We start from the raw sequence: 231,467 nt of genomic DNA, 5'->3' as shown, positions 1-231,467 counted from the left end.
GATACAAACCAAACCATACCATGCTTAACCATGCCTAGTGGGGTAAAGTCCCTAATAATCGATATGACGTCATCAAAGTGTGCAGAATAAGAGCTCCAAAATTTTTCTAGCACAACTCCCTGAAAATCAACGCATATCAAGGTTAGGTCCCTATCATACAAACATGAGTAGGGGGAATTTCTTGATCGCAGTAAATAGGGGAATAATCAAAAATACTACTAATAAATGTGTGTCAACTGTCAATCAAAATTCAATAGCTTTAGAACTATAGTATTCATGACATTTATGGCTGGTATTGGTCCCTCTCTGCCACTTATAGCTTTAGCATGCGTACAAGAATCTGAGAGGGAGAAGTATAATAAGCAGAGGCCTATGAGAACGTGTTGATGACCTAGAAGATGATCGTCCTTGTAACTGTGATAAATAAAATGGAGCATTGTAACGACTGTGAAAGGGTACTCGATGCATACGACAGATGTACCTGCGGACGTAGGTTTGTGGTAAAGGGTAAAATGTTATGCTGGTACTGCTACCATGAATATATCACGTATAACGGAGGTGGTTGTGCATGTACAATGACATGCAATTCTCTGCAGTCATTCGAAATACATAATAAACAAGATGCTACGATTTGAGGAAGAGCTTGTCAGCCCTAAATTATTCTACTCGTTTGCTGCTACTTTTACAGACATCGACGATATCAACGTAGACTACCTGACAGTATCAGATCACATTCCCGCCAACGGAGGTAAGGATCAAAGGTATGTTATAGGGTACCATACACGCGACCTTGTGGCAGCCCTGAGGGTAAAAACACCTATCTGGTTCCCCACATGGAGTGACCCGGTACAACGCAAACGCAGTACCAGCAATGAGTCTTGATTTTGAAGAGTACCCTGATTGGGTTGAGAAGTATCGTCAAACCTGGTCCAAGATTGAAGAGTTGATATCCAAGCAGTTGACGACAGAGCCCGTGAAAAAGCACCATTATGTGAACGCCAAGCTTAAGTATTACAAGAATGTGATCACAACTAAATTTTACGGTATGCCGGTACCCTATGATGAACCCTGCCAAGCCAGTGCCATCCTGGCTATTTCATCGGTGTATGTGCAGGGCAAAAACTACTACCCTTAGGTACATATTACAGAATGTCGGTATAAGGACTTTAAAAAGGAGTGGTTACTAAGTGAGGATTAAAAACCATATATTTTATAGGAAATACAAGACCTATAAAATATATAAAATTAAGGTTATACTCAAGTGGAGACTCTAGGTACCGCTTACATACTGCGCAGGTCGAACGTTATTTAGAATCTCATTCTGCATCTCTTTTCTCCCCTCATCCCAACCTTTCGCAACTAACTGAGCACTGTTCGTTGATGCTATTCATGATCCTATTAAAATGCTGTCGCATCTGTTCCTTTAATAGCATATATCTTTCCTTTTCACGACTAATCAGGCTGTACTCATAGTCACTAATCACACCGTTCTCCATTGCTTTCGAGATAAGATCAACAATTTCAATTCGGCCAATGGCCTCATACCTTCATGTTTCTTGCTTTTAACCCCAAGCCTTTTTGAAGCGTTTCTAAGACCAGCTTGACCTATCCCGGCCGCAATCGTGAGCCCCCATAGCTATGACCAAAGGGACTCCAAGGCCAGAGGCAATAGCTCCTATACCAAGCCCGGACGTAATTACAGAGATAACAAGCAGTCCGTGGTCACAGAAGTGTACCCACGTCTCATTCATCTTAAACTTCTTTGCTAGCTTGTCCCACTCCTTAATTTCATTCCGCAGATACTTTTCAATTTCATCGATTTTCTTGAGTCTGTAGATCTGGCCTTCATCCTGCATATCGGAGCCTTGTGCAGGTGCACTTGGTAGGTTTGGGTACAGCTTAGCTATATCGCTCATCTTTATTCCATGAGAATGCACATGGTTAGGCCGGTCAATGAAACGTTCTTTTCATGATAGTAGACGTCCGTTAACATGAACTCAAGACGATTGGTTGAACCCTTAAGCGGAAGGCAAACGGGGGCGTTCCAGGACTAGGTCAGCATATCTCTCCAGGCATTTAGCTCCTTAGTGGGAAGCAAGGCCAAAAAAAGTCTTCATCCAACTGTGGACAAACGAGTCTCAATCTATGGTAAATATCAGTCATATAATATGCATCGTAATCGCCCTTCATATAAAACTTTTTTGCAGGGTCGTAGGGCAGCCCCAACAGCTCTTGTAATTGTCGATTCATCACCACTGAGTACCCATCACCAACACAGAGCCTGCAGTAGCCATTTTTAAGTACGAAAAGTTCCATCTTATCCTCTGCTTGACTGTTCACAATGGTTGCAATATCCTCTACACTGTATAAACCGCTCAGGATCTCGATCCGAGTCACCCTCTGGTCAGGCACCACCTTACGTATAGTAAACTCTGTATTGCCATACAAATTCAGCCATCCGGGCCTGATACTGATGGATTTAAGAGCTATGCGAGTGTCCTGCCCCAGGTATTCCTCAAATATCGTGTGCTTCTCGATATCTGTAATGTACAGTTGTTTCATCCCTTTCTTCTAAGAAGAAAAGGATGAATTTCTATTCGTACAATCCCAAGGCAAACTACAAAAGTAACAGGGGAGAATGCGCACCTGGTGTTACAAATTTGGAACATCAGGATCTCCACGTGTCTACAGAATCACATATCTCCGTAGTATTCCCCGAATTTACCAAGTATGACATCAAGGCTCCAACAACCTACCTTGATGACCCCGTTCAATTGGTGTTGAAAGGGCAAGCGCTGGACTAATTGAATATCCAGGTAAATTTCGCTACCCATTGCGCCACAACAGCCCAGGCATCTGTGTCAAACATATGACGGGTCGGTACCTCTTATAAACTCGATCTTTAAATTTCATGTCTATTACCACATGCGTCATATACTAGCAAGAATGAAGATACCCATGTCGTATGATGATGGGTTTACCCCGTACAAAAATCTCTACTCAACCTCTGGATATACACAGGTATGCCGTGAGTATGGTGCAGACGCCAATGCTTTGTACAAATTCAAAGCCGTAATGTCCTCCCTGACAAATGGTAGATGGTGGCCCCAAGTTGAAGGGGATTGGGCTAAATTTATCATTTTTACAAGTCAGGGTCGAAGGGTCTGACCAAGCTTAGTGAGAGTATTCGGGTTTACGTGGTCTTACTGCTGGTGTCCCAAGCAGGGTCTAAAGCATCCTTACTTGGATCCGGTGCCGACAACTATACAGCATGGCAAATCCTATTGCAAAAATTTGAGGCCATGGTCCAACGTAAAGAGAACGTAAGCCATGATATCACCGAATTTCAGAAGGTGCTGCAATATGCCCGAACTCCGGTGAACTTCGCCGTTATGCATAATATATACATGCTGCCTTCCGACATGAACCTGCGCATAGGCAAGATCGAAGGGTATAACAACAACATTTTGATCACGTAATTATTGGTATCCAAATTGATTTAAATAACAAACCTGTTGTGAGGGGTGCAGCTGCCGCACCCCTCAAGCATACTATCAAAACACCCAAGCATGCTACCTCCTATACCTCCTATACATAGTACACCTCCTATACATACTCCTGATCATACCATACAGGCTATACCATCCATATCTCCCAAACATGCTACACCTCCAAAACATACTCCTATACCCGAACAACCCCCACAAAATCAACACGAGGATGCCAAGGCCACATTAATCACGATAGGAGTAGGCCTAATAATCGCTTACATCTGGCTTAAAAAATAAGACCTATTTCCTAATATAGAGCACAAACCCGGCAGCAGCCGCGATGGCCAGATACAGGTGCTTGGCTGCATACTCGACGATAGTTGACGCTATCCTCAGAAAGAAGGATACCTCTGTACTGATAATCCTCGGCAATGCAGCACCTGCTTTGGCCACCAGGTATTTAAGGAAGTTTCCAAGTCTTTCCAGCTGTTTCTTTATAAAGCCTTTTTCTTTACCTCCTGCCGCACTTCCCCATGTAACACCTACCGCGGAACGTCCTCCCGTAACGGAAAGTACAATGGTGTTTATCAAAAGACCAATGGCGGACACTATACTAGCTATAGTCAGACCCTGTTCCTTGAACAATATCTTCAATTTTTCAAGTAGAGTCTTATCATCCCTAGCGATTTTCATCAACGTTTCTTTGATAGCCATCATCCGGGGGTATATTTTATCGGATAGTATACCGTGTGTTTCAATCAATTTATATCATTATCATTATCATGATTCCCCTGCTCCTCAACCCTCTGCTTCTTGAGATCTTCTAAATTGACTTCCACCCTTGTAATCTCACTGTTGCATAAGGATATATTGGCCTTATGTAGCTCCAGTGCACCCCTTATCGTTTGAATTCTTTTGTCAAGACCTTTTCTTTCACGATCCGAAAGCCATCTCAGATCAGATCCCCCCGGCAAACGATTCTGAATGATGTCTTCCGTCTCATCTATATATGTTTCAATATCATCCACATGTTTTTCATACTCATCGGGCCCATCGGACTTACCTAGCGATTCCATCTGGATATACTCTGCCTCATCCTCCATACGATCCACGAGATTCTGAGCCCTTGCTTTACTACCTTTGTTGGTTGACAAACTTTTTAAAACCCAAGTCCCGTATTTCATACGCATCCAAATTACTGATAAAGGCCCCGGCGCTTCGTTAACCACCAGTATTCTTAAATACCTCTCTGGTAATATCCGCACCCCTATAGAAAAGATGTCCACCCTTCAAATGGATTCTATCATAGGAAATCACATGGACTTCCCCCACCTTCGGATCATTTCTAATTTGATTATATAGATCGTCAACCTTCATTTTCCACCAGCTTCTTGCCCGTATCAATACCCGTAGCCGTGGTGTCTCTATGTTGCTGTTGTCCCGATGTTGATGGAAGTTGTTGCGTTTCAGAATCCGAGCCCTGCAGGTCTAAGGTAGCGATCATGTTGGAACGGATGAAGAGAAAGCCATCGTTGCGGGGTATGGCAGCACCTTTTGTATTCCATTAGGCAAAATGTTTGAATTGACGAGAGACCTCCCATTCTACCCAGCGGGACTCCACGACAGGTTGCAATTTGCTATACATTTCGCACCATATCCCGACGTCATTAAGGATGCGGGGACGGCGGCCTCAGGAAGCACGGCAGCCAAGGCGGCCGATGCTGCGTACAAGATCACCAACATCAAGCTCGAGTTTGACAAAATCACCCATGAGGGCCTGGCAAGCGCTATGATGTCTCGGTATGTGAGATTGGCAATGCCCTAGTGTCAACAAGGTGTTCTACAACCCAAAAAATTGAAAGTTTTAATATAACCGTTAAGGGTGAACCCAATTAGCTCTATAGCCATACCATGCTTCCTAAGGACATGCTCGAGCAAATTGTCAACATATTCGGTAGCTATGACTCGAATGTGACCATTGGGCAATTCTTCAATCGGTACGCTCTGTTTGTGGATTTTCGAGGAAGAACATTACAACGCTTGAGTGATGGCATCACCCTGCACATTACCAAGAAAGCAGACGGAACTGGAGATTTCAGATGTTTTGTGTACCTGCTTCAAGACGCACAGATGAACATAATTGATGGTAAGCTTGATCGTGTGGAGTATTAATAAATGGCGACAATAGCTGTACTGGTAGCAGGCGCGGCGATCAACGCATTAGCGTTCAGTGGGTCAAATTATCTATTTAGCAAGCTCTCTGGACATAGCGAAGCGGAGAGAAAACGGCACGACTAGGCTATAGAAAAGCTCAAAGCAGCCCAGGCAGATTGGATACGGAAAAGGCAGGCTGAATTAGACTGGTTTAGTACCCAGCGGGAGATGCAGCTCAAGCTGGTAAGAGCCTTCGTGAATTGGACGACGACATGTATAAATTCTATATTGCCTCGGACAAAAAAGCTCCGGAATTGAAGGATTCTTACGTACCCTAAAAGCAGAAACAAGATGGGCAACTCACATTCATCCTCGGCTCCTTATCCCTACTAGGGTTTATTGCCTACAATTATCTGTAACAACGTGCGTTCTGACATATAATAAATACATGTTAGAAAAATCACAACATATCGTTACGGAGGAACAAGCAGAAAAGCTGAGCGATATCTACTATATGCCGGAACATCTGTGGATCGGGCGCAAAGCTATCAAGTTGCTTGTGAAGAAGAGTGGTCTCTCCAAAAAGAAGGTTATTCATAAGTCCAAATGAAATGCACCAATTCAATCTACTCTACATGCCACATAATCGTTTGTACGGTAATACATATAAATACATTCTGACAGGTTTTAACGTAGCCTCGAGGTATAAGGTAGCAAGGCCGTTGCGCAGAAAGAAAGCCAGCGAATCGCCGACATGACCAAAGATATCTATAAAGCGGGACCTTTACACTACCCCAGGATGTTTCAATGTGACAATGGCTCCAAATTTAAATCGGATGTAACCAAGCTACTAAAAAGTAAAGGTGTAGAAATTAGGCGGGGCACTACTAAGTACCACCATACATTTACGGCGTTCGTGGAATCTTACAACAAGGTCCTTGCGGAAAGGCTCTTTAAGCCCCAGAATGCACAGGAGCTTGTCTCTTATGAGACTAGTAGCACCTGGGTCAGACATCTGTATACCATCGTCAAAAGCCTTAATAATGCTAAGACTACCATGATTGGCATGAAACCTAACAAGGCGATCAAACTGGATGAAATACTACTCGCAAAAAGCGAGGAATATCCCGAAGAGAAACCCCTACCTGAGGATTGATTGTACTTATACCTCCTGCAACCCGGGGAAGAGCACGGTTATGCGAGACGACGTGCAACTGATGCTTTCTGGAGTAGGAAAATGTATAGGTTGGACCGTATAGTAGCAGGTAGCCGTGATTTATACTATTTGAAGAACGGTCCTGAAAGGAGCTTCGTCTCGAAAGAACTCATGCTTATTCCGGAGGATGTTCAGGTACCTCCAGAACATGTGAAGGATTAATAGACCCTCAACCTTACAATTTTTAATACTACTCATGCAGGTAGTATTAAAAACTAGCGTCTGCCTAGTCCTCTAATGCCGGAACACCCAGATTATACAGGTCATTACGAGTAAGATCAATTAATCTAAAATGGTTCCGGAAACATTCTACATGCCCCTCCTCTTCAAACCGATTAAAGCAATGTTTACCATTGGGATTGTCGATGGCGTCGATCTCTTCGGAGATTGACGAGTTCGTACCCCAGCTCCACAAGTTGTTCATCCTTGGAGTTAAGATAATCCTCGAGTTGGCGACGTTAATATCCCTATCTTCGAGGGCTTGACGCTGCTCCTTGAGCTCATCTTGTAATTTTTTCACACCTTCTCGTGCCAGCCACTTGATAACCTCTACGGCTTTTGGTTTTCGGGAACGGCGAACTAATTCCAACGCGCCCTCAAGCGTGACAAAGACATCATGGCCAGTTTTCGCCCTACCAAGGTGGTGGAGGTATCTCTGAGATGCCTCTACCCCGGACCCTACTATTTCGGACCTAGTAGATAGATACGTTGAAGGTATTTTCATATTTTTAATATTTTCATTACCCAGGAAACGTCCTAAATCGGCACGTTTAAACATAGGTTGATCCTGGTTGTTGGATAGTGTCTCGATGGCTCCTGCGTTGAACATAACTTGCGACGACATCTTTTCTATATACTGATGCTTGCCCGGAGATTTTCAACGTGTTCATTTTAATACCCTTGCTGTTTTAAAAAGCGCCCGCCTACGATATATCAATATCGAACATTCCCTCAAATAGCTCCCGTGTATAACAATTCTCAATACCAAGACAATCGTCTCTGAAACGGCACCAAGCATGTACGGCATTCGGGTCGTCACATTCCGGTTTCCTCACCGGGATACATTGCTTTTAATGTGTTTACTCTTGCATTGAGTTTCCTGCGCTCGCATCAAATCATATAGTGCTTATGTATACCTTTATTTCCGCGTTCGTGGGGGTCGTTTTTATCAACAACACATAGCACGGTATCATATTGATGTCGACGTGGGACATGTCTTCGCCGTAGTTCCGAGATCGTCCTCGAGTATGGCGATGGAAATATCCCTTTCTTCAATTGCTGCAGCAAGCTTTTTGATTTCTCTGGGAAGCACTTCTTTCACGACCGATTCCAAAAAGAGTTCCGCATTAGGTTGACCACACCTCAACAGAAAACAATAGAAGCTGCGTTCTGTTAATAAAAATCGTGTTTGGTTGGGTGTGGACAGATCTGTCCACACCTTGGATACTGGCATCGTCCATCCTCATTTTATACTTATCGGGAACATATCGCTGAATGGATTTTACTCCTGCCACTCGCTGATATCCTGCAGCTCTCCAAACATCGGAGGCTGCGATACACTGACCTTTATCCTCGACATAAAATGATCGGACTTGTTTTCCTTGGAAATAATCAATCGCTGCAAGGGACATCTTTCTGTATACCGATGCCCGATCAGAGGATTTCATCTTGCTCATTCAAGAACCTTCTAACTCCTAGGATATTCCAATCTCACGTACAGACACGCATGCTTGGATTCTTTCAGACATGCTTTTATATCATCGCAGTCGGAGATCAAATTCGTTTCTTTATCTATCATTTCCATATCCGACCAATGATTGCATGCTCAAGTAGTAATTGTCGACGCTTGTCGAGGCCCTCGTTGGCTATGACGTCGTCGACTATGAAGAGACTCTCCTCACCAGCCAACAATGAGGATAATTTCGCTATCCATTCAAATAACTTATTTCCGAGGTCTATCTGGAACACGTAGGGGTCTTTCCAAAGTGAGGCCCTTTCGAGATAGGTAGTGTTCCATTTAATTGTTGAACACAAAATGACTATGTTGTGATAGTGCTTTTTATATTCTTGCTCGAGGAGGTCTAGAACACGTTGTGTCTTACTGCAACTTGTGGGTCCTGGTCCTTTACAGCATCCAACATTTTATTTCAATAGTTGCTCCACTTTCGATCGTGAATCTTGGGGTATATTGCTGCACATGCGAGACATATTAACACACCTCCATAATTGTTTACCAAGGACCCTAGACAAACCGAGCATAGCTTGGTATTTCGTCGAGCTTGGTATTTGAGGGGTAATGGGCATACATTAATTTTCCTTGCAGGCATCGCAATGCATTGTGGTACCTCTCGACAAGCAGTGCCTTCACTTGGCTATCCCCAATAAGCTCAATATACTTGGGTATGATATCGTATGTGAGCAGGGTATACAAAAGTAAGTATTCTCATCCTGCTGAACCCCTTTAATGTCTTTATCAATGACAAGGATGTCTACTTTGTGTTCAATGTCTTCGATGTCTTTTCTTTTGACACCCTGCCTCTCCTTCGCTTTATTGAGCCCGTCTATGCAACTTTTCGTTCAATTATTTCCCTTGATTTTACACTTGTCGAGGGTTAGAACTTGCCTGGAGCATCTAAAATGGTTGCTCTCCATTTAATATTGCGGTATACGCCAGATGTAATGCCTTAACAGCATCGGCAAGCGTTGGGAACTTCCAAATTTCCTGATACCTGAAAGTTATCCTGTGGTGTACATGCAACTCGAAGTTCTCTCAAGTATAACCCTCGGAGAACTGGGCCTAAATATGATCCTGAAGTACAATTATCAACTCATGTAGGGGTTGTATATAGCGCTTTGGGCGATCCTTTGACAGCCTCTTTTTATCGAGGCAGGGAATGCATGTACTTGTAGTTTCACCATTGCCCTTGATTTTGAACTGGTTCAAGGGGAGAAATTTCGAGCATTTTAAACATTTCTTGGTTCCTTCCACGTTTCTATTTGCTCTAGGGGCAAGAAGAAATATTATCTGACGGTTTACTTAGGAGATATTAACGACTTCTTATACCAGCCCTGCTTAATCGCGTATTCGTCGAACAGGATCGCTGCGTCATATAGCCGGCGAGTTTCAGGCCGTCCTCCAAGTCCATCTTAGCCCCGGGCCTAGAAACTCCCAGAGGCTATTTTGCACCCATGTCTATCAGGATCGTATACGATACCAGCATAACTGATTCCCATAAAGAGTTAATAATCATGGTTTCCTTAGGACCCATATTTTCATCATTTTTGCTTGTTGCCATTTATTAAGTGTCATTTTTTTGAGAAAATTCATTGCATCTTGAAGATGTAAATCTAAGGCTGGGTTTTGCCATGTTTACCCTGTTGGGGCTCTGGATAGGTCGTTGGTTTGTTAGATTCCCCATCTTTACCCCTGCCAAATAATCTGTACCAAACCCCGACACCTATGGCAAACATGGCTATCGTTTCGAGTCCATAGACTGTCCATCCACTTGCTAGAACCTGTCGCAGGTTCCTTATCATCTTGTGAAGGTTCTTTGCCCACGTTCTTCTCTAAGTCGGCCTTGTTCTTCCTATTCCATTCGGCAAGTCTCTTTCCAGCTGCCACACGACCTTCATTCTTCGATGGTTTTGTTATAACCCTCTCTTCTTGTTGTTTCTGAACTTCTTCACTCATTTATTCTTATAGCACCGTCTCCGCCTCCTCCACGTCCTTCTCTGCATCCTTCTGTTTCTTTTTGCTCATATGCCAGGCCGTATGGCCTGGCACAAGTAACGGGGCTGAACACCTACCAATGGTGCAGTATACAAGGATTCCTAAATCTGTCATGGAGTCCCGGATAATAGGGTCTTCTTCGATATCTCGACGTAATTCATCCACAGAGTCAATATCCACAAAGTTCCCGATCATGCTAGCATACAGGCTTATAACATGAGTAGACAGTGCCTTTGCTGTTTTCTCTCCTTTTTCTATGAGTTCCCGTTGTACGAACTCGGTATGGACTTTATCGATTGCCTCGTCGGGGGCCTTGTCAACGAAGCCCTCTGTGCCTTTCTTGGGAAGTAGATGCCCTTTACCCTTGAGTAGGGCCTCTTTCAGGACTTGGCGTTTATTGGGTGGGGGTTCCACATGTTCATATTCTGCAGAGGCATTGCCAAGGACTTGTGCAATATCAAACATCTTTATTAATAGTCGCTTATAACGAAAAAGTATGTAGGCCATCATGGCATAGGGTAGGAGTATAGCGATTGGTGTGCACACCTCCATTTTATTCCCCGGTAGACGCTAGGCGGAAATGGCCACGAGAAAGAGTTGTAATTTGATCCGGCTGGACAATGCATTTGTTATCTGCCCTGTTAAGAGCCAACTTGTTCACCTCTTGGGTGTACACCGCATGGTTCTTGTTTTGGATTAAGACTTCGCTCTCGTAGACGTCAACGCCCTCTTCCCGACACCGCCGATACTCGTCGAAGGTGATGGATTTTTTGGTTGCACACCTCTTTACGCCCTTCGCTTTGCGATCACCGCCCTCTTTTGTGAGGCTCTTGTAGGCATATAGCTTGGCCCTTAAGGTGGCGAACTCGGTCATGATTTTACCACCTAATTCGTCCTTTATGAGGCCTACCACCTTCTTGTTTTTCCCCAGAGGGAGAGGCCTACCATCATCCGGATTATAGGCATTTGTATCGAAGTGTGCCTTAATATCATGCGCGATATCCCTATAAAAGTCCTCCGTTCGTATATGGTGAAGGAAGCTGTCTGTATCCATATAACAGAGCTGTATTTTAGAACTATGTTTGGGTTGCATGTAGTCATAATGGAACTCGTACATCACCATTTTTGACATATCCAATATATCCTGACCAATGTATACGGGCTTGTTCATCTTGACCTCAGTCTTGCACATTTCAACGCCTACCAAGTTTTTGCTGAACCGGCACCCACCCTTGAAATTTGGCCTCATGACAAGCTTTGTATACTTGTCCTCATTGGTAACCAGCTAAATATTGCACTGATTACGTATATTCTCCATGGTCTTGCCGAACACTGAGAGATTCATCAGCTTGTAAAAACCCTTCTCAAACTCGTTCTTTGCGTTTGCTTTCAACCTCGTGTTGTGATTGATATATCCCTTCAACCACGCTTTCTGGTTGAATCGAATCACACTTCTTACATTCTTCAATTCAAGCCCATGTTTTATTGCGTTGTGAAGGGCTCTGATATGCACCACATATCTATGCTTGTGTTCCAAATTTGGTACCAGTTTCTTTACTCTATAAACCATCGTGCGTTCGTGCAGAAACGGCAGCTTATTATGCTTGTCGTGTAGCTCCTTGGGGTAGTCTATATCAACCTCTAATATGTACCCATGCTTGTTCCCTTCAATGAATTCCCGATCCGCCTTTCGGTGAATGCCTTGACGTTCGATACCCAATTGAAACCATCTGTTGGTAGGTCCTGACGCATCGCCCACTTGTATAGGTTATTGGCATCGAGATATTGCAGGTATGAGGACTCCTCATCCGAGTTATACTGGTCTCCCATGTACTTTTTATTTGCTTTGGCAACCCGGTGTACCTCACCTTATACCCTTCTCGAACATTAGGAGCTTGTCGGGGTCTGTAAGGAGCTCTAGTCTTATTCCATGCCAGACCGGGCGCGGAGTAGAAATGGGCGGGATCAAGGCTGTAGTTGTCCAAGCACACCCCCGAAACGTTTCGAAGACGTCGGCTAATAACAGTACGTCTATTGTTAGGTAGATGTCATGATAGTCTCCCATGGTGACATTATCACCCTCTGGGATAATGACATCCCATACCTTTTTAGCGTATCCATAGTCATTGTCGCTGATACCCTTCATATTCAGCTTGCTGTAGAATGCCTCCTTGGCAGGTAGTTCTGACTCTTCGAATCGCTGCCATCCATCCATGTACTCGTAAGGATACACGCCTTTTCTCAGTATCAGCCTAAAGACATCATCTTTGTCGATGAACTCTCCCATGGATGGTACGTTTGCCTTCACCTTGTCCTGATGAAGCTGCTAGGTGGTATTTGATTCGCAATTTTTACACCAAAATTTTGCCATGTATTCAGCGTCTATGCCCTGGAATTCTAGACAGGTATCCGCACACTGATGACACTTCATGCCTACAGCGTTTGTACCAATGAGGTTGCTTGCCAATTTGTCTAGCGATGATGCCATTAATCGGCAGGAATCTATGAACTGAATCTCTGTGGTCAAAAGGTTTCATGCAGATGTGGCAGTGTGCGGCCTCGTCATGTCGTTTACATTCGGCCTCTGTTAGTTTGGTCATGGGTTCCTGTGGATAGGCATAATATAGTCTTTTTGCCCCGTCCTCCAAGTGATTAACGAACCTCGTCCCGCAGTCCTCACCCCTGTATACTGTTAGGGGGTCCGGTGCAAAGGTGCTATAGGTACACCAGCCAGATAGTGCGTGCTTGCTCAACTTTTTAGTCTTTTTGCCTCTTGCATCTTCTACCGGTATCAATAAGCTCTCGAAGTCGGCATAGATAGCAAAGGCTATCTTGAACTGCTGTTGGCCATCACAGTAGTATAGCCATTTCTCAGCCTCTGTTGGCATCGTAATTTTAACCGCCCCGTGATCAGTGGAGTACCTATAATGCTTGTCCCTCGATTCAACCGTGGGAGAGGCCTGTACGCAGTTTAGGCAGAAGTGCATTTTTGCAGTATTTCTCGAAGTATCACTACCTAGGAGCCGTGATAGGGATTTGACGGCCGTGTAGTGCTACTTTTTATTGTCATCTGTTACAAGCAACAGATTAACCTGCTTGTTGCGCCTAATGTTGTACTCGGATCGACGTAGGATGTTGATCTTTTTCTCTATTACGTACAATACGTTTACAGCAATGTCAGAGTTATTCTCTTCCAATTTGCTTATGGTCTTGGTGCTTGTGGGGAACTCTACACCCTGCCAATTGTAGTGGTTTATATAGGTTTCATCTGAGATATTCGATTTGGATTCTTCCCTACCTCCTCATGATGTAAGGATGCTATAACGGCCCACTTGAAGCACTCCTCATCCTCATTCACGGGGTTAATGACGGCCTCTTTAGAGGCTATCCATTTAGGTAGTTCGATACACGATGAGGCCCTTGTTAGCCTCAGTTTGTGAAAGTCTACGTCGAGGTGTAGGATTCGATTAATTGTAAAGCCACTTTGGGGTGGTAGTGCCGAATTTTCCACATGTGTTTTAATTTGGGCAAACATCCTATCTAGCATATCGTCTACGTCGCTACCCTGGAATATTGATGCTATATACTATGAAAGACCCTCTCCACCTTAATATGCTCCCCGTCGTTGGCCTGCTCCGGGTTCGTCTTCTTCTTCTTCCACATGAACCATAAGGATAGCTGTATCTTTGCCGACCCCATATCTTCCACCTGGTCCTCAACCAATTTTTTCACGTTTGGTCGCACCATCCCTATATACCCGTCGACGTCGGCTCCTCCTATACCAGGAATGCGGAAACTTCGGAAGGTCCTGTGGAGAGCATGCTTATGTTCTTGTGGGGTATAGTCCTTTCCTGTTTGATTGTATAGATTTTGGATTTCTTCGAGGTAGTCTTCCTCGGCGTCTTTTTCCACCTCATCATGGAGTGTAGGTCTTATGTTGGCTGCCATGCCATAGAGTCCAATCACCCCACGTTTAAAGACTGCAGAGCTCCTCTTGACCCCTTGAGACAGCATCAACCAACCAGTTGTACCATCCTTGCATCTTAGTTTTCACGATCGAACGATTTTTTGATAGTTCCTGTTTCTCAAATATATCCATGGCCTCCGGCGTTGGCACTATAGTTACAGGCTTGACCGGCTTTCGTTGTCCAGCCCTTCTGGGTGCCCTCTGTGGTACATCATCCAATAAGGAAATCAATTCAGCCTTGCGTAAGCTTATATTATCCGGTTAAACCACCGGTTTATAAAAATTTTGGAGCTCCTATTCTGCATACTTTGATGACGTCATCGATTATTAGAGACTTTACCCCACTAGGCATGGCTAAGCATGGTATGACATTGGATGGTATCGGATTTGTTCTGGCTGACCGTGGGCGTGCGCGACTGTGTGTTTTAGGGCTGTGCTAAAACATACATTTCCCTATCTCTGAAACAGCTGGGATCCAAAATAATAAATAATAAACTAGATGATTTTTCGTGATCTGTTTCTAACGCGTTGAATGTCGGTTTCTTTGTTATATTCAAGCAAATAGGTGAAACCACTTTTTAACAAAGACTTTTCGTAATGACTTTTCGCCTCGTTGACCGCCACCTAAATTTGTACATGAGCTGCTCGATTATTTTCAAAAGACTTACCACGTCTGCTAAGTTTTATTTTTTTGGTTAGGTAGTACCTCCCACCTTTTTTCGCTCAAGTTTGTCTTTGGCACCAAATTAAGCAAAGATCACATGCAACATAGTCCCCAAGGCATCTTGTATCGTTTCTAACATCGGACACGGCGATACGAACATGTTCCTGAGATAAAAAGTGACAACAGGCGCTGGCAACGAGGTTTGGATCACAGGGTAATTTTTTTGAATTTTCGGGCGCGCTAGCGTCCCAGCGTGTTTACGGTCTGCATATTATACTTATTTATGAAGTCATAAACAAGCCTCGGTTTCGATAAGGAAAGACATCAAAAAGGGGAAAACTCTAATAACAAGTGCCAGGTCGGAGGTTCATAAAAAACAATATTTTGGACGAGTTTGCGCGAGTTGTTCCGAATATCTAACAGACTATGGCCCTACGGCTTGAACACCCACGCGGGAATGGAATAAAACACTTTCTTTTTTTTTTCTTTTTTTTCTTAAGAGATAAGATAAAGTTACAACAAAGACTTAACACTTTTACACTTTTTGCAATACCAATTTTGGTTGGATTTCTTAAAAACGCTGTTTGGTATGTTTTCACACATTTCGTGAAACCATTTTTCGCACTTGTCACACTGCGCCATCCTTTCATTTCCAAAAATACCACGACACACGCAATAAAGTTCCAAAACCAAACATTTAAGTTTGCAACGCAATATTCGTTTTGATGATTTTGGAAAGGGTGACATTGATTGCACGTTAATGCACTCCAAAAAGTGCTTTCTCAGGAGTGCATCGTCGTATGTTACCTCTTCCGGATTTTCTCCAAATGCCAGCGAGGTTGCACAAGCGATGGCAAATAAGCCGCAGTCAACACCATTCCGTTGCTGTTGCATTGGAAGGATGTTAACATACAGCTGAGAATCGTGGTGGAAACAGAAGTCAGTAATTTGTTTCAAAGAATGGTTATTCACTGTGCCATTATTTAAACTGTCGTATAACAGGACATTTTCGTTGTTTGATTTCTGCTTGTCCATGTTAGTAGTACAAATCCAGTGAAGCTGACCAGTATGACCAGTGCGCTTTTCAATTTTGTGGAATTCCATATCCTCACATGTTAGCGTTTCACCACTAGGGTGACGTTGTTCTTCTTCCACTGCACCCACATACAAAGCAGAATCTGTATTGAAGTATGGCGATGACTTGTACTGTTCGGGGAAGTCATTCCAGCCTTTTCCATATACACTCATCACGGCAAACATATGTTTACATGGCAAGAACTTTTTTTTCCACTCAAAACATCCGCAACTTGGCCATTCATCTTCACTTCCAAACGATACTATATACACCTCTCCCTTCTCTGAACTTTTTACAGAATATAGATTCTTAATTTTCTGCAGCCACTCAGTTTTTATGCTTTTGCATAAATCAAGTTTCTCAACGCAATGCTTGACAAATTTAGGCGGCCTGTCGTGAATCCATTTCGGTAGCAGGGTGTTATATTTTCTGTATTTACTGTTGAAGCGTGTGTTTTTTTCAACATATCTAGAAAAAGATCATTATTTTAATCTAATTAAGAGTATTTTTCATCATGGATACTTCATTGAATACAATTACCTCCTGTATTTCTCGGGAAAGAACTGTTCAACCAAAACCGTTACCATCCCACTTAATGAATTGTCTTTGTACTGATTCAAAAATTCATGCTTTAGGTCTTTGTTTTGTCTCTCTACGCCGTTGTTTGTATTGACAACCACTTCCAACAAGTTTTTCCGAAATGCATAAACCCAACGCTGTATAAAAAATTAAAAATTATGAAAAATATAGAAAATATAGAAAAAAAGATAAAAGAAATTATGGTAGTTACGCACTTTGTGACAAGGCAACCAAGTAGTGGAAATCCATCTTCGGAATTTGTTACTGTTCTCAGCAAGCCAGATACTGCTTTCTTTTAACAATTCGACATGATGTTTGTACATTTGTTCGGATTCTGAGCTAGCGATATTTCTCAGCAATGTCAGTGCATCTGATTTCTGTGATCTCAGACCGTTAGCAGTTGCGGATAGCCATCTGTCCCATGCTTGCTCACGATGGAAGTCACACAGCAACACGATAACACCTAAAAATGTTACGTTGTCATTACTACAGTCGATTTAACATGACAAACAGAAATAGAAGAGATATTGAAACCTGAAAAAGTTTGCTCAGCTGAAATGATCTCCTCCTCACAATTGTCAACCATGAATATCTTTGGTTCGACAGATTTATTCCAATTTTTAAACATCATCAGCGCTTCTGTTATAGATTTTGTAGTTTCATCTTGAACTACAAATGAGCCAACCACTTGGTAATCTACGTTTGTCTTGACAGCGATGAAGAAAAGAGGCAACGAGTACTTTGTGGTCTTATACGTAGCATCAAGAAGACAGACACGATCTCCGTACATTTCGTAGAGTCTTCTTTGATTCGAGGTTTGATGGACGAATAATAGTCTGCTAGATGTTGTTGATAAATTGGATGCTTTTACTTCTTCTTTATTGTCTTTGTTATGATTTTGCTGTGTGTTTTCAAGTATTTCACCATAACCTCTAAAAAAGAAGTTGTCGGTAGGTGCTTGCTTTTTCCATTGTTCTATTTTCAATGCTAAGTTTTCTTGATCGATTTTTGATAAACGTAACTTTGTTGTGCTTATGTACATGTGGTTTGTGATGTCACGTCGTGTGGGAAAAAATCTTCTGTTTGTTGGTGAAGGAAGCATTTTATCACAAAACAACTCATTTTGAACATATATCTTTATGTGTCTTTCCATCTCTTTTACTTGCCTTACTCCTTGACCAACGAGTGCGTGAATTTTCGTTGTTATTCTTGAATCGACTTGTTGACTGATACCACCGCGCTAAAACGATTTCAAGTTTAATATTATTGCAATAGCGTCCTTGGTGTATTTTATACGTTACACTATATTATATTGACAATACCTCTCCTTGCAAATGGTCTGCGTGACAATCTAATATTTTTATCCAAATTTTTCTGTTGGTCTTCACTTGGGATTTATTAGCTGCCCAGTCATTTTTCAACTTTTTGGCGCAGTTTTTCTTCTTCCATTCAGTTAACTTGTCTATCTAAATAAACAATAAAATAATATTAGAACGGTGTTATCCTATAGCATTTACGGGTAATTTTGAATGGAAAAATATTATTTCACCTTGTAATCTGGAAAGGAAATAATATCTCGAAGGATAATTTTCGCTGGACAATCCATTTTTTTGGATACTTGTGCTAAGAAGCGCGAGGCTCCGATTGAATGATCATTCTTATTCTATAAATAAGAATAGTGTACTTGTTAATTCGATTTCTGTCATCGTGATACCAACAGAGAGAATTTTTTTAAATAAATATTCTGGAAATAAATATTTTACAAATTGTGTGTCCAAGAAACAAGTTATAAAAGCTGACCTGTAACTTATTTTCTTTTCTTTTTTTCTTGTGAGAAGCATTCCTATCAGTACCATGGGCGCAATCAAGGCTTTTTGTTCCAACAACTATAAACGGTACCCCTTCGAACATTATTTGAGAGATGGCAGATTTTTTGTCTTCAAACAAAATACACTTTCCTTTTAATTCAATTTCTAAAAATTTATTTGGATAACTTATTTCCACACTTAAATTAAAATTTAATTTAAATCACATTTTATGTAGCTATATTCTATTAAATATTTAGTCAAAACTTACTGTCTTCACCGAAAGCTACATCCTTAAAGTAGTTAGAATACGATGTTCCGGTTTCTATTTCATGTTGCTGAATTATTTCTTTAGCTTCTCGTAAGGAGTCTACACATTCTGTCCAACTTTCTAAAGAAGTAAAGTTTCATTGCTTAGGAGAAATGTCTTACGACGGTATAACATACACGTTTTTGTAAAGACAATGAAATGATGTTAAAACTTCATTAATTTGTGACCAAATCGTAGCTATTGCAAACAAGTAAAAATTGTTAGTAAAATAATACGTTTTCTTTGCACTTTTTCTACAATCTCTGGGGGTTTTTCCACTTCCATATCAGATTTACTTTCATGTTTTTGCTCCACTATTCTTTCTATAAAACAAAAGGATTGTTATTTTAAGCATTATTTTAACAAAAGGATTATTGCAATTAAAACATCATGAATAATTAATTTATTTTATAGATTTACCAAGTTTCCTTTTTCGAGATTGCGCATGATTTTTTTGTATTTTTAAAATTTCATCTCTATAATAAATAAATAAAATGCGCACTATAACTACTGTAGAAGAAATTTAATAATGTATAAATACAAAAATAAAAAATATATTTCTTTACATCGCATCAGATTTAAAGAACGAATCATCTTCTTCGTCACTTGAAAATAGTCCTTTTCCATCATATTCTACAACACGAGTATATCAAAATTGATTTTTTTTCACGATAAACAGAAATAAAAATGAAATAAAAAAACAGTGAATTCACCTATTTTAAAATCGCTTGAATCAATCTTTGCTTGGTCTTTTTCCATGATAATAGATCATAGATTAAAAATTATAACGCAAGTAATTTTGAAGAAACCAATGCGTTCGAGAAAACCAAGAGAAACCGAACCTCGTGCGCAGTTTTTTCGCGCGTCTCATGAATCATCGAGACAAGAATGGCCTCCGTATGTCAGCTACTCGAATTTCTAAAGTTAGTCGCCGAGCAAAATAGGACCTCCGACCTGGCACTTGTTATTAGAGTTTTCCTCAAAAAGGGCAGACAAAATGGGCTCCAGGAGGAAGCAAGAAGATAAACATTTGCAAATCCTGCGTGAGCTAGTTACCCTACAGCATAACAAGAAATGCTTCGATTGTGGTCAAAGAGGACCTACATATGTGAACATGACTATTGGAGCGTTTGTTTGCACATCATGCAGTGGCTTGTTGTAAGTTATCATAGCTAGAATTTTAGTTATAAGTTTACGTTTTTTAAAGCTTACCTCCCGAGAAAAATCAAGTTGACCTAAATCGATTCATAACATCTTCAGAAAAAACAATTTAACATTTATTTTATTAAAATCACTACAGTATTCAAGAAACCAGACAATGTTTACCTCATGTTTTTAAGCCTTCACCTCACTTGTTCGCCATTTTGCAAGTGAGCATTTAAGAGTATAATTATGCGCCTGACGTCACTAGTTAGAAGCTCACATTCGCACCCTGGGATGAGAGGCAAAACTTTGCGGATGTGATGTGATTTGTAAAAAAAAGTTCCATACGTTTGATGAATAAGGACAAATCCTTTTTTTAAATAGTAATATGGCTTCTTGCCCACTTACCTAGTTGTCTTAACCACCAAAAGAAACAAGGTGTATTTTTTTTCAACTTTCCCAAAGATCCAAAACAACGAACTATATGGATCAAACTAATCAAGAGAGAGGATACACTTCCAAATAATTTTAAGATCTGCGAAGCTCATTTTACTTCCGAGTTCTTTGATTTTAGAACTGAGTTTGAAAGAAAAAAACAAAAAGAAGAAGGTTAGAAGATTTTTTCGTTTTTATCGTCATTCATCGAACTCATGCGCTATTATCTAATTCAAATACGTTTACATATCAAAACTCACTGATCAAATTAAAAATATTCGCGGATTCTAACCCGCAACAGCAACGACACTCCGCTTCGCTCGTCATTATCTTACACTTGCACCACGTCCTTACAACAACAGCAACAAGTGAAGCGACTTCTTCTTGAATAGTATCCTCATCACAGCTCTCCCAACTGAAATCGGAGTCAGTGCTTGGTCTAGTATTTCGCCTGCTCAAATTGAAATTCTACAACATTTTCCCTGTCGCCCTTTTTTTCTTTTTTTTGCATCTCAGCTTCTCGGTATTGCAATTGAATGATGATTTCTCAACCAAAGTTAGTATTCATTTTCAAAGTTTCATGATATTTTCACGGAGGTAAACATACTCATTACCAATGAATTTCACTATTAAAGTTTGAGTAAAAAATTTCAATGCGCAAGATGATTTACGATCTTCTAACAGGTGACGTCAGAGCACTCAAGGTGAAGAAATTTATAAAACAACATTGCGGATGTTTTACCTCGTGTCAGAGGTGAATTTTTGAATCTTTGAATAGGCATTATTAACTTATAAGTGCGAATTAAGGAAAATAAACTTTATATTCGTAAATCACGTATGAATATGAGCCAATTTAGGTCAACTTAATTTTTCTCGGGAGGTAAGCTTTAAAGAAAAATCCTTGAAAACCTCCCTAGCTAGCTAATAGCTAGAGATTTGATTTAAATATTTAGGAAAACAAAAATTCATTAAAATCGACTTCTCCTTCTAAACACAATATTAATATTGACAAGAGACCTAAGGTTCACCTAAGGCCGAAGGAATTTGTACCTCAGTTTACCGTCATGTGTATCTCAGGTGTACCATGCAGGAAATTTTCATTATTCATTATTTTGCCCCTCCGCCTAGCTAGCTTGAAGCCGAAACCCTCAGAGCTCGAACTGGAACTACAGCGCAGAAAGACAACCTCTGGAGACTGGGACATATATCCAAATGAGGCAAGGCTTGATCGCACGACTTTGTATGAGGGTGCTGATAAAAAATGCGGGCGTTTTCAGGCAAGTTCGGCCTTTTAAAAAAAATTCAGGTATTTGCCCGAAAAAACCCGCATAGTCCCGAACAATGCCCAAAAAAAAAAGATTCACCATAAATGACTCTCGAAGAATTATTTAAAAAAGTATAACAATTAAAATGAACTAACTATATGGTAGCTAAGTTCTTAAAAGAACTGTTTTTTATGGTTTTTGATTTACTTGATAAATAACTTACATATTAACTTTAAACAAAAGCCCTTCGAAATTTAAATTAACACATTACATTTAAAAACATTCAAGAAAAGAACACTTTCGATCGGTTGCGACACCATTCAAAATTACGCAATAGCCTTTACGAAATAGGATGCATTGAGTATATTTCATTTCTTTCTTTGTGGAACTGTGATGAATATGTTCATCATCATATGTATATTGAAAATTTATTATTTTTTTATTTATTTATTTTAAATCATGACGACATGCGCGGTGATTCGAGTTGTTGTTGGAAATCCTCAGTGATGTTGGTGTGGTGATGTGTGAAGCATGTCGGAAGGGTTTATTAATATTCTTTGAGTCATTATTTCCTATTTTCATTCTCTGGAGGGAAAGTGAAGACAAAAATGGAATTTTTTTAAATAATGAAATTTTTCATGCAGTGGTAAATATACATGCGGGCGGCCAACGGTAAAATGAGGTACGACTTCCTTTGGCCTAAGGGAGAAGTTACAATTAACCTGAAACAGGATAATAGTCAGTCAGGAAAAACTCCAAATTTGGCAGACATCATGTGGCACCTAATTAGGCGTGCATAGCACAAAATCTATCAAAACAACTAATCGCTCCCGCATTTTTTCACATTGCGTTATTACAGACCCTGGCCTTATTTACGAAGGTAAAATAATTCAATTTGGTGGCTCGATTTTGTTCTAGAGGGGTTAAACTAGGTCCTTAAAAATTATTTTATCCTAATTAGGCACTGTGGTGCTTAATTAGTCTACTGTTTTATGCCTAATTTAGAGATTCTCTTCAAGGCGCGTTATCACCCTTATCGAAAAAAATTAACATATCCATTTTTTATATTTATTTCAAAGTTCAGACGGAGTTATGACTTTCCTGAAAATTTGAGCATAAAAAACCTACTACAAATGGAAATAATGGTACTTCAATTCTTAATTTATTGGGGTTTTTTCCAGCCCGCCATATTTAACGGTCTTGTTGATCTCTTATTCTCGTCTAATAAGCGGGTCGCCGCAAAATGTTCGTGTTAAACCGTAGGTAAACAAACAGCCTTATCTTTAAATGAGCACTGAGATGGAGTTCCATAAAATCGCCATTATGGTTGGTTCTGTTTAAAAAAGAGGCCGAGCGTAAAAACATCTGTATCACTTTCTCCACTTAGATTTAATTTTCTTCTATTCTATTCGCCATTGTTTTTAAAGACCAGACAAAACAGAAAGAAGAAATCACAGCATTGCCTCGTGGCTATTAATTATGATAATTAATGCTTATAACGCTCTTTCTTTTTTTATTAGCTGACCGGGATTATTGCATATTTTAGGCAAAAAACCCAACGGAGGAAAATGCTCATTGTGATAGTTGAAGATAGTTGAAGCACTATGGAGATAATTAAATTTAGAGCATGAAAGGGGAAATTCTGAATATTTAGGTATTCTAATTGTGTAGATTTGATACTGTCTCCATAATGAACAACTAACTGTTTGAACAAAGAAAAATAATCAAAAAGTAAGACAGCTACAGAGGTGAAGCTTTCTTCAGAAACAACAACAAGAAGTGGTCAGTGTTGCAAAGAAGTCTGATTTCAGTAAGCTAAAACGTGTAAATAATAAAGAATAACACAGAAACTACCCTCATTCACTATTTTTTCTGTAATGGCATGAATCCAGCAACCATGTGATCAATTTTGCCGTGCGTTTATTATCGCATGATTCGTGCAATGAAATGCAATGGCGGTTCTGTAGGCGAAGAGAAATTGGGGTGGGTTAGTTATTTCCATGAAACATTTGAACATGCTCTGGTTGTAAGTTTTCAATAAAATTTTCCGGGGAATGTTTTCTCATGTATATCTTTTAATTTTTACAATAAAATAGGCACCTCAAAAAAATTGCCTACAGGGTGATTACGCGCCTTTAATTAGCAGTACACTCTTAGTTAGCAGTTTTCCCTGACTGATAGTTAGGATAATTATACACTATATACTACAGTATAATTAGACGCCGATAAAACTAACTATATGGTAGAGGTTCATGCCTAATCATGTCTTCTCAATGTTTTTCCATAATGTTAGGGTAGTGTGTTGTTGTCATTTCAGAGCATCATAAATTGAACCTGCTAGTTATACAGTATAAGGCTTAATTATCCCGTGTCAGGGCCTTCAAATTTGTTATGATGATGCTGAGGTCATGCAGTGTTAGCAAAGTTTGTATTTATACATACAGCTAATTAATCATAAGTTAGCGAAATTGGGGAGATGGAGCGTGTGTGGGCTGGCGGATGTCACAGGGAGTTGTCTGGCAGAACGCTGACCATAATTGAATTGCGTAGCTCAAAGGGAGCATGAAATACTTCAGGACTTCTCATCAAAGCCATTGTCCCTCCTGGAAATAATAGACAGGGTATATCCCGCAATATTTCAGGCTTCTCATTTTGTAAATATGTGCTTATGTGATCAATCGCATTTGCCAGTTGACCACATTACGCAATTGCGTAGCGTACCTAATTTGCTCCGGGTACGCAATTTTTAAAATGGCTATTTATTTGTTTACCAAGCACATGCAAAGGATGTTACGTATGCGATACGGGCTCCAAGGTTAATCTTTCTTGTACATTTATTTTGCGGGAGAAAATTGGCGGATGTTTTGAATCGTGAACCCCAAACATGATGATTTGTAAGATGTTCTAAATCCAACAACTGTTTTGTCTTTAAAAATGTTAAAGACAGGCCAGGTTCAACTGTGGACAATTGCAGTGTCTATAGGAAAGACTCTAGAGCAAAAAGAGAATAAATCATAATTTTTAAAAATATAATTTATTAGAAATATGTCTAAACAAATCAATACAAATAATATCCATGTCATAAATTCTGTTTTCTTAAAAATTGAACATTACAGACATTAATTGACAAACAAATTTTAAAAAATGAGAATTGGTGGCTTAGTCGATAGAGCGTTTGATTCAATTGCGTATATTTAATTGCCGCCAAGGGGAATTGAACCCCGATCTCCCATGCAAAGTACGAGAGTGATACCCACTAAACTACGGTGCCATAATACCCAATAACGATATGATACCAGTACTACGATACGATACAATACGATACCAGTTACTCTCAGGTGGTAAAATAGCTACTACTAGTCGTGGAAATAAAAATGGGAAAGGTTAAAACATCGAACTATGGTGATCACTTTTGCTACTTTCAATGTGGATTCATCTGAGAATATGATACTTCTACCTTCCCTGGGGCATATTGTGGTACCATCTCTGAGAAATCCTCAAACTTCTAATTTTGACCTCACTGTTACTATTTCTAACTTCTGGACTACATCCTGATCAAGTCATTTGTAGTTGCAATTAATAAACAACACAACAGTGATTTTTATTCAGAAGTACACAGTTACGTTGTAATATTTCTAAGGAGTTTCGTTTTCTATGCTTACTCCACTAAATCAGTCAATTAAATGTAGTAAGTTACATACAAAAAACAGACAAAAATTGTGTGATATCTTGAGTACAAGTATGAATTTTACAAAAACAAAGTTATAATTGTTAAATAAATAAAAAATGGAGCCCATTTATACCAATTTTTTGTCACAGGAACTGAGCTTTAAGGTAATTTACTTACAACATGTTCTAAACATCCTATCTCTTTTCACTTTCAAAGACTTTTGATGTGAACCTTTAAGATGATAAACCTTAAAGGTTCACATGTTCACTGTAAACATAATAATGAGAATCAGATTGTTGATTTCATTAAAGTATATTCTTAAGCTATATATCTAAAGCTGAGAGCGTTAAAAAATTACTTTTTATATTTTATATTCATTTTGCTATCATTCATGTTACTTTTAAAGCTTAAACATAATAGCCGGAACCATTGATTTTTGCTGCATTTTTTACTCCCAGAGAACCTTAAAACATGTATCAAAGTACAATAATACCTTGAGTCAAATAAGAGTAAATCCAGATGTTTACAAATTCAGATGTTTTTATTGATTAAATTTTCAAATTAATTGTAATGTATAATAATGAAAAAAGAAAAATTACCTGGGATTACTAGAACGTTCTTTGCAAAATTTTCAATATAATTTTTGCAAAATGACCGAATTAGACTCAAACCAAATTAGGGTTTTTTATTTATTTTATCTATATTAACATGCCAGCTTTGGTGTTCAATTGTAATAATATTCAACTTACAAGATTTTTTTATTTAATTACTTTAGGCGTGGTTTGAACCCACCACATAGGATCAAATCAATCTCAATGGCAAGCTTTAACTCTCAGGAAATTGATTTTTTACAGAAACATGGTAATGAGGTAACAAAACGAAATTACCCTTCTTTTTTGTGTATGTACTGTTAATAAGGATGATATAAGGTAGTATACACCTTTCAGAATTAATTTTCTTCTGGACTGCTTTTTCTCTATTTTGGTAAAGCCAATGGATGTGTTTTTGAGATCTTCACCTAAACTTCCCAAATTGTGCACTCAGATCTGCGAATAAACAACTTGCCACAATGGCTTTTTCAATTATGGACTAACTGACCTCTGCATAAAAGCGAGGCTTTACTAGTACAAGTTGTAGATCGAGAACGTTCTGACCATGACAATACTGTCGTCACCAAAACAGTACTACTCAATGTTAAATATATTTAAAGCATTACAATTCCATTATTTTTTCACGTAACTTAATTCAGTAAATTTGGATTTTTTTTTTTGCATGGATTTGTTTTCTAGGTATGTTTTGGGACGTGGCTTGCTTTGTGGGAATCCCCACTGGCACCAGAACCAGAGTCACGAGATGAACAGAAAGTAAAGGATTTCCTTGCGCGTAAATATGAAAGAAAAATGTGGTACAGTAACCGACCTAAGCCAAAACCAAATCCCCAACAAGAGCCAGAAGCTAGACCTCTGAAGACTTTGCTTGGTGAAAACGCTCCTCAAGTCATTGTAGCTTCACAACAAGAACAAAAATCTGTAAGTTTACCAGGTGTAAGTTATCAATTTTTATTTGTTTTGGTATTTTTGTACCGTAGACAGCACGTCAGATAGCCAGCATGGGTCTTTCTATGGGCACTGGAAACTACCAGTCTCCCGGTTTCATACTTTTAAGTGATTTACTAAACTCTTTTTTACTATCCATGTAAATTCTACTGCAGGAATCTGCAAAAATAATGTCAATAACCTGCTTTGTCATTTTTAGCCCAGGATAAGCCCTCCTCAAGCAACACTAACTGCTGTTCAAAAGCCTGTGCAACCAGTGGCAGCCAAGCAGGAAACCAAATCAAACATGGATTTACTTGGCGATCTGGGAAGTGATCCATTTGGTTCGTCTGCTGCTCCTACACAAAGTAAGTCTGCAGTTAAATTTCGTTTTATGCATACTCTGACAGGCAGGACAGGATCGACGTAACATCCAGTCATTAATTAGCGATAACAATTAAATATATGACAATTTCATTGAGACAGATAATTTCATGTTATTTAAATATATATTGTTTTTGAATTATATGCAGCTTGATTTGTTAATTTACCAAACTGGCCATCATGCTTAATTTAATTTTAAATATCCTGGTGAGAATTTGATAATTGTCACTAAAATCAGTTTTAAAAGAAATTTCAGTGGAGTTTTAGATAATGTGAAAGGCAAAAAGCTTTAATAGGGAGGGACGCCCACTGGAGAAGGGCGCCAAATCAAGCATTTACGGTATACCTTTGACCTTCTATTTTGTAGATAATCAAGACGCATTTGGTATGTTTCAGCAGCCGCCTCCTGCTCAAAATCAATTATTCAATGTATCGCAATCTGCATCTCAAGCCATACCTCAAAGCAACTCCTTCGATATGTTTGCTAATGCTGGACATCAACAACAACAAACGAGTGGTGTTGATTTCTTTGCTAGTGCCTCTGCTGGAGGTTCTGTTTCATTTAGTTCTTCAAACTCAGGTAAATTTTAAGAAGGTTCGTTGTTGGTTCGGCTATGTGCGTGTCATAGACTTTTGGTGTAGACTCCGTATTGAAATGAACGAATGATTTCACGATAGATATGCATTTGTTTAGTAATAAAGTAATGACATGTATTATATATTCTGCAGTACTACTGATTTGTTTTTGTAGGTGCAGTCAACATGCAAACAGCAGCGGATAAGTACGCTGCATTCAGTGATATGGATCTGTTTAAATCAAGCACGACACAATCGGTTTTTAGTGGAAGCTCAGTGTTTAGCAACTCACCTAATACGTCGGTTGGCATGTCGTCCAACACGCAGCCGAATCCATTTATGTCTCCCGGTACGCAGTCAAGTGGCGCAGCTGTCTTTCAACAACAGCAACAGCAACCCGTTAATCCGTTTCAAACTGCAGCTCAACCACAAGGTGGTAATCCGTTCCCGCAACAGCCAAACAATCAAATGAATATGTTTGCTATGCAAAATCAGCCGCAGAGTAACTCCTATGGAATGTCGAATGGTAATATGAACTTTAACAGTAACCAGTTTCAAACTGCTAATTCGAACGCTTTTAATACAAGCTCGAACGTCAGTGCTAAGCAACAAAATTTAAGTTTTAATGGAGCTGGCATGACCACAATGGCTGCCAATCAGTTTCAAATGCAACCACAAAATCCATCGTTTGGTCAGATGTCGAATCAGTCAAATATGTTTCCGCAGTCGAACTTTCTATCGCAACAACAAAATGCGTTTAGCAACCAACAAAATTTCTTGCAACAACAGCAACAACCAGCTTTCTCTAGTACGCAATACAATCAACAACAAATATTTAACCGTCCACAAACTTCAATTAATCAATTTGCTAATCAATTTTCCACAAATTTTTCATCCCAACAGAGTCAAGCCAACGTTCCAGGTGGATTTCCTAACCAACAAAGCCAGGGTATGACAAAGCCACCATTCGGTGGAGTACAAATGCCTGGCTTGCAACAACAACAACAGCAAGCGTTTGGTTCTTGGGGACAGACAGTGAGTAAAAACCTTAAAAAAGCAGAATTTTTATTATTTTGTCATATATGCAGTAAACATTCTTTAAATTTTCATATTTAGTCGCAACAGCAATCGAGGTCCACTAATCCGTTTATGTGATGCCGTGTAATTGCGGATGCGATACAATCTGATACGATGTGATGCAATCTGATACGATCTGATGCGATATCTGCAGCTGTGAAGAAAGACTGGGCAGGTGTTCCAAGAAATGTAATAGGGCGAAAAAGCTTGTTGTCACAGAATATCTTTTTAAGAAGTACTGATTTCAAATAAAGAACAATTGCTTTATTTTCGAATTCTGTAAACCCTATAATTCAATTATTAAAGTTCTTTTATTTTCGCAATTTCTCTTCTCGTTCGGTTTAAATTGAACAAACATATTAGGTTTTATAAAAATGAATATGTTTTTGTTTTGTTAAAATAAATCATAAATTTGTATATTAATAAACTTCCTTCCCAGCCTCATTTATAGAGAAAAGGCTTGGGCCGAGACAATTATTTAATTGTTTCTATAGAATTTGATGGTAATTTTGCTCATTGAAATATGCTTTGTTTATGTATGAAATATTTTTTTTTAGAATTTACTGACGGAATTTCAACTCACTTTTACTCTTGTGTGGCTTTATTGCTGTTTTTTTAGCACTATTACAAACAACAATTCTCTGCGTTTTGACGTCGTGCATTCTGTCGTGCGTAGTTTTAAGGCCGCTAAAAGTTTGCCTTTTAAATCGATGCTTTGTATTTTTTTTGTCGAATATATATTGTAATTTCTGTCTTTTTATATGTCAATGTTTAAGCTCGACACCAAAGTTGATTGACTTGTACAGTGGTTAAAAACCAGCAGGTCCTCGGGACGAAGCTGATGGATTGTGTAGATTACGTAGATTACATGGCAGTTTCTATCCAATGTTATGTTGTACTTGTCATATATAGTCAGGGAGTTTCTTTTAAGCATGGAATTCCGTTAAAATTAATAAAAATAGTGAAGATTTTTAGGTGTTACTACTGTATGTGCTCTTGTAGTTTGAGAAAAGATTGTATATTTGAATTTAATTCGTTTGTCTTGCATTGCTTTCCGTCTGTCAGCTACCTTAAGGTAGTATTTGGCTGCATTTTTTTGTAAAAAACTTACGAGTTCTTTGTTAACGCATGCGCACGCAAACAGCGAAGCGAAATGTTTGCTAAACTTTAATTTGTGAATTTTGTGAAACGTTTGATTACATGTTCCTTAAATTTGCGGGATTAACCCAAATAAACAACGAAAAAATCAATGGTTTAGGTCTTACGACAAATATTTTGCTGCTACAGGCCAATTCCGCAAAGGGAACTTACAAGTCTCTTTTAAGTGATTGAATCACAAATTATAGGTTCAACTTCGTAGTATTAAAACAAGAAAAATGAATGGAAATCGAGTGTTCTCCTGCAATTTCATGTGTAGTTTATATGTTCTTGATATTTGATGCTTAAAATGTTATTTTTTGACCTACTGATTCATTGAAAATTCAGAAATATACTCTCAGATATTTAACCCTTCCACCAACATCTGATTTAACCCTTCCACCAACATCTGGTTTAACCCTTCCACCAGCATCTGATTTAACCCTTTCACCAACATCTGATTGAACCCTTTCACCAACATCTGATTTAACCCTCCCACCAGAATCTGATTTAACCCTTCCACCAACATCTGATTTAACACTTTCACCAACATCTGATTTAACCCTTCCACCAACATCTGATTTAACCCTTCCACCAACATCTGATTTAACCCTCTCACCAACATCTGATTTAACCCTCCCACCAGAATCTGATTTAACCCTTTCACCAACATCTGATTTAACCCTTCCACCAACATCTGATTTAACACTTTCATCAACATCTGATTTAACACCCTGATAACAGATTTTATTTTTTCCTGGATATTTACGCTCAAATCAAGTAGTCGCTGAATTATGCGGTACAATTAGCAAGGCGAGACCTGATGCAATTTTGGTGAAGAAAACATATATACAAAAGTGATGTCTCCTTTGTTATGAGGGCAACAGGACATACACCCCCCTACTTTTTTGCTAAAATAAGTCCGTAGTTTTTGCAAATATTAAAAAATCCCTGCGCTATTTTTGAAATTTAAAGTAGAAACACAAAAACGAAACAATTTAATCTTTGTCGCACAGACAGATGATCATCAATCGAATGAGCATAGATGTATACCATATATGTTTTTTTGTTGATATTTTAAATTTATATTGACAATTAATTTCACTTTTTATTAGACTTAATTATACATGTGTTTGCTATAATGATTATTGTTTATTCCTCAGGTGTTGGATTGGTAGGTCGCTCTACTTCTTCTGATTCTTCCTCACTTTCTTTCTCTTCTTTATGCCCAGTACCTTCATCTAGTCCTTCCTCTTCTTCATCTTCCAAGGCATCTTCTGAACCTTTTCCAGAAGGTGCTTCTTCCTCATCCTCTGAACTTTTTTCTGGTTGGGTTGGCTCCTCAGTATCTTCTTCCGAACTTACTTCTGGATGGGCTTCCTCCTCAGTAGCATCTTCCGAACTTACTTCTAGATGATCTTTCTCCTCAGTAGCATCTTTTGAGCTTTCTTTAGAATGGGCTTCCTCCTCAGCATCTGCATTTTCTTTTGGATGAGTTTCCTCTTCGGCAGCATCCTCCCTGCTCTCTTTAGCTTCCTTCTTATTTTCCATCTCATCGTCGTCAACTTCTTCAACATTTTCATCGTCACTATCCTCGCCGTCATCCGTTTCGTCTTCAAATGGTTCTTCTTCTCTTGGTATAGAGGAGGGCACAATATGTTCATAGCCTGGAGAAGGAATTTCTTCCATATCGTCATCACTTTCATCTTCACCTTCTTCGATGATGACATCAGTTTCGTCCATGCTAGGTGGGGGTATTTGTTCTTGTTCCTCTTCTTTTTCGTCTTTCTCTTCTCCCCCTTCTTTTTCTTCTTCTTCATTTTCTTCTTCTTTTTCCTCTTTCCTCATTTTATGTTGTGGCGCATCGCTATGTTTTTCTTTTTCTTCTACTACTTCTTCCTTCTCTTCTCCTTTCAAATTTTCTTCTTTTGATGGATAGCCTGCATGCTGCATGAAAAAAGAATTAATATATGTTTAATAAGCTGAAGTAATTCTTTTCAGCCCTAGGGCTATTGTTAAGTTTAATCGGCACCGGCACACTTGTTAGCCTGCGCCACGCGTTTACCACAAGTAATAATATTATAAAAAATGCAAGTAATTGATAAGGACACGTTTTTTGTATGAGAATATAACCCTAAATGACCTGAGTTCAAGATTTGAGTGAATCTAAAAAGCGTTTATAAAATCTCAACACTAATTCGTCTAATCGATGCATTTTTAATCTACCTCACTTGTAAAAACAAAAAAAAGTTTACCATAATCCTTTGCTTGTACGGAAAGAAACACAGAAGTTTCGATATTGTTACCAAAGCCCTTTACGCGCTTAAGATGAAACTCAAGGTTTTCGATTTAGAAAAATAGAAAACATACGTGTTCGTCGTTTTCTTCACTTTCTGGATGAATTGGATATTCGTGTGGTAAATCTTCAACACCAGGAGCAGGCTGCTCAGTTGTTGTATCTTTTTTATCCTCTTCTTCTTCAGTTGGAAAGTCAATGAAGAATTCTTGATCATCATCTGGTAAAGCATCAGTGTGTTCATCTTCGTTTATATCGTTTGGAAATATGTGATCGTAAGGTAAAGTATCTATCTCTCCATCAGTAACTAAAAAATAGGTTATTCATAATTTAGTTTTATAAGCAGTCATATAGCTAATACTTTAAAAATACTTTTATGTATAGATTACAAAATATTACCTTTGTGAGTGAAGCCTTTATCAAAAGTGGGCTTACAGCTTGCAAACGCGCAGCAAGTTACACACAGTAATAAAAGTTTGAACGCCATTTTGTTTTCACTATCAACTCACACTCCTTGTTGATCCTGACAAATATGAAGCAGTGTATGAGTTCTGACATGTGACTTGATTGTGATAAAGTATTTATTTATTTATTTGTTTATTTTGTAATCACGTATTGATTTTGTTATTTACAGTACAAATAAGAAAGTTGAAGGAGGATAAAATTACAATGTTTAAATCGTGAAGTGAAAATATTGACAAGCCACAAGATTTATCTAGAGATTGTGATTGGTCAATAAATTTAATTTGCATTTTGTGACAAACAATTGATTTCAATCGTGACAAAGAAAGTTATAAGCTTTTTGTAAGTTCAAAATGGAAGCGTTAAAGCCGGAAAATAAACCGAGAACCGTTTTTATGTGTGCATCGGATAGGCGCACATTTCGTCAATTTGAAGATCTAAAAGTATGTTTGATTTTCTTCAAGTTTGTATCAAGAATACAAAATTTTTTTTTGTACTTTCAACCCACACAAGTTAAATGCAAGCTAACTTTCATGAAGCACTCATGGGAAACCTTGCCCTTCCAATCCACTTCTTATTTATTTCTGTTGTACCATTTTGCTAGTCTAAAGATTAAACAACTATTTTTTTTTCTTTTTCTTTAATTTTGTTCACAGGACAGTGTTTCTTTTAAGGGCTGACGACATGTCTAACAACAATATGCGACGCAAATGATGTTTTTTTACATCTTCTTAACTTTGTCCCGAGGACTTCTTTTTATTATTTTGGAAATATATTTCTTCAACCTAGTCCCCAGGACTCTTCTCCGTCTATAATATGCTAACGGGGCGAAGTAGAAGAAACTCGAAGAAGAATATGAAAAGAAGTTCAAAGATAAAGAAGAAAAGTAGTCAAAGAAAGTGTAATCTTCGAAATACGTTCTTATAAGACAAAAGCAAGAAAACATTTAGAAGAGGACAGACATTGAAAATCTTGAGGTACAGAAAGCACTCTTCATCTTTTTGTTATAAGTTAATTCTGAATTTTTTATGAATAATGAAGAATTTGATAAAGTTGAGATTATCAAGAATACATAGCTACTTTAAAACTGCAAATAAGCAATTTTGATAAACAGCAAAAAGAAGACAAATGGAAGTTAGAGCAAGCCGATGATGTGTTGAATTGGTGGAAAGATAAATTGAGGAAATGGACCATAAATACAAAGCTAGGCTGGACTTAGCTACACAGCTGGTCACGAAACTAAACATCAATGAATCATTCTCGATACCGTTACAAACACTGCAAATAGACCTGATATGCCGCTTAAAATACCGAACATTGATCGCAAGGTAGACAAGGTGAAAGAACGACCTATAAATAAAAAAAGGTTGGAAGATATAACAACTCAAGACGTATCAATAGTTTTAAAATCTGATGGATGGACACAAGCTTTCCTATGGGTTATAGACCTCCAGATAATTCAGTTCTTGATCCTTCCTAAAGGGCCATTCATTCACTAAATACGCACGTCTCACTTAAAAATCGAAATAATAATGTTTTATAGGTAGAAGTGAAGAGTGAATGAGGAGATGATTGAAAAGCTGAAATCTTGTTCGCATGAAAAAAAATACTTCTATAGCTTAAGGAGCCAAAAAACCGATGGTACGTGCTAAATAAATGGTCTCTTCTTGGGTCTCTTTAAACATGGTATAATATTAGTAATGCATTCCCTAACCGATCTGATATTTTTTTTATGTTCATATGAGGCGAGCTGGTCCGGTTAGGAGTCTTGGAAAAAGTTACGAAAGTTTGTTTATATATTTTACAGCACGTTCTAAAGTACGTTTAAATTACAAAGATTTTTCAAGAAAATGTAATCCATGAGAAGTCCTAACAAATAATGCTTATTTTGTCAAAACACAAACATCACAATAAAATTTGATGAGGATGTTATTTATCTGGAGTATTTATATTTATGGAATTTTCGAACAGAAAAAAATGTTATTTGCAAAAAAAAATAACTTTAATCATGCACAAAAATAAAAAACTCGGTTAGCCGGGCTTTAATTCAGAAATTGCGTTAATATGGAAAAAAAACATCCCGCTTAACCCAGACCCTGGTACCAGTGTGCCGAGATCTCGGTTTGATGGGCTGGGTTTATTTTACATACAAACGCAAAGCATTTTTTGCTAGAAAAATACCACTGACGCGGGATCTCAGATAACCGTGGCCCCCTTAGATACAGTAATTTTAACTTTCCAAAAATGTTTACTAGGTTAAGTTTTTAAGAATCTATAAGAATCACTAATCGATGCAGCGAGATTTTCTAAAAGCTGTTGACGCAAGCCGGATAGTTTTTATTGTACCAAGCCAAACCGGTTTATTTATAAGGCTCTTAAGTGGGCGCAAACCGGCCAACATTCTGGCCAACATTTTCGACCAACATTTTGGCCAACATGTTGATACGGTTTGCGTTGGCGTACATTTTAAAAAAAGTAGCCAACATTACGAAATGTTCATTAATTTCTTTTTGATTTCCAGTGAAGAGGGATGTCAGAGTCTGAAACTGCTGCTTGTTTGGCACTCGTCGTCTTGCTTGATGACGATGACAAAAAAAGACGTGCTCCTACAAGAAAATGGCTTCGAAGAAGAAACAGCGAAGGGCTGTATACTAACTTGGTATAGGAATTAAGCTACGGGGACACGGCAACAATTTTCTTGCGATTGCAACGTAAAAGTTAAAAAAATTAGTTGTGACGCCGGACTGAGTGGTTAGAACAAGTAAACCGTGTCGTACAGAATATATGACAACTTCAATTTAATTTAAATAAATAACACAGAAACAGTCTGTTTTTAACACTGGGCTAAGCACTTAGTACAGGAAAACTGTGTCGCAGATGCGTATAGGTAATCGCCTTTTTTAAAAAGAAAATTATGGCAACTTTGGTTTCAATAAAAACACAGGGAACAGCCTGTCGTTACCCCGTTCAGCTAAAACAATTGCTCAGCCATCTTTATTTAGCAGAAAAATACTAAAAGGTGTAGCTACCTAACTGCATTTAGCATAAGAATTATTGCTTAAGAATATTGTTGTAGCCAAACTGCATTTGGCTACTTTCACTTTTGGGAAGAGATAGCTAAAGAGCTAGCTAGATGGTAACAACCCCAACGTAAAAATAAACAATATTAGCTAGGAGAAAAGCTCTTATATTAGGCTGAATCACTTCCTTCAAAGAATAAAAATAAATAAGGCTAGTTAGCTGGATTTAGGATGTCCCCTCAAAATCCACGTTCATAGCCAAAATCTTAAAATTGGTGGTTTAAGATTTATACGTGGCTAAAAATACATTTACCATAACATGCGAAAACGTACAGAAAAAAATTACAAAATAAAAAACTTAAAAACCTAGCACTGAACACACCACTTTTAAAATCAAAATGGCCTTTGTAACCTCTGCTTACACGTTCCTTCGTCGGCATGTCGAGGTCGCAAAAATCTCGTATTGGTTTTGTAAATAAATCGGGCATTGCATTTGGCTGCTACACGCGGGTGATTAAAACAAAGTGGGTAAAAATATATTGCATACCAAATACGTGCGTATTTAAAAAAATTCTTGTTTCCGTAACAGGACGCGTCTTTCGCGGACACACAGACAAAATACGGCTATTATTAAAGAGACTAGTCGGTCACCCGTGAAAAATTCACGGGTTCATAACCCGTGCATTATGTATCGCATGTCGTGATTCCGTAACACGACGAGTCTTTCGCGGACAGACAGACAAAATACGGCTATTAATAAAGAGACGCCAGGTTAAGTCACCAAAGCTTAAACGCCAGTTTAAGTGCTTAAGTACAGGTAAACTAAGTTACACATAAAGTTGCGACTTTTACTAAAAGTAACGCCGGGTTAAGAGCCAGAAATAAAAAAACGAAAATTATATATACAAGCAGGCATAAAATAAGAAGGAACAAATTAACACGAAGCGAATACAAAAATATATATGTTCAGGCTTACTGGTCCTCCGAACGTTTTATGGTATCCGTATAAACTGCTTCCCGCAGGGGTGTCTGTTTTGCCGAAAGGTTATCCAAAGGCCAAAATCAAAAGTGTTTGGCTTGGGCAGAAATGCCACTGAACAATTCACATATTTCAGTAGGAAGTTGTTATGAGGCAGAAAACTTTTCCATTGTAGCAACACTTAAAATGATTCATTATTAAATTCTCATACACTATGAAATCAGCTGTAGAATGCGTAGGAGGTACGATATTGTTAACTCTAGCTAAATATACTAAACGTAGAAGCCTAGCACGTAAAAAGTCTGTTCTAAGCCTAACCGCAGCTTGTTGGGCTAATTCATTTTCTCCTTAACTGATTACCGAGGAGGTAGAATGTATGTCTTGCTACAGCTTGGTGGGGCAATTCATTAGTTCTATTTATACGATAGGGTTGTGCATCTGCCTGCCTACGTAGAGATGCCTATTTATTAGCACGTCCTACATTTTGACACACCTCTTAACAGCGATACAGCATTTTGGGTGTAATATTTTTCAAAATATTACTTTCCTGCAACTTTAGCTGAAATGAAAAATTTACTCGGTTATGTAATTTAACTAATTACATAACCGAGTAAAATAAGCGTGGATGATAGATAGGAGAAAGTCTAGTACCTAGCCTATAATCCAATTTCACTAAAACGCGGAAACAAAGTACCGCGTTGACGAATCATGGTCTGAGCATAAAATTATGTGTGTAACACAATTGAGCAAAACAAAAAGTCAAGAAAAGACCGGTCCTGAATTTGTTGTTTTATCAAAGGAATGTGTAGTGTCTGATGAAGCTGTTTTTGTGGAAATTTAACAACGTCATTCTTCTGTAAATACAACGTCATTTTCAAATATTTAATGCTCTCAAGAATCCACAGAAGATTAGGGACAACTTTACTAATTTTACATCTTTACTTTTTTCGACAACGTTGCTTTTTACGTTGCTCAGTGGACAACTCTCAACATTTTTCTTTTGTCCTCTTTATATATCGTTTTCTACAACATATAGCATATATGATATGGCTCATAATTTCCTTTAAATCATGTTGTTGTGTTTCTATCAGAGAGTTTCTGTGATGTTCTAGTGTTCTTAATTTTTACTTGCTCGTAATATATATAAGAAATTGTGAATTTTGTGGACGATGGTATTATTAACTACAACTAGAACTCTCCTGATATATTTGCGGTGAAGACTGCTTGAAATACTGTTTGATCATACCGTAGTTTTGCGATTAAATGCCGCCCTAAAAATTTTTTTTATAAAAAGACTTCTGAACACCAACTCACATTACCTTGGAATCAAACCAAACAGTAATTTCTTTGTTTTTGATGTTAAAATGACGCTTCCGCATGTTTTATTGTGTCCTTTAAAACTCGAAGTTTTGGCGCTCGTCTCTTGACCAAACAGCAGTTAGGTTAATTGTAGCATGCGACTCAAACGCCCTTGCTTTATCGTATTAGGGTAGATACATTTCGAACAACTTAGTAAATGATTTTCTTGAGAGTAGAGGTGGCGGCATGTAACGTCTTCACAACGGCTTTGCCAGATCTATAGCGAGGAGAATCCCATTGTTCCCGTGTTGCGATAGAAAATGTGGTTACGAAGTTATAAATTCCCTGAAACTATCTTTCAAGATTTAGGATGACGCTGACTGAAATGGGTTTTTTTCGGTAAAGTTTGTGTTGCCCATGTTAACTCTTCCTTCCTATTTTCGAAAAGTATTATGCGATCGAGTTGTACATTCTTATATCACGGAAAAAAAGGAGCCAAAGGTATTCAAAAGCATTCCGCTAGGCGTTCCTTACGTAATCAAATTGGATTTGTGCTGCAGGATTGAAAATAAGTAAAAAGTACAATTGACTATCTGAAAAGTTCACAATATAGTGTATACTTCGTGCATTGAATTAACCTCATTCTTGAATATTATTGAAAAATGTCAATGTTCCAAGAATATAATTTTAAACATCACAATGTGTATTTGACAATGTATTCCTCATAGAGATCCCCAATGTTGTTGGTTTACCACCCCCTCTTTGATTTCGTCTGACTCTTTCCCGGGGAACTCTTTGTCTTCATCTGATCCTTCATTTTCGAAGGCCTTTTCGACTTCGTATGATTCTTCCTTGGAGGCCTCTTCAACTTTGTCTGATTCCACAGGAACCTAATCGTTTTCGTAGGATTCGTTTTTTATCGCGATATCTTCGATTTCGTCAGAATCCATAGGTGGAATCACTTCGATTTTGTCTGATTTCTCTTTGGACTCCTCTTTGTCGAATTCCTGCTCTGGAACTCTGGAATTATTATTAAGAACCTCCTCGGCTTCTTCCTCAGGATCCTCATCAATGTCATTAAAGATTTGAAATTCGTCATCATCTGGTATGGCTAACTCCATATCTTCAGCTTCATCCTCGTCCCCTTCATCGAAGTGGTCTTCAGAAGCATCTATATCTTGTAACTCATTATAATCTTCCAACTGATTCTTGATATTCTCTACGTCTTCTCGTTCAGGTTTGGAGACACTGGTTTGATTTGAAGTCCGTTGGTTTGGATCTAGAATGCAAAAAAAAATGTATTTTCTTCTGTTATTAAACTGTTTATTTTTTGCTCTTTTCAAATGGAAAGTGGTAAAATATTGTAAAGTAATACGAGAGGAAACTGAAATTATTATCTCTTTTTGTTATTGGTGCTGCTAACGAAGCTGCAAATAGAGCGAAAAGTACAATAACTACTTTCATCTTTTTTAAGTAAATCTCTTTGCAAAAATTAAACTTTGATAGCTGTCTTAAAAACATTTTGCCTTTCTTATCTACTATATTTCAGACGAATACAACGCGGAAATTCATTGATCACTATGGCGCTGTTAAAATTGGAAAAGGGAGTGATTAAAAGAAGTCGCTGTAAAAGGAAGATTCTAGAGAGCTCAAAGAGAAACATATTTTTGCAGATGATTTAAATAACAGTGACAGAATTATTCTGTGGGGAAATTAGACAAGGCATGTTCAAATTGTTAGATCACCCAGAAAAGGAAGAAGATAGAAGAGAAATTAGCAAAAACGAGGTGACGCCTGAGAACAACTCAAATGAAACTAAAAAGGATCTTAGGGCGAACCCGAAAAACCTATCTGTTTCCGATGTGGGCCCACTAAAGCTTAGTTCCACTGCGGCGATGAGCTCTCATCGCTCATATGGTTTATCACCCAAATTTCATCGCACAACACTTATCGCCGATGTGTTCGCACTGGTTCTTTATTTTTTTTATTTCTTCGTCGACTTTTTGACATAATAAGAAATTGTTCTGAAAGTAAAGTCAGGTTGCTAGCAAAACAAGAAGAAAATTGCTTCGAGCGTTATTTTTTATGGTTTTGAGAAACAGAATTAAAAGAAAACAAAAACTAAAAAGAAGACCATTTTGGGTAGAGGAAATTTTCAAGCATAGGAAAAACAAAGGTGCTTATAATCAAATTTTGGCGAAGTTACGCGTGGCTGACAGAGAGTTTTTAGGTTTTTGAAAATGTCTCCCGAACGATTTGACCATTTCTCCTTGTAACATTTTGACGTTTTATCGTACAAACATTTGTATTTTTGGACCTCGATGGAAAGTCGTTCGTCGTCTTGTAAATCAAACGTTGGTTTCGGCATTCTGTTTGAAAATATTATTTCTACTCTTTTGAAAACAAGACAGCAAATAACATTAATATAGAGAGCAAGCAAAAATATACAATAATAACCTCGCTTTCTGTGGTGCCGTGCCATCATGGTTTCTTATTATATCTATTTCATAAGACCAGATAATTACTTGACTTACTGTAATACAAGTAGACCTTCCTCTTGTCAAAAAGTTCTACGGGTACATTTATCATTACATTATGAAAAAAGGTTTTTGCAATTCACATGGTTTGTTAAAGCATAAACCAATCGCTTTAAATTTTCAATCCATAATGTGTGTCCTTTGTCTTTGTTTTATCTTTTCCGACACAATGAAAAGATCAACAAGTAGGACAACGAACCAAGGCGATGAATATCAAAACGTTTTGATATTCATCGCCCATCATTTTGCGTTCGTTGCCGAACTTTTTGATTTGGACGACGAACTTTAGCATTCCCACCAAACTCATCATTGACGATGAAGTATGGGCGATAGCGATCATCGCCTCAGTGGGAACCAAACTTAAGAAGGACAATGTGTAAAAAAACACAATCTTATCAATTTCACACAATACCAATTTAAAAGCTGAATTTTCTTACTTTTTTGCCTCATCCTAAACTTGCTGAATAGTGAGGTTTGTTGCTATGTTCAGTAAAATATTGCACAATACATGAAAAGATTTGGTAACCCTGTGTGAGATCTCTCGCAAATCGTAAAGTGTGTGGTAAACGTCGTGTAACTGATTTTCACCATACACGCTAAATGTTAGCATTTCTATAGCAACCAGCAGTACTGCTTTTTAGTATCTGATACTGTAAAACTCATAGGACATATGGCTACAGAGTTCCATAACTTTAAAACATGTTAAGCACATTTAAGGCTTTTCAATACCAAGAATTACTGAAATGTTCCTTTAAACTTAAAAAATGAAAAAATAAAAGGAAAATTAAAAAAAAGTTTAGTAACAATATGGACTTCAAAGTGTAGACTTCAAATAAATTCACATTTGTGTACTACATTTAAAAGAAAATATGATTTTAATAGGAAGCTTGCTTTGCAGATATCAGAATTGTAAGTGTCAAAGGTAATGTTTCTTTAACAAATGTTTTTGCTGTTCAGACATCTGGCGTTTTTTTTGAAACTTGAGCGGCGGTTGATGGCTAAGGACAAGATCTAGCATTAACCCAAGCTTGGATTTTGTGTGTTGTCTCTATTCAAAATTGTTTTAGGATGTGTAGGTGGAAGTGATTTTCGTGTATTAAACAATTTGGACAGGATGTTAAACGTTCCTAAAGGCCGGCTCAAATGCCTCCAACATTTCATCTAATAATAAAGATCTGTTCTAAAACTACAAACAAATGCGTAGACGGTTACAAACAAGTTACAGATGAGTTACCTTATCGGTAAAAAAAAGTCGGTGTAAAAAAAAGTCGGCAAAAAATTTAGTCACTTAGCAAAAATTAGTCACTTTTTACCGGTTAATTTTTTTAATATTGGTCACTTATTGCCGACTTTTTTGACACCGCTGAATTAAAAGAGAACAAAGATTTTACAACAATCTAATCTATTTCAATAACATCTTTATTAATGATTTTATCAATAATATTTTGGACATCTCCCGTCTCCTTCGCATTATCTTCTTCTTCATTTTCATCATTTTTCTCTTCTTCAACACTCCCTTCTGCCTTATCATTGTTGATAACAATATCAATTTCGTCGTCGTCACTCTCGCCGTCGTCATCACTTCCGTCGTTTTTTTTGTCTTCCTTCTCGCCAGTGTAATCATAGTCGTATAGGTTGTTGATAAAGTCTTTCATTAGAAAAAAATTCTGTCTTCTTTCACTGTAAAAGTAAGTAGAAGCGGTACTTCAAGTCCTCCTGCAGGGATCGGGGACACTTTGTAGTTGGTGGAGAGCAATTGACCAGAAATACTTCCACCTTCTTTGATGAAATAAAAACAGTGGCGTGAAATTTCCCTTGGAATGTGCCCAACAGTCATCCAGTTGTCAAAGAAATTATTCTTTATTTTAATGGCACATGCATAAGGATCACATTCTTTGGACGATTTGTTAGTCTCAATTTGTACTTGGACTTTTTGACCTGCTTCAGCATTTTTCCACGTTGTGTTCTTGTAAACATGATAACCTCTGGCTGCAATCTTTCTGTCGAATGAAGGCATATTTCTACGAACATGAATAATCAACGAACTTGCCTTGTGAAAAAAATGAGTGCAAAAAAAACACGTTCGAACATTTCAATGCTTTCGAAATCTATTGTGACATAATAAGTTGCTCTCCACCTTTGTTGTTACGTTATAAAAACAAAAGACGATCGATTTCAATCAAGGAGCGAAGGAGGGACTTAAATCAAATTATGTAACTTTTCTGTTTCATCACTTTATCAATCAAAACATTGATAAAAAAGAATAGCAACAATGGCTAAAGTACGAGATTTGAGAGATTTTTATAAATCTTCATCGAGAAGCTGTAATGGGAAATCTCCTGAGAAAGTACCAACGTTTTTAACTTCTGCATCTGGCACTGTTAATGGAACAGCAATCAACGCGATTAATAAAGAGATGAAAGCGTTTGTTCAACCAAAAACCAAAAAGAAATACTCATCAGTTCCAAACAACATAAAGAATGAAGTTGGAGAATACGCTCTTTTGAATGGCACCAAATCAGCACTGGAGAAATTCAAGAAAAAGTATCCAAAATATACTTTCTTCCGAACGTCAGTGAATAATTGGAAAAAAAAGATTCAGAAGAACCAAAATCACTCTGTTTCATCTACTGTACACGAGAAGAAAGGTAGGCCAAACCTCTTACCAGACGAACTTATGCTTAAAGTGAGAGATGTGATAACTGGAGTACGTCTGGCTGGAGGTGCTATTTCAAGAAAAATGGTCATAGCAATTGGTAATGGAGTCGTCAAGGCAAACTGTCCATCAAAACTTAAAGAATTCGGTGGTCATATTGTACTTACAGAAGGCTGGGCTAGAAATGTATTGAAATCAATGGCATGGTCTAAACGAAAAGGAACGACCGGCAAAATCGAGCCAAGTGAACAATTTTTACTTGAAGAAAAGCTCACATTTCAACGACAAATTTCCGCTGTTGTCAGCGACGATGATATTCCTAAGGATCTTATATTAAATTTGGACCAAACTCCTTTATCTTATGTGTCTCTTGGAAAATACACTTTCAATCCAAAAGGAGCAAAAACTGTTCCAATTAAAGGCATCGATGATAAGAGACAAATAACAGCTACTTTTGTTATCAGCATGACTGGTAAGTTTCTCTCGATTCAACTTATCTATGAAGGCAAAACAAAAAGATGCCTCCCAAAGTTTGATTTTCCAACTGGCTTTAATGTTACATTTTCCAGCAATCATTGGTCACATACTGAAAAATCAATGGAGCTATTTGAAGATATTATTTTTCCGTACCTGGATAAAGTCAAAGTAAATCTGAATTATCCAAAGGAGCAACTATCGTTAATAATCATGGATACATTCAAGGGGCAGGATAACGAAGCTGTTCTTCAACTTTGCCGAAAGAATTCTTGCAGAGTTATAATAGTGCCCCACAACCTAACAAATAAGTTTCAACCACTGGATATAACCTTGAACAAGCCAGCAAAATCGTTCATTTCCAATTGTTACAATGAATGGTTTTCTCATCAAGTTTCCCAGCAGTTGGAGAAAGGCATAAGACCTGCAGATATTAAAGTGTCGCTTAATCTAACCGAATTAAAGGTGATGCATGCTAAATGGATTTCAAAACTTTATGAATTCTTATGTGCTCAAGATAAAATGATATTAAATGGCTTCAAAGCTGCTGGTATAACAGAAGCAGTGGAATCTGCTAATGCTGTCTTGGAAAGAATTGAAAACCTTTTTCGTTGTTAAAATATTTACTTATTTTTCTCTGCTATTTGTATGAACAGTTTGTTGTTGTTGATTATGTTGTTTTTGATGTTTATATTACAAAGATACTATTGTTAGCATTAAATTAAACAGTAGGAATTCAAAAGAACTTCTTTAATTTTCTTTCTCCTTTACCAGGTTTGGTTTTACAGGATCATTATACACTAACTCTGTGAAAAAGCTCTCCACCAAATATGGTCATACATAATTGAACCAATCATTAACCGAGAAATTATTTGCTTTTATCATCTCACGTGGGTTTAAGAGAAAGCTATTGGTTCAATTGGTTCAAACTTAGTGTATACAAAGACATAATATAGCGGAGCTCCGCTATTTGGTGTATACTCCGTATAATATTGCGGATGAGGCTTCATAAAACGACAAAGTCTAAATTTGATTAGAATCCCTGGAATCACTTTGGAAAGTCAAAAAACTAAAAAATTGGAGGTTAAAAAGTAATTCAAAAAATCGGCAAATATTACTAGTCGGTAAAAAAAAAGTCGGTAAAAATTTTCGGTCGGCAAAAAAAAATGTCGGTAAAAAAATTGGTCGGTAAAAAATTTAGTCACCTAGCCAAAATTTAGTCACTTTTTGCCGACTTTTTTTTTACCGATAAGGTACAGACGAGTACAAACTAGTTACAGACGAATCGAATCACAGACAAGTTCAGACAAGTACAGGTAATCACGGACGATTTTTCCATCTTTAAAAATGAAACTTCATAAAAAGAATAGTGAGTTTCCCAACTGATTCTTTAAAATTTTAAAATAATGTAGTTTTCCCGAACTTCTCATAAAGGTATAGAACGCTACATGATTGTTAAAAATAGGAAAAGTAGAGGAATTCACCTTTTCGTTTGATGTATAATTCGATTTGTAAATATAAAATAACAAACAAACAACAATAAATATAAAAAACAAACAGTTTTGTTCATGTGAGCACTTGTTGAATGTTTTTATAATATTATTTCGATTTACATAGATTTCATAAAAGTGGTTGGCTACATAATTATTTCACGTTTCATTTTTAATTATAATTGCACAAATGGATGAATTATGAAAACGCAAAAATTTTAGTCCAAAAAAGGTTGATGAAACACTTGTTCCCTTGATAGAAATAATGGTCAACCTTTGTGACAAAAAAGCCTAGTATAAAGGATGCCTTATCTCAATAAATAGGTTAAAACTTCAAAAATTATTACTATATTCCCTTTTTGGACCTCGCGAAAAAAAGTTTTTGCAAAAATTAGTTTACTAAAACATTAAAGTAGGACCTATTCCTAGCCTTATGTTCTTATAGAATTGTTCTTATAAAAAGTGTTTTAAAAATAACAATAATGAATGTATTTCAAATTGTATTAATTTTGGCGCAACTTTTTTGCGCGAATGCGCGAAAATAAGTACGAATAAGCTTAGCTGCTTCTATTTAATTGTTTTATTTATTTTACAACAGGTCTTTATAATGTTCAGAAGGAAGCGATAGAAATTAGTGATAGTGATGACGATTTTGTGATAACTGGAGGTGCGTTTCTTAAAATATTCACTCCCCAGCAGTGAAAATTTCAAATATAATTTAAAACACCATTAACTTAGGTTGGGATGCAAATGGGTTTAAAAAAATTGAAATTAAAACGCAAACCGACAGTTCAGACATGAAATCAAATGCCACAGGTGAGTAAACCACATATTTAAACACTGTGATAAATATAAGGAGGTAGTGACAAGTAGTTTGTTTTCTTCTCGTACGCAAGTTGTATCGAACTTTACAACGATGACACAACGCTTCCTGTTTATTGCAAAAAGTGTAGACATCAGGGAGATAAATATGACAGAGATTTGGGAGCAACAAGATGACCATATAGAGTTAAGGACACAGTGACTTTACTACTGCACCAAAAGAACCTAAACATAAAACATCCATACAATTTATATGCTGATAATATATCAGAAACCTTTAAAAAAACGACAAAATACGATTATATGCTCATTCTTTGATATTTCTAACATATGATTTATCAGGGAAAAGGGATGATAACGATGAAAACTTAACTGATACTGATTTGAAACAAGTTAGCAAAGTCATATCAACCACTGCACATGGAAATGCAAAAATAATTACTACAAAACCCTTCTTCTAAGAGTGTAAGGAAAAGGAGATGTGTGAAAGCAGCAAAGCTCCACGTATTATTTTAGACGAAATCGAAGAGTCAAGAAACTCGATATTAAAGGACCAGGCAGGTGTCACAAATGCAAAGCAAATTTATAATTACCGTTGCAATTATAAAAAGAAACAAGATGATGACTTCACTTCGTTAATTTATCTTAGTTTTTCACAAAAAGATGAAGGGTTCGATATTTTTGATGGCGACCAGCCTTTTGTGCAAGAAATAGTGTTTCGGGCTGCTAAAAAACCGTCAGTGGTTCTGTTGCTCGAACAAACGCTAGTAGATATGGCACGTTTTTGTACAATGAAAGCTCCTTAAAAATGTTTCTCTCTAGTATCAGCAGATACGACATACCAGATTGCTGGTCATTACTTCACTCCGACCGTGTTTGAAAACCTGGCAGTGCTTCGAAGAGACAAGCCTAAAAGTCCCTGGATCCTGGGGATAAGTATGTTACATAGACACCAAGAAACTCAAGATTTCACATATCTCTGGCAAGTAGCTAAACGAAAGAAACCGTCACTTTCGTCTTGAGGGTATTAGGAACGGACGATGCGATTTTAGGTGAATGCGGCAGTTGTTCCAGTCACCTGCTGGGTTACGATACATTTTAAAAAAACATTGAAAATAAACTACGAAAATTGCTTTTCCCTCAGAGTTAAATAAAAATTATAATGAAAGATATATTTGAAGGGCTCTATGAGAGCAAGGGGGAGCAAGGCCTTGACCGTTTATTAAATAATTTTCGCAATAAATGGCTAGCCATTGAGGTAAAATATACTAGAAAGAAGTCGGCTAGGAAATTTGTTTTATACAGTTGACTCTCTTTTATCCGAATCTCTATTATCCGAATCTTTCTATAATCCGAACAAATTCACCGTCACCGTCACCGTCACCGTCAATTTTCTTTAAGAAACTCTCATAATTTACTTTCTACTATTCGATCTCTATAATCTGAAAACATCTACAATTAGAACTAACTTTTAGGTTACTTCGGCCATATTTTCTCTATAATCCGAATTTTTAAGTGTAAATATACCATTAACACTTTCGAATGTTTTTGTTTTTCGTAATTTGAATCTCTGTCGAATTTGAATGTTTTTGATTTTTTTGTAAGGGGCTGTTCATGGAGGCGGGCTGGCTTGGCTAACCGGGGTGATTTTCATCTCGTGTTCATATGAAGTTGTTTACATTTTACAAAAGATTCATAAACAATGAAGCTATTGTTAATTTCATCTCGCCTAGGCGGGCTGGCTCGCCTGTCATATGAACACATTTTTATTTTTTCATGTGTTTCTTAATAGCAGCGAGATCCCGCTCGGCCGAGCCAGCCCGGTCAACCGAGCCACCACGCCTCAATATGAACAGCCCCTAAGACAAAGAGAAATCGCAAGCAATCTTAAGCCAGTGAGTTCTTTTATTTTCGTTTAAAACTGAAAACGGCTAAGCTACTCCATGTCGATAAAAATTTGGGGACAAAGTACAAGCTTTGCTGGAGTTGGAGAAAGGAAGGTCCAATAAAGAAGTGGCAAAATTATTTGGCTCCCCACCTAATACTCTTTTGAACTGGAAAAAAACAAACAAAAGTTTTTTGAAGCGTACAAAAATGGAAAAGCCAATACAAGAAGAATGAAATCTGATACCTAAATAATAATGTATCAAATTGTTAAGAAAACTTACTTATTCGTTTTCATTTCTCAGCTCACCCTACTTTTTTTAATTTTTTTTTTGATGAATATAGAGCAACATCAATGAAATACAAAATGACAAAGTTTGCGCAGCGACACTGTGGAATTTGTGACACATACTGGCAAAACCCGATTGAATGGAGCAATCACGTTGCAAAATCTGAAATAGACAGTAACTCTGAGACTACAGCCACGGGACAGCATAAAACCGAACCACTGATGAATGTCATAAAAGCACTCAAAAAACTTTATATACGAAATTATAAAGCTCTGGTTAAAGCTTTTTACGATAAAGGACCGTTCATCTTGGCACCACTATACCGGAAGTGTGCCCTCACATTTTGGAGAATGGAGGGATAAGACCAAAAAATGGAACATATCCCTACAATTCCTGATCTGACTGAGCTGTCAAACAACGCGACCGATTCACCACCACAGAAAAAAAGATAAGGAAGTTAATGTACTAGAATTGGCGACAGATTCTGTTTTATCTAATTGTACACCTAACAATGAAAAGCCGGAGATTCCAATATCTGCAGAAGAACCGATATATTAACGGACAAGCCCAAAGATACTTTAAAGAAAATTTTCCAGCAAGCTGTGGACATCCTGTCTGATGTAAAAGGAATAACTACGGCTGAATCAGGTGATCCAAGAATGCGAACCGTAAAATGTTCAACTTCCACAACTCCGCACATCATATCACCATCTTCAAGAAATCGTGATTTATTGGAATGCAAATGAAAAACTCATACATGGTTCTTAATATGCGAACATACAAAAGCTGCAGCCGTGAATCTGAACATGTGTTTCGCGTATTTCGTGCAGGTTAAATAGAAAACCATGCAAAGTAAAGCACGAAGAGGTTTAACTGCTGCAATCGAAACGGATTCGACAATATCACAAACCGGCCTAAAGAAAGATCAAATAAAAAAACACCACGCAAAGAAGAAGACGCTAGAAAGTAGTCAAGATGTTCAACGAAAGCGATTCTTAGATTCTTAGAAAATGAGTAATGCTCACCAGCAGTAATGCTCACCCTCATTAAAATCATTAAAAACTTTTCGCACGTCAACAATTGGCAAATTAAAATGTCACCTTTTTTCTATGAAATTGTTTTACTACCCGGAAATGTGTCGGTATGCTATGGGTGCCAGAAAAAAAATGAAAGTCGAATGCCGCACACTTTCAAACAAGGTGATTGTGAAACACATGGATAGACGAATAACAGGGGTATCTCCTTCTGGACCTGTTACATTCGTTTATGACTTCACCGCAACTTATTGCCATTTAGATGTGCAACATATAGCTATAAAAAACAGGCTATTCTTCGAAAACCCGGTAGTGTACTTCTCTCAAACCTTATCGAAACAGCTCGTTAGTAATATGGCTGTTTGGTCAACGATTACAATGGTCAGGTGTTGTTGTTAAATTTATTTGAAAACTCAGTATGTTTCAAAACGATTTTTAGCTAAAACTTCTGTTTTCTTTTTTAATGAAGATTGTGTTCACGTGTTTTGTTTTTTTTAAGCTACTTACTTTTATTCCATACTTATTCCATTAAGAAAACTTTCGTTTAAGCGCAAAATCCTACTTTTTTGCCTCAGGGTGTGAAAAGACAAAATAATTGGGCACGAGTTTAGAGGGTGCTTTTGATGGAATGCAGTGTTTTATATTTTGTTGTTTTAAAAATATTGTTAAATAGAAAGAGGCGTTTAATGAGAGAGGTGTTTATTCAAAAAAGAAAAAAGGGCGTGTCTTTAGTAAATATCATCAGCATTTAAATGTTGTACTTTTATTTTTGTTATCAAATGTTTCAGTATGTACTAAATGAGTATATTTGACGATCAAAATTTTATATCCATTTTGTCCAATAAAAAACCCCTCGAATGGTTTATAATTTTAGAGAGGGCGTTGAATAGAGAGGCAAATTTATTAGAAAAAGATAGTTCACATTTGTTTTGAGGTGTACATAGCTTTGTTATGAATATGAGACTTGCATATTATTCTATGGTTGTCATTTCAATACCCGCATACATTTTACGCAATTCAACGTTACTGTTAAAATCTAAAAAATAATCTGTGTTTCGTTTGTACTCGACTGTACTAGTCTGTAATCGTCTGTACTCGTCTGTACTCGTCTGTTACTCTTCTGTACTCGTCTACACATTCGTCTGTAGTTTTAGAACAGATCAAAAATAAATGTTGGATGAAGTTTGATCTCGATCAAACTTATCCAAAATTTTTAGCTTTATCCAACAACTTTTCATGAAGTTTTATGTTGGATGCATTTAAGTCATTTTACGATTTCTTAGATATATTATCTAATTTTCGAATTTCCAAACACATTTTCGAACGTTTTTGACAATCGAATGTTTTTTTTCTCAATGGAATACTTGTAAATAAATAAATAAATAAATAAATTGAGAGTGTGTGTGGAAAAAATCATTTGTGGATAGCGAAAAGGAGCAGAAAAAGTCAGGATGACAGCTATGGCCAGTGATGCAGAAGACGATACCTACCAACCAGGTAAAACATTTGAAAAACAAAGAAAAGAAAAGCTTGATGAAAAGACTGTATGGACCAAAAATAAGGTCGAAAAAAAGAAAGGGGAAAAGCAAGAAAAAGACTCCAAAACAAATCCAATAACTCGTTTAAAAAAATCATGATAGCTGTCCTCCATGGTGAAAGTCAAATGAATGAACACGCCATGTTTGATGAAACGTGTTGGGTAAAGCAAGGTGGTTTAAAAATAGAACCTTGGATAACGAAACTCAATTGCAAATTTTCGATTTTCAATTTTCGAAATTCGAACAAATTTTCATCCAACATCATCCAAAATTCGAACCAAAATGTTGGATGAAATGTTGGATGCATTTGACCCAGCCTTACATTTCTATTTTCTTCAGACAGTCGTCTGAATTCTCCTCAATAAACCTTGAACTTTTGAATCTGCACATTCTGTTTCCACCCCACTGTTTCCACTGTTTTTTATGAAGCTGTCCCAATGATGAGAAAAGTGGGCCCTTGAAAATATCGCTACAAGTGAAGATTTCGTACACAAAATAAGATTTATTACAATGCAGTCGATGTTGGCATCCTGTAAGATTTATTTCTTGTAAAATCATTCTTTCATTCATTCACATAGTCTGTTAAGCAACGAAACGTTTTTAACCAGGTCCCCAAAACTTTTTCGGTTTTGACCCAATATAAAAAACCTAAGAAGCCCTGGGGACGATGTTTCAAATGTTTTGTTATTTTTTTCATCTCGTTGTCCCGTCAAAAAAATACACCCAAAACCCCGAAACAGGGTAACAAAGAGTTTAGGCAATAGGGGTTTCTATTTCAGAAACGCGTGATTGCTTTTAGTTTCCAGGGCTTCTTTTTCGGCTTGGGAACGAACTTTTAATGAGATAAGCAAGCAGCATTTCAAATGAAATGCTACAAATTTGTATTGAATGTTTACTTTTATTTATTGTCACTCCTAATCTAATATATTATCTTCCTATAAGTGATATCGCAGCAACCTATCGCTTTGAGCAGAAAAGGCGTGTAATGATCAACCTCATTCACGGTATTTTTTACTCTCGCTAATTATATAGTAATTAGCAAGAGTAAATGATGCCGTCGTATAATGTTTTTTTACCGGCGAACGTACATTTAATGACATTATTCAGAATTTGAGAATCAAAACAACAAAATTGATTAAAGAAATTTTAGGTGAAGAATAGGAATTAACTGTGTTGGCCTCACCGAGTTACACTTTTTTAAGACATTCTCAAAAGGATGAAAAATGAAAAAAGGGTTTTACATATAAATACACTAACAATGTTTTTTATTTTCATCTAGCCGAGTACATAGATTTTCAATTTGATCAATAGTTCGTTCTTTTAAAAATACTTCCTCTTTAAGAAGTAATGGGGAGCAAGTTGCTGCAGCATTGTCAGTTATTACTGCGACTGTAGGCATGTCTAACCATATTTTAATTACAATTTTTTGCGCCATTTATTCTTTACGAACATCGCTAATTAAAAAGATTCAAATCTCTCATTAGACAAAAATATTGTAATAGCTGGTTTTGTTCGTAAAATAAAAGTTTTTTTAAAGCCATATATACTTTCAAGTTTTCATTACTATTACCATCCCCCATGCCCAAACTTTTTTTTCCGTGTAGATGTTTTTTATCATCCTTTGGGTATTTTCACTTATTTTTATATAAGATATAAATAGCACGCAAGATTCAAATAGCTTCGAATCCACTTTGGACTACTAATACAATCCCTCCTGTCCAAACTTTTTTTTCCGTGTAGATGTTTTTTTATCATCCTTGGGGTATTTTCACTTATTTTTATATAAGATATAAATAGCACGCAAGATTCAAATAACTTCGAATCCATTTTGCACTACTAATACAATCCCTCCTGTCCAAACTTTTTTTTCCGTGTAGATGTTTTTTTATCATCTTTGAGGAATTTTCACTTATTTTTATATAAGATCTGAATAGCACGCAAGACTCAAATAACTTCGAATCATATCCTAAGGTCGAGCATCTACATTCTCCTTAACCAACTTGTCTGCCCGTTTAAAAAAAAAAAAACACCCGGGGAGGTAAAATGTCGCTGTAAGAAAAAAAACACGCAAAGAATTACAGTCAGGTCATGTCTATATTAGCTAGAGTAAGCTAAAATAAACATGTCATAAACATGTTTCGGCTAAGGCTGAACTCCAATTTATCTAATCTTCACAAAAACGTATATCTATGATCAAAATAAACAAGGCAAACTTGCTCTTGTTGCCTCGCCTAACTCTAAATTTAATCATTTTTTAGTTTTTTTCAACTTCCTCATGGAAAGTTTTGTCCTCGGCGACAAACCATTAGTTACCAGTCTTGTTCTTGACCGGAATAGTGAAAGGAAATAGAAGAACATGTACGAGCTTGTTAAGCTTCTGTTTTACTTCCTTTCTGAGATTTTGGTCTTCTATGACAACCATTAGTTATCAGTCCCCTTCTTTTGACCGATATTGTGGCGGAAGGGAGAGGAACAAGTACGCGGTTGTCGAAACGTGTCAGTAATGTTTAATTACGCATATCTTCAATGGATTTCTTTTTTGTAATTACCACGTAATTAGTTTCTAATGTCACAATTGATGTCAATATCGTGAGACGGTTTCCATGCGGAATAATTAAAATTGTAAAATTGATTTAGAACAACTGCTTTAGAAGTTGCTTCTCTACAACACTACTGGAAACCATGTTCTTATACTTTGAGTATGTCAGCATCGTCTCATTTCATTGAGCACGCTGTAATTAAATTTCTATAAAATGAAAAAAAGGGCGACACGAACATTCATATACAAGTTACTCAAACGAGCAAACGGTTGAAAGTTTTTTGTGAAACGTTTTAAAAAAATAATCCAATATGAAGGTCTTTATCGTACTTTTGGCTCTATTTGCTGTGTCTTTAGCAGCACCAATAGCAAACACAGAGGAGAAAACTGCAGAGGTCGCAGACGTTTCAGCTGGTAAGTTCTACAATGTCGAGTAATAAGTAAAAGTGTTGGAAATGAACAAGGTACTTGAATCAGAAGTTTATATTTTCATTTATATTTTAGTTGAAAACAAAGTTGAAACTCCTGCTGACCAAACTGCTGAAACTGAAAATAAAGCCCAGGATGAAGAAAAGGACGAGGAGGAGGATGCCGACGAGCCTGAAGAAGATGCTCCTGAAGATGAAGCCGATGAGGAGGAAGACATTCCTCAGGACATCTCAGAAGATATGGAACTAGCCATCCCAGAAGATGAGGAATTTCAGTTCTTTGATGAGGAAACCGAAGATGTCCCCGAGGATGAATCCGACGAATCCGAAGATGTCCCCGAGGAGACATCTGACGAATCTGAAGATGTCCCCGAGGAGGCATCTGACGAATCTGAAGATGTCCCCGAGGAGGAATCTGAAACCGAAGATGCTCTAAAAGAGGCTGAAACCGAAGATGCTCTAAAAGAGGCTGAAACCGAAGATGCTCTAAAAGAGGCTGAAACCGAAGATGCTCTAAAAGAGGCTGAAACCGAAGATGCTCTAAAAGAGGCTGAAACCGAAGATGCTCCAAAAGAGGCTGAAACCGAAGATGCTCCAAAAGAGGCTGAAACCGAAGAAATTCCTGAAGGTCTGTCTGACGAAACCGAAGACCTCCCTGAAGGTCTGTCTGACGAAACCGAAGACCTTCCTGAAGAAGAGTCTGACGAAACCGAAGACCTTCCTGAAGAAGAGTCTGACGAAACCGAAGACCTTCCTGAAGAAGAGTCTGACGAAACCGAAGACCTTCCTGAAGAAGAGTCTGACGAAACCGAAGACCTTCCTGAAGAAGAGTCTGACGAAACCGAAGACCTTCCTGAAGAAGAGTCTGACGAAACCGAAGACCTTCCTGAAGAAGAGTCTGACGAAACCGAAGACCTTCCTGAAGAAGAGTCTGACGAAACCGAAGACCTCCCCGCAGAAGAGTCTCACGAAACCGAAGACCTCCCCGCAGAAGAGTCTCACGAAACCGAAGACCTCCCCGCAGAAGAGTCTGACGAAACCCAAAACGTTCCTGAAGAGTCAGACAAAACCGAGGAAAAATAAACAAACACGAAGTTTTATCTACGTGTAATAAATCCAAATTTTTGGCGCACATATCTTTTGAAAAAAGCATGAGCAAATAAATATTTTGTTTTCATTTTAATAACCTTTTTTGTACGTAATACTGCAACCTCGTACCCAGGGTTTCTTAACGTCCAATAAACGAGAGGAAAAGTAAACACTATTGGAGTCGACTCATCGCTTGTTGGACGTAATGAGCGGTGTAGTACGTTCCAAGATGGCGTAATGTACAGAGGAAGCTTTAGAGCGGTGAGTTTTTCTATTGGTATGGAGTCCCCAAATATTTTGGGATATAGGTCCGGCTTTATTAGGACGCCACAATAGAAATTCTGCCGTTGATCTACTTTTTAAATTTTGTGCATTCGTTATAATTTTCTTTTTGATCAATGAGGAATATAGTAAATTTGGCTATTTATTAGTTAAGAAAATAATTAGAGTATTGAAATCAATTTTAAAGTAATTAACTTTTTTCACGGACCCAGATGGAAGCAATAGGTTGAAAAATCTTTCCTGTTTCTAAAATTTCGCTATTGTTACGTTTCGCTTATGTTACGTTTGTCCCGAAAAATTTTGTACTTTTTTCAAAATTCGCTTTCCGAAGGTAACCATAATTCTGGAAGTTGATAGGAAATACTATCGATATGAGTAGTTCTGTCTATAACTATTTATGGTTTCTTTCAATTTTCTTGCTGTCCAACTCGTCTATAATCTTTTTATTGTCCCAGTCAATAATATGATCATTGTTCCAGCTATGGTCCGCAATCTCATTTTTGTCTGTATCTGCGTTGCGTACGGCTCTTTTGTGCTCTTGCACACGTTGTTTAAACATTCGTTTTGTTTCACCGACATAAACAGCATCACAATCCTTACACGGGATTTCGTAGAAAATATTGCATTTACTCTTTAACGTATTTTGACTTTCGGATATGACAGTATACTACGTAGCGTGTTTTTAGATTGAAACACTGTCTTTATTTTATGATATTTTAATACCCAACGAAGTATGTTACCTATCTATGGTATATATGGCATACACACTATAGCTGCTGGTTCATCTGCATCCTTCCTGTCACCGTTCTTATCAGTTCTGTTCCTGGTTTTCTCTTCAACCTTTTTAATGCTTCGTCTCGAGTACGTATTTGCAAGTAAGGCGTTGTTTATTTGAGATAAATCTTTCTTTCGGTCATTCTCTCCACTGACTACATTGACTGCTCTGTCCAGGGATGAGGACACTACACTTTCTTTGCAGAACATTTGGTGATAAGACGTGTGGTTGAGATATTGATCAGTATGAGTTGATTTGCGGTATACTGACACTGATAAGTTACCGCCGTCGCGAGACACTGGAGTGTCTAGGAAAGGAGGCGTATCGTTATTCTCGTGTTCAATTGTAAATTGATTTTCGGGTGTAAATTATTGATATGTTCATGAAATGCTTCCAGATGTGCTCTTTTAATTATTAAGATCGTCATCCACATCCTGCATTTGTTAAGGCTGTAGTCTCATGAGCCTGCATATATATTTTAGCTACCATGGAGGAAGTTGGGCCAACCATAGCCACACCGTCAGTTTACGTAAAGAAGTTACTATCAAATAAATACTTTTTTTTCGACTAAGGACATTAGTTTGTCATACTCATCATCATTTAGCAGCAATTCCCTGATGATACATAATGTGTCCTTTATCGGTACATTTGTGTACAGTGAAGATATGCAAATGATTCCATACATTCGTCATCCTCCATCCGAATGTTTCTGATAAATTCTGAACACTCTTTCGAGTTTTTACAGTTACTTTTTGTGTAATGGAAGCTAAATATTTTGATAAATTATACAAAGGCGATCCTGTACACGAAACGATTGATCGTATTAGAATTCCTTGTTTATGTATTTAGGAAGACCATAGAATCGAGGCGCCGTGGAGTGTCTGAAAGTGTGAGTTTATAATACAATCTATCATCAATGCTGTCGTTTTTATTTAAACTTATCAAAATATTCCTTGTCTCCTGAACAATTTTAGGCATACTGTGAAAAACTACTTGTACCACTGGGTAAAAATGGTTATGCCAAATTTACGTGTTTTTTAGTCCGTAAAGTGCCCAAAATGGCCCAAAATCGATTTATTTCTGATGTTGTTGTGTCAAATTTGATAAGAATATGAATGCAACTATTTGTAAGACTATAGAAAGTAATTTTTAAAAAAATACGGGGTAATCAATTTTTTTTTGTCATAACCCACTGTCTATTCGTACTTCAACCCACCCCCCCTTTTTTCTAACATACTGCTAAATTTAGGTTATTATCAGGGTGGCCACTTTTTTTTAAGTAGTAAATTGTCCAGGTATTTCCAGGAGTTTTTACTGAAAACCCTTGTTTTTCAATGTATATTTCTAGGCGAAATAGATTCCATGTATTTCCAGGTAGAGTGGCCACCCTGATTATATTTACACATCTGGTGATCATTATAGCACACTTCTTGTTTCTTTTTTCAAGAACATACGAACAATATCACCCCCTCCCCCTTACTACGAAGGTATTTTTTGAATGCATCCGCACCCCTCCTCCATGATATAGTTTTCTATCATACGACTAGCCAGTGGGACGATATTTTCGGTTAAAAAATAGAAAAAGCAGAGATTTTACTAGAAAGTTGGGGTGTGAGCCACCACGCCAATTCATAAACCAACGCCTGACACAGTCGCCTCTAACACTTGTTAGTCACACCCAGCTGTGCCTCACACAGTATAAAACATTTTTCACAGAAAAGTCCATAAAAACCCAAAAAGGTGACCGTCTAATACATTGTTCAGAGAGGTTTCTCTGCATGACAATATGCACGATTATTACTCTTCTTTTTCATTTTTCACTTCTTGAATACAATATGATACACGTGAAGAAATAGCAACTATATAATCGTTGTATTGAATAATAATTATTGATGAAAAGTAATAAAATTGTAAAAACTCAATGAGATAAATGCTCTGTCCACCTTTCAGCAATTTCGTTGCAAAAAAAGCATAATTGATCATAATAAGCGATATTACTTTTAAAACTTAGGACTCAGTAAGTACTGGGCCATAAGTTGTAATCAATTACGTAACTCTTAAAAAAATAAACTAACGATAATAATTAAGAATCTTAACATGGTCACACACACTTAACATTTTTACGGTTTTTTTCTTTACACAATTTATAGAAAAATAAAAATAGCCGCCTTTTTACAGTCTTCCAAACGATCCATGTAATTTTAAATGAGACTGCGATATGTAAAACATTAACCTTCACTTTCAAATGAACTTCGAACACCACAACAATATATTAAAACACGACCTATCACATCTACCTTTCATTATCAAAACAATATATAACAGCAGTTGCACAAAAACCGCCTTTAAATTCCACGAATTTTTTCCAGTTTTCAAAATTGCAACTAAGTCACTAAAATTATTCAAAGAATTCTCGGATTAATATAATATAGAATACGTTTTGAATCACAAAAGCTGACACAAAACGTTTGATGATACGATTTCCCCTTAGCATACCTAGTCTTTGTTAATTCTCCCGCTTTCTGTTGATTTCCTGATATAAACCCGGATTATATTATACTCTTTGCAGTGATGTCAATTATCCACGTAAAAAATTATAGGTATATACGCTTTATAATAGGCAAAGTAAAATTCAGTTGTATATTACAAACGTTTTTCTACTTATTCCCTTAAGTTTTGGAGAAAAGATATCTCACCTGTTTCTTGTAATTCTTGTAAGAGTCAAAATTTCACCCCTTTCTACTTTGTTTAATCACGCCGGAAATAAGTAAAAAAAAAAATACGAAACATTTTAACGTCGAAAATTAAGTTAATACGAAATATGTGAAAAATGTTAACAGAGCAAATAAAAATATCAAATATATGGATGAAAAACATTCTACGACTGCTGACTGATTTCAACAGACGCGTCTTTTTTTTCCGTCGAGACGGCGACGTCATTTTTAAGTTCCAGTAAGGGACCATTCGACGTCAAGTCTTTCTCAGATTCGGATACAATCTCGTTCTTATTGTTATCTTTCAATACACCTACCGATTTCGTTTTGCAATCTACACAGCTCTTCTTTTCAAGTGCTTTCTCCGCAGGATGATGGGGTGCTGCTGCCGCAGGATGTTGGGGTGCTGCTGCCCCAGGATTTTCAGGGTTAGCGGGTTTTTCATCAGCAGCAACAGCAGTTTCAGCGGGTGATTTTACTTGCCCAGTATCAGAAGTAACGGACGATTTAATTTCCGAGGTAAGTTCTTGTTCTGCTTCCTGCGTGTTTCCATTTTGTTTAGCATCCGTCGCTTCCTTCCCCTTTATCTGTCTGTTCTGTTGTTTATTTGGGTTATTGGCATGACGAAGGATCTTACGATGCTCACGTGGTTGGTTGGGGCGGTTATTTTGATTCTTGTTTTTGTTTTGATGCTGCGTGGACGTCGTTCTTTCATCCGACTTCGCGTTATCGCGGTTTTGTTTTTGATGGTGATTATTTTTGGGGTGATCGTTCTTCTGCTTGCTGTTCGGAGGAGCTTTCTGGTGCCCAGCGTTTGTGGCCGAACGTTGCTTAATCTGAATCTGTTTTGGTTCTGGTAACGACTCTCCTTCGCTTTTAGTTCTCCTTCGTTGCTGATATTCCAACGACTCATCTTTTACCTCTGCTGCTTCGTCACGACGACGCCAGTCGAGATTCTCATTTGCTAAACAAAACAATAAATAAGAGATAAAACAAATAAAAGCAGCTGATCATATACCATTACTGTAAATAAGTACAAAACGGTTGGAACCTTTCGCACAAGCAAACCTCCTTGAGACAAGCAAACCTCCCTTGGCACAAGGCAGGTGCTCGCATATTAAATACTGCAAGAGATAAACTAACAGACAATTTCGGCAAATGAAAATTACTTTATCCGGATTGCGTAATACTAAAACTGAAAGTCATTCAAAAAAATTACTCAATTATGTCGTCTATGTCATCTAAGGCAACTATTCAACTTTGCAAACAAACTATAATCGAGAAGACATCTACCTTCACTTTTCTCGCGTTCAGATTCACTGTTAACTCGTTGTCTACCATGAGTGCTTCTGTTGCCATGGAACGATCCACGTTTGCTGTTAGCACGACCACGTGACGAAGTCTGACTACCAGTTGGTTTAATCTCCTGAGAGTATTCCGAATCAGCTTCGTGTATGGTCTGTGGAATACCATCTGGTGAATGGCTTTTCCCAAGCGGAGAGGTACGACCAGTCTATTGGAAAAAAAAGAGTTTAGTGAGGTGAGAGGTTTAGTGAGGTATAAAAATTATGAAAAATACCGGGAAAAGCTTAATGGGGATCAGTCATGGACCTAATTATAATACAGCTCTTTAAAATCTTGCGTTTTTACTTTACCTTATCATCTTTCTTAAGAGGTTCTGTCTCACTATTTGTTCTTACACGCAAACCAAACAAAGGATTTCGATTTGAAGGATTGCTGGTGTAAACAGGCAGTTCGGCTAGATCACCTGCATAGCTCTCAATTGTTTGTGTTCGGTCCCGTACAATACCATCGTATTGTGACGTAATACTTAATGCGTGCTGACGACGCATTTCAGCAGGTGGTGGGAAGAATGGACCTGTGGAGGGATTCACACCGTATATACGCAATTCCAGATCAATATTGTCTTTCTGACTTCTTAACTCTTCTACGTCCTGTCCAAGAGCAAAAAAAAATTAATTTAAAATCATTGTGGTTATAAGTATAATACGCACAGAAACAATGCTAGCAAAAAAAAACAGTCAGATAGGGAATAAAACTAACCTTTAAATGAGACAAATGGTATTCCAACATCATCTTAGCATTGCAGATATTATCTCTGGTGCCAATAAACAGAAATGGTACATCTTTCTAAATTGATGAATAACAGTTACCCATGACAAAGCTAAAGATGTGTGAAAATGATAACATGCGAAGTTAATGACTATGTTACCTTTTTCTCTTCTTCAGATTTATTTTCTTCTGGCTCAGGGTCAATCTTTACCCTTACCACCCCTGATTTATCGACAATGTCCTGCACAATTCGTCCATTTCTACCAATAACTTTACCAACGTAAGCTCTAGGAACGTAGACTTGCTCTTCAGCAAAATCAAGTAAACATCTGGCTTCTTTGACACATTCCACGTTCTGCAATATATGCCAATGCAACATGTATATGTAAACAGCCTGTTTGGAATATCTACGAATATATAGCTAAGAACATACCTCCCCAAGGATGTTAAATGTGCACGCTGCTTCATCCACTTCTACAGACAACACTCCTGGTATACGACGAGCAGCTTGGATATTGGCCCCTTGTGCTCCAATAGCCAAACCAACTAAGTCTTCTGGAAGTGTCAACTGTTCAAAAACTGGAGCTTGCTGTGCCTGTTTTTTAGCAATGTCGAGTTGTTTTACAGCTTCTTCATTGCGTGATCGCAATAGCAATTTGGTACGCAAACTTCGAAAATGCATTTCACTTAATATGGCTGCTTTTTTTATTGAGTCCTCTCTGACTGACAATATAACAAGAACATTTAAATCGCCATGGTAAAAGACAGACGAAGCTTGTGTTTGCTGACAAAATGTGCCATGGACATCAGTACCGCAGCTAAATATTAATGATAAGAGTTATGCAAAGTTCAACAGGTTTACACAGAATTACGAATTGCAGTTTTTCATAGTTGATAACAAGCTTCTTGGTGCATTTTTCTCTACAAAATGATAAGGGAGCCTTTTTTATTCTCGTTTACACTGCCACTGACTGGTGCCATTGAAATACTGAAAGATAAGGCTTTATTGTAAAATTATTTTGTTTAAAGCAATTAGTTTAATAAAAATTGTAAACAAGTAAATATTTTAGTTAAAAATAAGCCACCCCCACCCGGCCATAGTTAAGTTCAATTTTAAAAAGTCGACACCCCTCTAATAATCTCTGTTTTAAAAAGTCACTTGTTCCCCTCGGCAGAGCATAACTTTTTAAAGCTTTGTTTTGTTGCACCAGCATATAGCATATTCCATATATGTAGATGAATAAGATTGTACAACTGATCTCCTGTCAAGTATTCAATTGTGCTTTTGAAAGTTTAAGTTCTTACTGCATACATTTTCAATTGTAGATACTCCTGGCATCTGCGTCATGAGTTATTTAAATCATTTTAATTGTGTGAATAAAAAAATAGCACAATACATGCCTTTTTAAACTTTATAATACTAGAAAAACTTAAAAATAGAAATATCTTTAACCCTGACACTGCCAAGGACCCATTTGACAAATCGTTCCCACAAACCAGCCACTTTTGCCCAACAATAGAAAATTTTACACACCGCTACATAAATTTAGATATCTGAAGTTCTACAAAGAGTTAGAAGTTCAGTGAGCCCATTTTGGAAAGGTCATATTATGAATACAGTATTTATTTTTTTTTTCATTTAGATTTAAAAAAATGCAGTCAGCACGGTTTAAAAAACAATGAACATGCCTTCTTAGAAAAATATTTAGATAAATTTAACTAAACCTTTATGTAAGTATAAACAATAGCCATAAAAACTGTATATAAACATGTTATTTGACTCTGAAACAACAATACTTATTTGGTAAAGTTAAAAAAAAAAGTAAAAATAAAAAAAAAAAAAGTTTAAAAAGTTCTTATGAAGTTTTTGTCCATGCTTTATAAACCTTCTCATATTGTTTTTGAATGTGAGGTATAAACTAAAGCATGGTGCTACACATAATGCTACCTCACATTGGGCACATTCATAGGAAGTCTCGTGACCAGGAGGTTTACGTTTTCGTCTAGTAGCATAAACCATCAATCTCTCAACAGGGACGCAAACTTTACACGAACGACTAATTCGGTTTTCAGTTTCTTCTTCTAATTTTCTTGGAAAGTGACGGCCAGATAGTCGCTGAAGGTCTAAACCAGAACCTGAAGGTCTGGTTTAGAACTAAAGTCATCCACCCCGAGTGGATGAGGTAGGATCTGGGGCAGCAGACTGGATCATTTGTTTTACAACTTCTGTTCGAAAATTGGTTTGCTTAAGTTTTTTCATTCCTTTTATTGCAACCCATTCTGAGTACATTATATAGACATATACCATTGCCAGATTGAGAAGCCTGAAAAGAACTTATTTCCACCACTTACAGGTTCTATGGGTAAAAGCATGCAGAAGTTATTTCTCGAGGTAAACCGAGAAGTACCACATGCATGGGTCTTCAGTGATAACAAATTGTAAAACAGGTATGGTGATGTATAGAAGTTAACCATATGAACAACATAACCTTTATTCAGATAAGCATTTGAAAGTTGCATTATTAGGTCACATGTTTTACCAAATAGCGAAGCTGGTCTATCATTTTGGACTTCACCAACGTAGATGTCCAACACACAACAATACGAATTTGAAGAGTCGCATAGCTTGAAAGTTTTGATCCCATACTTGTCGGGTTTGTTAGGATTACAACATTTAAAATGTATTCTCCCTTTAAATGGTACAGTCCCTTCATCAATCGAAATGTTCTTGCGTGGCATCCAAACATCAGTAAAATTCTTTGCCAATACCTCATAAGTCAAGTTTTTTTTTAGGATTGTATCTGGGTTGTCCCTTTGTTGCATATTTATTGTTGTCACGGCAATGAAGGAAAGAAAAAATATTTTCAAATTCATTTCTGGGCATAACTGTTCTAGGAAATGGAGTTGATAATGTACTATTGATACTCCAATATGAAGTAATTAAATCTTTTTTTACAATACCCAAAAGTACCTAAGTGCGATAAAAGCTACCATTTTGTTGTTTGTTATTCCATTTTCAGGCCATTATAAAAACCTGGAATGTTCTCCAAAATTCCTTGCATTTGCCTGAAGGTAGTTAAAAGCATACATATTTGTTTCCAAAGTCAAGGAATCTATTATCTCATCTGATAAAAAAAGTTGTAAAAAAAAGTTCACTAGCATCTTCTGGTATTTGGATTTTAAACCCAGGTGTGCCAGTAAATGGTACCTCTATTAATTGATCTGTGTCTCCTTGATTCCACTTGTCCATTGCAAATCCCTCTGGAACAGACTTGTTGGTGGATTGAGCATGTAGAAGGTTGGTACGTCTACTTTCAGTTTCAGCTTCGCTAGCATTTTGGTCATTCCTAGCCTCAAATTCTACCTCAAAGCCTTCGAAATCAGACAGCTTATCGTCTGAACCAAACAAAATATTATATTCGTTCTCTCCAATTCCATCTGGAATAATTTCTTCGTCGAAATCACTGTCTACATTGGCATCAATCTCGAAATTTTTTTTGTTAGCAAAAACTGTGTCGCTTGCTTCTGCCATTATGGATCGCGTGTAAATGGTAGGGGCGCCAAACTTCACAAAAGTGTGGCCCAACTATTGCTCTTTAAGACGCTAAAGTTTCATTAAATATAAACGGCCCGTTTTCGAGTTATCGAGTCCAAAGTAGGGTCGTACCGATTCCCGGACCTGTCCGGGGCTGGGTTTTTTTAACAGGAGACTGATCCCGTCCGGGACTTGGTCCAGGACATGTAGGCTAAGGGTTAAGGAAACAATACTTACATAGTTCGTAGATCCTGCGGTACATCTATCATACACTTAAAATACATTCCACGAGAAACAGGCTGCCTAAAATTATGCCCAATAATTAGATAAATAATCAATTAATAAACATAAAAAGCAACATTTCGTAAGTGCATGTCCTTTTTGATATTTCAGATAAATTTCATCCAACAGATATTGGAATAGTTTAGGGTGTGTGACATAAGGTAATACCTCAAAAAACAAATTAAAAAAGAGGATGAAGATCAATACTACCAAAAACATACCATTGTCCCAGAGGTCGAATACGTTCCAAAGGCACAATTTCATTAAAAGCATCATCAAGACCATTAAAGCGAACAACAAAAAATCCACCCCGTCTGGATACAACCTTTCCTTCCCACCAGCCCATTGGTTCGCCATCGTCTTCCTTTGCATAAATCTCTATATCATCACCATCATTAAACTTTAAAGCTTCTTGAGACAAAGGAAGGGGTTTCCTTATTTCTGATAGTGGTACTCTTATCCATTTGTTTGGGCTAAAAAAATTAAGTGCACAAGAATATAAACTGTGAAATAAATAATGCAAAAGCACAGGAATAACTTTAACTGCTATTTTTTATTATTCTTAGTGTTTGTATGCACACCCACTTACAGGGAGATTTTTTTTGGTTGTATTAACCTAAGCTGAAACAATTCTATTTTAACTGTTCCAAATGTTCCAAAATATAAAAATAACAAGGCATAAAATTACATAAAGGAAATTAACGCGAATGCCTATAATGTATAAAAAAGAAACTAAGTAAATGCGATTTAGCTCAACCAAAGCATTAAAATAACACAAATCAGAAAATTAAAAGAAAAAATTTGATAGACATTTTTATCTTTGGGAGAATGGTTTCATACAACCAGTTTGTGAATTTTGTATTGCAATTGGTAGAAGATTTTGTTTTAAAATTCAATTACGGGTTTTAAATTAACCAGTATATAGCGTTTTTTAACATCTGCAAAAAATTTGCACAGGATTGCATAATTTGGGTTAGTTTGGAAAAGTTTGGGAGTTAATATAAAAAGCATGTATTTTTTTAAAATATTATTAGAGCTAGCCTTTATATATGCTGCAATGTTGGCAAGTCAGCACCCTCATAAAATCTGAGGCGAATTCATGAATGTAGCACTCTTTTTATGTCTGACCTGCAGTTGGTAACAGTGGGCATCTAGATCTGATTGAGATTTTCCCAGATCTGTGGGGGGGCCTGTGGTTAAAAAGGGGTGGCGAAGGCAAAACTGACAATCAGAAAACATTGTTCACACTTCATATTGCCAAATACTAACACATGCCAATAATAGCCTGGATCAGGGTTTTTTTAGGGGTATTGTGTGGACGAAGTCATTGGCGATTTTTTTTGTCCTTTGGTAAATATGTTTATTTTTAATTATGGAAAAGACTGAAAAATACCCAGGATGGCTGCAGAGCTATGATTTGGACTGTACTTTTTCCCTACAATATTTTAATGTGAGTGAAAACGGATCTGGGTTGTTCTGGATGCTGGCCGTTAACCGACTGACTATCTTAAGGTGGGTTCACACATTCGCTTAGTTCTACATAACTAAGCATTTGCATATGGCCACATTCATTTTTAGCACACTACTAACTTTCTCTCATTGGCCAGCATTCATTGTAATAATTGGAATAAGTCCAACCACAGCAAATGGGTATTTATCAACCAATCAGATTTCCAAATACAATTTTAAAATGAAAACAAAGTTAATGAGAAAGAGAAGTTTAATTATTGCATGCAATATTTAGTAGGCTTGTATAGGCCCTATATGTTTACTCACAAATTTGATTGCAAATGGACATGCAGATCCCAAGTTATCAGGTCATGAGTAAAAAAATAAAAGGCCTAGGACGAGCAAAGGAATGTCATTTTGGCAAAAAAATTTTATGCTAATCAATTCACCTTTATAATATCTATGCATTGATAAAGTTTGAATGCACATCCCTTAACAGGTCTAAAATTACCTATGACCAAAAATGTGAAAATTTGCTATACTTAAATGTGACATCATAATTTATGCAGCATAATTTATATATAAAAAAAGGGGAAATTTTTCTCATTTGATGCTTCAAAGAAAAACACCTACTAACAATATTAAAGTTAGCAAACCAAGTTGTAACCAAGTTAGCTAGATTTATGAGAAAGTGCAGTAGATGGGCATCACAAATATGTGGTGTTTGAATCATTTGAGTTGAGAAGCCAGAAATCCATACTATTGCACTGATATTAGCCAGGAGACCCAGTATAATTTTTGTTACCACCAGAAAATCTGAATAGTTAAGGTGGAAAAAATTGCGCTAGGTCTCGAACAATTTTTCTGCAGTTAAAATATGGACAGTGCTTTTAGATTGGTTAATTCTATTGTTCTTCGCTCATACGGTCAATATTGGGAAATTCTTTGTTTTAAGTGCGAATGGCTTTACTCATTTGAACAAATACAGTTAATTCTTGCTTAATATAAAAGAGTAAGATGTGACAACAGCAACTTTGGGCTCATTGGTCAATTGTAATTTCGGGTTTGCTGAGGTGGATTTCAAATTTAGAGTTTTTCTTTGACATATGTTCGCATCTAAGCTTTCATTTGAGAGAAACTGAATTTGATATCATTAAAAAAGCCTAGTTAACTAGATTTCACTGATATTTAATAACTTACGCCTCGTTTGTGCACCATTTTAACTAGTTCTTAGGACCCTTGGCATGCACAGCCAGAATTTTAAAGTGAAGCCAATAATAATGGTGGGTACTGTGAGGAAACAACAATAATAGAATATTTTTCGCTTTTATAACTCTTAACTTCGCATGTCAAAAATTGCGATCTAAAAATAGGGCTGGTCAGGTAACTCTAACACCAAATGTTTTTGAATATCGCCTCATTGACGGATGCGTATAACATTTATATATAAGGAAAGAACTGGCTAGCTATAATATAAACTTTTTTTACCTGTGATAAAATTCCACAGTCGCCTCTTCACTGTGTATGTTTTTGATCTCCGCCTAAACAAGTCAAGAGAAAAATTTGAAATTTGTTTAAAATTCTAACAAAAAGGATTTTATCTGCGACTTACGGGGAAAAATGCACCGTTTTGTCTGTTTCTCACTTCCACTTGTATTTCCTCCATGTTTACTACTTGCACGCTTGCTTGGACGGAAACTTTTTTCCAGCCTGGCCATGAATACTAAAAGGGAATGTTGGTATGCGGAATAAAATATTATTTTAGACGGGTCTGATGGGCAACATGAAGTTATGAAATGAACACACACGTGATCAAAATAAATGCCATGGGTTTTGTTTTGATAGTAATCACACGATGACCTATTTTTTCTTGTTTGGCGCTTCTTCTACAGTGCAAATTATATCGTAATTGCAACTATGCGGAGTGCAATTAATTCTTAACTGCACTCTTTAGGGAGCGCCGATAATTTAAAAAATATATATGATGTATGTTTCATTGGCAACCACTTCCCACGAACCAAAAAAAAAAAAAGAAAAAAAGACTGATCATTTATTCTTCCTCAGAGGAGGAATGAAGTAAACATATTTCATAGTTTTAATTTTGTGTTGTGATAAGATTAAATTTTTACTGTTGTATATGTTTACTTGTCGTTAAAAGTAATTACTGTTGCTTCTGGATTCATATCCATAAATTTTTCTCGCGTTTTATGATATGTCAAAAAAAGATATCTTTACAATGAATCGAACTAATTATAAATCGGGTAATAAAAAAATCAAAACATTGAAATTGACATCCTGTGCTACTCTTACAAAAATAGTTCGTTGCGTGATTAGCTCGTAATCGAATGGTTACTCGTGCAATTGGAAATAATCGAACTCCTATTTTTTTTTGCTTTTTAAATTTATCCTCGTCCGAACGGACTCGGAAAATTAAAAGCAAAAAAAATACTCGTTCGATTATTTCCTAATTGCACTCGTAAACGTGCGATTACATGGGTTAAAAGAATTTAAAATTTTGATTTTGCGTGTCTGTCTGCTGGGGGGAAAAGGAAGTGGTGAAGCCTCTGGTTCTCACTCAATACCTTTTCTTTACACTTCTGAAAGCTAAATTCACACTGAAAATAAAAGGCCTGCGTTGAGGCGCATTTTGGCTATATTTGGCACTCACTTTTGGCTTATTATGCCGCATTAACTGCGGCAAATTTGGAGTAAAAATCGACTCAAAAACGGGTACTATAATGACGTTTCGCAGGACTTTTAAAAACGGCCAAAACAACTTTGGAAAACCCTAAAAAAACTGGTTCCTCATAAGTCAGGCAATACTACCTCAATAAAACAAGTAGTCCAAAACGATGGTACAGAAACACCTCACCCAAAAGAAATCTTAAACACATTCAATTCATTTTTTGTCAGTGTTGGTGCCAAACTAGCCTCAAAATTTTCTTCTGGCACTACTAATGTTAATCCACCTGTTAGCATACACGATTTTCGATGAGCTCCTTTTGAGACCAAAAGTGTCGAAGAAATTAGTTCACTAAAACTTGATAAAGCTACAGGCTAGGACGGAATTGGTTGGCGACTGCTAAAAGCAGGTTCGTCAGTATTTATTTATTAAGTCTTTTCAAAAATCTTTATTTACTGGTTATGTACCTAAATGTTGGAAGACTAAAAGGGTCTCGCGTATTTTTAAAAGTGGCAATAAAACAGATACTACTAATTATCGGCCTATCTCTATTCTGCCAATTCCTATGAAAATTTTTAAAAAGTTTAGTGCATGAGCAAATTTCTCATTTTATTTCTGAGCACAACTTCCTAAATGACAAAACTCTTTTCCACAGAAACTGCAGTAGTCGATGTCTCTGATTTTATTCTTACTGAGCTCGGCCAACAAAACTTTGTTTGTGATATGCTCATTGATCTTAAAAAAGGTTTTGACACTGTTGATCATAAAATTTTGTTAAAAAGCTATGGTGTTTTGGCATCAGAGATGCCGCCTTTGGTTGATCCGAGTCCTACTTAACGGGCCGAATACAGCTGACTCTTGTAAACGACATAAGATCAGATCTGCTTCATGAAGACGCTTTTTGGGTGCCGAAGGGATCTGTGTTGGGGCCCCTGCTTTTTCTTTTATATATTGGTGACCTAAAATCTGTCATCAATTCAAACTACCACCAGCTATATGCAGATAATACGATAATTATTTCATCCCATCAAAACTTGGATACCCTTGTCTCGCAGGTTGAGTTAGAACTTTCGTAAGTCGACCTCTGGCTGAATAATAACAAAATGACTTTTAATACGGACAAAACTGAAACAATCTATTAACTATATGGGTATTCCTTTGAAGAGGAGCGAAAAAGTTAAATATCTTGGGGTAACATTTGATCAAAAATGCAATGGGAAGAGCACATTAATGACATAAATAGAAAAATACTAATTAAAGATTCTAAAATTAGAATCATTGCATCTTGTTTAACACCTCACACAAAAAAGCTTTTAATTAATGCACTTGTCATGCCATATTTCAACTACTGCTCTTCGGTATGGGCTTGTGCCACCCAAGGTAGATAACTAGAAAAACTATTGTGTCCATACCTTTCTTGGGAAAGAGAGGGAATATTTAATGAATAATTTACTCATCAAAAACGATGCCATATTAGTTTTCAAAGCCATAAATCACATTGCTCCTGATTACATGCGCTCAAAATTCCTTTTGACAAAAAACTGTCATAATCATCAAACAAGAGGAGCTTCAAAAAACAGGTTCACACTTCCCTTGGTCAACACGGAATTTGGCAAAAAAGCCCACCCGTTTAGAGCTGCAAAAGTGTGGAATAATCTTCAAGACCAAGTGACCTGTAATGGAAGTCTGCTTTCGTTTAAGACTTCCACCTCTAATGTATTTCGCAAATTCTAATGGAGATCACTTTTTAATTTTTGTTTTTAATTCTTTTTTTTTAATCTTCGCAGATTATAAAATATCTGCATATATACTGCCAAAAAATGACATTTATGTGCAAATTGAGTAACAAGCATGACATTTGGCACAGTCGTAATTATGATAAATAGAAACTATTCAAGTCTTAGACCCAATCAATAACAGTAACTACTCTATTGTATTTTACAGACCAGAATAAGGTTGCCCCTAATAAAAACATTTTTTCTCACAAAATATCTATTGTTTTATATCATTAGAAAGAGCATAAAAAAATGCAACACATAAGTAAGAACATATGTCTGAAAAAAGTACTGGTAACAAGATACAAGCTTTAAAAGAATTTTGTAATCAGGGGGTTTACTTTTGGAAAAAAAAAGTCTCATTTAAAAAACCATTTCGTTTGAAATATTATAATTCCAAAAAAAAAAAAATCTATATTGTTTTCTATAAGCTAGACATGGAAATCCACAGATTGCGACGAGTTCGAAGTATGGAAAGGCGATCATCTCTAGTACTATTACTGAACCATAGTGCTTTTGTTTTCGATACCACACTTGAAAGTTCAATTCGCGTAACGACCAAACAAAGGTCAGCAATGGCGCGTGGCCTTGTGGTTATGGAGTTTGCTTCGTAATAACAAGGTCCGTGGTTCGGTCCACAGCGAGTAAATAGCGAGTAAATAGAAATATTACTGTATGATATTATGAATGGCACATTGTTGCTATCACGTGGTACAACATCAAATTAGACGAGTGCCGTGTCTTATATGCAGATAACCTGGAAGATCACTTAAAGTTGAACGATTTTAATGGAATAGACGTGATTTTGTTAGACTAGATTATTGATGTATTTAATTTCATAGCTCTATAGTTTACATTTACATTTGTGTTGAAAACTTTTAACATTTGGAACGAAATACGCTGTTTTCTTTATTTCAGCATTGATTTCAGTTATGCCTATAAATAAAGAAATATTTATAAGTATGATTTATTGGATTTATATTTTTAACAAGAAAAAAGAAAATGAAATCGAATGAGAAAATTTTAGAACTTAAAACATTTTCAATTTAGACCAAAATTAAGAAACTTTTAGAACTAGACCCTTCACCAAGTTTCTTATAAAAGAAAACGTAAAATTGTCATGGAATCATGTCATCTTTGTACCTGAATAACACTTAAGGACAACTTCTGTGTCTTCGTCGTCATATTTTGATCGACCATTCTGCATCTGAGTTTGTAAAAGTAATGAAATTTCGTTTAACAAGAAAAAAAATACTCACATCTAAATTAATAGATTCTTTGTGTTGCTTTTGTGCAAATTACGACCGCTTTTCTGGAAGTTCTGACGCTAAGAGAAAATACAGGCAGTAGTTGCAACCTTTTTCATAAACAACGCTTAAGCCATTTTCGTCCCCAGATAGAGATGATAAAACCCTGACGTTTATGTCAAAGAGCTCTGGGATCGAGAATGAACTAACAAGTCCTAGGCACAAGCTTTAATTGCAATACCAAGATATCTATACAACACAATAAATTGACACCAGCAAAGTTTTACGTCTTGTTAACGAAAAGGAAGTCGGGTGCACTTTAAAAGCTTACTAAAGCGGTAGTTTGTAGGAATATCATGTATTATTGCAAGTATAGCCAGGAGACGCCCAGCATAATTTTCCTCACCACCGGGAAATTGGAATAGTTAAGGTGGGAAAAATTTACGCTGGGTGGCAAACGAATCTCTCGGTCCGAATACTGACCGCACATTTTGATTGGTTACTTCTATTGTTTTACTCACGTGATTAATACTAGCAAATCATTTGTTTCGAGCGCGAATGGCCTCACTCACCCGAACAAATATAATTAATTCTTCTATTATTTAAGAGGGTAACTTGTGATCACGCCAAGTTTGTGCTTATGAATTGAAATTTAGGGATTTGCCCTGACCTTAGCTTTTGTTGTCGTTTTATTAATCTCGAAAAATGTTTAGTTAACTAGGCTATTTGAAAATTAGATAACCGCTAGACATCGCGCGCAAACCCTGTGCAAGATTTTAAATCAAATGTACGAGATGTAGATTGATTTGTTTTACTAAAAATGAGAACACGTGAGAATCTTTTTCTTTTGCATTATTAACAGACAAAAACAGAATGACAAAAATCCAGCTGCAAATCTGTATAAAGTTCCTGTTGCATGATTGATTTACCTTAATTGTACTGCTTGTACAGCTTTCTTACATGACGTGGAATTTGAAACTTAATAAGGACTACTGCGTTGTTATTTGAAAAAGTATTATTTGTTAGCTTTAACAATGCAAATATACAGGAAAAAGTTAGTAAAAATAAAGTGCAAACACATTATCTGATATTATAAGAAAAACTTTCGCGAGAAGGCAAATCCTCAATATTTGGTGCACAGCATTTTTTAAGTAATAATTTGGATTGAAGGGTAGTTTTATTAACGCGACGAGTTGGATTGTGCTGGAATAAATTGTCACTTGATGAATATCGAGTTTTTTCTAAGAAACGACTGCGCCTTAAAATCTGTTAATTTGCGATTGTTTTTGCGCGAAAGTTTCCGTCTTTACGAGAAAATTTGTATGCTATATGCAGGTAGTTCCGAATTGCTATATAAACTAAACTAAGCACTATCCGTAAATTTTAGAAAATATTATATATAATGTAGAAAAAAATTGTTTCTTGTTGCATAGCTTGCTGAGGTGACACTCTTGTATCGGTATGAACTTTTATTTGGCTAAGTGGAATTACTTCGGTCTCCTACGAAAACTTCTACAAGTCGAAGCGTAACTGATCTCTTGCTTGATTTTGTGTTACTTCCGAAATCAAAAATTACCAAAAAATAATCGTCCCTAATATTCATTATTTTTTATACACACCATAGCCACGCGAAGTATTTGACAATAACAATGCTCTTTGTCTTTTTAAAAATTTTCAGAGGGCGCAGCATTATTTCAAGCTCGATTTCAGCCAATTTTTTAAAATGCTTCAAAATAATACTTATACATGGTCTAGGAGTTTTCTGCAAACACGAATTGATAATATTTAGCAGATATATACATATGCAGGAATAGGATGTCATGACACATTACAACCTTTCTTTATAAGCATAGCAAAATTTTGGCTTAATGTTGTTTAACTTTCATTATTTCCGAGGTTGAGCATTGGAAGATCAAATTTACGTGTTTGATGGCTTAGTTAGGTTAGTCCATCAATAGAAATCAAATTTTAGTTTTATGTTTTTCGTATGAAACTTTTAAAACAAGATATGTCCTGAAAACTATTCTCATGGTTTTAACCCCTGTTTCCCACCTTTTTTAATCTTAATTTAGGCAGCGTTGATGCTAATCGGTTTTAGAGGATTCGAGCCTCTTGTTGCTTATAAAAAACGTGTACAAAAATTTTTATAAGAAACTTTTTTGGATTTTGACCAGATCTCCTGTTCCTTTTTTAGTCAATATGTAGATCTAAAGTTGATGATTGCTTAATATGATTAACTTTTGTAATTTATGTTAGAAGGGAAAAAAAAAAGTGTACGACAAAGAATTTATTGTAGTTTTCTTTAAACAGAAGTTGCTTAATTCTTTTTTAAAATCTGATTCAGTTGCTTATAAACGAGTTATAAAAAAATCGTGTATTTTGCAAGCTTATAATTATCACACCTTTAAAAAAAATTGAATTTTTAAATTTGCTGATGTCAGCAATTACAGCCATAAGAATATATATATAAAAATTCATTACTAAACTTAAGCAGAGCTTAATTTGCAAAACTTTATTTTCAAAAATTTTTGTGAGATAAAAATTTGGTAAAATTTGCTATAAAAAATCGCCATGATTTTTATCTCACTAAAATATTTTGAAAATATTTCTTAAGCTTTCACAAAAAGGCTTTGCGACAAAAAGTTTCTCTGAATAACAATTAGATTCTAACTATACTACAAAGCAAAGGAAACACACGCTCCTAAAGTCAAACCAACCGACAAAAACAACGACATAATAGTTCCAGCGGTTTCTGAATATTCTATTGAAACCAACTTGGGTCCGTACATCATGCACAAACTTCCAAGATACCCGTTAGTCAATGAAAAAAAGACATTTATAATGACGGGCCAGAAATCATGCTTGAAGACATACGGCAAGTGGACGCTCCCTTCGATATTGCATAGGAAAAAAAGTGGTATGAACACGACCCGCGTTATGGCTAAGAAAGGAAGCCACGGGCCTTTTTCCTTGACAAGTTGAAATTGACCAGCGAAAATTCTTCCAACCCAGTCTCCACAATTGAAAATAAGAAATACAACAACAGTCGCGAATAATTTCTTGTTCCACATTGACCCGTTCGCTTCGTCTGTTGAACGAATCTTTACAAGTACGGCAGGGAACATGGATAACGTCACGCCGAACACAACCGTCACAGAGAACGCCATCGGCCAAATCTCTTTGAAAATCTGCCAGTATGGAATGTCAGGCTGCTCCGGTTTAACCTCTTGCTGAATTTTTACGTCATTCTTTGAACGGCGTTCGAATCGCCGAAAATAAAACTGCATTCTCGGCATTTTGAACAGCATAGTATAAGATACGGCCGTGATTGCAATGACCACGACTGCAATCAGAAAATAAATGAACGCACTCGTAGTTGTGTCATCGTTCTCTGCAAGTTTTGAAATAAGATCTGCCAACGCTGCAAAGATCCCTGCAATTGCTTGACCGCTCATGATGGCTTGTATGTACCGCTGACCAACGATACCAGCTACACCAAACAATGTACCTTGGTAAACACCACTTGATATATTTATGATGATAACACTGCATACGGTAATGACAAAAAACTTGTCCGGCCAACTCTGGCTATCGACTTTTACAAGAACTGTCGTGACCGTGAAAGTAGCTATCATAATCAGAAGGCAGGTGATGACACGGACCCCTCTAGAAAGTCGGTTCGTCAGAAATATGTTCAAAAACAAACTGATCACGTTAGGAAACATGGCGGATAGAGCAAACGCGTTTTCAAACTTTCCCTGGATATTCGCGTCCTCTTCGAATTTCTGCGAAAAATAGTCTTTGGCGGTGATAAAAAAGTTCCAGGGTAACAACATGCCCACACCCTGGATGAAGAAAATAATGTAAATAATATTGTAGCGATCACTCGGAGCATTCACACTGTTGCTCATGCCACTGAAGTCAGGATCGACATGCGGCTGTACGATATGGGCACCTTCTGGATTTGAGATCAACAGATCATCATCGGAATTGCTCTCTTCATAGTTGACCATCTTGAAGGTTTGATTTGTTAATAAGTACTAAAATAAATAAACGAATAAATAAATTAAGTAAACAAACGAACAAAAAATCAAACAAACAAACGATTTTAATTACTGGACATAACTTATGACATACGCATACCATATTTTATAGTGTTGATATCTTGTAACTTACGATAACTAAACATGTGAATCACACAACACGAGAAGTGCTTTATCGCATACCAAATTATTTGATTTGCTGAGATGTACAAAACTTTAAACACTGGTCAAAATAACATGTTTCGACATTGACAACTAGTAAATCCTTATTACTTATGCAGGCATTATTCCTATTTTTGTGCTGAACATTAAGCAGAAAGAATCTACTACACTTTTATAGACGGGCATGACACAGTTGGAGATTGAACTCACAACCTTCCGCAATGGAACACAAAAACTACCACAAAGGACAGTAACAAAGAACACCAAAGAAAACAACACCATTAAGATTGCAGATTGATTTTTTAGTAATTTACATATGCAGGTACTTTTTTATATTTTCTCATCTGCATTTTTTCTTTAAGGCTTTATCAACTAATATAATAATAGTACTAATATCGACTAATCACTTTTCTTATTATCGCAATTTTGTCATTGTTTAGTGCTAAGAAATAAAAAAGTTGGTTCGTGCTAAGTGATTGTTTTTAGTTAATTTGAATATTTACACGATGTGAGTAATCATGGTACAAAATTTGCGACATTTAAAAAAAATTTCCTTATACTTTCTAATCAGACTTTTTTTGGTCTTTGCTGACGTCAGCAAAATTTTTTAAATCCTTATATCTTCTTAACCGTTCGTTGAAAGCACACATGCTTTTTCATTATTATTGTTCCAGTTCTACACATTAGAGCTAGAGGGAGTGGGTAAACAATTTCTTGAAATAAATTTTTAGTTTATGCTCTGCTGACGTCATAAAATTCCAAAAATTCAATCTACATTTTTTCCATTCTTCTGCCTAAGTGGATTTTTCCACAGGCTTTATCGACTAGTGTTGTTAGAGTTTGTAAAGATTTATCTCATATCCATTATGCTAATTGCAATAATCACTAATACTAGAAACGACTTTTTAAGCTCTAACATCATTTTATATATACCTCGTGTTCCCTTTAAGCAAATCAAATGTTACAGGCACTTTTTTAAGCTGCTCTTATAATTCATGTCAACACTCAGCAATTGCCGATGCGAACCAATGAAGTGAACTTCTTCTGGACCCTCACGCCTTATATAACCCAAAAGACCCTTTACTTTAAATGAACATGTTTTTATTTTCCTGCATTATTCAAGCTATTACAAATAATCATCATACTAAAAGTTACAGCTACAGAATTCTAGACAAACTTAGAACTAGCTAGCTTGCTAAAAAATCTGCTGCCTCTGTTTTGTAAAGCGTCCGTACTTACGATGGCCCCAATGGCTCACTTCTCTTCTTAATAAAAACATTTCTCTTTTTTTCTCCAAAATCTTCTCTTTTTCCGTTCGAAGCACTTCTCTTCCAAAGTGAGAATCACTTCTCTTTCATGAACTCAAAGAAACCACTGACCCAATTCTGGTCTGGAATATTGATTGAACTGGATTTCAATAACTCACGTTTTTGAATAAATTTCCACCCTCGTCCCCAGGTATTTTTGCCTTTTTGAAATTTTAAAAGATGACGGCGAAAATCCCTGGGGACAAGGGTAATTAAATGGCATACGGGCTCCGGCCGTGAAAAAGGTCAAGTGTTCTTAATAATTAATAATTAATAACTCTTTAAAAATTTTATGTGTAGTGGACCATTTCTTTTTTTTTTAATACACACTTTTTTTATAAGAATATATTCTAACCAGAAAGGCCATTATCCTTATTTTTCTATTCCTCTAAATAATTCTTAAAAATCACATTCATTATAAAGAAAAATCATGTGACTTGTTTAGTGGAGACTACCATGATTTTGAGGACTCTCGGCAGCCATTTATTTTGCCAGTTATTGTGACTTTGGTAAATAAAATTAATTACTCTGCTACTTATTTTATTCATGTACATGCTTCGAACCTGTATTAATGTTGCACGCACAAACAAAAACTTACTATAAAATTTAAATCAAAATCAATAAAACATGGCTTCCCGATTGGGAATCGTTTTTTTTTAATAATTTTCGACAAGAAACACCAACTTATGTATTGGACCCACTAGTTCATGTTGATTAGATGTAGTTTTCAGTAACACTGATCGAACCAGTCCGCCATCGTCTGGAAACGTGTTTGTTAACCTTGCCAATTTTCAATCAGAACGATGTTCAGATTCATCTTTCAATATTGCAATATCGCCAACTTGGAAGCAACGTTGCTTGTGTTGCCAAAAAAGCTCATTTTTGGAGAGTTTGCAGGTATTCTTTTCTCCACCTTGACCAAAATTCATTCGCAATATGCTGGATTCGTCCACATCGTCGCCGACTATAAAGATTATGTTTGTCAAAAACACCTGGTGGTGAAACAATTACGTTCGACTTCATAATAAGCAAATTTTATGGTGAAGGGGGAGTGGGCTATCTACACCTCTTAATTCAAGACCTCTGACATGCGAAACATCGCATGTCAGAGGTCTTGAATTCACAAAGCCTCGACTTCTGCTAGAAATGCCCTAAAGTATTCCTTGTTCATGGTATGACCATGCATTCTTAACAGTGATGTCAAGATTGAGCACACAATTCGAATTTGACGCCTCCAAATTCCACCAAAGTGATTCGCTGTTGGTGGATTTCTCTTCCAACTGATCAAATTTCCTCCCTGTAACTGAAAGAAGGTACATATTTTATCGTCATCTATTTCATTTAGGACTTTTGTTCAACTCCTTTTCAGCTCCAACAAAGTTACTTCCATTGTCACACTGCTATGAACGCATATTGCGTCGTCAGGAGATACTTCTCGATGATTAAAAAAAAAGAACCAGTATCAATTCGGTTTGTAGATTCTAAGTGTATGGCTCTGCATAAAAAACAAGTAAATAAAGCATCATAACGTTTGAAATCCTTTCTTTCTTCTCTGAAAATGGACGGAACAAACAGATCTACTCCACAGACTGTAAAGGGTAAATTGCTTCAAGTCGTTTGCTCGAAAGGTTGACCATCCTTGATCTGCAGTTTTTTCTCTTACCGTTCTGCAGTACACACATTTTGATATCAGATGACGAACAAATGAATTACAATCATTGTTGTCACACACAGTTCACACCATACCTGGGTAGAATAATGGGGTAAACTGTTACGTATTCTTCCATTTCATTTCCTGATAATTTATATTTTTTCTGAGACAATTTATACAGGGAACTTACGCGTTTAACACTGGTATTGAAACCATCTTCGGTGCTGGTTTTCTTTTGAACAGCTGTTTTATCAGCAAAGTTCCTATGCTGTGCCAATTTTAAGATGACAGTTTTTGCATTTTGCAAGTCTTCTATATCTATCTAATCTTCTATATGTAATGTCGAACAATGTAACCTCTTACTTTTGTTTCTTATATAGCCCAACACTACTGTACAATCAGTCCAATAAATTTTTAGTTATTTCTTCAAGAAGGATCCAACCTTTATAGAAACTGTGGCCGCTGTTAATTTCAATTTTATAGTTATTGATTTAAGGGAGCTACTTTCGCCTTTCCCAAACAGCAATTTATTTCTCCTTTTCCGGGTAACTGGATTCTCCGTAACCTTTACCAGGGGCATCTGAAAAATGATGAATAGATTTATTTATGATCTCACAGAAGTTTTTGGGTTTAAAACATCTTGATACATCGATGGCTTCTAATTCAAGTAATTCAGAAAGGCATTTTTCCCATCCTGATCTTTGTTTACTTGTAATTTCATCAACCAAACTCAAACATAACTGCTAAAGAAGAAGTCTTCCTTGGAGTGGAAACGGTGCTGCAAATCCAAGTGGGTCAAAAATTGGAGCAACTTGGTGATGAAGCTGCACCAAACATGGCTTCAATATCCGCAATAAAGGCTATTTCATCTGCTCTGAATCAATTTAGTATACCCCCAACTAACACATTCGTTAGATCAGGTCCTTGTAACAGCTTCTTGTTTAATGACATTCCTTTTGACGTAGCATTGCAATCAAAAACAACCCTTATTTTGTCTGGTTTTATTGGGTGGTAGACACAAAAATGTGAAATGATGGACTTTTTTCTTCTATGTGACCCATGATACACCAACCAACTTTGGTCCTGTAAACATTGATCTTTACTTGCAATTACTTCCTTTGGTTCTAATGCCAGAGGCCAATATCCACCAATCAGTATACCAATGTTCACCATCTCACGGCAGATATCGCTAAATAGCCTCTAGATACTTTCATTTTTTAATCATTTTGGGGTTGGCACCTCTTCTTTATCTACTGGAAGTTCACTTTGACAGTAACAGGGGGCAATTTTACCCTTGATTCTTTTCTATTGATACTTGATGCATACAAACCATAAACTATGTGGAATATGTTCGACGTTTCTCCTTTGATTGTCTTGATGGAAACCATCGTCTCAATACTATCTACGAGCTCCTACATTACTCTTTCACTAATAAACGATCCCTGGCTACCATTGTCTAATAAGGCCTGTGTTCTTACAATACGTGAGTTGGTTTTTTGTGTAAACTTACAGGAACTACGCACAGGCTGATGACACTAGCATTTAAAGATGTATATACATCGCCTTTGGACTGTTTCTTTCTTTTCTTTAGAATCAGACTTGTCGTTCAAATTTGAATCATTGTAGCCTTCAGATTAATCTTTCTGTTTACTATCATCTCTAGATTTTTTGTTTTCATATAAGGTTTCGCTATATATCCATGCAACCCTGATGGATGCTCTCCCTTACACACACAACAAGTTTGTCTTTTGCTACAGTTTTTTGCTGAATGGTGAAGCTTGATGGTTGATAACATGAGAAACAAAGTCTACTTTTAAATAGAAACCTTCTTTCACCTACTGTTTTTCTTAGATATGTAACACAATCATCAGGGTCATGATCCAGTGAACATAATGGACAAGTACTTTTGGTCGTTGAAGAACGAAATAACATTTTTTATTTCTTACATGTTCTCTCTGACGAGGTCTCTAAGTTTGCCTCCCTCGAATAGAGTGGGTCAGAAATGAGAACAGTTGTTGTAGCAACTGCATAAAAGTTTTCAATTTTGCTTCTGCACCAGTAGCCTTTCTCACTTTTAGAGCCTGTCTTTTCCATTTGTCTTGCAAGTAGTTAGGTAACTTTGAATGCAAAATCTGAATCAAGTCTGGACTATCATATACCAATTATTGCCACTGTAAGTCATTGTAGCCTTAAACTTTACTAATAAGGTGTAGAATCTGCCAAAACTGGATGAGTCGTTAGGCTTCAACTTTCACTAGGACTTAATTTGCTTTCTGTACGCACTTATTATGTTACATGGATCTCCATACCTTTCTGCTAGTAGCGATTTGGCTTGTTTATAGCAAACATTTATGGGCAAGTAGATACAACTACTGACCCAAGTCTTTTGGTTCACCTGATAAGTATTTTATCAGTCTTGTGAGTTTGCCTCTTTCATATGTATTTTAGTCTCAATGGCCTCAACAAAGGTTGTAATGAAAAACATATACTCTAACGGATCACAAGTAAAGATATTTAACTCGACGTCTGGAGCTTGCAAACGACTTACTAAATCCGTCAACTGATTAACTTGTCCAAACATATTGTTTTGTTTCCCTTCTTGAAACAACTCTACTTTTTCCCTTCTTGTGGTATTGACTTGTGGTATTTGCTGACTAAATTGATCCAAGTGTTCTAAACTATATTTTATTGTTGGTTAATGCTTTGAACATAATCATTAACTGTTTTCATCTTAACTACTGGAATCTCAGGTAATTCAACTTTTTCTACTTTTTTTTCTTTCAATTCTGTTTCTTCTGAGTATATTTTCAACTTATAGCAGATGCTTTTGCCATGTCAAGCTGAACTTGTATTTGCTTTTTTGTTAGTTCTGCCTCTTGCTGTTTCTGTAAAAAGGCAATTTGAGGCAACTTGAATTTGTAACTCAGCAATCCATTCTTTCTCTTCTTTTACTTTAAGCTTAATGGATCTTTAAGTTGATGGTGATCTTATACTGCTGCTAGAACCTTTCTTTGATGAAGATTTTTGACTGGGAGTTTTCACAAAATGTTTTTCATTTGTCCAATTATATACTCTCCTTCGAAGAGCATTCATTTTCCTGTCAACCTCATTGACAGTCCTATCCTAAGAAACTCTACTTTTCTGGTTCATCAGTATCAAAAATTTTGCATGGGGGCTCATAAAAATTCTTAAAAAGTGTATTAGAGAATTAAACTTATTCGTAAACAATTTCTCATCTCCATGCGAGTGCTTTTAACTCATCTTGAGTCTAATGGACTTTTCCTGGATTTTTCTCTTTTTTTGAAGTAAGCCAAGCTCATACTGTCTACCCTTTTTTGTTAACTTTCGAAATCTTTTCGGAGTCAGAACTTTATACGTCTTGCTTGCACAAACTTTATCTCTGTTGTCTGGCTAAATAGTGGTTTACTACTAATGTCACATGCACAAACAAGTGGACACTATTGGTTCAAACTGGAATGAACTAATTGATACAACATGTGATACATTTTAGTCCATAACGCTAAATAAAACTTTTTCTTAATAAAAATACAAAAAGAGCAAATAATATTTAAAAGGAAAGCAAACAAACACACACAAAAACCTCCACCTACCAGGGACAAGACCAATTAAAGAACCCATATACCCAGTAAAACAAACAAGATAGAAACAATACAAACATATCTTACTAAACCACTTTAACAGAACAACCGCCAGACAACATCACACACAAGCAGCTATACACGTATACTAACTATAACAACATACACATGAATCCACTATATGCTTAAAATTTAAAATGCAACATAAACCATAATATAAAAAAACAAAAGAGCTTCAAAAGTAACACAATCGGTTGTTAACAGACATGAGAACAGAGGAACAAGACAGCAATAACATACATTAAAATACTAACAAGTAACATAAAGTTAATGAACCGTAACATTAAACATAAAAATGAAGGCTAGCAAGATACAAAAGAAATAAAACTACACACAGACTACAAAATAAACACAATCTTCAGGGATTCCTGAAGGCTGCCAATTGTTGTGCCTCATCAGCAGCAACAACCTGCTACAATAAGCTGTTGGTAAATAAGCACGTATTAGCCAAATATACTGTTCCGTACAATGTCATTCACTGTACGAAGTTGGCCTTTTTTGCAGTAGCGCTGAGAGTGACCATCCTCGTACAAAACTGACCATCTTCGTACAGCGGCAAATATTGTCAAAAAATAAAACTTTTATAATATAAATAATAACTTTTTTAAAATATCTTCTTTTCTTTTATTTCATTTTCAAAAAGAATACATTTGTTTTACGATCTAGATGCCTATTTGAAAAAATACTAATAAGGCGAGCAGGTTAGACTCCTGTCTGGATCTCATCAACCTCGTCCCCAGGACCTGTTAGGCTTTTTATATTTAGAAGGCCTGCACAAATCTCATTACATTTTATGCAAATAGTTTGATGAATATGCTCTTTTAATAGACGTATATTTTTTATACTTTGTTTTATATTAACAGAGAATAAACAATGATATTTTTGAAAAATGGTACTAGTGCTCGTAAATATAAGTTTGATCTCTTTGATTCAAATAAGGTTATATCAGGTATGATATTGTTATTGATTTTTTTATTAACCTTTCCATGGTTTTTATGGTAGTGACCTTTTAATTTTATGCTATATTGAATTTTTGTGCAAAAAACCTGTAAATCACCCTTGTCTCCAGTGCCTTTGCATGGCTCGTACGAAACTGTTTTTGTAAGCATGGTTTTGTTCATAATTGAGTGAGAACGGGGAAGAACGTAAAAACAAGTTGTACAAAGTTAGTATTGTTCAGAAAAATTCAACTTAAGTAGAAGAAGTGAAGTAGGCCCAACCTCGTGCACAGTTATTTAAGTTGTACGAAGTTGGTATTGTTAAAAAAAATTCAACCATAGTAGAAGAAGTGAAGTAGGTCCAACGTCGTACAAAGTTATCTCAGTTGTATGAAGTTGGTTCGAATCAGAAAAATTCAAATAAATTAGAAGAAGTTAAGTAGGCCCAACCTCGTATATAGTATTTGAAGTCGTACGAAGTTGGTATGGATAAAAAAAATCAAGTTTTAAGTGGGAGCAATGATGTTGCCCAACCTCGTACACAGTTTATTAAGGTTGTACGAAGTTGGTACAATCATTAGATAATAATGGTCAAAATTAACGTTCAGAGAATATTTAAGAAATTATAATGTTTACTGAATGTATTTAGCAATGCTTAGATATTCATTTCTAAACTAAATTATTCGTTCCATGATTTTTGTACAGCAATTGTAATGCCAATCTTCGTACAAAATTGCCCAACTTCGTACATGCGCGAAAAATGACCAGCCTCGTACAACGGGTCAATTTCGTACAGAACAATACTTCTTTTGTTTCGGAAAGTGAAAATAATATACAGACCATGGGTGTAAAATTGCGAACCAGATTTTTAAGTATATAGTTGTGAAAAGAAAGCTTAGTGCCACATGCAGGGGTCATGTCAAAATACAGAAAAGAAGCGTGAGGATACAGAAGAGAACTGTTTGGATCATAGAAGAAAAGTGTTTTTAAATTGGAAGAGAAATGAGCCATATTGGCCATCATATACTACAGAGTCTCATTCAAAAGCAAAAATCGTCCTGGAAACTCTACTTGTGATGGGTGTAAATTTATTAATGTGAGGTAAATTCTGCACAGAGTTAAAATGGAATTCAAACAGTCATATGTTTTGTGCAGCATAATCACTGTGGTTTTTTGGTAAATTTAAAGATCCTCATATATCTAGCATCCACGCATCCACATATAGCTTACAGTCATTTAATTCAATAAAGTTTTGTGACATGTTATTCAACATGGTTGTACATAGAATTCTAATCATTTTATAAATTTAACAAACCTGGACCTGGATTGGATGAGCACAACTTTTTTACAAATGCACAAAACGCACTTTGGAATTTCAGCAGATGCGCCTGTTCACGACCGGTTTGTTTTTGTTTTTGTCACATGATAAAGGCGTCCGTGTTCAAACACGCCACTAGAAGCAACTAAAAAAATTCTGGAGGAGCGCAAATTTTTAACCTTCAATTTATTAGTGGGAACTAGTCGATAAAGCCCGTGGAAAAGTTTTCGACAAACGCGTAAAGGCTGAAATGCACGATCCGTTTAAACGGAATGTCTAAACCTGACGGATGGGTCATAGGTCAAAACGGATCGTGTATTTTAAAATATAAAACTTTTTTCCTGCCAAATTTGACCTATCCGTCGTTTAAAAAAGATGGACATGTTCATCTTTTTCGATTAAACGGATGATCTTTCTCTATTGAAATTTCGTAAATCTTTTGTTTTACGTTTGATGTCATGTGTATCACTTTCAAACTATTATGCAACATACAGTTGAAAACTACAGTAAAAAATCAATCAAGAGAAAAAACAAAAGAAAATGGCGAAAGAAAAAAAATAAATATTGAAAATTGAAAATTGCATATTGCATCGCAAACCTCTCTGGAATAATTTCGCCAAGTGTGTTTCTGTGAACACGAATGTTTCAATTCGGAACAACTAACACCCGTTGCTAAAAAACGGATTGTTGCAGCAAGCTTTATGCCAGAACTAAGCACAGCGCGCATCGTTCTTGTTTTTGTATGGATGACTCTATAATTGCAAGCAACTCATCAAAAACATCTGGACTCATTCTCAAAAACTTTTCTTGTTCAAACTAGTCTTTTTTTCGAAATTCGCGTAGTAAAGTGGACGGTACAGCCAGATTTTCTCTTTGTTTTAGCCAAGGTTTTACGCACATAGATCTCTTCCTTTTTTTCTTTTTTTTTTTTAAACGGGATCGCTATGATAATCGCGGAGGCAGCAACCGTAGCGACACGTTTTTCATTTTACTAGCCACGATTCGGAAAACTTTTGTACCATGTGTTGTACGTTTAAACGGATTATGTGTAGACAAGAAACCTTTCACAAAGTTTCCCCTACAGGTTATTCGTCATCTTTTGATCTTCCGTTTAAACGGATTGTGTATTTCAGCCTTAAGGAGCTATAAAGTTTTAAAAATTTTGCTGACCTCAGCCATGGCCCGTCAAAACCAAAAATATTTTTTCAGAAATTTGTAAATCCTGTTGCTTTCATCGTATAGATCTTGACACGTTGATCAAGAAAATGTATAGGATTATGGACTTTTGACAAACGGTTGCAGATATATTTAAGGTTTGAAGGTTTTTTGATGACGTCATCAACCCGTGCATTCCGAAACGGATTTGGGGACCCAGGTTTGGGAAACTTACCCAAAATGGTCCCAGGTGGTCCCTAGTTACCCACACGGTAAAAAAAACCATTGACGTCACTACCTCGTTTCCAAGTTATTTGGCCTTAAAGTTTTAAGTGCACTGTAATGGCTTCATTAGGATATTGTCGTTAAAGTAGTGTTATTGACGTCGGGCCGTAACGTCAGAAAATTTAGCATATTAGACATGCATTTATCGGCATTATCAAAGGACAATGAACACATTCACCTTGCCTGTTCCAGAGACACAGAACTGGCGTATTATTATATAGACTAGTCGATAGATAAATAAAAAACAGGTGCGGCGCTGAAGAAAACGACTTTAGAATAAACGTTCAGGGTTCAATTACGCCAGTAAACACCCATGCCTAAATACCTTATTTCAGGAAATTAGTGGGAGAAAAAAAAATTAACGCGAATTTTGGTAATTCGCGTTAACCAAATGTAACGTAAATATCCTAGCAATTGCAATACAATTCCCTTGTTTAATTGACACAAAAATATTAGTATCGTACTGGATGCAGTTCACCTAATGTGATTAACAGATTGAAGGGTTGATATTGTATTGTAGACATTTTGAAGATAACAAAAAAAAATGTTTGTATGAAACCATGAAACAAAGATAAACGCGTCCATCAAATTTTGTCTTTTTAATTTCCTGAATTCCCGCGTTTTTTTTTGTTTTTTTTGCTTTTTGTAAGTCAGTCGCTAAATCGAGTAAATTAAATTCTTTTTTATAAGTTACAATTTCGTGATCGTTAATTTCCTTAAATAAGTTAAACGTCCAATTAAAAAGCCATGGCCATCTAAAAGCCATCTAAAATCATGTTCAGAACAATGAAACTGTATTTAGTAATCCCTTTTTGCAAGTTTTTTTTTACATTTCACTGGCACGAGTGTTCTTATAGATAACTTTTTTATTGCATGGAAAGGGTGAATTTTTTTTAAATATTTTTAGGAATCACTGGAATACTCAAAAGTATCAGAGCAGCCTCTAACACACATTTTTTAAAACAACACACCCTTCGGCACGATCGGATCCGTTTTTAAGCAACCGCCCCACGTGTGATTATTGGTTCATCCGTGGTACATCGAATCTAACATTGCCATTGCTCATGCATTCTGTACAACATTAGGTTGAATCAAACCATCAGATACATGACCGCCGTACTTATCGTTGAAATAAACGGTAAAAAATTGAAACCTGAGCCTTAGTAGCAGCTAATAAAATGGTACTACTTCTACCTATGTGTATGGTTAAAAGACTTCATGTAACTACATGAGCAAATATTCTGAAATAATGTATACATAAAAAACAATAAAAGATATTTAATACTGCATAATAAATTTATTTCTCCATAAAGTTAACTAACATCTGAAGGGAAACTGGACGGATTTCTCTCTCACGATAATATTCGTTTGTGCACAGCTGTCAGATTTTTCTGGTCGTCCGAAAGGAGTTCTCGAATGTGATTCGCTGTTTACCAGAATGTCCGCTGAACAAAAAAAATCTTTATTACCGTTTAGCGGGAATAATTAATTTTAAACCAATCAGAAACAGTGAGTTGACTCAATCTGACAGAAATGTCAATTTTCATCATGTAGACCATCTGAACATCATTCTTTCCATGGAGAAAGAAGAAAGTAACATTCAGTAAATAAAAAATGAGAACAAAAAAATGCTTTTATCTTAAAATTTACATATATGTTTATTTATTACTTTTATATAGATTCATTTTTGACTACATATTGTATATATTATGTCAAAATTAGTATATTTAATAATAAGTTTATATTTCCATGGTATATTTAAAATAAAAATCCTATGCTATCAATATTTCAGCCAAAAAATTAAACTTTGATAATAAGAAAAACTGTATATACATTAAAATACTTTGCAAATAGAAAAACCACGTACTTCAGACGTGATCACGTGATCCAAAATTTCAAAAGCGTTGTGACATCAACGTTTCGACTTCGTTCCAGAGTTCGTATTTAAAGCATCTTTAGCAGCTAAAGAAAGAATGTGTAACTCGTCTACCAGTGTTTCGTAACGGTACGAAGCCCGGATGTCTGGAACGTTGGTTTTCGTGATGTCATTTCCATCATGCCCACCAACCATGTAGTTATCACCAAGCCAATGTTGTTTCACCTAAAAAAAATTTAATTATACTCGATTTTAATGAAATTTGATTACTTGGTGTCAAAACCTACGACAGCAAAGCAGACATATATTTTACCTTATGTTCAAAACCACACATATACACGCTATTTCTCGTCAACTCGCACATATCAGTGGGCGAGAGTTTCCACACTTGCGCAGCGATACTGTATTCTTCCATCAAAGGTTCCTGAAAGTAAGAAGATTACTCAATCATTGTCAAGGCGCTTTGCTGACCTCTGGAGCCTATTAAATTATAAGGGGTCTGGTCTGGTTTGCTGTTAAAAAAGTCAACGCTAAAATGTTGTGTACAACACTGGATGAAGTTTCAACGCATGAATAAAAAAAACACTCAGAAACGGCTGTAATAATATAAAGTGAAGCATACCTTTGTGAAGTGAAATTGCAATGGATCATCTGTGGATAAGGAGATCAACAACCCGCGTGCCAAGAAGTCTGGTAACGGGTTTCGATGGTAGTTTAAAAATAAGCTATTGTTGCTTAGCGGTGACATAGCGACACCTATTTGCGCCAAGAAATACAAATACTGCAGGGCGGGAACCTAAAAGTCAAAATAAACTCACTAGGCTTAGCCACTGTGGTCAAAAGTAATGGCTTTGGAACTATTTACTTGGTCTATAATTGAGTTTTTTTGTTATACTGTGGCAGTTTTTGCATTGTTTTTAACCTTGTATTTTACAGTACAACCTTAAAACTGATCTTATGGACCACATATTGAACGTGTTTCGAAGATCAATTGTTTGCCTTTATGGGGGAAATATATAAAGCAAAAAGCTATGTGTTGGTACGACGTATTCAACCAACGGTCATACCGCATTGCTTCTATAAAACAAGATATATTTTAATCTTACATCTAAATAAAATGAGTAAATAAAAAGGTTATGGATCGAAATAAACGCCAAAATTTAGGAGCGGCGTTAAAACGTGGGTTGTGTACAATTGAAGCATGACGGTACGTAAAGGTAGGCACGATCCTAAGTTTTTGTTATCTGCCATGTGTCAGATTTTGGTTAGTTTTAGCATCAAATGTAGTTAAACAGATATAACATGTGAAAAAATACTATCCATTTCTTAACGCATCATGTGACTTTACTAACCTTTCTAAGTAACAACCCATGAGATATATTTTCACCCAGCATGAAGGACGTGACCAGATGATTCACAGGTCCAGCTTCACCACAATGAGGACGCAGTGTGAAAATATTTAATCCTCTCTCCCTAATCAATAAAGAATGGTTATAACAGTCCAACTGCAAGTTTCCAACTCTTAGGCATAAATCTAAATGTTTTGTTTGTACTGTAGTTTACATAGTTCATAACTCAGTGTTGCCAGCAATCTCGGAAGCTATTTTACAAGATTCTTGTCAGAAAAGGTATCAGTTTCCAATCCTGATCTGTCAAAACGATTGTTTTACAATAGAAGTCGAGTAGAAACTCAACTTATGGCAAACGTTGAGAACAGGCGAAGTAAAGAGCTAGTAAAGAAAGGTAACAGTACACGATAAACTTGTGGTTTGTCGCTTATCCAGCAATGATTAAATGTTCTTATAAATAAAATGCCCGCCATACTGGAACTTAAAGCACAGTATAACAAATGCCCACTTGGTTGGTTATTTCTTGAAAAGAATTGTGTAATAATGCATATAGAGTGAACTCTCTTAACCTCTCTGTCTCTTTTTTCCTCTCAAACTTTCTTTATCTCAAACAAAATTTCTCGCTTCTACCATATATTTATATCAATGAGAGATATTGTTTTTCACTGACAAAATAGTCATTTTTGTAAGAGATCCTTCCAAAAGTTAAAACGTTAAAAATCATCATTGTATTCCATACGTGCACCTGTAACTACACAAGTAACATTCGAGTTACATACCTTCGCAAATGGTTCAACACAACTAAATTTGAGTACATGTAATAAAGATAATACGCGTAGGGTGGATTGTGTTCGTTGTTCCAATCTTTAGGTAATGGAGAATGCTTCGTAAACGAAAACAGCTCGGCCTTGCTCTCATCATCAACACTATCGAAGCCTATGACCTAAAAATATTAACCTTGTAATATAAAGCCTTAACCGATGAAATCTCGAATAAGCTTAAATAGCTCAATGACTTACGAAAACTCAGTGTCACTTAGAAGCGACTCATTTTGACTTTCCGAGACAACTTTTAGCTCACAACACTTTTGTAAAATAGCACCTTTCCGAAAACACAATCTAAAACATTTACAGTCATACTAAAAAGAACAAACCTGTCTCAAGAAACGATGTAAATGCGGATGCGACGACGGATTCACTGACACTTCAAACAGTGGACGAAATATATTATCTATCACCTGTTCAAAGTTTTCAATTTGGTTGTTTGTATAGTACACATCACTAAAGAAGAAAAAAATGTCTACACACATCAAACCTTCCAGATTTTACTATCTTTGTTTTGCAGCATTTTCTTGCAAGATTTTTATAGGAAATTATAATCTTCGAATTCTTAACTAAAAACCTAAAATTTCTAGTATAAAAACTAAATCTGTTGACGTCATTTTTTTGAATTATTAGAGTATAATATATTGCTAATTTTAGGACCAAAATGCATGTGGCTACTAGTTAATCACCCAAATTTAACACCTGACAACCGCAATAATGCCAAATTTTCTCTCTCTTCATTTTAGTCTCATTTTATGCTTTTGGTATGCTTATTAATCGTACTTCATTTTCATCAATTCTCTTATCACTTTGAAATTTTCTCTAGTATGTCAGTCCATCCGCTACTATAACATCTTTCACATATTTATTTTAACAGTTTTCTTTTATTCTTTTACAGTTGTTTTTTCGATCAGATTTTAATTATTATTTTGATTTTTTAAGTAAACTAAGCTTACTTTTAAAGTTTATACTTATAAAAAATGTGTAAGTTAAAAAGTTGCACAGCATGCTTGATAAAAACAGAAATATTAACGTATTAGGAAAACACTTGTGATAAAAAACAACAAATTTTTATTTGTCAAAACAACTGAGAAAAAACACTCACTACAGCCTGGGTATTTGGATCAACCATCGCACATTATATGACGAAACATCATGATCCACAGCCCATTTAGCAAGTTTATCCCACTCATCCATCTTTCTGCCATATATGGAGATTCTTAGCTCAGCACTCTGGTATTTACTTTCCTCCAAATCTGACATCACTTCCTGCGATAAAAGTATATAAAAAGTACATAAAAGTATATAAAAAGTATATAAAATACTTTTCATTTCATGATGGCAGATTATTATCAGGTTAGGAAGGGTTAGGAAGTTCGTATGAGCTAATTTTTTAACTTAGATAACCCCAATTACTAAACTTTAGTCTTCCTTTATTCTGGAAATATATATCCAAACTCCTAAAAATCCAATAATTTTTATGTTCCACAGTTATATTTGTTAACTAACGTTTGCTGTTTTATTCAAAACACAAAATCAACGTTACCTTGATCATCTCAGCAAAATATCGTCCTCCCATATAGTTATCAGTTTTCATGAAAATATCACGTAGTTTGCTTTTACCTACAAAATAGATTAAAATGAGAGCACATTTAACTAACGGGTATTTGAGGTTCAGATAAAAATAAAATTCTTCAAAATAATATGAAGTCGGAAAAAAATCACACAGATTAAAACATTTTTGTTTATGACTTACCGATTGGATTATATTTTGCATTAAACTTATCAAATCTGTGAAATGTATTGTGATCCTATAACATAGAAAAACAAATTGGTCTTATCTTATCTTGGAAAACACAGTAAGTACTGTACCCACAAAGGAAGAAAGGTAACTTTAACAGCAAGATAGGTGTTGTAAATCAAAGTTATGAAGAGCAAAAAATATGTGAATGTAAACTTCATTCCACGCATTTACTAAATGTATACTTACTGCGTGCATGTCTAATTTGTCCACACTTAAATCATACGGATTCAAATTTAATTCTTTGAACATCTAAGGAATATGCAGAACTAAACGTGATCAACAATATACTGCTGTGGCTATCATGATCTGTCCACTCAGATTGACTCTTCAAAACAGTTAATTTATGTACTTAACAAGCAAACATTCTTCTATACATCATCTCATTAAGCGTTTTTTATAAAAAAAACACTTTATAAGAAACGGACTAATCACCTTAAAAAAAAAATTAAGAAACTTTTACTAGTTGTAAAAATTGACAATTTCAACAGAACAGACATCATTTTGGATGATTGATATAGTCGAAAAAGATCCTTCTCCCATCATCGGGCAAGGTAAAATGATGTTGAGCATGTATTTTTATAATTATAGAAGATCCAACCTTTATGTCTTTGTCAGGTTCTACACTGTTGATGGTTTCTTTTATCTTTCTTTATCTGAAACATAATTTCTCGCTTCTAATCAAGTTGGTTGTGCGTTTGGTTGAGCTTGTTTTAACAAAAACATGGTATATATTTAATAAGAACTTCTACACTCAAACAGACGGAGTTGTCACATCAGATAGACATCCAAAGGTTTGGAAAAGATTTGTTGACGACGTATTCGCGATAATTGAAAGATCCTATTTAGAAGAGTTCCATGAACACATCAACAGCCTACATCTACAAATTAAATTCACTGTGGAGCCTGAACAAGCTGGAAGTATCCCTTTCCTTGACACTTTTGTCAAACGCAAGAATGGCATCATTTCCATTTCAGTGTATCATAAACTAACACACACTAACCAGGAGCTTAACTTCAAATCAAACCATCAGAAATCTTGGAAAGGAAGTGTCATATATTTTTATTACTGAATCATGCCAACAGCGTAGTCAGTGACAAAAAGGAGAGGAAAGAAGAAATTCGACATGTAAAGAATGTATTAATCTCAAATGGATACAGCCAGAAAGTCATTACGCAAGTAGAAAATAAAATTAAAACCGAGACAACAGGGAAACATTAGAGGAACTTATCTCATCAGCATTCCTACCCTTCGTACCAAGTACCAGCGGCTAGGAAGATAAAAGAAGCCATCAACAGTGTAGAACGTAACAAACATGTCAACAGCATCTCGCATCAACTTTCTGAGATTTGGTTACCAGTTTTGAATTTTACTTCTCTGCAATTATATAAATACCTGCTCAACATTATTTTACTTTGCCCGATGATGGGAGTGGGATATCACGAAACGTAGCCTAATAAACTATCATGTTCAAGAAAAGATAAAGTTTCCACAGTAATTTTGGCTGCTTGCTTGTTTTCTTATAAATTCAAAAAGTTTAGGACTTACGTCTGAAAGTGTGACAGGTTTCCCGTCCACCATATCCACAACATCATCTCCATGAGCTTTCACTTTCTTTTTTATAAATCGAAGAAGATGTTTCTGGTTCATAGCAGATGATGCATGTATATGAGTGTCAACCTGTAAAAAATAGTTGGACTTAAAGCTAGAAGTGATTTTAACCAGATAGAAAGATTGATAATAAAGATCAGAAAAAACAGAAAACACAGCATAAACGCTGCATAAAACCTACTTTTCGAACATTGTAGAAATCACGATGAGGAATTTCTTTTTGTGCTGCAAGTTCTTTGTTTTCATTTAGTAGACAATGCAACTGAAATTTGGACTGTAAATATTGCAATCGTCGAAATGTAAACGACTTCCTATATAATAAACTCAAATATAATCTCTTAACATTTAAAGATTTCAACAAGTGATTTAGAGAACAATTTATGTCACATTTGATCGAATAAAGTTGCTGCATATTACTAGCAATAAGACTGCAGGTTAACAAAATCTAAGGCTCTAAAAACTCAACAAAGTATTGATTTTTAGTAAAACCCTTCCTTGCTCATCATATTAAAAAAGGCACAACACACTTATATTTTTAAACATAACATTTTTCCTAAACAACTCACACTGGTCCATGAGTTGACAATGCCAACAAAACCTTCTGATCTTCCATAAATTCTTCAATACATGGATATGGATGAACAACTGTTTCAGTTTTGGTATTTGTATTTAGTTCACCATTAACCTCTCTTTTGCAGCCAGTTACTTGGAACACTCCATCAACAAGCTCAAACATATAGCCACTGTCACCAGGGACTTCACATTCAAAAGGGCGCCAAACAGTGCCATCTGGCAATAAATGTTCATTCTCATGAAGAACACACATGGCTAAAGAAGATAATTAACAGCTTTACCAAAACTGCTTTGTATATATATCTTTAACCTTTTGAACCTCAAATGCAGCACGTATTGCGGGATGGTGCTTATCGTAGGGCAGCACGAATTGTAAGATAAATAAGAGAGATATGTATCACAATTATAACTGAAATGAAATTTAGCTCATGTGGATTGTGGCTTTTGAAATTACAAAATTTTTTTAGGAGAAAAGCACCTTTAATCAAGTTACTCTGTAGGGTGCCCATAACAAAAAACTCTGTATTATCAATTTGTGTCTTTACTGAGGAACCCAGACAATTAATATTTACTAAATGCGTTTTACTATAAGTGTAAGATATTTAATTAAGGCAGCCTTTACATGAGTTTTATTTCGCACAAAGTAAATTCACTAAAATCACTGTTGTGTGTATATGCAGCTGGTTGTTGGTGAAAAAAAAGCTGCAGTCTGCAATTTCAATTCACTAAACATGATGGTAATATAGGTTGAAACATTCGTGTAAATGCCGCCTGACACTAAAATATTACACTCATTTAACTATATACTTATTTTCTGTGAATCACCCATATTACTTCATTATAACAAGCCCAACATCAAAAATGGGACAATTAAAACTGTGGTTATTATTTAAAATTAAGTTTGTAGGTGAGTAGAGCTGTCATAGAGGACCAATAGTGATTAGAGGTAATACAAAAGACACAGATATAGAGAAAGTTATCTATTGGAGGTTACAATGGGATAAAATTCAGCTTAAACTACAAGATTGTATCAGTTAGTAAAGTCAGTTAAGTCGTCACCAGTTGAAAGTTTAAAAAAATGTTGTATATACCTTCACAAACATGGTTAGCAATGTACGCATGTGCTGTACCATATAAACGGTGTCGATTAGTATTGGTCAGTGGTATTGTGTTAGTTGTGTTTTCTGTACAAACAAGTCGAGTCTTTTTTGCGTATAGTAAGGATGAGTAGTGTCTCAGTTTTTCTGAAGAAATCATGAATCAGTACGAATACAAACTCTGGATTTGCAATAAGAAACATTAACTTAAAAAACACCTGGTTTATATGAAGATCGATTTACCCAGAAACAGTCTGCAAAAAGGACTGTGCTTAATTTGCTAAAACACATCAAAATGACAAAACTAATCACTCTGATTTTCCCAAACTTCAGCATTTTCTATTAACTTTCAAATTTTTGTGTGTTTAAAGAGGTTGGTTGATCCTTTTCTCTGTGTTGCAGCTTTTGGCTAAGTTCATCGCTCACATGAATACATGATGTGATTTAGCCAATGACTTCAGTACTGTTATTGCATAAAATAGATATTATCATGCCACGAACAAGCGAGTTTATTCTCGTCAATCACAGCCATAGATGTTAAACATACTCTAGAATAAACTTGCTTGTTCATGACGTTATAATACCTGTATTATTCAATGACAATGACTAAATAGATAAGTGTTAATATTTTTTAAGTTCAGTACGATTGTTTATTACACCTTTGGAATGCTGAGGCAATTGCTGTGTTCACAAAAATTCCTGACTCTTGTTGGCAAAAAGGTGCTCAAAAGTGCAGGTTTCTATTGCTTATTATGTTTTGATCTTTAAATTGTGTTTCTTCTTTTAATTGTTCAAGAAATCATGAATAAACTGATTACATCATCACAAATTCTTCAAACCCATATATCTCATTAACTGTTTGACAAGCATGCGATCTTTTATTTTGATAAACATATGTGCCCTTATTATTTTGATCAGTGTTTCAAGCTTTACGCAAGGGGACAGAATGAAAAATTCCTGAAAAAAGTTTGTATGGTCATGAAAAATGCCCTGTAAAGTGGATTTTCTTACTGGACATTTATCTAGTAAAAAATAATGTCAAATTAAACAAAAAGTGTGTGGTTATTAAACAGTCATTAAATTGTTAATTGCAGAAAAATGTCAGTAATGGAGTTGAAAATCAATAATTGTTTAGCAGTTATTTGTCACAGGATAAACAAGTGACATAATGATATAGAAAGTGCATAGGAAAATATTGGCAAACAACTTTCATGGTAAGATGCATGTTCCTTAATGACTTTCTAATTAATAAAACTGACCACCTGTTAGCAATTATAAATTAATTGGAGAAACATTCATTTTAATTAAACTAATACTTTATATCTCTTTTCATAACCTCATTAAAACACTATAACAACTTTAAAAAGATTTATCTAAAAATGATTTTCTTACCTCTAGGTGAATCTAAATGGTCTTCAGAAAGTCTGTTGTAAAAATTCTTTAATTTATATTCTTCGTTAACTGTTTCCAAGGATTGTGCTGTGATAGGATTAAAACTTTGTAAGCTTAGTGCCATATACTTAGCCCGGATGTATAATGCTTCACATAGAAGTTGTGCCGCTTGGTTAAGCTCCTCAACTGGTACCTGGTTAGAAATATACAATTCTTTTAATTACCATGCATTGCCACATTTTGAAATATTTTTGCTATGCTGCACATTTAAAATCTGGCAATGATACTTTGAAAAGTGTTTTTCCACCTTAGTTAAGGGTGAAATGTTATATATAATAGAATTTTATTGCTTAAAGTCTAGCTGATAATTCAGTAAATTCGCCAATATTATAATTTTTTATAATTCTGTCTGTCCCTTTTCTCCTCTGTACAATGAAATTACAATGAAGTATAGTTTTTATCTCCCTTTATGGTTTTAACTGCCTGCTGCTTTACCTTTTACTGCAATAGCCAATTGTTGTTAATGGAGATGAAACCTAATTGTCACAGGCCCTCAGATGGATGCAGGTAGTGACAAAGGAACTACTGCTACTGCTACTACTACACACAAAATAAAAATCACTACTATATACTGTATTTCCATTACAGTTTAATTGAATTTAAAATAAGCCTCTGGAAGCTAAAACTTTAATCCAAGAAGCCATAAATTATTCCTATACAAATAAGCCTTACTAGCTCACGACTGTTTTGCTAGGGTGAAACCGCAGTCAAAAATAAAATGGCTTCCACAATTCTTTTTGAAATTCTTTATTTTTGTCATTTCTTAAGTTATTGAAACTTTTTTTGTATTGTTTTAATTTTACTGCATTAAAAAGTATGAAGTAAGTTCTCCTTTTTAAAAATTTAAATGTTATACATGTGTGTTATAAATTTCGCGTTATTTTGTCGAACAAAACACACAAAACTAAAAAAAAAATATTTTAGGCGAAAGTATACCATCTTTCCAACCTTGTGCCAACGCTGCGCTTCTAGCTATGGACTTGAAAATTGGTATGGAGGGCCTGGAAACATGGTTCTATAGGACAGTACCATGCACCATTTGTCTCACAAACTATAAACTACCTAAGTTTTAAGTTAAAGCCTTCTTTAGGCACTAAAAAAGAGGAGAAAAAGTTTCCAAAGTGGTGCACGGCAATTTGATGTAGCGTGATCCCTTTTCTGTCTAACTGAATAATTAACTTCTAAGCAATTCACAGCGATGGCGTTTAATGTTTTAGGTATGGTTTTTCCTTTGCATGCACCATTTTGTGTCAAGTTGCAGAAACAGAAATTATTTATATATGTCCAAATTTTTTTTCTTTTAATAATATGGACAATTTATCTGAGATTATTATTCTTTTTACAAAATATGTAAATTTCATTTCATTCTTGAGATATCCTGTTTTAATTGAGAGGGTAATTCGAATTATTTTTTCGTAACATTTTTGTCTGCTTTGAAACAGCCGTGAGCTATTGTTTTTAGGAAATATTTATAAGGTATGGTTAAAATAAGTAGTCAAATTTAACTTACCCCAGCAGCACTCTGTTCACCTACATTAACTCTTTGAAAGAATGGTGTTTGCTTTCTGTCTAACTCTGTAGCCAGTTCATCTATATCCTCACATTGCTTTTTCTCAGATGTTTGACTTATCCAGTCTCCTAATGTCTCCTTTCTTTTTTTGTTAACGCGTTTTTCTATCTCAACTTCCTCCTGACGTAGCGCATCTTGTTCGATAGGTTTTTGGGGGAAATTAAACAGAGTGCTTTCTTCTCTAGTTGTTAAGTTATTGTATTCAAAAGCATCATCATTTGCAAATGTATCTAAGGTAGTCTGAAAGTCGGACGAATACATTCTTTGTAACGGTCTGGAACTTTTATTGATAAAACATGCATCAAATATCTTTTTCCTTCTTGCTTTGTCTCGCGGAGACCTACTGATATCATCTGATTGATGCTGGGCTTCTACTTCAGTTATATCTAGCTGATCAATCACAGTTTGTTTATGTTTGGCAGCCATTGTGTTTTTTAAATGGTTGACCGAGTTTGCATTGTTTTTTTAACTCGAACTAAATGCAAGTATATCTCCTTTGCTTTTTTGCACTAAAAACAAGACCAAAAATGTGTAAATTAAATCACACTTTTAAACCTATATGGAATTGATAAAAAAACATTATATGCTTTTGTTATATACAGTTTCCACTAAAAAAATCTTTTTTTTTTCAAAGTAGTAAAAAAGGAAAATACAGTCCGTTTATTATACCAACAACAGCTATGCGGTTTTTCCTCTGAGTTCAACCTTGTTCCCGGGGCCCCTTTTCGTTTTCTCTTTTGATCACTAGATGTTGATGTTCACCCCATATCGATCAAAAATGCGAAGGAAAAAACTCTAGGGTTGGAATTGTCTCTAAAGTTCCCATAGCAAAAATTGTCAATTTCGAACGTCGTGTTGCTTTTATCTGTTTCAACCTACCAGGCTTCTTTTCAAAATCTTGCTTGAACTAAATTTTCATAAGAAAACGAAAGTTAATCTCGTAGACGTTCTCGATAAAACATCAAGAACCAAGGGAGAAGAGAGTCGTCATAAATGTTGTGCTTTCGAAGAATATACACAACGCCGCGGCTTTATATAGATGAAGCAAAAACTCAACATGTAGCAAATACGAATTGTTTGAAGCTGGAAATAACACAGATGTCATAGGACACAGCGTAAAATTAAAAATTATACTATATAAAATTTATATTCAAATCCACTTCACCATCATCAACGATTTTTATTTTAACGCTGTCGCTCTATACGAGCAGAAACTTCTATAATCACAACCATGACATTTATAAAAAAAATCAATTTTAAACATACTGATCTGCACTCTCAATAGATTAAGTTCCATGGAGATGTATATATACATATAATAATATAACAGTCTTATTAAAATTATTTCCATACACAAAGTATACAAAACTATCTAAGAACCTCCGATCAAATTACTTATAAAAGAGTTTATAAAAGGTTTAAATGTTTTCTCGGAAAACTTTATTATATATTATAATTGTAAATATGCAACAATGAAAGAACTTCGCTCGCAGGCCCTTGTGTAGAATAAGTTCTGTCGAGCATAGCAATCCACAAAGCAATAATGAAAGTTAATAATTTAAATACAGACCCGTAACAACCCAGGAAACAGAGGGAGCAATTGAGAATACAGTAGTTGTTATGACAACTTTTAGATGACGCCACCCTGTGTTTTTTCCAACCAAATGCGGGACAACAACAGCAAGGTTCATAGCAACTACATTTTTTATAGAATTATAAAATTTGGCTGAGTTTAACGCACGAAACACAATTTAATTCATTGATCGATAAAATAAATTTTGTTTCTTTAAACTTTATGTATTAGAGGTGCTACTGTCCATATTTTGTTGATACCAAGAAAGAGGATAGAAGTATATCTGTTTCTATCTTCTGATACACAGGTCAATTTTTCTAAAAAGAAAATCTTTTAAAAGGATTTGGCGTTTAAATTTGGAAACGATGCCAAACAAAAATGCTTTTTCTGTCGTTGAAGACCATCCCAACCTCGTCTACAGGTCTCTTTCTCTTTTTCTTACACACGCCGTTTTTAAAAGCAAGGTTGTAAAGTTATGAACATACTTTTCAGGTCCTTTCCCCATCCCTCTTTTTCTCCAAGAAGTTTGTTTTAGTAACTGTGGGAACATTTTAGATAAAATCTCTCCAAACTCTTATAAATTCAAACAGGATACAGTTCGCTCGACGTGGCGTAGAATTTGCAGCTTTTCTGGCAATACATACAAATAGAATATCTTTTAATACCATTTCTGACAACACAATTGATCCTGTTCCAAAGTACTTCAACGCGATGCATGACTTCCTGACGTCCCCTTCTCAACCACTTCTGGAAGCTAGTTCAGTTACAAGTAAGCAACAAACTATACTTAGAACACACGAAGTTCTCTTGCCCATTCCAGTCACCACGCTGCCCGTTTTCGTGGAGCAAACAGTTAGTTGACAAAGCTGATCATTTGGCCAATCGACGGAATCATGCATGCATGGTACCAAAAGATATTTTGAACGACCAGCATGTTTAAGATCCGATTTTTCCAAAGAAGGCATCGGTTATTTTTTGCTTCCCAAACGTTGTGTCTATATTTAGGAGAGTCTTTATTGTTATAAGGATGGTTGGTACCGGAAAAACAAAGATGCATCATTTGAGGCTTTCGTCGTAGTTTGGGGTTCTCAAACAACGACAATCATCATGACCACTGTTCCCAATATTTGAGGAATAAGTCTTGGACATAATTACCACCAAGTGGCTGTTCAGATGTTTAAGCAATGAGCAGTATTATGTTACCTTAGTGTTGCTTTGATCGCCAAATTACGCCACTAGCCTTACTTGCCGACATCCATTTCAGATGGATTTGTCTCATTATAGGACTATAGTAAGACCGAAGAGAAATCAAACATTAAAAAGTGCAACTGCGCAATTTAAATGCTGGTTACCTAACCTATACATCTGAAAAAGTATCACTATCAGCTGCGAAAAATTGGCAATTGGCCGAAAAAGTGCACGTGTTTCAATATTTTTGTGAGAGATTGTAGTTTTTTGCTCGTTTAATCGTTTAGTTACCTTTTTGGAAGTGTTCACGGACCACGTCTTGTTTCTTTCAAGTATCTCTTTATGCGGGCTAAGCAAGCTTAGAATTTTTCCAATCTGTGTAACTCGAAAGCATCTCGTATTGGTTGATCAAGAACTATGTTGGCAGGTGAAATGTTGCGGATCAAGCGTGTTGCGTAACTGATCTTTGGTTGACTCGACTGCCACTTCAGCACAATTATTATGCGTTCTAGGCTGAGGAGAGCTATCGGGCATACCATGACTCGATACCTTAACTGGTACTTTGTAAAATAGCTAAAAAAAACTACACAATCGAAGAATCAGAAAGGCTAAAATACACGGTAAGTTTAAATGTAAGATAAAGAAAATTACTGTGTCGACAGTATGTAACTTTTTTTGATAACTATTCAATAGTACTTCGAAGGCACTATGTTCCCTTTACAAGCCATGGCTTAACAACCCATGTATTACCTGCAACTAAACTTATAAGTTATAAGAAACCAAGACTTTTTTCGGACTGGAGTAAACGCTCTACCACAAAGCTTCCAGTCGGCTAATTGATAGGATCCGGCCTGAAATTAAGGCAATACTTTGACGAGCGCTCAGTGAAACATAAAAAGGACATTGGAAAGTGATAGTGGTAACACAGTTCTTGCAGTGGAATCCCCGTCTGACACGTAAAAACCACCTAGAAGAGTCAAGATGACGTGATTCGTCAGGAATTCACTCTTAAGTGTTTTTAGTAAGGTGGTCATGACGTAATCGTTGCCTGCTTTATTTCGGATAAGCTCTAGTTTAAAAAGTTATTTAAGCACAAATTCCAAAGTGGGGGAGGGGGGACTTAGGCATAGTTGGAGATTTTGAGATTTAGTGACAATGAAAGAGCGAAGCGAGTTGCCGAAACAGCTGGGGTCAAGGGGGCGCTGTAAGCCCCCTGGTGAGCCCTGGAAGCCAACGCAGTCCTAAAGCATGTAAAACAGCTATGTTTAGTGAGATAGCCTGCAGATTCTCTGGTTGGATAACATCAATTTTTGCGCCTTGATAAAGACACTTATTGACAGAAAATAAAAAATCATTAATTGGCAAAAAAAAGTGGGGAACTGAAGCCCCCAGCTTTGCGAGCGAAGAGAAATTGTGGATCACGTTTGCTACACGCGAGGTATACCAAGAGAATTATTGAGATTCTCAAAATTTCGATAGAAAAAAAATCATATAAAATCAGCGTAAAGAAATAGGACTGATATTTTCGCACATAAAGCTAGGGTATTTGTTTTCTAATAAAACAGATAAGTTTGGACCGAGGGGTTAAAGTATAAGTTAAGTAAAAAATGCAATAATGCATCACTGGGTTTTGACCCCCCCTCCGTCTTTTGGTCCGGATTATATGTCCGCCGAACTTGAACACACAAAGAGGAATATGCCGTGAACAAGAAACGGTAGTCGGCAGTCCTAAAATATGCCTTATTTCTTTGTATTATAGCTAATTATTGTATAAACTAGTCGATAAAGCCCGTGGAAAAATCCACTAAGGCAGAAGAACAATGGAAAAATAGGTTGCTTTAGATTTTTTGCTGACATCAGCAGTGCATATACAGAAGCAAAATTGGTGAAATTTAGTCATTCGTTGTCTGTAATATGTAGAGTTGAAACGCTGGTCAAAATAATGCATAGTATCGTATGTTTTTGACAAACGCCTAAGAAGATATAAGGGCTTAAAAACTTTGCTGACGTCAGCGAAGTCCCTACCAAAAGTTCCAAAAAAACTTTCTTCACAAATTCGTACACCCGTTGCATTCATCGTATAGATCTTGAAATGTTGATCAAGAAAATGTATAGAAACATGAACTTTTGACAAACGGTTGCAGAGATATTGGGGTTTGAAGGTTTTGTGATGACGTCATCAACCCGTCCATTCCGAAACGGATTCAGGGACCAAGGTTTGGGAAACTTACCCAAATTGGTCCCAGGTGGTCCCTAGTTACCCACGCGGTGAAAAATCATTGACGTCACCACCTCGTTTCCAAGTTATTTGGCCTCAAAGTTTTAAGTGCACTGTAACGGCTTCATTAATTTAATATAAGATATTGACGTTAAAGTAGTGTTATTGACGTCGCGCCGTAACGTCAGAAAATATAACATATTAGACATGCATTTTTCGGTTACTTCAAAGAAAATTTCGGTAAGATCAAAGGAAAATGAACACATCCTCTTTGCCTGTCACAGAGACACGGAACTGGCGTATTATTATATAGACTAGTCGATAAAGCCCGTGGAAAAATCCACTAAAGCAGGATAAAAATTTTGATGTTAATGAGATATAAGAATTTAAAGATTTTGCTGACGTCAGCAATGGCCCCGTCAAAACCGATAAATTTTTTTTAGAAATTTGTATACCTGTTGCCTCTATCGTAGAGATCTTGAAACGCTGATCAAGAAAATGTATAGGATTATGTACTTTTGACAAACGGTTGCAGAAATATTAGGGTTTAAAGGTTTTTTGATGACGTCATCAACCCACCCATTTCGAAACGGATTTGGGGACCCAGGTTTGGGAAACTTACCCAAATTGGTCCTAGGTGGTCCCTAGTTACCCACGCAGGAGATGACGTCAGTTATTTCCACCCGTTTCCAAGTTATTAAGCCTTAAATTTAAAAGTGCAATGCAATGGCTTCACTAATCTTAATATACTTTCCTTTGACGTCAATATTGCTTTAACGTCAAAGTTTGCTAATTTACAGAACAAATTTATAGGCGATGTTTTATAGACTTTATCAAAGAAATTTTATCCACTTTGCAAAAGTGACAGACAGACACACTTAGCGTATTATTATAAGAGATAATTAATTAATTATTTTGCAATTTTGCTTCTAATACTATTATGGTTGTATTTTAATGAAACATAATAGTATTAAAACGGTTTTCTTTTTGTGAAAAAATTTATTGCTAGTCCTGTTTCTAATCGACTTTACTTGTGTATTCTAAGCTTTTTTGTTGCTGTGCTTTTTCTGGAGATTTTAGTTGGATTGGAAAGCTCCTGTGCAAGGTACCCTTTCCTAAAGAAATATTGAAGTAATTTGTACAATTATAACGCGCCGAGCTGTGTTTTATTTTATTGTTTCTAAGAAGATGTAAGAATACAATATTATCAATTTTAATTGGTTTTATCCAAATCAAGGTAAGGCTTAATCACACGAAAGGTAGCTAGCTAGAGCTCAGTTTTGTATAAAAGAATTGAAAGTAATTTGTAGAATACATATGGAGAAGCTGTATTACTACCTAACTGATAGCCAGATATAGGAAAACCTGTAGCTTGGTCGCAGACAAAACAAATAGCTCTGTGTGCTAGAGTGAGCTGACCAACTGTTTTTTATCACAGTTTTTTATTTTTTATAATAAGTAACCTGTTACAGTAACTAAAAAAAATATCCACCTTTGCTATCAAACCAACAGCAATGTAATTGTCAATAGGAATTAGTTTTCCGTACACCCTCCCTGAGAACAAGATTTAAAACGGCATTAAAACATTAAAACTGTCATTAAACAGAACTTCAAGGATGTCCAAGCCGCACCACGTCCTCTAAACGGCATGGGCATCTTCGAAACTGCTTGTAATTTTAGAACAAGGGTGCTGATAAGTATTCACCTGAAAAAACCTGCATAGACCATAAAATAAACTATGTGGTAGTAAAGTTCTTAAAAGAACTGTTTTTGATCGTTTTTGATAAAATTTACTTGATAAATAACTTTTAAACTTTATTAACTCCTTTCTCTTAAAGCATCTTTTTCCAACTATCGTCCACAAGGTATGTTACAAGGAATTGAATTTTCGAATTCGGGAAAGTGCAGGCGGTTTTGGAAGACAATCACTAATTTAATTGGAAAAGTTGCCCGAACTCGCCCTTATATATGTGGCCGTTTGCAGCTTATTGACACCCTCTTATTTTAGAATATTCTCAGGAATAATAGACCAAGAGAAATTACATCACAGTTTCTTGTCCACCGCCCACGTGTGTTTGAGAACAACTCACATAACAAAGTTCATTGTTTTTTAAGTTATTTGTGTAAAAATTACTATTTCATTCACGATAAACCATTTGTCAGTCATTTTATTCATCCAACAAGGAATCCTATCCAAGGTGCTTTTCTATTAGTGTTGATTTTATTAATTAACATGGTTCAGCATAGTTTTTAAAAGGGTCTGATTGCAAAATATGATTGCCAAAGTTCAGCACTTGTAATATTTGTGTATTTGTGTACTCAGCTTCTAAAACACACACAAGAGACATTATAATTTCCTCTGGGTGATTACATTAATGTTGGTTGAAAAAAACTGAATGATGAGAAGCATATGTTTTTAAATGGGCCTAGGACAATAAACTTATTTAATTTCCCTTGGCCTTGCATCAATCAAATTCTGAAAAAATAAACACTTCTAATATGATTTTGTCAGATTTGGAAACTGTTGGTATGGTTGGAACTTTGCATATAAAATTAGTAAAGTTGCCAAATTGTTTAGTTTTTTTCTTTTATACTTTTCCGAATTAGCCTTAATTATTTATGAGATGAAAAACAGTGCTTTCAATTCCATTGACTTGGCCATCCCTTAAAGGCACTGGAAGCTTCACTATATGAAAATGTTTTCTTTTTCTTTTAGATTGTGTACAATGGGAGTGAGTGATGTAATCTTCTAATGCGTGTGGTGAAAAGAAGGCGAATCCGTTATTGTTTTTCTGCCCAAATTTGAAGCTATTTAATAAATCTTGATAAAGTTAAAAAACTGTTTTGATTTGTTTGTTTTTGTTTTAATTGTTTCCCGTGAGTTTTCGAAATTCGTTCCAGCAGATTCTGTGGCTTCTACTGCCGGTATTTTTACGTGAAAAAAATACTGTTTTGTTGTAAGGTCATTTACGAAATTGTTAACGTTAGGACCAACTTCTGCGGGTTGCACAACTCGATGTATTACATATCTTTCGGAATACTGCTAAAAGTGTAATTTTGTATTGTGCTCTTCTGTAGGAAAAGGCAGTACAAAATTTTAACACGCGTTATTCGTTTTTGTTAGTTTCGCGTAATCTAATTTTCTCGCACATTTTGAAAAGAATATCCCACGCACATCAAATACTCGCGCAGTCTATTCCCAAAAAAAACAAACTGTTTTTGCGCAACGAATTGTTCTGCAGAGTTCAACCTAGCTGCGCTGCTGTATCTATCTCCCCCTCTATCTCTATCAGGCGATATTGTTCTGCCCAGATGGCGAAAACGGCCTGTTTACAACCGGGACAGCCGGATTATGTACGCATGGTCCGATTATGCTTTTTTTGCACTGGTTATGTCGTGGTGACCGGATTATGAACGCTGATATAAATGTGGATGGCCAGGCAGGCCGTGATTGGCATTTTCTTCGAACTTTTGTGAATTAAACATTCTCTGGAAGATAGAACACCCATAAAAACTAGACATGGCAAAAGAAAAAAGTCTCGACGTAATTCTTAGTATAAACTACTCTTGTAGTAAATACATTTTTAACATAATATACTTTGAATGAAGTAACTAAATTTCACGGAACCTAAATTATTCTTTTGCGGGAATTAGGTTTGGTAAAAAGATTTTAAACTTGCGTATCCCAAAATTTAGTATTATTTAGTCACGAAATTTAGTTTCATTTGAGAACAACAACAACTTTGCCATCTATTTGCTTGTCAGAAGTGATAACGAATGATATAAAGCGGTCGGCCCCAATTATATTTGTCCTATAAGTCTCGAATAATATTTGACTGTCATACATATAAGCCGGCCTTCCCCGATTATGTGCGTTCTATAATAAGTGAGAAATAATAGTAGACTGCCGTATATAAACTGGCCTGCCTTGATTATGTTTCTTTTATAAGTGCCAAATAATATTTTTTGAGTAATAAGCCGTCCCGTCCTGATTATGTATTTTCTGCCCTGTTCTTGGGCAAGCTGCCGCAGAACAATATTAAAGATTCCGCCTTTGTGCTGGCGGAAATAAAAGAATAAACCATAAACAAACTATAGGCCATTGATGCAATGAACAATCGCACAAAAAACAATAACAGCGTTTTTTCTCACATGACTTTTCTTTACACTGCTGCTTTTACCTGTTGGCTAATTTAAACCTATCTTCTCGAGATATCATCGTGGCCATATTATGGTAATTTTTAGTTTTATCTAGCTATTGTTTTTTTACTATTAGTATTATTTCCATCCTGGACGTCTATAAGGTAAAAGAGGAAAGTCAGAGGAAGGAAAGTTCAGCCCATGGGCTAGCTCGCATATACCGTCCATATTGCATAATTTATGACTCTACTGCCGATATCATAATTCCACCCACTGCAAAACTTAAAGGTTTTAGCTATTACGAAGGCACCTTATAACTCACTTCTCTTTCTAATATAAACACTTCTCTTCTTACTCAAAACACTTCTCTTCTTATCTCCAAAATCTTCTCTTCTGTTCAAAACACTTTTCTTCCGAAGTGAGAAACACTTTTTTTCCATAAAAAAAATCCCCAGACCTAATTCTGGCCTGGAATATTGATTGAGCTGTATTTTAATAACTCACATTTTTGAATAAATGACCACCAGGGATTTTTGCATTTACATTATATGAAAGGTGATGATGAAAATCCCTGGGGACAAGGGTGAATAAATGCATACAAGAAGTATCCAAATGCAGAAGAGAAGTGTGATAATATAAAAGAGAACTGATTGGATCATCGAGAAGTATTTTTAAATTGAAAGAGAAGTGAGTCATTGAGGCCCTTGTAAACTATATTGCTACATCATTTGTAGATAACTTGCCAATGTTTCAAAAGTTAAAAAGTTTGTGCTTTTTTGCAGCTTTTTCTACTACATCACGCGAAAGGTGGTCTATAAGACCTTCGCAAAAATGCTACTGAACAGGGAAGGTTCAGCAGCTAAGCCAGACATCCCAAATATTTAGTGTTAGAGTCACCTGACCAACCCTGTTTTCAGATCACAATTTTTTAAAATTCAGGGTCTAAAGAACTAGAGGAATAAAAAAAAAATCTATGTTCTCTCCCAACAGCTTGTACCTACTATTATTATCGTGCTATGCTTACAAATCCAGACTGTAAGTGCCAAAAGTCCAGAGAACCAGTTTAAAATGGTGCACAAAAGCTCCAAATAAACAAGGTGGGCAAATTATCATAATGGTATGCATTTATGCTTGGATAGTTGGACACATTTTTTTAAAAAGTCTTTAAGTTTTTATTCGCTGACCGACCTACCAACCCTATTTTTAGGACTCCAATGACTTATTGGTGAATTACCCCTATGTTATTTAAGCCACCTAATCTGCAAATTACACAAGTATTTTCTAGTGAAATAGGCAATGTGATAAATCCTAGGTTCAAGGTGATGGATATAATAATAGCTGTGTTCTGTTGCTGGTGAACAGAGTAAGATGACAAGAAAAGTTTACATATTTAGGCGTCCATGTAAAATGGACAATAAACTCTTGGGATATTTATAGCTGCCTGTGTTCACTGGATTTTATGAAGTCTATATACCACATATGCCTCTTTTCACGAAGGCCAGATTAGCACCCCGTCAGTAGTATGAATAACAAAACTGAATAATCTGAGGTGGAAGTATTTTAATGAACCACACATCCAGTTCAAATGTTTTATGTGCCAGCAGACGGAAATCAAGCTTTACTTTTTAATAAATTTTTTAATATTAAAATATTTCTAACTGTAAATTTGTTACATTTACCTAATGCTTTATGGTTCAGTTTATTTTCAAACTTAATTTATTTTTTTACATTTTTTTTCTTTTCAGACTTCTGCATTGTTGATGGGAATTGACAAAATTCCGGACCAAACTGGTTATTTTGTTTTAAATCATGAAGGTGCAGTGCTGTCGGTCAGTTTTTTACACTCTTTTCTTGAAGTTTAAATTAGAAGAAACCTCTGCCAGAGAAACTTTAGACTTTTGAATGTTTATATTGAACATTTAAAAGTTGTAACTTTTCCATCCATAGAAACGTAACTCTTGTGGGATTTGTAATCTTTGCAAATTAAGAAAGTTAATCCATAATACTTTTTTTTCGATTTTTTGAGGCAGATTTCCTTTCAGTTGCTGTCATGTTAGCTTACATTTAGCATTGTTGCCTAATAGGTATTTCATATCACAGGTAGTTTAAACTCAAACTTTTAATATCTTCAACACCTTTCTGTCACGTAGGATTTTAACATGCTGAATACAATATCTGAAGGTAGTATTTTGTAACTTTTAGTCAGCTGGTGATCTGGAGAATGATGAACAAACTGCAAATGACATAACAGATGTGGTCAGATATGCTTTGAGGATATCGCTATCAAATGATGGTGAAGAAAAGTTTAAACGAATCACTTGTAAGTTTTTTGTTTTTGTTTTATATATGTTAACAAAATGAAGTTCGACAAAACTAGGAGGGAAAAAGAAGTATAGTCATAATTGATGGCTAAAAGAACAAAATGATAATTTGAGAAAATTAATATAAATGAATTTATATATTTTATAGTTTTTATATGGACTTAGCTGGTTGTTAATCCGATAGTAGGATTTTTCTTAAAAAGCTCTTGGGAAGAAAATGTGTGCCTTTATTGTTATTGTTATTTTAGTGGCCCCCAGTGGAAACAATCCACTAACTATAGGTTTTTGTGATTTTCTGGGCTAGCCACTTTAAATTTTTATTATTATTATTATTATTGTTTGGAACTCTTGAAACTTTAAGGTTTCTTGAGAAATTTTCATGATGCCAATATGGCCGAAATTCACAAAATTGCAAGATTTGTCCCTCTTCAGGTTGTTTTTTTTTCTTTTTGTAATTAATTCCATTATTTGATATGGTGGTTGAATTCATCGCTTTGATATATTTGTTGATTCTACTTGGTAAAGTCGAAATGTTCTACTTTACTGACATTGAGACATACCAACATCAATGTAAAATTGATTCTTAAACTCTTGATGTTACATAGAAAGAGAAGATGTTTTTTAAGTTTGTTTTTAAAATATATATTTTGTTTTGTTTTAGTGTCATACAAGACGTTCGTTCTACTTATAACTATTAGCAATCAAAAAATATTTGTCGTTAAAAGACCGCTGAACTCTGAAAGTTAAAGAGTTGAACTCATTATTGTCACCATCACACTCGTAAAAGAGGAGTGACCATTCGCGTTTTTTATAACTTTTTGTTGCAGTTAAATTATAATATTTTTAAAAGAAAGGAGAAGATAACTTCATCTATTGTTTGTTTTTCGTTTAGCACTTATGAAGAATAGGTCTGACATATTTGCTCTTTTATTTTTATTTTATTTTTCATTGACAGGAATAAATTTAAACTGTATATGTAAATATAAAAATTGACTTTGTATAAATTCTTTTTTTTTGCCTTATACTTTATATTGACCCAAGTGACGAAATTTTCGAAAGGGGTCTCTTTTCAGATAATGAAAATTGGGGAAGAAGGCAAAGCAAAGGCGAGGTAGGTTGACGGACGGAGAGGGGTCAACAATCTTAAAAAAATGGTTGACGTAATTTGTTAAATTGTAATCTCTTATTTACCCGAATTAGTAAGGTAAGTGTTAGCAGAGACGCGACAGCATTAATCACGTTCGTCGGTCCGAAGTAACGAAATCTTAAATAGGTTACGAAAATTAGGGACAACTAAATTTTTACTGCTAACGTTGTGACAGACAATTGCACTATATTTGCCGAAAGTGATAGCAAAGTGTTTTTGAACTACTGCAGGTGCGTGTCGGACATTTTTGTAACACTACTGCAGGTGTGTGTCGGACATTTTTGTAACACTACTGCAGGTGTGTGTCGGACATTTTGTAACACTACTGCAGGTGTGTGTCGGACATTTTTGTAACACTACTGCAGGTGTGTATCGGAAATTTTTGTAACACTACAGCAGGGGTGTGTCGGACATTTTTGTAACACTACTGCACGTGTGTGTCGGACATTTTTGTAACACTACTGCAGGTGTGTGTCGGACATTTTGTAACACTACTGCAGGTGTGTGTCGGACATTTTTGTAACACTACTGCAGGTGTGTGTCGGACATTTTTTGTAACACTACTGCAGGTGTGTGTCGGACATTTTTGTAACACTACTGCAGGTGTGTGTCGGTCATTAAAAACTTTAACATGTATCTGAGTAACCTTAAAAACGTCGAATTTTTCATTTACTTTGGTTATTTTTCATGTGTCTGTGTGCTTGATAACCTTAAATAGGCAAAAGTTACATAAAAAAAACTCAAAGAAAACTTGAAGAAATCCTTTTTGAAAAACAATTTAGTGGACACCCAGTAACAAAAATCTACCTGGTGTTGAAAATAATTCTGGAAAACAACCAAATTGTTCTTTATCTGTGAAACTACTACTAAAACTAGTAATGGTCATAAAGGATAAAAAAAACTAGTGGTTGATTATTTGTATTTTCAGAAAGAAAACAAATGATATTTACAGATTTCAAAACAAGGTATTCTATTTTTCTATACTAAGCGGGAATAAATTCATGCCGCGGAGGCTTTCTTCACAGGGAGTGTCTTTTGCAAGCAAGTTAGATTGCGTTTTTCTTGCGTAAACAGGAATTCGGGCTTTGCTGATGGCGTTTAATGAGAAATCAGGACGATCTTTTAAAGTGACGTTTACTGTGACGCTTTTTTTGTCGAATATGACGCTTCTTTTTGTCGTATCTAAATAAAAGTCACGAAGACTTGATCATACAGTCCATTTGCGTGTAGTGTTTTTTTTTACTTTCACGAGTCATTGTGGCAACATTCAGCACCAAGCCGAAATCACACAATTTATGTTTGTCTTGGTTGGGCATTTCGTGCGGCAGTCAGTTTAGCTGTGTGGAACAGCTTGATTTGGCACGAACTTGACCCAGCCTCCGCACGGCACAGCTTGAAAAATGGACTTAAAGGTTGTTCTAGCATTTACAATATTTAAAAAGAACACATTTTGTTTTAGCTAAATCATGGGCGAGAATACTTTTGTGAAGAACTATCTCACATTTTTATATTGCTTTTTATAACTTAGCTTTTGAGAAGAAGTAAAAAAACGAATGTTTTAACATTTATACAAATTGAGGACACTCCAGTAGACTCCTTGGAGTTCTGAAGGAGGCGGCGTTAATACTTTAGGAAAAGAAATTTTTGCAAATGGGAAAATTCGCGAAATCTTTTGCATTTCGCGAACATAAACTTTCTTGGAAAAATTAATTTTCCAAAATTACGAAAAAAGTCTTTAGAAATTTTTAAAAAGTAATATCAGCTGGTCAATCGTGGGCTAGTTGAAACATCTCTTAAGATCAGTAAAGTTATAAATACAAATAAATTGTTCGGGTTTTACTAATGAGCCAAGTCAGAAGCTTTCGCGAACATAAACTTTCGTGAATTAAAATTTGCGAAATTCGCGAAAGTTTCTGTTCGCGAACGTTTTTTCCCCTAAAGTATCCTGTTAACTCTGAGGTCAACGTATTTTTCTAGCATACATCGTCCCCAATAAAAGCGCTTGAACAATACTTACTCTATACGATTTATTTGAGTATGCGTTTTCGTTTTGATCATATAAACATAATTAGCGGTCACTTTCTTGCTACCATTTTGTTTCGATATACCAGCGCAAAATTGTTTGTCTTTCTTGCAAGATTCCTGTTCTTCATTGATACACATGTTTTCGGAAGCCTCTCCATCTTCGTCAAAACGCCCTTCGTCGGGACCGGAAAAACACTCCCCTGCAAAAATGAAAAACAACACGAAATCTAATATACTAGCGAAGAGACATGGCGTAGCTTGCCAGGTGTATATGCACGCAATGGTGACAAAGAAGATCCAGGCTATGTTGGCAATTTGTGACTGTAAAAGCATTTTCGGCCATTCGTTTTAGTTACAGATAGACGGAATGTAGGTATTCTAACACTGTTCTAGAAGCTATATTATGGCTTGGTAAAGTCTAATAAAGTCTAACATTGCATGTGGTTTCGCGCCCATATAAAGTAAATATAAAGTGTGCGAAGCTTTCTTTCCTTGAAGAGATTGTTATAATGCAATGAAAACTCCTATACGATTTGGGTTTAAATTCATACCGTATTTTTGAATGCCAAACGAAAACCATCCCTTTTTCTGTGTAACAATCGCACATTTGCAAACAAAAGCACGAACAAAACCTTTCCAATCTTCGTTTTTGCTCGGTGTTTCAAGATTTATGGAAGTGTCTTTCACCAACAGCTGTGGAAATGGTTGAGGCACTTGTTGATCATCGTTGTAACATCCAATTTTGGTGAGGTTTACTCCTATCTCAAATGGACAGTCATCAGCCAGTTCTTAAAAAATCAAGTGAATAAAAACTAAAATAGTGTACAAGTCCACGTTAGAAAATCTCGAAACAAAAACGCCCTATGCGGTAAACAGTCAAGAGAGAAAAATATGATAAATATAATACTTTTGAGCTCTTTTCTTTCGTCCTCTACATTTTCGTGCACTTCTTTCGCACCATCTTTATTTTCGGTATGTTCTACTCCGGGCTTTGTTCCCATCGCTTGTTTATTAGTTGTATTGGCGGAGGTGTTGGAATGTTTCGTTGGTGACGGCGTGGTCCATACGTGCGGTGCTGTCGAAGGTATTGTTGATGCTTCCAACACTGGAGCTGTGCCATCTAAGGTTGTAATACAAAGTATAGGTTACAAAGGCGCGTAAATAACCATGATGGTATATGAAAATACTGGGTTACACGCATTATACGTTCATTATTAAACAATTTCGCATATCATTAGTAATTTAGAGAAATTTCGGAGAAATCATTGTGTTTAAGAGTTCTATCTTACCTTCGAGTTCAGTTTGGGGGAGTCATGACAGTCCCGAATTATGAATCCTGTGTCTATACTAATTTATTACAAACTATAATGAACTAACATGGTAACAGGTCATAAATAAAAAAAATAGTTAAGTAAATAACGTCTAATTTTACCAGTGGTGCAGTTTGGAGCAGGACTTCCTGGACCGACTCTAGTTCCTGGAATTTCATGACCTGTTTTCGGATTCACACACCAAGTGTAACCAGTGGAGCCGTACGTCTGTCTCGGTTTGTAATTACCATGTTCATCACATTGTGGAACGAACGCATTAGGACGATAATTGGTGAGTTTTTCTTCTTCAGCGTATTTCGCTTCCTGAGAACACGGATTCTTTGGATGATCTAAAAAATATGATAATTTTTTTACTAGATCAATGCAACGTCAGCTAAAAATCTCTGTGGGAGACTGGATCGAACCGTAACAGGGACGATGATAAGTTGGTTCAAACTTTTTTGCTTACCACTGAGTATGAGAAATGGAAACGAATGATTCGGACCTAGTTGGATAACTTTTTTAACTCCAATCAAAGCTTTGCATGCACTTTACATGACCACATTCGAAAGGTCACTTTTGACAGTAGTACAATTAGAAGCTGGATTATTCTGGACAAATAATCGGTAATTTAGTTTTACCAAAAATAATAATTATACTGTTCACTACTTTCTATACTTTCTATACTTTAATCCTTCCTTTTGAAACATGCTTTAAATGATGTCTTGTTTTTGCGCTTTTCCTTTAGTGCGCTTTTAACTGTCTATGTCTGGTTACAAACCTGTCCAACAAGAAGATTGCTTAAGGTTTACTCATGATTTCAAAAGTTTTCGAAAAGATTATTTAATCTGTCAATCGCTTATGCAACGTTTCATGTTATTTACCCGTTTCTTATGATTCTTTGAGCATTATACTCTGACAGAAATTTACGGTGGAGAATATGGTTACAATCAAGTCCGAGTTTTCAGTTTTAAAGATGATTTTCTTCCACGCACAACTTCAAGTACATACATGCAATGCGTTAACTTACAAATATCAACTTCTTCAACATGTATAGTTGGTTGCGGTGCTGGCGTTGGATTTACTGTCGGCGATGGCGTTTGTGTTGTCTTGTTGGTAACCACAATCTCCGCTATTTTCACCAGTTTACCTTCACTTGATTTATTTCCTGACGTTTGACCAGTTTGATTGACTTTAAAAGACATATTTGATATTCCAGTAACAAGGACAATAATAACAATAACAACAACAAAAACAAGCACAACAACAACAACAACAACAACAACAACAACACCAAATAAAACAAGGACAACAACATATTTTTATCTTCAGTTGGTACTAAATAACAACAAGCACCTACTTCGAACAAACGTTACTGGCAACAAGTTTTACCTTTTGCACAATCTGGAGTAGGACTTCCTGGGCCTGTCATCGTTCCATTAACTACATGCCCTGTTTGTTTATCAACACACCATCTGTAACCACTTGATCCATGCGTTTGCAGTTCTTTGTAATTACCATTTTCATCACATTGTGGAATGAATGCCCCGATCAAATTTTGACCCATTCGTTGTTTTGCAAAGTCCAATTCTGTTGAACATGGATTTTTCGGATGATCTAGTAGGTGATACAAATATAAGTATTTTTGTAAGCTTGATTATCTTTTTTACGTTAAGAGGCTTTTTTTGTAAATGTCAACATAGAGATAACAATTATAGAGAATATAACATTCTTACATATGTCAACACTTGGTGCTGGACCAGTTTCTGGTTCTGGCTCTGGTTGCACGATATGTGATCCATTATTGCTGGGTGGGTCACCTGGATTGCTGGTGGCTAATTAACAAAAAATCAAAAGTGTTTTAAACACATTGAAAAGGTTCTGGCATAATACACGGATAAGCATTTAGTTGCTGCAGTAAGAAGCCACTGTTTTGCTAAAAATCAAAATAAGATTTTCAAGCTGTGCTGTTTGGTTTTGGTGTTCCTTATAACATTCAAAGTAAAAGGAACAGATGGAGCTGCTCTATGCAAGTAAATCGAGGGCTTATAGCGCCATATCATAACCCAACAATAAGTATCTTTTTTATTGCCTTAGCACGTAATTTTGAAAATACATTTCAGTCCAAGGCAATTAATTTTTTAAAGAAACTTATATCTAATAAACCATAAACAAACATTACCTTTTACACAATCTGGATCAGGATTTCCAGGACCAACTAATGTTCCATCAATTAAATGGCCAGTCGTTTTATCTACACACCATTTAGATCCACTTGAGCCATACACCTGCATTTGTTTATAATCTCCATTCTCTTCACACTGAGGTAAAAATCCTCCAACCATGTTTCTCCCATTGTTTCTTTGTTTTGCAAAATCTAATTCCACTTTGCATGGATTGGTTGGGTGGTCTAAAAAATCAACACAGTTATTAAAAACGACTTTTTAGCTTTTCTGACTAAGAATTATCAACAGTATTATGTTTTCCTTCTTTTTCGCAAAAAAATTAAAAACATGTCTTTTCAACATCTACATCCAGAATTGCAACCATGCTTTAATGTTTGCCTTCATTTTTTCTTGCGATAAAAAATTAAAGCATTTAAATGTTTTTTTTTTATATTATAATTTATGTGATAAACAGTTATAATTTATGTGATAAACAGTTATAAATTATGTGAAAACAGTTAAAATTAGTAAACCTTTAGTATTAACTCTTAGTATTGGTATATCACGGCTAAAACGAAAAACAAAATTCTACAGCAAAACACATTCACCGTATCATTTTGTTAAGATTAATATGAAATACATACACATATCGAAATCTAATGATGGTTCCACTTCCGGCTCTGGTGTTGCTTCTGGTAGCGGTTCTATAACTGGTTTAATTGTATTGTTTCCAGATTGGCTAGCTGTAACACAAATAAAATTATATGGGAAGTTATTTTTGATGTCAAAAGAAAAGAATAGTGAAAGTACACTTGAAATGTAAGTATAAATAGAAAAGTCATAGAAGAGGCTTGTGTGAAAAAAATTAGCAATAAATTCTTTTGTCAATTTTGTTTGATTTAAATTTTACGTCTTGCAGATATCCAAAAAGAGAAAACGCTATACTGCATAAAAAATAAGCAAATGGTTAAGAAAGGATTAGATATCCAATTATGAGTAATTTGTGTCCAGAGGGGTTAGCTCATAACAAATCTCTTTCCAGGTCATTTGAGCCGCAAAAACAATTGAAGAAAAAAGTGAAGTGAAAAAGCACAGACATTTGTGAAGCGACCAGCCTTGAATTGGTAGGTAACCGGAACAGTACATACAGTTGTGAAGTGACCAGCTATGAATTGGTAGGTAACCGGAACAGTACATATAGTTGTGAAGTAACCAGATATGAGTTGGACTTGTGACTGATAAAAAAAGTTTGAAGAAATTTGAAAAACTTAAGTATAGTAAAATGCATTAAAATGTTGTACAACCTTTTACACAATCTGGATCATGATTTCCAGGACCAACTAATGTTCCATCAATTAAATGGCCAGTTTTTTTATCTACACACCATTTAGATCCACTTGAGCCATACACCTGCATTTCTTTATAATCTCCATTCTCTTCACACTGAGGTAAAAATCCTCCAACCATGTTTCTCCCATTGTTTCTTTGTTTTGCAAAATCTAATTCCACTTTGCATGGATTGGTTGGGTTATCTAAAGAAAAAATGAAAAAAAATTATTTTGATTTTGGAAAGAAAATATTTTTTCTTTAAACCCTAAAACTTGAAAAACTCACAGATATCGAAATCAGAAGGCGGTAGTGGCTCTGGTTCAGGTGTGGGTATTGGCAGTGGTGGTTCCACCACTGGTGCGGTTTCATTATTAACTAGAAATAAAAACTAATTCTAAAAATATAAATCCATAAATAAGCAATCAATTTATGTCACAAGTTTGGATTACTAACAAATTAAATCTCTTTCACACTCGCTTTTTTATTTCAGCTATTAATTTCTAAATTTAGGTCTCACATGCTTTATGTAAATCACAAGATTTATTTTACGACACCAGCTGTTTTTACTGCTATGTACTAAGTTTAATTTCTGACTTTTTTATCAGTGGAAGATGTTGAATTCAACGGCATAAAATACATACCACCAGCATTGTTGTTTCCTTTATTTCCTGTGCCGTCAGCATTAGAGGTTTCATTCGTTTTGATAGCTTTGCTTCCTACAAGAACAAAAAATTACGTACAATTAAGGGATATTCTGCTTCATTCATTTACATAGTTTGTGCAGCAAATGGTGATGTACTATGGTTTATGACGTATGGCGTATTTTACAACATGGCATGAAATTTCCCTTAATGGATTTCCCATTTCGTCTGTTGTGTTAACGAAACAAATTTTTAGATTAATAATACAAACACATTCTTATTAAAACGATTTCTAAATCAATTTTTGTGCTAAGGGAGCATAAAATAAGGTGATGAATGTGTACGATAAGCTTAACCTGTGGATATTTCCACAGCTCACAAACTAGTTTTTATTAAATAATGGCTGAAGGGTTTGGAAAAAAATGGTAAAATGAGTGTTATCATACAAACATTTTCGAATTAATTGAAAGTAAGACCATTTTAGTTTAAGAATACTAATTAAACAAACAAAAAAAAACATATTACCAGGACAATCAGGCATTCCGTCTTCTCTTTTGTGATAAGTACCATTAATAGTTTCCCCTGTTTCACGGTCAACACACCATTTACCACCAGTCATTCCATTTTCCTGTATTTCTTCATACAATCCATCATCAGGATTACATTTAAAAACAAAGTAGTCAGGAATAGTCTGTGCAAGAAATGTACCCGTTTCTCTTTCGCGTTCACATTTTGTCATTGGTCGTAATACAGATGAATTTCCAGACTTTGCTAAATAGTTTATAAGAAATGCATACATTAATACCAAAAAATTCTAATGCTCTATCATGTTTGCTAAGAAACTTACCAGAACAGTCTGGGTTTCCCTGCTTGACATAGGTTCCTGTAACTGTTTCCCCAGTTTCTCGGTCAACACACCATTTACCACCCGTCATACCATTTTCTTGGATTTCTTCATACAAGCCATCGTTAGAATTGCATACCGGAATAAAAAGATCGGGAAGCATCTTTATCATAGCTTCATTTTTCTCCTTTTCTTTCTCGCATTTTGTTTGTGGATGGGAGTTGTTGCCTTTTCCTTAATAAAAATGAGCATGAAATTAAATTTAATGCATTAATAATGATATTATTATGCATTAATAATGATATCTTCAAAGGAGGCAGGGTAAATTTATTCCATATACCATGTCCAGCAAACATGGCTGACTAACTTTATTATAAGAAAGGGCTGGACACACTAAAGTGCAAGTTAAATTTAAATTTTATCTGCATGATTGGGTGTTTTTGAGGCACTTAAGACATATCTTATATACTGATATGTTTACTGTCTAGTAAGAAAAGTGATAGCATTGCTTTTCCTTATGTAAAAGCCACAGATATATATTTTCTAAACAATTCTTTTGTATCAAACCAACCGGGTTTAAAATATGACACAAAATTTTGCAACTAATTTATGTTCTTTAAGCATTTTTTATTTTTTTATTGCTAAGCACATTAAGGAGATTTTTTCATGGACCATACAAAGAGTAACCCTTATTTACCATAATACAAATAACATATCAAAAACTTTTGACATGAGATATACCAGATGCAAAATTAAAGGCAACCTAAATAATGAGCCAGCATCACTTACAGTCATACCTGCAAAAATCACAAATTAAAAAGCACACAACACTCACTTTGGCATTCTAGTTCACAATCTTTTAATGTTTTGTAGTTGTTTTGATTTCCCATACATCCACCATATAAAAAGCGGAAACATTTATTATGCTTCCAGTCATAATAAAAGCGTGGGAAGAGTGCAAGACATGGACCTGAATCTTTTGGAAGAAGACAGTCTTTGTTGGAATGCTCTAAAACGGTAGATACAGCTTGTGGCACAACGTAGCTAAGAAGTGCTATTTAATTATGTAACTTTGTAAAATTACTTTAGCAAACTTTTTGTTATGGTATTCAGCTTTAAATGAATGAAAAGGGGTTTATATCCGTTGGATAAAATATATTAACTTTTCATAAAAGCCTTACTTTTGCATATAAAGTAAAGTAAAGATATTGTGAAAGGTGACTGGTGTTTACTGGAAGTTGAACTGAACATTTACTACACAGATTGTTTCTATTTTTATGTGTTTACTTTATGTCAAAAAAAGGAATTGCAAAAATTCTTTCAATTACTTTTTTTTGATTCTGGAAACATCTGAAAACTCCACACAAAATTTCTTTCTGATAAAAGCTCTCAAGGTGCCCTACACTATGTAGAAGCAGAATTACCTGGACACACTAAGGAGCCTTCACTTGTATTTTTTCTTGTCCCTTCAATTTCAACTCCAGTATATATATGAACACACCAATGTTCTTGTTTAATTTCATCTTTTTGTATTTCTTGGAAATGGCCGTCCTCTGTACAAGCAGGAATGAACTGATTAGATGTTGCAGAACCTGACAGGAGTTTACCAACTGTTTCATGACATAATAGCTCTCGTTGTTTCGTTGTTGGCTTACTGGGTACTACGTATAAATACATGCCAGAATATAAATAAAATATTCAGCCTGTAATACAGCTTAACGATACATAAAACATCGAAATCGTTATTTTTTGTCAAAGTTTTAATTTTTATATCATTGGAAAGCTTGTAATTTATTTACTTTAAAAAAAATCACGAAAGGGAAAATATAAAATAAGAAACATGTTTATCTCAGTTCTTTACAAAAAATTTAATTTGTTTACAAAGTTTAAGTGTCAATATCTCAAAAACAATTTTTGCTAGATGTGTTTTAGGCTAAAAGGTACAAGCATTTATTGAATATGGAAATAAAACCAAAATATTAATGTTCTGGGCATATTGAGCTCTCGTTTTTTTTTTCTTAAAAGTGAATTGTTAAGATTTAATTGCAGTCTGAAGGCAAACATGTACAACGGAGAAGCAGGAAAAGCAACTTTTCCATGTTAATTCAAAACAAGATCTTAAAAAGCAAAACTGAGAAATCTTTCTAGTACTCAAGTAGAATCGGCAACTCACAAGGAGTGTTCAATACTTTTTTATGTCTTTCCATTTTACTATTTTATCACAAAATACACTATTCAATAAAATACATATGCTTTTATATTTATTTTTATTTCACAGTTTAGGAAATATAGACGGTATTCTTAACTTGGGTAATAGGTGTTTTATGTATCCTTAATACATAAGGTTTTTATTGACAAAATTCAGTAATTGTATTGATGAATTTTTAAGCTTCCCAGTATTATATATGTAGCTGCATTTGATTCTCAATTTATATTCAACTCACCTGATGAACAGTCAGCGTCTTTAAATTCAACAATTGTTCCCTCAATCATTCTCCCAGTTTTTTGATCAACACACCAGGTGGAATCATTGTAAAATCTCTGCAGGGATTTATACAATCCATCTTCTGTACATTCTGGTACAAATACAGTTTCATTAGCAATCGGCTCCCTTAAACTGGCTTCTTCTTTCTCTATAAGGCACTTTGTCAACACTACAAAAAAATTGGTTAGTTAATGTAAAACAACAAACAACAAAGTTAAACTGCATCTTTGTCAGAATTAATGCTGATGTTGAGTGAGGCACTTACTACCGCATGCTGATTGGCAGTCATGATACGTCTCAAAGTTATTAGCGTTGCCATTGCAACCACCATAGGTAAACTTTTCACAAGATGCTGTTTTCTCATTAAAGAAATATCTTGGTACAGAAGCTTTGCAAGGACCAACCAATTTCGGCAGTAAGCATATTGGATTAACTTCTCCTGAACAACAGATGTTATAAATTTTATAGAGGAGCATATTTATAAAAAAAAACACATTAAATTATGGTAAAAATTGCATTGTTTTCAACATATACCCTGCATACCTGGGCATGCAGGCATTCCTTCTCCAGGTGATGTCCTTGTTCCATTTATTTCATCCCCTGTCACTTCATCAACACACCAAGCATTACCAGTAGCTCCATGTACCTGAACTTTAGTATACAGTCCATTTACTTGGCACTGTGGAACAAAGCTTCCAACAGACTTAGGCTCACGGTAGTTTGACGAGACAGCTTCCTCCCTCTCTGTTTCACACTTTGTTTTTTCTGTAAAAAAATAAAAACTGTTGTACTCGAAGAAATACATTGTTTTATTTCATTATATTATTTGTTTTTATTTACTAAGACCAACTTCAATCCTACTAAATATGTAACACACAGTGTTTATGTGTTTTTTTCATTTTTTAAAATTTCATGGATTTCAAGTATTAGCAGTAAAACTGTTTAAATATAACAAACCCACCTGGGCACAAAGGGTTTCCTTCTTCTCTTCCAACCGTCGTGCCATTGATAAGTTCACCAGTATAACGATTAACACACCATTTTTCACCAGTTTGAGCAGAAGTCTGGACCTCCAGGTACAAGCCATCAAACAAACTGCAAGTTGGTACAAAAATATCAGGAGTTTCTTTTGCTAACAATGTTTTTTCCTTCTTCTCCTTCTGACATTTTGTTAGTTGATGGGAAGAATTTTGATCTGCAAAAATAATTTAGAAATGACTTGAGAAAATCCTTTAAAATATATATACCTGACTTTCTCATACGGCAAGTAAATATTTTTAACTATTATAGTATGTAATAATAACATGTAATTCACAAATAATTTTAGAAAAAATGGCAATAGTGATAACAAATTTAATGGTTATACTGGGTATCAGAGTTTCATCATCAGCAAACAATGAACAATCATTGTAAAATTCCAACAAACTATCTCTAAAGACTGATGAATAAAAAATAATTTTCTTGGATTTAGGAGTAGAGCTTCTACTGAATAAATTGTTTCCTTAAACTATTTTTCAGGGCATTGTGTCTCTTTGATTTGCCGCTTCTTTTTCTGTGTGTGAATTCCATTAGTTTATGCATAGACAATTTCAACACATAATTTCTTAATCATGTAATACAAAAGTAGCCTTTCCAGAAGAGTTGACAATTTATTCCACTACAGACCACCAAGTCGTAAAATTTGAGGTGCATAGCAATAGCGCACATGGTGTTTATGTATTAATTTTATCACATTTTTCTCCTCAATTTTTTTATATGTTTTTGACTTTATACTCATTATCTGGTGGCTAACATGACATTCTAGTTTTTCTGTAGAAAATAAGGTTTAGTGGATTTTTGTTAAAATGCATTGTTAATATATAATCATATAAAAACAAGCAAACACACACCTGTTTTTTCTGGACATTTAGGTGTCTCATTTGCAACTTTTGTTCCATTTATTACGTCACCTGTGTCCACGTCAACACACCAAGAGTAACCAGTTCCCTCATGATGTTGAATTGGTTTGTATTTGCCATCTTCTGAACATTCCGGAACAAAAATTTGATAAGCTGTGGGTATATTACTGGATAGCAACCATAATGCATGTTCTTTCTCCAATTCGCATTTGGAATCAACAATATTAGAAGGTCTGGTATCATTTGTTGATGTTGACTCATTTGTTTTCGTTCCATCAGTGGAAGTATTGGGTGTTGAGGTTGTTGAGAGTTTACCTGAAATGATATATATACTACAAAATTAAAATTGTTACCCTTCTGTGTTAATCTTCTATTTTTTTAATTTTGTGCCAGCATTATTTTTTCTTTTCAAACTTGTGTTAAGTTTTTGTTGATGATAATGTAATCTGTTATTTTCCTGTAATAAATTTAATGGGTATATATCCTGTTATTCGCAGTTTCCATGAGATGTACGCACCATCAGAGATCTTAGGTAGTCCTGCTTTCTTCAATCCCTGGCTAGTTTTTGATTTGTTTCAAATAAAACTATTCACAAGTCAGATGTAGCACTACAGAATGAATAATTTTCCATATAAAATTCCATCAGTTAAACATTCGTGAACTTTTTAAAAGTATTACTACTTATCCGTCCAGTCATTGCCATTGAATAATATTAATATTATCATGTCATGAACAAGCAAGTTTACGAAAGTGAAGTTGCAAGCTATATTGGTGCCAGAGCTATTTGTTTAGACAATCAGATAAACATAGAAAAGTATAAACCTAGCTCATATATATATATATATATATATATTCAATTATCTCAGACATACCTTCTTCGCATGTATCCTGACATTCTTTGTATGTTTGAAAATTGTTGGCATTACCACCGCTGCCACCAAAAGAGAAGATTTTACATTGTTTATCCACACTATCATAATAGAATCTTAGAATAAACGCTCTTGATGGGCCAGCATCAGAAGGAAGATTACATCGTTCACGATCTACGAGTGCAGAAATATATGAAATAGTTTTTATTTTATTATGTTTATAATTAAAAAGATTCTCAATCCTACGCCCAGGGCCTAGGAAACCGAAACCGAAACTTATAACTTTCGCTTTCTTTCCCGCCAGACCAACTTGAGAAAACACAGACCTGTGGTCTCGACAAAAATATTCTTCTCTGCCCTGCGTATTTTTAACGCTTTATAATGTTTCTCAAATATACATTCATTCAGATATTTTTGAATATTTTTAACTTTTTACTTCAAATAGACTGACACTTGAGATTATTTTTAAACATCTCAACTTAATAGACATAAAATAACTGTTGATATATTGTTAAAGGTCGGAGTTGAACTTCTGTTATCTATCGACGTGTGCTCCATCTGAAACGTCAACTAAATCAAACTTCCTGGTTTCAAGTGGCAGTTTTTTAGGGTTGACGCTTTAGACCGTTCGGTCATCCGTGCATGTCTGAAGATTTAGTTAACATTTCGGAGGTGAATGTAAAGTAACTATATATATACCAACCTCGTTCCCAGCGCCTGTTGTCTTTTCTCTATAACCGGGACGGCGAGACGAACATGCCGTCCGATGTCAGAAAAAATACAAGATGTCCTGTTGACGAGGTTGTACATATACAATATTTTGTCAAAACACGGCGTTTTTACACCCAATTTTCAAAATAATGTTGTTCCAGAGAAGTATAAGAAATATGTTGTTTTCTGTACATGCATGTTAGTATATGACGAAATTGACTGTTCACAATACTGTATTACAAATCAATCGATGAAACCTGATAGATTATCAAGTCAAATAAATAAAAAACAACAGCAAATAAATAAAAAACAAAACGGCAAAACTATAGTCATTATATGTGGTAGAAAAAGTGTTAAATCGGTTAAAGAAAAAGTGTTAAATCGGTTAAAGAAAAAGTGTTAAATTTGTTCACTCTCTGTTCAGTCTTGTTTTAAATAGCCTCCAAAGCAGTGAGTAACCTTGTCTCCACAGCCTGTTTTTCGCTTTCTAATAATGAGTTAGCCACATATCAGAGAACGAAAAAAGAAGCACTGGGAACGATGTTGTGTGCGGAGCATCTTTATCCGCAACACAAAGGTTATGTTTGAAAAAAGATTTAAAACCTGAATTTGATCCAGTTGTTGTTGAAATTGACACAGTTGTTCGATGACTGCTTGGTGCAGGTGTTGGTTTTGTTTCGACAGGTAACACTGACGAAGTGGTATGGATGTCAGGTGAGGCTGTTGTGGATTGGACTGTTCCAGTATCTACACAAAAAAAAGATCTTAAGACGTAACAGGGAAGGATAAATTAAAACAAATAAATCAATTGAATAAGAAGTATAAGACATCCTCTTACTCCAACAAATAGCATCCCTCAAAGATGACATTCCCATAGGCGGTTCTTCATTCATTTTGTAAATGTGAAGGTGGCTACTGGCCATCATCTGAAGCGCTTCACTGGAAATATTTTTACACGGTTTTACAATGAAAGTTTCGATATTTTGGTCGCGTTGAGCTTTGATTAAGGCCTGCAAAATAGAGCAATATTTATTAATTATCGCTTATCTTAAACAAGAAAGCTTGATACTGCTCGTAAAAAATAAAAGTTGAAATTTGTTGTTTCAGAATTTAAAAACGAAGAACAAAAGCTTTTGTTTCTCAAGTATATTTTTACCTGTATCGAGCGCACATCTCCACTTGTTTGCTTTCCGTCAGTGTACATCACAATTACTTTACGTGCGTCTTCTCTAACAGGAGTCGCTGAACCAAACACTTCTGTGGCGCGATCTAAACCTAACTCCACCCAAGTCTCACCATTTTGCGGCTGACTTCGCATTGTTTGTAAAGACCGGTACACACTTTCATCAGTGTTATTAGAATCCAGCGGTAAATACACATTAGCGACAGCACTATAATCAATAATCCCGACTCTTGTGTTGTCTGGACCAATTATAAAGTTTGAAAGGAGTGTTTGAGCATCATCAATTAAATCATCCCAGGATTTCTGAACGCTTCCAGAAGAATCTATCACCAAAACAATGTCTAATTTATTCGGACATAATGGCGCTGTAACGAATGTTTGTTGGTTTTGTTGTGCTTGTCTTGTGGTTTGTTCTTTTGGCGGAGATTGTGTCGTCAGTGGCTGGGGTTGTGAGGCAGGTGTTTTGGATGTGGTAGAACTTAGTCCGGCTAAAATAATTGATAATTAATTTTGATCATAAAATTGGGTTGGAATGAAAGGCGTTTTTCATATATAATATTCGAAGCCTTTTTTGTCACCAGGCAAACTAGCCGAATACAAGGAGCTGTGTTTGAGTAAATTATCCGAAAGAAGTTTTACATCACAGTATGCTTCTACGATTGAAAAGTATTCTGAAGATATGTGTGAAACAATGCTGCGCAAAAAGATGCATGAAACACGTTATGGATGATTTTTTGAGTAATGTGCAAAAAAGCTCGAATTTTCTTTTGTATATATCTTTAAAAAATATAAAAACATGAAATACGAATGAAATCATTGACACGACGGGACACAGATGTTCGAAGACAAATACCCTTCCCAAGTCCTTCTGTTTAATTGAGTGAACTAAAATTAGCTATTAGAAAAATCTAATTAAAGATCTTCAGGTGTTAGCACATCAGCAAACCAACTTTCTACAACGCCTGAAGCTTTTCTTATATAAATCCACGCTATACGAGGATCTATTTTTAAGAAAGAAAGAATGTTCGCAATGTAATACCGCGCACACTTAGTACTTGTGGCTTAAGTAAATAAATAATTAAATAAATGAAAACTTACGTGAGAGTGGATGCGAGAACACAAGAGCAACATAAAACACGATCACGCAGAATATTCTCTTCATCATTATCATCAATGAAATGTAAATATACTTCGACAGAACGTTACTGCACTTATCATTCAGAACATTCAGCCCGAATGTAAGATGTTCCCAGGGATGTAAACAAAAGTACTTCTGAATAGTTAAATTCACAGACTCATTGAAGCAGAGAAGAGCTAGGGTAGGTTTGCGCACGCCTCAATGCGCATTTCAATAACTTCCTCGCTGCGGTTTCAAATGGAGCTGATAGTTTTTATACTTCTTTAATTATTTTTTTTTTAGGTCTTTTCAATTTCTCTGCTGTGCACCTTATATTTGATGTCTCAAGATTAAACTTTTTTCCATCGAAGAGAATGCAATGAAAGCTATTGGAAAGCTGTTTCTCTTACCTTGAAGTTTTATGGCGGCTTCCAAAATCTCATCGCGGACAGTTAAGCTTTTTTAAAACAGATCTATCTATGAGGCAAATAGCTTAATTAAAGAAACTCTCACAGCGCCCCTTATTTATTATCAGCTAATAATGTAATATAGATGGTGTTGCCTGTCAAGGAAAATTCCATTTACAAGTTGCATGCATTTTTCATCGTCAAGATTGCACCTTTTACCAGTAACTGTTGCCCATCGTTCAAATATTGTATATTTGTTTTGTTTTTCTTTCGCTACCCAGACCCATGTTAGCCAATCACGTTGGAGATATTTTTCGTGTTAATAATGATAAAACTGTTTTTTTCTTTTCTAAGAAACCAAGTATTTCTTTAACGTTAACACAAATACACTGACTATTTCCCATACCTTGAAATAAAGGCGTTTTATTATTTTAACAATTCCGGGTCTTTGTTCCGCAAAAAATACGTGACTGAAATCTTTTTTATTTGACAAAACAATGTCAACAAACAAGCATGATTTATAGATTTCGCGTCTGGAAGCGCTTGTATTTTGTTAATTGCAAACATTTTTTTGCTCTTTTACAATGATGAAGAAAAACCGCGAGTGAAACCAAAAACAAACGTGTCTGTGAAGGAACACCTTCATCATCCATGCAGTACTGCTACCCAACCGTGCATGGGATCCTTAAACCCGTTCATACATATTATTTCATGATCGTGGAGGGTTGTGCGTCATTCTTTTTGCACTGACCTTTCCAAAGCTCAGTTGATATTTCTCCTCCCCTTTCTCATGCTGAACGTCTTCGTTACCATGACAACAATAAAAACTACTCTCTTTGTTTCTATTCCAACGATCCTAAGTCGAACAAACTTTAATAAGTCTTTTTTAAACATGTCTTCACGGCGCAATGAAGGAAACTTCGCTCATTATATGGAAGTGTCTTTTTTTGTATACCAAACGATTACAGTAAAAAGTGTTCTTCATGACGTTGTACCAACGACCACATTAATGTTTCAAAAATATTTTTTTTGCAAAAATATCTAGATTTTTAACTTTATTCGCGGTGACCGTTCCTAATTTCTGCTAACGTCAGCCCAGCCTATTTTCCCTGTTTCTGCACAATTCCAGGGCACGGATTGTTCTATAAATCGTACATTGTAAAAAGTACCGCTATCATTTTTAACGGCGGATCACACCTGCCAAATTTAGGCTATTGCTATGTACCGACTGCAGGGACTGGCCAATTGATGCTGTTTGGTAGCTAATTTCGAAAAAGACAACAAAACAGCCCTTCCCCCAAATACTATGTCCAGGGTTGTAGAATACATTGCTGGATACCAAAATACCAATTGACTTAAAACAGGTTGTCACTTTTGCGGAATAGAGTGAAGTTATTTGCTAGGAAATGTAGTCTGTGTTGTTAGTTGCTCGAATTATTTTTAAGTAGTGTCTACAATCTTTATATAAAATTAAATAAATAATCTTAGTTTAAACGCTGTGTTTAAAGCGCGCTTTAACACAGAAGTGCAATGTGGGCACATACACAATTAATTAGTATTTTTGTAATTAAAATTTTTAATTAGCTTATATAGGTTCAGAAGTGGTTGCTAGGTTATATCTTTTCCCATTAATTTTTTTATTTATAAACCAAAAAATCTCTAACCACAACCTCGTCCCCGGTCTTTTTTAATACCGGGGACGACGTGGTGTGCCGAAGAGACAAAGAGCCCTGGGGGAAAGGTCTCAGAAAGCTCAGGGGAAAGATAAAAAATATCCGGCACGGAATGTTAGTTCTTTTTTATATTTTAATACAAGCTCGTGAGCTTGTATTAAAGGGGGATTTTCACGAAGCGAATAGAGCGGAAAATTCGACGGCGAATTGTATCTGGGCATGCGCAGCTTTGTTTGTTATGATTTTGCATCGAAATATTCGCTTCGCTGAAAAGTAGAAACAGTTCCTACTTTTTCGCGGCTAAAGGTTTCGCTGTTAGTTTTAGACCAATCAGAACGCGGTTAACCAATGTAAACAATGAATTTGGCGTCTAATTTATTTTGTCCTAAAAATTAAAAAGCGAATTCGCCATCGCCGTGAAATTTTTGCCTCTCTGAGCGCCGACACGAGAAAGTCGTGTTTAAATCTCATCTTGGTAACTATTTTTCTTTTTTTTTCTTTTTACTATCTCGCCTGCGAGGATAGGTTTCCAACTCGTAACTAACTAACTAACATGTCCCAAATGGTCAATTGCTAAGTCATAGATTTAAACTTGTTACCTAAACTTTCTAAGTACTTGGAAGTCATCTAAATGACGTTTCATGCCAAAATTGGTATTTGTTTTCGACAAAATTTGTCACAGTTAAAGGAGTGGTCCCACGAAAAATCAAAAAAAAAATTTCATCTTATTTTATCGGAAATGTTTTATTATTATAAAAAACTTTTTTTTTAAAAAAAGTTCTTTTTTTTCTCTTATTTTTTAAAATCCTGTTTAAATAGCCGTGACGTCATAGTTGGCGAATGACTTTTTGTGTGTTAAGACAATGCAGCAAATAGAATGATATTCTAGAGAATCCAAGATCGTAATTTCATAATTAGAAATATTCATTTTATTTTATTTTCTATAATTATAATCATCACATATTATATATTATATATTTTTGTGTTTATTCTTCCGAGTAAGAGGCATAGACACCACCCTCTTCAGGGAAAACTTGTCTTATTTTCCACACGACAAACAACGGTATAACTCGGCGACTGCCTTTTCCAAGTCGTTAGAAAACGAACCAAATGAATTGCTTGTAAGCAGCAAACCGAAAAGATTTGTTTGTAGGCGTGTCTTGCAGAAATTTCCCTCTTGTCTCGTGTAAGCATATTAAAACGAGACAAAGTTGCTTGAAATCCTCGTTCTCAGTTATACATTTTATTCCTAAAAAAACAACGGATATTTGTACGATACATATCATTATTATTTGATATTTTAACAATACTTTTTATGTAGCTTAATCATATTTAAAAAAATATCTTTAAGCACATATACCTTGGAATTGTTTGTCTGTTAATACATCCACTTCCGTGCAACAAAGACAATCAATCTCCCTAGTTTCAGTCTTGCAGTTATCGCACTTGCACCATTCGTTTCTCCCAGCACGAAAACTTTTCCAATGTTTTACTAAAAATATCGTTTCTCTCTCAGTTACAATGTTTTTATTATCATCTTATTTAGTGGCTAACTGGTAAAGTATAGGTGTTTCCACCAAAGTTTTCAAAAGTGAACGAAAGTAGTCTGCAAAAAAACGTGGATCTTCTGATTCCCTGCTTGTTATTTGTCTCCGCGCTATAAGTGTACAAGATTTCTTTTTTCGAACAATTAAGATTGTTGTTGTTTTTGTTTTTTTTTGGGGGGGGGGACTGAATTACTAAATTTCGCAAATTTTAGGTGCGGCTGGTGATCTTTCTTATTCCTGCCAGTCAGTTTACTCCAGACTGACCCAACGAAAATTGAAATTTCGAGGAATTTTCCGTTTAAGAAGATCTCACAAATCAATTTTGAAAAATAACTGCGCAGTGCGTAACAAATATTATTGCGTATCTGAATAGCAAAATATGTCGTGTCTAACTTCGTAACAGAAATCACAATTTGATAGACAGCTTTTTGTAAACTTTATTCGCGAGGTTATTTGTGTATATGATACATCTTGTTTAAATTAATTTAGCAAGCTTAATAGCTTTTTTTTTCATAAACTCACATTTATTCTGATATTTATAAACAACTTTTGAAGAAAAAAAGCAGATATTTATATACACAATTTCCTTCTAGTAAGGAACAGAAATATAAGAATCAAGAATAGCTCGCGTCTCCCGGTTAACTTGAAACCAACTAAATGGTAAAAATCCATCACAAAATAAAAGAATTTGTGTGAATGGAATTTAAAAAATTGTTATCCATTGTCAAATCCTTGCGTAATCTGGGCTTGACTGAAAATGACGCAGCTGATTATTATCTTTCACTTTTTTTTTTTTTACTACACATAGTATTAGTGTATGGCGAAAGCAATCGAGAACTTATCAGATCAATCCGACTTCTTTGTTTTTGCCACACCTGGATTTATTTCAGTAGCTAAACTGGAACTTGCATCATCATCTATTTTGTGCATTTGTAGCTATCATTTTTCAAAAAATACGGACAATATTGTAGAAATTGTTGCACTTTCAGTTTTTTATAAAAATATAGTTAAGATGTATTTTTGATAATTAATACCGCAGGGGCGGATCCAGACTTTTTCAAGACTTAGTCAAGACTGAGTCTTGAATTTAGCAGCTGGGGGCTAAATTTTAAGCTTTGCGGGTACAAAAATCGCCGAAAAATTGTCTTCCGATTTATCTAGTTATTAATAAAATTGACGAAAACAAACGCTAAGCTATAACAAAATCTCCTAAGAACATCTTTTATAAGAATCAAATCTCCGTCTTACACGTCTTATTTTAGATAGATAAAACCACTAAAATTAACAGGGATTAACTACAATAAAGTGAGACAATTGTGAATATATTTCATTATTTATAAACTCCTGCTGTTTCTGCCAATATCAGGCTTCATCAGCATGACTAGGTGAATCAAATGATCACACCAGCCATGGACAGCAAAATAAAACACAATAATAACAAAAACAATAAGAATATGGAAAGATCAGGATAATGAAAATGAAATATACATACATGTGATATGATACAAACACACCTCAACCCATGTATTTGTTCAGATATATTTGTTTATTCATACGGCTAAACTCAAGTTTCGTTTGAACTTTAATTAAGAAGGGCTTTTACTGCTTTTTGCATGCCGAAATAGGAAAATGCAACTTTCAGTTAAGAAAGTTGCAACCTGGAAAAAGGGGAACGTAATGATTTGGCTTGAAGTCTACACCAGACTTAACAATATCTTCATAACAAAATAAACTTTTTAACTGATCTTCATCAGGTAAAATAGATGGGTGTGGCGATATACACTGTGTAAAGAAAGTTGTAAGAAACTGTAACAAACCGAATTGTGGGTAAAATGTGTTAATTTTTCTCTTTATTACTGTTGACAAGGCAAGTATTGATAGAAAAGGAAACCATGTCTTGGGGGTACAGTTGTTGATTGCTTCTGCTTTAACTGCCTCCTCAGGAGAAAGAGTCATATCACAAACAATATGGGAAAGGGAAAATCTGAATAAACTTTTCTCAGATATAAAAATATTTGCCTTTTGGTTTTTAAAAGCAAATTGAAAACAAGGATGATTGGAATAAAAGGAAGGATGCAAGAAAGTTCTATGGATGTCAGGATTCTCAAAACATCAACAAGAGAATCATCACCCATACCTATACCAACGATGCTGAGCTGTATAGACAGTCTCCTGATGGATTGGATCTAAAAATAATATATTTTACCATGACCTTTTACTCAACAAACTTTTTTTCTTAATAGTCATTCGAAGAGTTGTTTTTTTTCATCACCAACCTTACTTATCCAGATGTCAAGTTCTTGCTTCTAATAACAACACAAATATTAATTGAGAAAGAATTCCTCTGCAATGCTGAAAATTCTGTTCAAAGCTCATATTACAAAAACAATACACCTTTATGATAATTCAATTGTACATGCGTTCCTACGGCTCTCCATCGTTTTACAATATCGGAAAAAAGGAGGTAAAACTCGTGTTTTTATGAGAGTTTGTTAGAGACGAAAGCGTGTTTTCTCCAGTTTTTTAACTTCTGTCGTATCAATTTCTTTCAAATTTTCAGGAAACGTTAATAATAATAAGATACAACTTATGTGTACTTTTCATTAAAAACAAAACGTGGCAAGAAAAGTTATCACGAAAAAACGTGTTTTCTCCTTAATAAACTCTTATAAAAGTGTAATGTTTACCTCCTCTGATTGCAAAATAAGCTGCGATGGAGTGTTATTTTTTCCGAATTATCGTAAAGGTGTATTAGCCCTAGCTATTAGCTAATTAAATCCTTTTGTATTTGGTTTTAATAGTCTGTTGTATAAAGCTCTCCCCAACTAGCTTTTCGTAGCAGATATACTGAAAACCTTTAAATAAATGCAAGGTGTGTTGGAGAGTAAAAAACATACTTCTCACCTTAAAGCAATAATTCCTTTATCTTCACACCTCGCCTCAGATGGAAGGTATATATCTGGACCTAAATTCCGATGAAGACTTTTACCAACCAAGGGATAAATATCCCCAGACAACAAAAATGCTCGAGAATAAACACTTTCTAAAAGTTCTTTTTGCATTTTACGAGCAGATTCAAAATTATCACACTTTAAATCAGTAAGCACCCGCGCCAACATATCTGCTGCAGCCATAATCAATAATAGTACGGAAAGAATCCAAGCCAAAAGGCGTGAGTCTTCGACTAATCCTGACGGATGGGAGTTAAAACTATAGCCTAACAGGTTATCAGTAACCAAGGTTATCAGTAACCACGCAGTACGGAACCTAAATTTCCTTCGCCGGCTGCGGGCCACATATTGTTGGACTACGCATAGAGTGTGAAAATTACGTCACGATTTTGACGTCACAGGCCCCTTAGGTGAGATGGGGAGGGTTGCGGGCCATAGCTATTTGATTTTTGACTAACTGAGTGACTGATTAGTCAAAATGAATCAGTCAAAATCTGTAAGCTATAATTTGTAACCCTCTCAGTCTATATGGTAGCGACGTCACAACTTTGACGTCAACATCGCTATAGGCGATTTGGAGAGGGCTGTGAACCATGGCTTTTCGCCGTAACAAAATTACAATTTTTAACGCCCTCCGTTTGCAACGCCTGGATCGTCGACATCTTCGCTTGGCTAACATTTTTCGGCAAATTTACACTTAGTCACGCGACTTATCTGACTAACCCTGGATCCGCACCTGTACCGTCAAAAATATTAAGAAGGCCAGGTCCAAGTTTTGCCAAGTGAATGGTTTTCTTTTATGTCCAAACCATTGTCATAATTTTTTTGAGTTACTCAATTACTTTCTATGCGAATTACTGATTCGAGCGTAAGCAAAAAAGCCCTAGGAACGAGATTGATAATAACAAGTATTAAAGTATGCAAACGGGATGATTAATGGTTTCGCAAAGAAAACAGGAAATTATCAATTGGATGGTAACCTTTACTTGTTGTTATTAAAACTGTCTAAATGATGAAAAGCAATCGACAAAAGGAAGCTTGGTCGCTCTGTAATGCGACATGTAAACACAGCTTTTATTGTCCGACTGTGTTTTTCAACGTCAGACAGTGTTAGTAAAATGAGATACGTCGGTTTATACTTGTTTTAGTTCGTTGGATAAGTTTATCGAAAATCAGAAGTTTTTAAACGCATTATTAAAAAAAAAGAGATATGGGTAAAGAAAGTTGTAAAAGAAAAAATGAAACATAAAGATGAATGCTTTATTGATCATTTCATTTCTCGCTGTTGCTGGTACGTGAACTTATCTTATATAACAGATTTAAACTTTTTTGGTTACTTGAGCTCTTTTGCGGAGGGTAAGCAAAAATGTGTTTCCTAGAGGTTTAGTGGAATGTGTTTTTGTGAGTTGAAAAGTAGAAAGCCAAGAAATGTTAATGTTTGTTGTGAACTATCAGAGTGAAGGGGTAAAAGTCTTCACCAACCATATATCATTATAAATCCTAACTATTCGTATCCTTCTAATATCTTGATCAACTTTATCATCATAAAATTTTAACCACCTGCTTCCTTCTTACGTTTTGACCAACTGTATCATAACAAATTCCTAACCTTGTTCCTAGGGACTCACCTCTTTCTAGCATCAGACAACAAACCCTGGAAATGACAGACAACAAACCCCGGGAACAAGGATGCTGACCACCTATATCTTTTTCACATTCAGCAAAGTTTTACAACAAAATTCATTATTGGATAACAATTTGCGTTCAAGCCGTGCGCAGCCATTTTAATCACTTAAAATACGAAGGGTATAAAAACAAGCACACAACCTGGCCTGTAGTGCTTCTTATATGAGAATGAATCTCTCACGCGTTTCATCTGTATAAAAAGACGCTGCAGTACGTGAGATCTTGCGTTTTACAAAAAACACAAAACAACATATAGATATGTTTAGAAATTCCTGTTTTGTAAAAATAAGGTATGAAGAGATAGATACCAATGCTTCCATCATCATTTACCAGAAACCGAAAGTTCAAAACACTCAGTTAAAATTTATAAACCTCGTTTGCGTCCTTGTTGCCCGGGTTTCTTGACCACTGAACCGCTATCTATCAAGTTCAATAAAGAAAATGCCCTGAGAACTAGGTTGTTGTAAAAATATAACTTAACATATTTTTTATTTACTTTTTCCGTTTACTTTCCCATCAACCATTATTTATATATGCTGTATATTCTTACAACAAAGATTACCACTTTCTATCGGTTCTTTTTAAGTCGGGTTGATGGATCATCATACTCTGATGCTTTGGTATTATGTTTCAAGTGCTTACCGTCAAAGTCCTATAGGTGAACACATGATGCGTAATTTTTACTTTGCGGAATATTCCAAATAGAACGAGCTTAATAATTGACTGGCAGTATTTCTATGGCAAAAAATAGAATTCTATCAACCAAATAAAACCCTAACATTTACAGTTAAATCTGCCTAAGACAGCGTGATCTTAGATGGGCATATAAAATGGACGAATCTTTTCGTGCCAATGGTGTCCGCTTTTGTCAGTCACTATATAAAATATCAAATACGAATTATTAATTTAAAGTTTTACGAGCAGATTCTCTATCTCAGCAACTCCACTCCTTCAACAAAGCAGATTGAAAGCAAAACATTCTGCCAAGCTTTAAGAGCAAGCAAATTGTCAGCGTTTGGCTATTAACTGAAAGTCATATACCCCAAGCCCTCGCTGACAAGTTACGTGAATCAATACATTCAAGAAAGGAACTTCTGTGGGAATTAATTTTTGCAGTTCCATAAACTAGAAGTCGTTCAAAAGCAACAAAAAATGTCATCCAGAAAGCTTAGCAGTTTTAACAGTCATATTGTCTCATAAACTTACTCAACGCATACTTGTAACGCTGAGTACAAAAAAATCGAGGTTGAGTACAAGCATAACTTTTTGAACAACTTTTTGTCATATTCATTTACCTTCGAAGATTTCTTGAACTTTCCTTTGTTATTTGAATATTTTTATTTATTTATTTTATCTAAATAAAGTGCGAACAAGTATCATAAACAAAGCTAAATATAATTACAAGTGCTATATATTCTTGTTTTTTGCATAGCTTACGATAAATAAGGTCTACGTTGTTCTCTGACAAATACTTTGAAGGCAGAAACTTTGGCGTTTTTGGCCCTTTTTAACGAAAGTTTTTGCCTTTTCGAACCGCTTTAACTCATCCCTTTAACGACTGCTTATATTACACGATCTCTTCCTGGATGAGTTTTCAGCATGTCGAAGAAGCGTTGGTTAATCGAGAGAAGAGAAATCAGCTAACGCAGATGGGGACAATCTTCAATTACTCAACGCGACGTATTCAACGACGGAAATTTTGATTAAAGTATAGGGCGTTTGCTAGTATTTATTTTTGTATTGATCTGATGTTTGTTTACTGAAGCAAAATGACTTTGCGGTAGGTGAATTTTGTATTTTAAGGGAATAAATTCGGTTGAAAACCACAAACCCCCTAAAGTTTCTACCCACTATATAATTTAAGCTTCTTTCACTAATAAAAATTGGTTTGGGGTCAGACAACATAACATGTTAACTCTAAATAAAATGTTGTTGTTGTTCTTAGCTCATTGTATGCTTATTGTTACTGTTTCGCTATAGTTTAGTTGTTGCTGTTGTCGTTGTTAATGTTGATATTTTTGCCATTGTTGTTATTGTTGTTGATATATTTGATGTAAAGCTCAAAAGTCTACTTAGCTTTTATTTCTGTTTTGTAGTATACTTCAAAGCTGAGTGTGCAGAACAAAACATCATTGGCAAAGCAGAGAAAGGAAACAATGTAACAATATACTGGTCACTTAATGTGACGAAGAGAACCTATACAAAAGCGACATTACGTTTTGATAATATCGTAGTTAGTACATGCAACGCTGCTGGTGGCAATGGATTTACTTGCGTAACGCCAAAAAATGATAAGTACGAAGCAAGTTTCAACAAAACCGATAAACAAATCACTTTAACGATCTTAAATCTAACGTATTCGGACAGTGGTGATTATCTTGTTGCGTTGGATTATAAACATGGTAAACAAACGCGACCAGAACGACTTACCAACACAACTATACAGGTACGAGGTATGTACAGAGAAATATCATGCTCAAATTAAAAACTAAAGTTCTCATACTGGAACTTTTTCTGTTCTTTTAATTACCTTAAAAGGTGGTCTCAGAAGATGACATACTCGGGCTGTTTTTTACACATTCGGTAGAAATGTATATATTATATATATTATTGGCAATTTAAGGTAGCATCACTCTCGTTCGTCTGGCCACCTAGCACAGTGTAGCTGCTAAGTAAAATATCTGCTATTTTATATTTATAAAATAGAGAAAAAAATTAATTGCCTGGAAATAGTCAAGCAGACAGAAACCAAGGAAAAGAAAAGGAAATATTTTTTTATTTGAAGACATCATAAAGACCAACATGGTTAATGTTGTTAAAAATTACGAAATCTGGTCCTGCAAATACAAATACTTGGTTCGAAATTTATGACAAAACAATTTTGTGCACATTTTTCGAAAGAAAACAGTACGCAAAAACGTTACTTCCTTGGGAAAACACAAAAAATTTCCGACTTTGTTTATAAAATTTAGATATACGCTTCACACTTGTCGGGGAAAAATTAGAGAAATGTGACTAAGTTTCCAGGGCTGAACGGTATCTCCGACTAACTTTAAATATCCGATTAAAAAACTTTAGAAAACTTTGTTAACATTCTACATATTAAAATGTTTAAGTTTTTGTTCCGAATTAACTCAATTGACCACTTTTTAGATTTGATGATTACAGTAGAGGGAAAGATAAGAAAGAATAGCTATACATATTTTTTAACTGTGATCCAAAAATTATTCCCGATTAGCCACCCCATTTTGGTATAATTAGAGCAGAAATTATTATATTACAACTCTCTACAATTCGCAAATATTAATACAGACGCGCAAAACAACGCGTAACTTTCATGACTCACGAAATTTAGTACTGCGAAAATTAGTTTTTGCGAAAATTTACTTTTAACATTTTTCATATATTCTTTAACACTAATCGTTATCCAGTGGAAAAATCCACGGGATTAGCCCATCGGTGAATTCGGGTGTAATATCCTTATTTCTTAGCATTTTCCAATATTCTTGAAAAAAAAGTTGAATTTGTACAATAATGATATCTGTTTTTCTCCTGTTTAGGCCCGCCGCAAATATGCGACAGTAACTTTATGACATCATACGAATTTCCGCAGCATTATCAACCCATAGTTAACATAACTATATGTGGATACCCAACACCCAGATTTTCTTGGGCGTTTGGTCAGAACACTAAGCCGGATATTTCTATTAGAAGTATAAAAGCTCACAAACACGTGTTCTCAGCAGTTTTATCCAATCTTACCTCTTCGATGTGTGGTAGCAAGTTGACGTTCAAAGCTTCAAACAAATTTGGGAAAATGTCAACATCAGCTGTCATCAATGTGTCATGTAAGTGAACAATCTATGTCCTAGATCTCTCGCTATAAGGGATGCTATTTGCTTGACAACTGCAGTCATCTTAAATTACAATTTCGTTCCCAAGGCATTTGTCTCTCATCGCACGGCAGTTATCAACAGTGCCGTTGAGAAACAAAAGCACCTAGGTACGAGGTCGAGACAGAATTACAATTTTCATAAATTCTTGACATGAAATTTTAGAGCCGAATTGTGTAAACATTGGTCCAAAAATATTATTTTCATACTCGCAGACACTAATGATGTTATATCAGTTAAAAAACGTCGGTAAGACCATATGTACGCTGAGGAGTGACTAATACTTGGTACCCGTTAAAATTTAATCCTGACTTTGCCGTTGCCGATCACTAATATTTTAACAAAATTTTTTTTAGCCGAATTGTTTTTTTGTTAAATTTTGCTTTATTTTTAATGCAAATGCAAATATTGTCAGTTCAACCTTGGCGATTTTCTGAAATTAGTAAGTGACTAAATTCAGAACCTTTAGTCTTCCCTTTTTATTTCAGTCTCACCATCGAAAGTGAAAGATTTCTCCTTCGCCATAAAAGACAACTGCCAGATATTTCAATGGAGTACTTTAAATAGCGGTCGATGTGGTGTATTTTACGAAATTCAAATTTTAGACAATAAAAAACGAATTCTTAGTCAGTCCACGACACAGCCATTCGCAAACTTTTTATCATTTTGTTATGCAGAATACACGCATAACAATGTAAGTTCTGGGATTCGTGCAATTTATGACAATAAATATGGTAACTGGAGCAGTGTAAAACCAATAAAAGAATATCCAGAAACAGAATCTAGTAAGTTTATGAAAAAAACGTCTGTAAAAAAAATGACATTATTCACTTCTGCACCTCGTGTTCTACTCAACATAACATCTTATTTAGAAAAAACAGCTTTAATAGTTGGTCTGGTTTGTGGGTCGTGCATATTGTTTCTTCTTTTGATGTTGCTGTTATGCTATGTCAAAAGAGAAAGGGGTAAGTTTAAGCTTCGTTCTTGCGAATTTTTGGTACTACACCTGCGCTTCAGGGGCTGGTGAGGGTCCCTCTCTACGAAACCCTCATCCTAAACCGTTCTTTAAAAACATGCTTATTTTCTATAAAATTTACAGCATTGTTCTATTTTTTCATCAGGTAAAAATGGAAGCGAGGTGTGGAAACCCAAAAAAGCACAAGCAATCGACAAAACACAATTTGTTGACGTTTCCTTACTCAACATGAAATCGAATCCATCCGAAGAGTACACAGATCTTTCCGACCACAATAAACAAACATACGCTGAACTACAGGGGAACCAGAGTTTGTATGAAAACATGGAGGGTACGGCGACAAGACCCCTGGTCAACGAATACGAAGTACCAAATTGTGAAGGTAACGAGGCTAACCTGTAAATGGAAAACGATGGTACGAAATTAAATTAGCTCAAAAAAATCAAAATGATACATGCTGGTGTCAGATTTTCGCTCCTGTACAAAACAGAATCTGGAGTGATTAAGACATTCATTCGACATAGGAACATTATACCAACCAATCAAGTTAGAAAAAATACTCGAAAAATCTAGCTTCAGTTACTCTAGTAGCTAACTAGAATCTATTCAAATTGATTTTGTAAATTTTCCTAAAGGAGAGAGTGAATCTAACAATGTCGTTCATCAAGTCTCTGGTGCAAATTTTTATATTTATGTTTGGTCTAGGCGTCTTTTGTAATCAGATTCTTGACGAAATGTTAGCTTGACACTTTGTATTAAAGAAATACATTCAATATATTTCTTACGTAAAAATTTTTACTGGATACTACTTACGAAATAATGAGGTAGACAAAATTTAGATACATGTGACATATACAACAATAACATTATTTTTTTTTTAAAAAATATATTCCATATTTCACAAAAACTCGTCAAAAATATTTTCATCAAATTTTAAAATACTGATACATTTGTATGCTCCTGGCACAACAAAGTTCTTTTTTAAGTTAGGGAATGCTCATAGTGGACTGACGAAAAACCGGGGTGAAGAAAAGAAGAGAAAAATATAGAAAAAAACAAGTTCAAAGGTCCATGCAACATATAGTCGAAGCAGACAAAATCGGGTATAATTCAGTTACTTTTTCACAATACTTTTCCGGATTAAATTTTTAAAAACAACAACAACAACAAACTTAAAAAATGTCACCAAAACAAGTAATAATTATTGTATCTACAATAAATTAAAATTTATAAAAAAATAAAAAATCTACTTAAAAATATACAAAAAATAATCCATGCATATTTGACAAAAATCTCTTATTTTAATATCAAAACTCTAGAACGCATCTATGTTCGTAAAGTACTTGTCCTTTTGTACCGTCCTTGTTTTGTAGTCTGTTCGGAAACTGTATTCAAGAGAGACTGCAGTGCACTTTTAGATAGTGGGAACTGCTTCTCCGAAGATTTCGCTTTTAACGCTCTTAAAACTTGATAAAGAACTGAACAGCTACGTTCGATTAAAAAGTGATGTACGTATCTTTGACCATCTTTCGACGTCAATTCCGAACTTGGCGACACTAACTTCTTCTCCTTCAGCTGCTGCTTTAAAAATTGATTTAAAATTTCTAAGTGCTCGTCCCAGTCCTCGTTGGACTTCTGCACATAGACTTTCAGTTCATTGTAACAAATCTGATCCACTTCGCTCAGTTTTTCCGCTAGTGATGTTTCAAAGCCATGTTTTGTTGCAAGATTTAACGCCTCAAACCCAAGTTGGCGCGTCATGACAAACGTATTGTTTATAGCTTGCATGTTAGCATAATTTTGAAATTGCTCCAAAGCCTTGGCAGGAAGTGATTTATCCAAGTTAACTTTCAAATTCTTAAATAAATTCATTCCTTGGTTGTACTGTTTACATTTGATTGTGATCATATTCTTCATGATTTTCAACTCCGTCTTGGTCGACAACTCGAACTTTTTTAATCCTTGAATGACGACGGCGTACTGTGTAAACAAATCAGAAATGTCGCCTTGAAGTTTCGCAAAGAATTCCACGTTACTTTGACCGCTTTCATTAACGTTCGGTTCAAAAACGTACGCCTCCACCAACTCTTGAAAACGGGGAAGAGACACTTCTAGTTTCTGTTCAATCTTTCTCAAACGATCGTGGATCTCCCCAACTTCTTTTAAACTTCCTTTCGGTGCATCTTTTTCTGCTTCGGTTAAATGATACTGCTGAACCTGTACAACAAGGCAAGGAGTGTCAGTGGAAGATTCTCTTTCAATATATTTATTCCGCTTTCCAGCGTTTTTGACCGCAGCTTAGACATCATCAAGATGGCAGTGTTTTCGAAATTCTAATTGGTTGTTAAAAAAAAGATTCTGGTCGGCAAACACTTTGAAGTTGACCCGTCTCAACTTCCATAGCCGTAAAAATATAGTCGTCGTATGCGCATGCGCAGATAATAACCGCTAGAGCTGCAGCCAAGAACATCTTAATAAAAAGCAGCCTCCAAAAAGCTGAACTTTGATGAAAGAAGTCGTACTAATTCTCCTTGTGAAAAAAATCAGAATATTAATGATTGTGAAGCACTTTTTTTGGCAGCTTTACGACGGCAAATACTTACCCTTATAGACAAATCGACAACGCTACCTTTCATGCCGGGAGAAAAATTACCGACATTCGGCGCGGGAAAAAACCGACTAGTAAACCTTGGTTGCAACGCTAATATTATTGGCTTCGTATCAAGAAAACGGAACTTAACTTTAAACGAAAGTCTCCTGAAGTAAACAACCTCGACACTTGCAAGTACATAAATAAAATATTCAATTATAACACATTGAAAGAAATAGGTATAATTTGTCGCACCTGGTATTCCTCCAAGTCTTCCTGGCACAGCAAACAAATGGGCATGTACAGACATATTGGTGGTTCCTTGTCCGGACAACCAACCACATTAATTAACGCAGCCACGCCTTTCTTTTGTTCGGTAAAGTATAATAATAAGTTGGCTTTGCAACATTTACCACAATATACCGAACCACATAATCTAAAGAAAAATTCTACTTGACACAACACGACTTGTAAATTTGATTCAGTGAAAATACCTGAAAATACCTTCAATAGCGGTGCAAAGTATGTTGAGTGAACATTTTTTTCCCTAAGCAATAAAAATTTGGCTCAGGCTTGGCCCAACTGTTGCTTGTTAACCGGAAGACCAAATTTACGTGTTTTTTTTGCTCAGTTTGGCTAGCGCGTAAAAAAAATTAAATTATAGTTTTAACAACCCGAAACTGACTTACGACAAGATTAGTCCTGGAAACTACTTTTGTTTTATAATTCCCGTTTGTGACCTGTTCCTTTTTGCACTCATTTATTCATTTATTTATTTGTTTACTCATTCAGGCTGACTTGCTTTTCAACGTGTTAGATATCTCAACTTTATTAAAATTTTCGACTTTTTGGCGTCTATTCAAAGTGGGAGTTTGATAAATTTTTGTATCTTTTTCTTTTTTTCGTCAATAAAAAACATAAAAGTTATCATCAATATACGCGATGAAATCATTTGTAACAACATTTGTATTGAGTTCGAATAAACGCCTTTCTGTAGAGAACGTGTGAGTGGGCAGCTATTAAAGGCTGCTATATTAAAAAAAGTCATTGAAAAGGGGGGCGTATAATCCAAGGGGCCCGTCTACGATATGTCTGAAACCTCAACAGATGAAGTTGAAAAAAAATTACTATCTTCTTGATTTGCCTAAATTTACCAAAAAAAAATACCAAAAGTTATTTCTATCAATAACTAAATCAAATGTCGGTTTCCTCTTACTTTCTATAATCTCAAGAAAAGCTATTCAAAGTCTTTTTTATATTTACGGGTTAAGAAAAACAACATTGGCCAGTTTTAATTTTTACGGATAATGGTTTGTGAACAAAATGACATAAAAACACAATCCAATATTCTTAAACTAAAATCACATTCATACGAAGTAAACTTTTAGTAAACGATTTTGGCGAAAGTGCTCTTTTTTTTCGCCTTGGGGAAAATAATTCACAGATTATCAAAGTTTCGTGAACGGGTACTAATCTGTTCGAATAGTATCTGGAAGAATTTTCTAAGGAGAAGTTGCTTTTGTGAACTTATCGCCCAAATCTTTCAAATAAGCCCCTTCAAAAATTAGTACCATTTAGGCACAATCACAAAACAAATACAAACCTGCAATGATGTTTGCTGTTTAAAAGTGAAAATTTCACTGAACATTTTGTGCACCATTCAACTTCGGAACTTTCCTAAATATAAGAATACAAGTTGTCATCCTGTAAAAGAATCAATAGACAGACAGACAGACAGACAGACAGACAGACAGACAGACAGACAGACAGACAGACAGACAGACAGACAAAGAGACAGACAGAAAGACAGGCAGGCAGACATACAATGTAAAATAAGAGATTGCGAATGTTGTTTGTCCCTGTTTGAAAAAATGTGGAAGTTAAGTTTGCGAATTCAAGGCAATTTTTTAAATGTTAAATTTCACATTCATTTTTTCCCTGAAAGGTGTTACAATAAAATAATGAACATAAACGGGGATATTTGAACTATAACAATGTTTTGATGGACAAGATATACTTACAAGCCATTTTGCAGACTTTTGCCATTCCGGAACTTTCATAACGGAAAACGTATTACTCATCACTGTTTTCAACCTTGATGTTGGATCCACAAACTTTTCGAATCCTTGAACTAGACGTGGAAGTTCATTGGATATTGTCATTCTTTTATTTTTTCTGTGTTCATGAAATAAGTTAGTCAAGTTTTGGATTTCACCAATAGGCTGAGAATTTAAATCAGCACATGTGTAACAGACCTAATAGAAGGAAAACAAGTAGTAACATGCTGCAGAACAGTGTAGTTTAGAAATTTAAACCTTAAGCAGCTATATACCACACAGTCAAATAAATAAGCTAATTCTCAAAGCTAAAAAACAAGACAGTGTCACTTATTTTAGTTATAGAGAAAAAAAGGGGGGGTGGTTGTATGGAATTTTCACGATAACCAATTTTTTTTTCCTGATTATTTGATTGTAAGCATGTTTTTTTGGATTTTAAGACAGCATCCAAAAATCTCCTCAGTCAGGGCTTTTAAAAAATTAGGTACACACTTGTAGGCGTGAACCTAAACTTTCCTCAACGTGCACAAAAAATTGTGCATGTAAAAATCGACGCAGTCAATTTCATGCTACTTTAAAAATGACGGTGTATCTTACAAAGTTTGGTGGTCAAATCAGATTTCTATTATTTATGATCCTGTACCGTCTCTTGTCTCCTTATAGTTGATAAACCAGATATAAACTTTTATCGAAATGTGCGTTACGGATGTCTAGTGTAAATGTTGGTACACTGAGAGGTAGAGCAGGTGAGATAGTAGATAGAAATGTGTTGTGTTCAGGAAGTCAGATGGAGAGGAGTTTCAGTGAGATTTGTAAATAAATAATCATATCACCTTTGAAATTTGATTTGTGGAAGGTAGGAGGGCAAGGTATAAGCTTTTTTGGATTGGTAATAGTGATGCATATGGAGGAGTTGGCATATTCGTCACAGAGAAGTGGGTGAGAAAAAGTAATAGATGTTATGCGTGTTAATAGTTGTATTATATTGATAAATTTTTTAAGGTAATAGAATTGTCACTATGTATTTTAAAAAATATATATTTTATTAAAACAATGTAAAAGCTTTTCGGCTTAAGCCAGTATTAGTACATAAAAATGGCGTAAGCCGAAAAGCTTTTACATTTTATTTTTAATAAAATATATATTTTTAAAATACATTTACATGGCGAATTTTATTACAGAATTGTCACTTTTATGTTATTTTAAGCTTCACAGTGTGGACTCAGTGAGGAAGATAAAGATAAGTTTATGATGACTTAATAGCAGTCACATCAAGGTTTGGAGACAGTGAACTTATTATGGTGGGTGGAGACTTTAATGGTCATGTTGGGAAGTCATCTGAAGGTTATAGAGGTGTGCATGGAGGCTACGAATTTGGGAGTAGAAATAAGGAAGGGGAGAGATTGCTTGAGTTTGAAATGGCAACGAACATGTTGGTTTGTGACACATCATTTTGCAAGAGATAGAGTAGACTGATAACATATGAGTCAGGTGGTTATCAGACACAGATAGATCACTTTCTGGTTAGGAAGTCTGACAAGAAGGTGGTGAAGGATGTGAAAGTATATTGGGGGAGAAGTGTGTTTCCCAGCATTATACCTGCTTTAAATGTAATAATATTTCACCTCAACAATGCAAAGAGCCCCTTATCTTCACCAAAACTCCTGATTACCCTTTCCAGTATATATGCACAAATTACTTTGAAATCAAAGGTCACTATTATTTTACAGCTGTTGACCAATTTGTTGGTTGGATTATGATCTACTACTTCGCATACCTGCAGAGAAATATTTACTAATTACGGCACCTCCAAAGAAATAGGCACAGTTGGGGGTCCCAAGTTTGCATCCAATCTATTCATACAGTTTTTTCAAGACTGGGAAGTGACACGGACTCTCTCTCATCAGCACATTATCCACGATCTAATGGAAGAGCTGAGCTTGGTGTCAAATCTGCCAAACAGATCATCTTTAATAATGTTGCTGCGAATGGTTCTTTAAATAATGTTAAAGCAGGAAATGCTATATTGCAGTTTCGAAATACACCACTACCCAACATTGACCTAAGTCCCTTTAGCTGGGAGACCATCTGCCTGTTCTTCCACTTATTGCATCCACAAGGAATAGGAATGGAACAGATCTACTGGTCAATGGGATAGAGAAGGGACAATAGTGCAAATGCTACCACACCGTCAATACAAGATAAAAATTTAAAGAATCTGGTTGATTGCACTCAGAAACAGAAAGTTCATTAAATCAGTCAATGTTGCAGGACAACCCTCTATAATACCCTCACCAACCATTACAGCAGACTCACAATATTCCATGAATTCCACGGACAAAAATATATTACGTACGACTCTGCCTGACACTGAGCACCCAGAATTGCTGAACACCAGTCAGCCCGCTGTTGTGTAAAAGATCCACCTTTATCTAAGCTCCCAAGAGCACTACAACGACTGCAAAGTCACAATAAAACAGGACTTACAGAACAAGCAAACTATAAACACTGAAACTTTGTCTCCTACAGTGCATGGTGAGATGTATGATGCAAAAACTTGTGTAATTTTTATTTATTTTATTTTATGTTTATGTTATTATCTTGTATCTATTAGATATATATATATTATATAGATTATGAAAGATATTTGACCTTTGTGCCTTTGACTAAAAATTTTGTGATTTGTTATTCTGCACATTCAAACAAGATACATGAAAAGATGTGTACCAAAATTTTGAAGCCCTGTCAGTCATAGGTTTGAGATAGAAATCGTTTAAAAGGACATTGTATCTTTCCAAAAGTGCCTCAGTACAGTAATCACATTAGAAATTTCTAGCCCACCTCTCATCATAGGTCAATAAATAAGATGATATTTGATTTAATTCTCCGTTTTTTCCTTTGTTTTCATTTAATTATAAAAGACAGTTTGTCGCATATATCAAGGAAAGACAGAAATGATGAAGCATTTAGTAGATTATTCGAGGAAATTAGTTTTTGCTAAAGATTAAATTGTTTATTATTGTATAGTGTAAATTTTTTTATAATTCTGAGCCTTGGATCTCAAGAATTTTAAGGAAGTGGTACAGTATGACCTCTTGATAAGGAAGTTCTGTTTGGATGCAAACAAATGCATTCTAAATGAACAAAGTAAAGGAATGCTAAACAAATAAACTGAATAAAATTTATTTTTCCCATAATTTAAAAACGCTTATTTTACCATAAACCTCATCATCCATGCATTATAACCAGCAAATAAACAAATGAAATAAATAAATAATAACCATGCTATACTTACTCTATACACATTCCCTTGAGGATCAGGAATGCATTCCGGGGATAGCCTTCTTCTATACTGGCAACATGTGTCACAAAATACATTACCACATCTAAAACATATTTAATCACTACAAAATGTTTAAAATACAAAACGATATAAAAATGATATAAATGCAACTGTTGTTATACTGTAATTAAAATGTTCAGATTTTGGTGAGTTTCTTTTGCTCTTTGAGAGGCACAAAGACCAAAATAAATTTGGTTTTATTTATTATCGAAATGCAGTCACAAGAATTTGATGTTTAATTTTCATTCATGAAGACAACAAAATGTCTACCTTTTGAAAAATTATCAACACAAAAATATTGTGAAAAAGTTTGTTTGCATTTTATGTAAAAGCTCATCTCAACTTATGTGGAATATTTCATGCAGTACAAAATCAAAATCAAAGGTGAAAAGTAGAAATCAATTCTATTTTCTGCTAGTCTGCAAAATTTCTGTGATCATAGGATTCGAATTAGAAATGAAAAATAAAAAATTGCAAAAATTTGACTGAAAAGAAAACAACCTCTTTTTTGTTGTTGCAACATTTAGTGAACAATGGATGAAAAAATGTGATACACAATTTTTACATTTTCTTCACAAAATCATTTACAAGGACAGCATTTTGGTTTGCAAAAAGTGAATTTCAACTTGCTAATTTGTTTGCTGAATGATAATGGTAAAAAAACTCTTAACTTTTTGATCCAATCAATATCTATCTATCCAATCAACTTTTATAATTGCAACAGTTTGCAAAAAAATGAGGAGATTTGAGGAAAAAAATGTTAAAAATCTATTTTTAGATAAAGATTTGGGACTTTTGAGGAGACTTTAATATTAAAGAATCCCTTTTGGTGGAGATTTAATTTGAGCGAGTGAATTTTACCATGGCTCTGTGTTAACATAAGCCATGCATAAGAAAATTGGGAGATGGCACACTGTGTAAGCCATTGGATGTGACAAGGAGTTCTCTGGTAAAGCACAGACCCTAATGTGATGTCTGTTCATTCCGCTTGAAAATTATATCTCCAGCCATATCCACTTTGCTCTGACTATTTTGTAAGGCTAAGAGTTATAGCTGGAAATATACAATGTGGCGAACACCATAGCATAAAGCTGTGTTGTTTACTGATAAATACCGTACGCTCTTTACAGACATTACACTGGCGCTGCGAGTGAAAACAACTTAGAGTTTTACATTTTAATAACTCTTGGGACATTTTACTCCGTATTTACTGCTTCATTATTACGAACTATACTTTCATTCTACTGATATGGCGAAATTTATTGACAACAAATGTCTGTCCACTTTTGATACCCACAGGGACCCAACCAGCCTTGGCACTCGCTGGAAGAAATGGCGACAAGGTTTTGATTTATTTTAAATAGCCGCTGGTATTACAGACAATAACCAAACAAAGGCACTACTCCTTCACTGTGGGGGAGAAGATCTCAAGGAGTTAATTGACACCCTTCCTGAACCAGACTTACATAAGGAAACAAATGTATACAAAATTGCATGCACGAAATTGGACACTTATTTTCTCCCTTGAAAGAATAAACGTTATGAACATCATGTTTTTCTTATGTGTCCAAAAAAACACAAATGAATCAATTGCACAATATGTTACACGTTTGCGATCCCTAGCAAAAACGTGTGAATTTCATGACACAGACGATGAAATTGTTGACCAAGTAATTGAAAAATGCAATTCCCGTAAACTCAGAAAACGACTCACACGAAACACGACCTTACATTTGCCAAGTTGTGTGAAATTGCTGCAATCATTGAAGCTGCAGATCACCAAGCAGAGCAGTACAAAAACACATAACCTACTGACACTATTGTTAACGATGAATCTGACAACAATGAGGTCAACAGAATTTCAAATCGCACTCATTGTGCTCGCTTTCCAAATATTTTCATTTCAAGACAAACAGAGAAGAATCAAACATGTTACAGGTGTAGTTAGCAAGAATCTCCTTGCTAATACTTGTGAGGTAACGAAAGGAAAATCCAGTCATGCGTGTAGAAAAATCTGGTCATTTCAGTAATGTTTGCAAATCAAGCCAGTGACAAGATAAAGTCAGATATGTAATGATAAAAAGAAAGATTCAAACAATAGTTGACTTGAAACCACCATCGAATGTCAAAGAAATGCACTCATTCCTAGGCATTGTAATTTACTGTTCAAAATTCCTGCCTAGCTTTGCAACTGTCACTTATCCGTTACGTCAACTACTGTGAAAAGATTGCACATGGAATTGGTCCATTGAGCATCAGACTGCATTTGACAATTTGAAGTCACTGCTCTTGTCCAGTGATACACTGGCGTATTACAACCCAAATGCATACACATAAGTAGTTACTGATGCTTCTCCAGTTGGTCTTGGAGCTGTCATTACACAACGTCAACCTGATGGAACTCTAAGACAAATAAGTTACGCTAGCTGATCACTAGCTTCCGTTGAAACATGATACAGCCAAATTGAACGAGAAAGTGCTTATTTTTCCTGCGGAGACTTACTTCAGTTGTGATATTTTATTTGTAGCCTGTTAGTTTCATAAACAGACATTTACCCTTTATTCTATCATCTCACACACAATCTGGCAGTTTTAGCTAATTCTAAGACTTTTTAACTAGTTTTATTTTTATTGCATAGTTAGGCCATATGTAACCTAGTTAAGACATTACAATATTTAATGGCTTTTCACACATTCCTAAGAAAAAATCGCAAAAAATCTTTGTTCAGAATGGATAGTCTACGCGACCATGATTCCAAAATTGTCACTCATGCCTCAATATGTTCGCGCAACTAAGAATTATGTTAAAATGAAATATATAACCTAATTAGGTTAAGTGTTGCCTATTTAGGTGACGTTTTCATCCGCCATATTTATTTTTCCCCGCTGCGTGAATGGCTGAAATCCATTATTTAAAACAACAAATAGTACCACTGTGTTAACTAAATTCTTCGGCTTAAAACTCTATTCGAAGTCAGTGCACTTATTCATGGAATTTTGTACAAACTCCTTTCCTTCAACTCAACTAGTCCCTCTCACCTCTCCTAAACTAACTTCTTCTCTGATACAGTTCTTTTTCTCATTGTACTGCTGAGTTTGTCATCATTTGTTTTTCTTTTAACATGTTACTGTGTTTTGCATATGTTTTTGTTTGTTTGTTTTGATGTTTTGTTTTTGTATATTAAGGTTGGCCAGCATCTTGTCATAGCCGTAGGCTAATAATGCTGGTCTCCATACAGTGATAGCCTAATTTTCTTCGTAAATTTGATATTTATTTGACTTTTACCTTATGTATGCTATTACTCTAGAATAAATACTTCTTCTTCTTCTTCGAGGTTTGGGCCATAAGTTACCAATGCGCGATGCAAATATGACGATAATTGGTCAAAATTATCTGCAAAGTGGACAGATTTGATTCACATAAAAATTGTAGTGCGAAACGCAATGATTTTGACGTATTTACAACAGAAAGTTTTCGTTCGCCTGGTTAGACTACGGGTAGCCTAATTAAACTACATCACGTCGTCTAACTAAACGACTCGCCTAATTAGGTCATGCCGCCTAATTAGGTGTTTACCCTGACTGTCTATGTATCTCTTTGTTAGAATTGAGGAGTTTTAAGGAGGCTGCAATAACAAGGAGGGAGACAGTTAAACAAACCTTCTGCAATTGAATTTTTTGCTTGTAAAGCTAAACGATTTGCTGCATCTCATACAAGTCTGAGTCTTAGATGCATCCTTCCAATGCGAACGACGAATTCTGAGCAAATATCGAGCTTGTTTGTTACCATCATACGAATTCGACCTAATTGTACCACTATTCTCTTCTGTTTCACCAAGCAATCCATCAAGCTCAGCATGCAAAGAAGACAAATTTTCTATCACACCACTTGGACCAGTAAAAGAAGGTGTTCGTGACACTGATGCACTGCTTGAAAGGTTTGAAGAAAATAAAGGCTTTGATATACTTTTCCCAAAAGCAGACAAAAGTTCTAATGCGCCTCCTTTGGATGCCATCTTTCTCGTAGAATTTTGTCTCGATTTTGCCATCGCTGTGAGAAAAAAAGCTATTCTATTTGTCGGGTAGGTTAAGACGGTAGGGCAACGGGAACTCAGTGAGAATGCACGCACGCGTGAATGGTGATCATCGAAATCTTAGCTTTCCATTTTACCCATAGCGAATTATTGCACAATGTTTACAATTTCGCCGGCTTTTTGCGCAGGAAGTTCAAACAAAACCAACTAATATTCACTAGAAAACATTACTATTCGCTGCAGGACTGACGCTTTGTTCCGCCTAATCAAACTCATTCCTAGCACTTGCTGTCTCCTTTTTTATGCCGTCAGGACGCGAGACGCGTCCTGATGTCAGAAAAGATACACGATGCCCTAGGAACGAGGTTGTTGATACCCATAAAAACATTTCTAGCTATAAATAAACTTTTTTTTAAAACTTTAACATCAATTTTCATTGAAATTAAAATTCACAATTATTGTAAATCAGTTGCTGTAAAATTATTTATTTCTGTGCGAAATTAGCTATGTATCTTGCGTCGTACAACTGTTGCTCTACTCCAATTTTATGTTAAAGAAAATCAACCATTAGTTTACTGCAACCCAATGTTATCCTTTTGACACCATGGCTTTTCTTCGCTTTGTGGTTAGAAGTATAAGACTCTTGTTTCGCAGAGGAAGTCAATGACAAACCAAAAGGATGCAAATACCGTTTCCTGTAATGACACATACACGATTTTTTGTCAAATTTTTATCAGCTAACCAATAGAGAGGCCATATAAATGTAAATTTTGTAAGACCTTGTCCCACAGAAAAGCAATGACAAACCTAAAGGCCGTGCATGTCGGGTTTCCCAGCTGGTTATCTAGTACAAAAGAGTTCTCCAGCTACGCTTTCTACAAAATAGGAAAAAGATTATCCATCGTCAGGCTTGTGCAAGATGTTTATGATTGGAATTGGGTACGAGAGAAATTTAAACAATATGAAAACAGGTGGGGAAAAACTGCGTGCACCTTTGTGGTAGCTAATATTTATTTGATTAGTTATAGTTACAACAGATATTTTTCACGAATTTACACCCTCGTACCAGCCAGGGATTTTTGTATTATGATATAAGAGAAGGCGGCAAAGGTGGACGCATAGCTAAGACCTCTAAAAATAATTTTTTTCCATCATAATAATATTTTTGTGCAAATAAACATGAACCACCACAACGTTTTTTAAAAGTTTTAAAGATATGCAATAAATAAAATCCAATCGGTCAGTTTACCAGCGCTGCTTTTGCGGAGAAAAGCACATCAAAAGCAAAATAAATCGAGGATGAGGTTCATTCTCACACTAAAGGGGGATTTTCACGAAGCGAATTGAACGGCGAATTCGACGGCGAATTCGATGGCGAATTCGCTTTTTAATTTTCACGACAAAATAAATTAAAGTCATTGTTTACATTGGTTAACCGCGTTCTGATTGGTCAAAAACTAGCAGCGAAACCTTTAGCCGCGAAAAAGTAGGAACTGTTTCTACTTTTCAGCGAAGCGAATATTTCGATGCAAAATCAAAATAAACAAAACTGCGCATGCTCAGATACAATTCGTCGTCGAATTTGCCGTTTAATTCGCTTCGTGAAAATCCCCCTTAACGACACCTTTTTGAATGCGAACCGCTGTTCTGCAATTTAACACAACAGAAGCCAAAGATGGTCGCCGTTTGAACCCACGTGCATTTTTTTTGTATATTCTTTTTTCTGTTCATATATTATCATCTTTTGTTTGTTTGTTATCATTTATAAACCATGCAATAACGAAATCAAAAGCTGCGAATCTGTTTGTACAAAATGCAACAGCAACAAGTTAATTTATTAACAAGCTTTTAGATAGTTTACGCTTGTCCTTATCAGATTGTTCTGGCTTGTTCTAGCTTGTTCATAAGTTGTTCTCCCATGTTTCAGATTGTTCCAAGGTTGTTTCAGCTTGCCCACATTGTATTAAGGCTGACAGTGACACAGGATCTGCAATCACGGCATTTGTCAAAATGATGCCCCGCCCTAAAACAGTCTGGGTAAACACTTATAATTAGGCGACGGTAGGTTAATTAGGGCATACCACCTAATTAGGCGACACGTTGTAGTCTAATTAGGCCATATGTTACCTAGTTAAGACATTACAATATTTATTGGCTTTTCACACATTCTTAAGAAAAAATCACAAACAAACTTTGTTCAGCATGGATATTCGGCGATTCGGTTCAGCTTTTTTGCTGTAGTGATGATTAGACATTTGGCTTAATTGACGAATCGCATTTGTGCTACATCCGCCATTTTTAAATTTTTGTTGGGTGAAAACAAACCTAGTTCGTAGGGGGAAGAATGGTAAAAAATGTGGAAATGGAAGAATAATTAGCTAACAAAAGGTAATCACAATAAAAATCTGTCTGGAAATTTTGCTTAGCTATCTGGATTTTGCTCCAAAAAAATTATCTTTGCTCAAACTTTCTAGCATTGTTCTTAAAACTCCAAAATCTGCCTAGCTCTGGACTCTTTTCTCTTCACCTAAAATACGGAAACTTTTCAGCTCCAAAGAAATAGTTATGACGTCAAACCGAATCGCCGAATGGTCTATGTGACCATGATTCCAACATTGTTACTCATGCCTCGCGCAAGTGAGAATTATGTTAAAATGAAATATATAACCTAATTAGAAATATATAACCTAATTAAAAAATATATAACCTAAGTCTCGCCTATTTAGGTGACGATAGTAAAATACGCAATAATTAATGAAGATACTCTTTCACAAAACGCAAAATGTATTTTTTTAAGGTGAATGTGGTAACAATTATTTTGTTTGTTTTGTAACGTTTCTTTTTTATTCACATCCTGTTTTAACAACGTTAAAATCTTAGTCAAACACTACCACAATTTTGTCCGACATACTTATTTTTTCCCTGTGGCGTGGATGGCTGAAATCCATTATTTAAAACAACAAATAGTGCCACACGAGGTTTGAGCCATAAGTTGCCAATGCGGGATGCAAATACGATGATAATTGGTCTAAATTTTCTGCAAAGTGGACAGATTTGATTTACATAAAAATTGTAGTGTGAAACACAATGATTTCAACGTATTTACAACAGAAAGTTTTCGTTCGCCTAGTTAGACTACGAGTCGCCTAATTAAACTACATCACGTCGCCTAACTAAATGACTCGGCTAATTAGGTCATGCCACCTAATTAGGTGTTTACCCTGACTGCAAAAAGTGCGGGCGTTTTCAAGCAAGTATTCGCCTGAAAAAACCTGCAGAGACCCAAACCATGCCAGAAAAAAAAAAGAAAAACAGACTCTAATGATTCAAAAACTATAAAAATTAAAATAAACTTATTATGTGGTATAGCGAACTTCTTTAAACAGTATGGGATCTTTCCCCGATCAGGTGACTGTCCCCCAATCAAGGTAAATTACCTGATCAAATGAGTGCGCAATCACCTGATCAGAAGAGACTTACCTGATTCAGTTGAGTATTTTTCTTGCTTAAAATTGCTTTTTAAAAAGGCAAGCCGTTGGACAAAAGTGCAATATAATTTTTGTTTACATTAAGTCATAAACTTATTTTGCGCTGTTTCACCGATTAAAAAAAAATCACTATGCCGTTTCAATGCTATTGATGATTTCTTGAATTGGATTGACTATATGGTGCATATTTTCAGTCTAGGGTGCACTAGCCCGGGTTCCTGACGCTCTCGGCATTACGGTACACGGTATAGGGCCGCGAAAAGTAGAAAAAAATCCAAAGTACAATCAAACAGGAGAGCGTCAGGTGGACCCTCCTTGAATTTGAATTCGCAATCTGAATTCACGTCGCCGATTGGCTAAAATTTTAATTGTCAGCATTAAAAAAAAATAAGTAAGTTGTCGGTGAGGCACATTCAATGAGCCTCACCGAAGAAAGGAAAGCAAAACGAAAGCTTTTTAATCAACCTAGACCCCCAACGTTAGTTAATTTTATTTGTTCAGGTTGTCAAAAATTAAGTAATAAGTTGTTCAACCGGCACCGTCTAATTTACATATGAATAGACGGCAGCTGTTGGGGGTTGTTTCCTTGATCATTAGCTGTTAGGGTGGTTTGTTTTTGCTTTTTAATAAATAATTCTGCTTATTGTCATTTCTTTCATTGTTATGTCATATTCCGTACTTCATTCTATTTTATTGCTTATAAAATGTTCATAAACACCCTACCTCCTGTAAATGGCTCTAGTTAATTGACCAGGACGTAGTGTACAACTGAAATAAGAAAAAGTACTGATGATAAACACCAGGCTTTTCCACAAATTGCTTTTTTATGTTCTTTGTGATCTCACATGCTCACATGTACTATGAAAAAAGTTTCTTCAAAGAAATACACCTATAGCATGTCCACAGCGTTAAAAACAAAGTGCTCAACAAAAAGAGCGGACGAAGTAGCGCATTTAAAAATGTGTTTTGAAAAGGAAAGATACAGAGAAGATTTCGCAAAAAAGAGAGAAAAAGTCGACACAAGCACACTCATTGAGGTAAATCTGTATAATCGTATCATGTTGCGGTGTATTCATATGCTTGCTCTCGAAGCCTTGGCTCGTTAAAGATGTAAATAACATTGCATTTGGTATAAAATTTCATTTCAAGCGCTAAAGGCCTTTTTTAGCGTAAAGATCACTGCTTCTATTACCCCTACCATTCTTAAAGTAACATTTAAATTTGCATAATTATGAGTAATTACGAAATTATGCAGGAAAATTTCGAAAATTCAAAGTTCTTTTTTTTTTAACTGTCAAAAATTGAAATCAGGGTCCACCTGACTCTTTTTTCTTCCCTCACTTAAAAACTGCAGAAGAAGAATCAAAAGGGAAGAAAGTCAGGTAGGCCAGGCTAAGGTTGCACATGTTGAGCCTCTGAAGACATGTGCTTGGAGTTAGTTTAGTAAGAAGCCAGTATAGCAAGCTATATAGAGAAAAATGTGCATATTTTTATGATATTTTACACAAAGTATAGTAGAGAAATATTGATATCTTTAACATAGCTAGCTAGCTGTCTCTAGAGCTTAAGCTAACTAGGTGCTAGGCAAGAACTAAGTCTCTTCCAGGCACCTTTGGTTTGTTTATGTATTTAGCTAGCTAAAAATTTACCGCCTGTTAAGACTTACTCAATCAGGTGGTTGTGAAAAATTGCCACCAGTGCTGACTCAATCGAACCAACCAGTTTAATCAATCGGGGGTCACTCACCCGATCGAGGAAAGATCCTGTACTGTTAAAGAACTGTTTTTAATGGTTTCTGATAAGATTTACTTGATAAATAACTTATATATAAAATTTATCCTTTCATGTTAACCGCCTTCTTCCAACTATCGTCTGCATGATACTTTACCAAGAATTGCATTTTGGGAATGCTTGAAAGCCAGCGGTTTAATTCAAAAAGTCGCCTGAACGTGCCCTTATATATACAGGGGTTTGTGGATTATTGGCTCCCTATTCATAATAGATGGATTCCTTTGTCAGCATTTCCACAGCAGTCATCTTTATTTTCAATGAAACAGGCGAAAATTAAAATTAACCTGATTTTAGATGGACGAAAAGTTTTTTATCAGCGTCGCAAATTATGTTTTTTTATGAAAGTGCATTCCCATAGCTTTCTCAATTGATATATAAAATGCTTGAGCAGAGCGAAAAACAAAAATTCTGAACGAAACTTGTCACACTTTGCCAGGAATATCACATGCGGCACCATAGAAAACTCAACCAATGTAGTGCAACCATAGTTCCGAAGTGGACCGAGTTATGAAAGGAGCTAAAAAATTTAAAGACTTGAAAAGTTAGCGCAGAATCAGAATCTGGCATCGGAGGTTGTTTTTATCGTGAAATTTCAAATTTAAAAGTTAGCTCATCATACAAATTTGGTATGTACCAGGTTTTTTAAATTCGGCATCAACACAACATGTTTTTGTTATCAAAGAGTGTATTTGTGATGAGATAATGGCTCTTAAGTCCCTGTGTCCACTTCGAATGGGTACCCAAAAGTTTTACTTTTTTTTTTTACTTTGTGTTTTCTTCAATTTTTAGTGTACTAATTATACTGGATATTATTAAACTATAAACAGAGCATGGCATTGACTTCTTTCTTGTGTTCTTGTGTTCTGAAATTTTATTTCAGCTATTTGGTTTTTTTCGTCATGTTGATATAACAGATACTATTTAATATGTTGTTCTTGCAAGTTTTTGATCTTAATCAAGTTTGTGGAGATCTATATAAGTTTTGGCTAAACAAATTTTGCTGTAATACTGCCTGACATTATGTATGACAGGCCTATCAATAAGAAAATAATACCAGAGCTATAAATCGCTCTCCCAAGGTTACAATAATTTAAACTGGGCGATTAATCTGAATAAATAGAATAACTTTATAAACGCATGTTTTATTACAAAGTCTTTTTTATCTATTTTATTTTATCTTTTTTTATATATTTTGGTTCTTTTTTACTGTAAATAATAGGAAAGGGAACATTGATTTCCATGTAAGATGAATTGATATTGCTTGGCCAAAAAAAACTTTTTTGGGAATTGGGGGAGCAATTAATGGCTCAGCTAGTTTCTCATTTCTTAGAATTGCCCGAGTCTTTGCGTGAGCAAGAGCAATTGCTCTCCCCTTATTGATAGGCCTGGTATGATGGTTGTTCCAGTATGATATTAGAATATTTCTTTTTTGGTTGCATGTAGTTGATGGTTGTCAGTTGATTGGTGAATGAATTGGTGTGTGTTTGACATATTGCACTTGTACGCACAGTATCATACAAAATTTTATTTAGATAGTACTGGTTTTAGCATGGCATCTTGAGGATGGAAGAGTTTCCATCAATGATATTAAATGATGATTGTTCAGAATGTAAGAAATCATTATAAATAACCATGTTTTACAATTGACCAATTAGTTTTTTATCTTGAAGACATGGTAGTTGATAACAATGATGTTAAGGACACCTCATAAAATGAGTACTTTAGGATTACCTCTATGTTCAGGCTCACCTTCTTGCGATATTGATAACCGTGAGTACTTTGACTTAAAGCAAAACAGTTCATGTTACATGTGGTAGTTCTGTGACTTTGAGTTGATCTGAGGATTTTTATATTATAGTTTTTCCATTTGTGTAGATGTTGCTGTGAAACTGAAAGGGATGACAAGGTGACCACTCCCCCTTAAATTCCCTAAATAACCTTAGAAAAAGAAAATCTCTTTAAAAGTACTTACACAAAATTTTAGCTATTTTCCTTATTTTCTCCTTATTTCTTATTTTTTCTGATTGTAACCTTTTTGGAAATGTGTTCATGGATTTTTCATCACCAATAATACGTATTTCTCTGTTACCTGAAATCCTTTATGTTCTATCTTTCAGGGCATAATTTATATGTATATTCGTATAATATGTATAATTTTCTTGTCATAGAACATAATATGTAACATTGAAGATAGAGAACTAAAATTGGTTTTCTCCTTAATTATCCTTATTTTTTTATCTTTTTATTCTCGTTCGCAGCAAAATATGCTTAAAAAGTTTTAATTTGTCTCCTTAATTCTCCTTAATATCCTTACTTTTGTTGTCATTTTATTAGTGGTCACCCTGGATGAATGATGCTGAAAGGAAGGATTTTTGCAACAATACTAAATTCAATTTAAATTTGAAAAGTCACATATATGTATTTAATCAACTGATTGACATAGCAAGTGCTTATGCTGCAAATAGAAATGTAGCAATTTCCCAAATGATGAAAAAAAATCAATAATGATGTATCAGTTACACCTAATCAAATAAGCAATTTAATTAAAAATTCAATTGGTTCATAAAAAAACAAGGAAGATAAGTGGCATAAGGTTTCAAACTGATTTAATTAAAAAAAAAAGCTGAATTATAACTGTTGGACAATTCAGTGGTGTTAACTATAGAGGTATTTATGTCACTGTGTAGATTAACAAATGTTACATATTTTCCACCCCAATACAGCAGATCACTATGCGTTATCAGTTTGCAACTTCAAAAACAAGTAAGCCATCTCTCACATAGCAAAAAAACTCCGAAAGGACATGATCTACCGATGTCTCCATTCAAAATTAGTCACTAAATTTAATACTGGAGAAGACGAAAAAGATGAAGTAATAGAAGCTATGGAAACGACTATTATCGAACTCAATCAAAGTTTGATAGATTTACAAGCCAGTTTTAAGATTTTCAGCAAGCTAACACAATTCAGGCAGAAAAAATTCAAGAAAAAATGTGGCTTCTCTGACATTAGATTTAAAAAAGCAAAAAAAGGCACACAGCAAATTACATTAAGCGATGGAGAGAAGGGTGGAATTGATTGCAAAGTTTAATTCAGTGTCTCAATAAAGAGAAAAAAGAAGTTTGAAAAGAACCAAGTCAGTTTAATAAATGTAAAAGCAGTAGGGATATATCGATAATTTAGATTTAAAAAATAAAATTAGGATAACTATCGCTAAGGGATTTCCTTTGTTTATTTGTCGCTATTTTTGCTAGCATTAAATAGCAGAAATTAAAATAATAATGGCAGTGGTACTTGATAAATGCTAGATAGCTAAAGTAACCAAGTTCTGATCCCTTGCTGCCAAAAGACTCATGCACACAGAGAAAAACACAGTGTGTCTGAAAGCTAAATAATTCTTTATTAATTTAACCTTATATTGCTCCTAACCCAACCTTACTAGCATTAGTAGAAAAGGGAAAAAAATTGACCACAAACTTGGAGGCCGGTTCCAGAATCACACAACGAGATGCGCAGGGACTTTAGCACTAGTTTGCAAAACATTAGTTACAGTGTGCAAACACAAACAAAGTGAACAGTAGAAAGAGAAAATCTTGGGAGATAAGCATAATGCATGCAGGTATACATATAGCATTGTAGTCGGAAATGGACAGGGTGGTAGAACGAAACATTCAATATAAACAGAATTTGTATTCATGTATTTCATAACAATCAATGTAGTAAGTGTTTTGCAAGCAACTTTTATTTCACAACAAAGCTTTGATTTAAGTATTTTGCGTCAAGAGTGAAAAAAGCACCAGTTTATTAATAATTAGTAACTAGATATTTTGTAACTAGAATATTCCCAGTATAACCAGAAAATATACATGTAAGTTAAAAATATAACTCTGTTTAGAACTAATATATATATTTTTAAATGTCTTTTACAAGCTTGAGATCTTTACCAGTATAGCATTTTTGATCCTTTAGTTCAAATTAAGGTGTGAGTAAGGGAAAAAAATAGTTTTTTTGCAAATTTTTTTTTTTAATGTGAACTTTTTAATGGAAGAATTATTTTTTTATAAAATAGAATAGAAATGCGACTTTTTTCCAACAAACACATCGTTGTCGTTAGTCTTCCAGGTGTAAATGTTTATGTTTATCACTTTGGGAATAAACTGTGATTTTGTAACAATAACGTAATCACAACAAACGTTGTAAAAAATGATACCATTGAATTTCTTGTATCGCTTTTCTTTTAATGATTCTGTATTTTTATCCAACCAATTAAAAATCACTTTTTTCACTTTGACTTTCATTTATGCTTTTTTCGGAAAAAAAAGTTTCATTTTACAAGCGACACTAACAACATCAAGCTATATAAATATTTAAAAATGTCTACTTATCGTCATAAAGCTTCTGCTCCATCAAAAAAGAAAGAAAAAAAATTAGAAAAAAGTGTTTCGACTCTCCAGCTAAAGCAAAGATTGAAAATAAAACTAACAACATCAAGCTATATAAATATTTAAAAATGTCTACTTATCGTCATAAAGCTTCTGCTCCATCAAAAAAGAAAGAAAAAAAATTAGAAAAAAGTGTTTCGACTCTCCAGCTAAAGCAAAGATTGAAAATAAAAAATAAACCACAAGTTGGACAAAAATGTGTAAGTCAAAAAGATAATAATGGATGTCTTATCCATCGCTAGTGAATATAGATACGTCAAATTTAACTGAATGTTTCCAAAAATTATGTATATGTAAAGTATGTCATAGCGATAAAACTTTTCTTGAGCAAGAACAATTTAGGGCAGGTCTGGGAATGATTTGTCATAAAAAGTAAAAACGAAAAATGTGATGCGAAACAGGAGTTTTTCAGTACTCCAAGTCTGGAAAAGTTTTTGATTTAAATCGAAAAAGTTTACTTGGTAGTCGCCTGGCTGGTAAAGGACGCCAAGGTTTGCTGAAAATCACAAGTTTGTTGGGACTCTCAACACCTGTTAGCAAACCATGCTATGTGGAACATGTTCAGTTCTAGGAGAGTAAAGCCCTTAAGTTTAGGGACTAAAATTTGAAAATGGCAGCTGACAGAGCGATAATTTTAACGAAGCAAGAGTACAGTTGTACAGATGACATTACTGATATCGCTACAAGTTTCAACGGAACTTGGAGCAGTCGTGGCTGGACTGTTAACAATGGTGTAGTGTCAGCGATCGCAGACTGTTCTTCCCAAGTATTAGATGTGACACTTAAATGAAGAACATGCAAACAGTGTAATAGTATGGCTGAGAAAAGAGAGAAAGGCCTGATAGAGCAAATTTAATATTTAGATTGGTACCTTGATCACGAACCGAATTGTTTCAAAAATCATTGTTTTAAAAGTCCACAGGTGCTTTTCATTACTTTTTATTGCATACATCATTCATATAGTGTGTCCAGTTTTTTAATAAATTATATTTTTTTTCAGAAAATGGAATCGGATGGTGTACTGCAACTGTACCAACGTTTAATTGAAAACTTCGGTGTCCGATACAATCTGTTTATTGGGGATGGAGATGTAGTGCTTATGCAAATGTGGACAGAGAAAGGCCGTATGGAGCATCCTTTTTCGTTAAAAAAGAAGAATGTGTTAACCACGTTAAGAAAAGAATGGGTACGAATTTGCGAAAGCTGGTCAAGGATATGAAGGGGAAAAATTGGATGACGGTAAAGGGTTGAGCGGTAAGGGACGCCTTACAATCGCACGAATCGATGCTATGCAAAATCTTTTCAACCGCTCTATAAGGAATAGCAAAGGAGATGTAGAAAAAATGTTGTGCGAAACTTGGGCAATTTTAAAACACTACTCAAGTACAGTTGAAAAATGGCAACTTAAAAACTGTCCCAAGGGTAATAACAGCTGGTGCAGTTATCAAAGAGACATTGCGACCGGGTCGAACAGTTATAAACCTGTTAAATGGCCGTTTTAAGAAGCCATTGTAAAATGTATTACACCTATTTTCAATAGATTAGCCAATGTAAAGTTTTTGGAAGGATGTAAAAATTTGACTAATCAAAACGTTAACGAGTGCTTCAACAGTGTTCTCTGGAACATTTGTCGCAAAGTTCAGTACAACTCACCGATGGAAATGTCTCTTGGATTGAGCTTGAGCTTTTTTATTTATAATTCAGGATTAAAATATACCCTACCTAAACTTCTTGAATCAGCTGGAATTAGACATCACTCGTCATCGCTCATTCAATTGACAATGAGCGCATTGAAAGTGGAGACAGTTCTGTTCGCGAGGAGACCAAAGTAGGAAGAAGAAAAAGAAAATATCGAGAAGTAAAAAGACAGGATGTCTTCCAAAAAAATGAAGGTGTTCATTATCAACCCCAAGGTTTCCACCCAAACGAACATAAAAAAATATTTTTTAATGCTTTTTATTTTGTATATATTTTACATTTCTTATAAAGTTTGCTGTAATAAAGATGGTATCTGCAACTTAGTTTGCAATCAAATTTTGTGAGTAAACATATAGGGCTTACACAAGCTTACCCACAAAATTTGATTGCAAACTAAGTTGCAGATCCCGAGTTATTGAGTCGTCAGCAAAAAAATGAGAGGCCTGGGACAAGCAAGCGAGTGTCATTTTGGCAAAAAAAATTATGATAATCAATTAACCTTTATAATATCTATGCATTGATAAAGTTTGAATGCACACCCCTTAACAGGTCTAAAATTACTGATGAAAGAAAATGTCCAAATTTGCTATTAAAATGTGAATATCTTGAGAGCGAAAAGAGCTTTTTTAAAAAAAGACTTGTTAGCTAACTTTTTAAGCTCTATAATATAAGTCCAACATCATTTTATACATCGGGTTCCCTTTAAGCTCTTTCCAGTGACCTATGTGTTATCATCAAAGTTAAATGTTCAATTTTGGGTCTGGAAATGCTACCTTTGTTTACATTTGCAGTGGTAAGTTCTTTTGACTCTGCCAGCTGACTTGTAAGGAAAAAATTGGGGCGTTAGGGAAAGCAAAGTTATTTTGTCCATTTTGTCACACAAAATCATTGTTTTAAGACTTGAATTTTAAATAAATTAGAAGGCATCAGTATATACTTTGATAATAGTTTAAAACCTCAAGCAATGTTTCCGTGAGAAGAAATACACAGGAAAAGATCTCTCTTTTTGCCAAATCCTAGCATCTTTTTTCCTGTCACGCGAATGCCAGAGGCAAATAGCTTTCTGCTAAACAGTAAACAAATAATGTCACTCATAAATTAAAGTACTGGTACGCAATAGCAGAAACCATCAAGTTCTTTTTTACTTATATATAGGAACATATATTTTGGTCAGGATTTATTTTGATTGATCTAAGGAAATTCACTTTTTTAAACGAATTTTTTGTCTAGCATGAATTCTATTGTTATAACTATAGATTTTCAAAACCTTTTAATTATGTGGCAAGCACCTTATTCATCGAACCAACAACAGTATGGCTACAACTACCAACCAATACAGCTACCACAAAATAATTTCCCTTACCAGGGACAAAATAGCTATAATATTCAAAACGTTTGGCAAAATCAGCAGCATCACCGAGAAAATTGGTACAATGTTAGTCCGAATAACCAAAATAACTTTGGTTTCCACTCTGGTTATCTACAACAACAGCAGCAGCAACAAAGGCATAACCCATACAACAATTATCCAAAAAAGCATTCCTTTAACAGTCAAAAACAAATAGATAAACCGGTATGTTGACCTCGCCAGTTATTTCATATGTGTATTTTAGGGAAAGAAAGTGTTTGCATTTCAGCTTAACACACAATTTTTGTAAAGGTTTTTTTTATAAATGTTACGTTTTGAATCTTGTTTATGGCATAAAATCATTGAAATTGATTGAAATTGAAGTCCATTAAAAAAAAAAATTTAATATATTTTTAAGCACGAGTCTGTTCGATGCGAACCATGTGAACGTGATTTCAGCACAAGAACAGCTTTGGACGCTCACCAGAAAATGCATGTTAAGGTGAGCGCAAATGTGTACGAAAAATGCGTACAAAGTTTAGTCAAAATGGTAACTGTTGGATTTTTAAAAAAAAATTTTTAGTGTGAAGAAAATGGGTGCTCGTTTACAGCATCCAGTAAAGCAGTTAAACTACATTTTATCCAGGTATGATATTCTGTTTCAATGATGCTATTGCATTTTGTAGATATTTATAAAAAAAAAAATTAACTAAGGATCAAATTTTGCAAGCCGTAACAGTGCTCTTAAAACAATATTTACCTGGAAAACACATCTACCAATGCTTTTATGCTACTTACTGGCTGCAAAGTATTCACCAGTTGTTGCCATTTATTAATTAAGAAAAATATATTACCAAAGTAGGCTCTTGTGTTATGAGGTTAATTATGCCTAAAAAGAAACCACTTTTCTTTTACATTTTCATTATTTAAGCACATATAGGGAGTTTTTTCACTTTTGGCATGATGTCATGAGGCTATGATACATACTGTGTGTTGACATGTTAGCTTCTCCACGGCGTCATTTTATTATTGTTATTAGACACATGCAGAAGGCAAGTTTCGCATATCTTTACAAACGCCCGAGGAAATTGCAAAATGGAGGGAAGAGCGAAAACGGTACTTCATAATGTTTATTTATGGCATTAATGTTAGATCTTCTTTCCTAGGTATAAACAACACACTGGAACAAAAAAGTGTGTCCGTCTTTTTTTTACTAAATTGATATTTCCTAATATTTAGAAACTGGCCTACAGTGGAAAACGTCTCCAGAAAGAAAGCGAAGCAGATGGAAGATGAACGTAACGGAATTCTAATTCGAACTAAGGAATTTGTGTTAGTGATTTTTTCAATATTAGCTGCTTTGCAATGACACTTTTTCTATACATTGCGCCACATCTCTATATTATTAACACCCAACGTCTGAGTTAAAAATGGTAACAGTAAAATAGTGATGCCCACAATATGCGACAGTTGAAAAACAATCGAACTATATCTTCACAGTAGTTTGAAACAGCGATGATATCACATGCTCCTACAAACACAAGTGTATAGTGTGTGTTAACAAATTATTTTGTTCCTTCTAGTTTTTAAACCGTGATTCTTTTGGCAACTCATATTATTATACTAATAGGTATACAGATCGTGAACATAAAGGAAGAGGGCGTGGCCGCCACCGGGGCGGTATTCGTGAAAGGAGTAGAGGAAGAGGTGGTTACCGAACTGGCAAAAAGTTTAATAATGTTGATGTGAACAACAAGAAAAATAACAGTGATATTTCTGACACGAATGTTACTGATGTTGTTAACAGCGTTGCGTCGACAGATGTGTCCAAAGATGCATTGGATTCTGGGAAAACTACTTCTGGTTTAAGTCTTTTGCAATTATACGACGTTGATGAGTTGTCTGACGATGAAGGTATGTGTGAGATGTGTCTTGTAATATGTTTGTACAGTAGATTTGGGTAAGCTCCTATTGTGTACCCAAGCTACGAGGAAAAAAATCTAGTGTAATAAAAAGTCTATAAAAGACAGGGAAATTTGTTTATTATTAGTATTAGTTTATTTATTATATTAAATACGTTCTTAGGGTTTTTTAGGGGGAGGGGTTTTGGCTAAATTCGCGAAAGTACATATGGCAAAATTTGCGAAATTTCCAAAAGGCATCCGTTCACGAAAGTTTATGCACGCTAAAAAAACAGTTTCCTTCATTTCACAGAAGTTAATGATCACGAAGAAAATTCCTGCTAAAAAAATTGTCTTTTTCATTTATATTTCATGCTTTGATAATAAAAGGATACGTTTTTGGGTTTAATCGAGAAAATTTATTTTCGTAAATCTTTCAATATAGCTTATTCTCAAAAGTTTTGTCCACAAAAGTTTCTTCACCTAAAGTGCATATTTTTGTCTAATTTCTTTAGGTGTCGTAAGTAAGGAAGACTTTTCAAATGTTCATCCATCACTTACAGAAACCTCTACAAAGATGGACGTTCCAAGTCACATAATCCAGAATCTTGAAAACGTGAAAAAAGAAATGGAGGATGGCGAACTTGAAAGCGAGGAAGAAAGTATAAAGGTCAAATCTTTCGAGAAATATAACAATAAAAGTCATGTTTCAAACGAACCCACAAATTGTAAACAATTACACAAGGCGAAGACTGACAGGAGTAATGCTAAAAACAAAAAGGTGATTGTTTTTTTTTTATAGTGACATTATGTTTACGAAGTTTTTCTTTAATACAGTTGACTCTCCCTAATTCGAATCCCCACTGGAATAATTTTTGTTTGAATTATAGAGAGATTCGAGTTTACAGGGAGAAATTATGTTATTTCAAAATCAAGAAATCATAATTCAGGTTTCATCCAATTTTTTATTTTTTATAGTTTACAAAAAAAAACTCTATTTGAAAAACTGTTGAATATTTGATTGCTTTACATTGGGAAGACGTTCTCTTTCGACAATACGAGTTGCATCACCAAGTGCTTTTCTGTGATCGACAAATTAAATTTGTCAAAGCCCTGTTTACACTCCAAAATTCGAATTAGGGAGAAAATCGTGCTGAAGAGACTGAAAATCTGTTCGAATTAGAGATAAGAGTTTCTTAAGGAAAATTGACGGTGACTGAGCACTTGTTCGAATTAGAGAAATATTTGAATTATACAGATTCGAACTAGAGGGAGTCAATTATACGTTATTTTCAAAAACTTTACATTTTGACATCAGCAACCATTATGTTAAACTCCATGACACGTCTTCTTGTTAAGAAACATAATTTTAAGAAACGCGAGGCTCAGATTGCCTTAATTTAAGGAAACATTTAAACAACATTGGTAGGCTCATTTAAGCACCCGGAAAACATTTTTGTAGGGGAAAATAAAGTATAGCATTAAACCAAGAATACATAGTATAGTAATGTAACTGTCAGCAGACATTGTGTGGGCGGTGATGTGAAAAATATTTTCATCACAATCTCCTTCATCTATTCACATAAGCTATTCACATCATCTTTTTCAACTACAAGTGAACACCACAAACACGTTTTCTGTAGCGAATTTAAGGTGGTCTTTTTTTTAAGAAACATTTCAGGCTGAAAAATGAGACATTGAGAAAGGGTCTGGTGCAAATCAAATTTTACGTTTTTTATGTTCATGTTTAAAGATGACAACATTGAAGTTGACTCGTCTAGATTTCTAAAGTTTCCGGTATAAAGTTGTCTTTAGTAGAACAAAATGCCTAGATAGTACACGGTGGTCAGTTAGATGGCTGTAGTAAAAAGTCCGTTTACTGTTTGTGTGTTATTTAGGGGAGAAATAACAAGCAGTCAGAAGTAAAGAAAAACACAAAAGTATCGCTTTTGGAAATGGTAAACGTTTTTTTACTGACGGATAATGACGAGGTGTAATAAAATCCGAGTCTAGTTCATTCCATCTTATCAGTTAGAAATTCATACACTGTAGTTAAAACGCTGGAATTCTTTCTTGCTCCTCTGCTTTAACGTCGGACTGCGGGTCCTGATATTAACGTACTAGCAAGCACATGTGCAGAAAAATAGTGTCGCGGTTTGATTAATTCTTTATTGTCTGATTTATTTTAGTTACTCGCAAAAGAAATACGTCATGAACGAAATGTTGTGTTACAATGTATACGTTACATCGTGAAGGGGAATTTTTTTCAGAGCTGAATATCTTGTGTTGTCATGTTGTATTCTTTAGTGAAGTATTAACCAGACGTTAATCCTGCTATTTTTGTTCATACATTTTTTCACTAGACCTTCCAATTTGCTGTGATTTATCCTATGAGTTATTAATAAAACTAAAATTATGAGACGGTTACGACGCTATGTAATAAGTCGTAAATGGATTACTCTTTCATGTCTAATAAAAATATTTGGAAGATGAAATTGAGAGCTGGGCCGAGGGAAGGATTCTTTGGTAATTTTACTGGGCATAACAGTCTGCAGTAAATGTTTCCCTATTAATATTTAAAAAATACTCATTTCGTATATATTTCGAAGAGAAGTATGACTACTTTGAAGAATTCACATACTTCTACTTGCTCTTTTTATTTTCGGCGAAATATATAATTACTGTTACAAACCAGACTTTAAAGGAAAGGTGAACACAACTATTTTGTGGCAGAAAAAATCATATATTTTATCAAATCATCTATTTTTTTATCAAAAATTAATATTAAGTTTACAGCACTATAACGTGCAAAAATTGAAATTCCTGTTTATTAAAACTTAGAAAGATCACGTCTTCTAAATTTTACGGGTTGGGATGGCAATTATGCTAGAAATAACTATATTTTCATTGAGAATATTTATGTTGTTTTCAAAACAGTATTCCTATTAAATTTATCATTTACACGCTTTTTTATAAGATACAATGCAATAAAAAAAGTTTTTTTTTAATTTGGAGGTCATTTTACTAGAAAACGTTTCTTAATTTTGACGGGGTCGAGAAATCCTTTTAAATGAGAGTGATATTCACTCGAAATCACGATGTTGATACGACAGAGACTTTCATCAACATTATATACAAGAAAAGATGAAATAATGCCTTTTTCTTTAAAATAACACTATATATCTCCAATTAATGTGGGACATGTTGAAAAAAGTTTCTTACTTAGAAATTGTACATTTTTACAACTACAGTAAGCTTTTCATTTTTTAAAGGCGACTAGTAGGTTTTGTGTAAAGTGGCTTCTTATACAAAAAACGTGTAGCTGGACATAAAAACCTAACAAAGCGGGATTCAACTTAAAAATGTAAATTTGTAAAAATTAAAAATATATATATATATATATATATATATAGCGTAAAAAAATTATGACATATCTCCAAAAACCTTTTTCAGAGCTAACATCTTATTGGTTCTTTATAACCGCCCATAATGGCGTTGTTTTCCATATGATTACGTTCAAACTTTCGTTTTCATATCGCGTTGAAAATAGAAGTTAAAAAGAAAATTTTGAAATTATTTGCACATTTACAAAAAAAAAATAAAAACAATGTTATAAACATTACCATATCTATTATACCGAATAATTTAACTACACCATGCTGGCCTTGACCAAAATTTTAAAGTTTGATGACTTCAGAAGAGAAAGATCGGCTCGCACTGTAGTTTGAGTTATTTCGAAATAGAGAGCAGGCGAGCAAAAAAATTTGTAACATGTTTTTCAAGTAAATCAGAATGAAGGAAAAAATATTTAAGCCCTGATCTTGTGTAAACACATCTTTAAAATAAATAACAACATGTAATTCATTTTCACTTGACAATTTCACTTATTTTTTGTCATTTATCAAAAGATCATTCAATCTGATGATATCAAGACTGCAAAAGTCTAACGAAATAAAATCACATATCACAATATTCACCCCGAGTTGTTTTGATGTATAGACATTAGCCAACCATTCCGCGACGGCTTTGTCGCATTTTTTCGCTAAAGACTTCTCAAGCGAGCTGAACACGTGAGCAGCGATCGTGCTTGTCTGTGGCGTTAGTATGGCTTGGAAAATGTTAAATGAATCCGCTCTCAACGTATCGAATCTTTTGTGCAATGAATCAATAAGCTTTGTGACTGAGCAAGTGTTCGGCCATGGGGAAAAAATTGCAGTACTTGGCCAAAATTCAGTGTATTTTTGGCACACTGTGGAGTTATCGTATACGATCACAACTTGTTTTCCAACTTCGCGCATATCGTGCAGAGTGAATCGGATTCCATTACTGTTAGCAGGAAAGATCATCCCGTCAAAAATACTCAAGATGGATTTTGCCAACCTTGAATGAATCGCGTCTGTCATACTATAAAAATGATTGAAATCCACTACAACAACTTCTTTAGGGTGTGTCTTCAGGAACACTTGTACTGCGCGTAACAAGTCATCAATCTTATGTCCATATACACCGTGCACGAAAAAGACGTCATCCTCTGATGACAAGTATCCATTGCGCATGTCAAAGTATCTAATTCCGTGTTCCAGCTGCTCTGATATGACCAGTTTTTGTGTGGTACTCCATTTTATGACAATATGTTTCGCACAACTCCCGAACACTTTGACCAAATTTCGAATTGTGGAAGGTTCGTCTAGATAGTATTAGAAAATTTTAAAAGATTTAGAAGGTAGGTTATGAAAAACATGCGGAAATCAAGTAAGATTAATAACTGTTTCGGTGTAATGGTGTCCGATAAATGTCACGCATTTCCTCAACTGGTCTGCTCTATAATAAATGAATTTACATGTTTAGCCTTCATAACAAAAATATCTAGAAGCAAAGACTTAATGTTTTTTATTGAAATCATTCGTAGAGTTATAAAAAATCGACGTTTTCCAAGTAAAAACGGTAAATTTTCACCTAAAACACAGGTTAATACGCCTAAAATAATGAATCAAAAAAAGCAAAAGATCAAAATACCAAAGAATGGTGAACAATATGTGACGAACATATTTTTATTATTTTATTATAGCAGATAAAGCCCGTAAAAATATCCACTGGGGCAGGAAAAAAATGAAAAAGAAGGGTCATTTGAATTTTGATGACGTCAGCAACCCATCCAACAAAAAAATAAGAACCTTGTTTTCACGTTGCCTTTATTGTGTAGAGCTTAAACTGCTGATGAAGAAAATGTATATGGTCATGGTTTTGATGAGCGGTTAATGAGATATAAGGGTTTAAAAATTTTGTTGACGTCAGCAATAGCCCCTCAAATCCAAAAATTTTTTTTTTAAATTTGTATACCTGTTGCCTTCATCGTATAGATCTTGACACGCTCATCAAAAGAATGTATAGGATCAGTTATTTGGCCTTAAAGTTTTAGGTGCACTGTAATGGCTTCATTAATTTAAGATAGGATCTTGATGTTAAAGTAGTGTTATTGACGTCGCGCCGACTTCAAAGGAAAATGAACACATCCACTTTGCCTGTTGCAGACAGACAGACACAGTCTTTCTTTTTATAGAGACTAGCTACTGAACAAATCGATATTTACTTTGTGGGTAAAAGTAAAGAAAGTAAAGATTCGTGAATAGATGAAGCCACCATATTGCGCCATCAATTTGTTGGTAAATGTTTTCGGTCTGTACAAATATTTAAATTTTGTACCACTTCATCATAACAAATTTGTTCGAAGCTCGTTGTTTGTTGTGGAAAAGAGACTCACAACATGAAAAACTTGTTGTTGGTCATTACAGATATTTCTTAAGTTCAAAGAAGTTTAAACGAAGGTTATAAAATGTTGTTACTACTATAGTACGTAAAATATTCTTAATTATCTTAAGTTAAAGACCTTATTTTTTACGTTTACTGGTAAAAGTACAACCTTCTTATTTTCACCCCAGACAGCCATGAAAATTCTGTAAAAAATGTTGTTAGAAAAATATATAGATACTTTAGTTGTGAAATATAGTTATTTATTTGTTATGCAACTACATCTCAATAGATTTTATGATTTAGAAATCTATAATATTTTTTCTTCCAGCTTAAGATTTACTTTCTGGCCGCCACAAAGTCGGTGGCGTGTGGTTCGCCCATCCTTAATATATCGCATTTAGAGTGACAGCTATAAAATCGTTACTCTGATACCATTTTGCGCAGATACAGACAAAATACGCGTATTATAATTATACCTGGACACACAGGAGAATGAGGATCTAGCCAAAACGCCCCCGAGTCATGTGATCCAGGAATGGCTAATTGATTGACAGGGACGTGTGTCAAGTCATCATGCAGATTTGTCATCCAGTTTGACAGATCGATTGTTTGTTCTTCATGTTGTATCAAGTCAGTTGCTTCGTCAGCAACTTGGCAAGTCATTATTTATGTCTAAAATTACAAATGAATTTACCAGAGTCTACTTTGTTTTTAACAGATCTTAACAATTGCCATTTTTATTAAAAAACAAATGCGACATTGAGATTCAACACACGAGAGATATATGTGACGAGCTTAAGGCGTAACTTGTTAACAAACTCGCAAACTCTTCAAACATTGGCACACATGACGATGGTTATTCTTTCTACATTTTGCTAAAAACAGGCGATAAGTTAGATATTTAACCCCAACAAAACGACAGTGTTTAAAACAGAAAGTATTTATTAATTTTTACTCCAGTACAGTTTTAAACAGAAGAATTATATTTGAACTTTAGTTCGCTTTTTCTTTAATTAGTTATTCTTTTGTTACTGGTTTATTTTCTTTTAATCAAACGCAAGATATATAAAAAAGTTATCTGTTGAATTTGGTTAGCAGCGAAACATCTGAAAGAGCGCATGCCTGCGACAGAAAGTTTGGCAGAAAATTTGTTGGAGTCAGTGGAATTACAGTTTAAATTCCAACTTAGAGAATCAACTGCTTGTTAACCTATTTAGAGATAAACAAAAGCATTAAATTTCAAGTGGCTGGTACATGTCGTCAAATTTTGTAAAAAAAAAAAGTAGAAAATGAATGTTAAAAAAATTTTATATTTATAATTAAGGATTGTCGATAAATAATACAAAGAATTCTTCTCATTCATACGATGTTTACAAAAACGATAACGTCAACCGATATTTATATACCTAACAACAGAAACGAACATTGACAATTCATCAAAACCAATTTGTACGGAAATTCCCCAAAACGTGTTTAAAATATTTGAAAAGGAAGATTTTTCTGTCACCTGAGTTTACCCAACAGTAACATCTCAAACAATACAATATTTAATAGTTTTTAAATCAACACAAAAACGACAAAACATTAAAACTACATTGAAAACAGAACAAAGAGAAAAATATATATTACAATAGAAAAATAATAATTATACATATGTAATGCATTCCTCCATGAAGGTCATTTTGTATAATGTCACGGACAAAACTTTGTAAGACATAGATCTAAAATATATATTGTTTAAATACACCGTCCCTTGCTATCTCAAAATAACTTCAAAAAAAATTGTCAACTATAGAGAGTCACGTTGTGTCACGTTTTCAACACCGCCATTGTTACAAGACCTAAATAAAGAATGTAAATGTTAAAGAGATAAACACAGTGCTTGCTGTAAATGGAACACGTAGGACAAACATATAAAAAATACACTATAAAATACACTCCTAATAACTTGAACTTGAAGTATTGCACCATTGAACGAAATGCATTTGATGATATGAAGATTACCACTCTTATTAATGCGTCTCGTAGCTAATTAACACTTTATTTTACATTATTCACTTAAAGGGGAAGTTCGGTCAAAAATTATATTTTCATAATCAATAGTCATAAAAGAAAAAAAAAGAATACGATAATTCTTTTTAAACGAAACCCTTATTTTTTTGAAATAATCTGTGTTAACCACGCGTAAAAACACCTCCGTAGACTGACCCCTTTACGTTTTTACGAAGGCTGGGTCGAGTTTGAATTATGACGTTTTATAGTTCAAAAAGCGAAGTTCGGTGTTGGGGATTAGGTGTAATCACACGAAGAAGCGTTTTGTTTATGCATTTTATTATTTCAATATGCCAAACTGTGCTGCCATCGGCTGTACAAATCGAAGTAGCAATAATAAAAAGACAGAAAAGGGTAAGGGAAGCGAGGAAAATAAGGAGGTAGATAACGAAAAGCTTACGACAAAAGACGAAGATAACAACGAAAGAAAAATCCGGGTAGTATTTTATCACATTCCTAGTGCGAAAAAAGATAAAGAGCTTCGGAATAAATGGCTACACAATATAAAAAGAAGTGGTACCTTGCCGAAAGACTCTGGGTTTTATATTTGTTCTCATCATTTTGAACCAGAGTGCTTCGAAAGAGATTTACAAGTAAGTCTTTTCGTTACCTATGTTTCACCAAACAGCCAAACATTTGTCTTTCTCGTATTTAGAAAAATTCAACACAGTTTCATTTATTACAGCCATTTCCAAAAGAAAACCATGTCAAAAAAAATCATTATATTTTCTTCGCATGTTCGCATTTTCTTTCCCTCAGTGCTGAATGTTTTTTTAACATCGAAAAATCCTTCAAGAACATGTGCTTTCGTAAGACGGGGGTAATGGAAATCTATTATTTTTAAATTTCTAGGCTGAACTAATGGGTTCTCCACCGCGGAAGAAATTAAAAGATGGTGCTGTTCCGACCTTGTTTAATTTTACAAAACAGCCTGAGAAACGTAAAAGAACAGAAAAAAGAATCGAAGACCGTCAGAAACGACAGGTATAATAAGTGTCTATATGTTCAAGGTCCTTGATATGTTTTTGCAATACAGAGGGTTTGTTTTAAAATGAAATTTTGTTTGGTTATCTTCTAGCTAATTGATTCTATGCTGGAAACAGAAGCAAGTGATACTACACAACCTGAAAATAAACAAGAAATGGGAACCCAGACTGAAACAAATGGCGTTGATAAAGCTGTCAATGCTGTCAAGTGCACTAAGACACGCGGCGTTCAATGTCAATCATCACTGTATGTGAGTCATGAAAAGGTTGGAATCCAAGTTGCTCCAATAAAAGTGAAGATTCCAACACCAAAAAAAAAGAAGGACAAATGTTGTAATACCGATTTTTCTTTCTCGCCCGATGTAGAAGTATCGATGTCTGTCATAGAAGAATTTTCAGAATACGAGGAAGAAGCAATTAGTAATAATGAGAAAAGTCAAGACGAATCGTTCAATTTGGAAAATCTGTCAGATAGTGAGAATGATAACGACTTCGATGCGGACATCCCCGACCTAAACGGCACGTGTTTTATCGTTTTTTGGTCTTGTCTTCTACCTCTGCTACGATTTTGTTTCACCTGTTTTAAGCCAGCTGAACTGAATAAAATTGCAGTTAAAGGGACTCAACTAATCGTACATTTGTTGTGCAGTGACCATCATGCTCACCAATGGTCATCGCAACCACTGGTGAGTAAGCGACCGTGGGGAAATTTATTGCTTTCCTCAGCCATTTTAATTTCCGGTAACACATACCAACGCGTTAAAGAAATGATGCAAATCGCAAAAATACATTTTTTGTCCAAAACCACCTTTTACGAAATACAAAAAAAGTACATATTCCAAGCGATTCACAAAATATATTCCACTCATCGAGAATTGCGATTTCAGTCTTACCTAGAAAGCAATGAGGCACTAGACTTAGCAGGCGATGGCAGGTGTGATTCACCAGGTTACAGTGCAAAGTACGGAACTTACACGTTACTTAATTCAAAATCAAATGAAATAGTTGACTTTCATGTAGTTCATGTCGGCCAAGTTGGGAATTCGTCGCGTATGGAAAAACAAGGGTTGATTGTTGTTCTTAATCGTTTGTTAGAAAATCAACTGTCAATTGAAGGCATTGCAACTGACAGGCACGTTCAAATCCGGAAGTACATGCGAGAAGAACGGAAGGATATTAAGCACCATTTTGACGTATGGCATATGGGGAAAAACATTAAAAGAAAGTTGGTCAAATGTGCCAAGAAAACAACTGCTAAAGATTTACTTCCTTGGGTAAAAGCTGTCATAAATCATTTCTGGTGGTGTTGCGCCTCTTGTAATGGTAACGTGGTGGAGTTACGGGAGAAATGGCTGAGTTTGTTGTGTCATGTAAAGAACAAACACAAATGGGAAAGCAACAAAATATATCACAAATGTGAACACTCTAAACTCTCTAAATTAGAACAGCGATCAAAAAAATGGTTGATGGAAGGAACGCCTGCTTATAAAGCCCTTGAATCTGTAGTTCGGGCTAAGTCTTTGTTGCGTGATTTAAAGTACTTCGTCGAGTTCAAACACACAGGAAATTTGGAAGTTTACCACTCACTCTACAACAAATATTGCCCAAAGAGGTTACACTTTAGCTTTGCAGGAATGATTGCTAGGTCACAACTCGCCGTTCTTGACTTTAATGCTGGAGCTAGCTCCTCCCACGCACAAACATCGTCTGGAGAGCATCGCTATAAGCAACAATACTCGAGGATTACAGACTCCTGGGTTATCAAAAAAGTTTACACGGAAAAGCAAAGGTCGTACGTAGAGGATATTGTAAGTGAAGTTAAGTATTTGGTTACAACTAAAGAAGGGTACGCAGCTCCCAAAGTCGCCGATGTTCCAAATTATATAGCGCCAAGAGAGAAACCAGATAAAAAAGAAGCCATTGAAAATATGAAAACAAGGTTTACATTGTAATAATTTTTTTTTTATTAGTATTCAATCCCCTCTTTAGCTCTAAGGTTGAAGTTGGTTCTTTTATTCAGAATCGGAAGTGCAGTGGTTAGTACTGGTTTACATAGACAAACCATCCCAAAAGTTTCGGCTTCAGTTATACATTGTTTTCCTAAAAAGAAAATCTTAAAAAATGACCCCCGTCTCAAGTTTTGATTTTTGAGCGCACGTTCTCATTCGATTTGTAAAGCTGAATAAAATAAAACAACCACCGTTGTGTTTTTTTTGTGAGATTGTTTTGGCAGTAGCGAATGATAACGAATAAAATATGTGCGAAGGAGAGTTAAATGTTTTTGAGAAAAAACTCATGTTAGGCAAAATATTTTGAAAGAAGTTTTGCGTCAGTTGTCGTGTTCGTAGGCATATTTTTTTTTATCAACGCGAAGACCAATATTTAAAGGGAATATGTAGAGTTTTGTTATTGTTTTAAACACGAAAAAGAAAATTATGCTTGGCTAAATTTTTTGTTTATTTTACCTTCAAAATGATGGTCAGGAATTTCATTTGTATCCCTGCAACACAAGCTTTCACTGTACGACTCCATCGCTCTACAGTGACCACCGCATTGGCACCAGTTATTATTGCCGATCCTTGAAACTTCATCTTCTTCCTCATCACTCTCGGAACTACACGTTCCTAATTTATTCAGTTCTTCCAAAGAAAATTCTGGTTCAAATTTAAAGGGTCTGAGAGTGGATAAATGAGGTATGTCATCGTTTTCATCTTCGTTAGAACTTGAATCGCTTCGAATTTGATCCATTGCTTACAAAACTAACACTGTATTTTCAAAGAAGTAATTTGTTACAGATTTGAAAAGAAATATAGCAGGAAAGAAGTAGATTCTTCTAGCAAATCGTGTAGCCTGTGTTGTGACTCTTTCACGCGATGCAATGTTTTGAACTATAAAACGTCATACTTGAGTTAGAACCCAGCTTTTTTTTTTCTGACGCGCTTTTTCAAAAACGGAGCATTTTCGAGAAGTTTGTGTCAACATTAGAGACATTTCCGAAACTCCAAGTTTAATGAAGTAAAGTTTTTTTGTTTTTATAAGTATAAATACATGGAATTATAAAATAAAATAAATTTATTTTTTTTGACCGAACTTCCCCTTTAAAAAAGCATTTAAAAGTTATTTACCAAGAATATATGATGCAATCAACTTTTGATTCATAGACATATGAAGATACAACGGCACTGATATATTGGCAGTTGGATCACCGTATGCTGGCAACATTAAAATAATAACACAAACAAGTGATACAATCATGACCGGAATGCTTGGTAGAGATCTTTGCACTATAACGGATTCTAAAACAAATGTAAAAATGTTGAAAGTCTTTATGGCAGATATTTAGGAAAGTTTTTTTCAAACAAATTTAGAATAAAGGTTTCTCATGTGACAGTTCTTAAAAAATAGAATAGAAAAAAATATAGAGATAAATAAAATTAAGCCATACCACGTCTTTGCTGCAAAAACAGCTCATCTATATCTTTTGAAGTTGGCCTTCCAGAATACATCCGTGAACTCTAGTAGTACAGAAGATGGAATGATGAAAATAAAGAAAAAAACTTTCTAACAATTGTTTCAGTTAAACAATTAAGTACAATAAGGGAATTAATTTCGTGAGAAATCGAGTTACAAAAAAAAAAAAAAAAAAATGCGAGTAATTTTTCGCAGAAAATTTAAAAAATTTTAATTTTTGCGAAGCTAGTAAGTAAATCCTAATATTTAGCGGAAATTAAATTTCGCGAAATTCGCAAAAAAACTTAATGCCATTTTCTTTCAATTTATACGGTATTTTAAGGGCTTTCATGTAAGAAACATAAAATAAAGACTGCTAAAGTTGAAGTTTATATATTATACTAGTTGGGAAATCAGAAGGAAAAACAGTATAAATTTTTTAAATATAAATATATATAAATAACTACATTTCAAGAGAATTAAATTGCGCAAATTTCGCAAATAGAAAGTTACTCATTTATTTTCGTGGAAACTAATTTTCGCGAACTTGACAAATAACTCTCGAAATTTGCGCAAATTAATTCTGATAAGGTAGAAAAATCACAATGTAGGAATTATATGCTGCAGATTCCTATACAAAAGTATACCTTTGAAGTATCCTGTCTTTCTGACTGGGAAAGAACTGCAATTACATCTGTTTTACCAAGCAAATTTGTTAAACCATGCTCGTATATATGTACACGAAATTTATCTTCATGGTGACCACCCACACGAAGATTAGTAACTCGAATGACTCTAATAAATAATATATATTAAAAAAAAGGTGAAAAACTATCAGAAAACAAACACACCCTAACAACACGGTGATTCAGGCTTTGAAATCAATCTAGAACATTTAACCCATGCAGAGGTTACTGAACTCGCAAGTCTGAGTAAAACAAAAGTTATATACTTATTTTATTACAAAGAAATATAAATGCAATCGCACAAAGTCTAAGCATTGACCTAAATTCTTTAAAACTCATCTGATTATAGGCATCATACTGCTCATATTTCACTGTGTTTTTAATCTGACAGCATATTTATGAGTAAACACTAAGATGAATTAATGACAATTTCAAGCAGGACTAAAGTAAATACTAGAAACAAAAGAAGCTCTCACATATCAATACAACATTTTTGTTTGATTAATCCTTCTGATTCAACCACATTATATTTTGTGGGATTGTTGCATAACACTAAGAAAGAAAGTATACAATAATTTTCACAAATTTCTTTAAAGACAAAGAATTGTATATAGTTGGACATTAAAAAGACATATTTTTCGATAAGTTTTTGGCTTTTCTTAAGCCAGGATCACATCCGTTTATAAAAACTATGTTAACATTTATTTTATATATATTTATGGCTTAATTATTTAGTAATTACGCCGTTTTGACCTTTTATTGTGCACAAAGAACCTGTTTTGTGCCTTAGGGCTGGCACTAATTCTGTTATTTGCAAAACTAAATTATTGAGAATTTTTTTAAATCCTTTTTTTTTTTGGAAAATGTGGGAATAAAAATTTGTTGTGTTTTCGAAAATTTGGCAATTCTTGATTGGGAAGTACTTTCTTTTTACAAATTTCAACAAAAAAGTTTTTTTCTTCGCCTGACATTGTTCCAGGTGTAGAACTGAAGAGTCTTCAATCAGCGAATTCATACACAGGTTCCGAGAATCCTTACCATGTTAATGATACTGTAATAATTCAGACACAAATTCAGTATATTCATTATTTTTTAAAAGTTCTGTTTGCTTTTTTTAAAAAAAATATTTATATATATATTCAATATATATAAAAGCAAATTAAATTTTCTATAAGATAATATAAATAGGAAATTTAAAATTCGCTGAACTAAATTCTAGTAAAATTTATTAGAATTATCCATTCAGGAAATTGGGTTCTTGTTGTGAAAACAGGGAAATTTTGATTCGCAAAATCACAAAAAATTATTTCATTAAAGCTAACTAACATGAATCAGTTCTTGCACAGATTTCGAAAATGTTGATTTAATGGAAAGTGAAACCCATAATGAATCATCTTATTTTCAAGATTAAGGTTAAGATAAAGTTTACTTGCTTTAGAACATCCTGTGCATTGAAGATGCTTCATGTGATGGCTTGGTAAAGAAGAAAAAAAGGTTTTACCTGTACTAAAATCGGGGTACTCAATTATGGTGGAATATCCCAGAATTTTTAAAGCAAATGCAAATATATAAATAAAAATAATCAAAAATAATTGTTAGTTGCATTGTATATGCTATATTATATACCTTTAAATTGAACTGTAAAATCATAAGGATTGTACAATGTTAGGACTTGTTTGTGAGAGCTTTGATCGTTGATATAGAAGTTTAATACTGTAGGAAACACAAACACAGGAAGTCTTCCTTCTGATTTTTGCTTTAGACCAACTGACTTCATTCAGATCTAACAAACATTGAAATCACTTGTTACTAAAAATTCGTTTTTGTTAGATCAATGCATAAAGACACCTGAATATTTAAAAAGAAAAACACAACTTCGCAAAGTATAAAAGTATAAGCTAGCTAAAGGTCTAAAAATAAAACAAAAGTAACTCTGTTCCACAATCAATTTTTTTCGGTATTTGTTGTTATAAAAGCAGACGGCAGGCGAAACTCGGCTACCGTGGATTTCAGAAGTAAGTAAATGGTGGCATTTACAAACATGGCGGAAAACAACGCGAATAAAGAACTTTTATTTGGAAAATTTACACATGTTATATTTGACATGGATGGACTTCTTTTAGGTAAGCTATAGCATTTAGCATGCAGCATTAACAAATTGTCGTTTTTCGCATATGGTGAGAAGCAGGGAAAATGATATTTTTGTACGTTATGATAAAAAGTTGTTTATCATTTTTTTTTTGGAATTATATATCTTTTTTCGTTTTTAAGATACTCAGCTTCAAAGATTTCCATTTGACCTTACAACATCATCATTAATGATGTAATAAGACAGTAAGCATAAATTGGTATTTGAAATTTATCTCAAACTTACATAATCACAAAACTCTTTTAAACTGTGTAGCTAGTGTACTCTGTGAAACATGTAAAGTTATATAGTTTAAGAATTATCGTATCTTTAATTACCGGGAGAAATGTAAGTCACAAGTACCGGATTTTAAAAATAATGAACAAGCGCTGGCGATAAATTAGCTTCCGTCATGACGATATTCGCCTTTTTCTGATTAAACTAGCACACCTTTTTTCACGTGGAAAAATTCTGCGAAGCGTGGCGAAAGTTAGTGGTCGGAAAGTAAACAGAAATAGTTTTGGCATAAATATTAAAGAATTCTAACTGCTTGCTTTTTGAAACTGAAATATTCTTCGAGTAGCTTTTTCCACCGTAAAGTCTTTTGTTATCTTGTAAAGCTTAGTTCTTTCTGGCACTAACAAGGGATAGAGCACTAACCAACACTGAAAAATGAGCGTCTGCTTTAATGTCATTCACCCTATAAGCAAATTTAAATTAAACACAGAGCTCTTTTGAGCATGGGACGTAGAAGAAAATCTAGATTTTGTTGTTTTCATAAACACGACTAAAAAATCCTTAGCAAGGCACGACGGTTGACTATGTTCTTTCCATCGAAAGTATTTACAAAATGGTTATTTCTAATATTTTAAAATTTTGTCTGTACAAACACTTCTGCATAAACCTTCGGCGCCTTTGATCTTCGAAGACAACTATCGAATGCTTCTTGATTTTTTAAGCCGTTATCAAAATTTTTTGATAACAGCACTAAGCAGCACTAAGCCTTACTGCGCGTAAAAGAGAACTAAGGAGCAATAGTGAACACTGAAGGAGCGTTGAAAATGATTCTCACTTATTGAAAAAAAATCAACGCTGATGAGATATCCCTCGTTAGTGCTCTTTAGTGCCAGGTGAGAATCATGCTTAAGAAAAAACCATGCGTGAGAAAGCCGAAGTGATCATTTTCCCATTTTAAAGTTTTTTATATATATAGAACTAAAAATATTATCCGAAAAAGATTACTTTTCCAAATTTGGGCCAGTCTAATACTTTCTTATATTCCAGCTCGTTATTGTTTCCGTGTTTTTTGTTTTAGATACTGAGCGAATTTACACTGAAGTGATGGACAGAGTTGCCTTGAAATATGGAAGTGAGTTCAACTGGGAGATAAAAGTGAAGATGATGGGCAGACCAGGCAAAAAGGGAGCAGAGATGGCAGTTGAACTAATGAAGTTACCCATCACCCCTGACGAATTTTTGGTGGAGATGGGTGTTCACAAGGACGAACTTTTTGCCACTGCAAAATTACTACCCGGTGAGTTTCGTCGCTCGAAATTTAGAAAAATTATTTAGAGAAAGCCTATGTTTAAATCTCAGCAAAGATTTATTAACGCAAAACAGAGGTGGGTGATTAGTAAAAACTGAGATCTGTAAGAATGTACTTTCATGCTTCTCTCGTGGTCGTGGTATGTAAACCTTTGTCCTTTATTTTAGGCTAAAATTCAACGCATTAATTATAATGTGAATCAACTTGAATATTAAAATATCGAGCCCAAAAAATTGCTTCGATAATAAAGGACCAATCGCGTTTATTTTGTTACCACAGTTCTTGTATTATTTAAGTTTTTGCAACAATTGCTGTGCAAAAAATTTATTGGTTCGAGACAAACAAAGCGGAAAGCAAACTTTGACAAATGATATTCAATCTACTGTTTGCATCTAGGACCGTGAAGTTAATTACTTTAATTAGCATGATCTGATTAATTTTTTTTATTATTTTCGACTCGCTAATTATCTTCCAAACTTTAAATAGCCAAGAATGACTTCGATCATTGCCCGTCGGAGACAACTGTAGCTATCGATGACGATGCCATATTATTTAATCAGACTTAAACTTTTAACGTTTACTTTTAGGTGCAGAGAGGTTGGTGAGACACCTGAAAAATCATAACATTTCTATTGCAGTTGCATCTGGTTCAGCAACAAAAGACTATAAAACAAAAACCACTAATCATGGCGACTTTTTTAAACTGTTTCCTATAATTATATTAGGTGATAATCCGGATATCAAACATGGCAAGCCTGCGCCCGATCAATTTATTTTAACTTCTTCGAAGTTTCCCGACTCACCTAAACCGGAGAACGTGTTGGTGTTTGAAGACTCGCCTAACGGAGTGCTTGCAGCCAAGGCTGCCGGTATGGGTGTTGTGTTAGTACCAGATAGTCGTCTAGATCACAGCTTGTATCATGAACCAACCCATTTTCTTAGTAGTTTAGAAGATTTTCAACCTGAACAGTTTGGACTGCCGCCCTATGACAGCTAAGATTATTAAATTATTTACACGTTAGACATAAGTTAATTTTTATACTGTTTTCTCCGTTTCGAACTAAAGTGATTTTATTTATACTCGTGAAACATCGGAGCACCATTACATAAACACAAACATGGCTTAGAAATTGTATTTAAACATCATTCCTCGGTTGTGTAATTTGTTTCTTACATCTACATTTTCCAGCATACCGGAACGGTACAAATTGTCAAAGGTATTTAGTCAAATTTGTGAAAATTAAGTCAAACTAAAAATTCTTCCAGATATCTTTTGCAAAAATACATGCTTTTGCTAACTTCATAAAATATCGTTGAAAGTATACCTGGATGTCTTTTTTTTAAATGTTTGGCGCGCAGACAGCAAAGAATACTTTAAGGTCAGAAACTTTCGCGGGAAGAAAGTTTCGCGGATTGAAAGAAGTGTGGCCTTTTTTAGATATTTGGCGGAAAAAACCATTCGCGGATGGCCTAATTTCAGATATTTCACGCTGAAAAACTTTCGGGGAGAGAGTAAAAATAAAGACAGAATCCAGGGATAGAAGCAGTTACTTTACACGTGATTTCCATACCCCCTTGTACTAAAAGAGAGCGTCTGTAGTGCTCAATGGCTAGTTGGACGCTGATTGTTGCCCCTCTGTCGATGAAAAACTTGGTCGCTCGGGGAACGGCCTTGAAAATTTATTGAAATATTTCGCGGGAAAAAACCGCGAAACTTTCTGACTTTAAAGTACAACATCTAAAAAACAACTTTGCAAAATTGTGTAACGGACGAAGTTTTTTATTACTTACATATATTTACAAACGTTTTCAAAAGCTTATTTAGCCCAGGTAAGACCATTATCATTTGTTTACAACTGGAAATCATGCTAAATGTGCGCGTGTATCGACGAGCTCATCAGCCATATTTTTCTCGGTTCTCGTTGTTTACGGATTGACGTGCTCAAGTATCATAATCATCGTCTCCTTCATGTTTACGTTTCAACATTGCAGGAAATAAAGATTGTTGCGGGCGATTTTGTTGTTGAAGTTGTTGGTGCTGATCCATCCGCGGTATTTGCATGCGAGGAATCTAAGCAATAAAAAAATTTGACATGCTAAATGGACTAATTTGCTCTCTTTTTTTACGACGAACGAGCAAAAATTTAAAGATACTTTCTGTACCTCAAGGGAATCTATTTGCGGAAGAAATTTGTGCGGAATTATTTTTGCGGATAAGTGACCGAAAAATGCAATATTTTGAGGAATTAATTTTTTCGGATTTGGGCAAAATCTGCAAAAATTGATTCCGAAAAAAAAGTTCTGCAAAAGTTTCTTCCCTTAAGGTAATTTGACTTGCAAAAAATATGAATTTGTATCCATTAAATTTCCAGCCTGGTCAATACTTCTGCAGTACCTTGAGAATATGTCCGCTTCTTTTTATTCGAGTAAACCGCAATGCATTATGGTATTTGTATTCAAGATAAACAAATTAGCTAGCTAGCTTACAAAGATAAAGAATGGAAGAAAACTTTTTAAATTCTACATCAACAAACAGTTTTTCTGAAAACTATAACAACGTCAATGAATCCATTGATCTGACGTCAAATTCTTCATCGGAGTTTTCAAGTACAACAAATATTTCGAAGAGGACAGGTGGAATAACTGCTGTGTACCCCATTGCTATAACAACTCAAAAAGAAATCCTAACTTGTTTTTTTATGTTATTCCAAAAGATACTGTATTGAGACAAAAATGGCTACATAAAATCAGTCGACAATCATTTGTCCCATCTACATCACATCGAGTCTGTTCAGAACACTTCATAGGAGGTAAAAAAAATTATACGAACAATGTTCCAACGATAGTTCCGAAGACTATAAAACCTACAGAGTGGAAATCTAGAAAAACGATGAATAGTTCTGGAAGGGATCGCATTCTTTTATCTGCTATACGTCCTGATAAAGCTACATGTTAAATAGAAAAACAGCCGTCATTGGAAGAAGAGCTTGAAACTACAGTAGCTCAGTTAACAGAAGAACTAAAAAAATTTAGGGTAGACTTTAACCGCAAGAAAAATGAGTTTAAAACAATAATTGAAAATTTAGAAAAAAATATTCAAAATACAAAGTTTACAATTGACAGATTCAAACATAATGAAGCACACTTCAAATTTTACACTCGATTAGAATCATATGATATATTCAAAATAATATCGGACTACTTAGAACCAGCAGCTAGTAAACTAGTTTACTGGGGGTGAAACACAAATATGGAAAGTAAAACATCAAAAGAAATAAACAAAAGAGGACGAAGTAGAACACTCAATTCAGTAGAGGAATTCTTTCTAAGATTTGCTTTCCCGCTGGAAGATTTAGCAATCAGGTGCAATATGTCAACTAGTCACATCAGTAAAAAAATTATAACATGGATAGACTTTTTGCACTCTCAATTCAGAATGCTCACTATTTGGGCTACTAAAAAAAACATACAAGATAAATGCCGAACTGTTTCAAAAAAGAATATCCAAGTACGCGTGTTATTTTAGATTGCACTGAAATTTTTATCGAAATGCCGACATCTTATCGTAGCCAGTCTGCTACATTCTCCAGGTATAAACATCATAACCCCGCAAAAGGACTAGTCGGGATAGCACCAAATGGAGCAGTAACGTCTGTATCTGATTTGTATGCTGTTCGATTTTCAGATAAAAAAAAAACTAAGAACAGTGGTATATATAACTTGCTACAGAATGGTGACTCAGTTATGGCGGACAGTTTAATTTGTATTATCCTTTCCTCATCAACTAACAAATGCTCAGTAACAAATTTTTGTTGTTTATCATCTAATTTACTGATATCCATATTATTTACAGCAATTTTTTCAAGAACTGCATGTATTGGACGTTTATTTTCTTTCTATGTAAGAACTTTGTTGGCAATATACTGCTTTACAGATGTGTCAAAAAAATTACATGGTTTGTAATCATTTCCCTTCAATAAAGTTCCAAATATAACACCTTTTCCAGTTGATAACAAACTTTCACTTAATTTTTTTATTTTTTATTTCGGCGTGTGTGCGAACAGTGGTGTGGCACAAAAATATCTATTCCCAGTAACTAGTGGTCTCTTACGACTGTTCTTGGCGTCTTTGTTTATGTCAGCTTTGGCAAATGTCAATTCTGAAAATTTTATTGGTCTACATTTGCTGATTCACCTGGAACATGCCATTTTTGAAGAACGCTAGTGCATGTTTTGTCATCAGGCACGCTTTTTACACCAAGTGTTCTATAATCAACTAACTGATATAATGCAGCTGCAACGTGTTTACAGCAGCCTCCGCTACCAGCTTTGCAACTACATTTTCCATAAAATACATCACCAGTTTCTTGACATAGATGCATGTACACAGTATATTTTTCTTTTTTCATTGAGGCAGCGACATAACATTTAGCAAAAAAACAAAGTCTCTTAACTTTCACTTACTACTTATAAATTCGCTCATGTGATGATGTGAAGATGTGACAGATCAGTGCTCCAGTCTTTGACAGTATTTGTGATATCTTCTTCAAGTGTTTCATCTTCACCAGAGTTTTGTATTTTTTTGAAAACTGGTCTTGGACCCACGCTAGAGCTTTGAGAAAAGCTAGGATCCAAGTTTTCAGATGTTATGAAAAGATCAATACTTGAATTGAAATCGATTAAGTTAGACATATCTGCTTCGTACAAAAAGCTTTTTCCCTCTCAACTGGCTCGAAATACAATTTTTACATATGGATAATAGCCTGCCATTATTGAGATAATTGCGAAACTGCGAAATGGACCGCAAATGTGAAAATAGCTTACGGAGATTATTTATCACCATAATAATTAGCCGCCGCTTAATGAAGACAACTTTGGGAAAATAATAAGCTTCGAGGAAATATTTCTTGAATACAACTACCGCGATGCATTGCGGTTTTCGCGAATAGAGGGAACGGTTTTGGTTTAAAATTCTATGCCGACGTATATTCAAGCATGCTTTCAATAATCTGTTTCCATTTCCGTTTTTATTCTGCGAAATACGCACTCAGAAAAAACAAAAAGAATAACATAAAAATTATTAAAAATATATTTCACGTTTGTTTGGAATAAAGTCATCTAGCGCTGTTCATATTCAAAGCCAGTTTACTTAGCTAATTTAACACCAAGAATAATAAACCAACCATATAATAGTATGTATCTGGCAGATACATACTATTATCCCGTATTATTACCAAATGCTAATAATTAGATTGTATGACAAACTAATTTTGCAAATAGCACAAGTAAACAATGTGACAAAATTAATTTCTCATAGCGGATCTCGTTTTGCATCTGTATTTTGCGTAAGAAAAACGGATATGAAAATAGGGTCATATAAAAAGAGTAAAAGCATTAGTGTACACACTTGAGACTGCTGCTGCATTTGTTGTTGTTGTTGTAGTTGCATCTGGTGTTGTTGTTGTTGTTGCTGTAGTTGCATCTGGTGTTGTTGTTGTTGTTGTTGCTGTAGTTGCATCTGGTGTTGTTGTTGTTGTTGTTGTTGCTGTAGTTGCAACTGGTGTTGCTGTTGTTGTTGTAGTTGCTGTGTTTGATGCTGCATTTTTTGCGTTGCTATATTTCCTGGTACTGACGAGATCTTTGTTTTGTCTAAATTACATTTAGAATTTTTTTAATTAATATGACAAGCTACAGAAAACATTAAACAAAGCAAATCATTTTTTGTTGAAAATACTCACTTGAAGTGGAAGCACTTTGCTTTCTTTGGTTTGCTGGATTACCCTACAAAAATGATGTTCAAATTAACATTAAAATGTACTCAAGGTTCCAAAAAAGACCTTTACACAAGCAAATACCACGTCAGTTTTTTGTTTTTATTTCTTGTTTAATATTTTAAATATAATATCTAAAAAGTCTAAAAACTATTGTGCATGACAATAAATCAACGAATTATTTTTGCAAAAAGTGATCTCTTCCGAAAACACACATTTTTTAAGCAATCACTTAATGAGCAAATTTTAGTCAAATATACAAAATTTCTAAGCAACTTTAGTATAAACTTAACAACAATATTGGGTAAGAAGAGTTTAAGCTGCGGTTTCGAAAAATCTATTAACGGTCTTTAATTGTTTTTGATCACGATCATTTATACACATTTATCCTCCATGTAGAACAGCCCCTTTTTTCCTGATTGGGAACCGAAGGAACCTGTAAACTGCTTTCTTATCAAATTGAAGGCTATTTCTTATCAACTCAAACATCAGGTCAAAAGTTAAGTTTCTTCTAAAAAAATATATGTAATTATCTTGAAAATTAAAAAGCTATCAGAATAGAACCATTTTATGGACTGAAATTGGCTGAAGAATATTCTTTTAATAATCCAGGGGAAAAACTTGGAAGTTTACAAAATATACAATTTAGCATAACCACCAAGCACCAAGATGATTATTTGTTAACTGAAAAAAGAGTATTTTTAAAACCGGACCACTCTTTAATAATTTGACGCTAAAATCTGAAAAAATTGAAAGACCTTAAGAAAGATAAAATGCAAAATAAAAGATTAAAAATTTGAAGAATATTGGTTAAATGTTGTTTAAAGAATGTGGTATTTAAATCATATGGATACAAGGTAATTCACAAACATTAATTCAAATTTTTTTCTCTACATTTATTTCTTACATTAAATATAAAATTGGGCATATGTAGCAGTGGATACTCACTTTTCTGGATGATTTAGTCTTGTAATTGTTGGAGGTAAGACAATATCTTTCTGGAGGCAAACGAATTCCACTGCGGTCTGCTATAAGTGGCAATGGTAATGAATTCTTACTCCGTGCAATATCAAGCAGAAACTAAAAAGAAATAACAAATATCATATTGTTGCAGATGTTTTCAGGAACGGATTAGGAATACAATGGTAGCAGTAATTTTAAACCAATGCTTTTTTGCAGGCAATAATTTACCATGTGCTGTCGTACAGTGCCAGAACAGTAAAAGTTTCCTACTCAGGCCTCTCAACCGCTCTTTCGATGTTGCAAATACACTTTTTACAACTGGAATTAAAAGCGACATGTAGAAAGCAGGGCAGCTATTGTTACTATAATAATGTCTGCTCTGCTTTCAGAGTTTTTGGTCTGCTTAGTGAAAAATCAGCTTAAAGTATTACCACTCTAGCTTAACTTTAGCTTTAAAAAACCCTTAAAATAAAAAGGTATTTTCAAGTCATTCAAAAAAATATTTCCTAGCAAATTTATAAAAATAATAATAATAATAATAATAATAATAATAATAATAATAATAATAATAATAATAATAATAATAATAATAATAATAATAATAATAATTACATAAATTTTCAATTTAGAACATAAAACAGTGCTAAAATAAACTTTAATAATTTACCTCTCTCGGAGGAGGGGAAGTGAACGAATGATCAAGTTTCTGTGAAACAGCCAGTTTAATATCATCTATATTAACATTTTTTCGATTTGCATGAAAGGAATACACTCGAGCATCTTCGACCACATCAGTAATGTAACCTGCACGTAAAGGAAAGGAATATGTTATATGATTTTTCTGTGCAACCCACTTAAATGGGAAAAAGTCATGGTAAACAAGTGATGATGATGACGATGATGATGTAACCTTTGTTTTAAAGGGGAAGTTAATCCAAAATTATTTTTTGAGTCAATAACTTCAAAATTTGTAAAAACAAAAATTAATGGTATCTTATTGTAAATTTTAAACAGAATCTAGACTCCTTTAAAAAGACAGCAGCCCTTGGTTATGACAAAAGTCCGAAAATTGAATTTGTTAGCAACATCATTAAATATATATATATAAATATATATATATAAATATATATATAGAATATATAATATATATTATATTATATATATATTATATTTTTAATTCTCTCTCTAAGTTCCTGTGTTTATATAATAAAAATTGGACTTTAAATTACAGCTGGCATACGGAAAGGCGGTTATAAATGTGTAGCTCCATAATTTGCTCTTTTTCATCAGAATCAAAAATCCTAATGAAGGGTCATTTCTTCATTTTACATTTACTTTTTCAAGCCCCAAATCTACCTGATATAATGAAGCAGAACAGCTATAAAAACTTGTGGTTTAAACGTGACTGGGTGTACTGCAGTAACAGTAATGGAGCGACTATATAATTTATAGTTCACAGACAATGAAGCTTACACTGACAATACAATGTAAACTTTGCAGCCATTGCAGCACAAATGTAGCCTGTATATAAGGTATTTTTTTCTAGCACTTGCCATTGATTTTTACACAGTAATAAAATTATACTGTTTTAATTATTTTTTTTCTAAATTTAGGAAAGATACTAAAAAGTCAATGAAATGTCTTCTTTTGGATTAATTCCCATACCAAACCTTGATTCCAGGGTCTGTTGGGTTACATACATGGGCTCGACATTGGCCATAGATTCATGCAGTGCAGTGGTTATTAAATTTGGTCTATAAAGTCACATGCCCAGAGAATAGTTAAAGATGTCTAACGTTTTTTACAAGTGAGAATAAAATGGGAAAATATAATATTTAAAAGACCAGCGTTTTCAGCAACTTTTCGTATTGTAAAAAATGACAATCCAGTAAAAAATTTCACTGGTACTAAACATGTGTACTTCACAGAACTGTCAGCCTAAACATTGCTGGAGTATGTCACTGTTAGGAGACTTTTTGTGTGGTGGGGGTATTGTTGTCTATTGTTATCTTTGTTACCATTCATTAAATAAAAAACAAACCTATATCATTATGAAACTAGCCAGGCTGAAAATATATTTTTAAAAAGATTTATCACCACATCTGGTATACTCCAAAGATCCTCTTTGTTAATTTGCTTCACCAATTTTTTCTAATGTCACATTGCATTTTGAGCAATAGAAAAAGGCACTAGCTACATCTGAGACAAGTTGGCAAGTTTTGCAACCAATGTAATCATAAAACAGGCTTTAGAAATAATTACCTTGGATCTCATATTAGAAAAAAACACATCGTGGAATAGAGACGTAAATCAAGCAACTATGATATCAGTCAATTTCTTTTTGCAAGGCTATCAATAAGAAAATAACACCTGAGCAATAAATCGCTCCCCCAAATCTACAATAATTTAGATTGGGTGAACAACCTGAAAAGATAGAATAAGTTTATCAACACTTATTTCAATACAAAATATTTTTTATCTTGCCTTTTTTCTATATTTTAGTTTTTTTTAATGCAAATAATAAGAAAGATAACCATTGATTTGCATGTGAGATGAATTGATATTGCTTAGCCAGACAAAAATTTTGGAAATAGGGGAGCAATTTATGACTCAGGTAGTCTCTTATTTCTTAGAATTGGGTGAGTCTTTGGGTGAGCAAGAGCAATCACTCTCCCCTTATTGATAGGCCTGTTTTTGGCATGCTCCGCTCACCTAAATTTTTTGGAGAGTTGTTTAAAGGGTGGCTTATAGTTAAAACTAATACATTATGTAGTAAGCTAAGTTGCCAGAATGTATTATGCACTTTTCTTTACAGATTATCCTTATGCATTAGTTGTAAAAATATTAATTATATATAATTTATATTATATATAAATTATATACTGTTTAGCGCACTTCTCTGTCGTTACCCTCAGTAAATGTTTGGCTTATCTTTTTTGCAGCTTAATCAAAAAATATTTTAATATTAATGTTTTGCCCACCCGTCTCTAGTTAATCTGACTGATTCGATTTATGATTTTATTAATTTTGATGCATGTTTCTATGACAAATAAGTAGCATAATTTTTCACTAATACGAAACACTTCCATTCTAGATTAATTGGCAGAATATGTATGACTTTGGGCCACTGTGACTAAGTTAACGTGCCAATAAAGGTTTAAATGTTATGAGGACCCAGAGGACCGTGGGCTAGTAATATGTAGGTTATAAATGAATTCCAGCGTAACGTTTTTTATTTACTTTTCAGTGGTAATCTCTGGCATTTGTGTAACAGCAAAAAAAATGCTAGGATTTGATGCATAGAGGTTTTTCCTGTCTCACGGAAACATCTTTAAGGTTGTAAACTATCATTGAGTGTAGATTGATACCTTTTAATTATAGTGTGTCGATATTCTGCAACGCCAGCATATATAAGGGCAAGTTTGGGCAACTTTTCAAATAAAATTAATGGTTGTCCTGACACAGCACACACTATCCTGAACTCCCCAAAACATTCCCAAAATGCAATTTCTCTTACCATGCCAGCAATCAGTTGAAAGAAAGTGCTTGAAGAGAAAAGAGTTAAAAGTGTATATATATGAAGAGAAAGAAGTTTAAAAAGTTTATATATTAGTTTATATATTAGTTATTTATCTAGTATACATCGTTTTTTGAGCCATCTGTGTACTTTTTTAATTTTTTTATCGTTTATACTCCTAAAAATTCCTTCATGTGAAGAAATGGACTGAAAGCAACTTTGCTTCACGTAGTGCACCCATATTTTTTCCTGCCATCATGCAGATGGCCAAAGAGCTTACTGCTCAAAATTTAAACAACAGAATTTATTCATAGATGTTAGGATCTGAATAGAGCATATTGATTTATTATAAACAATATATATGGAAGGCTGAGGGCAATTATTTTGAGTATAGCTAGTATTAAAGATAACAAACCCTAATGGCGTCATAGATTAGTGGTTATAGCTCTCGTACTCTGTGCGGGAGCCTGTGGGTTTGATTCCTCTTCACCCGAATCAACATGGGCGAGTGGCCACATAGGCCACCATCAAAAATATGTTATGTTTGCATCCTGAAGACCCTGCAAGAGACCCTTTTTCACCGCCCCGTAAACTGTCAGTAGCACAGGAGTACACCCTAAAGGAATTAATTTCTACGGAAATTTCCAGGGACGAGGTCGGACCCGTATCACACTATTGATGTTGGTCACGTAAAATTATCTTAGTTACTAAAACATGGCAGCATGAAATTGCCACACCAGTGAATTCTTGTGAGACTAATTTTCCCTTCTTTCTGTAAACAATGACTGTAAATAAATCCTAAAATATATTTGTGAAAAATAACAGCCGCGGGTTAACCCAAGCCATGTGAGGGAAATTGGGGAGATGGCACACTGTGTGGGGCGTTGGATGCTGCCGGGAGTTGTCTAGTAGAACACGGGCCCTAATTGGGTCGCATAGCTCAAAATGAGCATTAAATACTCTAGGACTCTCCATCTAAGCCATTCTTGCCGTCGGATTCACGTCATAACACTGGTTGAACCAATCACGGGCCAGTATTCAGGTTAAGCAGCCATTATGAAATGGTGTACAAATGTCATAATCATAATGTTTTTAAGGTGAAACCTTCATAACTACAATACTGGATTTTTCAAGGAATTCTTTTTTTTTTTAGTCAAATCTTTAATATGTTTTAGATACTGCTTAATTTTTGCCATTTTGCGACATTTTGACGCCGCTTTGCTTGTAAATTCTGTTTAATTAAGGTTGCTACTGTGAAGGTTTGACCATGAAAAGTTCACTGTGTACCCCATTGTATAGCAATGGAGAACATTCCGACCGCAAGAATGCCCCTCCAGGAAATAATAGACAGGGTAGATCCCTCGGTATTTGTGAGACTAGCCATGTATAATATGCACATTTATCTATCTATCTAAACAATCTTGCCAATGGTTGTATATCTTTTTAGCTGACTGTTGTTTTGTTTTTATGACTGCGGGTTGATAAAAGTTTAAACATCTAAACCTACGGTATGCAAATTCAGCCATTTGATTTATAACTCGTGGTTCAAATTCCGTAACACCCATTTCTTTTAAAATTGCTGCCATTACAAGAGCATCTTTCGGTGTTGTTTTTGAAGGCTGGTTAGCATTTTCGTTACTTGAGCTTTCTTGGGAAGCCATATTGGATATGAGGTTAATGATAAAATACACGGACGACGAATATAATGCACTGGTTAGCGCCGACCCTGACCTCCAACCTAGTCCCAAGGGCTCTTCTTCACGTTTTGATAATGTGGAACGACTCCATCCCATATTATCGAGGCAAAATATGATATCAGTTATTTTTATCGCTTAAGTTATTATCCAAGTTCAACGCGATTATTTTACTAATTTAATCAAAGCCATTAACGACAATTCGATGTATTTGACATTGTGACGTAATGTCACAATAACTAATACACCTCTTGACATAACGCGCGACATTATCTTTCCCCACTAGGAAAGAGACCGGAGTTTTAAATAGGAGTGTCTGATGAAAATTTTCCTGCGTGTCGCAAGTTAAATTTTATGAAAACAAAGTAAAACAACACCTTTGTATGTTTCTATTTGTCCTAAAGTCTTTTATTTCAAGATTTATTTATCATTTTAACTGTCAGTGTAAAATGTGCAAGGGGGGTGGGGAGGGGCGCGTGGCCTTGTGGTTATGGAGTTCGCTTCGTAATCACAAGGTCCGTGGTTCGGTCCACAGCGCGGGCATGTTTAGCAAGTGTCTTTACTACAGCTACGGGTCAACCCATGCCATGTGAGGGAAATTGGGTAGGTAATGCCGGTGTATACTTAATGTATACATTCCGAACACAGGACCTACATTGATAACAGTGTTTCATACACTGAAGTGGCTATATCCTGTATAAACATTCGGAATAATAATAATAAATTTTCGGGAACGCAAACATAGTTTCTTCCTTTCACAATTAAAACACTCAAGGTAAAAGTTAATTTCTAGCAAAAACAAATTAGTATAACAACTCCAAACGGGTACATAACATCTCCAAACGGGTACATAACATCTTGGTTCTTGCACGAAGAAGTAGGCAAGAAATGTAAATAACTATTTTGTTGTTGTTTGTGTATATTACAGAAGCTTAAAGATATTAAGTTTGACTAAACTAAACAAATCTTTCTTTGATGCAAGTATCTAACAGTGTCACTACTTTCATTCGAGATATGCTTTTCTTGAATATCCCTGTATATTCTTTGCTTGCTACTTAATATTGCAAAATAATTTTGTTTCATTATAACATATTTGTCACTTTCATTGTACACACATACACACATACATATATGCAAGAACTGTTTATACAAGCGCCTTAGTTGTAATAAATTTGCATGTTCAAGCCAGTCCATCTCTTGGTAGTGAACATATAACGATCAGTGGGATGAGTATAAGCAGGGCATTAAAAACAAAAAATAATCGCTTGTCAAAATAACGACAGCTTTCCAACCATTCGTTGTTGTAATTTTCTTTTTCAGCAACTTTTTCTTCCTCTTCTTCTTTATTGGATGTTTCATTCATATTTTTCAACGTATCCACAGAAGTCATGGTCATAGAATTTTCCGGTTCAATCTTTTTCTTGTTTTTTTGCAGTTTTAACTTCTTTAACCAGGTCAACAAAAAGTTAGGTGGCTTACTTGTTCTCTTTGCGAAAATAGTGGTAGCTGCAGCAAATGCAAGCGCTGTGCAAAGAATGTAGAAGACAACAATAAAACATATGCCCAGCATTGGGTACACATCCGACTTTTCTGGAAGCTTCTCTGATATGACTAGTAGGTAGACAGTGATACTGAGCAAAATTGTGACGCCAAATCCCATCCGCTCTCCGGAATCATGCGGAATATGAAAAACAAGAAGAAAAAGAAATGATAATGAAACTAAAGGCAGTATGATGTACAGAAAATAGTAAAGGGACATTCTTGATAACTCGATGCGATATCGGATGATCGAGAAATCCTCTGGACAACATATAAAGTGGATATTTGTCTCTTGAGATGTCAAGGAATCAATATTCCATTCTCCACCTTCAACTAGAAAATTACCTGAAAAAAATAAACAAGTTTACAGTTGCATTGCTGTATCTCAAATTCATAAAAATCGAGAATAGAAAAAATACACTTAACACCCTCCCCCCCCCCCCTTTCCCAATCTCTTTTAAAATCGATTTGTGAGTGGTCTCAAGTTCAATTCTCAGCTAAATGCTCCCGTGCTCCCCTAATTTGCTACCTTTGACAAAGGACTTTACCCGTTACTTCGTTAGTTCTGTATAATTTATGTTAATTACACTTACTTGAAACAATTTCTGCTTTACTGGAAGGTTTAGACCAGAAACGCAGATCAAGCTGTGATTTGGAGTACGAGTTTGAACCAAATGTGAAATGGCACACCTTAAAAGTTAAAAAATTGTATACTTATTATTTGCATGTGTAAAGAATCCATTCTGGCTCTTAAAACTATAGCCTATTTTAACTGAAAAGCGGTACAGTAAACTTGCCAATCAACCCATTCACAAAGCACCTTCTGTCTTAAAACCCCTTTAACTAGTTTACAACAATAACTTAAATAAATATTGGCTACTGTACCTGACGGTCTACTGGAAACCAAGTAACATCTAACTCACATGATATTCTCCACGTAACGGGCGAATTCCACACCACCAGACCTTTATCAAATACCAAAGGTCTTGTTTTGTACACGTCTGTATGCTCAAAACTGGTTAGTTCAGCTCTAGAAAACATGTGAAGTAAGCACCGTTGACTTACAGATTCCCATTGGCTGTTAGAACATGCACAATGTTCACAATCTTGTTACCAGGGCTTATTTTCACGCTTTCCGATATATAAAGTGAAAAAGAAGCTTTTCGACGAGATTGTAGAAAGAGTAATTTGTAGTGTCATTTATACTTCTTTCAATACTTTGATCGAATATTTTATTTATCGACACACAAGACATGAAAAATACAAAAAATAATGAGTATTGTGAGGTAGACCTACGTGTTGTATAACATGATATCCGGTGTCCAGATCAATGAGCTGTCCATATTGATACGATCAGTTCCATTGAAAGTTGATATGTTCCATTGAAGTTGAGGGTCCGTCCATCTCTACACAAGACAAAACAATGTAATTTATCAGCAACAAAAGCTTTGTTTCAATACTTCGTTTACAACGCTTTCATTTTACCATTCTTCTTTAGACTTGTAACATTAACCATCCGTTAATCACTATTTTTTCTCCATGGTTGCGTTCACGCATAATTTCGCGCAACTTGACACAGAAAGGAGGAAACTGATGGATGCATCATTTAATTAAGGCAAAGTATGGCAACGCCAATCGAATTTACGACTCAGCCGGCACAAGACGTCTTTAAGACGTCTTAAGATGCCTTTTTTGAAACTTCTGTTAGAAAACGCTATTAAGATGTTTTTATTGCATCTTCTTAAGAACGTCTTTTAAAAGACATCTTTTATATGTCTTTTGAAAGTAAATAAATTCGAATCTTGTAGTATACGCATTTTAGATTTCTTTTAGAAGATCTTCAAAAGACGTCTTTCAAAAGACATCTTTTAAACGTCTTTTGAAAGTAAATAAATTCGAATCTTGTAGTATACGCATTTTAGATGTATTTTAGAAGATCTTCAAAAGACGTCTATTAAAAGACATCTAAAAGTTATCTAAAATATATCTTTTAAATGACGTCTTCTTGTTATAATGCATCTAAAACTTTTAAAAGACGTCTTGTCCTTCTTCTAAAACTGGTCTAAAAATGCGTGTTTTAAAAGATGTCTTGTCCTTCTTCTAAAACTGGTCTAAAAGTTTATTACATTTTAAAAACTAATGTATTTTGGTGATCCTTTACAGGCGCGGATCCAGGGTTAGTCAGATAAGTCGCGTGACTAAGTGTAAATTTGACGAAAAATGTTAGTCAAGTGAATGATGTCGACGATCCAGGTGTTGCAGACGGAGGGCGTTAAAAAATCAGATTGTTTACGGCGAAAAGCCATGGTTCACAGCCCTCTCCATTTCCCCTATGGCGATGTTGACGTCAAAGTTGTGACGTCACTACCATATAGACTGAGAGGGTTGCAAATTATAGCTTACAGATTTTGACTGATTCATTTTGACTAATCAGTCACTCAGTCAGTCAAAAATCAAATAGCTATGGCCCGCAACCCTCCCCATCTCACCCAAAGGGCATGTGACGTCATAATCGTGACGTAATTTTCACACTCTATGCGTAGTCCAACAATATGTGGCCTGCAGCCAGCGTAAAAAATTTAGGTTCCGTACTGCGTGGTTACTTATAACTTGTTAGGCTATAGTTTTAACTCCCATCCGTCAGGATTAGTCAAAGACTCAGGCCTTTTGGCTTGGATTCCTTCCGTACTATCATGGCTGCTGCGGACATGTTGACGCGGGTGCTTACTGATTTAAAGTGTGATAATGTTGAATCTGTTCGTAAAATGCAAAAAGAACTTTCAGAAAGTGTTTATTCTCGGACATTTTTGTTATCTGGGGATATTTATCCCTTGGTTGGTAAAATTTTTCATCGGAATTCAGGTGCAGATATATACATTCCATCTGAGGCGAGGTGTGAAGATAAAGGAATTATTGATTTAAGGTGAGAAGTATGTCTTTACTCTCCAACACAGCTTGCATTTATTTAAAGGTTTTCAGTATATTCGCTACGAAAAGCTAGTTGAGGGAGAGCTTTTTACAACAGACTATTGAAAACAAATACTTATTTAGCTATAGCTAGCTAGCTGGCTAATTGTTTTTGTAACATGAGCTTTGAACAGAATTTTCAGCATTGTGGAGGAGTTCTTCCTCAATTAATATTTGTGTTGTTATTAGAAGCAAGAACTGGATAAGTAGCTAAGGTTGGTGATGAAAAAAACTCTTCGAATGGCTATTAGGAAACAAAGTTTGTTGAGAGAAAGTCATGCCAAAATATATTATTTTTAGATCCAATCCATCAGGAGACTGTCTATACAGCTCAGCATAGTTGGTATTGGTAGGTGATAATTCTCTTGTTGATGTTTTGATAATCATGACATCCACAGAACTTTTCTTGCATCCTTCCTTTTATTCCAATCATCCTTGTTTTCAATTTGCTTTTAAAAACCAAAAGGCAAATATTTTTATATGTGAAAAAAGTTTATTCAGATTTTCCCTTTTCCATATTGTTTGTGATATGAGGCAGTTAAAGCAGAAGCAATCAACAACTTTACCCCCAAGACATGGTCTCCTTTTCTATCAATACTTGCCTTGTCAACAGTAATAAAGAGAAAAATTAATACGTTTTACCCACTGTTCGCTTGTTACGGTTTCGAACTCTCTTTACACAGTGCATATTGCCATGCCCATCTATTTTACCTGGTGAAGATCAGTTAAAAACTTTATTTTGTTATGAAGGTATCGTTAACTCTGGTGTAGACTTCAAGCCAAATCATTACGTTCCCCTTGTTCCAGGTTGCAACTTTCTTAAGCGAAAGTTGCATTTTCCTATTTCAGCATGCAAAAAGCAGAAAACTGCCCTTCGTAATTCTTCTTTTAAAGTTCAAACGAAACTTGAGTTTAGCTCTTTGAATAAACAAATATATCTGAACAAATACATGGGTTGAGGTGTGTATGTATCATATCACATGTATGTACATTTCATCTTCATTATCCGGATCTTTCCATATTCTTATTGTTTTTGTTATGATTGTGTTTCATTTTGCTGTCCATGGCCGGTGTGATCATTTGATTCACCTAGTCATGCTGATGAAGCCTGATATTGGCAGAAACAGCAAGAGTTTATAAATATTGAAATATATTCACAATTGTCTCACTTTATTGTAGTTAATCCCTGTTAATTTTAGTGCTTTTATCTATCTAAAATAAGATGTGTAAGATGGAGAGTTGATTTTTTTAAAAAATGTTCTTAGGAGATTTTCTTATAGCTTAGCGTTTCTTTTTGTCAATTTTATTAATAACTAGATAAATCGGAAGACAATTTTCGGCGATTTTTGTACCCGCTTACAGCACCCCCCAGGACCCCAGCTGCTAAATTCAAGACTAATTAAAATTATTTTGACTAAGTCTTGAAAAAGTCTGGATCCGCCCCTGCTTTATAATACGTTTTTATTTCATTACGTCATAATTTTGTTTTCCTGCACCTCCTGGCGGATGTTTTTCGACAATTGACAATCGGAAACATTCAATAAAAATTGGCGGTATTTTAATGAAAGTATCTGCGGGATCCCGGTTAATTAAAAAGTAAGTACTTTTGTTTTGTGATTCTCGAAAGGGAAATTAATTTATAAAATTATAGTAGGTAAGTGGATTAGCTGATGTATTACGTTCTTACCCTTCTTTGTATAGTGTGTTTTGTCTTTATAAGTCATAATGTTTTACGAATGTTCTACTGTGCTCCAATCATTTACGAAGATAATGAGAATTTTCAGTGAATGTTTTTTCCAATAAATAGTATGAAATTGATCGCCTTAGGTTTCATTGGTCTATTTCCCAAACATTTACTGACTACGTTTCTATACAAGTTATTCATCTGGAAATAAGCTATTTCTTTCTCTCTAGAATCTGTCAACGAGTGTTTCAAAGAAGCGAATGAACAAAAAATGCAACGCATAACTGGGACCAAGCAGCGAAAATTAATAATATTTTATATATTCATTCACGTTTTTATTTAAATTACATTTATGTAATTTTAAAGTATATTTATTGTTTAAAGTGTCAATACGAATTTGATATAAAAAATGCAAAATATTTTTATCGCAAAATATTGGTCGTCTTTGATGTCGTTATTTCTGCAATTTAAAAATGTACGTTTCAAAACGTTAACGTAAACGTCTTAAATTTATTTTATCAAATGCCTATTTCTTCTAAAAAGTTCAATAAAAAAAACAATAAGAACAATAAAAACAAAGGAAGACGTCTTATAGATAGATAAAAGATGTCTTTCTAAAGATGCATTTAAAAAGTTGCATTAAAGATGCATTTTAGTCGCTGCTACATCTGTAAAAGGTCTAAAAGACGTCTTTAAACAGACGCATCGTAAAAGAATCTCTTTAAAACGTCTAAAAGATATCTTTGAAAAGACGTCTTTTAAAAGATGTCTAAAAGAGATCTTTTGAAATGCATCTTTAAAAAGACCTCTTTTAGATGCTTAAAAAGATGCATTATAGACGGACAAATCAGCGCTAAAAAAGACGTCTTTTAGAAATGCGGAAGATGTCTAAAAGACGTCTTTTAGAGATCTTTGTGCCGGCTGGGATTTGTTAATTTCTTGTATGCTCCCCCATTTTTAAAGTTTAATCGAAATGAAAGGAAAAAGCTGGAAATAATAAGGCTGTGGTGACAAGAGAATAATAAGACTAATAATTAATGCAAGGTACATTTGCACAGTAATATCTTATTTCTTTAAATTACAGTGAGAAGTGTGCTTAGTCAACTTAAAATTCGTCTCATAGAGCCCCTTAAAAGAAAAATAATACTTTCTTACCAACATTGTAAAACAATTGATAACCAAAACCTGCTCCCTCAAATCCTTAAAAATATTAGTAAATTTTAAATGACTGTTATTTTTTAAAACATCTCAACTAAACTCAACCACGCCTCCTCAATTTTGAAGCCTCTTCAAAACTCCTCAATTTTGAAGCCTCCTCAAAACTCCTCAATTTTGAAGCCTCCTCAAAACTCCTCAATTTTGAAGCCTCCTTAAAACTCCTCAATGTAAGTTTCCTAGTGACTTGTTTTCAATTGAATATGCATAGAAATGCTACTTGGGTGCAGCAAGAATTTCTTCTTCGCTCATGCCATTGATAATTTCCTCAAATATTCTCAATTTCGTCGAAAAAAAGACAAAAAAAATGTTCCCAAATCTTATTAATTTTTTGCTTTGTTATATGGAAATACCTTCAGCATCTAAAAAAGGTTAAAAATTCTCATCAAAAAGTCTTCAAATTTCTTTAAATTTGACTCTAAAATAAGAGTAGCACATCTCTGACATTAAATAACGTCGCCTACTAGTTTCACCAGATTCTTAAGTCTCATATCAAAATAAACATGCACAGGATCTTTGCCTTTCTGTGGTCTGACATTTTTGTTGTAATCAGTAAGAAGCTTTTCTTGAAGTAATTTCTCTTGTTGGTAAGAACAACTAGCACCTGAAATATAAAAAGGAATGGAAACTAATAAATTACATAGTAATTTGTTTGAGCAAGGTAGACATTCAACTGTGTTCATTTTTTGTACTTATAGTTTGTAAAGATTCAGGCTAAGTATGTTCTTAATATGTTCTTAACTTTTTTTGCTAAATATGTGTTTTAAATTTCTTCGAAGTTAGACACACTCGATCCCAAAAATTTTTGCTTTTTGACAGGGGAGCAGACGGGGAAATATTTTCGCCGTCTTCTCTCATAGCAGAAATACAAAAATCCCCTGGAAACGGGGGCTACTAGGTGTTTGTAACGAAAAATATGTGTAGACGTACTTGCTACCACAGACAAAATTATAAGTACGAGCATAGTTCTTGCTTGATTATCCAATTATTATGTGTTGTAGTATGGTCTTCATAAGTAAAGCTTAACTCGTTCAGTGATGTTTCTCAGCAACCAAAATTGAATATTGTGAATGTTTCGCGTTCTAAACTAAACTGCAAATATATTCGGCGCTGTTGCCGTAATGATGATGTCACGATCGCAAAACAAGGCTTAATATTAAAGACAGTGCAAAAGACTATTCATTCTGTTAAATTCAAATTATACATTTTAATTTTTTTATTATACAACCCTCCAGTGTTTTTTAAGGTCATCGTTTCATTATAAGATAAATATGATGATTTAGGCTCTGCGCGTGAGAGTGAACATAAATAGCGTTGGCGCAAATTGTTGATTTCCAGTCCCACAACACAGTTGCTACCATGACAACAATTTTCATAACAACGTGGCCTAATTATTGCTGAGAAAATGTCATAAAATAACTGACAGTTAAAAATAAAACTTTTATTATTTTTTACAACAATTCTATAAAAATCTTTCAAAAACCATGGATATAGGATTTCTTACGGAAGCCCATTAATGCCATTAACTTTGCTTCACATATGTCACCCTAAGTGGAGCAAAAAAATATTTTAAATTTAATATGCCCCACTTTGAAGACATAACACAAGCAGCAATACAAATTTAATTCGCTGCCCCACTTATGAAGTCATAACACAAGCAACAATACAAATTTAATTCGCTGCCCTATTTATAAAGGTAACGCAAGCAGCAAATTTTACATGCTACGTGCCTGTGTTCAATGTGCGCATGCGCTGACAATTTATTCAAAGAGGATGGGTTCAAGAAAAGAAAAGACGTAAGTATTTCTTAATTTTTCAAATGTTTTTGTTATTTCTTAACACTTTTGTAAATTTATGTTCTTTCTCCAGGCAACGAAGTAATAATCACTCTTTTTGGGAGGGAATATTCTTATCAGGAAATATTGGTAGAATTATGTGAAGAATATGACTTCAAGTTGAGGTTAGTTTTGACTAGGTATTTTTAAATATGGGCTGTAAGGATAAAAATCCACATTGTTATTCCAATTTTTGTTTAGTTTGCGACAGCTAAAACGCATTTTAAGGGAACAAAACTTTTTTCGAGGGAAATAAAAATGCACCTTTGCCTAAATATGTACAGTTATTGAGGTAAGTCTCTTTTGTTTTCAGCTTTCTTCTTGGTATGCGCATAACTTGTGTAGACTAAAATGCCATCGATGCACATAGTTTAGAATTATTGAGAATAGTGGATGTAAGTAGGTTTTATGACGTTAACATTATTGAAATATCACAAAAAATTTTTAATTTTAAATCTTTTTTCCAAGAAAAACAGTACAAGAATTTCAAAGTGTCATAGATCCAGACGTACAGCTCAGAAAAGCGAAAAAGTTAAAAAGGAAGGAAATACATATGCAAAGTATGCTTTAAGTGACATATTTTAGTTGAGTAATCGAACATCAAGCGAGTTTTTTAATATTTTGTAACTTAGGGACCAAATGAAGTGTGGCAGATCGATGGCTATGACAAGTTGAAACCTTTTGGTTTCTGTATTCATGGATGCATTGACGGGTACGCTTACAACAAAAGATAGGTTTTATAAATAAATAATTTTTGCTATTTCCTGTTTTAGCTACTCGAGGAAAATCATTTGCTTAGACTCCTCTGATACTAATAACTGTCCGAAAGTGGTAGCAAATCATTATGTAAACGCTGTCAAAAATTTTAAAGGTGTGTATAAACATGTATGAATGAAAAATCGCTGTCTTATTCAAAATCATAAGATTGATTTATTTATTGTAGGCTTCCAGGATAATACGAGCAGACAGGGGAAATGAAAACTTAAATATCGCTGCTGTTCAAATGTTTTTAGAAGAAATGACACTGACCCGTTTGCCGGCGAAAACAGTGTCTTGTTTGGAAAATCAACGTCTAACCAGGTAAACTGCAAGTTTTATGAAATTTTAGAAAAGAGAATAGCTTTGTTGCATTTACTTATCACAGAGTAATTTTAACTCTCTTTTTAGCGCATAGAGGCTTTAGGGTCGTATTTAAGAAAGACCAAAATTGACTGGTGGATTAATTACTTTAAGGTAATTGCTTTATGTGGCTATAACATAGCTTTAGTTTTCAAACTTTTATACAAATAAATTTTTTGTACAGGATATGGACAGCGATGGTTCGTGGTAGTCAAGTGATATGATTCATCGGTAATTTTTTTTTATTGAAGCAGGATATAGTTACAGTTCTCTTTAGTCTCGTCTGCAACTAAAGAATTTTAAAATTCAATATCCTGTGTGGTTATCAAGTTTTGGCTTTCATCATTTGTTTCTGTTGTGATTATATCAGAGAGAGATTCTTCATTAATTATACTTTTTTGATTTCTTGAAATGGATGTAAAGTAATTAAAGTTAGGAGAGTGTTCTAAATCAATTGTGGATTGATCACTTGACAATTTAATTGGGTTGGCTGCAGAGTGGCCAGGTAATTGCATTGAATTGGGTGTTGAGTGAAGATTTTCTTTACAATCCGGTATTGAATTAAAGGTCAACTGTTTCTCCATGATTAAAAAATCATCAGCATCATCAGAATCTATCCGACTATCAATAATATTTGATGTTAGAAGTTTTTGCAAACTTTTCCTTTTTGTTTTTAAAACAAACTTGCATGCTTTTAAGGCATTTTTTCACATATTCATCAATTGATAGATTAAGATTGATAATTTTTTCCAAGTCTGCTCTACAAAAATTGACGGTCCATCTTTATTTTTACCTTGAAAAAAAAATACTTCCTCAATGATTTCAAAAACCACTGTCAGTGTTGTTTGCCGCTGGAATTATTTTCTTCTAACACCTTCCCCATTAGAAAGCTTTCTCAAGTTTATTATTCTTTTTTCCAGATCCCCATTGATCCTAAGAAAAATCTATAGTTATGGTTTCTTTTTTCCATTTTTTACTTTTTGTAACTTCCACCTTACTCCCCTGTCTAACTTTTGAAATAAGGTCTTTTAATTCAATCTCTTTAAGTGGGTTACTATTTCTTTTACTAATAGTAGCCGAGCATCTGCAATACCAATTCCCATGAAGGTAAAATCTTCTATTCGTAGAAGTGGAAATGATTCGCTGGTAACCTAAATAAGTAAAACCTCTATTCTTAAATTCAAATTTACATGCTTGGAATTTTATGATTATTTTCATATTTAAATTCAGCATCAAAATTCTTCTTGGAAACATGTTTTTTCTTATGACTGATCACTTAAACTTTTAGCCAGCTGAGTAGTACCTATACTATAACAAAAGCTTTAACTTGGCACTAGTTAGCTTTCTAGCTCTAGCAAGCTAACTAAACTATAAAAACATAAAATAGCTATAGCTACCTTGGACTCTCGAACTCGTCGTAAAGTCTCCTCATTGTACCCTTTATCACGTAAATAATCTGTAATCTGAGTATAAGAAAAAATGATTCCATTATTTATTTGGATATTACACTGATTACAGAAGAAAATCCTTTGCAAACAAAAGAGAAAGTCTTACATCTTCATTTGTATCTAGCCGCACCGCTGTTGCCATGTTTATTTACATCAAATCTGTCAATTAACAGTCATGAAAAACTTCACGTGGTTTTTACAACAATAATGGTAGCAATGCAGTCTAAGTGGGGCAACGAAAATGCGTTTTTCCGATGCTCCTGTTATAAATTCATAAGTGAAGCATGTTAGAAGTTTTTTCTGCTCTTGTTAGGTATTATTAGGTGAGGCACAGAAACATTTTTATTTCATTGCCCGTGTTATGTTCTAGAACATAACATGGGCAATGAAATAAAAATGTTAAATATAAAACGTTTTGAAAAAGTTGATATTTTTTTATCAAAAACGTCCGTCTGACAGATCCGTCCGACAGATATATCCACTGGTAGACTCTTACCAATAATTTTTTGTGTACTTATCAAAATGCAAAACAGAAAAATGTATTAAATCATCAGTCGTTTTCTGTAGGCTCTTAAACTATCGAAAATCCGTCCAACAGATTAACTAATTTAAAAACAGCCCCTCTAGGTCAGACATACACAAAAAATTAAATATGTTTTTGCTCCTCTTAGGGTGACATATGTGAAGCAAAATTAATAGCACTAATGGGCTTCCATAGTTGTTATTCCTAGACATGTCAAAACTATTTTCTCTGCTTTATAAAAAATTTATGTACATTTTTTATTGGAACAAATCATGCGATGTTAAAGCAATAAAATTTTTTCCATGTCAAAAAATTAAACTTATTTACTGATCTCAATGTTTTCACTCAGGGAACTAAATTGTACCGTGTGTGGTTATAAGATACAAACCTCGACTCCGCCGCTTTTTAGAGTTTTTTACATTGAAGCGAAATCAGGTACAGGTTTTAGAAGCTTTAAGGGTCAGATTAAGAAGACGAAAATGTCCTTTTTACACATTTTTTTCAACAAACCACTTTATATGAAACTCACTAGTCATCTTTCTAAAAGTGGAGAAGGTTTTGCTTGTTGTAAAATGTAAAACCTTTAAAAAAAGAGATATAACAAGAATTTGGGCAAAAATCGAGTAGGTTGACCTGACAAATCGGAAGAGTACTTAAAAATTGACGATTTTAACGAAACAGACATAATTTTATTAGATGATAATTGAAAGTCTGACGGATTATTTTATCTTTTCTTGTATACAAATAAAAAACTTGTTCAAAAACTTAATTTAAGAAGCTTAGTTATACTAGTTGTATATATAAAAACGAGGTGTGAAAACTGTGATGACGACATTAATGACCCGTCCATATACGAAACTTGTTTAGAAATTTCCCGCGTCGTTGCCACTATCTTGTAGCATGAGACGCTGGACTATAATATGTGTTTCAACAAATTATTAAGAATATATTAAGATTGTGTTCAGTAACGCGCACTGTGGAAAAAATCAGTTGTTTTTACCCAAGATATTCGGCATAAGGGCAATGCAAAAATTTCACTGATTACAAAAATGCTATTTACTTCAACCTGACTTATTTTGTTGTCGTAGAATAATAATCTCATTTGTTAAGACTAACTACAAAAATACGTGCGAATCAGAGTATTATCATATAAGACCAGTTACATGGTGCCTGAAAAATTCCAGATTATTAAAAGTAAACGGTTACGGAAACATATTTATATATAGGATAAGCTTCTTTAGCCGTATGATGGCTAATTATCTGGGAAAGAACCTCTTGATTCAGAGTAGATAGTATTGAAGCAATTACACCAACCAGACCACAGCGGATAGTACTACATTTTATTAGAAGGGTCCAAACCACTATTGTCTTAATTTTGGTCCCAGGTAGCCCGCAGTAAAAATCCACTTTTTCAGGAGAGAAAAGAACAATTATAGAAATAGTACAAAGAAACCATATACATTATACTTTCAACGGGGAAAAGTGACAAATTTTGTGCAAGTGACTTAATTTTTCCCCGACCAAAATTACCCCCGATTATTTTTTTGCCGGACTTTTCCCCGATTTTTTTATACCCGACTAAGAATTTACCCTTAATTTCTTCTTTTATCTTAAATAATTTTTCTCATTATTACCAATCTTGTAGCAGTTGCACATATTCCCCGTGCAATATCGCGTCTTGTTTATTACTTTATTAAGAGTGAAGGCGGAACAGTTAATGGTCAAGTGAAGACTAACGTACAGATCATCGCCTATACCATCTGGGGGCTTAGAAATCCCACTACTGCTAACATATACGTGCGACGATGAAAAAAAACCTAGATACGATGAATGACTTCATGAACAGCCTTTACGAATGGAGCAACATTGTATTAGTTGAAGAAAATCAGGAAGAGGATGACAGTGACACAGATCCTGACTTTACAATTAGTGCGAAAACGACATATTGTTTCGGACCAGATTTTTTTACTTATTCTTGTAGTTGTTTTTGTATAAAAACATACATAGATAAATAAAAAAAAATTTCTTGGAAAAAACTTTAAATTTCGTAAAAATGCGCATGCGCTAACGAAAAAACTTGCGTGCTTTCTTCGCTAATAGCGGAAAATGCTGTCGGTTGGAAACGAGCCCTAAGCCTGTTATTCTGATTGGTCCGGAATTAATTTTGTGTTCAGTGGACATGCAAAGAAAGCTTATACGCTTTTCTTTATAAGAATATGGTTTATAAGAATTTCAGGGTGCGATTTTAGGCTTAAATCAATCGGTCTATTACTTAGAACAACAGAGAAATAAGAAGAATTACCAGACTGGTTAGAATTTTAATATTCTTATAAGAAAAGGGTTTACTGCTTTCTGAGCGATAAATCAATCGATCGATTGGGCGGGCGTTTATTTTTTAATAGACCACATAATAATTCCTAACGAAACAGTTTTTCCGGATTCGTTTCGCTGTTCCGTCATTCTGGAGTTGTGCGATTCATTACATGCTTTTTCAGTCAGTATATTTACATTTATTGGAAGTCTAGACTACTACATGAAATCTGCTGCTGAAGGTCTTTTCTTCGTTTTCGCATAAATCTGCAACTTTTGCAGAAGTTCTGCGTTACTTGGAACTAGCGTTTCGTCACTCGAAGAAGAACTACTCTTACGACTCGCATACCTTTCCTTCTTTTTGTGTTTACGAACTTTCTTATGTCGTTCAAGTCCATCTTCATCCTCCGATTCATGCGAGGAGGAATATTTCTTCTTTTTTCTTTTCTTATGTTTTCGCTCTTTTTTATGCTTTTTCTCTTTTTTAGATTTCTTTGTTTTAGACGAGTTCGATTTTGCTTCCTCTTTCCATTCCTCATCGTCTTCAGATGAAATCCCCGTTTGAACAATCGAGCGTTCTTTTTCATCAGATAGCATTTTTTTATCGGGCACAAATGGAGATTTTTCGATCCTCAGTTTTCTATTTTGATTCAGAGTTGCCTTTTCTAGTTTATTGTCACTACTTTTAATTTCGTCTTCTGGTTTCCCAGGGTGAAATGCCGAACGATTTTTGTCTCCATACACATTCTTAATGAGATTTTCGTGTTTATCTTTATTTAAAAACGCAAGTGGAAGCGTTTTCCCAGCCTTACTACATTGCATCGTTACGTCAACAGAGCGAGTTTCCTCCTTTTCATTATTACGTCCTTCTTCCTTCGTACTCTCCTTGATCTTTTCCTCAACAACGCCATTATTAGCATCAGACTGAACTTTACCCACGAACGCCTGGGGAAGTGCTATGTTTAAATTCTGAGTTAATACCTCCTCCCCCTTCTCAGGTATTTTATCTTCGTCCGAGTCACTACTATCTGAATTGTCAAAAATTGCTTTGAACATATCAAACGAAGGCTTTGTTAATGTTTCTCCATTTTTGTGCGACACTGTTTCGACAGGCTCTCCCGTATTTGTTGTATTATTGGTAACTTCTGATTCTAGCGCATTAACAGTTTCTGCCGTTTTGTTTAGATGAGACAACGGTCCGATTTTAATTTTTCTGTTTTTCTCTCGCTTTTTTAAAATATCACTTTCATTTTCACCATCCAGTGCGGTTAAAGGCGCTTTCGATGAGTTTTCGATCGACAGTACGGATTTTTCAAAAGCTGTGTCACCAAAAAAACCTCCACCTTTCTTTTTGCACCGCCCTGGGACGCCTTTTAGTTTGGAATTCGGGTAGGGCGGAGGTATATTAAAACGCTTACATAGTACCCGATCTGGATGCCAGTCCAACACGGTTCGTGTTAATTTACCGAACATGCCCATTGTTGCAGCTTTTTTATCGTCCGTCTGTTGAGTTTCATAATCTGTCCGTAGTGTTTTTGAATTGTTATCGACATCGCTCGTTACTACTGTTGCACGCGTAAACCGTGTCGATATGGAACTTGATAGTGGTCGATACAAAACAGCAGCACGGGTGAACTCTTCTATTTCTCGTTCTCTTTCCCATTCGGTCACATTTCTAAGGAAATTAAAATTAAATTGGACAGATGACGACAACTTTATAATTTAGTTTATCTACGTCACAAAGCTGTTCCACAAAAAAACAATTTGACGTCAATATTTTTTGTTAATCTTATTAATTTCATCCGGAGTGCAACGGGTATTAAAAAATTCAAGAAAACAAAAATTATGAACGTGCTTAAAGTGATATTACTCTCTATGTTCGGCTTAGTAATAACACCCGTCACACTGGGCGTAACACCCGCCACACTGGGCGTAATAGGTTATTGGCACAGAGAGAGTCACTACGAGGAGTATGTCAAAGAAATGAAAACACGTCCACCACTTAACAGAACTGGAACACCGTTAGTACGAACAACGCACGACTTTTCCCTTATGTCAATGGTAAGTCAACTTTGTGCAGGAATACTTTAGCTTGCACAGGGCCGCTTACTATTATCCTTTATAAATAAATACACTTTGTAGGTGACCAGAAGATATGCAGCATTTCAAAAACGCGGAAAGTAAGTTATGGAACAGCTACAAAAAACAAACTATTAAACACGGAAAAATCTCGTTAACATCCTATGTTTAGTAAGACCACGTTCACGTTCTAATTGAGATATAAAAGCGGTAAGTAAAAATTGCCATACACCGCAAAGAAAGTACCGACATAGCCTGATGACAAAGATACATACATGTCGTAAACCAGTTTAGCTTTTTTATTCGCTTTTCTCGCAAGAAGAAACTGCTCGTATCTTGCTTGTTTAGCGGGAAACTTTGCAAACGGTTGAAACGCTCCAGTGTGTGTATCATATGACGCTGAAGAAGCAGATGTGGGGTCATCACCAGTTGTGGATTTAATTTCGGCAATACGCGATGTATCCCAACGAGAAGACCTAGAATAAGACAATGAACGTGGTTAAAAAAAGAATTATATTAGATTAAATTTAATAGAGCGAAATATATACTTTAAGTGCAAAAACTTTCGCGCGCAAAAAACCTTTTTGAATCCTTTTTTGGGAATCCTGGACAAATTCGAGAAAGTTCTAAGGAGTATTGATGCTCGAAAGTTAATAAACGCGAAAAAAGTGTTTTTCCTAAATTCACGAATATTAATGTTGGCGAAAAAAGAAATTCCGGAGAAGAATGGTCTATTTCTATTTCAATTTAAAGCTTGTTAATCCAACGTTTCGAGGCTTACTGCTTGAAATTTTGGTTAACTTTGGGTGGTTCGTGAAGTTTCGCAAAAAACGTTTAATATAACTCATTTGTGATAGCTTATGTTCGCAAAATTTTCGCGATTCCAAAAGTTTCAGCACTTATATCAAAAGTTTCAGCACTTATATCAAAAGTTTCAGCGCTTATATCAAAAGTTTCAGCGCTTATATCAAAAGTTTCAGCGCTTATATCAAAAGTTTCAGCACTTATATCAAAAGTTTCAGCACTTATATCAAATGTTTTAGCACTTATAGCAAATGTTTCAGCACTTATAGCAAAAGTTTCAGCACTTATATCAAAAGTTTCAGCACTTATATCAAAAGTTTCAGCGCTTATATCAAAAGTTTCAGCACTTATATCAAAAGTTTCAGCACTTATATCAAAAGTTTCAGCACTTATATCAAAAGTTTCAGCACTTATATCAAAAGTTTCAGCACTTATATCAAAAGTTTCAGCACTTATATCAAATGTTTTAGCACTTATAGCAAAAGTTTCAGCACTTATAGCAAAGGTTCAATTTCCACACTTTTTAGTTTCTCCATTTTTCGTTTCTCGTTCTTCTGGTCGTTTATCCCATTTTAAAGTCCACGGACTAACGGTTTCCAAGCCTTTGGTTGTTTCCCCCAACAAGAGACTCCTTTCTTTGCTCGACAGTTTAGATTTAGAAGAATCATTTTCCTGTTGTTTTCTCTGTTCTTCTGGAAACCGATGCTTAGGTATGTATCCAGCAGGTATCGTAATCATGACTGGTAGTTTTCGCAATGTCAGCGGCTTCGAAGTTTTGATAAATCCAAGCAAGCAACCTGTACATAGTTTTAATTTTAAGTATTACAAAAACTTTTAAAAATGTTTTTGGATAATGTATTAGAACTTGGCACAAAAACGAGAAAAATGAGAAATTTAAGTTTTATGCCGCATGTGTACGTTTAACGTCACCATTAGCTATACTTCACCTATTTTTTCAACTATGCTAAATAGGCTTCACCTATCCCATGTAATGCTTAAAATGAGTGCGTAACAAATAGATATATATTTTAATTTGACTAGAATAAGAAATTGGCTAAGATTATTGGTGTCAAAAAATGTATTCCACATCCTTAAAATCCACTTTTTAATTTTACACGCATTAAAAAATAAGTAACAACACAAGGATGTAAATTATCTTTAACAATCTTTCAAGCACACAATTGCTTGTCGAATCTTTTCTTAAGCTCAATTGTTCACGAACACAGCTAGATCTTCATTATAAAAAAAAACACTCATGCTTCCATAAAAAAATTAGACAAAGAAAAGTCATCCATAAATAAGAACAAATAATCACTTAAACTATAAAAGGCTCAAACAATAAGAGCAATATATATATATTTGAAATGGGCAATTTTTGAGTAGTCTTCTGATTTGTCAGGATGGTGAACTCCATATTCGTCTAATAGATGGAAGACATGTGTGAAAAATTTTCTTACTTTCAAATTTAAGACAACTATTTTGTTGCTTATAAATTGGGTTCTTTAATAAGTTTAACTTAAAATGATAATGCGTACATTTCAATAGTTTAAAATCTGCGTTATAAAGTAACGAGAAAAAAAAATGACAATGGAGCTAATGTTTCAGCCGATGGGACAGAACCGAAATAGAGTGGCGTATGCAGAGGTTAGTTTGGGCACACCGCGAGCGCGAAAAATAAGCTGGGGGCCTGGAAAGCGCTGTAAGACCCCCAGCGGGACAGGGCAGAGCCCTGTTTTGGGACGGAAAATTTGGGCTAAAATCACATTCTTGTGAGTGAATTAAAACGTGTATTACTGTCTTTAAGATCCTCAACAATGTATATAGGTATACCGGCGTCTAAGACCCTCTGAATACGCCACTGAGAGGAGTGTCAATTACGCGCAACTAATGAAAGAAAAATACAGTCTTTAGTTGTCTTACGCAATTTATCTTTCGTGCGGGTTTTTTGAGCACACCTGTTTTTCGCGCCGCAACTTGCAACAAAGCGTAAAAGTTCAGTCATGCTTATATCACCCCTACAGACGCTTAACAAAAACAGTTTCCTTTTCCTTTCTGTTTAGTTTAGTTGTTGACGTGAAAGCCCAACTAGTACCTACCTTTGTAAGTCTTTTTTTTTGTTTCACCTGACCAGCCATACGTGTGATTTGTCTCTTCATCAGCCATCGTCAAGTCATAGTTCGATAACGCATCATGACCATATATGTCATCATCTTCATCCTCAAAAACACCCACACCAAACGCCTAAAATAAAAAAGTCTTTAGTGTGACTTCTATGCAAAGTTGGTCGATGCTGATGATAAAACAAGCTTTTAAAAATGGAAAAATAATAAGGAATTCAATGTTATTAAGGTGATGTCTACATAAATCCGGGACGGAAGAAAATACTGGATGAATTTTCCCCTACCCCTTTATAAAAAAAATTGGCGCTCGGCGAGGAATTAATAAAGAACAGGTAAAATCACGCTTTACTCAAGCAGTAGTACAAATTCGGGTGGACGGGACTATATTATACCCGGAAAACACCTTTTAAGAATATTGTCAGAGGAGCGCGTATATTCGTTTTTTCGCCCTGCTCCGTCCATTAGCCGTTCTCGCCTTCCATATATACAGCTCTCTTCTTTATTTTTTAAAACCACCTTATGAAGCATACCCTGAACACAATAAAAGGAGTCTTCTTACAAAATATTGTTTGTTTTTTTGTAGTTTTATAAATCTGCTATATTTACGCCGATATCAGAGAACGCAACACAAATAAGTCTAACCTGTCCTTTTATGCCTCTTTTCTCCACACCAGTCGGGCGGAAGGGTTTCTCTTCTCTATTTATTCCACCAAACATTGCCATAGTAGGGTCAATGCCCGAATAACCAATCCCATGAATGTTGTCTTTTCTAAAAAATTGGTAAGGCTGGACATCTTTGGGAGCAAGTAGGCCCGTAAAAGTTTTCATGTCCATAGAGTCAGCTTCCTGTGGACGGGCACAGCCATATACCTATATCGGAGAACAATAAATCTCACGCATTCAAACATAGCTACAGCTTAAACGCGTGTACAAAACCAAGAGTTTCTTTGTTTCGTTTTCCATCATACATCCTTATTTTTCCCTTTGTTAGGATTGTCACAAAAAACGAAATAAATTTTTTTGGGCCAGTTCCTTCACCTAGCGTTATTTCAAGAAATGGCGTAAATCGCTGAAAACAACACAATGGTTGTCTCTGATAAGTATCTGAGAATGCATATTACTTTGTTCAAGACAACGAAACGTAATTGTTGGCTATGGCGTACACACGACTAAAACTAGTTGTTCGAAAAATATTCCCTGATTTCTGTTTTTTTTCACATTATAACTGACATTTTAGACTTTCACTTTGATTCCTTTCCAAAAAATAAGTATTATCAAAACATTTCAGGTTTTCCAGCTCTTGAGGCAACTGATTTTACTTAATATGATCTGGGGGGAAAAACAACCAGGTCTAAACTACTCACCTTTTTCTTGGCAAATGTTGTATCTAGTTGATCACTTAATGCTTCGATCTTCTCTCCAATTCCTTGACCAGGTCTCCATCCCATCTTTTTTAATAACTTGATACCGATAGAGAGCTTCGACGGGAGTACAAGATCATCAATAGGAACTCCTCCTGGTATTGCAGAATGTATTTCACCATCGTCAACAGCTTTTTGAGCATTTCGTTTACGACGCTGAAGTTCTACATCTACAAGGAACAAAAGCATGCTTATTAGTACCATTTATATATTGACAACACATATTGACAACCATTTCTTATAATATTATATGACTTTTATCGAACAAAATTTCCTACCAATACCTAACTTTTCTTGCGCATTAAAACAAAAAAATTTTCCTGCATCAGGACTACATGAGTGCTTGAAAGAGCTATAAGCAAAATATGTACACTAACCGAAAATCCTAGTGGCAAAATCAACAAGAATTTTTCCACGAGTTAAAAATTTAGTTTAAAATTTATAGTTCAAATTCTAGTCATAACATATAAAACATAAACGTTGATCACAGGCAAGTAATTTTAAGCCTATATTGACCCTACATAGCAACTTTGTGAGGATTTTAAGATGAAACGAAGAGAATAATGAATAGTTATATGTACAATTCATTTCTACATATTAAATCAGCTCTGTTGTAAAGTAAACATATGTTTTTTGTTGTCACAAGGTAGATAACACTAGGTTGAGGATGGCTAGTGTAAATGTTGGTACTCTGAGAGGTAGAGCAGGTGAAGTAGTTGAAATGTTAGAACGTAAATCTGTTGATATGTGTTGTGTTCAGGAAGTCAGGTGGAGAGGAGCTTTAGTAAGATTTATGGAATTTAGGAGGGCAAGGTATAAGCTTTTTTGGATTGGTAATAGTGATGGATATGGAGGAGTTGGCATATTCGTTGCAGAGATGTGGGTAGAAAAAGTAGTAGATGTTATGCGTGTTAATAGTCGTATTATAGTGATAAAGTTTTTGATAGGTAATAGGATTGTCACTTTTCTGTCAGATTATGCTCCACAGTGTGGACTCAGTGAGGAAGATAAAGATAAGTTTTATGATGAGTTAATAGCAGTCACATCAAAGTTTGGAGACACTGAACTTATCATGGTGGGCGGCGACTTTAATGGTCATGTTGGGAAGTCATCTGAAGGTTATAGAGGTGTGCATGGAGGCTATGGATTTGGGAGCAGAAATAAGGAAGGGGAGAGATTGCTTGAGTTTGGAATGGCAACGGACATGGTGGTTTGCAACACATTATTCAGTAAGAGACAGAGTAGGCTGATAACATATTAGTCAGGTGGTTGTAAGACACTTCTATAGATTACTTCCTGGTTAGAAAGTCAGATAAGAAAGTGGTGAAGGACGTGAAAGTTATATCGGGGGAACAGTGTGTTTCCCAGCGTAGGTTGCTGGTTTGTGATATTATCTTGAAGAGTGTTAAAGAAGCCAAGGGAAAGTACAGACCCCGTCGTGAAGTCTGGAAGCTGAAGGAAGATAATGTAGCAAGACAATTTAGTGCAAAAGTTCAGCAGTTAGCCCACAATGGTCAATGTGATAGTGACGATGTTGAAAGTACTTGGACTACTTTGAAGAATTGTCTTCTAGAAGCTTCTGATGATACCTGTGGGTGGACGAAAGGACCAGCTAGACATAGACAGACCTGGTGGTGGAATATGAGGTTGACACTTGTATAAAGGAAAAGAGGAAACTTTGGAAAGAGTGGAAGTCAGGTGGTAGTAAAAATATTTACTTAAAAGCTAAGCGTCGTGCTCGTACAGCAGTATATAAGGCAAAAAAAGCAGAGAGAAACAGATTTGCAGATGTGTTAAGAAGGGAAGACCAGCGCAATAAGGTATTCAAGATAGCAAAGCTAATGAAGAAGACTAATCAAGATGTTGTAGGTGAGAAGTGTATACGTAATGATAAGGGTGTTTTGGCTAGCACAGACGAGAAGAAAAGGGTAGCTTGAAAAAATTATTATCAGGGGTTACTTAACACTGAGTTTGATTGGGATGAGGATAATTTGTCTGATGACGATGTTGTAAAAGGGCCAGCTATGCAGATCAAGACAGAATGGGTAGTGGAGGCTATTAGGAAATTGAAGATTGGCAAGGCTGTAGGAGTATCAGGTATTGTTGCAGATATGGTAAAAGCATCAGGATATATTGGAATTGAGCTTATTACAAGGATGGTGCTATTCCGAGTGAGTGGCAGTCGAGTGTAATAGTGAATTGTTTAAAGAGCAAGGGTGATGCATTAGAAAGAGGTAACTATAGAGGTTTGAAGTTAGTTGATCAAGTAATGAAAGTTATTGAAAGAGTGATTGATAAGTTACTTAGAGAAAGAATTGATATAGATAAGATGCAATTTGGTTTTGTTCCAGGGCATGGCACTACAGATGCAATATTTTTACTCAGACAGCTTCAGGAAAAGTATTTAGGAAAGAGAAAGAATCTCTATTTTGCCTTTGTAGATTTAGAGAAAGCTTTTGATAGAGTGCCACGTTGGGCTATGAGAAAACTAGGTGTGGATGAGTGGCTAGTTACGATGGTACAGTCTATGTACAGCAATGCTAGAAGTCGTGTCAGGATTAACGATTCACTTAGTGACGAATTTAGATGCGCTGTCGATGGAGTTCAGAACAGGTTGTCCATGGGAGTTAATGTATGCAGATGATTTGGTTCTCATAGCAGAGTCGATGGAAGAATTAGTTGAAAAGTTTGAGAAGTGGAAGAAAGGACTAGAAGAGAAAGGGCTAAGAACATTTCTATTTTCTAAGCTGACTGAGTGATCAATTTAACCACTTTAAATTATTGATTTCCCTCAACACTACGCAGGGCGGAATCTTCAAAATTGCCTGATGAAAGAAAGATAGAGACAGCACGAGCCCGGTTGCTGCTGATTTTATGTCCAGGCTAAAACTTCAGGAAATTTCTGTTTTCTCATTTTCTCGTTTGATTTGTTTATCCCATAATTCAAGGTCTGCTTTAAATTTCAGAATTTTATGGGCTAATGACGGAAATCTTTAAGCCGGAGGGCTTCTTGTTTTTATGTTTACTTATTTACATTCTTAAACGTTATTTATCTGCCAGGACTTAAAAAAGACCCATCAATTTAATACATTATTAGCATTATACTAAACTAATAGCAATAAAATTAAACTTTACGGTATTAGAAGATTTGCATATATAACTAGTCTCCAGTACTTACTTTAATAAAAAATAATCAATATTTGCAATTTTTTTGCTTTCTTGCAAAATCCACAAAAATGACTATCAAAAAGTTTACCTGGTTTCTAATTGTCAAGTCGTCAAAAGTTTCATTATAATTTTTTTTTTAAAAAAAATCTGACTTGACATTTACCTTTGCTAAATTTGTCTTCAAACTTGGAAATAAATTACTAGAGTGGTAGAGTCAGTAATTTACACAGTATAACTATTCAAGGATATAATATTGCATGAAAGTGGTCAATGCATAATCAATAAAACACTCAAAAATATGGTTTGCACAATATAGTTTTCCAGGTTCTCCTGTTATGAAGTTGGTTGGGAATTTCAGGCTTTTTCAGGTTTTCAGGCACTTATTTTAAATGCCAGGCTATCCAAGGTTTTCCAATTTTGGGACTCACATAAAGAATTTGACAAAACATTCCAAGTTTCCATTTTTTTAATGATTGATTCCAGATTTCCCCAGGAAAAGAACAAATTTTCACATTTTGTCCTTGCCTACCCAAGCCCTAAATCAGCAAACACAAATGTAAACTCAAAGAAAACAGAACAGGACCTTCTGCTTGAAATGTTGTTGTCGTTTTTAATTTTCTTGGTGCAATTCCATGTTCCGCAAAATCATCCTCATCCATAAAATCCTCTGGTATGGTGATAACATTCTCTTCACCTTCATTTCGCTTTGATCTTGAGGAAACAAAAGTTGATGGAGCCCAACCTTCTTTGGAGCCAACGGTATTATAATAACCTGCTGAAAAACCACCTGTGAAAGCTCCATGAAAACGACGTCTTCCCTGTTTATCCACTGCGATTTGATCTTGAATTTTTGCAGGTTTTTTCAGGGGGTCATCTTCTTCAGGAACTTCGTACGGTGTTCCAATGGTTACAAAAGTGTCATCATCATCATTATCATCATGCCCCATACTTGTGTGTGTAAATGAGATTTCAAGTGATGTGTACCTAAAATAAGAGGTGAACTTTAGTATTCTAGATTAAAAATCGATACTCACATGGCCATGCAGAAATTGACTTTGGAATGACGGTACTTGTGAGGAAAAGTTGGTTTATTGGTCACGTTTTCTAAAAACCAGTTACATCATGGCAAGGATTACAGGAAAGTTTAAAGAAAAGTTTACATTTTATTAGGTAGTACCCCTTGAACTTTACATTTGCATAATATTTACTACTTTCACAAGTCTTTGGTAAGAATAAAACTCTTTTTGTTATTGTACAGCTTTCTTCTCTGCCGTGAAGGACCTTGAATTTTAGCCATTTTGTGGCTACGGAGGTAGCATGGTGTTTGTTCTTTCCATAAATGTAATTCAGATAAATTTTTGCAGCACGCTCTGTGACAAATTGAATCTGAGCATTTTTTTCAAACAGAATCTACAGAAATTTAAAAAAAGCTTCACTAAAAATCATATATCATATAAACTTCACACACCAAAATAAGCTCTTGAAACCATTTTGCATGTTCAATTGTGGCACTTAGAAAGGTATACTGTCATACAGTTGGGGCACTTAGTAAGATATACAGAGGTGTTGCAAATCTAGTGGAGTGTTACAAATGTTTGCTGTAACACTCTGTTCAGTATTTCTAGTGTAATATCTGTTGCTTTTAAAGAGTTTTATGACTATAAGAGGAATAGTGGAGACAAATTTCCTGATTTTATTGTGCAGTTTGAGAAGCTCTACAATAAGATATCCAAATATGATATGACATTGCCTGAAGCTGTCAGGGCATATTTTCTTCTCACAGCTGCGAATATGTCCGAAGAAAATGAAAAACTGGCTCGTACAACTTGTGCAGAACTCAAGTATAAGAATATGAAGGACACAATCATGAAGGTATTTGGAGAACTGAACACAGCAGAAGATGCTGCATACTTGGGAGCTCTTCCTGTGAAACAGGAATGCTTATATCGAAATCTTCATGCTGATACCAAGGACAGCTTGTCAAGGAATACAAGTTCAAGAATAAATCCTGTTGATAAGGATGAGAAACTCATGAGGTGCCATGAATGTGACTCAACAAAACATTTTGCTAATAAATGTCCTCATAGAAATCAAGAGCAAAAAGGTTTCAGATCACGGAACAATAGCCCTACAAAAAGCAACAAAAACAAGATTTAAATGAGATCCATATCACCCTTTTTGTAGCCTCTGCAGACCAAAGGCAATATTGTCTTGTTGGAGAATCCTTTGGTAGAGGTGTCTTGCATTCTGGCTGCACAAAGACAGTGGTTGGGGAGAAATGGATGGATGAATATCTTGCGACTCTCTCTGAATCAGATAAAAAATGCTGTAGTTTCAAATAGTACTGATTCTATATATAGATTTGGTGATGGAAAGGAAGTGAAAGCTACAAGAAATCTAATCATACTTCTAGGTGGCAAGAAGAGATTGAAATACCACTACTGATTAGCCGTAGTACCATGAAGTCTCTCAGTATGATTTAGATTTTACCAGTGACTTGGCCCTTATTGGGAAGGAAAGAATTGACTTAAATGTACCACAACAGGACACTATTGTCTTCCACTAACACATTGTGATCTTGATGCTCAAAAAGGAACAAAAATCATTTTACATGGAGAAAATTTGAAAAATATTAGTAAGACAGAGAAAATGAAGAAAGCTATGAAGCTGCACCGCTGGCAAAGATAAGCTACTTAAACTTGTAACGGATAGTAATTTGTATGACAAGGAATTTTTGTCATGCATCAAAGAATGTTGCAATGATTGTGAAATATGTCACAAATATAAAAGACCATACAGTAGACCAGTTGTGAGTATACCTCTGGCAAACACTTTTAATCAAGTAATATGTATGGATTTAAGGTTTATAAACATAACAAACAACACATCTTACATATCATTGATGCTGCAACTCGATACTCTGCTGGATGTCTTATCAAATCGAAACATAAAGATGTCATTGTCAGTAGAGTGTTTAGATTTTGGATTGCATACTTCGGATCACCAAGTACAATCTTGACTGACAATGCTGGTGAATTTCCGAATGAGGTTTTACAAGAAATGAATGAAAAGCTCAATATTGAGACAAAACAACAGCAGGTGAATCTCCTTTCAGCAATGGTATTGTGGAAAGACATAATAAAATTCTGGCAGAGACCATGTTCAAGACAATTAAAGATACAAAGTGTGAACTAGACGTAGCACTAGCATGGGCCCTCAGCACAAAGAATTCTTTACAGAATCATGGTGGCTACAGCCCAAACCAATTGGTATTTGGTCATAATGTGAACACACCCACTATTCTGACAGATCATTTACCAGTATTGGAGCTAACTACGTCAAGTGAAATAGTGAGAAAAAATCTATCTGCTCTGCATAAGGCAAGGGAGAATTTCATTAAAGCAGAATCCAGTGAGAGAAATAAAAGAGCGCTGAGACATAATGTTAGAACATATTCTAATGAGACGTATTTGAATGGGGAAAAAGTCTTCTACAAGCGCCAAAACACCAAGGGTTGGAAAGGTCCAGATGTGGTTTTGGGACAAGATGGTCAAATGGTGCTTGTCAGACATGGTGGTAACTTTTACCGAGTGCATCCCTGTCAGTTGATGAAACATAGTCAAAATTATAAAGTTAGTGAAATCAAGTCAGATCATACGATAGAGTCAATGATTGTAATAATGATGATGATGATGATGATGATGATGGTGATGATGATGTAGAGCAATATCATCAAGAACAAACTGGAAATGTAGATGAAGATGACCAAGAGGAAAACAGGGATACTTATAACAATAATGAAACTGAAGAAGACAAAGGTAGTGGTTGTACAAGTGACATTTTCAGAAGACCATCTACAGAATCCAAGAAAGTTGAATCGAAACCAAAAGCAAAATCATACATTAAATATAATCTAAATGGAAGATGGTATCGTGCAAGAGTTCTCTCAGTACAACCCAAAAGAAGTGGCACTTATAAAAATTGGGTTAAGGTTACTGTACAGGAAAAAACTTACTTGATGCGTAGTCTCAGAAAAACCCTTATAATTGATCAATACTTTCATATTTTTTATATTTTTTTTTTGTTTCTGAATGCTTGATGAAAGACTTATTTGATGGTGTTAATTTCGTGAGAAGTTAATTTTCCAAAAAGAAAACTTAATAATTTAAACACACACCATTTTTCACCGTACGTTTTAAAATAGCTTCTTTTTCCGAACACGTGGTCGCATACTTCTCATTTTTGCACCATTATATTCAGCATAAATTAAACTCAAAAAGGTTCCCGGTTTTTTTTCTAACAACGTCGTTATGAAATTATTTGTAATTATATATAATCATTCAAAAAAATGCATATTTTTTTTCTATCGTCATAATTCTCTAATCAGTAATTTATATAAAAAAATCCGGGAACCTTTAGTGCATAATTTATTCAGCTTTCTGTTACCGAAAATTTCGATGAGCCAATAGGAAGCTTTCGGAAAAAGAGACCACAAACGTAAAGGCATGTATGCGAAAATTTACTAACAAGTTATTTGTTTTTAAAGATTTTCGTAGGTGTTTTAAAAATGTGTGAACTGAGTATGCAGAAAGATGATGGAAATCCTCAACTTTTTTAATTTTTCTTAATGATTTTTTATACGACAACATTTATATATATATTATATCGATGGTGAAAGTAAACTATCTAAAAAATATTAATATGCATATATTTATACGGTAGTTCCATATCATGCATAATGTTTACAAAAATATGCTCAACTCATTTTGCACATATTTTCTCGAAGGTGTGAAGGATATAACACGTCTGAAAAGGCTTTTTTCAGAAAAAATGGGACGTTCCAAATATTTTCATGGAATATAAAATATGTCATTGAAAGAGAATTTTTTTTTCTATATGTCATGAATTTTTTGCAAAAAACCTAAAAAAAAAAATGTGTCTAATGATGGTGATAGAAAACCAAAAAGCATCAATTGGAAGGATGTGTCCAAATGGGTCGAGCTGGAAAATCCAGAATTCCCCGTCTATATGTGTGATGTCAATATGTTTTCACAGGAAGTAGTTGATGCGAAAGAGAGGAAATTGCAGAATTTAAAAGAAAATGATGTCTTCGAAGAAGTTCCAGACACTGGTCAAACAACTGTATCAAGCAAATGGGTCATAACTGAGAAGTTCAAAGGTGAAAAAAGGGTTGTGAAAGCTAGATTGGTGGCTAGAGGCTTTGAAGAAAATTCACAATTGTTAAAAACAGATTCTCCAACTTGTGGTAAACAAAGTCTTCGACTTGCTATGGCTATCATAGTTAGCAATGATTGTCAGATCAATTCAATTGATATCACTGCAGCTTTTCTTCACGGAGATGGTATTGAAAGAGAACTGTTTCTACAACCACCAAAAGACACATTGTCATTGGGAACAATGTGGAAACTAAAGAGATGTTTGTATGGGTTAAACGATGCATCTAGAGCATGGTACAAACGAGTAAGAAGTGAAATGTTGAAACTTGCTGGTGAAATGTGTACCTACGACCCTGCTGTGTTTTACTGGTATAGAGGCAAGCAAATCACTGTAATTCTTGTTTGCCATGTTGATGACTTTGTGTATATGGTGGTAGTCCAGATTTCCACAAAGATGTTATTGCTAAACTTTTCGAAACGTTCAAAATCAGTACGCAATCAAGCTCAACCTTTAAGTGTCTAGGATTAGATGTGGATCAATTTAAAAGCAAAATTAAGATTAATCAAGTGAGCTATATAGAGTCTTTGATAACTTTTAATATTGAAAATGATGTTAACAATGAACGAAAATTGACTAGCAAGGAAAAGACCATGCTGAGATCGTTGAGTGGGCAAATGGCTTGGTTGGCCGGATAAACCCGCCCTGATGTGGCTTATGATAGTTGCCAAACGTCTAATTATGGCAAGGAACCTACAGTTCAAAATTTGAAAGATCCCAACAAGATTATTCGAAAAATTAAGAGCAAGCATGTTGCAATAAACATTGCCAAAATTGAAAATATGAAAAATTTTGAAATTATTTGCTACACAGATGCAACTCATGCCAGTTTGAAACACCTAAGCGAAGTTATACCAATCTGCTGGCAATCAAAGAAACTACAAAGGGTAACCAAAAGCCCAATTGCTTCGGAAACACTTGCTCTGAGTGAAGGAGCTGATGCTAGTTTTTATTTGGCCAATGTCATACAGCAAATCTGCAAGTTGACGAAGGTTCCAAAGATCAGTTGTATTATCGACAACAAGTCATTATTTAAAACCTTGAAAATGATAAATGTCACAAAGAATTTGAGATTGAGAGTTGATACAGCCAGATTGAGGCAGATGGTGGAACAAGATGAGATTACTGTCAGGTGGGTTGAAGGAAAACACCAATTAACAGACTGCTTGACAAAACATGGAGGGTCTCCAAACAAGTTGCTTGAGGTTTCGGAGACATCCAAAATATCTCTACAATAATTGATTGTAGTGATTACTGTTGTGTTTTTTGATGATATTAATTTGTTTGTCATGTTGACTGTGACAAACAGTTGCATCATGCAACTTGATATTCTAGTTGTGTTGGCTTTAAAATTGTGTTACTGGTGGCAATGTTGATATTGCAATTTGTGTTAATTCTGTTGTTATCTTTCAGTAACCAATACAATAGTATTAGAGACTGGTGAAGCCTTCAAGTTACCTCATCAAGGTAAGAATCATTTAACAATACCTTTTTTTTAAAAAAAAAATAACATTTCTAAAATTTAGAAAACTGATTGAACCCTGTCATCGCAAATATAATCCCAAAACTTTTTTTGTTGCAGAACAAGGTTTGATGAAAGTTCAAAAATTAATTAAGAGAGACACTGCATTGAGCATTTAGTACAAGTTGCAGGTCCAGGTGAAATACATCAATGCTGCTAAGAAATGATTTTTTTATAATTGTCACTAAAAGTAAATCATCATCATCATCATTCATCATTCTCGGCTTAACGTCGTTTTCCATGCTAGCATGGGTTAGATGGGGTACATTAATGACCCTCTTCCAATCTGATCTAGACTATGTTAGATCTAAACTCAACTTCCTCTGTATCAAGTCTGTCTTTATAACCTCCTGCCAAGTCTTTCTCGGTCTGCCTCTAACATAGGTATATAAGAAATAAAAACCAAAACAGTAAAATTGGTAATAAACAATCATGGACACAATAAAAATATATTCATCCATCCATACTATATAGTTCTTATTCAATGTACAATGTATAGCTATGCACACTCCCTCATTGAATCTTTTACTTTCAAGCTACTGTGTTTGTAGTACTTTTTATTCTCAACTCAGATGTGTGCCTATTCTTAATTTAACTCTTCTTCTATTATTATCTGCACCTTTGGACTCAGGCTGATGTACCAATTTTGAAAGACTTCAAGAAGGAAAAATTGGAGAAGTTCATTTTGAGACTTTCAATTCTCAATTCTCAATAAGATCATTGTAACAAAGAAAAAGATAATCAATGCTTAACTATGGCTGACAACTGGAGCTGTGATGTAAACGTACGTTTACATCACAGCTCCAGTTGTCAGCCATAGTTAAGCATTGATTATCTTTTGATAATGGCCTTACGTACGTAAGGCCATTATCAAAAATATGTTGTGGTCGCGTCCTGAAGACCCCGCAAAAATGAGTCAGTCGGCTGGTCGGACGTATTTTTTCCGGGATTTTCAGATCAGAGCAAGCAAATTCGTTCCCAGGGCCAAGGCAGTGTAGTGCCACTCGACATCAGTTGTAGACCATTTTTCGCCACCCTGTAAACTGTCAGTAGGAATTAATTTTTACGGAAATTAATTTTTGCGAGTTTTTGCCAATTTTGCATAAATTAGTTCTGGCAAAAAAAATTTTCTTTTTGAAAAATACCTCGCAAAATTTTTTCCAGTCTTTTTTCGACTTACCGAGTCGGGTTTTTATTACCAAAAGTGAGTCGGTCGGAGGACGTGAACACAACATATTTTTGATGATGGCCTAATGATGTGATTTTGTGTTTAGAACAATTGACATGTGATAGATAGATATTTTACATGACTAGCCTAAAAAATATCGAGGGATATACCCTGTCTATTATTTCCAGCAGGCGCCATATAGCTGTCTATCTATCTAGCTATATGGAGATACTTTAGGCACATTAAAATAAATCTAAACAACCATTTCGCGCATTTTAAACACATCATCTTTAGAATAAAATAAACAGTAAACATCTTCAAGTTTACACATTGTCCCAATAACACCAGGCTGGGTTATACCTTGATTTTATAATAAAATTCTTCCAGAACTTTTTTGGTGTCGTTAAGGCTGAAATTTCCCACGTTCCGTCGAGTCAGCCATCTTGTTTGTTATGTTATGCGAAACTGAAAGATAAACTTGTGCTACATATAGCACGAAATACTTCGGGGCTAGTAGGGCGCAGAGGGGCCAGAAAGTTTCGCGGAAATGGAAGACTTTTTTCTAAATTTCAGAAGAGGGGAAAATGAAGGAATTTTTATCCTGCTTCTGCGTACAAAGGCACATTTTTGCTTATTCGACGAGAATAATTTCCTAACTTTGGAATGTTTTAAGAAACTTAGAGAGAAAGTCTAAATCGGGAAAGGAAGTGAAATTACGACAAATATCAGTACATGAACAAAATAGTTTTAGAGTATTTTCAAATCTTCGTGTAACATGCTGTTTTGCTTTTGCTTACCAGATCACACGGTAATTTAATGAATAATTAGTAGATTGTTGTAGTCACAAGACATCACTTTCAGTTTCTTTTAGATCTTGCGTTTTCAATATATCATAAACAGCTTATTTAGGCAATAGAACACTAAAAGTCAATTTTTTATATAGGGTGCGCTACACTCGACGTGTGACCACGAGTCTCTAGGTAGCACTATTTTTATCGATAAGTTGATTAGAAATAGGAAGGTGTATAAACATTTTTTATGACATGTTTGTTGAAAAAATTTATTTCACAAAAAAACAGGACACCTAACCTCTCCCATGTTCTGGTTATATTTAACTTGCATGGGTGCACACTCTTCTCGCAGTATTCTCCGTGACGATGAAGGTCGGACTGACTTGTGGCATGGTTCCAAATGGTCTTCCGTCTTTCGTTCGAGTCTCAGTGTAATGCACCAGCCGAGCATAAGAGTGTCAGCATGAAGGAAAGGGGCCGACTTTAATGTTCTCTATACCTTACTTTCACAATTCTTCCTAATAACACCGACCGCTTTTTGATCGCAGGCTTCATAAGCTTTGTGTTTTTGGTGCCTCTTATTTAGCACATTCATTTAAAATATAAGAAAAATATATCGTAGATAAAATAAAATCACGACCGACCGACCGACCGGGTCAGTGCTGAAACCCTCACCTCGGTGACGGTAAAAAAAATTTTTAATTCCAGCCTAACAAGAAATCACGGTTGGTTAAAAATCACACATATAGAAAAAACTAGTCAAGAATAAAACCTATCGCGGACGTATATTTTGATTGAGATGTGAAGAGGTCGTTAAACTTCAGCAAATGAAACTGGCTAAAAAGAGAATACGGTGATCTTTTTTTAATTGCTTTTGATTTAAATTGTTATTGAAGCAATAAAAATTATATAGCATTTCAGTGAAACAATTGCATCGTGACGAACACGATTTTATTTTTTATATGATCGTTAAACTCATGGTGCATCGTGACACGATAGATCGCGTCTCCCACGATGGCATTATTTCACCTTTGAGCACAAAGATCGTGGATCGTGGGTGTCGCGCATGATACACGATACACGATGTTAGGCTTCCTGATAGCGGTACTGTATGTTAGATTTAATATATGGTAAGTGCGCAAACATAAATATTATGTCGTAATTTTAAAAACGATACGGTCCGCGTTTAGTGTAGTGAACACTCTGGCACTAAACTAACTTTTGGTTTGTTTATGTTTCTTTATGGTTTCTTATCCACCTCTTGACTTGAGTCAATTTGTGATGGTTTCAACGTCACAATATATCACATATTGCATGGACCTGTTAGTAAATTATTAAACTTTAGCTTAGAATAAGACTTCACCATATCCGTTATCATATTTTTTTGTCGAACGTGTTTTTTATATTTGGATTTCACCTGAAAAGGATTAATGCAACTCTTGCATATAAAAATTTGCATGGTCCCACAATAATGATTGGTTTGCTCGTTGGATATTAATAGAAGGTCAATTGCTTTTTAATCATCTGTAAGTCTAATGGGGTAGATTGATTTTTCGTAACCGAACTTTCAGGCTGTTCTATTTTTCAAACGTATTTATGTCTTTGATGGCTACTAGAAATTTGGTACCGTCGAAGTTGAGATTATTAAGTCATTTTTTGTACTTTGTTGGTCTTCCAGTGACCTTGGGTTGTGGTTGAAGCCCTAATAGTATTACGTACACAAAACATTTAATGTCATTGTTTTTAAAAACGTTTTTCACAGCTTTACCTTTAACGTTTGTGGTAGTTCAATACAAGTTGATTCTCTCAGCAATTTAAACACATCGTTTTTTACATCCGTACCTATAATCCCCCTAGACAATATCTAACTAAATCCATTGATTGAAAAAAACACTTAGTTTTTCCTGCCTCTTTTTATTCAGTAATTAATTGCATTTTGGTTTTAATATTTCCTCCTCGCTTCATATCATTCGTCTCTTGCAGACTTTTCTGCTTTTGAAACGCATTCATGTACATTTACATTTCTTGTGACTATGACTGTTTCTTTGTGACAAGACTACTCGTAGGTTTTTAATAAACCATTAATGATCAGACATACAGTTGACTCCCTCTAATTCGAATCACTATAATACTAACATTTAAATTTTAGAGTGTTTTTTACAGTGTTTTTTAAATAGAATTAGGGAGAGTCAACTGTAATTAGTACTAAATGGTGGCCTTTTGGTAGAGTGTTGGTATCCAGTGCAGAAGGTCATAAGTTCAAACCTCGGCCGAGTTATGCCAGGGACTGAAAAAGTGTGAATCGATCCTTCTGCTTAACGTCCAGCATGAGAATAGAATTGATATCTTAGGTGGTTGTCTAGTTAAGTGGTTATTGAGCTACGGAAGGCGTGCAAGCCTTCCGTAGCTCAAATTGAAGCTGTAAATGCACTAGCACCGCCTTCGCAGGA

At 35.1% G+C, this 231,467-nt stretch overlaps 22 protein-coding genes and 2 long non-coding RNA genes across 35 annotated transcripts; 10 read left to right on the top strand and 14 right to left on the bottom strand.

Annotated features, from left to right (window-relative positions):
* Positions 1 to 11,876: 11,876 nt before the first annotated feature.
* On the bottom strand, positions 11,877 to 14,539 carry LOC130636885 (uncharacterized). Its single transcript, XM_057446734.1, has 6 exons — positions 14,198 to 14,539; positions 13,890 to 14,156; positions 13,684 to 13,827; positions 13,009 to 13,551; positions 12,467 to 12,917; positions 11,877 to 12,349 (listed from the first exon to the last, which is right to left on the bottom strand). Exons 1-6 carry the CDS (start codon positions 14,537 to 14,539, stop codon positions 11,877 to 11,879), a joined length of 2,220 nt encoding a protein of 739 aa, XP_057302717.1.
* Positions 14,540 to 15,562: 1,023 nt separating this feature from the next.
* On the bottom strand, positions 15,563 to 19,965 carry LOC130636884 (uncharacterized). The gene is made up of 10 exons (XM_057446733.1): positions 19,412 to 19,965; positions 19,228 to 19,314; positions 18,953 to 19,072; positions 18,677 to 18,849; positions 18,426 to 18,539; positions 18,199 to 18,342; positions 17,411 to 18,116; positions 17,092 to 17,339; positions 16,838 to 17,019; positions 15,563 to 16,765 (listed from the first exon to the last, which is right to left on the bottom strand). The coding sequence occupies exons 2-10, from the start codon at positions 19,274 to 19,276 to the stop codon at positions 15,736 to 15,738; spliced, it is 2,766 nt and encodes a 921-aa protein (XP_057302716.1). The 5' UTR covers positions 19,277 to 19,314; positions 19,412 to 19,965; the 3' UTR covers positions 15,563 to 15,735.
* LOC130636000 (arf-GAP domain and FG repeat-containing protein 1-like) lies at positions 19,950 to 30,108 on the top strand. 2 transcript variants are annotated; one of them, XM_057445568.1, is made up of 7 exons: positions 19,950 to 20,149; positions 26,280 to 26,373; positions 26,794 to 27,048; positions 27,260 to 27,407; positions 27,791 to 28,003; positions 28,175 to 29,034; positions 29,116 to 30,108. In XM_057445568.1, exons 1-7 carry the CDS (start codon positions 19,989 to 19,991, stop codon positions 29,152 to 29,154), a joined length of 1,770 nt encoding a protein of 589 aa, XP_057301551.1. In that variant the 5' UTR covers positions 19,950 to 19,988; the 3' UTR covers positions 29,155 to 30,108. The 2 variants fall into 2 exon arrangements, with proteins under 2 accessions (XP_057301551.1, XP_057301552.1); XM_057445569.1 differs by having other exon boundaries at positions 19,951 to 20,149; positions 26,794 to 27,033.
* A 1,164-nt stretch (positions 30,109 to 31,272) lies between these two features.
* On the bottom strand, positions 31,273 to 33,071 carry LOC130636002 (glutamic acid-rich protein-like). Its single transcript, XM_057445570.1, has 3 exons — positions 32,909 to 33,071; positions 32,584 to 32,816; positions 31,273 to 32,160 (listed from the first exon to the last, which is right to left on the bottom strand). The coding sequence occupies exons 1-3, from the start codon at positions 32,994 to 32,996 to the stop codon at positions 31,366 to 31,368; spliced, it is 1,116 nt and encodes a 371-aa protein (XP_057301553.1). The 5' UTR covers positions 32,997 to 33,071; the 3' UTR covers positions 31,273 to 31,365.
* Positions 33,072 to 39,159: 6,088 nt separating this feature from the next.
* On the bottom strand, positions 39,160 to 39,733 carry LOC130636883 (putative pre-rRNA-processing protein esf2). The gene is made up of 2 exons (XM_057446732.1): positions 39,604 to 39,733; positions 39,160 to 39,548 (listed from the first exon to the last, which is right to left on the bottom strand). Exons 1-2 carry the CDS (start codon positions 39,731 to 39,733, stop codon positions 39,160 to 39,162), a joined length of 519 nt encoding a protein of 172 aa, XP_057302715.1.
* A 14,031-nt stretch (positions 39,734 to 53,764) lies between these two features.
* Positions 53,765 to 55,125, top strand: LOC130635997 (aspartic and glutamic acid-rich protein-like). The gene is made up of 2 exons (XM_057445565.1): positions 53,765 to 53,947; positions 54,038 to 55,125. The coding sequence occupies exons 1-2, from the start codon at positions 53,845 to 53,847 to the stop codon at positions 55,042 to 55,044; spliced, it is 1,110 nt and encodes a 369-aa protein (XP_057301548.1). The 5' UTR covers positions 53,765 to 53,844; the 3' UTR covers positions 55,045 to 55,125.
* A 598-nt stretch (positions 55,126 to 55,723) lies between these two features.
* Positions 55,724 to 56,792, bottom strand: LOC130636882 (uncharacterized). Its single transcript, XM_057446730.1, has 3 exons — positions 56,664 to 56,792; positions 56,101 to 56,439; positions 55,724 to 55,999 (listed from the first exon to the last, which is right to left on the bottom strand). The coding sequence occupies exons 1-3, from the start codon at positions 56,790 to 56,792 to the stop codon at positions 55,724 to 55,726; spliced, it is 744 nt and encodes a 247-aa protein (XP_057302713.1).
* A 1,104-nt stretch (positions 56,793 to 57,896) lies between these two features.
* On the bottom strand, positions 57,897 to 68,010 carry LOC130635995 (RNA-binding protein FXR1-like). Its single transcript, XM_057445562.1, has 10 exons — positions 67,773 to 68,010; positions 67,649 to 67,701; positions 64,933 to 65,184; positions 64,667 to 64,732; positions 61,328 to 61,712; positions 61,055 to 61,249; positions 60,886 to 60,972; positions 60,477 to 60,776; positions 60,115 to 60,334; positions 57,897 to 59,785 (listed from the first exon to the last, which is right to left on the bottom strand). Exons 1-10 carry the CDS (start codon positions 67,824 to 67,826, stop codon positions 58,986 to 58,988), a joined length of 2,412 nt encoding a protein of 803 aa, XP_057301545.1. The 5' UTR covers positions 67,827 to 68,010; the 3' UTR covers positions 57,897 to 58,985.
* On the top strand, positions 62,502 to 110,893 carry LOC130635998 (ragulator complex protein LAMTOR4-like). 2 transcript variants are annotated; one of them, XM_057445567.1, is made up of 4 exons: positions 62,502 to 62,508; positions 109,403 to 109,485; positions 109,859 to 109,976; positions 110,639 to 110,893. In XM_057445567.1, the coding sequence occupies exons 1-4, from the start codon at positions 62,505 to 62,507 to the stop codon at positions 110,722 to 110,724; spliced, it is 291 nt and encodes a 96-aa protein (XP_057301550.1). In that variant the 5' UTR covers positions 62,502 to 62,504; the 3' UTR covers positions 110,725 to 110,893. The 2 variants fall into 2 exon arrangements, with proteins under 2 accessions (XP_057301550.1, XP_057301549.1); XM_057445566.1 differs by lacking the exon at positions 62,502 to 62,508 and adding an exon at positions 107,599 to 107,750 and having other exon boundaries at positions 109,402 to 109,485.
* LOC130635996 (equilibrative nucleoside transporter 1-like) lies at positions 73,385 to 85,073 on the bottom strand. 2 transcript variants are annotated; one of them, XM_057445563.1, is made up of 2 exons: positions 84,941 to 85,073; positions 73,385 to 75,905 (listed from the first exon to the last, which is right to left on the bottom strand). In XM_057445563.1, the coding sequence occupies exon 2, from the start codon at positions 75,876 to 75,878 to the stop codon at positions 74,541 to 74,543; it is 1,338 nt and encodes a 445-aa protein (XP_057301546.1). In that variant the 5' UTR covers positions 75,879 to 75,905; positions 84,941 to 85,073; the 3' UTR covers positions 73,385 to 74,540. The 2 variants fall into 2 exon arrangements, with proteins under 2 accessions (XP_057301546.1, XP_057301547.1); XM_057445564.1 differs by having other exon boundaries at positions 84,947 to 85,053.
* LOC130635994 (AMP deaminase 2-like) lies at positions 87,605 to 99,038 on the bottom strand. Of its 2 annotated transcripts, XM_057445558.1 has the most exons (16): positions 98,478 to 99,038; positions 96,908 to 97,100; positions 95,510 to 95,662; positions 94,412 to 94,673; positions 94,027 to 94,156; positions 93,783 to 93,914; positions 92,423 to 92,485; positions 92,189 to 92,243; positions 91,979 to 92,055; positions 91,538 to 91,701; positions 90,762 to 90,888; positions 90,388 to 90,551; positions 89,612 to 89,732; positions 88,882 to 89,055; positions 88,573 to 88,683; positions 87,605 to 88,484 (listed from the first exon to the last, which is right to left on the bottom strand). In XM_057445558.1, exons 1-16 carry the CDS (start codon positions 98,961 to 98,963, stop codon positions 88,296 to 88,298), a joined length of 2,601 nt encoding a protein of 866 aa, XP_057301541.1. In that variant the 5' UTR covers positions 98,964 to 99,038; the 3' UTR covers positions 87,605 to 88,295. The 2 variants fall into 2 exon arrangements, with proteins under 2 accessions (XP_057301541.1, XP_057301542.1); XM_057445559.1 differs by lacking the exon at positions 95,510 to 95,662 and having other exon boundaries at positions 98,478 to 99,036.
* On the top strand, positions 104,602 to 106,364 carry LOC130635999 (uncharacterized). The gene is made up of 2 exons (XR_008982207.1): positions 104,602 to 104,753; positions 106,233 to 106,364. It is a non-coding gene; the product is annotated as an uncharacterized LOC130635999 (long non-coding RNA).
* Positions 110,894 to 112,026: 1,133 nt separating the features above from the next.
* LOC130635993 (uncharacterized) lies at positions 112,027 to 127,842 on the bottom strand. Its single transcript, XM_057445557.1, has 27 exons — positions 127,683 to 127,842; positions 126,558 to 127,072; positions 126,240 to 126,411; positions 126,005 to 126,148; positions 124,694 to 124,864; positions 123,813 to 124,136; positions 122,885 to 123,118; positions 122,467 to 122,688; positions 122,189 to 122,362; positions 121,883 to 122,092; positions 120,863 to 121,099; positions 120,274 to 120,447; positions 119,442 to 119,672; positions 119,120 to 119,365; positions 118,595 to 118,669; positions 118,239 to 118,328; positions 117,929 to 118,156; positions 117,269 to 117,367; positions 116,642 to 116,869; positions 116,196 to 116,294; positions 115,852 to 116,076; positions 115,490 to 115,651; positions 114,582 to 114,809; positions 114,057 to 114,269; positions 113,701 to 113,937; positions 113,142 to 113,349; positions 112,027 to 112,306 (listed from the first exon to the last, which is right to left on the bottom strand). The coding sequence occupies exons 1-27, from the start codon at positions 127,753 to 127,755 to the stop codon at positions 112,234 to 112,236; spliced, it is 5,292 nt and encodes a 1,763-aa protein (XP_057301540.1). The 5' UTR covers positions 127,756 to 127,842; the 3' UTR covers positions 112,027 to 112,233.
* A 7,432-nt stretch (positions 127,843 to 135,274) lies between these two features.
* Positions 135,275 to 141,501, top strand: LOC130635991 (uncharacterized). Its single transcript, XM_057445556.1, has 6 exons — positions 135,275 to 135,570; positions 138,062 to 138,418; positions 139,526 to 139,813; positions 140,347 to 140,643; positions 140,731 to 140,823; positions 140,980 to 141,501. The coding sequence occupies exons 1-6, from the start codon at positions 135,531 to 135,533 to the stop codon at positions 141,234 to 141,236; spliced, it is 1,332 nt and encodes a 443-aa protein (XP_057301539.1). The 5' UTR covers positions 135,275 to 135,530; the 3' UTR covers positions 141,237 to 141,501.
* Positions 141,502 to 141,685: 184 nt separating this feature from the next.
* LOC130635990 (uncharacterized) lies at positions 141,686 to 153,151 on the bottom strand. The gene is made up of 6 exons (XM_057445555.1): positions 152,485 to 153,151; positions 148,777 to 148,867; positions 145,446 to 145,679; positions 145,028 to 145,101; positions 143,680 to 143,860; positions 141,686 to 143,051 (listed from the first exon to the last, which is right to left on the bottom strand). The coding sequence occupies exons 1-6, from the start codon at positions 152,871 to 152,873 to the stop codon at positions 142,161 to 142,163; spliced, it is 1,860 nt and encodes a 619-aa protein (XP_057301538.1). The 5' UTR covers positions 152,874 to 153,151; the 3' UTR covers positions 141,686 to 142,160.
* Positions 153,152 to 158,338: 5,187 nt separating this feature from the next.
* Positions 158,339 to 169,863, top strand: LOC130635985 (FMR1-interacting protein NUFIP1-like). Of its 2 annotated transcripts, none has more exons than XM_057445546.1 (10): positions 158,339 to 158,763; positions 165,534 to 165,850; positions 166,044 to 166,127; positions 166,209 to 166,271; positions 166,665 to 166,741; positions 166,865 to 166,957; positions 167,256 to 167,539; positions 168,090 to 168,307; positions 169,425 to 169,484; positions 169,716 to 169,863. In XM_057445546.1, the coding sequence occupies exons 2-10, from the start codon at positions 165,554 to 165,556 to the stop codon at positions 169,800 to 169,802; spliced, it is 1,263 nt and encodes a 420-aa protein (XP_057301529.1). In that variant the 5' UTR covers positions 158,339 to 158,763; positions 165,534 to 165,553; the 3' UTR covers positions 169,803 to 169,863. The 2 variants fall into 2 exon arrangements, with proteins under 2 accessions (XP_057301529.1, XP_057301528.1); XM_057445545.1 differs by having other exon boundaries at positions 158,342 to 158,763; positions 168,042 to 168,307.
* LOC130635989 (uncharacterized) lies at positions 158,771 to 165,521 on the top strand. Of its 2 annotated transcripts, XM_057445554.1 has the most exons (3): positions 158,771 to 159,746; positions 163,443 to 163,501; positions 163,580 to 165,521. In XM_057445554.1, exons 1-3 carry the CDS (start codon positions 159,701 to 159,703, stop codon positions 163,796 to 163,798), a joined length of 324 nt encoding a protein of 107 aa, XP_057301537.1. In that variant the 5' UTR covers positions 158,771 to 159,700; the 3' UTR covers positions 163,799 to 165,521. The 2 variants fall into 2 exon arrangements, with proteins under 2 accessions (XP_057301537.1, XP_057301536.1); XM_057445553.1 differs by having other exon boundaries at positions 163,443 to 165,521.
* A 974-nt stretch (positions 169,864 to 170,837) lies between the features above and the next one.
* LOC130635986 (motile sperm domain-containing protein 1-like) lies at positions 170,838 to 182,377 on the bottom strand. Of its 2 annotated transcripts, XM_057445549.1 has the most exons (6): positions 182,078 to 182,377; positions 180,928 to 181,003; positions 180,413 to 180,560; positions 179,761 to 179,830; positions 179,441 to 179,611; positions 174,568 to 175,118 (listed from the first exon to the last, which is right to left on the bottom strand). In XM_057445549.1, the coding sequence occupies exons 1-6, from the start codon at positions 182,226 to 182,228 to the stop codon at positions 175,087 to 175,089; spliced, it is 648 nt and encodes a 215-aa protein (XP_057301532.1). In that variant the 5' UTR covers positions 182,229 to 182,377; the 3' UTR covers positions 174,568 to 175,086. The 2 variants fall into 2 exon arrangements, with proteins under 2 accessions (XP_057301530.1, XP_057301532.1); XM_057445547.1 differs by lacking the exons at positions 179,441 to 179,611; positions 179,761 to 179,830; positions 180,413 to 180,560; positions 180,928 to 181,003; positions 182,078 to 182,377 and adding exons at positions 170,838 to 172,213; positions 178,781 to 179,383 and having other exon boundaries at positions 173,754 to 175,118.
* LOC130635984 (uncharacterized) lies at positions 176,191 to 178,471 on the top strand. The gene is made up of 2 exons (XM_057445544.1): positions 176,191 to 176,313; positions 176,408 to 178,471. The coding sequence occupies exons 1-2, from the start codon at positions 176,191 to 176,193 to the stop codon at positions 178,265 to 178,267; spliced, it is 1,983 nt and encodes a 660-aa protein (XP_057301527.1). The 3' UTR covers positions 178,268 to 178,471.
* LOC130635988 (pseudouridine-5'-phosphatase-like) lies at positions 182,329 to 185,242 on the top strand. Of its 2 annotated transcripts, XM_057445552.1 has the most exons (4): positions 182,437 to 182,574; positions 182,723 to 182,785; positions 183,895 to 184,113; positions 184,713 to 185,242. In XM_057445552.1, exons 3-4 carry the CDS (start codon positions 183,921 to 183,923, stop codon positions 185,120 to 185,122), a joined length of 603 nt encoding a protein of 200 aa, XP_057301535.1. In that variant the 5' UTR covers positions 182,437 to 182,574; positions 182,723 to 182,785; positions 183,895 to 183,920; the 3' UTR covers positions 185,123 to 185,242. The 2 variants fall into 2 exon arrangements, with proteins under 2 accessions (XP_057301534.1, XP_057301535.1); XM_057445551.1 differs by lacking the exon at positions 182,723 to 182,785 and having other exon boundaries at positions 182,329 to 182,574.
* A 642-nt stretch (positions 185,243 to 185,884) lies between these two features.
* LOC130635987 (transcription initiation factor TFIID subunit 9B-like) lies at positions 185,885 to 196,059 on the bottom strand. The gene is made up of 6 exons (XM_057445550.1): positions 195,883 to 196,059; positions 191,526 to 191,662; positions 190,844 to 190,975; positions 189,863 to 189,905; positions 189,532 to 189,773; positions 185,885 to 186,196 (listed from the first exon to the last, which is right to left on the bottom strand). The coding sequence occupies exons 1-6, from the start codon at positions 196,034 to 196,036 to the stop codon at positions 186,068 to 186,070; spliced, it is 837 nt and encodes a 278-aa protein (XP_057301533.1). The 5' UTR covers positions 196,037 to 196,059; the 3' UTR covers positions 185,885 to 186,067.
* A 506-nt stretch (positions 196,060 to 196,565) lies between these two features.
* LOC130635982 (neuronal acetylcholine receptor subunit alpha-3-like) lies at positions 196,566 to 204,869 on the bottom strand. Of its 2 annotated transcripts, XM_057445543.1 has the most exons (7): positions 204,405 to 204,869; positions 203,939 to 204,078; positions 203,415 to 203,459; positions 198,905 to 199,014; positions 198,494 to 198,638; positions 198,202 to 198,298; positions 196,566 to 197,953 (listed from the first exon to the last, which is right to left on the bottom strand). In XM_057445543.1, the coding sequence occupies exons 1-7, from the start codon at positions 204,436 to 204,438 to the stop codon at positions 197,250 to 197,252; spliced, it is 1,275 nt and encodes a 424-aa protein (XP_057301526.1). In that variant the 5' UTR covers positions 204,439 to 204,869; the 3' UTR covers positions 196,566 to 197,249. The 2 variants fall into 2 exon arrangements, with proteins under 2 accessions (XP_057301526.1, XP_057301524.1); XM_057445541.1 differs by having other exon boundaries at positions 203,939 to 204,869.
* A 127-nt stretch (positions 204,870 to 204,996) lies between these two features.
* Positions 204,997 to 210,374, top strand: LOC130635983 (uncharacterized). 3 transcript variants are annotated; one of them, XR_008982205.1, is made up of 7 exons: positions 204,997 to 205,434; positions 205,511 to 205,869; positions 205,942 to 206,180; positions 206,253 to 206,389; positions 206,477 to 206,542; positions 206,613 to 206,659; positions 210,098 to 210,374. It is a non-coding gene; the product is annotated as an uncharacterized LOC130635983 (long non-coding RNA). The 3 variants fall into 3 exon arrangements; XR_008982206.1 differs by having other exon boundaries at positions 205,511 to 206,021; positions 206,083 to 206,180; XR_008982204.1 differs by having other exon boundaries at positions 205,511 to 206,180; positions 210,098 to 210,373.
* Positions 210,375 to 210,775: 401 nt separating this feature from the next.
* On the bottom strand, positions 210,776 to 228,712 carry LOC130635981 (G patch domain-containing protein 1-like). The gene is made up of 8 exons (XM_057445540.1): positions 228,587 to 228,712; positions 220,885 to 221,285; positions 217,077 to 217,303; positions 216,355 to 216,582; positions 215,689 to 215,833; positions 214,113 to 214,389; positions 213,064 to 213,264; positions 210,776 to 212,384 (listed from the first exon to the last, which is right to left on the bottom strand). Exons 2-8 carry the CDS (start codon positions 221,246 to 221,248, stop codon positions 210,929 to 210,931), a joined length of 2,898 nt encoding a protein of 965 aa, XP_057301523.1. The 5' UTR covers positions 221,249 to 221,285; positions 228,587 to 228,712; the 3' UTR covers positions 210,776 to 210,928.
* Positions 228,713 to 231,467: the final 2,755 nt, after the last annotated feature.

Source organism: Hydractinia symbiolongicarpus, chromosome 3 (genome assembly GCF_029227915.1).
Source record: "Hydractinia symbiolongicarpus strain clone_291-10 chromosome 3, HSymV2.1, whole genome shotgun sequence".
Lineage (NCBI taxonomy): Eukaryota > Metazoa > Cnidaria > Hydrozoa > Anthoathecata > Hydractiniidae > Hydractinia > Hydractinia symbiolongicarpus.
This window is presented reverse-complemented; position numbering and strand designations above follow the sequence as displayed.

Bases quoted from the DNA above. Each gene is read 5' to 3' on its own strand.
- LOC130635984 (XM_057445544.1), top strand. From the start codon at position 176,191: ATGGGTTCTCCACCGCGGAAGAAATTAAAAGATGGTGCTGTTCCGACC. The intron at 176,314-176,407 runs GTATAATAAGTG...GTTATCTTCTAG, and splicing joins AAGACCGTCAGAAACGACAG to CTAATTGATTCTATGCTGGA.
- LOC130636882 (XM_057446730.1), bottom strand. From the start codon at position 56,792: ATGTATGGAATCATTTGCATATCTTCACTGTACACAAATGTACCGATA. The intron at 56,440-56,663 runs GTATTTATTTGA...ATTGAACACGAG, and splicing joins TGTCCTTAGTCGAAAAAAAA to AATAACGATACGCCTCCTTT. The intron at 56,000-56,100 runs GTGTGTATGCCA...CACGCTACGTAG, and splicing joins CAGATGAACCAGCAGCTATA to TATACTGTCATATCCGAAAG.
- LOC130635989 (XM_057445553.1), top strand. From the start codon at position 159,701: ATGGAAGAGTTTCCATCAATGATATTAAATGATGATTGTTCAGAAT. The intron at 159,747-163,442 runs GTAAGAAATCAT...TTTAATATTTAG, and splicing joins AAATGATGATTGTTCAGAAT to ATTGGTACCTTGATCACGAA.
- LOC130636000 (XM_057445568.1), top strand. From the start codon at position 19,989: ATGGGCTCCAGGAGGAAGCAAGAAGATAAACATTTGCAAATCCTGCGT. The intron at 27,049-27,259 runs GTAAGTTATCAA...TGTCATTTTTAG, and splicing joins AATCTGTAAGTTTACCAGGT to CCCAGGATAAGCCCTCCTCA. The intron at 28,004-28,174 runs GTAAATTTTAAG...TTGTTTTTGTAG, and splicing joins ATTTAGTTCTTCAAACTCAG to GTGCAGTCAACATGCAAACA.
- LOC130635982 (XM_057445541.1), bottom strand. From the start codon at position 204,157: ATGAACACAGTTGAATGTCTACCTTGCTCAAACAAATTACTATGTAAT. The intron at 203,460-203,938 runs GTAGGCGACGTT...AATATTTTTAAG, and splicing joins TTAAGAATCTGGTGAAACTA to GATTTGAGGGAGCAGGTTTT. The intron at 197,954-198,201 runs GTAAGTGTAATT...TATTTTTTTCAG, and splicing joins TAAAGCAGAAATTGTTTCAA to GTAATTTTCTAGTTGAAGGT.
- LOC130636002 (XM_057445570.1), bottom strand. From the start codon at position 32,996: ATGGCGTTCAAACTTTTATTACTGTGTGTAACTTGCTGCGCGTTTGCA. The intron at 32,817-32,908 runs GTAATATTTTGT...CCTATTTTTTAG, and splicing joins TAAAGGCTTCACTCACAAAG to TTACTGATGGAGAGATAGAT. The intron at 32,161-32,583 runs GTATGTTTTCTA...TTTTTCATGCAG, and splicing joins GTGAAGAAAACGACGAACAC to CATGCAGGCTATCCATCAAA.
- LOC130635997 (XM_057445565.1), top strand. From the start codon at position 53,845: ATGAAGGTCTTTATCGTACTTTTGGCTCTATTTGCTGTGTCTTTAGCA. The intron at 53,948-54,037 runs GTAAGTTCTACA...TTTATATTTTAG, and splicing joins GGTCGCAGACGTTTCAGCTG to TTGAAAACAAAGTTGAAACT.
- LOC130635987 (XM_057445550.1), bottom strand. From the start codon at position 196,036: ATGGCTTCCCAAGAAAGCTCAAGTAACGAAAATGCTAACCAGCCTTCA. The intron at 189,906-190,843 runs GTGAGTATCCAC...TCATTTTTGTAG, and splicing joins AGACTAAATCATCCAGAAAA to GGTAATCCAGCAAACCAAAG. The intron at 186,197-189,531 runs GTGTGTACACTA...TTTATTGCTTAG, and splicing joins AAATGCAGCAGCAGTCTCAA to ATTCCTCGCATGCAAATACC.
- LOC130635998 (XM_057445567.1), top strand. The intron at 109,486-109,858 runs GTCAGTTTTTTA...TGTAACTTTTAG, and splicing joins ATGAAGGTGCAGTGCTGTCG to TCAGCTGGTGATCTGGAGAA. The intron at 109,977-110,638 runs GTAAGTTTTTTG...GTTTTGTTTTAG, and splicing joins AAAGTTTAAACGAATCACTT to TGTCATACAAGACGTTCGTT.
- LOC130635994 (XM_057445558.1), bottom strand. From the start codon at position 98,963: ATGGCTGCCAAACATAAACAAACTGTGATTGATCAGCTAGATATAACT. The intron at 94,674-95,509 runs GTATATACAACA...TATCTTCTTTAG, and splicing joins TGCTAACCATGTTTGTGAAG to CCATGTGTGTTCTTCATGAG. The intron at 94,157-94,411 runs GTGAGTTGTTTA...TTTATTATATAG, and splicing joins TTGTCAACTCATGGACCAGT to GAAGTCGTTTACATTTCGAC.
- LOC130636883 (XM_057446732.1), bottom strand. From the start codon at position 39,733: ATGAAAGTAGTTATTGTACTTTTCGCTCTATTTGCAGCTTCGTTAGCA. The intron at 39,549-39,603 runs GCAAAAAATAAA...TTTGCATTCTAG, and splicing joins CCACTTTCCATTTGAAAAGA to ATCCAAACCAACGGACTTCA.
- LOC130635986 (XM_057445547.1), bottom strand. From the start codon at position 173,940: ATGACTTGCCAAGTTGCTGACGAAGCAACTGACTTGATACAACATGAA. The intron at 172,214-173,753 runs GTATAATTATAA...AATACTATCTAG, and splicing joins TCATTCTCCTGTGTGTCCAG to ACGAACCTTCCACAATTCGA.
- LOC130635993 (XM_057445557.1), bottom strand. From the start codon at position 127,755: ATGATAATGATGAAGAGAATATTCTGCGTGATCGTGTTTTATGTTGCT. The intron at 124,865-126,004 runs GTTTTAAATCTT...CTGCACTCGTAG, and splicing joins AACAACTGGATCAAATTCAG to ATCGTGAACGATGTAATCTT. The intron at 115,652-115,851 runs GTAAAACTTGTT...TGTCTTTTAAAG, and splicing joins TACTCCAGATTGTGCAAAAG to TCAATCAAACTGGTCAAACG.
- LOC130635981 (XM_057445540.1), bottom strand. From the start codon at position 221,248: ATGGGGCATGATGATAATGATGATGATGACACTTTTGTAACCATTGGA. The intron at 216,583-217,076 runs GTGAGTAGTTTA...TCTCCGATATAG, and splicing joins CAACATTTGCCAAGAAAAAG to GTATATGGCTGTGCCCGTCC. The intron at 214,390-215,688 runs GTAGGTACTAGT...AACTATGTACAG, and splicing joins AAAAAAAAAGACTTACAAAG to GTTGCTTGCTTGGATTTATC.
- LOC130635985 (XM_057445545.1), top strand. From the start codon at position 165,554: ATGTGGCAAGCACCTTATTCATCGAACCAACAACAGTATGGCTACAAC. The intron at 167,540-168,041 runs GTATGTGTGAGA...TAATTTCTTTAG, and splicing joins TGAGTTGTCTGACGATGAAG to GTGTCGTAAGTAAGGAAGAC. The intron at 169,485-169,715 runs GTAAACGTTTTT...GATTTATTTTAG, and splicing joins AAGTATCGCTTTTGGAAATG to TTACTCGCAAAAGAAATACG.
- LOC130635988 (XM_057445551.1), top strand. From the start codon at position 182,475: ATGGTGGCATTTACAAACATGGCGGAAAACAACGCGAATAAAGAACTT. The intron at 182,575-183,894 runs GTAAGCTATAGC...TTTTTGTTTTAG, and splicing joins CATGGATGGACTTCTTTTAG to ATACTGAGCGAATTTACACT. The intron at 184,114-184,712 runs GTGAGTTTCGTC...GTTTACTTTTAG, and splicing joins CACTGCAAAATTACTACCCG to GTGCAGAGAGGTTGGTGAGA.
- LOC130635995 (XM_057445562.1), bottom strand. From the start codon at position 67,826: ATGGAGGAAATACAAGTGGAAGTGAGAAACAGACAAAACGGTGCATTT. The intron at 65,185-67,648 runs GTAAAAAAAGTT...TAATTTTTTTAG, and splicing joins ACTGTGGAATTTTATCACAG to CCCAAACAAATGGATAAGAG. The intron at 60,335-60,476 runs GTAAAGTAAAAA...TTTTTCCAATAG, and splicing joins CTCTTAAGAAAGATGATAAG to ACTGGTCGTACCTCTCCGCT.
- LOC130635996 (XM_057445563.1), bottom strand. From the start codon at position 75,878: ATGGTCAACTATGAAGAGAGCAATTCCGATGATGATCTGTTGATCTCA.
- LOC130636885 (XM_057446734.1), bottom strand. From the start codon at position 14,539: ATGGCAGCCAACATAAGACCTACACTCCATGATGAGGTGGAAAAAGAC. The intron at 13,552-13,683 runs GTTAATCTGTTG...AACTGCGTACAG, and splicing joins ACATTAGGCGCAACAAGCAG to GCCTCTCCCACGGTTGAATC. The intron at 12,918-13,008 runs GTGTGCGGATAC...AATACCACCTAG, and splicing joins GTAGGCATGAAGTGTCATCA to CAGCTTCATCAGGACAAGGT.
- LOC130635990 (XM_057445555.1), bottom strand. From the start codon at position 152,873: ATGGCAAAATCGAGACAAAATTCTACGAGAAAGATGGCATCCAAAGGA. The intron at 145,102-145,445 runs GTAAGTATATCT...TCTTATATTTAG, and splicing joins AAAAGTCTGCAAAATGGCTT to GAAAGTTCCGAAGTTGAATG. The intron at 143,861-145,027 runs GTTTGTATTTGT...ATTTTTCTTTAG, and splicing joins AACAGCAAACATCATTGCAG to ATTATGTGGTTCGGTATATT.
- LOC130636884 (XM_057446733.1), bottom strand. From the start codon at position 19,276: ATGGAAGTGGAAAAACCCCCAGAGATTGTAGAAAAAGTGCAAAGAAAA. The intron at 19,073-19,227 runs GTATTATTTTAC...TTACTTCTTTAG, and splicing joins AGAAAAAGTGCAAAGAAAAC to AAAGTTGGACAGAATGTGTA. The intron at 18,117-18,198 runs GTATTGTCAATA...AAATCGTTTTAG, and splicing joins CAGACCATTTGCAAGGAGAG to CGCGGTGGTATCAGTCAACA.
- LOC130635991 (XM_057445556.1), top strand. From the start codon at position 135,531: ATGAATGCTTTATTGATCATTTCATTTCTCGCTGTTGCTG. The intron at 135,571-138,061 runs GTACGTGAACTT...TCTGTTTTGTAG, and splicing joins TTCATTTCTCGCTGTTGCTG to TATACTTCAAAGCTGAGTGT. The intron at 138,419-139,525 runs GTATGTACAGAG...TCTCCTGTTTAG, and splicing joins CACAACTATACAGGTACGAG to GCCCGCCGCAAATATGCGAC.